At 44.3% G+C, this 288,358-nt stretch overlaps 2 protein-coding genes across 4 annotated transcripts; both read right to left on the bottom strand.

Annotated features, from left to right (window-relative positions):
* Positions 1 to 1,474: 1,474 nt before the first annotated feature.
* Positions 1,475 to 8,802, bottom strand: Trib1 (tribbles pseudokinase 1). Its single transcript, XM_028882204.2, has 3 exons — positions 7,863 to 8,802; positions 5,692 to 5,984; positions 1,475 to 3,256 (listed from the first exon to the last, which is right to left on the bottom strand). Exons 1-3 carry the CDS (start codon positions 8,220 to 8,222, stop codon positions 2,791 to 2,793), a joined length of 1,119 nt encoding a protein of 372 aa, XP_028738037.1. The 5' UTR covers positions 8,223 to 8,802; the 3' UTR covers positions 1,475 to 2,790.
* Positions 8,803 to 62,991: 54,189 nt separating this feature from the next.
* On the bottom strand, positions 62,992 to 288,021 carry Nsmce2 (NSE2 (MMS21) homolog, SMC5-SMC6 complex SUMO ligase). Of its 3 annotated transcripts, XR_005090181.1 has the most exons (7): positions 287,830 to 288,020; positions 244,552 to 244,658; positions 208,127 to 208,280; positions 72,694 to 72,794; positions 72,226 to 72,332; positions 71,236 to 71,335; positions 63,273 to 63,344 (listed from the first exon to the last, which is right to left on the bottom strand). XR_005090181.1 is itself a non-coding variant. In XM_028882202.2 (6 exons), exons 1-6 carry the CDS (start codon positions 287,984 to 287,986, stop codon positions 63,227 to 63,229), a joined length of 744 nt encoding a protein of 247 aa, XP_028738035.1. In that variant the 5' UTR covers positions 287,987 to 288,019; the 3' UTR covers positions 62,992 to 63,226. The 3 variants fall into 3 exon arrangements, 2 of the variants coding, with proteins under 2 accessions (XP_028738035.1, XP_037056051.1); XM_028882202.2 differs by lacking the exon at positions 71,236 to 71,335 and having other exon boundaries at positions 62,992 to 63,344; positions 287,830 to 288,019; XM_037200156.1 differs by lacking the exons at positions 63,273 to 63,344; positions 71,236 to 71,335; positions 72,226 to 72,332; positions 72,694 to 72,794 and adding an exon at positions 125,979 to 128,141 and having other exon boundaries at positions 287,830 to 288,021.
* Positions 288,022 to 288,358: the final 337 nt, after the last annotated feature.

The raw sequence follows: 288,358 nt of genomic DNA, 5'->3' as shown, positions 1-288,358 counted from the left end.
GCCCCTCCCTACTCCTTGCTCACAGGTCTAAGCAGTCTGATTTGCTTTAAGAGATTCTGAAGACACATTGAAGCTAGGAACCTAGTCCAGCCATCTTCCTTAACTCTATGACCCAGGTCAATGTTTTCTAAGCAGCCTTTCCTTGTTTTCATACTTATACTTACAGAGTGGACAGGAATGCGAAGAAATGTCATGATTCTTACTATAATTAGGTCTAAAGTTGGAGGGGTAGGTGTCTTCTGGAACCTACATGACCCTCTCTCTCTACCAAGATCAATGAAGGTAGTAAAATTCTGTTGGAGACCTGTGACATTCTTCTTAGGTATTCATAGTTTCTCCATTTCCCTAAACCTAAAACACTAAAAGCCAGAGGATTCTTTTTGTTGTTTTTGAGACATTCTTGCTATACATCCCAGGCTGGTCTTGAACTGTCTCAGCTTCCAAAGTATTGGGGTGACAAGACAGATGTGAACCAGCCATGCCTGTCAAAAGCCAGCCAATTCTTCAATTAAAAAAGCCACGTTACACTCCCCCCCAACACTTCCAACCCAGCCCACAGCACCCACCAACCCCATTTTGCAAATGGGTCCTGTCCGTTAAAGTGTGCATGCTCCATGACACACACACAAAAGCAGATTCCAGGCAGGTATAATGGCGCATGCCTTTAATCCCAGAGGCAGGGAGATCTTGGAGTTCAGGGCCAGCCTAGTCTACATAGCAAATTACATGCCAACCAGGAATACACAATGAAACTCTGTCCAAAAACACAAACAAACAAACAAACAAACAAACAAAAAAAAAACCCCAAACCACATCTGTATGATTCTCTTCTCTTCAGTGAGACCCTAAAGCCAAAATGTCCTTGTGGCCCGGCACAGCCACAGGAAGGCAGAGCGCATACAAAGGAGACTCAGCGCATTTTCTTTACGAAAACCAAATTTATTAAAAGTTCTCTACAGGTCAGCAACAGCGTGGCACTGACACCTTTCCACACGCGCACAGGAGACCTAGTGTTTCCACGCTGTCCAGGCGAACGCCCAGGCCAGCCCCAAGTCCTCAGCCAGGGACCGTATCACAGACACAAGAGCTGGGAGACCCTAAGAGGGGTCCTAGCTAACCCTGCTCCTCCCGGGGTCCCACCGTCCCGTCAAGGTCGTATTGCCGACAACCATTCACATTTCACGTGGCTCTGGACACACAGGTTCCTCAGACAGACACAGACGACGACGATGAAACAAGCCTCAGAGCCGAACGACAACAACTGGACATAGGTATAAAAGGTAAAATGTATGTACAAATATAAAGTACACAGTACGTGAGGTATACACGGCATTCTCACCATGTTAGTAGTCTGCCTAGGCATAGCCCTTGAAGATGCCTGCCTGCTTCTGTGCCATTTCTCAAAATACAGTATTTCTGTTACCCGTTTAAACCACCTGGTTTCAGCACTGTCCCAGACAGTGACTGCTATTTCATCTGTAAATTTTTTTTTTTTTTTTTTTTTTGTAAATGCAACTTCCGGCAGCTTCTCCGAGAAGCTTCCTTTCTTGCAAGGAGTAAGTTTCCATCTCCAGAAGCCTGCGGGCCGAGGCTGGGTTCCCACCTGTGGAAGTTGAAGCAGGGGGGATTTCTGGTAGGCAGCTTGAAGGCAGAGTTTGCATCGGATGAACGTTACAGTCCTTTCCAGCTACGTTTTCGAGGTTCGCTGTCCCTCCAGAGCCAGCATCACAGAGGGATTCACAAGTCACACAACACTCAAGGTCCAAGAGAGCCCAGGATGGGAAACTGAAGACTCTGGATGCCAGAGACACAGCATACCCAGGGGAGGGCGGTGTTCAGTTTCATTCTGAATATTAGTCTGACAATCTCCCAAGACTTGTCTCAGATTTTCTTTCTTTGAAGCCCAAAGATGGTTGGTTCATATATGCTCCTGAGAGAGCAGGGTGGGGAGTCTCTTCACCCTTGTCCTCATACACAAAATGTTCCACCCCGAGATGGTCTTGGGGCGAGGGGTAAAGGCTAAATGCTATCTTTGACGAGAGCCTCAAGAGCTAATAAATACCAAGTGATCAAATTAAAACATTGCTGCCCGGCTGAGCTCAAGTGTGCTGAAACAGCCAGGAGTTCGAATCTCCCAATAGTTTCCCACCATTAGCCGCAGAGTGCTTCCACAGCAGCAGAGGACAGGTTTCACGGTGTGGGGAGGGGCGCAACATTATTGCATAGGAGGTCTTGGCAAGCTCTTGGGGGGGAAGAGTCTGGGTTCAGGCAGGCTCCGGAGCTTTTCAGTCTGTTCCAACCCTGGAGCAATCATAGCTGAGTGTACAGCAAGAATGAGGGTTAAAAAAAAAAAAAGAGACAAACTTCTGGTCAGAGAAACCGCAGCAGCAAGTGGAGCCTTCCAAGACAAGTTCAATGGGTTTGTCACCCCAACCGATTGGCCACCTTGCGATGGGCTTCCTTTCCCATTCAAATGTTCAAGTACCCCTGACTATGCGGGATGGCCATACTCTTCCATTAGCTTCAAAACATGTGACGCCCTTGTGTCTGACGCTGGGACAGTCGTCACGGTTCATCGAGGAGGGGACACCTTTGCAGAGCAGCTCATCTGTGTGTGTGCTGCTCACATCAGATCACTCAGCCCAGAGAGGTGGCACACACTGAGACCCATAGGGACAATTGTGCTCCATCTCCAAATCTGGGCTGCACCGTGTAAGAGGGCCTGCCCATCATTAGAAATGGAAATGCCATGTGTGAGAATTATGAGGTTTCTGAGGGTTTTTGGGGGGATTAGCAGAAGAAGGAACTAATGTCACTGTCCTCTTGGTACTCAGGAACAATCTGGTCCGAACTTCCTGTTTCTGAGTCAACATACCCTGGTTCCAAAACATATTCAAACCAGGGATGGAGTAAGGTCTCGGGAGCTGTGAGTCTCTCAGAAGGTTCTCGCCTCAGGAGGCTGCGGATGAGGCACCTGGCTTTGGGGGAAACATGCTCAGGAATGCAGAACTGTCCACGGCGGATTTTGGAGAAAAGGGCACTCGGGTCTGAGTCATGAAAGGGGTATCGTCCAACCAAAAGTGTATAGAGCATCACCCCAAGGCTCCAAACGTCCGCTGCCTTTCCAGAGTAGGTCCCAGTAGTGTTGAGGATCTCGGGACTCACATAGGCTGGGCAGCCATGTTTGTCCGACAGCGCATCATCTTCACCCTTGATTATGTGTGTGTCTTCCAGGCTTTCCAATCTAAGCTGGGTTCTGTGGGAGAGAAATGGAGCGATTATTTTCAGACCAGCTGCTATGGAAAAGCAAGGCCTTCCCAATAACAGTGCCCACGGGCACTAACAGCCAAGGCCACAGGAATGCCATTTACCCCTTCATCTAGTTAAGCACTGGGCCTGCAAGCACCCAAGACTAGAGATTTCACAAACCAATACAAACTGCAATAAATATTTGCAAAGTATTGAGAGCGCCCGGGGCGGAGGGGTATGATGCAAAGTCTCAAATAATATTCATGATGCTGGAGCTTGTACGAGATATCCTAATAGGGTTACACAATGGCCAGAGCTCACACTGCAGAATGGAGAGCTGGTTTCAGAGGAAGACTGGCGTGTTCTACAAAAGCTGTCAGGGAGGAGCAAACGTATGTATGTATCCTCCTTCCTCGGGTAGGGCCTCTGTATCCTACAGGCCACTAGTCTCTTACCATAACACTGACTGCCCACACCAGTCGACACTACTGCCCACACCAAGGAAACTTTGTTCACCCGAATCCCGGCTGCAATAACCACAATGGGAAAGTTGCAAGGAAGGTGTAATTACATTTATCAGGCTGTTTCACTGTTAAAAAACACATAGCCGAGACAGAGATGTTACGCGAAGAAACACAAGAGGCTGATGGATCAGAGGACCACAGGGCCCCTGAACACCCCAGGGCTGCAGATCCATGTACACTTTATCCTATGTGAGAGTCTCTGTTCTATGGCTAATCATCATTGAAGAAGTCACTGGAGAATGAATGTGAAGGAAAGAACAGAAACCTAGCCTATAACGGAAAGAAACTAGAGTCTAGAAGACCTTCAGTCAAAGGAACTCTTACGAAGCCGCAGGTGCCTCCTTATAGAGAACCAGCCACCCACATCTCCTAGCTCCCCCACAGCCACGTGGGGCACCTCTAATATCCGGTGCCTGCTTCTCTGAAACAGGCCTATTTCTGTAAGTCACTTGTTGTGAAGTTACATGCAAACATTTGGTCAATTCCTTTTCCTCTCAAAGGTCTGGTGGTTTCTTTCTTTCTTTCTTTTTTTTTCTTCTGTCCCAGTCTTCCTGTTCCCTGGAGTGTAGTATACATGTGCTAACTTCGGTCTGTCCTCAGCATGACCTCCGTGTTATGTAAAATACCCATTGGTTCTGTAAACGGAAAATATGACTCAACCCACCCTGTCTGCCTCTGATTGGCTCCTGTAGCACTAAAACCCTGCACCTGTGCTGGTTACATGAATAGCGTCAGCCTGCCGTTGCTTAACCCTCGGGTTACCAAACCCTATGCCCATGACACTGGCCTGTGCAATGCAGATTTCAAAAGCCAGTGAGGAGGTGTGTAGCACATGTTTCAAAAAAAAAAAAAAAAAAAAAAAAAAAAAAGCATCACCATTATTATCAAAGAAGCACGTTCCAGGAACTGGACACTTCTTCATGGCAAACAGTTTGCTCCTCTTTGCTAATCGGTATGTTTCAATAGTTAGTGCGAGGTCAGATACAAACCCAGACTCTGAGGACTTTTTAGGGGGCCCTGGAGTTGTAAAAGTGAACAGGTAGGGCAAGCCCTGGGTCACTATATTCAGCAAAGTAACTCACTCCCACAGGATAATCCTCCAGTCTACATCTTCCTACCACAGATGCAGACTGTCTACAGAATGAAGTATGATGTATCTCGCACAGCTTCCTGAATTCTCTTGGTGAAGCCTCCTCTTCAAATCTTCATGTCTCCTTATTCCCTTATCGAGCACATCTCGTCCTTTATGAGGTAAGCCAAGGGCTATATTTAGCAGTGCATGCTAGCCAACTTCCATTTATTATTCAATGTGGTTATTTTCTGAAGATGGAGCTGACGAGATGACTAAAAACTCACCAGAGAATGTGAGCAAACTATTGTGGGGCTTGTAAGGGGGGTTGGGGGGGAGTGCCCAGGCTGGAATAGAGCAGGAATGCAGTGTGGTAGGGATGGCTGGAATCCTGCAAACACAACAGCCTAACTCGATTGGTAATGCCTTCTAGGTACAGGACAGCCACTTGATGGGAGCAAGGATTTGACCACCTCTTGCAGTCAATATATTCCAGGACAGGTGAACACCTTCCCACCCCACCCCCCAGAAGTCTGACCTTTCTGACAAGAGGAAATAAGCCTGAGCCAGGAACAGAAGCAGGAAGGGGCATCTGGTCATCGGGCAGTACCCACAAAAGCACCAAGGTGTCTCTAGGCTTCGCTACACTCCATCCAATAGAGCAGAGAATGAACCAAGCTTGACCGTGAGTCTCCAGAAGCAGGACTTAATACTAAACCAGGAGAGACCTGAGCCCTGGAGTTCGGCTCGCACCTACCTAACTGCGTGACCTGTACCTTTATTTTTTTTTATTATTTATTTTATTTTCGGTTCCAAAAGGCCACAGGAGGTGCTGTGGCAGCTGCTCACCTCTCCTCCGTGGAGAAGACGAATTTCCTAAGCTTCAGATCCCCCAGCACAATGGCCGACTGGTGGCAGTGAGCCACGGCCGAAACAATCTGCTTGAAGAGCCGAGCGGCCTCCTCTTCCCGAAGCCGTTTCCGGCTCCGCACGTAGGAGTGCATGTCCCCAAAGTCCTTCTCGAAGAAGACATAGGCCTTGCTCTCCCCGAGGATCACTTCCACGATGCCAGTGATGTTTCTGTGCGATGGCAGCTGGATGTAAGGCCTGATTTTGTCCTGGTAGTGTTTAATGGGAAACACCTGCAGAGAGAAAGCGACCTGTTTAAGGGACAGAAAGTCAGGGGCTGCCTGCCTCCCAGGTCCCCCCTATGAAGCTACACTGAAGGGTTCACCCTTTGGATACTCTGTTCTCTCCACCATGGCTCCAGCTGCTATGATACCCTTGAAACCAGTCACACCACGGTCTGGGCTAGCAACTTCCAAAGTTCCGTAGGATGGTTGGAAGAACCACCTTCTACACAGGCTTTTGTCTAGTAGGGGCCATCAGCTCCTGGGAGCCAAGCCCAGCTCCCTGATCTGGCTCTTCCTAACAGATGATGCCCGTGTGCATTATGTAGCTGATGGAATGTACCCCCAGCATCCCTAAGGGTGAACAGCAACAGTTACACATTGCATGTGCCTCCTGCAAACCCAGAAGGCTCAGCACGGCACAGTCAAGGAATGTGGTGACTTTGCAGCCTCCAAGGGGAAGGAAGCAGAGGCAGCCAACATGAGGAGCTGTCATTAGTCAGAAGGAGCCGATGACTTGGAGGGACAGACTGCCACGGCAGCCTTAAGCAACCTGCCTATGGCTGTGACTCAGGTGGAAGCAGCCCGGAGTTACCTTCTTACAGGAGGGGATGGGCACCTCGGAAAGGCCGTTTTTCATGTTTGTTTACACACCCCCCCCACCCTATTGCCCCACCCCCAGAATGGGTAGCAAATCCTCTGAGAAGCTGCTGGTCTCTTTAAGGGCCTTTTGTTCAGTCCGGTTACTCATATCCTAGACGCAACTGGAAATGGTGACACACGGGCTGTCACCATCTGGATTCAGCTATTATCTGCTCAGAGGAACTGGAAGGTTGCACAATGTCCCAGACCCACCCCACCTCTGAGGTGGCTGCTCTGGTACCAACTGGGGGTAAAAAAAAAAAAAAAAAAAAAATCCCTCTGCTGCCCTCTCCCCGCGCCCCATCCACCCCGCCACACAAGTTTCTCTCCCAAAACTGTCCTCATCCACCAAGAAAAGAGTTTCTTTCTCTGGGCTTGACCACGCATCTGAGAGTTCACGCGGGTGGACAGTAGGTGGCAGCAGCAAGCGGGGAGGGGGGGTTCAGGTGAGTGGCTGAAAACCCAGGAGCTACTTTAACGCCAGGAGAACGAAAGGAGTCGGTGGACTTGAAGGTGGGCCGGAGGTGTGAGTGTCAGGCTCACAAAGCGCCCTCGACTACACATTCTCCAGGAGAGCCGGGCCATCCCGTATCTAATATTGCAATGAAAATCGTCGGTCGCAAACTAAAACGAGTGGAAGCGAGCCCCTGAGAGTTTTTCACACTCCTACGCAGGCCTGAAGCCCCTCCCAGGCTTAAGCACCCCCCCACACCCCGTCCCACTGCTCCCCTGGGTGGGCTGTATTCTAGCTCCAGAGGGAATTTAAGAATCCCCTCGGTAGAAGCCTGACACCGTCTACGCAGAGCCTATGCCATGAACCTCCGGCAAAGAGCAGGCCGGTTGCGCCAAGCCCCGAGGAGGCACCCACTGCAGGGCGTCCTTCCAGGACCGGGGGGGGGGGGGGGATGAGAGCAGGGCAATGGCATGGCCCTGGAATCCATTGCAATTCCAAACTTAAATGGAACGCCACGCGCTAGCTACACTGAGCGCCAAAGAACAGAACAGAGATAAAAAAGAACTGAACCCTGCACTTCCTCTAGACCGCCGAACCCTCACCATTAACACTCCACAGGAAACCCTTCTACCTCCAAAAAGGCGAAGCTGACCAAAATGCCTCCTTATCCGACTCAACGCCCTTAATCTGCTCTGCCAAACCCAAGCGCTGGCCGGAGCGTGATCCGGGTGGCCCGGAACCCAAACACTTCTGTAGACCACCCAGGCCCGCAACCCCCGCCCCAGGATGCTTACCTTGCAGCGCAGTTCGCGGCCGGTGTGGATGCACAGCGCCCGGGACACATGCTCGCGCTCAGCTAGGGGCAGCAGCAGGTAGTCGGCGATGCGGCTGGGCCCGGGTGCGCTCGCACAGCTGCCGCCCGTCCCCTGCGCGGAGGGCGGAGGCTGCGGGCTGCAGGGCGAGCCCGGGGGACTGAGGTAGTCTGGGGGGCTCGAGCACTCAGAGAGGCGCGGACATTTGGCCGCCACAGCCGCCGCGTCGTCCGCGTCCAGCAGGCGTTTGGTCGGGGTACCCCGGGCAGCCGGGAACAGTAGAGCCGGACCGCGGGGCTGCGAGGCGCCGCTGAGTGCAAAGCGCACGGGACCGACCCGCATCGCGGCCCTGGCCGGAGCGGCCCCGGCTTTGTAAATCCCCGGATCCGCGCGGCGACTTCTTCCAGCCCTCGGGATGGAGTTTGCAGATGGAGCTTGGATCGGCCCCCAAGAGGAGCAAAACGAGAGGCGTTCCTGTACGCTGGGGTTGCACACGAGGACCACGCTGGCCACACGTCTGAACCCGGGAGGCCGGTTGGGGTCCCCAGACCCCCGCAGGCACTAGGTCTGGGCGCCTCGCTGGCGGCGGGGGCAGCTTTTGTTGCCGAGGCTGTGAATAGTCCAGGACGTGGAGGCGTCCCGAGTTCCCGGGTGCTGAGCCTTGAGGACAGGATTCCGCAGGCTCGGCGGCTTCAGAGAGCAAACGCACTTCCCAAAGCAATTAGTCTGGAGTAAAAGCCGGCACAACTTTTTCCGCGCCGCTCGGGATCCTGCGCGCTCCTGGGCTCCCGGCGTGCGAGCGAGCGAGACGCGCTCAGAGAGAGTGACTGAATATGAGTGTGTGCGCCGCACTGATCCCGGCCAGTGCACTCCTTCTCCTTTTCCTCCACCTCCTCCGCCTCCCAGTGACTCACGCTGTATACACACACACACACACACACACACACACACACACACACACACACACACACACACACTCACAGGCCGGGCTGTGTAAACAGTTGGGAAGCCGGGTTGTGCAATGAGGTGGCTGCGACGACTCCGGGCCCCGTCGCCCGGCTCACAGTCACCGGAGCGGAGGGAGGAGACTAGGGGGGGAGGGGTAATGGAGTTGGAAGCTGGGACAGTGGGGGTGGCCGGAGGCCTGGGGATGCTCCCTACAGCGCGCGCCTGGGCGCAGGTGGGACCGTCCTGGGCCGTCTAGGGCGCGCGCACACACGCCCCCCGGGCTAGGCTGGGCAGCAGGCTGCGCGCACCCTACCGCAAGCCCGCTGGCTCCGCGCTGGTAGCCGAAGGAGGGGGCGGAGGAAAAGCTCCCGTGACGTCAGGGTCCCGGGGAAGTGGGCGGGAGGGGCGGGGCGGCGGGGGCGAAACGGCTGCTGATTGGTGCGCGCTCATCATTCACACAACACAATGGATCTCGAGCTCCCGGCCGGCTCGCGCACCTCCGGGCTCCGCACCGGCAGCTGGCGGCAACCCAGCGGTCACGCCTTTACTCCGGTGGGACCTCCCCGCGGCTTTGCACTTGGGGAGCTCCCGGTGGAGCTGTGGGCGCCGCCGAGTCGCGGCTACAGCCGGAGGAAGGGGCGAGAGGAAAGGTGATGAATTCCATTATCAGTCATTCACCCCCACGCGGTAGTTCCGGGGAAGACCTGTGCGTGGTAGTGAATGTGGCTTTTTTTTTTTTTTCCTTTTCCTGCCTCCTCCCAGCTCTAATCCCCAGCGTCTGTTCGCTTCCACAAATAGAACCTTCTGTTGGATGAAATAAAAGCAAACACTGGGCCTTCTGCTCTGCCTCCACCTCCACGCCCCTCCCGCGCCTGCCGCCCGCCCGGATAGCACGGAAATAGCTTCTCCAGGCTCCTGGGCCGCCCCTTCGCAGTGACTCGCTGAAAGAGCTTCCTGAGCTCCGGCCGGTGGGAAACAAAGGATGTGGGGAACTGGCGGAAGGGGCCCACGTGGCAGCCGCCAGATTCCTGTCCCCTCCCACCTCCGTACACGCCCTAGGGTCTAGGGCTCCGGTGCGGTCCAGGGTATTGGGGTACTGGTCATTCTATCCACCGCCAAGGATAGATAACTACCTGCATCCGGACAAGGTCGTGCGTGTGCGTTCATGAAGCATTAGTTGGTGCTCTTGAAACTGGCTTACCCTTCTCTGGAAACAGCTTGCAGTCACATTTTGTGTTGTGAGGTGTTTTTGTGTTGTATTCCCCTCTCCTCCCCCTTTCGCAAACCAGGTCAGTTTGGAGTCCCTGGATCCTCACTCAGCATAGATACCTATTATCAAAGTCCTTTCTTGTACTTATGCTGAATAATTAATTTTCTAAAACCAGGTCAAGCCCAAGAATAAATCCTTTTCATTATTAATTCTCCAACCATTCAACAAATGCTAATTAAGCATCTCCAAGGGCTAGACGCTGGGGATTAGAAGATTTAAATTGAAACGGTAATGATAGTTGGCATCAGTCTTGGTCTTGGGGGGGGTGGGCGGAGGGGGACAGGCTCCTTGTTCTTAGCACTTTGCACACGTTGCTGCCCTTCAGTTCTACGCTCAATTTACACGGTTACTTTTTGCCCCGTTTGTTGAAGAAACGGAAGCCTAGAACTCTTAACCTCCTTGCTGTGGTCTCCTGCGTCTCCTCCTTCAAAGGCTAAGTGAAGCACACAAGCGTATTGTGCACTCATGGAGTCTCAGAAGAGACTCTAATTTGCGGAGAAAGGAACCATTAGGGAAGCCTCTATCTGCATGCAGCGCCCTGGTCCTGGGATTATGAGCGCTGCTCAGAGGAGAGCTGTGAACAGTGTCTGGCCACGAGGGGCGGGGATGCACAGAAGGGCCGGGCAGCTCCCAGGAAGGCAGGGAGCTGAATCTTCACAGGTTGTTGGGAACACGTATGTTTAAGAAGTTTCTCTAGATCAGGAGGTTTTCTACCTGGCCAGATGCTCTTCTGCAGGAATCTAAAGATTTTCTGAGCTGCCAGCTGGGCATCTGTTACTGGATGATGAACCCAGTATGGTTCTGGGCATCTTAACCTGAATGCTGTACCTTCCCTTTTAAGTCTCCACAGACCATCATTGTTCCATGACACCTCAGCTAAATATATGTCCTCCCCTACCCTGCTCAGCTCCCTGGGATGGCCTTCAAAAACTCAGTGCTCTCTTGCCTAGTATGACCAGTGGGAGGCTCTGGAAGACCATGAGCAGGTGGGAGGCAGAGGAGAATTACCAGGAGACATACTTCTCCCTGCTCGGGGCATCCCGCTGTAGCAGCCTGTTTTTTAATGATCCCCCACATTCATCCTTTTTGAGACTGGATTTTCCTTCCTGGTTGCTGCAAGAAGTTCTTTTGGAAACCGCTGTGACTGAAAAGAGTCACGCTGCCCTTCACAGAAGGTCCACATTCCAGTGTCTCGATGGTGGATGGATAATGCCCGGACCCTCTTGCCAGGGCCTGTACCACCTCTGCGTTCCCAGTTTCCAAGTTCCCAGCTGGAGGCAGCCGCAGCCTTCTTAGATTGCAGTGAGCCCAGCTATTCCTCCTGCCCCATCCAGTTCCTTCCCTGCCTTCCACTTCCTGCATTCTGTTTCTCATTTCCAAAATGAGTACCTCCTGGGCAGCCCAGCCCCGCGGCACCCTCTCTTCATGGGCCCAACTCTCACTGTGAGGATTCTGGCTCCTGGGATCCAGTGACACCCCCTTGTCCTCCCGTCCTGGGGTGACAGCAACTTCCTGATGTTAAATTCCGAGTCACCCTCAGCACCACGCTTCTTTGTTCTGCATATTTTATTCCTGCTTCTCCAATACCTTTGGAACCAGTTCCCCGTCTTAAAGTCTACTAAACTTGTTGGCCTGGACTCTGGTTCCTCGTGCAGCCCCTTCTCCGCCTGCCCCCATCTCGGTGCGAGGCTGTACACTGAATTGCTTCAGTGAGCTTCTGAGCCATGAAACCATCCTTTCAGCCAACAGCAAATACCTACTATGTGTCAGGGTACCTACTAAGCGCTGGGGTTACAGGCATACACAAAGTAAAGCTGCCCTCTACTCCCTTAATTCTTTTTTTTTTTTTTTTTTTTTTTTTTTTAAGTAACTCTGGAAATTTGAACCTGATCACATCAGGCCCTGGCCGAACACTAAGGACTCACAGAGAAAATCCACACCTCCATAATAGAAAAGTAGAACTTCACTCAGGTCCCCCTTCAATTTCAAGACTGTCTTCCTCATCTCCTGCTCACTGTCCTACCCATGCCCCGTCCTGGCCGGGGCCCCAAACACACCTGCCAATTCACACCTCTGCACCGTCGCCCATGATGTTCCCTCCCTCCAGAACCTTCTGCCTCTGCGAAGCTGACGAGCTCCAACTCGTCCCGGGAGATCACCCATGCTTCCCCAGCGGCTGCAGCGAGGTGTGAATGGCACCCAAGTGCTGTGAAGTCACATCTCCTGCGACCCTTTCCACTGAGCCACACTCCCAGGAAAGAGCGAGGTCAAACCCTGTTGATTCACTGTGGTCCCAGCTCAAGGTCTGTCACAAAAAGAGGGGTTCAGCAAGTGTGCATGGAATGAGGGTCACCCACAGGGACTGCAGATGATAAGAGACTGTTGGGGGGAAAAAAAAAACATTTGGGCAGAGACAGGGCTGGAAACTCCATGACACATTTCAGAGTTCAACACAGAGGCCTAGAAGACGAGAGGCTGTAGATGGCCCAAGAAAGCAGAAACTTGGGTTGGGGATTTAGCTCAGTGGTAGAGTGCTTGCCTAGCAAGTGCAAGGCCCTGGGTTCGGTCCTCAGCTCTCGGGGGGGGGGGGGGGGCAGGAACGTAAGCTTTGAAGCTGTGTGTGCAGGAATGGACACACAGACCACTAGCAGAGCCTGCCAACTGGTTGGACAAGAGACAAGGGAGAGAGGTTGTCTTGATTTGGGTCCTGGGGCTCCAAGTCTGGACTGAACTTCGCTCCGGCTTCTCGGGCACTGACCTGCCAAGTCAACTGCTCTTTTTATATCTTGATTGCCTCACCTGTGAAAAGGGTATAAGAAAGACTTGCTTTTCTTTCCCTGCAAGGGAAACAAATAGAAGAATGAAAAGTGCTTTGGGGTAATTGGCTTGTACATGACTGTGAGGTGAGCAGGATTATGAAGGCTTGCCATAGGCCAGAATTCAAAAGGCCTTTACATGAAAACCCAAGACAAAGAATAAAATGTATTAGTCAATAGGATGCAAGCAGGAAGTAATTCTTCCCGGTTAAATGGTGATGTTGGCTCTATAACAATGCCTACCACATGGTGCCAGCTCCTCGGGTACATTGGCAATGTGAGTTAGAAGCCAGAATTATCACTGATTTGGGGTGTGGGTGTGGATGTGAGCACATGTCCCGCATAGCCTCAGCAGTGTGCTGAATTGACATCTGGTGCTCAGTACTGGTTAAGTTGGAGGGGAGGTTGATTTACCTCTGACTTTTCAGGAACTTACACGTTGCACAACACAGGGAAGCCCTATTGACTTTTCTGGGTGAGGCTGAGCTACTGAGGTGCTCAGGCTTAATTCATTCTGGTGGAAAGGAAAGTACATGGCCCCAATGCTGGAGGGCTCTGAGTGGCCCTGTATCAAGCAGGAACGTGGTGCCACCTGAAATCCCATTTCCACCTCCCTGCTGTTGTGGAATAATCTGTTAGTATATTGTAAAGATGGGTCTCAGTCTAAGGCACTTTCTGATTGGTTTAATAAAGAGCTGAATGGCCAATAGCTAGGCAGGAGAGAATAAGCAGGACTTCCGGGCAGAGAGAGGAACTCAGAGGGTTAGAATCTAGGTGAGCGAGAGATGCTAGTGAGGTGCTGAGCAAGTTGGACTTAAAAAATGGGAGGGAGGTAAAAAGCCATGTGGCAGGGCTGGAGAGATGGCTCAGAGGTTAAGAGCACTGACTTCTTTTCCAGAGGACCTGAGTTCAATTCCCAGCAACCACATGGTAGTTCATAACCATCTATAATGAGATTTGGTGCCCTCTTCTGACATGCAGGCAGAACAATGTATACATAATAAATAAATGGTTTAAAAAAAAAGCTATGTGGCAGAACATAGATGAACAGAAACAGGTTAATTTAAGTTATAAGAGCTAGTTGGGAACAAGCATAAGCTAAAGGCCAAGCCTTCATAATTAATAATACATCTCTGTCATTATTTGTGGGGTGGTGGTCCCAAAAGAAAGTTGGACTACACCCTGTTTCTCTGCACACAAGGCTTCCCAGCCACACAGCCGATGAGGATTGGCACATCACATTCCCTAAACCCAGATTCCAAAGGATGATAGCAAACTTTGGAATCTATTTGGGGAAGACAATATTTCAAAAGCTGGGACAGAAATAGACATGTATTATGTTGCTACCATGTACCAGACCCTTTCCTATTGTTTGATGTTCAAAACAATCTTAGAAGATGCTACCACCCTCTGAATGGATGCAGGACCAGGTGAAGAGAAGCTAAGCAACTTGTAGGGTGTCATGCATCTGGAAGGTGACTGCTAGAATTAGACCCTGGCTGGCAGGTCCCAGATAGGCTTTTTTTCTACTTTAGGTACCATGCCTCTCTCCAAATGAAGAGAAACGTGTTTGTTTTGAGATGTCATCTTACTACATTGCCTGGATTGGCCTCGAACTTCTAGGTTCAAGTGAGCTTCCGGCCTCGGGCTCCTGAGTAGCTGGGACGATGAGTATGCACCAATGTGCCCGACTAGTGAAGAGGAATTCTGTCCAAACACTTCTTTTATTATAAGAGCAGAGATCTTCGCAGGCCTTTTCCGGGGCTACTGTGAGGGGTGGGCAGTGGACGAGAGGACAAATGAGGCTTCTACTCTGTGACTGTCTCCTCCTCTTCCTGCCTGTGCTCCAGCCATCGCCAAACATGGGTCTCAGAGGCAGGCCCTGGATACTGAAGCTGCCGTGTCCAAACCCCAATCGCACACGCCCCATTGTCCATTGGCCCTTAGCGGCACATTAATAGTGAAAACAGGTCACCTAAGGCCAGAAAAAGACTCCCATGGCTGAGTATGGTCGGTGGTCCATCTTATAATCCTAACACTCTGAAGGCTGAGACAGAAGCACAGATCCAGCCTGGTCTATAATAGCCAGACACTATCTCAGGAAAAAAAAAAAAAAAAACCCTCACCCCACCCCACCCCTGGTTGAGGTTGTACAGATTAGTGGTACAGTGTCTGCCTGCCATGCATAAGGCTCTGGGTTCAATTCCCAGCACACACACACACACACAATTCGAGTCAGGTGTGCACACACCTCCACACCTGTAATCTCACTATATGGGAGATAGCAGTTCAAGGTTATTGTGTGGTTTGAACAGGAATGGCCCCCATAGACTCATATATTTGAATGCTTGGTCCACAGGGAGTGGGACTATTAGGGGGTATAGTCTTGTTGGAGTAGGTGTGGCCTTGTTGCAGGAAGTGTGTCACTATCAGGGTGGGCTCTGAGGTCTCATATGCTCAAGCTACAACCAGTATGGGACACAGTTCTCCTTCTGCTGCCTGCAGATCAAGATGTAGAACTCTCAGCTCCTTCTCCAGCACCGTATCTGCCTGCACACTGCCACACCCTGCCATGATGATAATGGACTAAACCTCTGAACTGTAAGCCAATTAAAAGTTTTCCTTTTAAGAATTGCTATGGTCGCTGAGCCCTTAATCCCAGCACTCGGGAGGCAGAGCCAGGAGAATCTCTGTGAGTTTGAGGCCAGCCTCATCTACAAAGTGAGTTCCAGGACAGACTCCAAAGCTACACAGAGAAACCCTGTCTCACAAAACAAACAAACAAACAAAAAAGAATTGCTGTGGTCATGGTGTCTCTTCATAGCAATAGAAACCCTAACTAAGACAAGTTATTCACACCTACATCGCAGGTTCTGGGCCAATCTGGGCTACCACTTCCCTCAAATAGACACAGTCAAAAACCAGACTCCTGCTTTCTAGGAACAGGTTCTAGGCTTTCTAGGAACAGGTTCTAGGCCTTTGAGACACAGAATTCTAGGGACCTGGATACCTGAAATTTAGCCTAGCAAGGCAAGTGGAGGTTTTGCACAGGCGTCCTCTGCATTGTCCTGTGGAGAAGGATGTTTGGATTACCAGGTTTTAGGGCCCCTCTGGAGGGTTCCCAGGACTTTACACCAAGACCCTTCCTCCCATTGGGCCTGATGCTGTGACTGCCTGTTAGTTTGAAATGCTTTTCCTTTGTACCCGATCTACAGTTCTTAGAGTCTCTGCACCTCATGAATGCAGAGGTTTGAGCAGCATTCACAGAAATTCAAACAGTAGAACCCAGCGCATAGAAGGGAGAGGATTATCTAGCCTGGAAAGGAGGGGGAGTCTGCTGGAGAGGTGGCTTTGGAGGGCGGCTGGCAGTAGATGGCTTCCTCCCTGCTGCTGGTGCAATCTTGGCGTGCGCGGTCAGGGTGCCTGGGCTGGAAGTCCCTCAGGCAGAGGCTGGGGATTTCTAGAACTGGGGAGAGACAGTGCCGCACACATGCCTCCCTTTGCTTTTTTCTGGAGGTCTCATCTAGGAAATCTCCCTGGCTCCTGGTTCTTGGTTTTTTCCGCTTTTTTTTTTTTTTTTTTTTTTTTTTTGTTATTCCCCATTTAGCACCTGGACAAGGACCAGCCTCTCCACCCCTGGGCTGGCAAATCTCTCTAGTCCTGGCCTAGGCTTGGCAAGCTGTCACCCTTCCAAGGGTCTTCAGCAGGCTGGGAAGCGGCTGGGACAAAGGCAGCATAAAGTAGCTGATGTTGATGGAAATCACTGTCACCTGGACTGTTTCCTTTGCATGGGAGGTAATCTATTACCCATGGAAGGGGCATAGATCAATGGCAGATGAGACCTGAGTTCAAAACCTGCCTGGCTCTGCCACTGACTCTCAGGGTGACCTTAGACAGACCACTCCCCTCGTAAACAGACTACACCCCCTTAGACAGACCAGCCCCCTCTTAGACCACACTCCTCTTAGACCCCTCTCCCTTAGACAGACCATGCCCCCTTATACAGACCACTCCCCTCTGAGACAGACCACTCCCCTCTTAGACAGACCACGCCCACCTAAAGGGCCTTTTTCCTGTTTTCTTTTCTCCCTTTCTGAACGAAAATGCCAAACTGATGGTCTTCAAACTGGGTTCCCTGGATCCTTATAGCTTTGTAAGGCCTCAAGAAAGGAGCATGAGGCCGCTGTGGAAGTCTAGGCTTCCCCCATTCCACTTTCCATCCAACGTGCTAGACTATGATGTTTCTGTCAGATACCATAGATTCAGAGAGAAAAGACTGAAAGCCACTGGCTTTGGTGATCTTGGAAATCTCATCTATTACAACACCAGCCGCCTTCATTTAGTTTAGTTTTTTGGGACAGTGTCTCACTCTGCCACCCAGCCCTCAAGCAACGCCCCTGCCTCAGCTTTCCCGTGCCTTGATGTCTTATTTACTGTCCTCATGTCTATGACAGAATCCTTGCAGAAGCAACTTAAGGAGGGAAGGGCTTATTTTCCTCACACTTTGAAGGGACAGTTAGTTCATTACCGCAGGCTAGGAGCAATGGCAGGAGTGTGAGGCAACTGGACACTTCGCAGAAGCCCAGAGAGATGAATGCTGGTGTTCAACTTGATTTCTCCGTTTTTTGGGTTTTTTTTTTTTGTTGTTGTTGTTGTTTTTTTTTTTTTTTTTTTTTTTTTTTTTTTTTTTTTTTTTTTTTTTTTTTTTGAGACAGGGTTTATCTATGTAGCCCTGGCTGTCCTGGAACTCACTTTGTAGACCAGGCTGGCCTTAAACCACAGAGATCTCCTGCCTCTGCCTCCCAAGTGCTGGGAATAAAGGCATGTACCACCACTTCCCGGCAATTTCTCCTCTTTGTTCATCCCAGGAACACAGCTCATGGGATGGTGCTACACATGTTCAGAATGTGTCTACTGACCTCAGCTCACTCAGTCTCTTATCTCCCTCCCAGCCATGCCAAGAGCTTTGTCTCATAAATGATTTCTAGATCTAGTTAAACTAACAATCAATGTTAAGCATATGGCTAATATCTCACACGTACAGGTAGGCATCTCATAGGTACACTAGGTATATACTATCACCAAGTCAAGCTTAAGTCTTTCGCTGAGTGTCACCAGTCAGCAGGCAGGAACCTACAGGTCAACCATGTTACAGGTCAACCATGTTTGTCACACTCTGTGATCCCATCTCAATACCGGGCACGTCTTGGGACACGAGGCGTGGCTGCTACAGTCTGTAACACCCACCATTCACTGTCACAGCTGACCCTTCAAGACCTTTGAGCTTACATCCCTAGAAAGACTCCCACGAGACCCTCTATTCCTGCGCGATGCTCTCAACAGCAGAAAAGCTGGAGATAACAGATGTGCACCAACTGAGGGAGGGCCACAGGGGGAAGAAGTGGCCCTGGGCGGGGGAAGGGGCAGGGGTCCTGATTTCCTCCTGTCTGCCTGGCCCAGACGACTGCTCAGTTCATTGCTACTTTTCTTTTGAGAGACAGAGCCCCTTGAGTCTAGCTGTCCATGTTGGCCAATGAAGTCCAAGGAAAGTGCGCTTTCAGACTCCCCTGGCTCAGTCACCGGGGGCCACACAAGCTTCTCCCTTGTTCACTGGGACAGTGGGACTTACAGCCCCAAGCAGGCAGGTAAGCACCCCACAGACCCTGAGAATACCAGTCCCTTAAGATTACAGGAAGCTCTCCCAGGTGACAGCCCCAGCTGGACCTGTCCTGCCGGCGTTCAAATCAAGGCAACAGGAAAGAGAGAGGAAGCTGCCTCAGGAGTGAAGGTCCCACTTTGGAATAGACCAGAGCTTCACCCCACCATAGGTCTTGCATGTTGTCTCCCCAAATATCCCCAAGTTCGGGGGTGGTTTGTTACCTAGCAGTGGACACCTGGAACAACATTCCAGAACTTTCTGGAGGAATCAGAAATTCTAACAAACAGGTTCTGGGATGTTCGTCGTCTACGCTGTTATGGTTCGAATGTGAAATGTCCTCACGGGCTCATATGTTTGAACACTCGACCCTCAGCTGGTGGTGATGTTTGGCAACTTTGGGTCTTATGGCTTGGCTAGCAGAAGCGAGTCACTGGGGATGGGCCTTGGTTCTAGTTCCTGGTCCACCAAGATGTGACCAAGCAGCAGCTGCAAGCTGCTGCCACCACAGATAGAGTGGTTCCCTACCCCGCCGGGGGGCCTCACCCTCAAAACTGTGAGCTGAAATAAACTCCTCCCCTCCTAAGGCACTTCCGTCAGCTGCCATAGCAACGAAGAAAGCTGATGCTGATGAGAACTGGAGTCCTTTCCTCTGGATGGTACCTTCTACCAGTCAGAGCTCAGCCAGCAGAGTGCGGCCAGGCTTCTTCCCTGACGTGCACAGCCACATGTGAGGGGCTTACCACCCGCAGCCACCTTTTCTAGTCCTGCCAGCATCCAGGCAAGTAAGAGCCGCAGCACACTTACAGTGCATCTCCAGGATTTGTAGAGACCGCACTTCAGACCTTGGAAGCTGCCCCTTCACACCAGTGAGTCACCTTGACAGAGAAAGCATTTGTCAAATGCAGATATAAAAATACACCCACAAGCTGTTTTTTTTTTCTCCTTTTTCTTGTGAGAAAAAGAAAGGAAAAGAGAGAGAGAGAGAATACACACGCACGCACACACCTCGCAGTGATGTGATCTGAGGTCTGTGAGCTATTTTGAAGTCATCCATCTTGCCTCTTGAGACATGTCACTTTCTCTGGTTCCACCAGCACTCGGCCCTGGTGGCAGCCGGCCAAGAGTGGCTCCCTCCCTTCCTCAAGGAAGCCAGGTGCTATGGTATGGTACACTGGACTGTTGGGTCTCTATGACATCTATTTAAAAGTTCTCCAGGTCGGTGGCTTTTCCTCTGACAGCAATAGTCCTGAGGACGGCTGCAGATGGTGAAGAGAAGGGTGGAGCAGGCCTCAGTGGTGGACGGAGGCGTGGCCGTCCTTCCTCCTCCGCTGCCGGGAAGGCGGGCTGTTGGCCTTTGTTGAGATGGGTCGCTCACCTGTGCTGACGGCTGCCACAGTGTCATTCATTTCACTGCATTTTGCAGACATAACCTCATGCATCCTCACAGCAGTCCGGTGTTCAAAGTTCCACTTTCTAACTGGGAAAAAGGAGGCTCAGAGAAGCCAAGTCTTTCATCCAAGGTCACACGGCTGACATGACCAGGAGTCTGAGTTCAAACCCAGGTCTGGTATACTACAAAGGACTTCACTGCCCGCTCCTCTTCCCTTCCCAAGTGTGCTGTCCACCTGACTCCATCTTTTCAAGAAGTCAGAGAGTAGTGTTTCCAGGGGAGAGCGCCTGGAGGCCTCACCTGTGGATTTGAGGTTCTAGCTTCTGTAGAACATACTTCAATTGACTAAAAAGTTTTTAGGCCGGGATTTTGGAAGGAACCCTTGCCTAAAACTAAGCCAGAGTCATTTCTCATCTGGTCTTGGTTTACTGCACTCCGACTTTGTGCCCCGGCTTCGTGGTGGGCACAGAGCACGGTGACGAGGGATTCCTAGGAGCAGGAGGCCAGCCGTACTGGAAGCCTTCACAGGCCAGCCTTTGTGACCCAAAGCTGTCCTCCCTGACAATGGAGTGTGTCCGAGGTGCCTGGCCTTGAAGTTCTTCCTGGAATTTGATACACAGCGAGAATCGGGCTGTTGGAGGCTGCCAGCCGTCCATCCGCCACAGCAGGATGTGCGCATCAGCAGATCAATGAAAGCATTACTGCGTCCCGATGAGCCGGCCACAGGAAGCCACTTTATCAGAAAGTGACGTGGGCAGAGGGAACCTGCGAATGTAGCTGCTTTTAAGGAGGGTCTGTCAGCGGGGGTGACCCAAGGCTGTCTCTGCCCCTCTGAGAGGTGTCATCTCAAGGATAGCAGTTCTGATCCGATCACGCTCTCAGCCACATGGAGGGGACTAAAGAATACACCTTGAGCCTGTGTCCTTCGGAGGGAGCCATTCCTGGTGGGTAGAATGTAGAGGCACCGGTTCCTTCCACTGCCGACCCAGCACTTCATCCAGCAGGGTCAAGGTCAGGTCTCAGAAACATCAAGGGTCCGGCTGGCTGGCAGATGAAGACTCAGAGGGTAGAGACACTCAGTGAGGAATGCCCATCCAGCAGCTGCCAGTCATCCATAGATTGTTACCTGCCGATGGCATCAAAATCCAAGTGGTGGCACATTCTAGAAATGGAATGATGCATAACTTTCACTGAACATATTCTTGTAATTGTTCTGTTTTTTTGTTTGTTCGCATGTGTGCGTGCAGCTGTACACGTGTATGTGGGTGTATATGTGCATGTGTGTGTCTGGAGGTCAGAAGTCAACTTCTTTCAGGTGTTGTTCCTCAGGAGCTATTTACTTTAAAACACGTTTATTACATTTTAATTCATTAATAATTTTATTTATTTATTTCAAGTGTGTGTGTGTGAGTATGCACCTGCTGCGGCATACGTGTGGAGGTCAGAGGAAAACTGTGGGGAGTTGGTTTGTTCCTTCTACCATGTGGGTCCCAGGGATTGAAACTCAGGTCTTCAGGCTGGGCAGCGAGTGCCTTTACCCTCTGAGCCATCTCACTGGCCCCATTTTAATGTGTGCGTGTGCACAAACACGCCACGGCATCCTAGCGTGTGGAGGTCACAGAACAACTTTCAGGAGTTGGCTCTTTCCTACCATGCAGGTCCTAGAGATCAAACCTGAGTCATCAGACTTGGTGGCGAGCAACTTTATCTAGTGAGTCATCTCCAAGGCCCCACTTTGTTCTCCGAGACAGAATCTCTCATGGGCCTGGAGCTTGCCCATCAGGATAGGCTAGTTGGCCAATGGCAAGCCCTAGAGCCTTGCCTATCTCCAGCTCCCAGAGGTGGGATTACAAACCCACACACCACCAGGCCTGTGGCTTTTGTACATGGGAGCTGGGTGTTGGACTCAGGTCCCTTTGCTTCAAAGGCAAGTGCTCTATCAACTGAACTATCTCCTCAGCTCTATTTTGATGTCTTAAGACTGGGTCTCTTGCAGCCCAGACTGGTCTCAAACTCCCAATGTAGCTGAGGATGATGACCTTGAACTTCCGGTCCTTCTACCTCTGCCTCCTCAGTGCTGGGACACTGGGCCCACCTGAATTGTTCCATTCTATTATTACTAACATCAGCCTCTGGAAGCCCTTTATATTTATAAAGGAAACTTTATCATAGATCTGCTTGTATGGGGGGAAGCATGGTGTGTAAAGGGTTCCACAGTTTCAAACATGCATCGGAAGTTTGAAATGTGACCCCTGTGGATAAAGGAGACCACTGAACAATCTTCACTTGTTCGCACCTTATCTCCCTGGTGAGGACACTGTCACGGGTCACTTGTAGCCTCCTCAGACTACAAACTTATCCCTCTGTTCCACCATGAGCCCAGGATGATGGGGAGCCAGGGGTGTGCACCCTGAACACGCTCTGACTGGAATGGCTAATGGACTGTTTTCTGAGGTTGCCAGTCCTTGGCCATCAGCCAGCCAAGGAGGCATCCTCGGGAGACACTACTCTGCCGGCATCTGGACTGTGGCTTCCAGATGCAGAACTGTGAGAGCATACATGTCTGACGCGTCCTCCACCTGTCTGTGATGTCCATTATGGCAGCCTTCGAAGACCACCAGCAGCAACAGATTGATCCAGTCCAAGGATGCCACGGTGGTACTGGAAAGAACTGGAGGCCAGGTCTCTGGAGGAGGGACCATACCAGCTGTTGGCAAGCAGACATAGCCACGTCTCACCCAGCTCTTTCTTCCCTTTCCGGGTGTCATTTCCGTCTTTCTCCAGACACAAAGGAGGACACTATATGAGGCCCTTTCTGCTCCCTGAATCCCCCCACTCCCCGGTTTTTGCTCCAGATTACCTGGCTGGGACTGAGGGTGCTGTCCCCCAACCTTTCTCTCACACCTGGTCTCCGGCATTGGAAACCAGTCTTACCCTCTTAGTGGGGCGTCCCCTTCCAAATCATCATTTCCAATTCCTTGGAGACAGTGCCCGTGCTAATAAATGCTTCAGCAGTTTGCCCTGGGCTATAGTGTTGGCCTATTTCCACAACATAAATTCTCCCACGGTGGCTACTGTCAAGAGGTCACAGAATAAGGAGTACCCGATTGTCATCTCCAGCATGGCACTGCCGGAGGAACCTCCCCCAATTACCTTCAGCAATAACAATAAACAGTCCCTTATCTATTCAGAGTCCACATCGCGAGTGGTGTTTATGAGGTAATAGTTCCTGGATGATGGTTAAAAGTGTTTCGAGCAAATCGAGAAAGGGCATGGGAAAGTCGGGCAGCTGCTGGCGTCCTTGAAAGGGTCCCCTCCACTTACTCCCAGGCTGATGGGTGAATGCCACTACAAAGAAATGGAGTAGAAATAGAACCAGCCAGGGTCTGGCGGGTGAGGACTCTCGCTGCCGTCTTCAGGGAGCACCCCCTTCTTCATACAATCACGCCCTCTGTTCCCAAGCTCTGACTCCCTCCCTGTCCCGGCCAAGGCCAGCCACCATAAAGGCCACCATTGAGGGCTACTTCCTCTGCAGGAGGCGCTGGGCTAGGTCCTCCTGGCCCCTCTCACACTGAATTCACATCACTGCCCTGCGGACGAAATGGGTGTGGTCTCATCCCAGAGCTGAAGTTCAAGGTCAGAGGCATGGGTTTGAGGTCGGGGGTGGCAGAGCTGGTTTTTGTGGACTGCGGCTGAGGCTCAGCCAGCCACCCCGAGGGGCAGAGTAAAGGGACGCCAGTGACTGTGGCTTATGGTTTCTGGAAATTTCACTCAAAGATGGAGGGGTATAAGTGGCGCACCCTGAGAAGCAGCACTTGAGAGGCTGAGGCAAGAGGACTGTCTTGAGTTCAAGGTCAGCCAGGGCTAAGATGACCCTGTTTGGAAAGAAAAACACAAAAACAACCCACTACCACCACCACCAACAACAAAATGGAGTGGTGGACAGAACTCAGGGGATAGAATGCTTGCCTAACTTGAATCAAAGTTTGCCTTGCACCACATAAAAGAGCTGTGGTGGCACAAACTTAGAATCCCAGAACTCTGGAGGCTGAATAAAAAGAATCAGAAGTTCAAGGTCATCCTTGGCTACAAGAGACTCTCTCTCTCAAAAAAAAAAAAAAGAAAAAAAAGGAAAGAAAAACATAATAATAATACAGTGTGTATTTCGCATTGTCTTCTTGAATTCACACCCCTCTGAGGATGGTAGGGAAAGACACAGGCTCTCATCCTGCAGTTACCAAGCTCAGAGAAGGTATGTGACTTTCCTGGGGCCCCAGCCTCTCCCCTTCACTCCCCAGGGGGCTGGCTTTGGCTTCCTGCTTCCCCCTCTCGCGGCTCTGAAAAGCAGGAGTGCTTTCTGGGGCCTTTGGGATCGATCCAAGATCCCAATGTCCTTGCCCCTGGCACTGTCTGGGTGGTGGGAAAGGAAATATCTAGCCTTCCCCTCCAGCCAACCTCCGGCTGGCCGAGCTGGCACCTGGGCGGGGAAGAGGAGAATAGAGCCATTCAGTCTATTCCTGCTGCAATCACAGATTGCAAAATCCTGGCATCCTTTGGCGCTTTATGGAGGGTGGTGACTCGGAGCCATGCAGGGAGCCCCACACTTGCCCAGGTGCCAGAACCAGGCCCCTCGGGGTCACGTGCTAGTTTAGGATAGCCACCCCCAGGCTGGGGTGCTGGGAAACCCTAAAAACACCACCATCGCCCGCAGTTCCCTCATCTGATCACCGGATGCTCCTGGGTGGGAGGGGGTCAAGCCAAATATCAATTTACAGCTGGGCATTGATTTGCCCAAGGTCACGGGAGGATGACCCCGAAGAACAGTGCCAATCTGACTTGCAGACTCCAAGTCTCGTGCTCATTTTTCGTTGCTGGGGTTACAAAGGGGCAGCGGGAGGGGGATGCCGGGAGGGCTCAGGCGGACAGTCCGAACAAGAGGCCTATAGCCAGTCAGGGCTCTGCAAGAGCAGGCCAGCTGACTAGCCTTTCTGAGCTGCCTTTCCTCAGGCTGAGGAAAGTGCTATTCCTAAGCACTTGAGGCCTCTCTTAGCACCACAGACCTGTGATTCCAGCTACTCAGGAGGCTGAGGCAGGAGGATCTCAAGTTCAAGGCCTGCCTAGGCTATGAGAGTCTATTCAAGGGCAGTCTAGGGAACTTAGTGAAACAGCCTATCTTAGAAATGTAAGGGGTGCTGGGGCTGGAGAGACGGCTCAGCACTTGAGCCTGCCTGTCCAGAGGACCTGAGTGAGAGTCCCAGCATCCACTCGGAGGCTCACAACCACCTGAAACTCCGGTTCCAAGACCCACAGTGCACAGACATACATGCAGGCAAAACACCCATGTATCTCAAACAAAATAAAAAAATAAATAAATGTCTAAAAAATTTTAAGAGGTTTAAAAAAAAAAAAAAGACTGGAAATGTATCTCAATGGTGGAGTGTTTGCCTAGCAGAGGCGAGGCCCTCAGTTCGGTTCCTGATACTGCAAAAAAAATTCATAGAGTTGGAGATCCAGGGCTTGAAATGCCCAGGTTTTCACCCTGGCTGTGCTGCTTTGAGGCTGTGTGACTCTGGGCAAGCCACTTAACAGTTTCCTCATCTGTGAAACGAGCCGTTGAACTCCCAGCTAGAAAGTGTGTTGCGAAGATGTCCTCAGCTAATGTAAGCAGGGCTTTTAGCACAGGCCTGGCATGTGGAGATATTAGCCTTTATGGCAGGCATGGTGGCAGATGCCTGGAATCCTAGCCCTGGAGAGGCCGAGGCAGGGGAGGATCAAGCATTCAAGAGCAGTCTAGCCTCTATAGGGAGAACTAAGTTCTTGGGATGTTGTGGTAGTCTGAATGTATTTGGCCCCCAGAAACTCATAGGGAGTGGCACTATTAGGAGGTGTGGCCTTGTTGGAGGAGGCTGGATGGACACAAACCTTTAATCCAGACCTTGAGGCTGGAGGGTACACCTTTAGTCTGGGCCACACCTTCTGTTGGAAGTGTGTCAGTGTGGAGGTGAGCTCTGAGGTCTTTTTCTCAAGCTTCACTTAATGCGACAGTCAGTCAACTTCCTGTTGCCTGGAGAAACACTCAGCTGTATCTCCGGCACCATGCCTGACTGCACATCGCCATGCTCCCTGCCATGCTCCCCGCCATGCTCCCCGCCATGCTCCCCGCCATGGTAGACTGGACCTCTAAACTGTAAGTGAGCAGCCACAATTAAATGTTTTCTTTATAAGAGCTGCCATAATCATGGTGTCTTTTCACAGCAATGAAAACCCTAAGACAGAAGTAGTTTAATAATAAAACACTTGCTTAGTGTGTACAGTGCCCTGGGTTTGACCTCTAGTACTATTATACATACATACATATATACATGTATGAAGTACACATTTTAAAAATTAACATTAGTGGCAGAGTAGGATGAAGAGAGTGTTTAGAGATTATAGGTACTGCTGTGCAGGTGGGTGAGTGTGTGACCGTACACGTGCATGCATAGACACATTTGTGCAAGCACACACACACACACACACACACACGAGGGTTCTCTGTAGGTAGACTTTTCTGTCCCACCAGTCAGCTCTGCCCAGTTAGCCAGCTCCCAAATAACCACACAAAGACTTATTATTAATTATAAATACTTGGCCGATAGCCTAGACTTGTTGCTAACTCATTCTGACATCTTAAATTAACCCATATTTTTTAACTATGCTCTACCACGTGGCAGTACCTTTCTTCGACATGGCATATTCATCTCCTGCTTCTTCTGTGTCTGGCTGGCGACTCCGCCTCTCTTCATCCCAGTGTTCTCTCAATCTGACTCTCTGACCTAACCTCTTCCTGCCTAGCTATTGGCCAGTCAACTCTTTATTAAACCAGTGAGAATAGCACATCTTCACAGCGTACAATAGGAGTATTCCACAGCAGCTCTTCCTGCCACAATACATTAGAATCTTCCAGAAAGGAAGACACAGTAGATGAGAAGACCTTAGGATGTTTCCTTCTGAAATGGACACTGGCGTTCCCCTCTGGGTGCCCCGTTAATGCTTCCTGAGTCATTCCCACTGCCTCCAGCCATTTCCAACACTGGGCCAGGACTCTTGGAGGGGACAGTCACCCCCACTTGGAAATCTTCCAGCCAGGGTTGTCAGAGAACAATCCGATCCCTTTGGCCTGAGGGTTTCCTAACTACCAGGAGTCATGCCCCCTTCACAGAAGACCTGGCCAGGAGCTGTACTGGTCCAGCCCAGGCATCCCTAGATGAGGCTTGCCCAAGCACTCGCTACCAGACGGGTGTTCTCTGGTAGTGTTTGCTGCCCCGTGTCAAAGTTCAGAAGAGGCAACAGAATCCAATGTGCTCGGGTCACAGAGTCGGCCATGGAGAGAATTTACCTCCTTAGTTTCTCCCCATGCCAGATCCTTCCCCAGCTGGGTGGCCACTTCCTAGTTTAGTTTGCCAGTAACTATAATCACCAGGTTACAATTAATTGGGGTTTATGTTCTCACATTAAAAAAAAAAAATCAAGGGGCTGGCAAACTGGCTCATCCAATAAAGCCTTGCCATTCAAACATGGCCACCTGAGTTTGCTCCCCAGGACCCACATGATAGAGAGAATTCGACTATCACAGGTTGTCCTCTGATCTCCGTACACGGAGCCATGATATGCATGCATCCTGCTCCCCATAAATAAGAAACACCTTTTAAAGAGAAGAGTGGGATACTGAGAACCTGTCTCAAATAAATAGAAGAGGAGGAGGAGGAGGACGAGGAGGACGAGGAGGAGGAGGACGAGGAGGAAAAATCATTTTAAGCCTGAACAAGGGTGCCGTCGGAATTTGGGGACTTGGAGGATTTGCAGCACAATGATGACAAAGCCAATCATATCATGATTTTTTTGGTCGTTCTTTCATTACTACAGAATGATGGCTGACGCCCCAGGTATCCCACCCAGAAGAGAGAATAGTAATTTTGTTAGTGTCTGCTCCCTAACCTGTTAGTCTTTGTTCCGTAAGCTTTTACTACAAAATTCAGGGTTTTAAACCGTAGTCATTTATGACTGCAAAGACTGAGCTTTGAGCATTTTAGTTCCTGTGTGTAATGGCCTCCTGACCCCAGGGGTCCGAGCACTCACACTTCCTGGAGGGCTGGAGCCTGAGCCCTCCTTGGAGCTGCCCTGCCTTGCCCGGGACTCCAGCTCTTGGCCAGCTTCTCTCCAGAAACACTGGACTGATTGTCACTCTCAAGGCGGGAACCGGCTTGAGTAACCGAGAGCTGGGAGATCAGATACCACTGAGTGCGGAAGCTTGGAAGCTCACTTGCAGGAGCCCAGTCAGGGGAGGGGCTTCTGAGAGACAGGAGATGTCCCTGCGCAAGGGTCACAAGGTCCTCTCTCCAGCATTTGGGATATTTAGTATTCGGAATGCCTTCGACGTGTAGGATATCGGGGACCCAAGAGTGTATCTTGCCCTTGGTCAGGGACGTGGGGACTTGAGTGCACTCACATATTGGAAAGTCCAGGGTGCCGTGCCCAGCCAAGAGACACAAGAGAAAGGAAGGGGACAGACAGCTCAGTGGCACAGCCGAATGCTACTTCCCAGAGTACCGGCCAAAATGTAAAAGCCTCCTCCAGTAAAAGGGAACCAAACAACCTCCACCCTGCTTACTTCAACTTGGAACTTGAGCTACAGTATATTCCCAGTCTATGAGTTCACTCTGTAGCCCAGGCTAGCTTTGAACTCATAATCCTCCCGGCCTCCTCGGTCTCCGGAATGATGATATCATGATGTGTACCATCACACCCAGCCTCAGTCTACCTTTGCTGACTGAGGAGAAGGGGGAAAGGGAGGAGAGAAAGGAGCTAGTGAAGTCATCTTGTAGGGCTATATTCAGATCAAATGAGCTGATGTTTACAAAGGACAGAAACCGTGCCTGGCACAGTAAGCCATATTGCTACAATAATTAACGTGCTAATAATCGTGCTCACCTACTGACATTGCTCCTGCTTCTCTGTGGCTTGGCATTCTCATGTACTAGTGATATACTCCGAGAACCCCAGGGCTCAGGAACTCACCCAGAGGGGACACCTTACTCAAAAGTCTCTCTGCAGGCCAGGGACAGAGGGGCTACCCATAGAGGCTCATGGGGACACAGTCAAGGAGACTTTGATCGCCGCTAGAATTGAGGCTTGGTAGGGACCTGAAGAAAGGCTGTTTCCTCTCTCACAGGAGGGAAAAGCATCCAGTTCGCCTGAGCCACAGCCACCTAAGGAAGAGTCACCTTGGGTGTGAGAGTTTGTATATGTGCTATGTCAGCCTTCCTTTTTTTCTGGAGAGATCCGATGCGTCTTTTCATTCTGTTCACTCAACCTGACCTTGACACCAAAGCTATTTCATTCACTGCTCTGCAAACCCTGGGAGGCCCAGGGCCCCTCATTGCCTCCTCTCTGTAGATCCAGAGGGTTACAGTCTGTAATGGTTACAGTGGTTCCCATTCCAGAACAATCAGTGTGACTGGGGAGATACCCTAGAGGTTCAGAGTCAATCATTTGGATTGCGAAGTTGAGAGAAAGCCAACTATATTACCAAGTGGCTTATGGAGTAGCTGAGGAGGTTGACAAGCCCTGGGAAATGCAGTTGATTGGAGACCCCAGAATATCGATGGCTCCAGTTTCAGCTCAGATTTGAAGGTCTGAGACCCAGGAGGGCCTGTTGAACAGTTCCAGTGTGGAGGCATCATGGCTCAGGCCCAGCAAGACTTGAAGGTCCCTTTGAGTCCAGCTGTAAGAGAAAAAAAAAAAAAAAAAAAAAACAACCTAAAATCTCAGCTCCAAGAATAAGTTCCCTCCGACCTGGGGAAGAGTGTTCACTGACTGGATGAGGCCCACCCACATAAGGGAGCCTGGCCTACCTGGTTTAGTCTGTGGCTTTAAATGCTAAACTTTTCAAACATCCCCTTGTAGAAATTCCCACAAAAAACGTTTAACCAAACAGTCTGGGCCCAGGCCAGGTGAACTATAAAATCAGCTGTCACCGATACTTTTAGAACTTCTTCCAGATGGTTCTAAGAGCTGCTGGACGGAACCTGCAGGAAGAGAGCGGAGTTGTTTTCCTCATTTACAGCAAATGAGAAAAACAGCAGGAGTGCTTTCCTTAGAATAAAATGCCTTCAACAAAAAAGGATTGTATCTTTTGGGGGGAGGGCTGCTAAAGTCTTTCCTTTCACAGAAATAGTTCTGTCTGTGTGTCTGTCTGTTTCTCTCTCTCTCTCTCTCTCTCTCTCTCTCTCTCTCTCTCTCTCTCTCTCCTGGTTATATTATTAGACATTCTCTAAAGGTCCAGTTTAATCCTCGGTGTGTGGTACTGGGACATGACGGAACTATTGAGAGGCAAGGCCCCATGGGAGGTACTCAGGACATGCTCTCTTCTGCCTTTACCACAGGTCCAAAATAATAAGGCAGAATGACTGTGGACCAGGGCCTCTAAAGCTTTGAGCTAAGATAAACCTTTTTTCTTTATGCATTCATTGTCTCAAGTATATTGTAACAACGATGGAAAACTGATGAACAAGGGAAACAGATTAACAGTGTCCTTTCAATTTAGTAATACCGGCACACAAATTTGAAGGGAAATATTCTTAATTAGTGAAAGGAAACCATTCAGACACCTGGATGTGTGTTGTTCAATAAGAAGCCTTGGAGCATTTGGAATATAGTTAGTTTAATTGTTGTTAAGTGTAAATTTTTATGTTGGTATTTCAAGGCCTTAATATGAATGAAAGAATGTAAAATACCTCACAACTATTTTTACATCGATTACATGTTGAAATGTTAATGTTTTGGATATGCTGGGTTAAGGAAAATATATCATTAAAATTAATTTTGCCCATTTCTTTATTTTTAAGAAATGTGGTCCTAGGCATTTAGAAATTACACACCTATGTGGGACAGTATTGGGCTGGCCGTTCTCATTTGCAAATCCTTCCTCAGGGTAGGTGGCAGCTACATCAGTCAGGCTTTTGTTGCATAGAAAACCACCCCAAAATGTTGTAGAATATTATTTCAACCATGTAAAGATGTGTTACATGTGTTTATGTTGCAGAACACTACTTTAACTGTGTAAAGGTGTGTTGCATTTGTTTCTGCTGCCTTTTTTAACAATGTAAAGATGTGTAAAGATTACATTTGTTTGTGCTGAATTTGTTTAATTATGAAAATGTGTTGTTGTTTCACCTTGCCTGCCTAAGGCACCTGATTGGTCTAATAAAAAAGCAGAACAGCCAATAGCTAGGCAGAGAGAGGTACAGGCAGTGCTGGCAGGCAGAGGGAATAAATAGGAAGAGAAATCGAGGCTTGAGAGAAGAAAGAGAAGAAGGAAGAGAATGAGAGAGAATGAGAGAGAGAGAGAGAGAGAGAGAGAGAGAGAGAGAGAGAGAGAGAGCGAAAGAAACACGTCCAGGGCCAGAAGCCAGACAATCGCCAGCCAGACATAAAGACAGCAGGAAAGAAGATATACCAAAAGAAAGGAAAGTAAAAAGCCCCAGGCAAAACATAGATCAAGAGAAACAGATTAAAATAAAAGCTAAGATAAGGCTGAGCATTCATAGTTAATAAGTCTCCATGTCATGATTTGGGAGCTGGTTGGTGACCCAAAAGAAAAAGCCAGGTACACCAAAACTTAGTGGATGATTAAACTGCAGGCATGTACTTAGCTAACAGTTCTATGAGTCAGTGGTGTGGGCTGGGCTCACCTGGCCTGTCCGTCTGCAGAGCTTAGCCTGTCCTACTGTGTCTGGTCAGTTATCTGGTTCTGCTTCAGGAAACTGGCAGACTGTTGCTAGGGTTACAGCAGTAACTCCAAGGCCAATGCCCCTCCTTAACATCCCCAAAGTTAGCCAAGACCTGTAGCATGAATCTTAAAAAGTTCTTAATAAAAACAAACCCAGGGCCTGGTATTGTGGTGAATGCTGCAGGATCAGAGAAGCAGAACAAGCCACAGCCACTTCACCTTGCCAGTTCCTCAGCTGATCCTGTTTCCTCAGACTGGAAGCCTCTCAGCTGAACTGTGCTGTTCAAAATCCTAAAAGCTTAACCAGCTCTAGTTCCTGGTCCTCACACCTTATATACCTTTCTGCTTTCTGCCATCACTTCCTGGGATTAAAGGCTCATGTCACCATGCCTGGCTGTTTCCAGTGTGGCTTTAAACTCACAGAGATCCAGGTGGATCTCTGCCTCTGGAATGCTAGGATTAAAGGTGTGTGCTACCACTGCCTAACCTCTATGTTTAATATTGTGGCTGTTCTGTTTTCTGACCCCAGGTAAGTTTATTAGAATGCACAATATTTCTGGGAACACAATGCCACCACAAGGACCACTTACACAATGGTCTCAGGGTTCCATGGAGAAGAGAATAGATGCTGTAAGGGTCTTGAGGGCCAAGCCTAGGATATACATACTACCATTTCTACCATCACCGCTATCCAGTACAGGTCAGAGAATGATTTAGACTCCAGGTCTGGGCCAACTGTCTCTTTAGTGAGAAGTGCTACAAAGAATTGCAGCCACTTTTATATTCTCCTTACACCCACTGAGTGACCACAAACACTTTTCTCAAAGATGGTGTAGTGCTTGCCCCTGGCCTTGCTCTTTGTTATGGCCTCTTTATGATTGGAATGTTTGTGTCCTCCCCAAAGTCACAGATCCCAGACCTGGGGCTTCGTGTGAAAACATTAGGAGGTGAGGATTAAGCCATCAGGGATCCTCTCTCTTACCTGGAATGAGCAGAGAAGGGCTGGAGGGAACCAGGTTATGCCCACCTGCCCTTCCACTGCCCACTGTGCCAGGAAACAGTGTTCAAAGGATGTAGCACCAAGGCACTGTCTTGGAAGTAGAGGAAAATCTCCCACGAGACGTGACACCTTCTAGGAACTTGACCTTCAACCTCTCAGCTTCCAGAACAGTGAAAAACAAATTTCTGTTCTTTACGAATTGCCTTGTGTAATATATTTTGATCGAGCCAGGCAAACAGACTAACAACCGGCCTTTCCCATCATAAAATAAAACATTAAAGAATTATTTTACAAGCCAAGCGTGGTGCTACACACCTTTAATCCCAGGAGGCAGAGGCAGGAGGATCTCTGAGTTTTAGCTTGGTCTAGTCTACAAAGCAAGTTCCAGGGCAGGCAGGGGTACACAGAGAAACCCTGTCTCCAAAAACCAAATAAAATAAAATATTTTCAACATGTTGGAGGGAGGAGCGCAACCCAGCCCGGGTCCATCACTACACATTCATCTTGTTTCCTGCCTTTAGTTCTTCTGTGTTTTCAAGGGAATAAAAAGCGAAGCACCTCGTGGAAGGTGCCGTACCTTCCTCCCCCACTGGAGAAGTCAGGGCTGCCCTTTGTGGCTGAGCAGACACAGGGACCTAGGGCAATGGCTTAGCCACTTGGGAGCGTTTTCAGGGAACAGGGGTCAGAGCAGCCATCCATTGAATGGGTTGCCTGTTTCCTCGATTAACTGCATTTTGGTTCTCTTGCAAAAACACCCAGGCCTTTTCCTGGGTTAAGTGGTGAGTCAGGGCTCTGCTCCCAGGGACCTCTTGGAAGGCACGGGTGACGAGCAAGCACAATTGGTGGTCCGCGTGGTGCTAACAGCATCGGAAACCTGTTAGAATCGGAGACTGCCGCTCCCGGCTCCCCGCCCCTCTGAAGCAGATGGGCTGGACACTCTCTCTCCCTTTGCATAGATGCAGCAACTGAGGCTCCAAGATGTCCAGGTGCTCTGAGAGAGCATGCCAAGCTGGTTCCTTCCTGGCTCCACACGAATGCTCATGCTGAGGACTTGGTGCTGAATAAGGACGTCCACAGCTCCAGAACATTCCTAACCAGGCTTCCTGTGTGACACCCACGAGAGCCCGGCTCAGGGGACGCTTCTCAAGCCAAAGACTGATGGGAAAAGTTTCTGAGAGGCCACCGGGATTGCGGAGGGCTAAGTGGCCCTTCAGACCCCTGAAGTTGTGGATGACAGGTGTCTCGGAATCAAACCACTCTTGGCTTCTTGCCAGACGCGGGGGCAGGTGCCTGGTCACTCTGCTGTACTCTATTCTGTCCCCTTCACTCTGTGTCTGGGTAGAAAGCCTATTGGTGTTACAGCCTTAAAGCCACGAAGCCTCACCTCTTCTGCATCTTCTGGGAGGGTGGCCAGCCAGGCGGGGAAAAGCGTCCAGTCTTTCTCTGCGAACTGGTTTCTCGGTGACCTGGTTTCCAGCAATCTGGAGTAAGTGAAGGATCCCTGAGCTCAGAGGGTTGGCTGGTGAGGATCACTGAGGAAGACAGCAAACCTTCAGTCACCTCTCAAAGGTGTGCTCAGAAGCCCCCAGGACAGGAGGCTCTCTGCTGGTGGTGTTTGGTTCGCCCAAAGCCCCAGTGGCTCAGGCCATGCTGGCCCTATCACAGGCCCCCAGAAGCTGGGATTACCGAGTACAGTCTCCCCCAAGTAAAGGCTGGGTGGAAAGAGTTCAGCCGAACTACCACAGGGGTGGAGAGCTTTAGCCCCAGAACTGTAGGAAGTCTCAAACCTCATAGGAATTATGCAGCGACACTTTGGAAGCAGAGGGGGTCTGTCACTGGTATCCAGAGGTCAGAGAGTTGACTCTTCACCCCAACATCTCTATGTCTCTCTGTTCCCAGGAAGGAGGAACCCCATTTCCAGTGGCAGACTACACAGGCCATGTTGCAGTCAGCAAAGCTCTCCTGGGCCCTGCCTCGTGCTAAGAAAACAACCTGCAGTGTGTCACCATATGAGGATTAGTGAAATAATTATGAGCTCTGACTTCTCCTGAGTAATACAGTCAGACTGATGACTGAGGCCACCAGAGGGGTGAGTGGAGTTGTCACCAGGTCAGTGAGAGAAGGCGGCACCAGATGCCTCCCAGAGAGGCCGATCTCCGTGGGAACCCACAGGAAACTCAACCAGGCTCTCATGAAGGTGGCACACCCCTAACACAACCAGTTAGGCAAATGGGAGGCCACTAGCCAGCACACCACTTATAGATGTGGCGCGCTGGTCTCCAGGGTCCAAGAGCAGTGTCCCTAGGGGCCAGGTGAGCCTTTTAGCCCTCTCTGCATGCTATTCCCCGGAGTCCTGGGAAGGACAGGCAAGAGTGCATGGAATACAGGAGAGGCCAACGGTGTCACCTGTGCGGCAGGTTCAGGGACTGTGGCTTTGAGTCAGACTCCACCAGCACCGCCCCCCAGGAGCCAGCTCACATCGTAGAGTGTTAGAAATGAGGCCGGGCATAGAAACACCCGAGTGAGGAGGCAGCCTATCGAATGGGAGAAAACTCTTTGCCAGCTGTACATCTGACAGAGAACTAATAATATCTACAATAGGAAAAGAACTCAGAGGAAATTAAATGACGAGAAAGCAAACGAGCCAACTGAAAAAAATGGGCTACTGGAACGGACAGTCCTCAAAAACGGAAGCCCGAGTGGCCAATAAGCATGTGAAGGATGTCCAGCTTCATAAGCCTGCAGAGAAATGCAAATAAAATCTACATGGGGATTCCACCTTACCCCCAGTCAGAATGGCAATCGTCAAGAAAACAAGTAACGATAGATGCTGGTGATAGTGTGGACAATCAATCACTGCTGGTAGGATTGTAAACTAAGCCAGCCACTATGGAAGTCAGTATGCCATGCCTCCATACACAAAAATAGATAGTCCACATGACCAGCTACCTCACTTCTCGGTATTTACCGAAAAGTTGCTATTTACCAAGTTTCTCTGTCAGCCAGTCACAGAGATATTTGTACATCAATGTCAAGTGCAATACTGAATGAACATTGGAATGGACAAAGAAAATGTGGTTTACACGCTCGACAGACGTTTTCAGGCATATGGGAACTGGGACGATAGCTCCGGAGGTAAAAAGTGCTTGCCCCAAAAGCCCGCTGAACTGAGTTCGATCCCCGGAACGTCCAGAAAAAAAGCAGATGTGGTGGTGTACATCTGCAGCGCCAGCAGACCTCTGCTGAGAGGGGAGGTGGGGCAGGCCAGGTAGGTCAGGGCATGCAGCGGCGTGGTGGACACAAGAAGGAGCCTGTCTCAACAAGATAGGGGAGACCCGTCCTGAAAGGTGTCCTCTGACCTCCAAATCTGTGATGTATACACCATCACTCACCTCTCTCTCCCTCTCCCCACCACACACAAAGAATACATACATACATAAATTTAATGAATGAAGTTATGTCATTTGCAGGAAAATGGATGCAACTGGAGATAATTATGTTAAGGAGGTAAGTCAATCTCAAAAAGACAAATATTGTATGTTTTATCTCACTCTTAGGTCCTAGAGATTACAGATGTATGAAATCATGCATGGACTGAGGATAGTGAAAGCTACACTGTCTAGGAAATGACGGACACTAGTGTAGGGGACTAGTGCAGGAGAGTAGCCGGGGATGGGTGGGCATGCGCAGACCACAGTTTACATTGTATGAAAATGCCTTTATGAAACTCTGCATAGTATAATTTTTAAAGCTTTGAGAGAGAGAGAGAGAGAGAGAGAGAGAGAGAGAGAGAGAGAGAGAGAGAGACCAGGAGAGATGGCCCAGTGGTTAAAAGCGTATGCTGCTCTTCCAGAGGACCTGAGTTCAGATCCCAGCACCCACATTGGGAAGTTCACAATATAAGCACCCACATTGGGAAGTTCACAATATAAGCCCAGCTCCAGGGAATGAATGAATGAATGCAGTCTAACTCCAGGGAAATCTGTCTTCCTCAGGCACCTGAACTCACACGCACATACCTACACACACATACATATACATGATTAAAAATCAAATAAATCTTTAATAAATCAAGTAAGAAATGGAGCTGTCTATGTAGCTCATTAATGGAGTGAGCACTTGCTTCTCAGGTACAAGGACTTAGATTCAGCCCCTAGCACCACAATTGCACACAAAGAAGTAAATAAGCTTCCACAGGCTAAACATTCAACCACAGTAGATGCTTCATTCCATTGGCAAATGCACACCAAATCCTTGCTGTGTGCCGAATGCTTCTAACAAGGAGGTAGCAGCCTTGGATGGTGACACAATCCAGGATGGATAGTTCTCGGAGGGCAGGGGCAGGGGCAGGGTTGCCAGAAGAAGTGGGGGGCGGGCAGGGGTATGTTGAAGGTGGTCTCCTATTTGTATTGTGCTAGAGGGGTTCAGGGATGAACTTCAAATCTATGGTAGGCAAAGGCATGGGCAGCTCTCATCTAGAGGCTTCAGGCCTTACCTTCTGCTCCTCTGCTCCAGGGTGGGCCATCTCAGAACATCCAGAGGGGTGGAATTGGGCCAACTCAAGGCTGGAGAGCCAGCTCATGGCGACATCACTGCTCAGAGTATCCTAGACCTCTCTGCTGAGGGCTGGGCATCCTACATCCCTTCCCAGAGAGGCCAGTCTTGGATATGACGGTCAGTTTCCATTCATGTAATGAAGGATATTGAGCTATTTCTAGCTCATGACTTTTACCAATAAAGCCGCCATGGACACAGGTGACCAAGTGCCTGGGTGAGTGGATATTAACATTCTCCAGAGTAACTTTCCAAGAGAGTGGCTGCGTCAGGACAAGGACACATTAAATTTTGTGAGAAGCTAGCAAACTCTTTTCCAAAGTCCCAGTTTTTGTTGTTTGGGTTTTGTTTTTTAAGATAGGATCTCACTGTATTGTCCAGGCTGGTCTTGAAGACATGACCTCAAGAAATCCTCCTGAGTGGCTAGAACCACAGACACATGGCAGCATACCTGGCTGGTAGAACTATTTCATAGTTTACAGGCACAGGAGGGGTCTAGGCTCTCTCTCCACTTCCCGGACATCCAGTGTGGTGTGTGAGGTCACGGGTGTCACCATGTCTGGTCCTGTGATGTTATTAATCTGCATATATCAAAGGACTAATAACACTGGATGTCTTTGAATGCACTTGTCATTTATTTTATTTGTTTTTGTTTTTCCCTATGTAGATCAGGATGGCCTTAAATGCAGAGAACCACCTGGCTCTGTCTCCTGAGTGCTGGGATTAAAGATGTTTCTCCATGCTAGGCACGGATTTTTTTTTTTAATTTTTATTTTTTTAATATTTATTTATTTATTTGCTTTTTCGAAACAGGGTTTCTCTATGAAGTTTTGGTGCCTGTCCTGGAGCTTGCTCTGTAAACCAGGCTGACCTCAAACTCACAGAGATCCACCTGGCTCTGCCTCCCAAGTGCTGGGATTAAAGGCATGCGCCACCGCCGCCTGGCTAGGCACCCATTTTTTAATCATTGTCTTCCCCACCCCTTATTATTGAGTTTTGACCATTCTGTTATATTCTGGAAATAAGTTCAGTCTCTCTATATTACTGGGTATTGAACCCAGGGACTCTCACATGCTGCCCTGAGCTACACCCCAAGCCCCTGGCTATAAACATATCATCTGATATAGGATTTGCAAATCTTTTCCCCAAATCTGTGGCTTATTTCTCAACAGATTGTTTTGAAGTGCAATTTATCTATTTGTTTCTTGGTTTATTATTTTAGAATCATATCTAAGAAGTCTTTGCCTAACCCAAGAACAAGGCCAAGGCCATCACATCAAAGTTTTCTTTTCTTTTTTTTTTTTAAAGAATCCTTATAGTTTTAGGTTTCATATGTAGACTTATAAACTACTTTTAGCTACATTTTGCATGTAGCATAAGGCATGGATCCAAGTTCAGTTTTTAGAATATGGATATCCAATTCTCCAAGCACCATTTGTTGAAAAATAAAATCTTTCTCCACACAATTTGCCTTGATATCATTGTTTTAAAAGAATCCGTTATCACTGGGCATAGTGGTGCACGCCTTTAATCCCAGTGCTCCGGAAGCAGAGGCAGGTGGATCTCTGTGAGATCCAAGCCATTCTTGTTTTCATAGTTAGTACTAGGTCAGGCAGGGCTACATACTGAAACTCTATCTCAAGAAAATAAAAATAAAAAAATTAGGTATCACTGGGTTTGGTGGTACACACCTATAATTCCCAGCACTTGGGAGGTTGAGGCCGGAGGCTTGTGAGTTTGAGACTAGCCTGAGATATACAGAGTAACATGATTTTAAAAAGCCAAGGGGCTGGGGAGATGGCTCAGTGGTTTAAGAGCCTACTGTGCAAACAAAGCATGAGGACTACAGTCCAGATGCTTAAAATTCTCAAAATTGGAGCGCTGGGGGCCCAGCAGCCCAATGATTCCCCAAAGAAAGCTGGCTACGGACACCAAACATACAGGAGAGCTCCGGGTTTAATTGAGAGATCCTGCCTCAAAGAACTTGGTGGAGAGTGATTATGGAAAACTCCCAACATCAACACAGAGCCTTCACACATGTTCGCACACGTGCGTGCATACGAACTCCATATGTATCTACAGACATGCAAGCATTCCTACGTGCTCACAAAGCACATAAACATGGAAAAGAAAAGGGCAGTGCAAGGGCTGGTGTGGAGCCCAGCGGGAGGGTGCTTGCCTGGCGGATTGTAAAGCTTGGGGATCGATCCCTAGCTTAAAAAAAAAAGTAAAGAGTAAAAATGGAACAGTAAGCTACCCACGTGTGTGTGCATAGCTGTTTCTAAACTCTGGTGTCCCACCCCAATGCCACGTGACCACTGCGTTATTCTAAAAGGGCCTGAAACCGGCAGGGTTCTTTAGAGTCCTTTGCCTGCTTCAGGCCTTAGCTTTTACATATGAATTTTACTAGCAGTTTATTAATTTATCAAAAAATGTAGAAGGACCTCTCATCTGGTAGCTGCTGTGGGAAATTCTGGAGTTTTTCTTTTTTCTCTTTCTTTCTTTCTTCTTTTCTTCCTTTCTTTTCCTTCCTTCCTTCTCTCTCTCTCTCTCTCTCTCTCTCTCTCTCTTAATTTTTTTTTTTTTTTTTTTTTTGGTTTTTTCGAGACAGGGTTTCTCTGTGTAGCTTTGCGCCTTTCCTGGAGCTCACTTGGTAGCCCAGGCTGGCCTCGAACTCACAAAGATCCGCCTGGCTCTGCCTCCCGAGTGCTGGGATTAAAGGCATGCGCCACCACGCCCGGCTCACTTTCTTTCTTTTGATATACTCTCATGTCACCCAGGCCAGGCTCAAATTTGTTATCTAGTTGAGGATGACCTTGAACTTTTGATCCCCCTGTCTCCACCTCCTCGATGCCTGGGTTGCAGGTGTTAGCCACCACATCTGGGGTTACAGGGCATCAGCGATGGAGCCCGGGGCCTCCTGCCGCTGCTAGGGGAACACTCCAGCAACTGAGCTCCAGCCTTGGGCTTCAGTCTTGAGGAAGGCTGTCTTCACACTGCAGGCGTTACCTCCTCCCTCTCCTCCCTCCTCCAGCTTTCTCTCCCTCCCCTTTCTTTTCCATTGCTAAGGATGGAACCCAGGACCTCGCTTGCACTATGCACGTGCCCTGTGTCATATGTGGCAAGGCTAGCAATAGGGGAAACTGAGGATCAGAAAGGCTGTGATGGGCCACCATGGTCACCCAGCGTTTATGTGGGTTCTGGGGGTGTGAACTCCAGTTCTTATGTTTGGATTTGTGCAGTGAGCTTTTTAACCACTGTTCGCGATGGCTTTCTCTCGGACCCCTTAGCTTTCTGAGGCGGGGTTTCTCTTTCTATGCAGCCCAGGCTGATCTCAGACTCACAATCCTTCTGCCACAGCCCCCGGAGTGCTGGGAATTACAAGTGTGTGGACTGTAGTCCTACAGCTAGTGTGTGGCAGAAATAAGGACAGGAGGGACGGGGTCTCCCGATATGTCTCTGGCCAGGCCCAAATGACCCCCACTACCTCACCCTGATGAATCCGGGCATGCCTCACCATCTGCAGCTCAGAAACAAGTCTGCACCCACTTGTGTGACGCTCCAGATTCAGGGTCTTCTGTGCTTCCCTGCCTCTCTGTAAAGGGGTCTCCGGTATATCCGGTATATTCTAAATATTCCAAACGTGTAATAAGCTGAACAAAAGAGAGCTTTATCGTTTCCGGTAAGCTTTTTTTTTTTTTAAATCAGCCTCAAAAATGAGTGCCACATAAGTGTAGTTCCGTTGCCTTATTTGAACGCTTCCCTCTGGCTTCCCTCCCATGTGGGCGTCAGTCTTAATAGGAGAACCATATGCCTTTGTTCTCTTTCAACTTTCTTTGCTGGCGAGAACACAGCTACACGAGGACAAGGGGAGAGGAAGTGGGACATGTGAAGGAGGGAGGGAGTCTGGCTTTGAAGTAAGGAAGAACTTCAGGATGGCGAGGGCTGCCTAGCGCTGTCTGGAAATGCCAAAAAGAAAGATGCTTTTCAAGTCTGGAAATCCTGGGTTGCCCTCCTCCCTGAAGGTTAGCAATGGCCTCTGTGCTTCCTGTTCCCAAAGGCCGTTAGAAACCAGCCCTTCGGCCCTCTGGATGCATCCTCCTAGGTGCAAGATGACAGGGGGTTCCCAGGCTAGCTCACTTCTTCCCGTGGGACCCTTGCGGCGGTGACGTAAGCAGACACAGCAGTTATGAAAGACTGGTTTGTCTTGGGCTCGTTTCCCTGGAAACAGTTCCTGAGACGGGGATGCTCATGTGGGAGGCGTGAGGAGCTCTTGGGAACAACATCCGCGGGGTGAAGGAAGCAGACTGGGTAATGTGACGGTGACAGCGACCTCAGCAGAGGAGTAGGTCCCTTACCACTCTCCGAACAAGCTTCTCTAGTACAGGGAAAGGATGTACTGCGATCCTTCAGCAGTGTTCCTGGCTGCTGGGGAAATGTGTGCCTGGGAGCTGGTGCCGCGTACAGGCATCTTGCCCCTAGGGGCCCTGCAACGCACTCCAGCACTCCACGGACCGAGGGTCTGTACTCGCCTCTTCTCACTGCCCATGGTCTCCAACAACCAATGCTCCCCTACAGAAGGCAGAATGAGCTCCGAAAACTCCTTGCCAGGTTCCTTACCCGTTTACCTGGGGAGTGCAGGCAGAGGATAGCATTACATAAATAGTAATGCCTGAAACTCGGTTTTCTGGGCCCTTCACAAGACCCACCTGCACCCAGATGTATCCCTGCATCCTAAGACACCCCCACCCCCCACCCCCACCTCACCCCCCCGCTGTGTGAGCCTCAGCAGACAGCACACTTTCCCTGTCCAGTAGAGGCAGGGCCCTGGTAGGGACTGATCTCTGACTTAGGATGGCTGGTCCTACCCCACCAGTTTACTGTCCTAGGATTCCCAAGTGATATGTTGCATACGCTTCCATTTTTATTTTTGTGTTTCCCCTAAGCTATCGATATGCAGTATGACTCTCTCTGGTGGTCCCGGGCAGTTCTGCATCAGCCCTGTGGTCACGATTGGAGGCCAGGTACGGTGGGAGGCTAAGATTGAGGCTGGGTGATGGTTACAAATTTGAGGCCAATCTGGTCTGTCTAGGAAACCCCAGGCTAAGAAGTCCCAGGTTAGGAAGAGCTACATACATAGTGAAATATTGTCTCAGAAAACCAAAAATAAGATTTAAAAAAAAAAAATGGAAGATGGAGGAGATGACTCAGTAAAGTTCTTGTGAGGTAACCATGGGGACCTGACTCCAATTCCTCAGCACATACATAAAAAGAAAAGAAAAGAAAAGAAAAGAAAGAAACCAAAAACAGGGATCTAGCTCAGTGGTAGAGCTCTTGCCTAGCTGGGTTCAGTCCTCAGCTCTGGGGAAAAAACAAAAACAAAAACAAAAACAAAAACCAAGCGTGATGGCACACCTGTACACCAGCCCTGGGGGCAGGGGCCAACCAAGTTGGTGTGGGAGGTGGTGGTGATGTGTGTGTGTATGTGTGTGTGTGTGTGTGTGTGTGTGTGTGTGTGTGTGTGTGTGTGTGTATAAAGAGCATGGAAGAGCTCAGGGGAGGGAAACAGTACCTGCAAAGGCCACAGGAAGCCAGGACCTTCGTTTCTGAGGCTTCCCTTTGTCTGGCAGCCGTGAGAGCGGGGGTGGGGGTGGGGGTGGGGGTGGGGTAGAGGGGTAGGAGGCTGCAGGGGACAGAACAGTTGGGAAGGGGGGTAGGGGAAGGGAACAGCCGGGACCAGGGCATCACCCAAACCCTCCAGCGTCTAAACTGAGGAAGAACCAAACTGGGTCAGTTATCAGCTGAGACAAACCCAAGAGCAGCCCCAGCCTGGCTCCGTCTGGGGGCAGCAGCGGGTGATGTCGCCTGCCTTCTGAAGTCTGACCGGCTGGAGCTTCGCAATCATTTCAGGGCATTGCCTGCTTTGTTTTTTAATTCTTAACATTATGGTCTTTAACTAAGCACACAATACAGTACTACAGAACACAGTTCTCCGTGAACTTCTCTTGAAGTCCAGATTGCAAGGCACCATTTACAACTCTTTTGTCTTTCTTCTGATCGTCTACAACCTTGACATGGTTCTCAAAACCACCATCACCTTCTTTTAACCTTGAAGTTGGACTGAGGCTGCAACGCGCCAGTGAGGCCAAGGAAAGGGTTTTCCTCTCAGTAAATAAACTTCTGCTCACAGGTGTGACTTCCTGTTTACAGGTGAATCTGCTGGGTGCATCTTCTAGAAGGTGGGGGGGGGCACATCTTCCCCAGCCTGGTGTGTGTGTGTGTGTGGGGGGGGGAGTTGGTTCTCAGGCTAGCCCTACCTGATCTCTCCTGAATTGAATACTATGCCAAAGAGTAAGGAAAATGGAGCCTAGCAGTGAACATGGACTTTCTCCCTAGGAGCCCCCTCTCATACCCACTCCCGTGTTTAAGTTCTGTGCTGAACGAAAGCACACTGGACAGGTGGGACACGGCCTTGTGTCCTCTGACTCTGAGGCCGCCCTCAGGCGTTCCAGAGATCCTTCTGCTCTCATCTCACAGGCGGAGACCCCACTCCCACCTGGAAGGCTGGTCTTAACGATGCCAGGAGATGCTACTCCAGTCCCAGGCTCTGATGTGTCCTCTGTGGGTTGGGAAGGACAGCCATGCAGAGACGACAAGGGGCTGTTAGCAGTTGTCCATCACGTGCATCTTCCAAAGATTGTTCCTGCCTCCGTCCCTTGGTGCTTCCGGCTCCTTCCTCTGGATGGGTGGGAGTGGGGTGGGATCTGATTACCTCTCCTGCTCCAGGTACCACTTCCCTCTTCTCCCACCTGCCCCCGAGTTGACGCCCAGTGGCTTTTCGTTGTCCTCCTTGGCAGAGAAAAGGACCCCGTGGTGTTGAATCTTGTGAGATGAGTGGCACTTAGAATCACTATAGAAACAGACTTCTAGGCGTGTGAGGGGTTTTCTAGATTAGGTGAGCTGAGGTGGGGAAGACCCACCTGGGATGTGGACAGCCCCATGCCGTGACTGGGCTTCTGGAATAATTAGAAAGGGGCACAGGAACTGAGCACAGGTCCTCTCTGCTTCCTGACTGTAGGTGGGACATCACCAGCCACTGCACACTCCCACCTCCACGCCAAAGCAAACCCTCCCTTCCTGGAGCTGCTTAGGGCAGGTGTTTAGTCCCAGCAGTGAGAAAAGTGACTCAGGCGGATGGCACAGATGACTCCGTCCAGACCCGAAGTGCCCTTTTCAGGGCTGGACATTTTATTGACTCTCTCAGGAGGGCTTCCTCCTAGATTTTCTGTGCCTTAGCTGCCCCTGAGTCCTTTTCTTTATGCTTTGCTTTGGCCTTCTCTCATCTCTCCCTTCCCCTCTTTTTCTCTTTCTTTAAAACTGAGACTTTTCAGCTGGGCGGTGGTGGCGCACGCCTTTAACCCCAGCGCTCAGGAGGCAGAGGCAGGTGGATCTCTGCGAGTTCGAGGCCAGCCTGGGCTACAGAGTGAGTTCCAGGATAGGCTCCAAAGCTACACAGAGAAACCCTGTTTAAAAACAAACAAACAAACAAACAAACAACAACAACAACAACAAAAAACAACTGAGAGTTCCCTGCTGCCCATTGTTTCCTAAAGGAGCCAAGTGACACATCTAATATTTCTACAGACCCCGAAGACTCACAAAATGTGGTTCAGTGTCATTCCTGGAATCCCCAAGAGGAACCTGTGTTCTCATTTGTTTGATCCTTGCCCTTCCAATCCATGTATTTCTGGGGAGCGGCTTCTAGGCTTCTGTTGGTCGCTCCTACCTCTCTCTCCAAATCAATCCTTTTTCATTGCCAAAGCAAGCCACAAAATATTTCCTGAGTACTGTAGCCTGAGGGATTTCACTGGCCTGGAAACACAATTTGACCTTTCATGATCATCTTGAAAAAGACTGTTATGTGGAAGAGCACGCACATTTATATATATAAATTAACCCATGCGTTTACTTGTCTTTACTATAACACCTCAGACAAGCTAACTTTGTAAGGCAAAGAAGTGTATTCAGTTCACAGTTCTCGACACTAAAAGTGTAAACAGAAGGGTCCCTTCTACCCAGCTGTCACCTCATCGTGGAGAACGGCAGGAGGAAGAAGAAATCACAACTTGGAACAGGAAGCCAGGAAGAGACCGGGTGCTCACAATTTCTTCTAAGGGCTGAAGACCTCCTTCCAGGCCTCACTTCTTAAGAAGTCCACCACCTTCCAGTAAGCCACTCTGGGGACCTAGACTACAGCCTATGTGTCTTTGGGGGGACACTGAATCAATATCCGAGTCACAACATTTCACTCCAATCCCGCCTCCCCCCCCCAAGTTATCCCATCTTGAAGCAGGTTGGTACTTGGTGATAATCTTTACATGTCCTGTGAGCTCAAGTGCAAGACACCTGCTGTCTGAAAGCCCAGGAGGGCTCCGCCCCTATGTGCTCCCACCCAACTTCATAAGCCGTGCTCTCGAGGTCCTGCCCTGTCTCTGTGCAGTTTCATTCAGCCTGGATACAGTTCCAAGAGGTGAGCAAAGTAGAGGGCCACTCCTTCACTCACAGCTGAAAGCTCTGAGGTGAGAAGCTCACGGAAGCCATTTCAGGTCACCACCAGTCAGAAAGCGAAACCAGCACATGTCCTCTGGATGTCCAGCTGTTCCCAAAACACCCTACTTCCCCAAACTTTGCCTCTGAGCATCCATCTCCGCCGAGCTGAAGTGAGCTGGGAGCAGGTTGCAGTCCCAGGTCCCACAGGGAAAAGCCCGTCTGGGGATTGAATGCTCCCTCGGTGGCAGCCCCCCTCGAAATTCGCCTGGATTCCGTTTGTCCTCAGGTGAATCATAGGCCAGCCAGCTGTCAGTCCGCCTTCACTTGTTTTCGTTGGCAGGCATTAAACGGCCTCCCTCGACATGTGGCTTGCTACAGGTCACATGTTACTTCAAAGGCAAACAGAGCCACAGGGAAAATAGATCTGTAGCCTGTAAGGGCTCCTAGGACCCAAGCTGTCTTTTTTCCTCGTGAAGTGCCAAAGGCTGGCAGGGGATGTCACCTACTTCAACACAGGCAGATAGGGACATACTGGTGAGCTCCTGTTTACTAGTTGGGAGGGTGTCTCAGTTGTGACTGAGCTCTGGTGGTTGTGGCCCAGGGTGGGCAATCCTGGGCTCCCCAACAAGGCATGTGTCTGGCTTACACTTCTCGTGTGAAACTCAGATGAGGTGGCCAGCACAAACCACTCTTTGTGGAAGTCAGTGCTGAAATTCTGGCCGCAGTGGGCAGCCTAGCTCGCCTGATGGCTAGCCAGAGCTTCCTCCCTCCTGGCATCGATACACTGTCAAGGGACTTCTTAGTTTCAGTGCTGGGTAGACTGCGGAGGGAGGGTTGTGGAAGGGCCCTGGTTAGTGGGGAAGGCTTGGACCCCCCAACCCTGGCACAGCCCTAGAGCGAGCCGACAGCCAGGATGATGTCAGGTGCCTCAAAAATGCCAGCCTGGAGTTAGAGCTTAGTAGAGCACTTGCCTGGCAACGTGAAGCCTTGGGTTCCTCCCAGCACCCCACAAAACAGCAGTGGTGGCACACACTTGCAAGCTAGCACTTGGGAGGTTGAGGCAGGAGGATCAGAAGTTCAAGGTCAGTTTTGTTTACAAAATGAGTTTGAGGCCAAGCTGGATACATAAGACCCTGTCCACACAGTCTAGGACATTTCAACATGTACACCAAAATGTTAACCGAGCCTCACTCTGAGCAGGTGGATGACTGGAGGGCTCCTTCAAACCTTGAGTATCAGTTTCTTTTCTCGTCCCTGACAGGAGGGAAGAAAGCTTTGTTTCGTTAAGAGTTTCATCAGGTGTTATCTGTCCCTCATGGCAGGGAAGGTATGACACCTGGGAAGGCAGCAGGAACATGTGATGGTGACTCCTGACGTCATGCTGGGTCAGGAAGCAGGAAACGGGGGGGGGGGGGGGGGGGAGGAGGGGAGAACCGGACGATAAAGCCTTCGAGGCCCATTCCAGTGACCTACTTCATCCAGCCAGACTCAGCCTCTTAAATCAGTATCACTAAGTAGGAGTCAAGTGTTCAAACACAGGCAGGAGACGTTTCACATTCAAACGGTAACACATGTTCACACTTCCACACTTCCACCAGGCAGGAAGCCCAGGTTGGTTTGAAAGGTGTTTTTGTCTGTACTGGTTTGTTTTCACGGAGACGTCACTCAAGGCTGGGAACGGAGACAGATGTGAACAGATGCTGCCAAGGGAACCATCAAGCCCCACCCATACAGTGAAATCTTTTTTTTTTTTTTCCCTTGGTTTTTCAAGATAGGGTTTCTCTGTGTAATAGTCCTGGCTATCCTGGAACTCACTCTTGTAGATCAGGCTGGCCTGGAACTCACAGAGATCCACCTGCCTCTGCCTCCCAAGTGCTGGGATTAAAGGCGGGCGCCACCACACCAGGCTACAGTGAAATCTTACATAGCCAAGAAGGCTCTATCAATCAAATTAGGATGGAGTCCTTCAACTCATCAGCAAGTTTAAGAAAAGAAAAAGTAGCCAGGCAGTGGTGGCGCACGCCTTTAATCCCAGCACTTGGGAGGCAGAGCCAGGTGGATCTTTGTGAGTTCGAGGCCAGGCTGGTCTACAGAGCGAGATATAGAACAGGCACCAAAACTACAAGGAGAAACCCTATCTCAAAAAACCAAAAAAAAAAAAAAAAAAAAGCTAAAGGAAAATGACTGGGTATCCACTACTTGATATTCATCTAAGGAGTTTTTCAAAAATATATTATTGGCTGGGCGTGGTGGCACACACTTTTATCTCCAGCACTGGGGAGGCAGGCGGATCTCTGTGAGTTCCAGGCTAGCCACAGCTTACTTGGCCAGACCTTGTCTCAAAATAACAGTAAAAGATTTTATTTTGTGTATGTGTTTTGCCTGCATATGTAAAGTCACTGTGTGCATTCCTAGTGCCCTGAGAGGCTAGAAAGGGGAGTCAGATCCTTTGAAAATGGAATTACAGATGTTTGTGAGCCACCTTATGGGTACTTACAACCAAACCTAGGTCCTTTGTAATAGCAACAAGTGCTCTTAACCACTGGGCAATCTCTCCACATGCCTACCATCTTTCTCTTAACAGGGTCTCATTATGTAGACCTGACTGGCTTGGCACTCACAGAGATCCACCTTTCTCTGCCTCCCATGTGTTAGGATAAAAGGAGTGTGTCACCATGCACAGCTTTTTGAGCGTTTTACTTAGAATATGGTGTGTGTGTGTGTGTGTATGTATGTATGTGTGTGTGTGTGTGTGTGTGTGTGTGTGTGTGTAATAATAATAAAGAAAAAGTGAAAGAGGCCATTAATTTGAGGGGGCAAGGGAGAGGTTGGGGGGGGAAGGGGAGGGAAATAACAATCATATTTTAATTAAAAATAAAATAGATTTTTAAAAAGAATATGTTTAGAAAGCTGTGATTGGCTGTCTCTATATTTATGCTCTGTTTGGCTCTATCAACCAAACATGAACCCATTCAGGTACATGATCTGGGAAATGAGATAGCATGCAGAACTCTGGGCCCTGTCCCCAGGAGTCTGGCTAGTGGGTCTAAGGAGGGCCTGGGTGCCTCCACATTATAACCAGCACTTCAGGTGGCCCATTAAGACCCTGGATCTTACTTCGAAAAATCTTCACCCCACCCCACCCACCCCACCCCCCGCCCCCGCCCCCAAGACAGAGTTTCTCTGTGTAGTTTTGGTGCCTGTCTTGGATCTTGCTCTGTAGCCCAGGCTGGCCTCGAACTCACAGAGATCCACCTGCCTCTCCCTCCTGAGTGCTGGGATTGAAGAAGGTGTGTGCCACCACCACCTGGCTTACTTTGAGAAATCTGAATGAGTTGGGGATACATGTGGTTCAGATGGGAGATCACAGCCAAGAGAGAAAGCTGAGACACCTCCAAGAAGTCACAAATTGAAATTGCCAGTGCAGGCAGCACAGAGCGGCACAGAGCACCAGGAGCTCAGAGGAGGGAAGGCCACACCCAGCAACGTGCACCTCCCACATTGCTCTGAGAGTATGCTTCATTATTTTGTGTGCCTGACCATCAGGGAGTCCTTGCAGGGCAGGACCTGGGATGTTGTGTCTCCCTTAGATCTGGCACTTCAGGGGCTCTGTCCTAGGGTTGGCTGGGACAGTCAGGCAGGCAGGTGGAGGGAGGGAGAAGGGAAGGGAAGAGATTCCAATGATGATCTTATTTCTATGACAGTGCTAGTCCAGTGGGCCGCTGGGAAGAGACACTAGAGGCTGCGATTTGCCTTTCAGGTGTCCCACAATACCTTGCCATGGAGATATGGTTTTCCTCCGATACCTGCCAGAAGAATCATGTCCACGGTGTAGGCTCTTCTCTCCCCTTCAGTGAGGGAGAAGTCCCATTTCTTGTCTAAGAGGCGACAACCCAGGTACTGGGAACAAGAAATGTGGCTTGGAACCTAAGGCATGCAGCCTCACATTTACCCTCTGTTAATCACAGAGTCAAGAGAAGGTCCGGAAGGTCCAGAGGCTGAGGCAGGGGTTATTTTTTGTGCTTCCAAGGCCAGCCTGGATTACACAGCAAAACCCTCCAACAAATAAGTCAACAAACAAGATTCCAGAAGGATCTGAGCAACAGTCATTGGCAAATGCAGGGCAGAGGGCTGGGATGTGTTTTCCTGTCTTCCAGTACTCATCACCCATGACTCTTCTAGGATGGACTGATTCCACTTAAAAGAGAAGAAGAAGGAGGAGGAGGAGGAGGAGGAGGAGGAGGAGGAGGAGGAGGAGGAGGAGGAGGAGAAGAAGAAGAAGAAGAAGAAGAAGAAGAAGAAGAAGAAGAAGAAGAAGAAGAAGAAGAAGTAGTAGTAGTCCAGAGAGGCTGGGGACTCCCTCTGTGAAAGTCCTAGAACTGCTGGGCATGGGGTTCCCTTAAGGGTTTTCCACATTTGTTCTGTGGCCTGCCCCACCCAAGTAGATTTCTTCTGCTACCTCCCCATCATACTGGTTCCTGCTTTTGTGTGTGTGTGTGTGTGTGTGTGTGTGTGTGTGTGTGGTCTAGCTCAGCATCTTGGCATCTGTTTCCTCATCTACATACAGCTAGGGCTGGTGGAGGGGCTAATGAATAAAAAGGTGCCAGATGAGTTCTCACTGATGCCAAATACCTCAGGTCTGGGAGAAATCTTGCGGTGTTAGTTACATACCATATTCTTCTAGTATAATCTCCTTTACTTTTGTTTTTGAGGTTTTTTTTGGTTTTGTTTTGTTGTGACAGGGTTTCTCTGTGTAACTCTGGCTATCCTGAAACTAGCTGTATAGACCAGGCTGGCTTCAAACTCACAGAGATCCACCTACCTCTGCCTCCTGAGTGCTGGGATCATGGGTGGGCACCATCACCACCCAGCTATAATCTTCCAAGGATACACTGTTGTATGACAAAGACTTTGCTGGGGAGATGCAGTACACACCTCTATTCACCCCAGATAAGGATCCCACGCAGACCCAAGTACAGACACCACCAAAGTCCAATGTGGTGAGCCAATGAGTTTTATTGGGGTTACTTCCAGGAGTATGGGTGAGGGGTCACTTACAGGAGCAGAAATGACTCAAAGACAGCTGCATCATCAAAGCCTACCCCAGCATGGGTGACAGGTCACAGAAGTTAGGAAACCTAGAGCCCAGTGCACACAGCCTGCAAGGCACCTCAGCAGGTTGGAGATGGTCCTTTCCAGTGATTCTGGTCTAAACCTCTTCTAGGCAGCTCAGTTGGCTTCTGCTCCTTCCAGGCAGCACATCTGACCTCAGATGTCTTTGCAGCTTTTCTCCTCTCACAGTCTATTCAGCTCAGCTTCCTTTCTTTGGAGAGGGAATCCCATCTTTTATTGCTTACTCTGGCTGGGAGGAGCCTAGTGAATCTGGTCAGTTTCAGGAACTTCCTGGAGCTCTTTTGAGTTGTTTACCTTCATGATTAAGGGTTTTCCTGCAGGATGGAATGTTTTAATCTCAGAGGAAACTGTTATACAACATATACACATAAAACTTATCTCCCCTACCCATCTTGTCTTAGTTCTTTTCCTGTTGCTGTGACAAAATACTCCAACAAATGCAATTTAAAGAAGAAAGGTTTTGGGTCTTTTGGTTTTGTTTTGTTTTTGGTTCACTGAGTACAGTACATCATGGCAGGGAAGGTGTGGCAGCAGAGGCATGAGGGGGCTGCTTGGACTTCATGAGATATTGTTTAAAATTAAATAAAAACTGTACTCGGGAGGCAGAGCCAGGTGGATCTCTGTGAGTTCGAGGCCAGCCTGGTCTACAGAGCGAGAACCAGGACAGGCACCAAAACAACCCAGAGAAACTCTGTCTCAAAAAATCAAAAAATAAAAATAAATAAACAAACAAACAAATAAATAAATAAAAACATTAAAAGCATAGGCTTACAGGGAATACATTATATTGAAGACATGGTAGCCAAAACACTGAAGAGGGAGCGATTTGATAGGAGTTCTTGTTAACAGTAAGATCTGGTAGCCGCTTTAATAAATACCGTATTTGACCTCTTCAAGCATTTGCATCTGTTTTCCTGTCTTCTCTGGGATGTCCAAATGTGTGGACAGTGGGCTGCCTGGTGCTTCACGGTTCAGTTGCTCTGGTCTTCCTTACACTTTCTCACCCGCCTCTCCATTGCATTTCAGTGTGGAGTTTCTATTACGGTAGCCCACTCACTTCCACCTGGGGGACTGATCTGCTGTCTTAGTTTCCTTTCCTGCTGCTGTGATAAATACCCCGAGGAAAGCAACCCAAGGGAGAAAGGGTTTATTTGGCTCACAGTTCCAGGCTACAGTCCATCATAGCCAGGAATTCCAGGCAGCAGGCAGGAGCTTTAACTAGGACATCACTAGTCATGTCACATCCACGGTCAGGAGCAGAGGATAAATTGCCGCTGGCTCAGCTACTTTTCTGCATTCCCAGAGAACCCAGATCTCCTGCCTTGGGATGGCACCAACGAGAGTGGGAGCGTCTTCCCACCTTAATCAATGCAATCAAGACAATGTTCTTCATGGGTCCAGACATGTCTGGAGGCCAACCAGATCTAGATAAGCCTTCACTGGGCCTCTCCTCCTGTATTACGCCAAGTTGACAACTAAAAACTAATCAATACATCCACACCCAAGGCATTTTTCATTGTCAATATCCTTTTCATTTCTAAAAATTTGAATTGAGTCTTTTTTTTCTCTTGATGGCATTTCATCACATTCTCATGTTTTTCTTTATGTTTATGGACATATGGTGTCTACATTCAATAGTTGTTTGATGTCCTTGTTGACGAATTCCATCGTCTGTCATGTCCATCATTTCCTGATCTATTTTTATTGTATTGTTTTTTCATCATGGACTATATTTTATATTTTTCTGTTTCTTTGCACAGCTGGAATTTTTGCTTTGATTATCAGACCTTGTCTTTTTTTTGAGACACGGTCCTAAGTCTCCAAGATTAGCTTTGAACTTGATGTGTAGCAGAGGGCAATCTTGAACTGCTCCTCCAGCCCCAACCTTTTGAATCTGGGGATCACAGGCATTCGAGCACAGCCCCTCTCATCCATTCAGATACCGTGTATGGGTGTTTGCGTGCTACCCTAGCAGAGTGAGTTGCTGCATCGGAGGCTCCAGGACTATTAACTGACTGCCCTCCACACAGTTGACTCGGTCCTGCCTTCGAGGTCGTCTGTCAATATTGTTAATAACCATGAGAGCGTCCTTTATTCTAGGGCTCACTTTGCTCCACCCTACCAGGTGACCCATGACATGACAGTTTTCCTCTCTGACAACCGGGAAAAGGAACTGTTCTGGGTGAAGTGAAATCCAGCTTTTGTTCCCCGGGCTCTTCTTACGGTTCTTCCCCGTCCTCAGGTGCTTTCCTCTTAGGCCATGCTCATGACTCACCAGAACTCCGGAAGCCCCACCGTGTGTCTCTAGGGCTGGTCCTCCTGCAGACAGCTCTTTGTTCTCTTTGTTCTCCTTCCCCCAAGCTGGGAGTTCTGGCCTCTTGACTCGTCCATCGGACAACAGGATAAGTGGTTGTGGAGGCCCTCGGGTTTGTGTCCTCTGTTGCTTGTGATCGTATGGATGATCACATCTAAGATAGGACAGGGAGGTACAGGAGGTGGTGCATGACTTTAATCCCGCACTCAGGAGGCAGAGGCAGGTAGATTTCTGAGTTCAAGGGCAGCCTGGTCTACACAGAGAGGCCCCGTCTGGAAAAGCAAAAACAAACAAACAAGACGGGAGAGGGAGATCTCTTTGTTGTTTATCTGCAATTGACACTGCAATTGTCAGAGCACACTAAGTGCTGTATTTAATGTCTATGTGTGTGGATGCACACTGCTGGGGACTGAACCCAGGGCCTTGTGCATGCTAGGCAAGTACGCTACCACAGCTACACCACCGAGTCCCTAACTGATTATTTTAAAGAAGAAATCCTCATAAATGTATCTTCACAGGAACAGAATGTAATAGGAAAATATTTATAATTTTGGTGATTAATAAAGTGGTAGGCATTGCTAAAATCACATCTTGTCCTTGTAGGGAAGGTGAAATTCCAGTTCCTGGCTAGCAAAATGGAATATTTTTCCCATATGAATACAACTTCCTAAATCTTCTTACAGTTCCCAAAGTCCCCTGTCCCAGAACCCCCAACTTTTCCCTCTACGAATATAAATGGCCCCTTAGCTGGTCCTTTCAGGACTCATTTATTATTTTGCACAAAATAAGCCCCCTCCCCTCCCCCGCCCCCAGAGGCAAAACAAACAAATAAACAAAGAGTCCCAATTCCTTTTCTCATAGTGTCCATGCTTCATCATCGCCAGCCTTGTTTTTACAGGCCTCTGGCCCGATCAGCATCTCTGGATTCTTGTGAGCCGGTGGTGGCCATAAACAGTCAGTTGCCCGGCTTGGGTCTCATGCAGGCCCAATGGCAGAGCTTCTTAGGCCTGGAGGAATGCCATTCTCAGGTAATCCCAGGCATGCAGGGCTCTTTCCTTCAGGCTTGTGCTATTTATGGCAGAAGATGATCCCTGAGTTGCTTTCTTGCGTAACTGTTATACTGGTTTTAGTTTTAGTTTTTTTTTTTTTTTGTTGTTGTTGTTTTTTTGAAACAGGGTTTCTCCACTTAGCTTTAGTGCCTGTCCTGGATCTCGCTCTGTAGCCCAGGCTGGCCTTCAACTCACAGAGATCCACCTGGCTCTGCCTTCCTAGTGCTGGGATTAAAGGTGTGTGCCATTGCTGCCCGGCATGGTTTTGGTTTTTAAAGCCAAATCTGGGGCTGAGACTATAGATCAGCAGTGCTACATACCTGGGCGTGGTAACACTCACCTGTCATCCCTAGGCTCCAAAGTTCAAGGTCATTCTCAGGTGCCTAGGGAGTGCGAGGCCAGCCTGAACTACTAGAGACACTATTTCAAAACAACTAAAGCAGCTCCCTACCAATCCTGTGTTTGTTCACTAAAATAGCCCCACCAGTAGTTCCTCATTCCTTTCTTAGGTTCTGGTTGTTCGGCCATCTTCTGAGTGATGAGGCTGTGCCCTGGATCTGAGTTCAAGCTTCCTAAATGACATCGGGAACACAGAAGAACTGTCAGGTTGTTAGTCCATTACAGTTTAAACACACACACACACACACACACACACACACACACACACACACACACCAAAAAGAAAAAACAAACAAAAAACCCAGCTGGGCGGTGGTGGCATGGCACATGTCTTTAATCCCAGCACTCGAGAGGCACAGACAGATGGATCTCTGTGAGTTCAAGGCCAGCCTGGTCTGTAGGGTGAGTTCCAGAACAAGCTCCAAAGCTACAGAGAGAAACCCTGTCTCGAAAAAACCAAACCAAACCAAACCAAACCAAACCAAAACAACCTCCCCGCAAAGTAGGTAACTGGAATAGAAGAAACAGTAGGTAAGGTCAATTATTATTTCAAGGCAGGGTTTCCTGTAGACCAGGCTGGCCTCAAACGATATAAAACCAGCACATTCAACTTCTGATGCTCCTGTCCCCAACAGCAGATACTGAGACCCAGAGCCCAACATTAGGTGGAGCTCTGGGAACCTGCAGAAGAGGGGGAGGAAAGATTGATTGTAGGAGCCAGAGGGGTGGTGGACATCAGGACAACACAGCCCACAGAATCAGCCAAGCAGGGCTCCTAGGCTCACGGAGACTGAAGCAACAATCAAGAGTCTGCATGGGTCTGTGCTAGGTCCTCTGTTTACACATTGTGGTTGCTTAGCTTGGGGTTTTTGTGGGACTCCTAACTGTGGGAGTGGGGGTGTCTCTGACTCTTTTGCTTGCTCTTGGGACCCTTTTCCTCCTACTGGGTTGCCTTGTCTAGCCCTGATCTTATTGTATCTTGTTATGCAGTGTGCAGTGGACATCCCTGGGAGGTCTGCTCTTTTCAAAGGGAAATGGAGGAGCAGTGGATCTGGAGGAGAGGAGAGTTGGGCAGGGAGAGAAGGGTCGGGTTGGGATGTAGTGCATGAGAGAAGAATACATTTTACAAAGTGTGTAACAAAGCAAGTGGACACCATCACAGCCAGTTCCTGCTCTGCTGGCTGGAGATAGAACCCAGACCCTCCTCTAACACAGTGGGTAAGTACCCTATCAGCCGAGCTACGTAGCCAGCCTTTATTTTTATGTTATTTATAAAATGAATTGATTTATTCTTTTATTCATACTTGGGGTCTAATGTAGGGTTTTTAGCATGCCAGGCAAGTGCTCTACCACTGCGCTACTGGAAATGAATTGTTTTAGTGTCTGTCTGCGCCAACTAAGAAAAGTCCTTCAGAAGGGGAATTAAGTGCCATTCCAGACTAGCACAAACATGGCATAAAGTAGGCCTTGCAAATATTTGCTGAGTAACAGTCAAGGATCCCATGTACACATTTGCTTCAAATGTACTATACTAAAGTCGCTGTTGGCCTGTTTCCCTTCAGAAGGGCTGAGGGGTTCCTCCAAGACCAATTCATTGTAAATATGACGTAGATCTTAGCGCTGTTAAAAAAAACTTAGCTCAATGTCTAGATCTTCAGTGTTTATGGACCATGTGAAGCCCGAAACTGGAAGCGATGTGCTCTAGGTCCCCTGTGCTTGTCACTGGGGAAGCAGTACTGAGGATTAACCCCCCAATGAAAGAAACTGCTGTAAGGTGGTGGTGGGAAGCTGAAATGTTGGGGACACAGTAGTGAAGAGCAGGGTTCTGCAGGGAGATGTGTGATAGGACATTATCCAATGGGGATTCAGAAGACTGACATGGGCCGGGCAAGATTAGAATCAGGAGACCAAGGCTGCTGAATAGTCACGGGAGAGGCAAAGGAGAAGGTTCTGTGCAAAAAGAGAGAGACAACAGAGAACTCCCAACTTGTTAAACTGGAGGATGCCTAGAGGGCCCAGGCCTCGGGGTGGGGACTGGTCTTAGAAACCACAGTGAGGGAGATAGGAGAGGGTGGTGGCTGGAAGTTGAGGCATGGGCCCTAGAGGCAGAGAGCATCATTGAGTCCTCATTGCTCTGTTCCAGTGTGGGATTAACCAAACACAAGGCAAAGGGTAAGACTGAGCCTCAGTTAATTACATGTGAAATGAGTATTAACAGCTCTCTCTTGGGCTCCGAGGAGGATTAGTTGGGTGACACTCTGGAGGCAGTGGTCTCAGTGGTTCCCTTGGGTCCTGAGTTTCCTGTCTGTGTCGGGGGCATCCCAGCTGGACTACACTTGCTGCAGGAGCAGAGTCTAACTGGACCCTCTGTATGAAGTTTTCTATGGTGAGTGGGAAAGTGTCTGTTGGTTTTTCTGGTACTGCTTAAAGCTCACCAAGTTGGATGGTTCTTCAAAGAGCTAGCAACAAAAAAAAATGTCTCATCCGCATATTTATTCACAGCTTAATAATACCCAAAAGATCCAGCTAGAGAGGCCACTGTCCTCGAAAAAATGAAGTTTTCCTATCTCATCTTTGATTGTTCCCTTTGGGGTTGGAGAGATGGCTCAGCTGATTTAGAGCACTGGCCACTCTTCTGGAGGACTCCGGGAAATCACAACTGCTGGAAACTCCAGCTCCAGGGGGTCTCACACCTTCACACCAATGCACATAAAATAAATTTAAATAAATTATTTTTTTAAAAAAGCCCTATTTCCTTTGTATTTATGTATTTATTTATGTATTTCCTTTGGATTTATGTATTGGATTTTGTTGCTGCTGTACCAGGTCCGAACCCAAAGTATGAGGTCATACGGTGGGTAGTACATGCTCTACCCCGAGTTACACATCCAGTTTATTTTTTACTTTATTGTGAAACAAGGTCTTGATAAACTGGGCAGGATGACCTTGAACTTGTGATCTTCCTGACTCAGTCTCCAAATTGTTGGGATGACAGACATGTATTCCATTCCAAACAAGATTCTTTCTCCTCCTCCTGCTTTTTGAGGCAGGGTCTCACTAGGATATTGCCCAGGCTGCCCTCAACTCCCACTCAGCAATTCTCCTACCTCAGCCTCTCAAAGGATGGTAACACAAACAGGTGTCCCCACACCAAGAAAAATATGAAAGAATGTGAAGAAAAAGCTCCAGTGTTTTTGAAAACTCTTGTAACCAGAAATTTAATCAACGGGCCGAACTGAGCCAGTCAGGTTATAAACCTTCAAAGAGGGGTTGGGGATTTAGCTCAGTGGCAGAACACTTGCCTAGAAAGCACAAGGGCCTGGGTTCAGTCCTCAGCTCCAAAATAAACAAACAAACAAATAAATAAACCTTCAAAGAAAACGAACCTCTGGTTGTGGTGCCGAATGTCTTTAATCCCAGCACTTGGAAGGCAGAGACAGGAAGATCTTTATGAGTTCAAGACCAACCAAAGACACATACATTGTGAGAAAAAGAAAGAAAGAAAGAAAGAAACCAGTGCAAATGCCACACCCTACAACTCGCAAAAGTAGAACTCTTGCTAGGAGATATACTACCACAGAGGAATGGTGTTATTTTGGATTTTTCCCAGCTGATAAAGTATCTGTAGCAATATACAGGATTCTCTTTGGAAAGAGCTGGGAAGATTGAAATCGAATCTTGGGCAAGCCTTGTGTGCTGGTTCCTATCTGTTAAACCAAGTCTTGCACAAAAGAGCCACATTCCAAAAGAAGTGTGTTTGTTCTGGCTTAAACATAATCATTTCCTCAGGAAAGCCTGATTCAGATAAAGCCTATTAGGAAACTCACAATCTCCCAGTTTGCAGGAAATGGAATGTCTTTATTTATTTTGAATCCAAAGAAAATGCGTTAAACATTCTGCCACTGCCAGTTAGAGTATGCTTTTAAATGCAAAAGCGTGTTTACAATTCCTGGCCTTGACCTTGAGAATGCCATACTTTTATCGGGTGCATTTTAATTAGGCTTATTTTCACACACATGTGCACTGATTTATTTACAAAGGTTTTCATTTTAAATGTGGCTTTGGATGCTTTTATTTATTAACTTCTTATTAGAATGCCGAGTCATGAGGTCTTCATTCATGTGTCATTGTACTTCTTGTTCATTTTTCTCCCACTGTCTCCCCCCAGCCCTCCTCCTACCTCGGAATACACTTTCAGACACTAAGTAAATATTTAAGGAAGAAGGGAGCATGAGGTTAAGAGTCCAGACCTTAAGTTCTGGTCCCAGCTCAGTCCCTTCTGAGCTGTCACTCTTGACAATGTCTCTGCGTCTTAGTGCTGGAAAGTGGGAACCGTGACCACTCAGGAGGCGGGAAGACTATGGAGCTGATGTATACATCAAGCATGAGAGCCTGGTACACACTTGGGACGCCATCCACATCAGCCACTGTTAGTCATTCTTGCTTTCCTGGTGCAGGGTAGGCTTCCCAGGGCTCCATTAGGCAATCTAGTTGATGAAAAGGTTGTTGTGGGAGTCAGCAGACGACGAGGAGCACTCTTTACACAATCAGAAGGAAATGGAAGAGTCTAAATGGTCACTCATCCGTTCATGTAAGAGTCTTGCTAGGCAGCCTAGGCTGGTCTCCAACTCTGAATCCTCCTGAGTGCTGGGATCACTGGTGTGTGTCACCAGGCCCAGCTCTCTCTGTCAAGGACACAGCTTAATCCTGTCACTGGGCTGGGACAATCTCTCTCTCTCTCTCTTTTTTTTTTTTTAAAATTTTTTATTTGATTTTTTTTTTTCCCTAACTCTGGAACCTGTCCTGGAGCTCGCTCTGTAGACCAGGCTGGCCTCGAACTCACAGAGATCCGCCTGGCTCTGCCTCCTGAGTGCTGGGACTAAAGGTGAATTAAAATAGTTACCTCATTTTCTCTACTTCTCTTTCTGCCCTCCAGTCCTTTATGTGGACCCTGCCTTGTCCTCTCTCAAATTCACGGTTTCTATTTAATTGTTACATTTATATTTATGCATGCATGCATATATTCCAAAATATATAAGTATAACCTGCTCAGTCCATATATCATGACTTGGATGCATATGATACCACTTGGTGTAAGGTAACACGTTGGGGGACTTTTCCCTGGGGAAGACTATTTCTCCTGCGCTTATCATTCTGTAGTTGACTAGTTTTTGATCTAGGGTTGAGGCCTCTCGAGCCTTTCCCCTTCCAGGTTAACACGTCTACTGGTGTCATACCTGTTCAGGTCTTGTTTAGGCGGCCATCTTGGGGAGACCTCATGGATGTAGCCTCTCTGACATTTCTAGGAGATGCAATCACAGCAAACTTCCTGTTCCTCTGGCTTTTACAGTCCTTCTACCCCCTATTTTGCTATGATTCCTGAGCCTTAGCAGGATATCTAAGCTGTAGATATCAGCTGGTGTTGGGCATACTTCTGCATTTTGATTGGTTGCAGCTTTCTATGATGGTCTCCCTCTGCTGCAAGGAGAAGGTTCTTCGATGAGAGGTTGGGTGTTAATATTCTGGTTCACTCTTTAAACTCCCACCCCTGTCGCCGCCCCGCGTCCTGATGTAAAAACCTCATTCTAAGGAAAAATCCCTCCCCTTTCTCTCTCTCTCTCTCTCTTCTGCTTTTCCTCCCACAAGGTGTGCATCCCCCCCTCCTCTCTCTTTCCTATCTTTCTCTTCATCTCTTTATTATAATAAACTCTCCACGTGGATGCAGCATCTGGGTTGTGAATTACAGGCCGCTGCAGCCACCATGCCCACATGGCATGATCTGCCCAGCATGTTTCCCTGCCAGTGCAGGATGCCCCTCCCCACCGCCGCAATACTTCCTAACAGTGAGATCTACACCTATCTGTGGGCATGAGGACAAATATTTAGAATAATGTAGTTAGGGATTATGCTGGTTTAGTAAAGTGGTGGGTTTATGTTCTCTTAGAGATCGATGACCTCGCTAGCCCTGGGTAGTTGGCGAGATTACTAGTGCCAGGCATGATCTCCTTCTTGCTGACAGGCCCTAAGTCCAGTTAAAAAGCTGTTGGTTTCTGCCAAGGTATGTGTGCCACGATCACATCCTTAGGGCTATTGTGGCGTGCTGGAGACGTGGTGAGGTTCACAGAGCAGGACTACTGGTTGCTTGCCTCCCTTGGAAGCTTACATGGCATCTCCTGGTTCCACCGGCACAGTTAAACACAATCAGTCTAGTGAAAAGGAAGCTTATGGCATGGCAGAGACTCTCTGCCAGGCACACATCTGACAGAGTAGCAATACCCAGAATATGTAAAGAACTAAAAAAAGACAAAGGAGGGTTGGAGAGGTGGCTCAGTGGCCAAGAGCACTTGCTGTTCTTTCGGAGGACCTGAGTTCAGTTCCTAGCAACCACTTTAGGGGGCTCACAAGGACCTGTAATTCTAGCTCCAGGGGATCTGACACTCCCTGCAGGCCTCCATGGCCACCTATACATGTGGTATACCTGAACACAGACACAGTCAGACAGACAGACACAGTCAGGCAGACAGACAGACAGACAGACACACACACACACACACACACACACACAAAAAACAATTAAATCTTAAAATAACAAAAACAAGAACAAATCATTGGAAAAAATGGGCTTGGGATCTGAACAGAGAATTCTCAAAAGAAGAAAAAAATGGCTAAGAAATAGTTCAAAAAGTGTTATTGCCCTTAGCAAGTAGAGAAAGGTCAAATCAAAACCACCTTTGAGATTTCATCTTACTCCAGTCCGAATGGGGAAGATCACTAAAACAACAGACAACAAATGCTGGAGAGGATGTCGGGGACGGGAATCCTTGCTTTCTGCTGGTGGAACTGGAATTGGTAGAGCCACTCTGGAAATCAGTGTGGGGAACCCTAAAAAAGCTAAAGATAATCTACCATACACCCAGCTACACCACATCTCAGCACATGCCCAAGGGACTTGACACCCGGTCAGCACTGAACACTTCCGGTCAGCATTGTTCACTGCGGTCTATCCCCTGTAGCTAGGAAATGGGAGACAGAGATATCCTTCAGCTGATGAATGCAGAACGTACATGTGGTACGTCTACACTACACAATACTACTCAGCTGGAAAGAAAAAATGAAACTTGAAGGTCAGTGGATGAAGGATCGTATTAATCAAGAAAAACAAACGCCGAATGTTCTCCATTTGAGGCTCCTAGCTCCAACTCTTCAGATGTGAGTATGTAACTTGAAGTAACTGCAGAAACCAGGAAAGTGAAAGGGGACCATGGCGGGGGAGGGGAACAAGAGAGCGAGGTGGGGAATAGCAGGATGCTAGTGATTTGAAGGAGGAAAGGGGGGAGTGGAAGACTTGAAGTGGGGGAGGGGAGGAGATATGCACAGAGGAGAGAGAGTGGAATGAGAGCCAGCATGTCTGAAAAGGTCACAGGAATCATCATCTATCTACTAAAAATACATCTAAGTCTGTATGGACATATACACACGTAGTTCAAGTGAAGAATTTCAATCTGGGCTGATAATGCTCCTCATAAACTATCTGATAAAAAGCCCAACACCAGACACAAGAAGGCTCTTTTGAATCGTCAGTCAGGGTTGTCCAAGAGACCCCAAAACATTATAAGCTATTGCTATTACGCTTCGCTGCCCCAGAAACCGAAGGTAAATCCCTGCTCAGGATGTGTGGCTTCCCATGTGCTACCTGAGGCCCTCCCAGGGATGCAGTCAAGTTTACATTATGGGCATTACTTACAGCTGCCCCGGGGAGTGTGTTCCTGGAACATTCCACACCATTCAGAAACTCACGACAAATGAAAACATTTCCGTGCCCAGCGCTGTCAATCATGCCAAGTAAACAGGGGGTCTGTTGGCTTCACTTTCTAACCGATGCTGCCGCTGGTTTTGCTTCCAGAAACTGCTGCTCGGCTGGCATGTTTCTCCGCGTTTTCATTTTAATTATCACCCAAAGACATTTTTTAGTCGAAACAATTCTAAAAACCGTTTAGAAGTAGGAGAGAGGTGGGGGGGGAGGAAGGGAGAGAGAGAAGATCTGTACCTTGGGACCCCCAGCCCCCCCCCCTTTTCGAGACAGGGTTTCTTTGTGTAGCTTTGCGCCTTTCCTGGATCTCACTCTGTAGCCCAGGCTGGCCTCGAACTCACAGAGATCCACCTGCCTCTGCCTCCCGAGTGCTGGGATTAGAGGTGTGCACCACTGCCGCCCGGCTTTGGGAACCCCTTATACACTGGAGAGATACAGACGGGATCATGCTGAGGATTAACAAAGTTTTATTTAAAATTTTGGAGCACTTGAAAATAAAGAATAGAATGTACTTGTGTTTCTATTTTGTCCCTTGAAGAAAGCTTTCAATTACAATTAGCATTAGGTGTTACCCCAAACCCTGTGCGCTGGTCAGCCGGCCCTCAACTGCTCTCTAACCTCGAGGTCGGGGGGCTGGGGTGGAGGTAGGCTGCTGACATCCCTGTGGCCAGGGGGGCCTTGTTCCTACTCAGAGTGGCGTTTTTTCTTCTTGTTGTGGCTCTCGATTGCCCTTCGCAGGGCTTCATCTGGGATGAGGTCCGACATCCTCATGTCCGTGTGACTACAGCCAATTTTGGGGCAACTGTGAAGGAGAAAGAGAAGCGTCAGTCCTCTCACTTCCGCGCCTTGAGCACTAGCCGCACCGTCAGGCACTGGGATGAGAACACTTCACAGAGAACAAGGACGAGACCAAACCCCTCAGAACTCAGAGTCATGCACACGAGCCCAGGCGAGGGCGGCCTGGCTTGGAGCTGGGGATGCAAGCGACGACGGGTGAGCAGCACCTAGCGCTAGGAGCTTGCGTTGTCACGGGAGGCAGGCAGTCACCACGTCGCCAAGTACCACGCCACAGCAGCAGTGAAGCAATGCAGGGCAGAGGGAACATGGGGTCCGGGGAGATGGGAAGGAAGGGTGGAAACAGGCGGGCATTTGTGCGAGCGTGCGTGCGTGCGCGTGTGTGGCCTAGGCTGCCCAGAAGGCACAGCCAGGTGCTCTGCAGTGAAAAAAGAATTTGGAGGTGAGATCAGGGGCAAAGTGACACTTTGCATTATTATTTTATTGTTATTATTTTTTGTTTTGTTTTGAGTCACAGTCTCACATAGCCTAGGTTGTCCTTGAACTTCCGACCTAGAGGGGAATGAACTTCCTATTTGCCTCCGTCTTGCAGGTGCTAGGCTTACAGGCATGTACCACCAAGACCTGGTTATATGCTGTGCTGGGGGTCAAACCCAGGGCTGCATGCATGACAGGAAAATGCTCCACTAACTAGGCTACATCCTTAGTCCAGGATCTCATTTTAAATATGAAAAGAAGCCCCTGGAGCTTTTCCAGAGAGGGCTGGGGTGTGATTTAGTTTCCTTTTTAGAAAGCTTTACTCGGGCTTCTTAGGCGAGGACAGAGGGCTAAAGGGCAAAGAATGAAGCAGGGAAACAATGGGTGTCGGGAGGTGACGCAGGGGTGAGGCGGTCTGCAGGAGTGTCCTGGCAGAGACAGCCTCTAGCACACACCGGGACACAGCCCACAGAAGCTATGGCCGGGAGGCAAGTGGAGCCTAAAGAAAGGGGGGGCAGGTGGGCAACGGGAAGGAACGGGAACACAGGAGAGGAACAGGGCCAGGACTCCCGCCGGACGACTATGTCCCTCTGAACGCCGCCACTAAACCTCTCAGTGGAGACACTGAGTGGGGCATTAGGGACTGGCCAGGAGCCTGAGGTGGGGACTGAAGAATGTGAGTCACCAGAAAGGGTGGAGCTCAAGGCCTTGCTCAGTTAGCCATCTCCTTTGAGGCAGTGTTTGGTCTGAGTCACCTGATTTCTTTTTACTATGAAGGAGATTTGGGCAGGGCTGAGTGCCCAGTGTTTGGACTCAAGCTTATGGAGGTCCTGAATTCTCTCAATCACCTACTGGTTGGTGGCTGAGAGAAACTTTCTGAGCCTGGGTCCCCCTGCTTTAAACTATGGACAGGGTCCCTATTCCACATGGCGACAGCCCCAGAACTGCTCCATAATGTCCTTCCACTTTCCTGGCTCCTAGACCGGCGGCCACCGTTCTCTTGGGAAGCTTGAAGTTGTCTGGTCTGTCTGTCCTCGCAGAGACCCAGGGCACATCCACCCCATTCATGCATCAGGGTCTCCTGTGTGGTCAGCTCTGGGCCACAGAACCTGAAGTACAGACATGGCTCTGGCCCACACAAAGGCTGGCCCCAGGGCCCAGGACAGCTCCTCAAAAGGCACAGCAAACACAGGAGGAAGGGAGGGAAGCTGACCGAGAGCTACAATTCAAGTCACAGGAAAGGCAAGGATAAAGGAGGAAAGGAAGGGTTTTCTTGGCCTTGATCTTGGGATCAAGGAGTCTTCGAAGCACAGGGGCTTTCCTTGTAAGATTAAGAATGGGAATTAATACTGAAATGCTGAATGTGCGCTGTGTATTCAGGCACATGAGTTTTTGTCTGTCTGTCTGTCTTGGTGGAGTCTTGCTGTGTAGCCCCAGCTGCCCACCCCAGCTTGTCCCCTGTACTCTGAAATCTCTAAGTACGAGATGATGAAGATATACACACATTCATTTTGGAAACGGGGGCTCTCACCTCCTAGGCTTCCCTGCCGTGGAAATGCAGAACAGGAGTTTCCTGGGGTAAACTTCCCTGACGGGCAAGCCCTGAGCCCCACTTCTGGCTCCCAAGCCTTGGGTGCACCGACTCTACTCCTGAGAACAAAGTCTACCTCCATCTGCCAGACGGTGAATAAGCAGCAGAGAGGGAAGTGGGGAGCGAGGGGGGAGGACTTCCTGGTGACGTCAGTGGCTTTAGTCAGTAAATGAGGGCATTCTGAGAATGGCTGATGGAATTAACCACACAACTGGGCTGCAGGGGAGGCGCCCACACTCATGTCGCTGGGCTGGAGCTCAGTGACATCTGTGTCCCGCAGAGACAGCTCTGGGGACAGGGATACAAATCCAGTAGTCCTCCCAAGGGACAGGAGGGCTTTAGGAGCTGACAGCAAAGATACAACTGAACATGGAGGAGCTAAGAGAATCCCAGCACCTGGGACGCAGGAGGGGGATCAAGCGTGCTAGACCAGACCGGACCACACAGAAAGTTCTAGGCTAGCCTGGGCTACATAGTGAGGCATCTCCAGAAGAGTGGCAAAGACCAGGCAGTCAGCTCCCCTGACACTAACACTGTACAAATGACTGATAGACAAGGTTTCCCCTAAATGAAGTGGAGTTCCTAGTCTGACAGAAGGCATTCTGGCGCAGGGAGAATCAAGCGGGCCACTGGCGGAGGCTTATGCTCCAGGCCTTTCCACACAGTAGCTGCTGTTCTAGACCATAGCTACCAGTCCCGTCTCCTCAAACAAGACAGCTCACCAAGTGACAGGGTGCAAACAACACTGAACAGCATGAATGGGTCTCTGGGGAGACTTCCTGGAGGTGAGGCTGGCACAGGAACCAGGGTACAGCCTTGTCTCCCACCCCACCCCAGAGAAACAAGCTTTTAAACTAAAAAGGCTAAGAAAAGGCCATGATGCCATGGGCCTGAATCAGGGCACTCCTGCTCTGAGAAACAACATTACCCAAGCATTAGGCCATAATCCCCAGGACATCCTGGTGAGCAAGTCAGGTGTGGCAACACCTTCAGCTCTCGAATCATCCATTATCAAATCATCCCCTGGAAGGGCTCAGACCCACAGGCCTGGAAGGAGAGGCTGATCTGAGCCTGGGTCAGCCACAGGGCAGAGCATTCCTTAACAGCATGGGGCACACTTAAGTGTCTGCTAAGGAAAGGCCTCAGGGTGCAGAGGGTCTCAGGGGGCTGCAGGAATTGGGGCCTCAGCCTCAGCTCATGATCACATCATGGTGTGTCTTGAGAGGCTCCGATTTGGGTCCTAAGAATGCCTAGGTCCGATCCATAAGCTCCAGGAAGTGGGTGGAATGCGTCTGGCAGCAAGAGTTGGGTGGATTCCTGTCATACCTATGAACAGGAGCAATTCTGTCCCATGCCCTCCAAGACTAGGGTGATGTGTCACAGAGCAGTGGGGGACGTGTGATGACTGGCAGCCATAAGGCCCGCAGCTGTGTGCTCACGCTGTACACCAGCAAGCTTCCTCTCAGGTCTGCCCTCCCCATGTGTGTTTATGTGGCTGTGTACATGTGCACACGTGTGACTGCTGTGGTGGGCAGAGGACATCCTCCGCTCTCCTCCTCAGGTACTACCACATTTATTAATTGTTTTGAGACAGGGTCTTTCATTGACCTAGAGTTTGCTAAGTATACACTAGGCTGGCTGGCCAGTGTGCCCAGGGCTGCCAGGTTCTACCCTTCCCCACCCCCCCAGTGCTGGGATTACAAGTATACGATCATACGATCACACGTGGCACTTTAACGTGAGTTCTGGGGATGAGCTTGAGCCTGACTGAGCCAGCTCCCTGTCTTCTCCACAGGCAAGAAATGTGCTCGTACAGATCTGGGAGGAATTCCCTGTTGGCTCCAGGGTCTCTGGAATTTTGAGTTGATGGTGTTATTGCCACTCTAGAGACAAAGAATCTGGTTGAGAGGCTCAGTGACGTGTTGCTAAGTGAATTCTGCTTTGACACCACACATTCCACTTCACGTTGTCTGACATGCTGTGAATGACTGGGTAAGGGTCCTGCTCGATACTGGACAACCAAAGCAAATGCTGGGGTCAAAACCAGCCATAACTCATGACCATGAAAATCGGCAGGCAGCTTTATTTGCGGGCTTTGTGATTAAGAGATCTATTTTAGGAAATGACTCCAACAGTATACTTAGGGTGAAAAGCTCCACAAGAATATTCCTCCTCCAGCCAGTGGAGAGGCCTCCAGGGACTGAAGCATGCTGGGAAAGTTCAGATGGTACCCAGTAACACAGTGTGCCTGGGACTCTAGTAGTGTAACATAATTGGAACAGGAGAAAGAAAGAGTTCTCCAACAGGATGTGTCACAGACATTTTTTAAATACCGCTTCATGGGAAATGACATCACTTCATGCTGAATCAGAAGCCTATGGGGTAAGCTGTGCAGAGACCGTGAGTTCTGATCTGCCATGTGTGCCCTGGGTTTTGACACTGGCTCCCGTGACTGTAGCACCTTGTCTTGGGTGTGGTTTAGGCTGCTTCCCACAGGGTCTTCTACCTCTGATGCTGTAACTGGTGAACGAGAAACTGTTTGGAGCTGACTGCAGGCTCTGAGTCAGGTGCTGAGGCGCCATGGTGAGGAGAGCTCTTGCCAGGCCACCGCTCTGTCTTGCTCGCCTCTCCAGAGCTGTGTCTCAAACAGTGACAGTTACCCCACCTCTAGACTCAGATCCACACGATCTTTATGGCCAGCTCAGTCACCTTCTAAGGGCAAAGCCCACACGCCTGTCCCTCTGATATTTTCAAGGGGCTGAACCCCTGTGATCGCAGACTCGGATGACCTGAACTGAGCCTCTCAGAACCCTTCTAGACACTCTGCCCTCTTCCATCTCTTTCCAGCAACCGCTTCTGGACACTCAACAGAAATGGCAGTCATCGTCCCCTCCTCCTCCTCTCCCACTTTGTCAGGGGCACTTGCACCCACCCTCACCCCCAGGTCTGCGCTGCTCACGCTCTGTAAGAGAGCCCACTGTATAAGGAGCAGCACAAGCCCTGGGCGCCCGTCCCCTGCACGGCTTCTGGAGGACGTCCTCAGCTCCAGTTGGCTCCTCTTACTCCCCTTTCTCTACAAGGTCTCGCGTGCCTATGGGGCAGAGCTGGGAGATGCTGGTGAAGATGCTGTCTAGCGCTTGAAGATGATGAAGGTCTCGGTCACTGAGTCTGACGGTGTATGTGCTCGGTACTTTAGCTACTTTACAAGGATCTTATTCCAGCTTCAAATGCACCAATGGGAGAACTCCAATGACTACCATCGATTTACAGATGAGGAAGACAATGACGCTGACATTCACGGCCTCTAGGATAGATCTCTAGCCTATTGATTGTTCTCTCACTACAGTGCCATTTTCCCACCATCATATGGACTGCCCACCAAGTGAAAGCTGGCCTGACCGGGTGAGGCTCTTGTCAAGAACCCAGTTTTTGATGGGTGTAGAGGTGCATGCCTTTAATCCAAGCACTCAGTAGGCAGGGGCAGGTGGATCTCTGTGAGTTCAAGGCCAGCATGGACTACATAGTGAGTTCTAGGACAGCCAGGGCTACACAAGGAGACTGTCTCAAAAAAAAAAAAAAAAACAAAAAACAAAAAACCAACCAACCAACCAACCAACCAAATGAACAAACAAACAAAAAACCCAGTTAAAAATTATTCTGCTATTTTTACGTATGTGAGTTTTTTGCCTGCATGCATGTCTGCCGCACCATGTACATGCTGGTATGAAAGCCAGAAGAGGACATTGGATCCCCGAGAGCTAGAGTTTCAAGTGGATGCTGAGAACTGAACTTGGGTCCTCTGGAAGAACGGCAAGTGTTTCTAACTGCTGAGCCATCTCTCTGCTGCCCATGGTCATCCCTGCTGCACCATAAGACTTCACTGTAGCGTTGGTTGTGAACACTCTCTACACTGTGAATGCTGTCACACCTCACAGTGCCAAGGAAACACTCAGCTCAGCTCTGAGATAACTGTGTGTTATACATTGCTGTGGTTTTCCCTGTACACGTGTTTTCTGCTCTTATGGAAACATAATGATTTAATGGCAGAAAAGACAGTATTTTCCTATGATTATTCCATAGATTATAGCAAATCGCTGTATCTTTGCATTGTAATATAGTAGAATGTTTGATTTTAGAAACTGTGGTGACTTAGTTACTGACTTAGGTTTCATAAAAAAAACTGTAAAATGAATTTTGGCTTGGGATTAGGATAACATTCCCAACAGTTTCTAAAATGGCTGTAAACATAGTTCTGCCAATTTTTGTACTGTGTATTTATAGTGTTCTCAGCACCGACAATTAGAAAGTCAATAGTTTCAATCAACTGAAAAACGTACTCTGGTCTGCAATATCAAACATTTAGCCAATATTTAAATCTTTATGTAAAATGGATTAAACAAATCCATCTCATTAGTATATAAATTTGCTTTCATCTTTAATAATGGTAAATACATATGTTGAAGAACTGTTTCAGGGTAAATTTGTTTATAACTTATTATTCGTAATTGTTTAATTTGTGTACCTATTTTATATAGCTATATACTCAGGGCTGCACAGAAATGTCTTGGGTGAGGGAGCTGGGGGGATGGCGCAGTGGTCAGAGCACTTGCTGTGCGAATAAGAGGACTAGAAGTCAGATCTTTGGAGCTCATGGTGCCCCACCTATAATTCCAGACTCAGAAGGGGAGATAGAGATTTCCAGGGGGACACACTGGCCAGTAAGGCCAGCTATATCTGCAAGCTTGGGGATTGAGAGAACATACCTCTAAGAGTAAGGTGGAAATCAAGGAAGATCCATGACAGCAACATTAGGCCTCTACATGTATGTGCACATAATGTACATGTATACCCCTCCACATGTACATCCATACATGTGAACACACATATGCACATGCAAACACAGCACACACATGTACAATGGAAGGGAGGAAAAGGGGAAGATCTGACCTAGTAAAACAGGGGTTACCAATGGAAAAACTTGAAGAGGACTGGCCCACAAGCACTCCCTCACCATTCCCTGGCATCTTGCTCAGTTTTTAAGGCCTGGTAAGAATGTCATTGTGGTAAACCTCTAGTCTTCTTCCACCTGGACTTACTGGTTACTATTAGACTACAAACATTTGTAGGGTGTCTGCCACCCAAGTTAAGCATGACAGATAAAGAGGGCATCTCTGGATGACGAGTTAAGTGCTTGCAAGTACTGTGTGCGATTCAAAACTGGCAAAGGGCATGGGGAAGTCAGAGTGTGTACTTGAGAGGGGCCATCTAAGTGAGAGAACACTCTGCCACCATCCCCGGGGCTGCTGGCGGGAAATGGAATCATGCTTTGTACCAGTCCCCGCCCTTTCCACCCCGACCTTCAGGAGAGCATCACACACTGTCAGAGAGAAGAATTGCCAAAGACAGTGTGAACTGGGAAGGATTCTTAGCAGTTATGTTGACCCTTTCTGGCTTGTGAGAGGAGGAGCACGGAAAAAATTAGTAGAAAGGGAAGGCTTGGAAGTCCAGTAACAAAATTATGCTCAAAGGGAAAATGTCAAGGTCATTAGGGAAATACGACATTCGGACTGTAGGCGGAAATGCAAAACAGACAGAAATGAACTAGTGGTTTACGTTTGGCAGCCACTAGGCTGCAAAACAATTTCCTTCTAGAATGACTACTGAAAGTTACTTGACTGAACGGCCAAGGCGCTGTCTCCAGTCTCTAGTGGCTATATCTCTCAGCCCGCCCACATGGGGAGGGGAGGGGCATTCCAATTCTTGGTCTGGAGGATGGAGAAGCAAAGCACACATCAAAGGGACTGCGGTCAGAGCCTGAGAACGCTCACACCTGCCATTCCATTCCTGCGATAAGAGTTCAGGAGATGCCAAACCCAGTCAGCTCCAGTGTGGCCACTGAGGACTCTCGTCACAGGCACAGGGCCGTGGTCCTGGGGTTGGGAGGTAGGGAGAGAAGGGTTAAAAAAATTCTCACTGGCGAGTTAGCCATGGACGCATTGAAACTGTTTCTTCAGTTATGTGCGTGATTAAATGAACGCATTTCTTTGATAATGTAATCTTCCTCACCAAGACCACTGGACAGGAATTCTTGTCTTCGAATGTTTACATTATTGTGTTTTAAACAAAGTGCTATTGCAGAAAGCAAAGAATACGGTAATTTCCTCTTGGTTAAGTAGACACTGAAAAAGGGGGTCTCTCTTAGATCGCAGTTCTGTAGACCTTCAGCTACTCTGGTTTGTTCGTGTATGTGTGTGTGTGTGTGTGTGTGTGTGTGTGTGAGAGAGAGAGAGAGAGAGAGGGACAGAGACAAAGACAGAGAGACAGAGAGAGAAAGAGAGAAAAAAGAGAAAAAGGAGAAATATATAGAGAGAAATAGAGACAAGAGTATCAGTCTCATGTAGCCCAGGCTGGCCTCAAATTCTCTGTGGCTCAGGATGACTCTGATGTCTCATCCTCCTGTCTGTACCCACTGCTGGGTTACAGGCCTGTGTGTCCGTGCCTGACCTGTGTGCTGCCTTGGATTGAAAGCAAGACTTCCTATATGCTAGGTAAGCACTCCACTCCCTGGGCTAGCCCTTGACTACCTTTTAACAACAGCAATCCACTAGACTCCTGTTAGCGAATGACTCTGACTCAGTCTCCCCCTTCTGTTTTGATGGTGTAGCTGGAGTGACTTCAGTGTCTTCTCAACACTGCTCTTCCCAGAAAGCCACTTGCCAGTTGACAGTCTGGGCAGAGCCGTAACTGGGAGACTGTGAGCACCTCTGCCTGGCGCGCACTGAGGACCACCAGGGTGCTCTGCTCCTCCACACCCACTCACCAGGCCTTCTTCTTCCTCTTGTGCTTGGATTCAATCATGCGGACAATGGCTTCCTCTTCGTAGGCATGGCCACACACTTTATTTTTCACTGGCTTCTTCATTTCCAGCTACGATTAAGGAGACATGAGGCTTTCAGGTATAATAACCGTCCACTTCCTAGTCCCTCCAGTGGCTAACTTCTCACCCTCCTGGCTTTAAGTATTAGCTATGAGATCAGGAAATGCTGGGCTCCAGGGGTCCTAATTTCACTCGGCCTCTGGGCTGTGACTTTGCTCCTAGGCTCGAAAGTATGTGATTGAATGAAAGTGTTTTGAGCCACAACCCTCCCAAGTGTACAATTGGAGCTCATCACTTTTCTTCTCTTGCTGCCTCCCTCCCAGGGGGATAACAGAAGCCAAACAGGGGCCCTTCTGCCCTTGTGAAACTCATCTACCTCCATTTTCTTTGAGGGGAAAGAGGAAGCCATACCTGTGTTATGGGGCAGATGAAATTGGTCTGGCTCTGGGTCACAATCATATCTTCGTCAATTCCTTCTGTCCCGTCATTCTCTCTGTCTGGATGCATACCGTCTATGGGAAGAAAGGGGGCCAGTGAGCTAGCTTGGCCTAGCAGCCTGCCAGGGAGAGGAAGGAAGGGCAGGAAGTTCCTCCAGGCCCATTTGACCTCGGCCCCTGCACTAGGCAACTGGAAGATCCATGTTAACTTTTCTGCCCCTGCCCACCCAGGGCCCAGAGCAGTAAAAGAAGACCCTGTGAAGTTCAGAGACTTAATCTGCAAGGGAAAACTGCTTAGTAACCAAAGGGGAGGTTGCAGGAGTTGGAGGACCTGGTCTCTTTTGTGTCCAGTTACAGGCTTTGGGCTACCAAGGAGCCCTGTTTAAAAGTCGGCTTCACAGCTTTGGTGCCAAGACAAATGGAGAAAACAAACAAAACCACATGGCTCCCAGCTTGAGGAAACAGTCAGTAGACAGGACTTACTTGTGTACAGTGCAGAAACAGCCACACAGCCACACTTTGGGGTGTCTGAGGTCTTAGATATTATTAAGGACTCCAAGGAGCCTTTTTAAAAATATGGGTTGTATTTATCAACATTTACCATAGTTGATATTAAGACTAAAGAATTTTAAAAATATATTATTGCTTCATTTAAAAATACTAGCAACCATCCCATTACATGCTAATAAAAATAACTTTTTTTTTTTAAATTTTAAACCCCCCCCCCCAAAGACAGGGTTTTTCTCTGTGTAACAGTCCTGATGTCCTGGAACACTCTTTGTAGGCCAGGCTGGCCTCTGCTCCCGAGTGCTGGGATGTTGGGATGGACACATAAAGGTGTGTGCTACCACGCCCTGCTCATATCAATACCATTTTAAAAGTTAAAGGTAATTATATTTTCCAGAACAAACCAAAGTGAGGAGAATGGCATTGTTTTCTGCTTTTGTAAATATGTTAAATGTCTGGCTTCTCGAACTCAGACTTGAGTATCTTTCTGGCCTCTAGCCCCCCCACAATGCCGTGCTGGGGAGCCTCCAGAAGCACGCAGGAAAGAATGATTGACAAGGCGAATGACGTCATACTGCTATTATGAAGACAGCTGACCCGGAGGCCACCCTGAAGCTCCTGGCCTGCACAGGGAACTGCTGAGCAGTGCGCATGAGGCTGTGAACACAGGGCCATCTGCTCCCAAAATTCCCTTCTTTTCATTGTATCACACTTGTCCTTTACTGAGGGAAACACAGGTGACAGGCGACTTCTGGGCTAACACGGGTGAGTTTCTCTCTGAGTGAGGACTACAAGCTGAGTTTCTCTAAACCTGAAAGTCTGAAATCCACAATATCCCACAACTTACAACATTTGTATACTGATATGACATCAAAAGTGGACACCACCACCGTGAAACTTTGCTTCATGGATAAAATTATTTAAAATACTGTACGAAATCAGAGTCAGTTTTAGCACAAGTGGTTTTTTTCTGGTGAGGACTTCCATCTAATATATTGTATAAAACTGCCTTCAAGCTGTGTGTAGAAATTGTGTATGGAATATAAGTAAATTTTCTACTTGTATTGAATCCTGTCCTTAAGGTATCTCATTACGTTCATGTGAGTGTTTTAAAACCCCAAATGTGACACACTCTGATCCCAGGCATTTTGGGTAAGGGCTTTTTAACTTAGACTTGTCAGTTGTCTGTGGATGACCTATTCCTTTCTCCTTTCTCTCTCTCTTCTCTTCCTTCTTCCATTCTGGTAGAATACAGATCTAAAACCACTTTCCTGTCACAGTGTGGAGAGAAACCCTTGACTATATAGGTCAGGTGGGTCTGTAAACCTTTCCGTTATGGAATGACTTTGGGACTCCCCTCAGGCTGGGTAGAGTGTCTGTCTGTCTGTCTGGAAAGACACTACTGAGGCAGGACACAGGCATGGAGCTTTTGTTCAAGGCCATCCAGTGAATGAATGGTTAGAGGCCAGTGACTCTGCCTTAAGTGCTCTTTAGAGGGGACCCCTTTCTTTATCTGTATGGCGCTCTGTAACCCTAAACCAGCTCTTTCTCTAAGAAGGTGAGGTGAAGATGCTGGACTCCCACGCAGAGCATTTGAAACCACCCAGCATCAGGGGGCAGTGCCTGGGACCTTAGACCTTTTCAAGGATGAGACCTTAGAAACCAAGTACTGGTGGGCATCTGTGTCTCAAAGTCTGAAATCATTTTTGAGTGTCAACACAATGCCTCCAATGTTTCAGATTTTGGAACATGTATGATTTCAGCTCTCTGGATTAGGGATGCTCAACTAATTTTTGTCTAACCAAGTATCCCCAAATCCCAAATTGGAGGCACTCTGGTCTTGGGTGTTACAGATCAGCAGTCTTTAATCCTTTATTCTAAACAAGCTAACTGTCAAATTAAAATCAGTTCGTGTTAAAGGCCTACAAATGTATTATTTGCTTATCCTCACTAATAGCTTATTTAGTAATTAACAATATTTCATTTGGAATCAATATAAAGGCTAGATCTATTATTTAACTCAATAAAGATTCCCAAGTATACAAAGATAATTGCCGAGAAATTAATGACCAACGACAAATCAGTTATCTGCAGTTAATCTATTTTCAAAGCAAAATCGCAAAAACAGTTTAAAAAATCCTGTCAGCCTTAAAATGGCGTTTAATAGGAAGGTGCCACATTATGTTAGGTTTCCTGTGATGGGAGGTGGGGCTTCTGCAAACAGTGCTCACACCTATGAAGGGCTGCATGCTCCCTGAGCCCTGGGCTGAGCATTCACAGAACGAGAGTCAGCCTCCTTAAAGGGTCCTTTATCAACAAGCGGGAGCGGCTTCAGGAAACTGGGCAGGTAAAAAGGCAAGAGGCAGGCTGGGAGCCACGCCGCCTCTGGAATCCCCTTTCCAAAGCTGCCTCCTGTGGGCTGCTGCTTCTTAGTCCTGATCTTTGTGTCTGAGAGTCAAAATAAAAGGAGCTCCTTGTGAATTTCTTATAGAGTTTATTCTGAACGGATGGCAGATTTCTAACTATAAATATTACAGAGTGGAATTCACCGGAAAATCTGTTAGATGTATAACAGAGTTCAGCCCATGTGAAAGACTGTGGGCTTGTTGGTTATTTTCTATTTTTAAATCTCAAAAGGTAGAGGAAGCAAGAAAGCACAACCCAAATGCAATGGCAACCACTAGGGAGGGCTGAGTGGGGAACTAAGCGATGATAGAGATCACGAAAAGGGAGGTAACAAAAGAGAGAAAGGGTGAATGCCAGCAGTGAGTAATAGCCCACAGACCGAGAGTCTAAAAGGGGAAAGATTGCAATAGCGACACTTCTCCAAAGAGCATTTCCTCACCCTACACCTGTATTTATAGAAAATGACATTAATGCTTGGATTCTGCAAGGTGCTCACAAAAGGTCGCATCTGGCAATAAATAACACTTACGGTGGTTAGGCTCATCCAGAGGACAAAACTGTATGGTACATGTGGTAAAAGGCAGGCCGGAGGGAAAGATACAGATCGGCTGTAACCACAGATATTTTAAAAGTGGGACTAGCTGCTGTCTGAAGTCTCATTTATCCAAGAACACCAAGAGCCAAGCAAAGTGTAGATTCTGTTTAAAACGTCGGGGGCTCAAAGGGTGCTTGCCTCTCCACGTTCTAGAGCTGGACTATTTGAATGCTGCAAACAGTGTGCTGGTTCTGGAGTGCTCCACCACCAAGGTGTCTCATTAATACTAATAATCGCTCACTTGCTGATGACTGTTCCAGTAACTTGATATCATTTCATTTAGTACTCATGTAATACTTGTGAAGGACTATTGTTATTTCTAGTGTACAGGTAACAATAAGTTTTAAGCCCCATGATATTTCTAAGGCAACTGTAAAAACTAGACATAAAATGAAGAATGAAATCTTTATTAAGGAATCACAAAATGTTCCTGATAATGCATAGGTCAGCGAGCAAATGAGATGTCTTATTTTCTACACTGAGCTTTCCACATTCCTGGGTTCTAAATACATGCATTAAAGCAGGCATTTGAAAAGCAACTGTGTCTGTACCGAATATGCACAGACCTTTTCTCTTGTTATTAGTCCCTAAATAGTCTATCTCCTCTTTACATAGCATTTACGTTAAGTTGGGTATGGTGACTGACTGGGGATGACTTAAAGACTTTGAGAGGGGGTGTGTTCTATGCAAACCCTCTGCCATTGTAGCTAAGGGACTTGAACATTCATGAAATTTGATATATGCAGGGGTCCCAGAGATAACTCCTCATTGATACTGACGGATGGCTGGACAGGCATATAGTAAGCTGTGCTATTAGGTAAATAGCTGTTAACATCTAACCAATGGGCAGGTCTCGGAACCCCTATCCTGCATCTAGGAGCTTGGGGCTCAGGGACCAAGCACCATGTCGAGGAGGAAAGCCTGGACAGAAACTAAGATTACAGTGGAGGGGCACAGCCAGGTAAGAGTCAGATAATCAAGTAAGATTGGCTGACTAATGTTTTCCCCATCCCCACCTCTAAGACAGGATCTTATATACTGAACGATGGCCTCACATTTATTATGTAGCTAAGAATGACTTTGATTTCTTGCCTCTAGCTCCTGAGTGATGGGATTGCCGTGTGTCCCACCATGCCTAGTTTATGTGGTAACTGGGCTTTGTGCAAGGGAAGCAAGCTAGATCCCTAAGCCCTGAACTTTATCTATATAATTATTATTTATGTATATGTGTGAGGGTATGCCATGTGTGTGCACCCTCGGGGCCAGAAGAAGGGATTAGATTCTCTGGAGTTACAGGTAGTTGTGAGCTCCCTGATATGGGTGTAGGGTCCCAAACTCAGGTCCTTTGGAGAGCAAGAAATGCTCTTAATCCACAAATTATCTTTCTAGTGCCTGAATAAATATATAACCTTCCTTCATTTCTTCATGCCATAAAATGAAATCCCAAAGGAAGCGGAAACAGTCCAAGTGTTTGAAGTGGTATTTCCAAAGTTTAACATGTCCTAGTGACATGTGGTTGGGGTGTGGCGGGGTGGGTTTGTGATTAGTCAGTTTTGGCTGCTAATGCTGAGGCACTTGGTCTTTCTCATCTCCTTCACTACCATCCGGTTGCTCAAAGCTGAACCTGTAGGATTAATTCTGAATACTGTCTCTTTTACCCCTCATGTTTGGTCCACTGCAAGTTCTCCGACTCTGGGTCTAACCCATATTCCCAGTGTCAGCCCTCTGCCTGGTTCTCTCCTACACCTCAGTTCAAACCGTGCCCATCTCCTGCCTAGACAGCTCCAGCTCCTCCAGGTGATGCCGATTCAGTGAGGGCCACACCACGCACCACACACGGTCACATGTGTGATCACAGCCCTTCAACCTAACTGCCACCAGTCACCCATCACCTGCCACATGCAAGTCACCCTGGCCTTTTCTCTGTCTTGGGAGCCTGGCAGATTCCTTCTTGTCTTTGGGTCTTTCCGTTAATCTGCTGGGAATGTTCTTCCTGCCCTTTGCTGGTTCCATTCTTTCTTGTCATTTAAAATGTCGTCTTGGAGAGGCCTTTTCCGAGGGCCCAAGCTGAAGAAGCACTGACACCCAGCACTGTACTGGTGCTCAGTGTGGTACACACCCATGTGCACTGAGTTCGTGTGTGTGTGTGTCACCCTCCTCCTTCCCAGCTCCCTCAACTCTTCCGGGAAGACAAGGCCTTTGTGGTCTTATGGTTCCTAGAGTCTAAAATAGTCCTTGATGGATAGTAGTTGTTCAATAAACATTAGATTACTAAAGTGCTTCATCCAATAAGGCAGACACTTATTTTTTCACAAGATTTATACTTGCATATTTAACAGACATGGACACACACACACACACACACACACACACACACCCTCCACTCAATACTTTACACATTGTAGTCAAATGAGAGAGAACTTCACTGTAGGTCTGGGTGCAGTCCTGGACCCTGGATTACATGTCAAAGGCAGGAAGTAAATATAAGTTTTACAATTACAGTAGGCTGTGTGGTAATTACAAAGGAGAATCCAGACATGGTCTTGTGGTCACAAAATACATTTGGTTCTGGCCACACACAGCCCTAGCATTAGTCACTTGTCTGTCTTCAGGCATCCCAAATTTGGCTACTAGTTAGACAGTTTTATGCTAGTAGGGAATAAATGTTGATTGCTATGTACTTTTTCAATTAGGCCTGAGCATTTGCTAAAAGCACTCTTCTCTCAAAAATAGTAGTGTACGGAGAAAATGCTATACAAATATTTGCTGCTTGCTGGGATTTTCACTTGCACTATTCTGGGACAGCATATTTAGACAGGATGAGCTAGTGCACAGAAGATGGAGGCGACCTTCACTGGTTCCAAGTTTGGGACTCCCCAGTCACACCGAGCCTGTCTTTGTTCCAGCTACAACTTGGCTAGAGGGGTCCGAACTGGACACTCAGCCTCAGATCCTAACGAGAAAGGGCTGTGACAGCAGGATCAGCCCCTCTGGTGTGTGTGTGTATGTGTGTGTGTGTGTGTGTGTGTGTGTGTGTGTGTGTGTGTGTGTGTGTGTAGGGCCCTCCTATGACTTTGGGCATCGAGTTCTGTACCTCAGTTTCCTCTTGGGACTGGTGGTCTGTTCTGAATAGCAGCTTCTTAGCTAAGCTGCCAGCTCCCTTCTGGAGGGAACTCAGCCCTGGCTCCCAGCACTTCCTGTGCCAACACACTGCCTGCTGTGTGAACAGTTTTTCACAATTCCGATGTGCATCGTGTTCAGATAGGGCCTATGGAACAGAGGATCTGCTACATGTTATAACTCTTACAGAATGGCAAAAGTCACCAAACGTAAATTTCAACAAAATTATTCAGTAAATGGAGGGTAACACAATGTAATCAGAACAAGAGCTACAAGGTAAGGCGGGTCCAACAACACTATTTATCAGGTATCTGTATTTATGTATATAACTAACGTTACATAATTAAAACACAGAGATTTTGAACCATTACTGCTATTATGACTACGATGATGATTATTGTTAAGACAGGGTCTTGCTAAACAGTCCAGGCTGCTCTCAAACTCTCCATCCCCCTGCCTTAGCTTCCGAAGTGCTGCCATCACAGACCTGAGCCATCACACATGGCTGATCATCATCACTGTTTCTACCACCACCATGCCAGGTGCTCTCCTTACATTAAAAAAATACCCGTCCTGGGGGAGCCCAGTCACATAGGGGACTCACACAAAGCCAAGCAGCTTCATGAGAGTTGCAAACAGACCTCTGGAAAGCAGGTTCCAAGAGAAAGCAGGACTAGTCACTCAGGAAAGCTGTTTTCCTATGAGTGTCGATGATAAAGACCTTTCAACCAGAATACACACACATATATGCTGTTTTCCAGGCAGGATTTCCATATATTCAATTCTTAAATGTATAGTTCCTCTGACTCCACTTCCCAAATGCTAGGATTATAGACGTCCACCACCATGCCTGTTATATCTGGCTTTAACACAGCTCTGCTGCCTCCTTAGATGAGAACATTTCCTCCTCCACCACCACCACCACCACAGCTCAACACTATGAAGGATGTTTTCCTATTCTTTGCATAGCCATAGTCTACAGTCATCTCTGGTCCATGTACTTGGAGGAAACATCTCCACTCCATCCACCCCATCCTATCGCACCCAGCCCTCAGCAGCCAAAGTCCTTTCTCTGCCTACCATACCACTCTCATGTAGCTTTACCTTCCTCCTTTATAGGGTTTTATAGGAATGTGACTTTCCTTCCTTCCTTCCTTCCTTCTTTTTTTTTTTTTTAGTTTTTTAAAATTTATTTAACTTTATTTTATGAGCATTGGTGTAAAGGTGTCAGATCTCCTAGAACTAGAGTTACAGACAGTTGTGGGCTGCCATGTGGGTGCTGGGAATTGAACCCTGGTCCTCTGGAAGAGCAGCCAGTGCTCTTAACCGCTGAACCATCTCTCAGCCCCAGGAATGTGACTTTTCACCTGAAGACTCTTTATGGATAAGCATGTGTGCTGCAATCACAAGATGGAAGCGGATACAAATACTCTTGTCACTCCTGTGCAAGCAATGGCAGATGGCGTATGTGCCTCATACAAAGTACTGAAGCATCCCTAGAGATGAGGAGGGGAGAGGTACGCAGGTGAACCTCCCGATGAAGATGGTGATTAAGCCATGCTTCCCAGGAAGGTGTGATAAGAAGGAAGGATGCCAGGCAACAAGTACAGTATTTAAGAACGTGGGATCTGGAAACAGCATGCTTGGACCTGCCTTGCTCAGTTAGCTAGGAGTTCCTGGCAGGTTATCTCAGCTTTCTTTGCCTCAATCTTCTCAGCAGTAAGATGGACTAATAGTGGGTGTTTACTTCATGGAGCTATTTGAGGGGTAAATGGGTGGACACAGGGAATGGTGTTGGTGTTACTGGTGTGCAGTTTTTGAGACACAACTGTCTCAGGTAGCCTGGGCCAGGGCTAGCTTTGAACTCTTACATTTGTTTTTAGAGAGTGTGTATGTGTATACCTGCACATATTCACAAGTGCACATACACATGTACAGTGCATGTGGAGGTCAAAGCATAACTTGTAGGAATTGGTTTTTCTTTCATCATGTGGGTTCTGCATTTGAACTCAGGTCATCAGGCTTGGTGGCAATAGCCTGTACCTGCTGAGCCATTTCACTAGCCCTACCTTGAACTCCCCATCCTCGATCCTCTTGCCTTCATTTCCCAAACACTGGGATTACAGGTGTAGGACATCATGCCTGACTAGGGAAGTTTCTCAGAATGGTGCAAGTCAGCTCTTAAGAGTGTTATAATGCTTGTTTAACATTACTGCTCAAATTCCCATGAAGTGAGCATCCAGTGTGCACCTGTACCATCTACATGCTCAGCCAAATCATCCTAAAGAAGCTGCAAGATGGGTTGGCCTGGGGTTCTGCATGGGACAAACCCTTCCTTGCCCCTGGCAGCAGGGAGGCCTAAATTAGACTGGCACTCGCAATTTGCTGACCCAGCACTGTCAACATCTTCAACCTGTCTGCTTTCCCTTCCCTGGCTCTTTCGACATGCGGTTGATTATCTTGCAGGGGAAGAGGAAAGAGTTTCAGATTACTCCTAGGAATGAGCCAATGTTTTAATAATACACATTTTCCATTTACTAATTTATCTACTAATGGTTTAGGCATGTCTTTTGTCTTCAGCTGATATCACATATTAGGCTGCTTTCACCTATTAAATCCTGTCAAAACACAGCTTTTGAAAAACATCAAAACCCAGTGCATTTAACTGGTAGGGAAAAAGCCATCTAGGTGAGACTGGGCTAAATGTACTGAAAAATATCACCAAACACAGCACTTTCATTTGTCCTTTTTAAAAGAGAGGTGGTGATCATCCCTGAGGTTATCAAGCAAAAACAGGAAATCCAATGCACGCATTCAAATTCCTTGTTTAGAGCAATTAACAAACAAACACAGACCCCACCTAACATGAAAACTTTGATCACCTATCATTAAGGTATACATACTGGCCGGGCGTTGGTGGCGCACGCCTTTAATCCCAGCACTCAGGAGGCAGAGCCAGGCGGATCTCTGTGAGTTCGAGGCCAGCCTGGGCTACCAAGTGAGCTCCAGGAAAGGCGCAAAGCTACACAGAGAAACCCTGTCTCGAAAAAAAAATCAAAAAAAAAAAAGGTATACATACTGATTATGTAGATATATAGAAAAGTCTACTGAAAGGAAAGATGAGAAGAAATCCTTTTTAGGTTTATATTCTTATCTTTGTTGTTGTGGAGACAGGGTCTTGCTGTGTAGCTCAGGCTGGCCTCCTACTTAACATATAGCCCAGGCTGGCCTTAAGCTGTGATCCTCAACCTCCTGAGTGCTGGGACTACAGGCATGTACTACCATATCCAGCTTCACCTTTCTATCTTTTCTCATGTTAGAGGGTGATGGGTACCAAGTGCCAGGCACTGAGGACCGTCTACACCCCCTCCTCCTGACCCCATCCACTCTTTCTTTAAGCTGTCTGTACTGAGGACCGTCTACACCCCCTCCTCCTGACCCCATCCACTCTTTCTTTAAGCCATCTGTCCTGGCTCGTCTTCTTCATCCTCAGTGCTGCTCTTCCAAGCCAAGCCCCTAGCGTTTCCTGTTTCCCTTCCCACACAAAGTTCTTTATGCACCTATTCTTCCAATTTATTATTTCTACCCCAGCGAGATAGCTCTAAAATTATGGTCTCTGACAGGACAAGGAACTTCATTGGCACTTAGAGAATCCTGGTCTCCCATGGCTTCCTACCTCATACCCAAGTCCAGTATCCATACCAAGCTACTTATATTTTGTCCAAATCTGCCATGTTCTTTCGTTACCTCTGCCGTCTTTCTGCATCAATCTGACTCCATTCAAGTCTTCCCCCTGCATGGTCCTACAGCAGAGGTTCATCCTGCTTTGGCCTCTACTTCTTCACTTCCCCACCAGAGTATAGATTCCTTTATGGAGGGGACTCTGCCTGCATCATCGTTACACTGTCTCCATGACAGGAAATGCAGGGGCTGCATGGAGGTTCTGTGAAGGCCTGCCTGCTGAAGCAGGAGCTGCTTTTAGTATGGCTACATGCAAACCGATTCTACTTAACCCCCGAAGGGATCAAACGCAGGGCCTCGAGCCTACAAGGCAAGCACCCACCACTGAGCCACATACCCACAGACCTGAGACTAGTTTTGTTATTTGTTTGGAGTCAGGGACTCAGTCTGTAGCCCTGGCTTGCCTGGGACTTGCTACATCGCCCAAGCTGGCCTTGAATGTGTGCGCCTGACTGCTACGATTACAGGTGTTAGTTATCAAGACTGGCTAAGGAGACTGTTTTGAAGGCATTTACTTTAGAGAACAACAACTTGGTCTTGATGTGATTTCTCAGTTTCCAGAGAGTCATATGAGACCACTGAGGCCACATCACTGTACATTCTCCATGCCCTGTCACTCTGCCAGAATCAAGAGCCCAAAAGTCGGGTGTCCTATTTCAAGTGTCAATAAACATCAGCGTATGGCCTTACATAAATTCTGATTCTCTTCCTTTGTCCCAAAGCATTTCTATCCAGAGGAACAAACAGCAATCAGTTATAAAAATGTGTCTACTGCTCTAACCTTGGTGAGTCTACCAAGGGAGAGAAAGCTGTAACTGTAGATACTTAATCATAGCAGCTTTTAAAGAAGCACCTGGAAATAGACATTTGATAGACTGAGAATTTAGAAAATATGTTTATTTTAAATTGCATGTATATGTACATGTGGGTTTGTGCATGTGAGTGCAAGTGCCTGCAGAGTCCAGAAGGGGGCATCAGTCCTCCTGGAACTGGAGTTGCAGATGGTTCTGAGTTGACCAACAAAGACCCTAAAATATAAACTTGAGTCCCCTGCAAAAGAAGTTCATACTCTTAATCACTAACCTGTCTGTCTCTTCAGCCTCCAGACCTAGGATTTTTATCCTTTGTAGTGCCAGACAAGTGCTGTAGTCCTGAACCCCACCCCAGCCCCAGCCTGGAGTTAAATAAACCACAGCATTGTTACTTGTAATTTTTTTTTCCCTTTTTGAGGCAGGTCTCCTGTGCTCTAGCCTTAGGATCTGAGCCAATTCCCAGAAGCCCACATGGTGGAAGGGGAGAACTAAGCCCCACAAGATGTCCCCTGACGTCAACGTGTGTGCTGTGGGACACACATGACCCTCCCATCCCCACAGTACATACACACAAATATTAAAATATTAAGAAAACTTAACTGACATATAGAAAAAAATAAAAAATATGATAAAATGTGTGGTCCATTATGTGAAGGTGGCATGATCACTGTAAACGTGAACATCAGTAGAGGAATCAGCAACAATTTCTGAGATGTTTCCATGCCTTCATGAGATCAGGCAGTGTTTCTGAGGCTGGGAGGATCAATGGTAGGCAGTACTGGTGGTCACATTTATTCCATCTGTCAAACTGAAACAGACGATGAGACAAAGCCCAAAGATCAAGCTATTTGAAAAGGGAACTCAGAGTTATAAACTCGGAACTTCATAAATGCAATGTTTTAATTTTCACGGGGACTGGGATTATGACACTGATATTTTCTAGATGTTCTATCCTACAAGATATAAGGTAGCACATTGAAATTTTATTCATATCACTAAATTAATTAACTGAATGAATCAATTCACCCATGTGTCTTAGTTACTGTTCTATGGTTGTGCAGAAGACACCATGAGAAAGCATTTGATTGGGGACTCCCTTACAGGTTCAGAGGTTTAGTCCATCTTCACGGTGGGGAGTATGGCAGAAAGCATGGTGCTGGAGTAGTAGCTGAGAACTACATCCTGATTTACAGCCAGAGAGAGCATCCTGGCTCTGGCATGGGCTTTTGAACCCCAGAGGACCCCCCCCCCCCCCCCCCCCCCCCCGTGAAATACTTCCTCCCACAAGGTCACACCTCCTAATCCTTCTAATCCTATCAAATAGAGTCCCTGGTGACTAATCAACTACATGAGCCCATAGGGGCCATTCTTATTCAAATCACCACACACTGTGTCTTAACTTTGGTACCTCTGGACAAAACTCTAGTCAAATAGCTGTATAGACTGTGAGAATTGAAGACAAGAATAAAGCCAGCTCTATTACCATGGTTTGTTTTATAAAACTTCTCAAAGTAAAAGCAATCTGTAATCCTTAAAGGGGCCTGTTTTCGGAAAATGTGCAAGGGAGAAAGTAGCTGTGTTATGAAGAGCTCTGGTGGCAGAGCTGGTCACACCTGTCAGTGTCCAGTGCAGTCCTGAGCCTAACAAGACAGGCACAGATTTCCTGGCAGATTCCAGATTTAATCAAGAATCATCAGAAATACTCAGTGTGATACTTGGAAAATCCCGCAGATCTTTAGTAGTAACTATATAAGCTTATATTTCCTTTAAAAATGCTTATTATCTAGTATTATTATTGTATCATTTTGCCCTCATGTATGTCCATGTGTGCCTTGTGCCCACAGAGATCAGAGAGGGTGCTGAAGCCCCTGGAACTGGAGTTGTGGATAGTTGTTGACTACCATGTGGGTGCTGGGAACTGAATGCAGGTCCTCTATAAGCGTGACAAGTGCTCCCAGCCATGAGCTATCTCACCAGCAGCCCCTTTATTTCATATTTCATGTTTTGTACCTTTTTGCTAAAGAGTGTTAAGATTGATTTTTGAGTCAGGTGTGGTAGTTCACCCTCATAATCCCAGCACTCTGAAGGCTGAAGCAGGAGGATTGCTATGAGTTTGAGGTCTGCCTAGGCTGCAGTATGAGACTATCTCAGAAACAATGCTTGTAATCCCAGAACTCAAGAGGCTGAGGCAGGAAGATCAAGAGTTAGAGGCAGGGGGCTGGGGAGATTGTTCAGCAGTTAAGAATACTTGTTGCTTTTGCAAACAAAACAAGCCAGGTTGAACCTAGAACCCACATGGTGGTTGGTTCACAACCATCCTTAACTCCAGTCCCAGGAGGACACATTGCCCTGCCCTTTTATGACCTTCAAGGGGACCAGGTATACACAGGGTACACACATATATAAAGAGTCAAAACATTAAAAAAAAAGAGTTTAAGGCTAGCCTGGACTACACAGTAAAGTTCTGTCTCAAAACAACCCTCTCACAGAAATATAAACAAAATGAGCAAAACCCAAATAAATAAACAAAAACTTCAACTCCTTTATGCTGGTACAAGGTACTAAAATTTTTTTTTTCTTTTTAAAGCCAGGAGGTCAACCTCCAAAGAATATTCATTATGGGAGAAAGTTTTTATGTTTTTATTTTTATTTTTTAGCCAAGCTCTGCCTGCCTCTACCTTCAAGAGTGCTGGAATTGGCTGGCCTAGGAAGAAATCTGAAATGGTCAAAGCTTGAGGGGTTTAAATTTCCTTAACAATCTTGTCCCAGTGATGTCAGTAAAGCTACCCACAGAGCAGCTTGGCTCCTCACTGGCCAAGTGGCCAGGTCATCAGGGCAGGCCCTCCTGAGTGAAAGTAACATCCACAGGGTCTGCCTTCAGTTTGTACAGCTCTGTCTGAAGTTAGGCTAACACAAAGAACATGGCTCCCAAGGGGAATACTCTGCTGACTGAAAGAAAGAGAAGTAAGAGAGGAAGGAGAGGGAGCAGGGAAGAAGACAGAGGAGCCAGCAGATGAGGGTGATGGACTGAAGAACCCATGAAAGGACCCACTGATGACGCTTCCTGCTGAGTCCTTGTTCCGAAGCCTTTTCTATGTCCCACCCCCACTTCCGGGCCTCTATCAAACCTTCCTCACACGCAGGAAGACACAGGACTTCACAATGAGGATCAGCTAAGGACACAGCACTGGTGAATGTATACAATAGATGTGAGTCATTTGCTCATTTTGTAAACACGAAGAAGTCACACTTAAAACTTCATGACATTCACGGGGCTTCCCAATATGCTTAGCACGGAACATTTGGTCTTTTCCGGACTCACTCCCAGAATCAACAGGGAGGGCAGACTTTCTTGCTCACTGAAAGCTTACAGATTCCAGGCCTCTGATGACAGTGGGGCAGGCACGGGAACATGGCCCCAGCACGGACTGAGGCTGTGATGTCGATAAGCCTGGCCTGTGCCACACAGGAGGAAGGAACCAAGAGGGGTTCAGGAAGGCCGTCTGCCGAGGCTCTGCCTTCTCTGGACAACTCACTCAGGAGTCCCCAGGAGACCCCCATCTTCCACCGTGGGGAAGTAAACAGATCCTTCACAATCACCTGTTATCGGCCACTGCTCTCCCACTCAACTGTAGGTTTCTCAAGGCCAGCTTTCACTATCTCTAGATTCCTACGTGTGGTACACAGGCAGGGGCCCAGCGGCAGGATGTGGACGGCACTCTGACAGGGACTTGTTGGCTTCCAACTGCTCTGCTCACTCTCTAGCTCTTCTGTAGAGATGGGAGTTACATTTCCTGTGGGGATTCACACAGTGGGTTGGGCAGAGTCCAGGCCTCAGAACCACTGGCTGGCTCTGCCACCAACTTGGGACAGGCATTTCCTGCATGCGCTCTCGTCTCCATCTCATTAGGTTACTGCGAAGATGAACTAAAACATTTACCCTCATTAGAGAGCGGGGGGAAGGGAACCCCAGTAAGTGGCTAGAGGAAGCAGCAAAGCCAGAAACAACACGAGGACTCTGGGAATGGTGTCCGGAAAACAAAAGGAGGTTGACTGGCGGGCCCGTCTTTCTGTTTTCAAACCTGAGTCTTAGATTTGGGTGCCTGTGGTCCTATACCTCAGAAAACAGTATTGCTGTGAGTGGAACAGCTTATTGGGGAGTGGGGACAAAAAAAAAGAGTAAGGAAAGAGAAAGCGAGAGGAGAAAGCCCCCAAGAATTTGCTTTATGAACTCCCTGAAGATTCCAGGTAATTGCCACCCTGAGGGTCAGTGAAGACAGCGCTGTGGGTAGAGGCACAATTCCTACCCGGGGTGTTGGACCAAATCTGGATCATTCTGAACGGAGCAATGAGCAGACATCCTCCAACATGGCAGAGGGCAAGGCTGTACCACAGCTCCCAAGTCCCTCAGCCTACAGTTCTCTTCCTTAGCTAGAACATGTGCTGTGCATGAGGAAAGCCTAAATCTGGAGAGGCAACTGGAGGCAATGGGCAAAGCCCCCCCTAACTCGGAGGCCTTGAGCTCCAAGCCCTGTGGGGGACAGGTAGGCAGGGGCTCCAAGAGCAAAGAGAAGAGGCGCACTAAAAGTAAATGAAGGCTAACATCAAGGAGGCAGAGAAATTGCGCAGGGGATGTAATCAGCACACTCATTACAGGGTCATAATTAGGAGCACTGGAATGAAATTAAGAAGAGGGAAATTTTAATTGTCAGGAAGAACTCTAAGGGAGAGATGGCTTCTCACACTGCACAAGACTGAAGGCCATTCATCTGAACAAAGTCGGTCCAAACGAGCTGGCAAGTATTTAAAGCGAATTTATTTTTGTTACCCAAAGTAGGCTAGGTTACTTGATGACACACAGAGGCCTCTTGTATCTAATTTTATCATCTTGTTCTTATTCTAAATTAAATAGTAAAAAAAAAAAAAGTTAATGATAAAGAAGTCCATGACTATTTCATTCCAAAAGTATGATTCAGCTTCTAAGGAGATCAAAGTAGTAAAGTCAGTACAAACAGAATGGAACAGTTAAACATGCTCCCATGGACAGCAGAGTGACAGATGAGGAAGGAATCCTAAAATACAGTTTTATTTTCCAGAATTAATACCCAATAGAATTCAACTCAGTCAACCACGGTCAGAGGCTGTGCAGAGTGTCTCTTTTCTTTTTTTTCTTTCTCTTTGAGACAGGGTCTTGTTGAGGCTGGTTGTGAACTCACCATGTATTTGAGGCTGTCCTTGAACTCCTGCCTCTGTCTCCCCAGTACTGGAATTATAGGCATGTGGCATCATCCCTGGCTCAAGTTTAGTCTACTTTCATGTTGAGTTTTGTAGTATTAGCCCATGAATGGATAACTGAGACTCAAACCCAAAGTATAGTCAAGTTTCATGTGTTAAAGGTGCTAGAGGTTTAGATTTCTAAGATCAGTAGTAAAACTTAAAGAAAATTGATTCTCTCTTCCTCATTTAGGAGCCTGAGATATGATTCATGCAACTTTCATTTGGCAACTGTCTAGGCATGGAGGGCAGGGTTGAGACAGGCACGCAAGTCATCCTGTGGCACAGCCCAGTGTGGGGAGCTCACAGAGAGGGGAGCTCTGGGATGAGGGAGCACTTGGGGAGGCCTCATGTAATGATTACAGAAGGGACAGTGATGCTGGGAGTGTCCCAAGGGAAAAGGAGGTAAGATGAGTGAGTGCAGGCAAACCTGTGAGGCAGGTACTGCCACCCTTCCATTTCCCATGGAGGGCGCAGGGATGGCCATTCCCATGATATGTACAAAGCCCTTGTGTCCATTGCACCAGCAACCAAAGCACCTGAAAGGAGATTTTCTCAGCACCACTTGACACTTTCCAAAACTGTGATTATTTAAATGCCCTCAGAATGTCAGCACATAGGAACATGCTTGCACCGCTACTGAGGTAAGTTCCAGCCATGCTTGGGAGGCTCCAATTGAGGTGAGTAAGGCTTAGAGTTCACTGCCTTGTGCCGGGACAGAAAGTGCCATGACAACATGTGGCATGTGTTCTGTGAGCTCCAGCAGGAGCACTGGGAGAAATCTGAGGCAGGGGGGGAGACAAGCCAGGGCATGGACAAGACAGCAGGCACACCACAAGGGCCCCAGACACCGCCGAAGACCTTTCCGTGGCAGCTGGGCATCAGGGGCCTCTGCTTGGGAGTTACGCAGAACATTCTGACAAGATTTCCCTATGGTCAGCCTGATCTTGTGATAAGGTACTTTGTGTTCTTCCAGTCTGTCTGCTCATCTTTGACCTTCATGTCAATGGTGAATCTCAGTCTAAAGCTATAATTAGCTTTTTGTGGGAATCTTTGTTAAAACCCCTTTTCTGAATTCAGAAGCCAAGGTGTCTGAAGCCACGTGATGCCCCGAGTCAGGGCTTAGCAAAAACATTACCATATATCTCACTTCTCATCACAAACTACTTAGTACTGCTGGAGTGAAATTCATCTAAAGCCCCACTACTGACAACAGGCACCGTGTTTAGAAAGGACAGACAGTCTGCAGGCTGACTCAGAAGTCTGCAGCACTCAGGACAGTCCAGTGCCGGCTTTCATCTTGGACCACGTTAACTATGTAACTATGTGATTGCTGACTTGCTTTTTCTTCTCTGGATCACCTTGAAGGTTCTGGTCAATGCTCACTGCCATTGCTACTGAAGTCAGAAGTGGGTCGTCACCGGGCTTTCGCTCTCCTTGGGAATGTGATGCACTAGGTGTTTGCATGCTGCAGTCAGGACAAGCCAGGCTTTCTTCCTAAGTTCAAAGGGAACATGGCTTTTCAAAAGAAAAGTGAGAAGAAAATTCAAGTGGAGGGGACTTTGGGAGATCTCCCAGGAGGAAGCTTGTGTTCAGTTGACCCCAGTATGTGGGAATGCTTTTCATTTCACAGACAGGCTTCGCTTCCCTCTCTGTCCAAACAACATCAACAGATAGCCTTTGGGTCAGGTGTTCACTAATTGGGAGAGAGCAGCACTTTGGAGGGACAAGCAGAATTACCCAAAAGCCCTGTCCACAATGGCTTTGTGACCTGGTAGGGTAGGCCATGTGTACCCTTCTCTTGACCTCATTCCTTCTCCAATCAGAAAACTAAAGCATGAGAACAGGCAGGAAGGCAGATACCAGTCTCCCAAACCCACTCTGGTTTTAAACCCTTTATAATCAACATGAGACCATCTTAAAAAAGCAAGCAGACGAAAGGTTTTGTGGCTATCTGGCTCAGTGAACCCAAACAACTCCTGACACTGAGCCCACGGGACGCCTGGACTTCAAGAGTCAACCTGCTTGCAAGCCAAACTTGCACAACATCCTAATTTATGTTACAGAAATAAATGGCCATTAGCAACCTGGCAAATAAAATTTGGATTTCAAGTGATGAAAACATGTTTCACTGTGACCAACATTAAGTAAATTGTGCAACAGAGGTGGTTACCCAAGTATAGCATGTAGGTGCAATGTGGTTATTACTAACATTCTGGAAACTATGTTACAAGAGTCAGTGGACTATAGAGAGGAATTATGTTTAGACCTGTCACATACTTGGAGGGGGAGCAGGGTTGCAAGTCAGCCACAAGAGTACAGCTGAATTCAGGTGCTGGAATGTGTGTTCCCAGGGAGATGAAGCACACTTTTGCCTACTCTAGGAGCCAAACCTTTGCCCATCTGTCTCTTCTTACCTCAAGATTACAAAGACCTCACACAGGTAACCCAGCTTTCTCAAATTTAATTGTTTTTGCAAAGACTACCAATTAGTTGTGATTCATATTAAGTCACAGTTCATCAACGGCAGGTAGCCCATGCCACTAAAAAGGGTAAACAGACAGGACATAGGGTATCATGTGGAATATTTCCAGACACAATGACCAGTACTACTTTGGAGGGATGAGTTCCCTCATTCCCAGATGACTAATATTCAATCCTCCGCCTACCAGGCAGCAAAACGCCACAGATGGCAAGGGCATGTGAGCCCAAGAGGAAGAGTTTCCTTGTGGCCAGCTTCGGCCATTTCAACTCTGCGGTAATAAGGCCCCCAGGTTGCTACTGGTCCTCCCAACTCTACTTCAATCCTGTTTTTTTTTTTCTCTCACAACTTCTGGCTCTGTACATATCTAGTCTTCTTAATGTCCAGGCGAGGCAGTGGGGACGAAGAAGCCCTGGTTCAGAGTCAGGCCTGGGAAAGCCTACCTCTCCCCTACCCACCTGTGTACAGTGCCTCTCTTCTTCATGTGTAAATGGGACGCAAAATTGGCAGGTCTACTGGAAAGATTTAAACTGGTTTCTAACCTAAGGAATAACTGACCAATGCTGTCAGCACAGAGTGATGCTGAGTCTTTATTCCTCCCCTTCCTTGAATTCTAGGATACCAGATGTGTTTACTTTTGCTTCCTGCCTAAAAGCTGTCTTTCCTATCTTTTAAAAAATATATCAACGATCCATTCCTTCAGGAAGCTGGGTCCTGCCAGGCTTAAGTCCCCTATTTTCTCTCCATTGCAAGGCTGGCATGATGACACACAGTCTCCTTGAGTTAGTAATTTTTCCATTCCTAGTTGTATACATTCATGTCTTCCAATATCAGATGCACACAGGCCGGCGGCAGGTTTTGTAAAGCTCCAGGTCACTGAACACTGCTATCATCTGTTGAGATGACACATTAACATACTGATTTGCTTTGACCTTTTCCCTTTGGTTGGGCATTGCTTGTTCTCAATGTTAAACACCCCAATTCCTCAGTAAAGCTTATTATAAATGACATCTTTTCTCTATTTGAGGGGCCTTTCTCTTCTCTGTCTCGATGGGTCATGCCACCATGCCAATAACCTGCCAAGTAAGCAACCTCTTGTCTTTTCTATTTGTCCTTTCTTAAGCATCATTAAGACAACTGCTAGAACTTGAGTTATTTTCCTGTTCTTCCTAATCGCTATGACCCCACCCTCAATCACCATTTCGTTCCTCTCTTTGTTTGTAGACCCAGACAGAAACTTGCAGTGACCTCCTATCTGGCTGTCTCTACATTCCCCTCAATACCCTGAGAGAGGCCTCAAGGAAGGAACCAGCAAAAGCATGAAGGACCTGTGCTTTTGAGCAAGCCACCTGGTCTGAGTGGGCATTCATTGGCACAGATCATTGGCTTGGAGGAAACCACTTGTCTGAAAGGCTGTTTTGAGGAAAAAGACATTTTATGTAACATGCTAGACTTGGGACAGGGCATGAACTAGCTGTTCAGGAGTAGTGGCAGTGATTTTAACCCTCCTGAATCACTTCCCACCACCACTCATGCTGTCATGACCCATCACAAGCCTGTCCATTGGTCATCGTTTGGTGAGGTTTAGCCTCTTCAGATTTCTACTCTGATCTCTCTCCATGGTATAAAACAGTTATATCTGCTGCTTCACAACTGGGTTAATGCAATATACTACATGATCTTTTTTGGGCACAATTCTTCTTAAACATATGCCATAGTCACTGTGTATGGACTGGTTTCCCAAACCTCATCCCCAGATGTCCTTGAAATGCTCCTAATGCAAGCCTTCCTGACTGAATAGAGGAAACTCCCTTGAGGAAACCAACTCTGTCCCACTGTGTCCTACCATCTGCTCCCAAATTCCCATGTGACCTGAGCTAGGTACGTCCTTCTCTGTTGGGCAGCTAGGATACATTCAGGCTTTTCCTGGCTAGGAGATCAGACTGTTGGTATGATCTGCTATGTTGCTCCCACGTCTTCTCCTGTCCCTAGAATAACCTGGAAGCCCTTGGCCTGCCTTGACGTCCTCAAGGGCAGGGCCCATTATCTGCCTAAGTCCCTTAGCGCTGCCCAACACACTGCAGCACAGGACTAATGTGTGCTTTTAGACAATGATCAAAGCACCTCCAAGTGAGGCACCGACAGCTGCCACTAGATGACTCAGACCTCTCTGAAAAATGGCTTAATTTAGCACCCTTTCAGTTGTCTACAGAACAGACTGTCAGTGAAGGACACAGTGAACGGAACATCCTTTAACTTGCTTACCACCACAGTGGGCCTTTAAGGTCAGAAGGCTCTCTATGGCACAAAAACTCATTTGCCCTTTCTCCTCAGCCCCTAGAGAACTAGGGAACTGGGGCAGCCTTGGGAAGACCCTGTACTGGCTGAGAGTGTGAGCCGAACCTAGGGCTGGCCACCTTGGTCACTAACTAGCCCTGGAAGTGACGTTGGGGGAATCGGGAGTTGCTTCTCTTTTTAGGCCTGTTTTTTCATGGCTGTGGCAATGGTTCCCAAGCCTTGGAAAGTCTAGACTCCCCACTTCTAGGGATTCTGACTCTGTTGGTCTGGTGTGAGTACAGGACACCGTGCTTTCTGTAGGATTCCCACTTGGGAACAAGGGCTGCTGGCAGGAACGTGTATGGTACTGGATTCTCAGTTGGATGTTCCCTCCAGACAATCCTGTCTCCTCCAAGTTCCCAAACCAATTGGATCATGTGAGCCCAGCCCCTCCCTCCCTTCCCCTCTTTAGAACCAAACTGGACAGTTTCCACATACACTGCATGAGACCCCAAAGAATTTTGAAATCAAGAATTAATTCATAAGACTCAATAGCTCCTCAAGGGTCCACTGAAGAGGTAATCTCATTCTGACAGAAACCCAAGCTCAAGTGAAGCACCTCCCTCCTGAGCAAGCATCTTTTGCCAAATGGGAACACAGAAGGGACACAGCAGGGAGCAGGCCTGCTCTACTGCACACGGCGTTCTTCTGAAATGAACAGTGTAGCCGCACGTGGCTACTCATGCCTGTAATCCCAGCACTCAGAGATTCTCGTGCCAAGGCAAGAGAACTACTGTGAGTTTGAGGCCAGTCTGGGCTACCGATCTCAAACAAAAACAGGACCAAGGGAGATGGCTCAGCAGATAAACACGCTTGCCACCAAGCTTGGCCAACTATGCTTGAACCCCAGGACTCACAAGTCAGAAGGTGAGAACTGACCGATGAATGTTGTCTTCTGAACCCTGTGTGTATAGCACAGCATGCACAAGCCTCTCCCAATAAAACAAACACACAGACAGACAAACAACACTAAAACACCACCTGTACATCTGAATTCACTTAAGAGCTTAAACCCTCAGTGCAAGTCTTACCAAAGTAAGGACTCCAAGAACCTGCTTTATAATGAGAGCTACGATGCACTGAAGGCTGTGGGCCAGCCCTCTGCTCTGCATATTATGCAAATAACCTCATTTAATGGAGGCAACTCTGAAGCTCGTGTTTCCCTTCATGTTTTCCTAAAATCGGAAATCTCAGAGCCAGTCAAATCTAAGTATATTTGTTTCAACAAACCATACAATGCTATTACTGTGACCTTAACACCTGATGAACTTATGATAGATATTTTTAGAATATCTGTGACTATGAAGGCTTAGGAAATCTACCAGTTTTCTGAGCATATGTGAATTGGACACAGAATTTTCAAGTCACTTTACTTAGGAGAATGTGGACACATGGGAAGAGAAACTAAAATGTAGAATCTAGTTCCCATTCTTGATGATGTTCTCCTGTGTGTGAGCTGGAAGTTAGTTTTCATAGGTCTGTGGTTCCGTATCAACTGAGGATGGCAGCAGCTACTCATGGCAGGGATGTTGTGAAAATTAAGTAGATTAAGTCCATAAAGTAGCTTTGATCTCCTCATAGAAAAGTGCCCAATAAAATCTGCAACTATGATTTGTCCTTGCAGAAGCTGCAGCTGACTGCAGTTTATAAGCAGCGGCCTACAGTCTAGACTTCCTGTGGCTCTCTAAACTTGGCTCCTCCATGCTAGGTACTGTAATGATGTGGCTGCTGATTGGAACTGGAAATGAAATAAGCTTGTCTCAAGTTCTTTGCAAAAGGATTTAGGTTGTAAAACAGTGAAATAACTCCCAGTAACACACTCTGATATTGAAGGCGCTGCCCTAAATTGTGTTGAGCAGTTCCAATTAACAGAAAAATACAGATCAAGATTATTAGTTGCTGTTAAAAATCTAGAACGCAGTTTTTAAACCTCAGTGGGGGAAGAATGCCCAGTCTTTCTCATACTGCTTTCCTGCCCTGGGTGGCTATCCTATGGCACAGTATTTGACATCTACAGTGTTCTATAATCTTTTTACTATCTACTCCATCCAGTACCCTATGAGTGAGGGCTTGGGGACTGATAAGCACCCTGCAGGAGGAAACAGCTATAGGAGTCTACTGAGCTGCTCAATGCTATGACGTCTTTTCCCCCCTGAATGCATGGCTCTACTTCCACAGCGCACAGCACAAAACACAAGAGCCTAATGTGTAAAGGGAACAAGATGGGGCTTTTAGTGGACTTGGTATTACATTAAAACTGAAAAGGCTCTGGCCATCTAGTCCAAGACCTGATGTACAGCTGAGCCATGGAGAGGCAAGATCTCTAGGCTACCTGTCCCTACCCAAGGGACCCTGTTCCACATGATTTTCCTCTTCTTGCTGCCATGTTCTAGATCTGAATTCCTTTTCTTTAGCACCGGATACACACTCAAGTCTTGAGGAAGACTCTCACTGGATGTCTAGGCTCTGTGGAGCTAAGTTGAGCATGGTCTACAGTCATGGACGTATGGTGTGGAGCTCTGGGTCTCTGAGGCTAGCTTCCTCCCTGAGGAGGGCAGTGGAATGGCTTCACACTTCTTCATGGTGCACCCCAAAGTGAGTTCTGTTTTCACCTAGCCAGAGGTTGGCTTACTTTCTCTTCCCCTCAAAGCTAGCCCTTCTCACTCATTCCTAGGTCATCACATCCTCTCCTTTGGCTTCACCTGCCTTTGACTCCAACTCCCACTGCAGTGGTCTGAGTGGTAGGGGCCCTAGTGAATGCTGGTTCACCTGGTTCTGGTTTAAATTTCCCACCCTAGTGAGGGAAGTCTGAGGGTTAGGGGATGCTAGGTAAATAGTAACTCTTCAGTCAGAGCAACAGTTACTAATACTACTCTTCTTGGTACCTTATGAATGAGGATCTGGTGACCAATAACCAACCTGCAGGTGAGGAAATAGTCACAAGAGTCTACTGAGCTACTCAATACTATGACAATGATACCAATCCCCCCCCCCCACCACCACCACCACCGATACCACCTATTTTTGTTTGTTGCTCCTGGAGGGCATGGAACTCAAAAGCAGACCAGGCTGGTCTCTTGCCTCTGCCTCCCTAGTGGTGGGATTACAGATGTGTACCATCATGTCCAGCATCCATCCACTTTACCGAGTCAGACTGTGTGCCGGGCCCTGAGTGGAATTAATGCTGTGTACATACCTCAGTTGATGAGATGTTACCCAATTCTCCTAGGCAGGCTATCACATTACTCCCATTATAGACAAGGGAACTGGGGTGCAGACAGGTGAATTTGCCTGATGCTACACAGCTAATAAGTTTCACCCACATTTGTTACCACTCTCTGTCCTGTAGCACAGAGCTGGCAGATCCTCAAAATTAGTTAAGTCTACTAGAATACACTGGAAAGGTGTGTTGCTAAGAATATGGTCAGGCTGTCTGTTAGCAAGGTAGCTGTGGATTCCTACTAGATAGCGACATCACCTAACCGAATATGAACAAACCATGGCATTCATTCAAAAGGAAATCTGGGGAACTAAAATGCAAATGGGACATCAAAAACAGGGGACATCAAAAACAATGGCAGGCTTGTGCTGCTGCTTCCATGGAAGACTCAGCTGAGTAGTTGGTCTTGCTCTCAACTGAGGCTCCTGCTGCACCAAGCTAAGAACAGTTGCAGGTGAACCTGCAAGGATGCACCAGAACCTTTAACACTTCCCAGGACATGCTTCTCACAACATGTAGGGAAAGGACATTTGCTGATGTGGACAAAGGCCAGTGGGCCTTACCCAGCTCAGACCAGGATTTCACCACACTGCCAGGCCTCACCTTGGTAGTGCTGTGATAGTGATTCAAGAGTGGCTACCTTTATATGAGAACTCATCAAATGGCTACCTTGGTGAAGCTTGGTCCTAGGTGATTCCGAACACAGCTATTCCTAGTTCAAAGGCCTGTGGGTGGGCAGAAAGGCCAGCAACGATGTGGGAACTGGAGGCTCATGGAGGCAGTAACTAGACATTTCCTCCTGAGCGTTGGGACTAGATGACCTCGGATATTATTTCCAGCTGTAACATTTTAAGCTATCACTCCCTTGGCGCTGAAATGAAAGAGGTAGAGAATGGAACCCAGCTGACCTAAATTAGAGCAGAGGCTGATAGTGCTTCTGAAGAATACTGACGAACACCAAGTCACTGATTCATGCTGGAGACTCAGCCTCTAGCCTGGAGATGCTATGCGCTGGCCTGTGACCATCTTTGGAAAACCCTGGGATGGGTTCTCAAAAGAGGGTTGCTACTTGCCACCTACCTCTGGCCTGGTAGCAATTTCCCAAAGCAGCAGGGCTGAGCATAAGATACCCGCTCTGCTGTCACAAACCCCAACCCAGGCTCTCAGGGGGCCCCAGTCTTTACAGATTTGGAGCACTCCACATTCTTCCAACACGTTTATTCTCTTCCTGCCAGAAGCTGATGAGACATGGAAATCAATCCTGAAACAGAGACTATTTCACTGAGCCCCACCCATCTGTCACTGATGACAAGGTTTTGTAAAGAACTGGTTAATCTCTTCCAAAGACAGAGGCAACATGAAATTTCATAATTCAGGATTAGAATACTGCTAATGATGGGTACCGTTCTGACTTCTCTGTGTGACAAGTCTGTAGTAAAAGGGAATTGCACTGGATAATGCCCCACCCTGCACCCCGTTCTCACTGAATAGCCTTGGCTGTCCTGGAACTCACTATGTAGACCATGCTGGCTTTGAACTCAAAGAGATCCTCTGCTTCTGCCTCCCAAGTGCTGGGATTAAAGGCGTGTGCTACCACAACTGGCAGGATAATGTCTCCTCTTAAAAGAAATCATCTATTACAATGTGAAAAGCGGCCAGTGTGATTCCCTCAAAGGTTCCCTCCATTCCCTTAAATTTTACTACAGCAAACATCGTTGTTATTTTACGGCACTGGGGATTAAAGCAGGGCCTTGCACAGGCTTGGCCAGTGCTCGACCACTGAGTTGTTCTCCCAGCCCAGCAGTTTCTAGAAATGTCAAAAACCTCACTCAAGTTATGATAGGTTCCTGAGTACGGCAATGTGTTCTTGGACAGTTACTTATTTATTTTGTTTTTGGTGGAGACAGCCCAGGCTTGCCTCAAAGATGAGACCCTCTTCTTCTAGCTTCCCTAGTGCTGGGGTTACAGGTGTGCTCTACCATATCTGGCAGAAGAGGCAATTTTAATCCATACTCGTATCCAAAGATTCAAAGGGAGTGACTTCCTTATTCATCCATTCAGACTCATTCAAAGATGTCAAGAGTCTTGGTAAATCCATTCAACAAACCTGGTGGTAAGTAGTTTCCTACTATGCCCCTCCTCAATAGCACCAGATAGTTTTGTCTTTAAATCCTGACACAAATGTGTATATGAATTTTATGACTACTTATATTAGGGGGCGGCCCACCAGACCAAATGTTCAAGCCCTATGATACTCCTAAAGCAGTTTTATTTCCCACAGCTTTTGGTCCCTTCTACTCGGTGCCAGTATCTTCATAGAGAAACACTTAGCTGTGGTCTTGAGTAAGACACAATTCTCATATAATGTAAAAAGTAGTTTTTTTTTTTTCCCTAGCTTAAATCAAAAGGCTCGAAAAATACTAGATTTTAAAATGTGATTAAGAAATAAGGCATACTGCTGGGTGGTGGTGGCGTACACCTTTAATCTCAGCACTCGGGAGGCAGAGTCAGGCAGATCTCTGTGAATTCGAGGCCAGTCTGATTTACAGAGTGAGATCCAGGAAAGGTTAAAAATATACAGAGAAACCCTGTCTCAAAAAACAACAAAAAACAAAAACAAAAACAAAAAATTAGGCATACCATATTTTGATTACTTGGGACAAACTAATAACATTAATTTTTTTTTTTTTAGCCCAGAATGGTCATTAGAGTTATAATAGCTATCCTCTTAGATTTAAAAGCACACAGACAACTAAACAAAAAGAGCTATTGGTCTGGGGTGGAGCTCAGGGGAGCTCTAGCAGTATGCTTGAGGGCCTGGCTTCAGTTTCCAATAATGAAAAAGAAAAAGATTGACAAGTTCAATTACATTTCTTTTTAAAAAATCATTAACATGTATGCCATGTGTTTTGTGGGTGGAGCTGGAGTTAGAGGCAGCTGGGAGCCACACTATGGGTGCTGGGAACTGATCTTGGGTCCTCTGAAAGAGCAGTAAGTGCTCTCAATGGCTTATACTTCAATTACGTATTTTTTCAATTGACAGTTACATTTGATGATTACATTTGAACTGAAAACTACCATTTTGCGTTTCTCTTCTTTTTTCTCTGTATCTTTGTTACTGTTTTTTTACACGTACAAAGAACTTATATATGCATATATACATATATATGCTGCATTTATATACATATGGTATATGTGTGTATATATATATATGCATATGTGTGTGTGTCTGTGTGTGTGTGTGTGGTTTACAAATACCTAGTGTTAAGGGTGTAGGTTAGTGGCAGAGCTCCTGTCTGGCAGGTGAGCCCTTGTACTTGATTCTTAACACAGAAGAAAAAACAAAGTGAATGGAGTAATCCCAACCTCTGGAAAAACCTACCCTTAGGTAGTTGTATATACATCCCTTGCACACACAGTTATGTATGCATATCCACAGATACTCATTTTTACTCGAAGGTTAACATAATGCTTTGTTTTGGGATAGTCTATGTAGAACAGGATGGCTTTGAACTTGTGATTCTCTTGCTTCAGTCTCTCAAACCATGGGTCATCACGTCTGGCTCCACATCTGTTGTTTTGCACCTTGCATTTCACAACTAATAGTTTATTTGTGGGATCATTTCATATTGGACACACAGATTAACTTCCTTTTAAAACTCAGTTGCACAATATTCTGTTTTGTAGCCATCTGGAATCCACTGAGCTAATCCCTAACAATGAGCATCTAAGCAGCCGCCATCCTCCCTTTAATGAGGCATAGCGGATACACAAAGGACTGAGCTTGGTAAGGCTGACAGGTGTATGCATCCATGCAACCATCACTACAATCAAAACAGGGAACAAATCCATCATCCCAAAATTTCCTTGTGCCCTTTGCAATTACCCACTTCTGCACCTCCCTGCTCCTTCCCAGGGAGCAACTGCCTTCGGTCACTTCAGGCCAACTATAATGGCAAAGAATTTTATCAAAGTGGAGCCACATAGCAAGTGTTCTCCTTTGGTCTGGTTTGGCTCCTTGCTGCACATATAAAGTCTGGTCATTTCTGTTTTCTGGGCAGTACTGCATTTCTATCTACCGGCATACCACAGAACATGTATACAGCCATCAGTTATGGGATGTCTGTTTCCAACTCTGAACAATTACAATCAAAGCCGATGTGGACATTAGTGCAGAAGTCTTCATATGGCATATGCTTCTAATGCTCTTAACCAAATACTTAGGAGAGGGCTGCCTTGCTCATATGGTCTACAGTATGCCTAATCCCGAAAGAGACCATTGAACTGCTTCCTAAAGCATTTGCATCACCCAACACTTTCATCTGCAGGAAAGAGAGTAAAGTCCCCCACAGCTTTGCCAACATTTGGTATGGTCACCAGCTTATGTTAGTTTGTTTTCAAAACTTCAGCCACTCTAATAGGTGTGAAGTGGTTTTTATCTATATTTCTCTACCGACCAAAGAGTTATGGGCTTGTCACCTACAAATTTGCTTTTGAAGTAGCTGTTGAATATTTTTGCTTTTTTTGGGGGGTGGGGTTCAAGACAGGGTTTTTTTTTGTGTAGCTTTGTGCCTTTCCTGGAACTCACTCTGAAGCCCAGGCTGGCCTCAAACTCACAGACATCTACCTGGCTCTGCCTCCTGAGTGCTGGGGTCAAAGGCGTACGCCACCACTGCCCTGCTTAGATTGATTTTTTTTTATTGAGTTTTAGAGTTCTTTTTGTATGGTGGGTACAAAACCTTCTGTTTCTGTTTGAAAATAACATTTCCTAGATTGACATTGGTTCTTTCACTCCTGTTGAAGAGCAGAATTCGGATGAGGTCTAATTTATATATTGTTTTTTTGATGAATATTGTACTTTTTGGTGCTGTTGAGAAATCTCAGCCTAAACCAAGGGCAGTTTTTCCTGTTTTCTTCTAGGAATTCTATAGTTTCAGGTTATATATTTTTAAGGTATAAAATCCATTATAAATGAATTTTTGTATTCAGTATGAGATACAAGGCATTTAAAATACAAGAGTGCCTGCATATGTGTATGCTGTGGATATTGTTCTGTATAAATAAAACACTGATTGGCCAGTGGCCAGGCAGGAAGTATAGGCAGGACAAGCAGAGAGGAGAGTTCTGGGAAGCGGAAGGCTAAGGAAGAAAGTCACTGCCAGCCGCCGCCATGACAAGCAGCATGTGAAGACACTGGTAAGCCACGAGCCACGTGGCAAGGTATAGATTTATGGAAATGGATTAATTTAAGCTGCAAGAACAGTTAGCAAGAAGCCTGCCACGGCCATATAGTTTGTAAGCAATATAAGTTCTCTGTGTTTACTTGGTTGGGTCTGAGCGGCTGTGGGACTGGCAGGTGACAAAGATTTGTCCTGACTGTGGGCAAGGCAGGAAAACTCTAGTTACGTGTGTGTGTGTGTGTGTGTGTGTGTGTGAGCATGCATGCATGTGTGCACACACATCACACCCAGGGAGGTCAGAGGACAACTTGCTGCTGCAGTCATTTCTCTCATTCTATCCTGTGGGTTCCAGGAATTGAACTCAGGTTGTCAATGTTGGTAGCAAGTACCTTTATGCACTAAGCCATCTTGCCAGCTCTCGAAATTTATGTTCTGTATATGTATATCCAGTTGGTACCCCATCATTTGTTGAAAAGAGCTATTCCTTTTTCAATGAGCTATCTCTACACACTTGTGGAAAATCCTTGAATCTTCCTTACACATTTGTGGGAAATTAATTGACTGCCTCTGAATGTCTATTTTGGACTTGATCATGTTTAATAGATCTTTAAAAATTTTTTATTAATTAAATCTATTCATTTATTTTATATCCCAACCATAGCCTCCCCCAACTTCCCCTCTGTGCCCTGCCCCCAGAATCCATTCCTCCTTTGTTTCTGTTCAGAAAGGGGCAGGCCTCCCATGGGTGTCAACAAAGCATGGCACATCAAGTTGGTAGGACTAAGCTCTTCCTCTCATATTAAGGCTTGTAAGGCAACCCAGTATGAGGAATAGGTTCCCAAAAGCCAACCAAAGTGTCTGGGACAGGACCCACTCCCAATGCTAGGAGTCCCACAGGTTGACCAAGCTACACAACTGTCACACATATGTAGAGGACCTAGGTCAGTCCCATGCTGGCTCCCTAGCTGTTGGTCCGGTGTCTGTGAGCTACAAGCCCAGGTTAGTTGCCTCTGTGGGTTTCCTTGTGATAATCTTGCAATCCTCCCCCCAGCTCATACAATCCTTCCTCCCTCTCTTCAACAGGATTCCCAGAGTTTGGCTCAGGGCTTGGCTGTGGATCTCTGTAACTGCTTCCATCATTTATTCACAGACCTTTTTAATGCTGCTTCTCTTACTACACTGTCGTGGTTATTAGCGCTTTCTAAGTCTCAAAGTCGAGCAACACTCTCTGTGTTCTCTGTCAGTTATGTTTGCCCTTCAGTTCAGGTCTTCTGTGTTTCCATATCAATTTCAGAATAAACTTTTTTTGTTCTTGTTTTTTTTTTTGTTTGTTTTTTTGTTTTTTCGAGACAGGGTTTCTCTGTGTAGCTTTGCGCCTTTCCTGGAACTCGCTTTGGAGACCAGGCTGGCCTGGAACTCACAGAGATCCGCCTGCCTCTGCCTCCCGAGTGCTGGGATTAAAGGCGTGCGCCGCCGCCACCACCCGGCTTGTTCTTGTTTTTTTTTGGTTTTTTTTGAGACAGGGTTTTAACATCCTTGGCTGTCTTGGAACTTGATCTGTAGACCAGGCTGACCTCAAACTCACAGAGCTCTACCTGCTTCTGCCTCCTGAGTCCTGGTATTAAAGGTGTGAGCCACTAACTCTGGCAAGCTTCCAACTTTAAAGGTGTGAGCTGTGGGTTTCCCATTGAGCTCCAGGACCAGGTTTAAGAAGTTTCCTTTAGGCCAGTGAGATGGCTTGGTGGGCAAAAACTACCTGCTGCGGAGACCCAAGTGTTATTATCCCCAGGATCCATATTACCACAGAGGGAACAATCCTCACGAGTTCTCCTCTGACCTCCGCACAAGTGACAGGGTACACTCATGCCCACTCACACATACAAACAAAATAAATGAATTGAAAACAAAAACTAAACCAAACCAACAAAAGAATCAATTCTGGATTTTTGTCAAAAGCTTTGTCTGTTTTTCTTTCTTTGATCCATTAGTATAGTGAGTTACACTAACTGATTTTTAAAACCTTATACCAATCTTTCATTCATGAAACAAGACCCAGTTGGGTTTGAAATACAAGTATATATTTGAGCTTCGCTTTTTAGTATTTTGTTTAGAATTTAAAAATATTTTTAATTTTGTGTGTGTGTGTGTGTGTGTGTGTGTGTGTGTGTGTGTGTGTGTGTATTTGTGTGTGGTCTTAGGTATATGAGTTTAGGTGCCCAAGAAGGCCAGGTCAGATCTCCTGGAGCTGGAGTTACAGGAGGTTGTGAGCCACCTTATGTGGGTGCTGGGTCCTGAACTCAGGTCCTCTGTAGGAGCAGTGCACACCACTGGACACTGAGTTATCTCCCCAGACCCTTTTTAGAATTTTTGTGTCTATGTTTTAAAGGAACACTGGTTTGTACTTTTCTGGTAATACATTGGTCTGGGTTTGGCTTTGGGGTGATGTTAACCTCATAGAACATGCTAGATTCCCCCCACCCTCCATTATCTAACAGTTTGGGTAGAAATAACGTCATTTCTTAAGAAGCCTGGGAATGTACCATGAATCTGCCTGAGCTTGGAGTTTTGCTTGTGTTTTACTACGAGTTCTATTTCTGGTTAGCTCTTTCTTAAATGAGTTTTGAAGTTTTATTTTTGAGACAGACTCTCTCCATAGTCCTGGTTGTCCCAGAACTCACTCTGTAGCCCAGGCTGGCCTTGAACTCACAGAGATCCTCCTGCCTCTGCCTCCCAAGTGCTGGGATTAAAGGCGTGTGCTACTTCACCCAGCCAGTTTGACTTTTAAAGGTACTTGTCCATTTTGTCTATAATGTTGGCTTTACTGGAATAAATGTATTCATAATATCCTTGAAATATTTACTAGCATTTATGTTAACAATCATTATATTATTATTATAATGTAGTAGTAGTTAACATTGCTGAACCACTACCCCCTCCCTGTCTTTCTTTGAGATGGGTTCCCCCTATGTAGCCAAGGCTGACTTTGAATCATTATGTGGCTCTTCAACTTACAATCTTTATGCCTCAAACTCCTGAGTGCTGGGATTATAGGCATGGGCCACTATGCCTGTTACTATTCCCATGCCTGAGGCTGTTAATAAGTGCATTCTACTATGTTTAATTTTTTTTCTCCTCAGGATTCCTAAGATTTATTATCTAGTGGATCGCAAACATACTGCTTATGGATTTACTGAATTTCTTCTACTAAATTTAATTTTTATTTCACTAACTTCAAGTGCTGTTTATTTCTTCTTTCATATGTTCACTCTGGGTTGTGCTTATCTGCCACCCAACCTGCCCTCAGTTTCTAGTCCAGTGACTGAAGTGATAGACACAAATCTCCTTTTCTGACACAGGCAAGCAGTTAATGATAGGACTGTCTACCTATACACCCCGTTAGCTGTAGGCCATATAGTCTCTTATGTCGTGTTTTCATTTTCATTTATTTGAAAACTTAATTTCCTTTTGACTATAAGCTATTTATATATGTGTATACTTCTTAGCCTCAGGGTATACATCCAATACTGTCAATGGATGACCCAAATTGCAGATAGCTTTACATAAACCTACAATTTTCTTATATACACATATACCTACGTTTAACTTTGTAAATTGGGGACAACTCATTAATACTAATAACTAACAAAGTAGACCAATTGTACAACATACTGTGATTGGTTAATGGAAACGCACAGTACTTTGCAATTTTGTTTGAGAGACGGTCTCACAGTGTGGTCAGGCTAGTGACTCTCCCTTCCCAGCATCCCAAGTGCTGGATTGCAGGTGTACCACCATGCTCAGCTTCATTTCTGCAATTTCTCATTTATTACTTGAAAACTGGAGGATAACACCTGGGGGCGGGGGTGGGGGGGTAGGGTGGTGGTGGTGGTGGTGGTGGTGGGAGCCGACTAGTTAGTTTGCAAGTGTGGGGAAATCCCCAGCTGTTTTCTGTTACCAGCTTCTAACTCCACTGTAGCTACGGACTCTAACTGTGTCTCTGTTGATTCCTTCTATGCTCTTACTTACAGCTCTCGGCCTTTCATGTCTTATGTATTTAATGCAGACTCCTATGGTGCACAGGTAGTGGAGAGTCGGCTTTCTCTTTGTCTAGGGCGACAGTTGTCTTTTTACTTAACTTAGACCCTCTCTTTAATAACACAGCTGGGACAAATGCACCACCGTGCCTTCTTTCTTTTTAAATCCGTTCCTATTCTTTCTTTCGAGATAATTTCTCACTTCAGGCCTTAGCTGGCCTGAAGCCTACAATGTAGGTCAGGCTGACCCCAAACTCAGACATCTGCATGCCTCAGCTTCTCTGAAGGCTAGAATGCCTTTAGCCATTTATCATCATGTTCTTTTATATTACTTCATGTACAGCTCAGTAGCCTTACAATAGCCCACTTCTGATCTCCCAGGCCTGAACTGTCATACATTTTACGTTATGTAAACACATTATTTTTTATCAAAAACTTGAATGTTTATGCTGTCATAAATTTCACCCAGAGGTTTGCCTTATTTCATTGTGTGTGTGTGTGTGGGGGGGCACACGCATGTGCATGACCACTGGAGGTCAGAAGAAGGGGTTAGATATGGGGAGCTTTAGTTACTTGTGGTTGTGGTTGCTGGGAACCGAACTCAGGCACTCTGGAAGAGTAGTAAGTGCTTTTAACCACCAAAACTTCTCTCTAGTCCCTGGTTTATTTTTAATTATATAATTAACTTAGACTTTATAACTACAGTCCTGTAGGTTTTATTTCTAATTTAATTTGGATTGGTTGTCTATCTATCTACCTTTCAGGCTCCTGTTTTTTTCTATGTAATGCAAGCAACCTTTTTCTGATTGAAAATAGGGATGCCTTGTGTGTTCATGTCTGTGTGTACATATGCTTGTAATGGGGTGCATGTGGAGGTCAGAAGACAGTTCTGGGTTTGGGGCCTCACCTTCCACCTTGGTTGGGATATGATTTCTCTTCTGTTGTTCCCAGCTGCAAGAGGCAAGCTGACTCTTGATTTTCTGGGGACTCTTTCTCCATCTCCCCATAGGAACACTGGGATCACAGACTCATGCTACTCTGCCTGGCTCAGCAAGCCCCTTACCACTGAACTGCGTCTGCAACGGTATTTTTATTCTGAAACAGGATCTTGCTAAATTGTTTGGGGTGGCCCTTGAATTTACAATCTTTCTATTTCAGCATCCTTCATACCTGGGATTACAGGCCTGCATCATTAGCTCTGGCGAGACTTAACTAATAAATCCTACCCACCCCACCACCCCATTTGGCTGTTATGGACACACTATTCCCATCACTGTGAGTTCTGGGCACTGCTCTAACTCAGCAAGTCTTTGCTTGTCTTCTGTTTTTTTCCTCTTCAGTGCTATGCTTCAAACACACTAAGCATGTGATCTACAACTTGATCTACTACCTGGGTCTCTCCAGTTCTTGACATGGTGCTTGACTTGGCTTTGGGAGGTTTCCTCACAGGCACGTGTTTCGAAGTCCTTTACTGAATGCTTGGGGAGATCCTCTGGATGTCCAGATTTCTGTCTTGGGCATCTCCCTGGTCCTAGTTTAGCTATCTTTGTTTACAAACCATTTCCACACAGGGACAGCACCAGAGCTGCTTGGATCTCCAGTCTTCCCAGGAGCTGCAAACTCTCAGGGTGATGCACTGGGGATTTTGCTGGACCGAAATTTTGCTGTTCTGCACCCTGAACTTGGGTTCTATGTATTCTGTCCTGCTTATCTTTGCCACTGTTTCAGCTGGTGCTTGTGGTTCCTGTCATTCCATCCTCAACAGAAGCTTCTGGCCTCTAGTTGGCTGATGTAACAGACACCGAAATTAACACCATTGGATACACACCTTTGGTTCCACATGTATATGTATCTGTTGACTCAATCACTTGTTGTCTTGTTTAGTTACTTTTGAGACAACTAGGATGGGACTTGAACTCACTATATATCTGAGGATGACCTTGAACTCCTGATTTTCTTGCACCCACTTCCCAAGTTCTGGGACTATAGGCATATATTATCGCCACCTGGCTGAATTATTTAACTTGCTTTTATCATGTTAAAGGATGGTGTATTTTAATTATAAATGTTTTAACATCCATATGCTTACTGATGATTGGTGTTGCTTGTTCTGGAACTGCCCATTTATGTCCTTTGACTGTATGAAATTGGCTTTGTCACAAATAAACTGATTTCTAAGGTTTATGCAGGAATGAACACTGTGCACATGAATCACAACCCCCCCCCTCCAGCTGATAGCTGGTCTTCTGACTTTCTTCAGGGTGTTGGTTTTTGAAATGAATAACTTTAAAACCAACACAGTATCCATCCTTTTCTTATGACTTCTGAGCTTTCCACAGCTTGGATGCACATGTGTCTATGAACCAACAGGGGCTTAGTCTCTAAATTATAATAAAATAGCCTCGCTTCTTCTTTTTTTCCATCAATGGGAATCAACAGTGCTGCTACACCGCATTCAGGTGAAAACAATGATCAGTATCTCTGAGGGGCGGCTGCCTCAGATTTAATAAAACAAGGACCATCAAAGTTAGTGTACTGAAATGCTGTTTGGTTGGGACATGCTTCGAAGCATGGGGGAGGGGAGAGGCCTTACAACAGCTCTTCTAGGAGCCACTGGCTTTAGGTCACAGCCTTTTTTCTCAGGTGGACTTGTATTTATGGTTTGATAGGAAGTGGAGGCAGTGTGTGAAGTTAAGAAATGACGGTTATTAAGACCTGATGGCTGTCCCTAACAGTTCCTGAAGACTGGGCTCCCCTAACACTTGGGGTTCCTGTCCTTGGATGACCAACGCAGTCACCTCCAGTGCCACTAATATACCGAGAACAGACTTTCTACTCAGTCACAGACTTTCTTTATATTGTTGCCGGTTGCTTTTGATTAGTTTTCCCAAGGTAGTGAGAAGGCGCATGTGTTGTATGCTTTCCACAGTATTAAGTAAGTTATACTGAGCTTAAGTGTGTGCCATTGCAGGCAGGAAACCTATATAGAAAAAAACTTAAGTGAGGAGACTAGACTCTAGGGGAGATTGTGCCATTCATTCACTTGCTTGTCTGGAGATGATGATGGCATCTGTCATCATCAGCCCTGGATGAGAACAAAGATATCAACGAAGAGAAGTGAATGCATGCAGTTGAGCCTGAAGGGTCCACTTCCCCAGGGAAAATGCAGCTGAGCACAGTTATAAAGACTAAACTACCATGGACCCTAAGATTGCATACTTCAACATCTCCTTAGGCCACTGTTCTCAACCTTCCTAATGATGTGAACTTTTAACACAGTTCCTTATTTTGTGGTGACCCCCAGTCATAAAATTATTTCCATTGCTACTTTATAACACTAATTTTTCTACTGTTGAATTGTAATGTAAATATCTGATGTGCAGGATATCTGATATGTGACCCCTGTGAAAGGGTCAATGGACCCCCAAAGGGGTTGAGACCCACAGGTTGAGAGCTGCTACCTTAGGCCTATGGAACATTCAGACCAGGTCTGCAATATATACAGAGAAAGGAGGTAGAGAGCCAACATTTGTTATGGACTGGGTGGCCCAGCACTGTGCTAGCAAGCACCTCTGAAGAGTTCTGGCATGTCCACAAAGAAGTTTTATTCCTTCATTTTGTAGATAGGAACACTGAGGCTTTTGACCTGAGAAATGACTTACCTAACACATGGAAGCAAGTGATGTGAAAACAGGTCTAGTCAAGACGCCACATGGGGTCACATATTGAATGTGGGGGCTGCTAGAACAAGTGGTATTAGTGAAAAGCATCTGCATACTCAGTGACCACCACTTCTTCAAAATCAAACATGCAGTGCGTTTAAAGGATTGCCTGTGACTTCACAGCAGCCTAGGTTCGAACCCTGTGACAGGTGACCTCTGTGCTGCACGTGCTGTTGGACTGTGCAGTGCCAATGGCTGCTACCTGTAGCACCCTGAGTCAGAGTCAACACGACTCTGTTAGTAACTGTGCTGTTTTTCTGCTCATAGAGGAAACACAACGGTGTAATTCCTGAAAACAAAGACTTTTCCTATTTTCCCATTGTCATTCCTCGGCAGGTGAGTATTGAATTAGTATTCTTTAGATGATATCTTGTTGGAACATTTGATTCAGCTCTGAAAAACGCTGAAGGTGTTCCATGCTCAGCCAAGATCCCCCTGGCTAGTATGCAAATATAATTTTTAATAAATGGTAAAATTATATGTGTACTAAAGAACTAAAAAAAAAAATCTGTTTTTTGATGTATGGCCTGTAAATGATTTGTATACCAGTGCTAGAAACCTACGTAATACCTGGTTTCCAGTTCAAGATCTCAAGAGGAGAAGAGTCTTGAGCAGAAATGCTGAAGCAGCCCTGGTCTGAGACGACCCAGCCCCTGACTACATGCAGTTCATTTCATCCTCGAGCATGGGAGAGGACGCTGTCTCATCTGGACAGTAGACACTGGACTTGAAGGAAGAGGAAATGCCCGAGGCCACGTAGCTCCTTTTGATTCTAGAGCGTAAACAGGATTGCTCTGCCCCTAGGAGACTCACATTCCCTCATCCCCCGCCCCAGTCGCATCCATCCCCAGCCCTTGAATCGTACATGTGACATTCCTTCCCTCTGCAACCCACATACACAGGAAATGAGAGAGTAAAGAAAGACTCTAGTCAACGAGAAAAGCCAAAGATGAGGTCTTCTGCACGCTGTAGCTCATGCGGCTGCCTGTGCCTAACCTAACTTCTTCCTTGAAACCCCTCCATCAGGGGCTAGTTACGTTTTCAGGCCCTCCTTACCCTCCCTAGAATGAGCTGCTCTCCTGCCCTTTATTCGTCTTGCTTGTTCAGGCCTCTGCTCTGACAGGCTTCTCATCCTCTGCCCTCTCCCCATCTGGCCCCCAGAGCTGTATGGCTGCCTGCTGCATCACCAACAGCTGGCAGGATTGCCACACAAATGAAGTCCACGTATGGAACAAAAGTCTGTGGGCCCAGACACAGCATTTGCCATGGAAAACGAATCCCCACTTCCAGGATCCATTACTTCCAGGATCCCCACTTCTAGAGGTGGGGGAAGAGAAGAGAATTGGCAAACCACTACTATTTACCCTTGGTTATTTTCAGGGAGTGGTCATGAGTCTAAAAATGCGAAGCTCCCAGAAAAGAAACTGCAAGCCTAAAAAGCACATTACTGATTTATGGGCTCTACATAAGCTTTTAATGGTGGGGAGGGATTGGCCTGCTGCTCCCATATCCACTTAGGCATTAAAGACTTTGCTTCTGGTTGCTAAATTATTTTGAACAAATTATCACCTTCATCCAAGCAACTCCCATCTCTGCATGTTTCCACCTTATTTGATTACCAGTCTTTGAAGACCACAAGCTATTCTCACTTTCCATTATCTCAGGTCACTACGGTGCATCTCTGTATGGTCTAAAGTTGCTCACTCTGGGGCCCCAGGAGGACCTGGGAGGTTGAAGCTAAGAGGAAGAAGGCATCAGGAGCTCTCCACTGCCATTTGATGGCGGCCTGCATCTCCCATCCACGATGGGACTTCCTCTGACACTTCGATTTACTCTGCAAAGCCAATTTCTCCCACTCTTTGAGCAAAGAAAAGCTTTCATTTTACATTCTCCTTTGCCATCATGCCTTGTCCAAAGAGGAAGGTGGTGCACAGGGAAACTCTCAGGCTAGTGTGACACAAGAAGCTGACAGTTCATGTGTGTGGTTCGGGGCTGTGGACAGGAGGAGTTGCTGCAAGGCTGAGCTGTCACCAAAGGCTCAGACCAGGCACAGATGCTTCTTCTGTTCAGGGTCTTACATGCGGAGGTACTAGGGTGTCACAGGACTGTACTCCCAGCACTCAGGAGGCCGAGGCAGGGGGATCGTGAGTTTGAAGCAACCAGGGCTACACAGTGAAACCCTATCATACACTAAAACAGTAAAGCAGTTGGGGCTGAAGGTCCAGGTCAATGGTAGAGCCTACTATGGCCTGGCCTGGGTTCCATCACCAGTACCCCCCAAAAGAAAGACGAGGAAAATGAGAAAACTGGGATAATTCTGAAATACCATAAAGGAAACCAATGACTATATTTTTCTCCCTGTAATTGACTTTTATTTTATTTTTTTTTAAATCGGAGCTCATTTTCCCTACCATTGGGGCCTAGCTCCACTTCTTCCCATGTCCCAGCTCCATCTGCCTTCTTACCGCTGCTTAAATAGCCCCAGGGCCTTTGCACACGCTTCATGCTCTTTTGCACCTGCTGAGCTCTTTGCCTTCTATTTGTGTTGTTGTCTTCTGGTTCAGCTGGAAGGTTATTTTTCTCACCACCCTTTAACAGGCCCCTCATTCTTTATTACACACATCAGCAGTCTCCTGACTGTCTCACCCTATTCGGCCACTGGGCGGAAAGCTACTACACACTCCTTGCACTGAAAACCGCCCTCTCGCCTTTGCCCTGCCCAGCATACCACGCTGAGCTGTCACTCCTGTGCTGTTAGCACTATGGCTGCAGCAGGATTTAGAAGAGATTTCCATTACCCCCCAGTCATTCAAGACGTTCAGTTACAAAGCTACTTCCCAGGCATCTGCAAGGACCTTGTTCACTAGTCCGAGTTCTCTAAAGGCACAGGAAGCCACAGCATCTTACAAGGCCTCTACTTCAGCCCAGCTCCTCATACATAACAAGTACATTTTTTGGAAAGCATGGGACAGAGACATGAGTGTGTAGTAAACATCTTAGAAAGCTTATTATTCCTGAGGTTTTATGAGGCCTTCTGTGATCCTATCATTATCTTAGTTTCCCGATCATAACCATTTCTTTTTTCTATTTTACCATTTGGGTTCCCATGAATGATTCCAAATTTCTTAATTTCCAAGTAACACATTCAGCTCTTCAGATTGTTTCCAAAGCAGGCGGGGAACTCCCTCAGGACTGCAGCTGACAACCCCTTAACCAGGAAAAGACGATGAATGCTAACCACCAGGAAAGCTGCAGTTTACAGGAAAGAAAGGGGAAGCGCTGGCATATTGCACAACACCCCTGGATAAAGCAGGGCTTAGGAGCAGAACGGCTCACACATGCTGACAACTTCATCCAGAATCCCTGGTGACATCATAAACTACGTGGAGCCAATGTTGTTTTAAAGGTTAATTTCAACTATGTGTGTATGTGTGAGCATGTGCACATCTGAGCGCCAATGCCAGTGGAGTCCAGAAGAGGATGTCGGATCCCCTGGAACTAGTTACAGGGTTGTGAGATGCCTAACATGGGTGCTGGGACTTGAACTAGGGTCCTCTGCAAGAGCAGCATGTGCTCTTAACTGCTGAATCTCTTTAGTCCCAAACTGATTTTTTTTTAATTGTCTACGTGTTTTTCAAAGACTAAGGTGACAGCAAGACCCCTTTCTTCGAAGACTTTTAAAGGAGAAATGAAACACTGAACAGTTTGGGCTTTTATTTATTTCCAGACTTTGTAGAGATTCTGGGCTTCATTTTAATTTCTTTTTCCTTCCTTCCTTCTCCTCCTCTCTCCTTCCCTCCCTCCCCTCCCTTTCTATGCACAGGCTTTCACCATGTAACTCTGGCTGTCCTGGAACTCCTATGTAGACCAGGCTGTCCTGAAACTCATAGAGATCTGCTTGCCTTTCTCTCTCTAGTGTTGGGATTAGAGGTATGAGCTAGTAGCCAGGTGGTGGCACACATCTTTAATCCCAGCACTGGGGAGGCAGAGGCAGGTGGATCTCTGTGAGATTGAGGCTAGTCTGGTCGGTCTATAGATCGAGTTCCAGACATCCAGGGTTACACAGAGAAACCCTATCTCTAAAAACCAAAACCAAAAGAGGTGTGAGCTGGTCACAGCTGACCATGGATTTTATTTTTTATTTATAGTTATTGTGTAGATGTGTACATGCTCATGTGCTGGTACATATTTATGTAAGGGTATATATAGTGTACATGTGTGTGGAGGTCAGAGAATAGAGGGGGTCTGATTTTCTCAGCAGCAGGGCAGCCTGGCTATTTCCACCTCTCCTAAGCCTGTCCCACATCTGACTTCTCTCAGATGGAGCTGGGGATCAGACACTGGTACCTGCATTGGCAAGGGAAGTACTTTCCTGAGTTTCCCCTCCAGCCCCAGCCTGGGCTGTAAGTAAAACTACTCAATGAGCTAAAGGAAGTTTTCTCGTTTTCTCTACTATCTAATCCCACCCAGCACTGAGGACAGTAATTTCCTTAGCTTGGCAGAGGAAAGGAAGTGTCTGCTTCTGCTTCTGCTGCTGCTGGGAATTATTAGTTCTCTGTCTCTGCAGGGGACAAAGACAAATGCCTCAGTGGTCCCCGGGACACACCTTTCCCCCCCAAGACACAAAGACAGCAAGGAGGCAGTAAGCAGGACAGCTGATTGGACCTCCAATTTTTCTGTCAGAATCAGTCCAGTTTCCATCGCAGGGATTAACCTAACAAGGTGAGAGATGCACTGGGTTTCCCCTGTCGTCAATATGAAACTGTCAGGAAGCCATATCCTTTATTGTGTTTTATTACAAGTGATTACACCTAGGGCATTGCATAAACATGCCTGGTTAATGGTTACACTGCAACCAGCTGTAGCAATGATGTAGGTATTCAGTGCCTTAACAGGATATTTTAAAAAGTGGGCTACAGGAGGCTGAAGTGAGCCCATGACTCATTCCCAGAGCCGGCCTGAGCCTTCACTGAAATGTGTTCTTGAGAAGAACCCCGGCAAGGAGAATGAGACGTTACTTTTACAGGGTTACACTACTGAGGAGCCACAAAGAACAGAAAACTATGACACCAGTTTTAGTTTGAAAGCTGTACTGAACATCCAAATTGCACAGGCACACTTGCACTGTACCTAACACCACCGTTCTCACTCACCGGGCACTCCTCAGACATCAGGCCCTGCTCCAACCATTGGCCACATATCATTTCTGCTGTCCTCTGTGACAATCTGACAATGGCCCAGTTCTCATTTCAGTTTCAGGGATGAAAAGACCAAGGAGCGAGAAGGGTTACATAACCGGCCACCTCTCACAGTTGGTGGGCTGGAAAAGGAACTCCCTGCTCTCAGACTGCAGTCTGAGTGACGCAGCGTCTCTACTTGACATTTTGGGGCTCTGACCCAAGAGTTCTGCAGGGTCCTACCAAAATGGTTCACGTACTTCTCTGATGTTTCACACTACTAATTACACAACCCATTAGTTTCTCAACAGAAAGATCCCTCTACTGTTTCTGTCTAAACAGATACCGTTCTACTTTAGTCTACTTAAATTCATAGCAGAAATGAAAATGCAATCGGCCCCCAGTCTACATGTTTATGATCTTTTGGAGTTTCTCACAGGAGAGATTTCCTTCTTAAGAACCTTTGAGCCTCAGACTGCTGCTTCTTGTTTTGACAGTCCAATCTTATTAGATCATGTTCTAGCACAATGCGGGCCTTGCTCAATACTCTGAAATTTCAGACCTACCAAAGCTATGAACAACTTTTTGATTGAGAAGTCCACGACCTCATGTGAAACTGGAGTCATGGGAATCCGGAGAAATGAACAAACCCCCTGCTATGGTAAAGTGAAATAGGACAGCAGTGGAATGTCTTGATCCAAAGCTCCGAGTGTGTGAGGAGCGTCAGATGCTGGTGATGCTTCCTCATGGTCATGACTAGATGACCGCATCTCCAAGGACTCCATGTGCTGGCCTCCTGTCAATAACGCTCAAAAGGCCTTCACATGATTGGCAGGTAGTCTCACATGATTGGCAGGTAGCCAGAGAATAAAGAAGACTAGGGAAAGGGCAGATTTTGATGACTGAGGCTAGGTAGCCTGCATGGAGCTTAGAGGAGAGGGACTGGGTATCTACAGCTGGAAAGAAAAGGATGTAAGGGGTGGGGGCAAACGGCTTCCTGATGCAGTGATTTGCAAAGACTTGTTCACATTACCTTTGCACTGTGTGGCCTCATGACTCAGTTTTCAGGCCCGTGGAAGTGAAACAGGTATCTCATTTCCCCTCCGCAACTCCCCGCTCCCTTCCCCACATCCAGCCTCTAACCTCAGATCTACCAGCAGCCCAGAGCAGATGACTAAGGACAGAGGGTCAGAAGTTGGCTTGCTGTTCAGCCTGTCCAGCTGGTCGGAACCAGAGGAGCAGAAAATGCTCCCGTGAAAAGGTCAAAGGCAAAGCAACTGTGACAGAGAAATACCACCAGGTAGGGATCATTTTCAACTGTGCGGCTTTAGAGAAGTACTGGCCACAGAATGTCACACGTAGGATTTTTCACCATTAATTGAACTGAAGGTCCGAGCCTCAGTAGTCGGCATTCTGTTAAAATTAGGTCAGGAGAGTGATGAGAAGAATTTTTGCTTTTCACTTGGGATTATACTATAGAGAAAATAGCACAGGGCTCTATAGGAACACTGATACACCTGCATACAGGAAGTGGGCCAGACTGAAGCTACCTCAAGGTGAGAGGGCCAATGAGGGGCCTCCACCTCACTGAGGTAGACAGCTTCTACATGGCCAGCCTGTGTTGTCAGAGATGGCATTGAAACAAGTTGGAAAGGCTGATTCTGATGTGAAACCTTCCAACTGGTGTATTTGCAACCAAGTGATCCATGTGTATATAACTCCCCTGGCCAACCCAAACACATCTGTGGCTGGACCCAGAATACTAAGAGCTGGTGTCTGACCTCAGTGACCACAGTGATGGCTCTTAACCCTTACGCCACTGAAAGCAAACAAGTGCAGGCTTGTCCTCCATAAAGTCACTTCCACTGCTGTTTAGTCAAAAGCCTCTTTGTGACTCTCCCCCGTGGGACCTTCTGAGAGCGGTCCAAGAAGGTGATGGGCCTCTTTCACTAACAATGTCCAGCCTGTAACTGCTGAGAGAGATAGGGATTCTGAGATCTTTGGGGGGAATTCAGGGAGGTGTCAGTCAGGAAGATGAGGAGTTTGGTGGCTTCATACTGAGGTGTGACCACCTGCTCTGAGCTCTCCAACTACTTACTTAAAACTGCAGGGTTAGTCCCTTGCTGCTACCACTGCCAAATGAGCTCAACAAACATGTCACGTGGGCTGTCAACTGGCAGCTCAACAGATCTGCTGGAAATTTTCATTCAGCTATGGAGAGATCGCATTCCTCTATGATTTGACACACCTTATGGAACAGAGACCAGGTCAAGGCTGGCTCCTTGCTTGCCCATCATGCCTACGATAAGCCAGGCATGTTGCTATAGCCATGCTATCAAAGCCCTCTCTCTAGGCTGTTGGATTTCCTTTTCTAAGAAAAAAAAAATATTTATGTGTATGTGCCAGTATGGGTGTATTCAGGTGCTTGCAGAGGCCAGCAAAGGGTGTCAGATGTCCTGGAGCTGGAGTTACAGGCAGTGGTGAGCCATCTGATGTCAGTGCTGCAAACTGAACTCAGGTTTCTGCAAGAGCAGCAGCAAATGCTCTTAACTGCTGAGCTATCTTTTCAGTCCCTGAGACTGACAGGCTTCGAAACAGACCACATTGCATGAGGCTGGAAGGAAGGAGGTTTCTAAGTCATTGTGTGTGTGTGTGTGTGTGTGTGTGTGTGTGTGTGTGTGTGTGTGTGTGAGAGAGAGAGAGAGAGAGAGAGAGAGAGAGACAGACAGACAGACAGACAGACAGAGACAGAGAGAGACAGAGACAGAGAGATGGGGGGAAGGTGTTGCTACATAGCTCAAGCTGGCCTAGAATTCACCATCCTCCTGATTCTGCTGCTAGGGTGCTCGGGTGCTGGGATTACAGGTATGTGTCACCACAGCAGGCTTGGGGACTTCCATTTTAAAAAGGAGAGTTCCTTGTTTCTGGTTTGTAAGTGATAATAGACTACGGATATTAAGTGAGAGCTGACCTGGAGAGATCTGTGCTGGGATGGGGCCTCACCAACAGCAGCAGCTTTGCTAAGACACTTATCTTGTGTATGCCAAAGATGGTATTAGTCCTTACCAAACCCTAGACACTGTGGGTACTATTAATAGCCTCACTCACAGATGTGGTGGCTGATGCACAGAGGTTAAGTATATTGCCCACCGTATTCCAGGGATTAGTACAAGAATTCAAACTTGGATATTCTGGCCCCAGGGCCTCTGCTCCTTTACGAATTTTTAAAGATTTATTTTATTTATGTGTATGTTTGCCTATGTGAATTTATGTGTACCATGTACATGCAGGAGCCTGTGGTGGCCAGAAGGCGGCTCCAGGTTTCCTGAGACTGGAGTTCGAGGTGGCTGGGAACCTTTGCATTGCTAGGAACTGAACCAGGGTCCTCCACAAGAACAGTAAGCTCTCTTAACCCGGGAGCCATCTTTTCAGCCCCCTGGGTCTCTGTGTTAACAAGGGTTAACAAGAGAAAACCCTCTTAAAATGAGGAGAACCGATCAAGGTAAAAGGTAGGACTCCAGGCTAGGCTCCTGACTGTAAACTGAAGGACTTTTCTGTTTTGTTGCTTGCTAGAAAAGAGACATGTTGCTTTCCAGTTTACATGAGTCTCATAGAAGATGACAGTCAGGAAAAAGATGTAAGAGATTTCAGTGTACACATTTGACTCAGGTATGTGTGGAAGAGGGACAGAGAGTTTCAGTGGGACTGTGGGGTCCCAAAGGGGGACAGGGGAGGGAAAGGAGGGGAAGCAGAAAATGGCTGTTTCTTTAAAAATGGAAACACTGGAGCCAGGTGATGGTGCCCGCCTTTAACCCCAGCACTTAGGAGGCAGAGACAGGCGGATCTCTGTGAGGCAGCCCGGTCTACAGAGCGAGTTCCAGGACAAGCACCAAAGCTAGAGAAAAACCCTGTCTCAAAACAAACAAACAAACAAACAAAACAAAAAAAGAAAAGAAAAAGGAAACACTGTCTAATTTCTTGGCTTTAGCCCTTGAGCCTAGCTTTGGGATCAAACTTATATAGGACCCTGTAAGAACACCCCACGATAACACTTGGGGTGTGCTATTAACTGATACCACCTTGTCAGAGTTCTCCAATGGCACTGTTATTAATGGCTCGAGATCAGTCTAGTTGTTCTGAGAAGGCAGGGACTAAGCCCTAACAACAACTGTACAATGAACCCTTAATACTGTGCTGATGAAAAATTTATACACCGAAGCACAATGCTAAAAACTTGGTCAGAAAAGAAATCACATTGCTCATTACTACATGCACTCCTAAAGTCCAAAACTAGGTGAGCACTCCCCTTCACTTAGGAACTATTTCTCTTCAATCAAGCACCCTTCGAGGTCCTGCTCAATGACCTCATGCACTTCATGCACTCCTCAGCCCTGGCCGCCATCTTTCCATCACTTCCACCCCCCCACCCCAGCCCAACTCTCTCCTGAGCTACAGGTCTGATTTTCCAGCTGCCTTCAAGATACCTCAGCCCAACACAGGCAATTCCAGCTAAGCTTTTCCAGAACCCAAATCTCCCTTCTGCTCAGACGGTGGCTCAAACCTGTAATCCCAGCACTTGGGAGGCTGATGAAAGAGTACTGTTGTGAGTTTGAGGCCTGTAAATTCCAGGACACAGTAAGTTCCAGGACAGCCTAAACTACAGAGTGGGTTTACTTAAAGTGGCTTAAAGGCTGGCCCTGTTGCCACACATGCCCACCTTCAAATCCTAGGGAGACACTGTTTTCCCACATGGCTTTGGGTTCCTCTGAGTTTACATTTCCACAATGTAACCTGGCAGTGACGCTGCTCACCCCTGCTGACCTGTCACGGTGACTACATCAAGGAGTGTATTAAGTTCCTTAGCTCAATGCCAGGCTTAGAATTTCTGCCTGTATTACAACAGTACCTTTCATTATCCTCTGTCCCAGCTAGCTCAACTCTTCCATTATTCCACCCCCTGAGCTGGAAGACTCAAGGCCATCCTTAGAACTCTTCCCATGCTTCCTTAACCAAGTAGTCCCTATGTGGTGTCCATGGTACTTTTAAACTGCCAAGCCTGGGGCCAGCAAAATGGTCGAGCAGGTAGAGGTTTTTGCCCTCCTGATGCCCTGAGTTTGATGCACAGAATGCACACAACAGAAGGGAGAACCAAGTCTTGCAAGCTGTCCTCTGACTTCACACTTACCACTGTCATTTTCTTTCCCTCAGGCCCTTGTCTTTGCCAGGACGCCAGTATTTCCTTATTCCAGGTTTACTACAGTTTAGCCCAGATATCAAAGGGACATCAACATAATCTTAACTTTTGTGTATGTGTGTGTGTGGGGGGGGGCTAGAGGTTGGCACTGGGTAGCTTCCTCAATCCTTCCCCACTGCTATTTTTTTTTCCTAAGACATCAAATCAGGGACTTATCAACTGGGCTAGATTGGCTGGCCACCAAGCCCCAGGGATCCTCCTGTCTGCCCCTCCACAGCCCTGATTACAGACTCGTGCTACTATGCCTGATTTTTTTATATGGGTGTAAAGGATCTGGACACAAAGTGTACAGTTAGCACTTTTTTAATTAACTGAGACACCTCTCCAACCCCTGAAGTCATCTTTTCTAAATCCATACAGATCATGCCATCCCTCTATCTAAAAACAGTCCATGACTCCCCTAGATAAAGTCCACATGATACTTACTGAGAGGGGATGCTCAGCGATGGACATTATCACTATATACTAAATGCCAGGATCTTTATTATTCATTTAAACAACACAACGTCAACGAAATAAATGAGTACTTTGTTTTACAGATTTAAAAAAATGTGGGCAATGACTAACCACAAATGGAAGCCAACAACTTGCCTATGGTCTCAATTAGTCAGATATTGACATTTATAAACAGGGCTGACTTTGCCTTGTACATCTATCAGTATAATGAATCTGTATCTCTTTCATAGCACAAACTCTAAAGTCAAAGAACACAGTGCAAATCTCATAGAAGTCAAAGGCAAACTGACCCTTTAGCAAGGCCAAGCAGAGCTGGGGTTTCTTTCTCTTCTTTGCTCACAGTAGATACAACATCTTGGGGCTATGCTGCATGAAAATGTTACCTTTAAACACTAGCTACAATGGAATCTCACTCTGGGAGACAGTAGGAAGCAATGGGAAGTGGAGGTCAACTGAGGGGAACAGCAGGCTGGCCTCTCCTACCTCATGCTCAGGGTGGGAATGCACATAGAATTATCCTCACCATTTACACGTATTTTCTCTTTGTTTTATTCTCTTTTCTTTTTTTGCTGGGTAAGTACAAATTGATTCTGTGTACAGCAACTAGAATCAGGACACAACTCAGTACTAAACCCTGAGCACTTACCTGCCTCTTCTGCATAGTCTAAGCTAATGCACTGTTGGTGGCTGGCCAGCACTGTGCTCTGCAGATAAATGATTGGCAGCTAAATAATGACTGATATACCCCCTTCCTTTTTTTTTTTTTTTTTTAATGGTTCAGTGGTCTTCAATGGTCTCATGAATTTCAAATCAGTAGAGTATGAATGAAGATTATCTGGCAGCTCTTTACTTTGTCCTGCAAAATAAGCTGACTTATTTCAATAAGCCTTCTGCCTGTCCTTCACATTCTACCTTGAGGTTTGGTCTGGAACAAGCAACTTGACTTTGGGGGTGTCCGTTCTGCTCAGAATACCACCTTGCAGAACAGGGGGTCCGCCAGTTCTCACAGGCTGCTGTGAGTCACAGCTGCAGTGCAGGTTCATGGCTTGCCGCAGCTGCTCTGAAAGCTGCCTCGTTTTCTGGTCTAGCACAGCCAAGAACAGGAAACTGACTCTTCGGGATTTCAGCCTCTGCATCTGCCCTTAACAAGCACAGCAATGCTGGGGCCTCTAAAAGGGGAAAGGGCACAGCAAGCTCATCCAATGTTTCCACTGGAAAACCAGGGGTGGGAGTAGGGAAACTCAGCTTGTCCTGCAGACTTGCTTGGTGCTCCAGAAAAAATACCTGCGGAGTGAGCATTGTGAGCTTAGATTTTTTGGTTCCAGTTCTTCTGGATGCAGAGGTACCAAAACTGTTCCCTAGTTCCTGAACAAGGGGCTTACACAGAGGTCAAGTGCAGTCCAAAATTAATGTGGCACGTGCATCCCTTTACCAAGCTGCATTACAAAGTCACAGGGCCCTGGGTTCACCCACTGCCTCTGCAAGCTCCTCTCACTTGCCTCCCTGGAGAGAGTGTCACCTGCTTTAGAGCAGGGCTTTATTCTGTTTCTTTAGATTAAAGCAGACAATCCAGGTCAAAACCTTAACCTCATATATCCTAGAAGCTCAATAGTCACTAGTAATTGTTTTCATTCCTCCCTCAGATTTGACTTACAATGGCTTGGTGGGGCTTGTGCCACCTGGGCCCCGTAAGCTCTGTTCTCATCTCTTTCCAAGGGACTCCATCACCACTCATGAAATGTGCCAGGCTGACTCCTACACCACAGTTCGGACTCTGTGTGGGCTGATTGCTGGGTTTATCCCAGGTGTTGACAACAGTGTCTGGCACACAGCAGACTGGCAATGTCCATGAGAGGAACACACTGGCTTGAGTGATAAACCAGCATCTACAGAAAACGGAGCTCTGGACTACAGAAGTCCTCGTATGTTTCTTTATTAACAGCTAATAAACTGTTCCTTTCGACACCAGGAGTGAGTTCACTCAGTGTCAGCCTCCACCCCATGTCCACAGGGTAGTGTGGCATAGTAAGGCACTATTATTATTCCGTATCTCGAGAAGAAAGCCAAGTGGAGAAAGGCTAGTCTACTAAAGAGCACTGAAATGACACCAGGAGCCACCGGCTAGAGTGGCATCCATTCCGATGACATTGGAGATATGGCTTACTGTGGCTGGTGGCATGGACTTCTCTGGAAGGTGATGTACCATGGGTCCTTCTTCCCAGTGGCCCTAATTGTGGAGGGTCTAGCATGTTTCCTACCCAATCCTACCAAGTGGTGACAGAGGAGGGTAGGTGACAGACCAGAGGCAAGAAGGCAAGTCCCAATATCTTATTCCATCAGAATCATACAAGCCCAGCTAATCATCTGAGATAAAAATGATGTTTAAAAATGTTGAAATAATGTCAAGACCTGAAGCCAGTAGGTCACAGAAGGCATTACTTGGAGCTGAGGTGCTGCTGCTAGGCAGGATGTTTACAAGCTGTCCATGAGCGGCCGGCTGGAAAGCTCTTCCACCCACTCTCCGTCAGGACCCTGCCCTCTAGGAGTCCCTGTAGCCATCCCTCCTACAGGAAGCTTTGCAGCGCAGCCCTGCTCCCTCCCTGTTTTACTCCCGGCTAGATTCAGGGCCCTTCTTGTCTACTCACATTTCCCTGCACCACTAACCCTTGCTGGACTTGACCACCTCCCTCGCCATGCACTTCAAGTGTGGGGACAACGTCCTTTGTGCATCCCAGTGTCTCCTAAGAAGAGCTCAATAAAGGACTGTTGAACGGAACAGTGCAGACCACTAATGTGCCTTGTCACCTTTGATTTGCCTTAGCCGGAGATCTAAATGGCATGGCCTTGAAGGAAGCCAGTTCCAGCAAAAGAAAGCTAAAATCAGATGGTCAGAGTACAGTTTTCAGGTTATGAGCCATTTCTTTAAATGAATGCCTGCTACAAGTCAAAAGTTCTTCATTCTCAATACAGTAGTTACCCCAAACTCTCATTAAATAAAAGCAGTGCAAGAATAACTGTTTTCTTGGGGGAGCTCCTTTCACTTTCGGAAAGCAGGGTGTTGACAAATCCCTCCTCCCCTCTGGGTAAGGGACTTGGTGATGAGACGCCTGTTTCCACTGGAATATTTAAACTGTCTTGATTCCGCTGTACAGACATAAAAATGAAAGGCGTTTGTAGGTGACCCTGTAAGTGTCTTAGAGGTTTACTTTCAAGATCGTTCACTGGGTCACAGCAGAGGGGCTACCAAACTGAGGGAAACAACAGGTTCCTTTTCAGTTGCATCAGCCATTCACAAAGTATGCTACCTTTCAGAGTGAGCTGGGGTGCGGGTGCCATCTTACATATCAGGAACACCTGGTACCGGTTCTGAGCTGGCTCTTTACCACTGTCCTGTCTTAACCCAGGCTGACTATCACTGACTGAGCTGAAGAGTCATCAAGAAGAGTCATTTAAGAAGCCACTCTGCTGATTCTGCAGTGATGCTGACAGGATCTCAAATTGGTCACAAGAGACCACATACCACAGGGTATTGAAATGAATCACAAGCTCTCTGGGTGGGGCCTAAACTAAAACAAAAAACAAAAAGAAATCCACAAATGAGTTAGGCGCAGAGTCACCATTAAGAATCCCAGTCATGCTCAACAGTATTCCATTTCATTCATATGAAGGAAATAAAGTATTCATTTGAATTATGTGCCTGTGCATATCTCTGTATGTGGGTAGGCACACATGAGTGCTGGTGGTCACGGAAGCTAGAAGGCAGTGCTGCATTCCCCTAGGCTGGAGTCCCAGACTGTTGTGAGCTGTCTGACAATGGGAACCAAAACCAGGTCCTCTGCAAGAGCAGTGCTTGCTCCTAACCACTGAGCCATCTCTCCAGCCCTCCATTTAATTCTTCAAAGAGCCTTGCCCACTTTTATGGGTGAGCAAAGTACTGTGAGGACAGTCTAGCTCCTAGCACTACCTGGCTATTGAAGTGTAGCACCAGAATTGGAAGCCTCGACTGTGGTTCCTCAGAAGTGAGGAGTCAGCCAGGACACTTGATTTCAGCTGCCGGCTCTTATACTCAAAGGGCCCAGACTTAGAGCAGCTTTCTTGATCCCAGCTCAGGTTTCTTCTCATCTGTGAAATGGGCATATTAACAGCGCACCCTCAGAGGGCTGAGGCAAGGAAAGGGAACTAACTCATAAAGGTGCTTGCAACAGGGCCTGGCATCCAGTCAGCATTATTTTTGCAATTACCTGACTTCAAAGCCCAGGCTGCTTCTTCCACATCAAGGGTTAATATTACAAAGCATACATATTCATATTCTGATACACTGCATCACTGCTTTACTTCCTGGAAGCAATCAACAAACGTTTCCTAATTAAGGTAGCCCACCCTAGTTTTCACTGTGTCATTCTAGAAGGAAGAGTTTTAAGAATGAGACTCAGTAAACATAAAATCTCCTTAAACTCAGAGATATCATTTCTACTAGAAAATGGAATAAGCTGCCTATCGGGGAGTGTTCTCCCAGAGGGGGTCACTTAGAGAACACACTAAGGAATTGCTTCTGGTGTTTGTGGTAGGGGAGAGCGGGTAAGGGAAGCTCCAGGGACACAGGCTGACTCTAAGAGCTCCCTTCTGAACAGGCGTCCTTTATAGGAAGGCAGCAGTAGTTACAGCATACACAGACACTCACCTTAACTGGAAAGCACACAAACTGAAACAAAGTGGAACAACACAAGAGGCTGTTAAAAATGCCTGCGCCAGCGAAAGAGAGAGAGAGAGAGAGAGAGAGAGAGAGAGAGAGAGAGAGAGACAGAGAGAGAGAGAGACACAGAGAGAGAGAGACAGAGAGAGAGAGACAGAGAGAGACAATAACAATGTTTGCAGGGAGAAAGAAAATGCTCACTCAGGTTCTAAACACATTCTTATTTTCTACATGAAATAAGAAAATCGGTACAAGTAACATTCCTTTTTTATTTCAATTCCATAATAGAAAAGAACAAGCAAAGTTTCAAATCCATTTTTTGTTCCACAGAAGCACATTTGATCATTTTCAACAAGTGAGCTGGCTTCTCCTCGGCCATCATTCCCTCTTGTCTAAGAGCAAGAATGTGAGGGAAAGGAGTCTGAAGCTTCCTGTACAAATCACCACAGCAAAACTCAAAAGCCAAACCAAATAAGCTCCGCCATAGCCAAAGCCATCAGTTAGCTTCTGAATTTGGGTAAGTTATCGATCAGCCTTCAATAGCCTCTCTCCAGCTCACATACCTCCTCCTCTACATTCCTCAAGGGTTAGGGCACAGGGACCCACCCCACTCACTCTGTCTGGTCCACAGACAGTCGGGGGTTGAGCTATGGACGGGGTAAACTAAACAGAGCAAGTACCACCTTTCCTTGCATCTCACCTGAAGCACAACTGTGTCACCTCAGAGGGCTAGGGTTAAGAAATGGGAGCCTGTGCCTGGGTACTCACATAATGCTTAGCACACAGGAAAATTTAGTAAGTACTTGCTATCATTTATTTTTCCATTACTCGAGGGCTGGTCGTTTTAAAAATCAGAACTAAACTACAATTCCTACTAACACATCAATGACTATTATTTGGCTGCTCCGTGGTAGTTCTGAAGGCACACAGTTCAGGACTACCCAGTGGTCCGGGACCTTTAGTAAAAGCGACACCATAACTGGGTCATGATGTGCTTGCTTCTCTCAGAGCAGTATTTGAATCAACAAAAGAGTGTCAAAAGAGAATTCACGAAGGCGTCCTCCAGCTTCTCAAGTGTCTAAAGTGGTCACCTCCCTTTACTTTGGAGTGGCAAAATTCAGTTATGACAACCAATCCAGTTATTCTTTCCAACCACTCCCCGGTTGAGCCACAAGCCAACATTAGGTTGAGGAGCAGATAAGGCAGAGGAGACACTATAAAGGGGACAACTTTCTCCTCCTCCTCTTTTCCTCCTTTGTCCCCTGCAGGCCTTCTGCACACAGTGCCAGATGAAGCCAGGAGGGCACAGTGCACAGGAGGCTTAGCTCTGGGTGTGGCTCTGTATGCGCTAGAGAGGAGGACCAGTCTTCCCGGAAGCTCTCCTTCCTGGGGGAGCTGCCTGAGGCATCCTGAGACTCTTTCTAGAGAGAGCATCTTTTCAGTTTGGCTCGGTATCTTTCTTTTCTCCTTCTGTACACAGAGAGAGCTGGTGAAACTCACACACTTGCAAACACACATGGCGTTCTTTCCTTGACAGAAACAAGGACAGCCAGACTAGGAGTGCCAAAGGGGGAGGGGACAGAAGGTGTAACTGGTGTAGAAAACATCAGAGAACCAGACAGAGGCAAGGGCTGGACACAGCAGAGCTTTTACTGGAAACAAAGGATAGAGAGGCACACGGGTCAGCAAAGGTTCTTTCCTCTCCTCTGCAGTCAGAACCTGATGTCATCACAGCAACACGACAGTCCGAAAGCCCGGTCTAGTTTCAGGAGTTTCAGGTGATGGTTATTGGCCCACACTGAGACACAGAGTGGGTGAGAAAGGGTTCACTGTCCTATAAACTATCTTTACTCTCAACTGATTCAATCAGAGACACAGACCTCCATTTTCAAGTGTTTACCTAGTGACACCACAGTGTGGACTTAACCCAAGTGCTTCTGGATTATGCAGTAAATGTCACCTAACAGCACTTGAGGCGCTCAGATAAAGAGCACTGTGAATGAATTCAGACTGCAGAATGAATGTCCCAGGTGAGTGTGCAATCTTCATTTCAAGTCATTTCTTCTTTATAGTTGTTTTTTTCGAGTATAACCTCATGAACAACATTTACCTGGTGTAGAACTGTGGTTTTGTTTCAGAAAGTCAAGCCAGTAATATGAGGTGGTTTCCATAGGAAAACATGAGATTTAAACTTTTGCCCTATGCTAGTAATATAAACACCACAATATTAATCTATCAGGGAAATGTAAGCCAAAACAACGAGACACCACTTGACACCCACTACAATGGCTACAGTGAGAAGGACAGGCAGTAACACGTGCCGGCTGAGGATGTGGAGCAATTGGAACCCTCATACACTGCTGGTGGAAATGTAAAATGGCGCCGTCGCTGTGGGAAACAGCCTGGCAGTTCCTAAAAAGGATAAACATAGAGTTATTATATGACCCAGTAGTTACACTCTGAGACAAACACCACAAGAAATGAAAACGAAAACTCACGTCTACTTGTACACAAACGTTCAAGCAGCATTATTCATCACAGGCAAAAGAGAAAAACAAGCAAAATGACCACCAACTCATGAGTGAATAAATGTGACATGTCCATACAATGGATTAAAAGGCATGAAAGAAGTAAGCGTGGATACATGCTTCAATGTGGATGAAACTGGAAAGCATCATGCTGAATCAAAGAAGCCAGACAAACCAGACCACATGAACATATTTGTATGCAAATATTTGTATCCCAAACAGCAAGTCTACAGAGATAGAAAGTCCATTTGCAGTTGCTAGAGCTGGGGGAGCTTGGAAGAAAATGGGAAGTGAATACTAATAGAAGGCTTTTTGTTACAATTGTTGTCAAGATGGTTGCACAGGTATGTGAACATGTAAAATTCAGTGGACACTGAATAGGTGAATTCTATGCTATATGGTTCTATCAATAAAGCCAACACAAAAGACTCATAGGGTGTGAGGTAAAAGATGACATGTAATACATGGTCCTAACATCACTGTCTCCTGCCTGGCCCACCAACTAAGACCTGAGGGCTAGCTCCTTATCATGGTGGCATGTGATGCTGAAGATAATCCTGCCTGTTTTGCTCACTGGCATGAGCTGGAGGAGTATGCTTTCCTCACTATGACACTTAAAAGAATTGTATGGGGCTTTCCCCAGGGCAGATGCCCAGTTATCTTATTGTCTCTTAAATGCCCAGCTCAAATGCAACTAAACTCCAACTATAACTGACTCAAATCAGTAATGCTGCACTGTTTACGGGGAAGCTAGTCAGAACCAACCTAAGGGTTGGAAAGCACAATGGTGGCCTTCAAATGCAGGCAGTTCTGCTTACAATGGAATTCATGCTCCTAAACTGCCCAGTCTGAATCTCTCCATGTAACGATCCTGGGTGGGGGTTATTTATGTGGGTCAATGGATAGATCCCAGAGAGCTCAAGGTGAAGTAGCATTCCATCTCCCTAGTATTTGAGGTCAGGAACGCACCCCCCCCCCCCCCGACCTTTGTGATGTTTGTCTCTTTGGTTTGTTAATTCCTACATGGTGGGTTCCCTGGAGCTTGTATGCCTGGGACTGAACCTAACCATGAACTTCAATATCTGCTCAGCCTTGGGCAAGTTGTTTAATAGCTCCATACTTCAGTTTCTTCACTTATAACATGAGAGCAATCCACTGGGGTTTGTATAAGCTGCAAGGACGGCACATGGGATAGAGTTAAGTGCTCAGTGGTATAATCTAGTATAGAACTGAAATGTACAGAATTCCAAATGCACCTGACTACAGCTATTGCTACAGAGAAGAAAATGTACCAGGAACACACCAGGCCACCTAAAAGGGCAAAATTAACCTAAGGGATTACACTACCCCCCAAATTCTTGTTTGGATCTCAAGTGTCCCCCAAAGGTTTCACACACCGAAAATCCTTGGTTTCTGGGGTTTGCTTCCTGGGATGGTGCTACTGAGAGACGGTGGAGCTGTGAGAAGGCAGGGCCAAATGGAAAGCCTTTGGGTCCCTGAAGTCCTGTCCACAAGTGGGGACAGTAGGACTTGGTTCTTTTCTGGTCCCATCTTTCCCCCTGGCCATAGGCAGGAGTTTGCTCTGCCATACCTTACCACAGTCGCTACGCAGCAGGGTTCCGCAGTCATCAGGGCTGGGACCTCCAGAACTCAGACTCTTCTGTAAGTGACTGGGTCAGGTACTTGTTCCAGTAACTGAAAACACACACAGCAGTGTGGCAGACATGGGGATATTCTACAAGCGTTTGTCAATCTTCTAAACTTTGTTGTGAGGCAGAACATGCCTATGAATGTCTCAGAATGGGTCAGGCTATGGCAGAGAGGGCTGGTCTATCACTCTCCTGGCTAGGGCTGAGCACTTTCCAGCCTCTGTAGACTCTTTATTTTCTCTGGATTTTTCAGTGTGGACAGAACTAGAGAGTCACAGGTGGTCTGTGGAAGCCATCAACACTACCTGTTGAGGTAGAGAGGAAAGGTGACCTCTATTAAATTTCAACTATTTTTTTTTGACAAAAAACTCGACACAATCTTATCATTAAATTCTTTTGAAGACAATTTTTTTTTAAACATATACAGTATTTTCCTTTCCTTATGTTTTTCATAGCTTCTCAAATTTTCATCCTGATAGTGTGGCAGACACTGAAAATGCTAACGCTGTTTTCCTTCTGGTCTCTGACTATATTCTTGTCCTGCCTCCTTAGAGGCAGGTACAGTATGTGTGACTCAGTCTCTGACAATAAAGTGTGGTCGGGAGATGGATGCTTTCTGGTACAGATCTGATCCAAGTTCACTCCAGTCCCTTGGACCAGACTGAATGGTAGAGATTCAAGAAGATGGAGTCATGGACGGAAGGTGCCTAGGACCCCAAAATAACCTCATGGAACTGACATGTTCTCTCACCTACACCAAACTTTAGAGAGGGAAAAATCTATAGTAATAAGCCACTGAGGTCGGGAGCTGCTTATAACAGAAGCTTCAAGTAAGCACTAACAGGAGTTGCTCTAATTAATAATGCCAGGCAAAACCTGTGTGAATTCCTGTTAGATCCGGTTTGCTTCCATAGTAGTTTTCCTGGTTAATATTGGCAACAAATACGTTAGTATAGCTCCCAACCCCTCATTTCTTAGATTCTTTTGCCTCTGGTCCCTTTTACCATTACCAAGATCACTGGAGACAATCCACCATATGGACAAAAAACATCCTGGCATATCTTTAGAACCTGCCTGAATGTTCTAAAGAGCATGTGTCTTCCGCTCTGTGTTATTCGTAAAATTTTAATCCAAATCTCCTTATGAGACTGAATTATTATCTCCTATTGTATACTCAGCCACTTGATACTGGCAGAACTGTTTTATAATTACATCAAGCTCTGGGCTGGAAATATATCCTTTAAAATTGGAAAATAAGAATTAAAAGATGTCAGCCAATCTTAAAAGATACCAACCAACATTTGTAGGCATGTATTTATATTTTATTTTTTATAATAATCTTTTAGTAGCAAATACTTTAGATGAATTAGTAAATGTTTAAGTGCTCCAGGCAGTGGTGGTGCACACCTTTAATCCTAGCACAGGGAGCCAGGTGGATCTCTGTGAGTTCAAGACCAGCCTGGTCTGCAGCGCAAGATCCAGGACAGGCACCAAAACTATACAGAGAAACCCTGTCTTAGAAAAAAAATATATGTTTAAGTGCCAACCACAGTGTTTATGCATGTGCTGAGATTATGAATAGGGAATAAGTAAACAGAAAGTTGTGATTACCATTGCCACCCCCTAGGCATGGACAAGTAATGTCCGTACAGCTACAGAGTTTTAACACCTGTAGAAAGGGGTTGTTCTAGTTTTATGTCCTTCCCTCTCTCTTTCAACTTTCTTTGAACACCACAATTCTGCTTTGCATTTATTCAAACATTTACTGTTTGTATCACCAGACTGTAATTCCCATGAAGGCAGAACTAATACTTCCTTCTGCTTATTGACTAAAAGCACAATGATTGCCTGTGGTTGGGTACTTCTCTATGTGCTACAGAACGAAGCATAAATATCTGGATATAACCTGGCCTCAAGGGGAGCCATTCGTGGGAAGATTCAGGCAATCTGGCTGTCAGAACCCTGTGCCTGCTGAGTGCTACTATGATGTACTTTTCACTTCATACTTCCTTGGAGTCTCCTGGTGAAAAGGTGGTTGATCTAGTACATAACAACCCATCCTGGCTAAGAACTGCCTGTTCTGTGTCTGGGTGGATGCTATGGTATCACATTTCCATCACATGGCCCTGTCTCCTTGGCCATAGTTGCTGGGACCACAGTGGATTCCTAACCTATGCCACATCAACCAACTTCCCGACTGAGAGGCTGAAATTGGAACTGAGATATTCTAATTCAGTATGGATTCTTTAGTTGAACTGAAAGAGGACACAGAACCTTGAGTGGGAAGAGGAAGCCATCTTTTGCCAGATGGCCAGGGAGGCTGGTTTAGAGAGAAATAAAGAGGCAATACATGGAAAAAAATACAGGTGTTCTAGAAAGAGATGATTTCTGTTTCTATTGCTTACTTTAGTCTCTTTTCTAATAAGAAATGCCATTTTCCTCCAATGTTTTTTAAATTTGTAATTTTGTTTCACTAAAGTCAACCTGTGTTAGTATTTTTTTGCCTTTAATAACAACTTTGAGACACTAATTGTTCTGAATATCAAGATCCTCTTTTTAATCATGTAGACATAAAGTCTACTACCAAACAATACAATTTTCCTCAATGTCATGACAACGCTGCATCTGTTGGTTTTAATATCCAGGGCTTCTGATTATGCTTCTCAGGTACTTACCTAGAACTTTCCTCTTTTCTTCACTAATGATTTCATAATACAGCCTCATTTCATTCAAAGGCAGGATGTCAAAACCCACCATGCTTTAAACTTCACACACAATAATAGTACTATCACATGTGTACACTAGCTTTTGTGGCTAGTTTGCACTCAGGTAGAAAATAATTCCTCTTATAAACATCAATGGCATATTTGCACTCATAAACAAGAAGGCTTTGATAGTAAATGCTTTGATTGAGACAAAGTAATTGGGCAGCTAGTCTGATTAACAACTGTTAACTGGAGAAGCTACAACTTGAACTCACCTGAAATATAAGAACGGCTCTCAGCTTAGACTCAAGAAACTTAAACTGTATATTCGGGTGAGTGGGAAGAGATCTAGTCTACAGAGAGCTCAATAGTAGCACACCCACAAACATCTGGTGCTTTCCATGTCTATCCCTTCATTATGCAGAAAACACCTGGTAAGTAGGAAGTAAGAGCTTAGGTTAGGCACTATGAACATAGTTTTTTTTTGTTGTTGTTGTTTTTGTTTTTTTTTCTTGTATGAGCTTGTAGTTATTAACCCTGGAAGTCAGACAAGGACCTAGGAGACCACACTGAGGCAGCCACTTGGATGAGAGGCATTTAAATCCACCTCTGGTAGGCCATCGAGCTGAGTGTGAGAGAATGAGCAGCAGATAAGAGTAAGAACAAAGGTAAAGAAGGGATCCAGAGATGGAGGGGGTACATGTTAACATCCAGTGTTCCCAAACAACTGTACAAACAAGGCATGTTGGACAAGTACCTGTAGATTTTCCCCAAGGACCTCCCCCAAACTGCCAATACATTTCATGCATTCTGATTATTCTAGAAAGTCCCATCCTGTTAAAAAAAATATTTGCTGGGGACATGGTGAGTTTCAGGCACTGTTGTAGGCAGGGAAGTACAGAGACTGAATAGGACAAGAGGACAGCAGTATTTATTGAAAGGAACACCCAACAAATGAAGTCTCGAGTCTTGACAGATGAAAAACTTGAACAACAAAACCTGAGAGAAGCACTGCAGACACAAAAGACAGCTGCTGCTCCGAGCAAGGGCCGGCCGTGGCCGGGGTGAGAGGACACCTGAGAAACACCCAAGGAGCCAAAGAAATGAGCTGCAGTTCCTGGGAGTGGAGGACGGAGGCTGGACTAGTTCTGACCACGTGCTCCGTGGAGTGACTGATGACCCACCAACTGATGTGGGGACTGAGGAAGGGAAAGGGCCCGGCTGACACTGAAGTGCTGCTGAGATAGCCCAGAGGAGAGAGACAGGGGCAGCAAGGGCAAGATGGCAGGGCAGACCTCATTCAGCGGCACGGAGATGGAATGGGGGCTGAAGCCTTGGTGAGCACTGAGTGAACCGGGAGAGGCTGCACAAAGAAGGGTCAGCGTGCAGAAAGAGAACCCTGGATAGCTGTATATGAAGTATGGGTGCAGGAGTGGAGGAGAGATCACAAAGGGGGAGTGAGAATGTTAGGTCATCAACAGAACCAGCACAGTGGTGCGCACCTTTAGTCTCGAGCATTCAGAAGGCTGAGGAAGGAATGTGTTTTGAGCCCAGGAGTTAAAAGTCAGTCTGGGCAACAAACTCAAAAGCAAAGACTGAAAACATTTAAGCAATGGAGACGGTCTTAGTTAACACAGAGTGGAAACTTGGGCCAACTGTAGCCACGGAACATTTTCCCAGAGACGTTTCACTGAATGGTGGAGGTACTCAGAATACTGTAGTTCAAGAAAAAGTGAAAGTAGGGGCTATCTCTGGGCAGTAAGACCTCTCCTTTGAGGGGAAGGAAGAAGGACGCCTCAGCTACACACAGAATAACCTCTGCTGCCTTTTCTTTCTGAAGGAGAGAGAGCCCTGAGTGGACGTGTAGGCTGAGAGAAAAGGCAGCAAGACGGTGACTCAGAGAAGTAACTGCAGGGAAAGGTCGTGGAGGAGAAGGCTTTCAGAACTAGAGCGTCTATATAAATCCACTTAGCTTCTGCTGTCTCTTGCGGGGAGAGCTCTGGAAGTCAGCAGCAACGGGTGCATGGCAATGTGACATGGGACTCACAGCAAACCCAGAGACGCAAGTTCTGCACTGTATTGATCCCAAGGCTTCTTACATGACTGTAAAATCCTGCAGACTAACGACATACGTGGTGGGATTACAGGAAGTTTACCCAACACCTGACGTTCTGAGATCAATAATCACTGCACAGACAAGAACTTTTTTAGGATACAAAGGAACTAGAACTGCAGCTGAATCCCAGCTTTGCTGCAAACTGACTCTTGGCTTTGGGCAATGTCTTCTGGCAACTGTTTTAGGTCTCAGTTTCTTCACCTACCAGATGGAGGGAACTGATACTACAGCAAGGCTTAGAGAGGTGTGGGCCACTCAGAGATGCAAGAGTCTGAACACTCTGAAAACAAACTGGGCAGTTATGACAGACGCATATACTGCCCTTCCCTTACTTCCCTCCTGTTACTACTAATCGTTAACCTAATTTCCCTGTGATCTTGAGAAAGGGCTGGGGGTTACATGCTGACAGCGGAGTCAGGGAAATTAGTTCTCCCAGGCACTGGACGACAGGAAACAAATGCTGCCAGTACCACTGTCTGTGAGGGAAGTTGTGTGGCAATGGGCAATGGAGACTATGGAATGAAACTTAGAGGAACATCCCAATGGTTAAGGACTCAAGTTGTAGTTAAGACATACCTGCCATACATGTAGTCTTGAACAACTCCAGCTCACTGCATTTCAGTCAGCTCATCTGTGAACTGGGACTAGTTGGGACAATAACATGTACCCTTAGAATGCTGTAAGGGTTAAAACAACTTTGTGTACGTGTGTATGCATGCATGCATGTATGAAGAAGTCATAGAATATTATGTGTTCCATAAATGGCAGCTATGACCAATTACATGTGTGTGTTCTCACACACTGGGGTCATTAACTGATATTCACTGTGTGTCAGACAATGCTAAGAGCTTTATAGGCAGAATGCTCCTGAAATAAAATGTACATTGTGTTACTTAGTCTCTAGGAGAAAACAGACAATATCTACCTTCTTCTTTGGATTGTCAGCATATGAAACCATTCTCAGGTAAGTATGGACACTTAGGAACTACTGGGAAGGAAAAGGAAGGAAGTATAGTGTTATATGAATCCTAATTGGTCTTATAATAAAAACTCGGAGCCAGATAATGGGGTAAATGCTGAAAGATCAGAGAGACAAAGGAACAAGCCACAGCTACTTCTCATCTTGCCAACTCCTCAGTGGAAAAGAGAAGATCCACGAACCCTCAGTCTGAATGCCTCTGAGTCCTCAGTCAAAAGGGCCTAATTCCTGTCTCTTCCCGCCTTATATTCCTTTCTCTGTTCAGCCACATCACTTCCTGTCTCAACCTTCCAAGTGCTGGGATTAAAGGCGTGTGACTTCCAAGTACTGGGATTAAAGGTGTGTGATCCCAAATGCTGGAATTAAAGGTGTGTGCCACCACTGCCTGGGTGTTTCTCTTTTAAACTGGATTAATCTTGTGTAGTCCAGGGTGGTTTTGAACTCACAGAGATCCAGATGGATCTCTGACTTCCCGAATGCTAGGATTAAAGGTGTGTGCCGCCACTGCCTGACCTCTGTGGCTAAGTCTGTGGCTGGCTCTGTCCTCTTATCTTCAGGCAAGTTTTATTAGAGTACAGCAAAATATCACCACAGGATAGACGTTGTCACAATCCCCAGAGCTCACGTGTTAGAAACACAATTCTCAATGTAACGGTGTGGAGAGATGGGACATTAACAGGTTCCTAGGTCGGGAGGGGGGCTCTGTCCCCATGAGTGCATCAATGTCCTTTTCATAGGAGTGGGTTAGTTCTTGAGAGCAGACTGTTACAAAAGTGAGTTGGGCAGGCTGAGTGAGTAGCTTAGCAGTAGAAAGCTTGTCTACCATTCCTGAGAACACGGGTTTGATGGCCAGCAGCACCACCAAAACAGCAGCAGCAGCCACCACTGAGTCTAGCCCCCTTCTGTTTCTTGTTCTTCTGAATCCTACCGTCAGATGACACAGGGGAATGGCCCTTGCCAGGTTCTAGCACCTTGACACTAGATGTCCCAGCGGCCAGAACTGTGAGAAAGAAATTCCTTTATCAACTACCCAATCCTGGAATCCTGTTGCAGGGACACAAAACAGACTAAGACAGATGCTGAGAGTCTGCCAACCAGGGTACTAGGAAAGTCAAAATAGACACAGGGTATCCTGGAAGTACTGGGTGTGATGAAGACTTCCTCAAAAGCCCTCTGTGCCAAGCCATCTAACACTTTTGTTGAGACATGGTCTCCTACAGGCAAGGTTGGCCTTCCTTCTGTAGCCAAGGATGACCTTTATCCTCCTGCCTCCACTTCCCAAGTGGTGCACTACCATGCCTGTTTTATGTGGTGCTGGGGACTGAACCCAGGGTTTCATGCATCTATGTAAGCACTCTGGCAAATGAGCTAGTGTCAGCCTGATGCCATTTGGTCTTACTCCACATTCGAGTGTATCGGTTCTCTGCACCTGGAAAGTGGCAAGGCACTAGTTATATTTTGAGTTTGCTAACAAAGATTACTCAAGGCAAACATCTGTTGCTTTCCAGAGCAAACCATATCCACTATAGAATCAGGTTAATTTTAGCGACACGCTCCTTCTGGTCTAGTTCAATTGATACTTGCAATACTGCATGGAAGTTCATTTGTCTCAGGGTGCTAACTATATTTAGAACTCTTTTCACACTGCATCATTCAAGCAGATGCCTGGACAGCTGTTGCGATTTTTTTCCTAGAATCTCACTAATATGTAGGTTTCAGTAAGGTTTTTAAAAATAAATGACACAGGTGTTATCTATGAGTCAATTAGCACGCTAGCTATAATGATGATGTTGTTCAGGGAAACGGGGTTTTCATTATTTTGATCAATCTACTTTCAATTGGTTGTAGCTCCCCTACACATAAACACAAAATAAAAATCAACTTCTCCCTTGACTAGAATACCACAATCTTGGTTATTGTTATAATATTATCACAGAATGTAATGATCCAATAAGGTTCTTTCTAGAGATTGAAATCCCAGCAATACTTACTAGGTACTGTGCAGACAGTCTGCAAATGCTTTCAAACTCAGTATCATGTTTTCTTTCAGGAGGATTAAAGATACTGAAACCAACTTGAATAGCATGTCTCGAATGTCAGAAGCCAGAGAGACAGCTAAATGACTTATCCTGGGGTCTGAGCAGTGCTGGGCAAAGAGGAAACAGTTCTAGCCCATGTCCTCACTTTTGAAACAAGCCTAAGCACCAAATAATACTTTTCCTTTGTGAAACTTTTATGCACTTTTATATGTAATTAAATCTTATCTTTGGGTTTTCTCAACCATATGGATCTTCACAGAGCTCTACTAAGTAGAAACTAGGTGGCCACAATTACTAAGAGGCACAGTAGTGCTAAACCCAGGCCTTCTAAGTTCCAATGCTTTTGTAATTAAAAACAGCAGCAGCAGCAGCGAATAATTACAATGCATTTGCCGTGTGAGGTACTGGAGAATTAATGTAATCATTGTAACTCTGTGACATAGATATTATTAATATGGGTGGAATATCATATACCATGAAACTGTTTCATGTACAAATTATTAAAAATCTTATGCCGGGCAGTGGTGGCACACACCTTTCATCCCAGTACTCGGGAGGCAGAGCCAGGTGGATCTCTGTGAGTTTGAGGCCAGCCTGGTCTACAGAGCGAGATCCAGGACAGCCACCAAAAGAACACAGAGAAACCCTGTCTTGAAAACAATAAGAACAACAACAAAAATGCATAAAATTATCTTTGGCCCACATGTATAGGGTATATATTGAGCAAAATGTTAATGAATTTTATTTTGAAACTTGGATCCTGTCCTGAATAGATCACATTATATACATGCAAAAAAATATGATATGTGAAAAATTCCCCAACACAGTGGTCCTGAGTCTTTTGGATAAGGGATACTTAACCTGTACTACTTAGAGAAGTGGAAAGCCAGACCACAGAAAGGTAATGCACTAGGCCCACAGAAACACTGCTGTCATGAAGCATGCCAAGGTTTAAGCTAGGCACTGGCTTTACGCTTGCTCTTTCAACAGTTAGTTCTGCTGGATTGACTTCCTACAACAGCACAGCCACGCTCATCAAAATCTCTCAGCTTCCATCCAGGACTCAGCCAAAATTATTTGCAAGAAGCCAGAGTCCAGGGCTGCCCAAGAGGCTCCATACTGCTACATTCATGTGTATAACACAGGCCCCCGATGCTGTGGCCTTCTGCTTGTGCACAGTGGCAGATACTCTGAAGATGTGGGCTGGTTAGTATTATTCTGGCTGCCTAAGTTCTGGGCGTCACACAGATGGTACAGGAGAACTGTATGCTGAAGTGGACGCTGGAAATGACCAACTTTTCATCAGGGAGAATGGAGTATTGACTTTCTCTGGTTATATCTCTCTTAAAATTAAAATACAAAATCAACAATTTGAAAAGATAAATAGCCGGGCGTTGGTGGCGCACGCCTTTAATCCCAGCACTCGGGAGGCAGAGCCAGGCGGATCTCTGTGAGTTCGAGGCCAGCCTGGGCTACCAAGTGAGCTCCAGGAAAGGCGCAAAGCTACACAGAGAAACCCTATCTCCAAAAACCAAAAAAAAAAAAAAAAAAAAAAAAAAAAAAAAAAAGAAAAGATAAATAATGACTCTTAAATCAAGGGAATTAGCATACCATATAATACCTATCAATCATATATAACCTGTAATTTAGAAACAGGCTTTGTTCAGCTACAGTGCTTTGAAAATTTTAATCAGTAATGAATATTTAAAAAGCAACATTCCAATTTCCATTTTCTCTAGAAAAACTAGCATCGAGGCGACTAGTCAGGGCTGGGCATTTACTCTCCAGCACAGTGTCTACAAAGGCACCAGATTACTCATGCACTCTGCTTTCTGGCCCCTGTAGCTGAGTGTGCTGAGCCACACAAAGGATGACCTGGAAGTGTATCAGAGCCTGTGGAGATTCCTGCATTCCCCTCAGTACACTTCATCAGCCTTGCTGTGTAATGAGTGACATGTTAGACTTTCAGTGACTGTGATGGTTGTTGATCGTCATTGTCAACTTCACTTGATTTAGAATCACCATGGAAACACACCTTTGAGTGCATCTGTGAAGGTATTTCCAGAAAGGTCTATATTAGAAGGAAAGACTCACCTCTGAAAATGGACACCACCACTCCAAGAGGACCTGGTGCTGCTGACCAGCAGTCAGCTCTCTCTACTCCCTGACTGTGGGGATGGTGTGGCCAGCTGTGCCCTGTTGCCATGGCTTCTCCATGATGAGTTGTGAGTCCCAATAAACCCTTCCATCCTTAAGTTGTGTTTGTCAGATATTTTGTCTTAACTATGAGAAAAGTAACTAACACAGTGACCGAGTTTGTATCCCTGCCTCAGCTGGTAAACCGGCAGGCAGCTCAACACCATTTTATCTTCAGCACTGAAGTCCACCACCAGACCAGGCTAGGCCCTGTTCACAGCTCTAGGGTGAATGACCCATCCTGCTGCCCTGCCCACTCTGCACAGTAAGGGAAAATAGCTAACTAGATCACAGCCACAGACATGAAGGAAGAAAGCCTGTCAGAAAAGCTCTGAGTCCTTTAAAGCCATTGGAATTTGCTTATGATCGTCACAAAGATTGTAGGCAAGGAGCAGAGCTGAGATTGTACTCACTGACCCAGTCTGGGTACACCAGCAGGTTTCTTCCTAGAAAATGTCTAGGGTCTCCTATAGCTGAGCTACTGGGAGGAAGACTATAGGTTTGTAAGGCAGGATCAGGAGGCAAGCATGCACTTGAGAAATGACTAAATTTACACATTTACTTAATCCAAATATACTCACAAATGAACTAGAACTATAATGAGGTGCCCTTCACCAAACTGGATTTTCTGTTTCTAATTATTTCTAACTAAAAGTGTTTTCTCAATTAGTCAACAAGTTACTACTAAACCGAGTGCCTTAAATAAGTAATCTACATAATTCAAGGGCTTTCTCCTCTCTGGGTCCCAAACAAGAACTAAAAGCATACAAGTGGGTAAAAGTATAGCTAGAATGAATCATCAGTCCTGATTTATATACTATAATCAGCTGAACTTTAAATAGAAGCTTTTTATTTTAAAGTGAGGTTAGCACAACCATTTCTATGTGTGTGTGTGTGTGTGTGTGTGTGTGTGTGTGTGTTTTGTCTTAACACTGTGTGCACTGAAAGGCAATCTGTAATGTTCATACTGTTAAAAAGAACCCCCTGATGTTTCACATAAGCAGTCTGCACAAAGGCCAATAAAACGCTATGCGAAAGAACACGGCAGGCTTAGCAGACGCTGCAAGCACAGGGCATTTCCACTCATCTAGAAACAGCTCTGGCCATCCCAGCCAGTCCCCCGGTTTGTAAAGGCTGTCTCTGAGGAAGCACTTGGGCCTAGTTCTCCTCAGTAGCCAACGAGAAAGTTTCTCAGGAACCCAGGGTGGGAAGGGTTAACTCTTACCTAGCTCACAGTATCCATGTTACTGCTTGTGTTACTAATAAGGAAGTGCTAAAAAATTACCATCACCATGTGTTAACTGATAGCTTTGGGTGTCCTTCAACATTCCATCAACAATCACCAGTGAGGACAGAAAGATGGTTTCTGCCCTTGGGGAACTCATCTCGGGACAGGAAACAAGGAGTGACAAGTGAGTGGGTGTGGTGCTTATACCTGTAAACTCAGCACTTGGGGGCCTGAGACAGGATTGGTTTGAGTTCCAGGTCAGCCCAACTACCCAGTTTGGCTTTGTCTCAACAAAACAAAAATCTAACCAGGATAAACAACAACAATAACAAACATGCTCATTCTTCCGTGGTCCTCTATCTGTTACTAATTTATGGACAGGGCAGATGACTGTGCTGAGTTTACCAGGTCATTTCTCTCCTGATATGTTGCTTTCATAAGGATATGGCTGAGGAAAGGCAGGACTTTAGTCCAAGGGGAAAAGTGTCAGGATTATAAAACGTCACTTAGCAAGCAAGCGACCTGCTGAGATGGCCAGTGAGCATGGAATGCAGCCAGCACTGTGCACATGTACACTCACAATCTGACTAGTGATTCAACTCAGCCTCACAGAAGGAAGCTCACAGCAGTTTTTCTATCTTGTTATATGTCTGCTATTCATGTCAGTCAGTAAGTGCCCTAACCTTGCATGGATGCAAATTTAAGCAGCCTTGACAGACTTAGTCCTGTCTATAGACTTCACTCTCTCTAACAAAATGTTTATACCACAACAGACCTCACTATACATTTATTTGAGAGAGGCCCCACAGTGGTCCTAGAACTCTTCAGTAATGAGAACTTCTCACGAGGAAGCCACTTTTCTAACATCAGCATAGAGAATGTTAAGGCTCCGGCTGGCCCCACCAAGCATGTGCCTTGAAGAGGGGGAAAACCCAAGTGTTGAGCTATCTCAGAGCTCCATCTGTTCTAACTGCCTCAAGCTACAGCTCAGTTCCCAGGTGCACCGAACCACATCTATCAAAATATTTACCCCTAAAATAGCTTTGTAATAAGAGTGGAATGTCCTTTTTGATGATTTCCTTTGAAAAATACATATGTATTTAACTGGCAACTCCAAACTTTCAGAGAGGACGGATCCCATGAATCTACTTAGTAAAAATCTCCCTTCAAACTGGTTGCAGTTGCTCTACTTGGGAATTTACAAGCACAGGAGCTTAACACAGCTCACATGTCCACATCTGACTCTGTTCTAACTCCAGTTCCATGTGATGGAAAGAAGGATGGTGTGAGCCTTTAGCAGAAATGACACACTAATGCTATGAGCTGCCGGTGAAAGCTACAAGATCTCTGGCAGTTTCTGGACAGGTTCAGGTTAATTTCAGCATCTAGAATTGTAATCTGTATTACAGAAGGAAAAACCAAAACAATACCCAAGGAAAGAAAAAGAGGTCTTGCTGACTGATGCAAAAGCATACCAAAATCTACCCACCTTTCAGCATAAGCATGGTGCTGAGGAAATACCTCCACCATACTGTCAACGCATAATCAGTTCCTAAAACAATGGCTCAGCATTTGAGTCACCCAGAGCATGAAGGGCAAGTGGAAAGGTCAGTTCCGGCATGCTTCACAAAAGCAAACAAGGAGCGGGGAGCTTAAGCCAGCAATGTACAGACCTTGGCTCTGTGTTAGTGCCAGGGCATGGCAAACACCGGTCTTGGCTTCATCTACCCCTGTGTTCTGCCCTCAGGCTTTCTCCAGCCTCCCCCAACTTCCTCTCCGCCAAAGGAACTAGAGAAGGGTGGGGAACAAACCCTCTCCGAGTGGAGGGCCAGGAAGACTGCTCCAGAACGCTCCCTGCACCGCCACTGGAGGACCCCAAAGACGGGGTAGTATCTCTAGAACAGCTTTGAGAATTCCCTTACTAGAACTTAATCGATCATCTTTGTTTCTCCCCTCTACCACAATAATCACCATTTCACTATCATCAATTAAAATCTGGCAAGTATTTCTTGAGCTATGTGTACTGTGGACACTGACTATTTTTAAGATCCCAAGTATGCTTATTTTTTGAATTCTCATCTACTGATATTATATCAAACATTAAAGTTATACTCAAAATTCAATTAAAATATTTTTCTAGTCAAACATTTTTCAAAGAGTTTTCACATTTTTTTAAATTACTTGGCAGCTGGTTATTCACTGAACTTATAGTCTGCAGTAATTTCTTAGTAATCACAGCTGAATTAAGTATTTAAAGAAGATAACAAAATTTTTGTCTATAATTTATATGCAAATGCACATTTAAGCCTGTGCTTGCTTTTGAGGACTTTGCAAAGTGGCTTATCATTTAGTCACCATATTGCTAATGTCTAAGAACTATCAGTGCTTGAGTGGGGAGACAGAAAGGCCCCTAGAGAAGGAGAGACCCCCTGCAGGAACTAGCAAGAAGGTGCAGAGGGTAAACAGTAGAGGGCAAGCCTCCCGAATGAAGCAGTCACCAGAACCCATGCCACAGAGCCCCAAACTCAGCAGACAGCAGACAGTGCAGGTCACCACACAACAATCCCTATGGCTGTCCAACAAGGCTCACAAAATGCAGAAATGCTTTCCATCCACTCGAGGAACTTAGAACCCGTGAGCGGATACAGACGCTAGGACTGGCATATGGAGTGTGAGACAGAAAATAAAAACTGTCCAAAAAGACCCCTGCTGTGGGATGGTCTGTGTGTCTGTGTGTTTATTTAATAAGTGGGCTGCTGGACTGCAGGGGCTTGGCGGGACCCAGAGAGAAAACTCTCCAGCTACAGACCCCAAGTCCCCCAAGACCTCATGTAAGCAGTGGGCGAGGAGTTCTAACGGGACATGATACACCTGCCACAGGAGCCATTCCCACTGCCAGTTTTGTAAATAGCTGCCCAGGACAGCGCCATGGAAGGCTGGCGGGGTAATAAGGCTTTCTAGAACTGATGGCATCAGGCAGGCTTGTGAAAGACAGGAAGCTTTTCCACAAGTTTTCATCTGCACATCTGTAACAGGGATATCAGCACTGACTTCACTGGGTTTCTAGGGATAGAAGAAAATGGATGAAGATGAATACCCACAATGAACACATAAAAGGAAATGTAGCTATGTGTACAGCACAGCACCACTGTCAAATCTACTCTCCTTTCTTCTTTCCTCAAATGTTCATGGAGTGTCTACCATGTCAGACATTCTATCAGACACTGCATACATCATCAGACAATGCTCACACCATTTCTGTCTTCGCAAGTTCTTAATAGAATGATATTCTACAGCCAGAGATAGGAGGACAGTGGAGAGGGCAGAGATTCAGTACGACCAAAGGCAAAGCAAGATGGTGGTCTGAAAACAACCAGTCCTTCAGCGCATCAGCAGCAAGAGAGAAGAGGACTTAAGGTAAGAGGGACTCATGGAGGGCTGACAGAAAACAGGAAACGTGTTCAGTGACATCATGGCAGAGGCGGAGGTGAACGAGCTCATCTGCCCTCAGTTCTGCTCAGCTGGTAAGGGTTCCCTGAGAGACTGCATAATGAACCCATGCTTGGCAATGGCGGCTTACAGAGCTACCAGGGCTGGAAGACACATAGCTCAGACATCCTTTTTATCTGAGTGAAACTGAGCAGCCAGTCTCCCTCTGGAGAGTCCTGGAGCACTGGAGCGGGACAAAAGACAGAGTCTGGTTGGACCAGACTGGTGCAGCGGGAGGTGAGGTGATCAAAGGGGTCTGGGGAGCTGGTGGCTGCTCCAGGAAATCTGCCAAGTGTGCAAGGGCTGAATCACCAAGACCAGGAGTACTGGTCCAATAAATAACACATTCTTTCTTTCCTCCTCTCCTGAAAGGATAGGAGGTCCACACACAGAACATCTGAGGGGCCTAGAAAAGGAACGCAAAGTTACGAGAGTCAAGAGGGTGAACATCCATGTGGCAGGGCTTGGGCAGTGAAATGGACCACAGGAACTGGAATTCAGGAGATAGTGAGGTGAGGCTAGCCCACTGATTTGCTTGGCTGTATTCTGGGCACAGTCTTATAGATGCCAGGAGATGACTCAGGAGAAGCAGAAGTAGTATTCCTTTCCTGGGGTTCACAGCCCACCAGGTAAGAGTGTTTTACCCTTTAACTGTAATGTACGATGATGCTCGAGGCCAAGAATTAGGTACAGGACAGCTGCAGCGTGACTAGGAACAGGGATACTATGACGGAAAGCAGGGGAATTTCACGGAAGCCTCAATGAAGGCTGTATCAAAGGGTATTCAAGTTTCTAAATGATGTTACTCTAGGGAGAAAAGGAGTGTGCGGGAGGGAATGTTTGTGGGTGTGAGGAATCTGAGGATCCTTGACCCCAGTTACGACGCTGAAAGCATCCAGAATATAAACAGTGCTGGAGAAGCTGGCAGAAGGCAATGAGCCAGGTGCTGAAGCCACTGAGGATAACGGATCAATGAATGCTGTTTTCATCATGTCCAGATCATCCTGCACATTTTCAACAGCAAGCAAGAGCAGGAACAAGTAAGTCCTTAACAACAGAGCTCTGTTGATGGTCGCTGAGAGTGAAAATTCACCCGTCCTTAGCAGAGACCAATGAACTTAGGAACAAGTATCCCCAGAACTGGAAAAGCTGTGTCTTTATGCAAAAAACAAAACAAGACAACCCCCCCAAACCAAACAACCCCCCCAAAACCAAACAACAAGAAAAAACTCCCCAACTGAAAACTAGCAGGCAATTGAAGGTTAAATGAAAAAGGAACTTCATAGAACTTAGAAAGTTTTCAAAAGCTAGTATTGTCTACACATTAAAAAAAATAAATATAAAAAAATCACCAAGTTGACAGGGATTAAAATGAAATACAAGGAACATTTACTGAATTTAACGTTTTATTTTTATGATCTTTAGTGTGTAGATGTGAGGCCAGGGATGTTGGAGTCCCCTGGAGCTGGAGTTACAGGCAGTTGTGGCCAGTCCAATCTATATGCTAGGAACCCAACTCAGGCCCTCTGGAGAGCAGCAACTGCCCTTAAACTGGGGAGCCATCTTTCTAACCGCATTTACTGAATTAGAAAAAACAATCGTTATACTAATATACTCTGGAACTTTTCTCCTCTTTCCATTTCATTTTCATTCTTTTTTATCTGAAATCTTGAATGCCTGACACTTTTTTGTTGGTGGTGGTGGTGGAAGACAGGGAGGGCAAGCAGTCTGAGGACCCAGCTCAAGAGGAAGTCCTCTAGGGATGACCTCACCATCTGCATGCACCACCTGCATGTAGGAAGAGGAAGGAGCACGTGCCAGGAGCATGACCAAAGTGCTGAGCTGAGGGAGTCTGGGCAGCGCTAGGCAGTGAGCGGCTCCAAGCAGTCCAGGTAGCAAGGGAGACACAGATGGTTAAGAAAGTAACGCATGTGATCTGGGCACTGTGACACTTACAGTCCAGTCGCCCAGCACTACGGGGTAGAAATGGAGACATCCGAGGAAGGACTCTAGCTGATCTCAACCTGCAATCTCACCCAGCTACAGGCCACCAGGAGACACTAGTCTTCAACTTTGCCGTTCACCTCATGGGCCACTCTGCTAGACTGAGAGAGATTCAGAGGACAAGCCAGTAAATCACATTACACTGTAGTATATAAGTAGAGAATTCAATTTAAAAGTTATGACTTCAAATAATGGCCATAAACCAAAAGTTGGAAAGGTAGTTTTAAAATACACTTTCTAATTCTTTTGAACTAAAATCAAAATTAGGACGCTGTAGGAAGACAGTTCAAACAAAAGCTAATTTTGTTTAATGAACTAACCAGGAAGGCATTGTGAAAAGTATTGTGCAACCAAATGCTCAGCTAATTACTGTGAGATCAAATAACTGTTGCCATAGTTACTGCACACTGTTTTCCATAATAACTTTTATCACTTCAATAAATCTTTGTGACGCAACAAATATAAAAAGTTTACTGTAACATGACTATAATGTTTTGGAAGGCACACACTGACAGCTGACTGACCGAAATCACCTTCCCATATTTGTCCACAAATAGGGGGTGGGATGAGTAGCTGATTGGCTCAAGACTGAAATGTCTCACTGGCTTCTTTAATAGGCTGTAATACTTCAACAGTTGAATTTACCTGGGCTTGCCATACAACAGAAGAGCCAATGGCCATTTCAGTATGATTACACTTTGTCTCTGAAGTTAGAAGATGGTCAACTCCTGCCCATGCTGCTGGATGCTTGGGTTCCTGCCCAGTGTCCCCATTCCTTTTTGGGAGGGATTTCAGCCCAGATCTTACTCTAAAGTCAATTCTCTGGCTATTCTACTGGACAGCCTTACTATATGCATATACACATACATATATATGCACACACATATATGATAATTCCCATGACTCTTTAATGTTGCTGCATTAAGTGTTAGTCACATTACAATGTCAAAGGAGACTGTGATAAATGGCTGGCTGGGTTGTTAGTTGAAATGATGCCATAGCTTCACTGGAAAATGAACACTCCTTCCTTGAATATATACTAGGACTTAAGATCTGGTTGTATTTCTGTCCCTTCTCTATCATAGGCAGGGCTTAGGCATCCCACCTTCACTTTTCTGGTATCTTGTTCACCTACTTCAAAATCTTAACACTGAGATTTACAAACAATGAAATAGAAAACATGGTATAAAAAGCTAAAACTGGCGATATATTTCTAGTTTGAGTTTGATAAGATAAAGAAAACTTGAGATTCAAAAGCAGTCTGTTGATTCAAAGGCTATATTGCCTGGGGACAAGTCACTGAGTATCTTTGGGTATTTCCCATCTGAGAGAAAAAAAAAAAAAAAAAAAAAAAGAGGCAAGACTCCCCACCTACTAACTCCCAGGGACGTTATGTAGATCAATTACTTGGAGATCTTTGAAGATATAAAGTGCTAGGGATAGTAATCATTATCAAGATGAAACACAAAACATACATATGATTACAGAGCTATTAAAAAGCAGGCTCGAAAGCCAGTATCAAAAGGGTATCCAACTGTAATAAAAGCAAGCATGTGTGCTGCGGAACCCTTAGGTGGAGACCTAAGGGTTTCACTAGTGAAACCTGATTCATACCTATTTAGTGCAGGTCCAAAGGTCTCAGCGTGAAGAGGCCCAGAGCCATTTCATTGTTAGTTTCAAAGATGAACAGTGAGGATTCCTGTCAGTGACTGAATCAACCCTAATGACTCATCTGTGATAATCCTTCACATCAGAGAGCCCAAGGCTGGCACCATACAGGCACCCACCATGCCTAGGCTAGAAACTTGTCCGACTCTATTGGTTTCTTATTCCCATCTACTACTTCCATTCAGACCTCCAAAGCAGTTTTCAAATTCAATTCCTTCTCTCAAGTCAATTCTGCTCTATGTCCACGTGGATAATATCTCAATTCAGATCTTCCCTTAAGTCTCTTCTTCATGCTTCCCAGAACGTGACACAACGCCAACCATGACTTGTTTCTGTTCTCAACAATCGAACTGGGCTGGAGGGATGGCTCAGTGGGTAAGGGTGTTTGGATCCCAGAAGCCATGTGAAAAGCTGGGTGTTCCACTGGAGCTCTAGCACTGTGGAGGGAGGGCTGAGACAGGGTAGCTGGGGTCTGCTGGCCACCAGCCTAGGTCCAGGTTCAGGGAATAAGGCAGAGAATGAAGAAGACTGTCATCCTTCCCTGACCCTCGTATACACACACACACACACACACACACACACACACACACACACACACACACACACACACACACACCATGAGGGGGGAGGAGAGAAAGGAGGAAACAATTTGAGATAAGCTACTGTCTTCAGGATAAAATTCAGATTCCTCCTCAGTGAGTCCTTTAAGGATTTTGTTAACTCACCTGCCTACATTGTATACTGTCTCCCGGCTTCATATTCTTTCCCTCACCGTGTGTGTGTGAAGAAGCCACAGGTCAGACCCACGTATTGTTTCTGAGGTGCTGTACTGCCTACCTTGTTTCTTTTTGAGACAGGGTTTTTCCGTATAGTTTTGGCTGTCCTGGATCTGTCTCCCTTGTTTCTTGAGACAAGATTTTTTACTGGCCTAGAGCTCACAGATTAGGTGAGGCTGGCTGGCCACTGAATCACTACGCCCAGCTTTCTTATGCTGAAGGAACTCGGTTCTTCACACTTAGAGTTACCTCCTCAGCTCTTACACTCCCTTTGTCTTTTTTAAACACTTCTCTCCTTACAGTCATCAGACCTTTTCTCTCCATAGCTCCCTTCACTTACAGCTACTGTACCCCATACCATGCTGAGTTCTGCTACGTGTGAGAGAGAGATGTGTGAGAACCGTGAGGCAGGGACAGTGACGGACCAGCATAAAGTATGTCTGTACACAACAACTGCTGAATGAATGAATGAATGAATGAATGAATGAATGAATGAATGAGGAAACCCTTCCAGAGGACAAGGCAATAAGTTACATTAACTTCCTGTTATGCTCTCAGCTCAGAAAGGGTGCCTGGGCGTCCTGATGCTTTAACTATAGATAACTATAGATGACCCCTTTAGATGTCTTGCTATTGAGACTCTTTGTTGCAGACCTAAGTCACTTGAATTCACCTTTTACGCTTCTGAAGCCTGTCAGATGTCACGAACTCTTGTCAAGGAGCAAGTGCTGAAAGCAGAAGAGAAGGGTGATCTTGCAGGGAGCTGTGATCACTGCATGTTCCCATCTGTCAGAACACTGCTGTAAGAAACAGCTCTGCATCCAAGTCATGACAGGCACAGGAAGTCACACGGAACTCAGGCACACAGAACTCGTCACACTTGGAGTCGGCTCCTTCACTCCCACCGCTCGCTCACCTGACATTTCATTCTTTCAAACACTTCTCTCCTTCTAGTCCAGCCACTCCTTTCCGTGGCTCCCTCTACAAGCAGGGAGTGAGTGCAGAAGGCTGTCATTTTACTCTGCCATGTTTTGTTTCTCCATAGATGAAGTGAAAAAGGAAAGATGCAGAATACTCCACTTCCTTGCTCTGGGATGCTATCGGGCACATAAAAATATTTAGCCATACGTGACCCAGTAGATACTAGTCCATTTGGGGCAATGACAATGATAGCTATGTTCTGTGGAAATAAAAAAACCAAACTATAAAACATAAAAGTACATTAAAAAGAAGTCAGCCTCCCTCTTTCAATCTTTGTTAATTAAAAAGTAAGTCTTTCAATTGAGTTGATGTAACTTGAGACCATGAAATGTCTACTCAGTGTCCAGGAAAAAACAGCCTCATCACACAAAGGTAAAGAGCCTCCTCTTACTTTAGCTTCGCCTGATAGACCTTGGCTATTAGTTTCTGAGCTCAAGCCCACTCCTGGGACTGCTCATGAGATTTGATCTTCAGGCACCGGGTCTGCAGGATCTTGATGTCCCTGCTGACCATGCTGTTCCTCCGGAAACTACTTCCTCTCATGTCTCCAGCACTAGCCTAGGCTCTGGCACCTTTCCACCACAGACTGTTTGCTTATTTGTTTTGGTTTGAAACAGGGTTTCTCTGTGTAGCCCTGGCTGTCCCAGAACTTTCTCTGTAGACCAGGCTGACCTCCAACTTAGAGATCTGCCTGCCTCTATGCTGTGCGATGGTCTGTATGTGAAATTACTCTGGTCAATAAATAAAACACTGATTGGCCAGTGGCTAGGCAGGAAGTATAGGCAGGACTAACAGAGAGGAGAAAAGAAAGAACAGGAAGGTGGAAGGAGTCACTGCCAGCCGCCACCCTGACAAGCAGCATGTAAAGATGCCAGTAAGCCACAAGCCACGTGGCAAGATATAGATTTATAGAAATGGATTAATTTAAGCTATAAGAACAGTTAGCAAGAAGCCTGCCACGGCTATACAGTTTGTAAGCAATATAAGTCTCTGTGTTTACTTGGTTGGGTCTGAGCGGCTGTGGGACTGGCGGGTGACAAAGATTTGTCCTGACTGTGGGCCAGGCAGGAAAACTCTAGTTACACCTCTGCCTCCAGAGTGCTGGGATTAAAGGTGTGTGCCACCACTACCTGGCACAATACAGAGTATTCTTAATGATGTTTCTCTTCCAAGTCGATGGCAGTGTGTGCAACCTAGTCTTTCTGTCTGTTGGCATCTCCAACAACCTAAGTGGTACTTGCATAGTGTACACACTGCTGCTTCAAAGAGAACACACTTGGAAAGACCACCTATTCCTCTACTTTCCAGTTTCTCTACATTGTTAACGATTCACCATTCTCTAAGGCCAGTGCTGATGGAGCATAAAAGGAAGGTTTTGTTTGTTTGTCTGTCTGTCCCCCACCCACCTTTCCCTTCTAACAAGTAGCTGACTAATAGGGACCAATGCTAATATCTCTGCTACTTATTTAATAACAAAGGAAACTGCCATTCTTTTCCTTTTTACTCTCACTAACCAAATGTTGGCTGGTAGATAAATAAAACAACACAAACCTATTCACACAATCAAGCGCCCTTCTGGCTCTGTTTTCTTCTCTGCATGTAACTTTTCGCACTGCCATCCATTCATCCCCTTTCAGGTCTTCTACAGCTCAGTGCAGCCTGTTAGGTAAGCACTAAGTGCTGCAGTCCTGTACTCAGCTCCTCAGCAGTGTGGCCCAGACCCTTAGGCTCCATTCTCCCAGTTCCCATATGAACCCCATAAAAATAAAAGCTCCTTACAAACTAGTCTCGCTGTAGTAAGACAAGGAAAATGCATGCTCAGGAATGAGACCCCTCCTCTTTCTATGTCTGATTCTCAAACCAAATCAATGCCTGTAGCTGAGAATTAGTTTTATCCTGTGCTTTTCTCAGGGATGCTGAAACTCTCCACATCCCTCTTTCTTTTACAACAGACACTGCAGTATTCCAAAATAAAGTCCCCTTGCCTTCAATTTCCTTTACCTCTACTAAGATTTAATTGTAAAGGAAAATACCAATTTACTCCTGCTCTTACCTTTTGTTTCTAAACTTAGACTTCCAGTATTTCATCAACAGATATACTAGACTTGAAATTCTCAAGCAAACATAAGGGAAATGATCATTCGGAGAGATTTTTTTTTTAAATTATAGCTCAGGCTGGCCTCGAACTTGTGATCTTCCTGACTCCACCTCCTTCAGCAAATCCTACCAGCATGTGCCACCACAACAGGCTTCTGCTCTTTCAAATGCACTGCAGGACTAACTGATACACACTATAGAAAACAAGATCATAATGAGAGATAAAAATCTTCACATATTTGGATCTATTTCCTCCATAGAAATAACATCATTGTTAATTGGGTTTGCCTATTTTTATTGTTCAAGAAATTTCCACCAGATGTAGTAGCTCATACCTGTAATCCCAAATCCTAATTCTCAGGTGGCTAAAACATGAGGGATTATATCAAATTCCAGGCCATCTTGGCCTACAGAGTAAGACCCTCTTTCAGAGAGCCTTTCCCCCAAAAAAACCCTCACTAAAAGAATGGTATGTAGAAGTTTGTACCTTATAGTTTCAAAGTTTACATATGTTTGGTTTTTGTTTTAGAACCTGGGATCCTCTATTCCCAAGGAGTTGTGATTCCAAGCATGCAGTGTTCCCACCTGGCTTTTTAAAACATGCCCCTGAATTCAGTCACCCTTCTGTTCTACAATATCATTAAGGGAACACACCTCTCCTCCCCCAGCTCATTCAGAGTTGGCTCTATTCAATTACTCTTTTCTGCTTGGTTTGGGTTGTTTGCTTTGATGTAGCCTAGGCTGGCCTCAAATTCAACCCCCCCCCCCACTTCCCAATCTCCCAAGTGCTGGTATCACAGATATATACCACATCAGACTTAACTCAGGCCACAAACCCCGTTCTACTCAAAGCAGCAGTCCTGAAATGTGCCCATGGTAGAAACACTCACAAAATCAAAAGATGTAAAAGAACAGAGGGCACATGATTGAAATTCACAGGACAGAAATGCATAAAGGCCAAAGGGAGTTAAGGAAATTTCAAAATAATGATGCTCAAAAGCCTAAGAGAATTTAGAGACAATCAGGCATTTTAAGTGGAATGATGAGAAAGGCATGTGATCTGGAGTCAAATGCAGGCGCTGCTACTTCAGGCCATATGACTGAGCCACTCACAGTCTCCAAGGCAGGGTGGCACCAAGGTGACCTAAGGGAAGCACTGGCCTCAGAAGAAAAAATCGAAGAGTACGCAAAACCAAGTAAGATAACTGAACTAATCATGGTGAGTAAAAATTGAATGCAATAATTGAAAAATCAATATAAAGTATCTATGAAGAATAATATACTAGTTGAAATAAATTTCAGGTCCTGACTATACAACTGAATAATTTATCTCGCCTTAATCCAGATGCTGTCAGAATTGCAACTGTCAATGCACACAATATTGTTTACCTTGATCACTGAGGTTTGAGCACAGCCCCTTAAACTCTGCACCTGAAGGGAGCGCCTCACTCTAATTCCAACTCTGCTCTGGGCCTGAGATTTTTCATTTGCAAAAACAGTAACAAGGAAAACAAACGCATGCTCACAGGGCAGCTCTGAAGACGAGATGGAGCATCTCCATGTGTCCACAAGACACTGGAAGAGGCAAACACAGTTTTAACGGGTAGCATTACCTCGATCATTGAGAGGAAAGCGTTATTCGGCCTGACAATGCTCTGGAAAATAACTAGCACACTGCCCTCCTTTTCTATCCTATGCTGTGCTCATCCTCACACGGCCCCCGGGATGTCAAATGGTTTTGCAGCAGCTTCAAGAACAGCCTGCTCTATGCTGGACTATGCTGCCACAGAGTGGGCCCCGGAGAAGCCTTACAAGGACTCTTTTCAGCATAATCAATTTAATCCACTCTCTGGGGGATTATCAAAAGATAATTATCAAAAGGCAGAACATGAAAGGAATAAAAACCCAAAAGAAATGCTAAGGTTAAAAAAAGAACACCCCTACTCATGACAGGCCGAATTGGGCTATGCCCCAGACTTTCTGGGGGCAAGCTCTTCTATCGCTTTCAGGGCTGGCTCTGGGGAGGGCCTGCACAGTCCTGACCTTGGCCTCCATCACTGTGATGGTTATGTCTGTGTGTTCATTTGGGAGTGAGGCAAGCACTGGATACAGGATCTGGAGAACGGTGCACAGCCGCTCACCTGCAAGCAGCTGCCCGGCAGCAGAGCACCAACAAAGCTCAGTCAGAGATCGATGCTTTTACTCATTCAAGCCAGCTGTTGGTGTTCCAAGCACTGAAGAGAACTAGCGTTTGAAAGTGATTATTGTTATTGGTTTGCGGTTTTGTTTTTTGTTTTCCCCTTTGAGACAGGGTCTCTCTATGTAGCCCTTGCTGTTCTGGGACTCATAGAGTCTCTGCCTCTCTAATGCTGGGATTGTTTGTGGTTTCCTTTGAGGGAAGGTCTTACTGCATAGCCCAGGCTGGCTTCAAACTCATGATCTTTGAGCTTGGACGAGTGCTGGGGTGATGTTGTGAGCCGTCACTCGCAGCTGTGAGGGGATCTTGAATTTGGACATGATGGAGTTTCCTTTAGGGTAGATCGCTTAAAAACAAAACAAATCTGTGTGTGTGTGTGTGTGTGTGTGTGTGTGTGTGTGTGTGTGTGTGTGTGTGCAGAGCACATGTGTGAGAAAGCCAGAGGACAACTTCAGGTTACCATCCTCCTCCTCTGGAGCAAGGTCTCTATTGGTCCACAACTCACCCATTAGGCAAGACTGGTTGGTCAGTGGCCCCAGGGACCTTCCTGGCTCTGCTTCCCAGGGCTGGGATTACATGTACACATGTACATGCCTGCTGGCTCTTTTACGTGGGCTCTGGGAATCAAACTCCTGAATGAGTTATGTCTCTGTCCAGATCACATTTCTTACCTCATCCTAAAATATTAGCACAGTAGACATGGAAGCTAATTAAATATAAAACTGGAAACAATGTCTTCTTACCATATCCTAGCAGGTACCCTGATGTCTATCAGAGGATCTTTAAAAACATTTAGGGGGCAAATGAATAGCTTTAATTCCTGTAATTAAGTTCAGGGTTTATATTTGGTCACTCTCAGTTTTCAAATCCAAGTCTGTTTCTTGAGGTCAGAGGCCAACTTACATTTTTTCTTTTCTCTGCACCTTCATTTGAGCACTTTATAACGAACATCATCTGCTGAACTGATGCAGTATATGGACCGGATCATCTTTCCTATGTGAGTCTTACTTGCTGTAGTTATTACTCCCCACCCCATGAGCAGGAAGTGACACAGTTATACATTTATACATACAGCAGGCACACACCCTTTATACTTTTTACAGAGGCAATGAAATGACCCAAACCATGTCGAGTTACAAGATTACCCCTTGTCTCTGTACAAGCAAGGTTGGACATTTCCCAAAGCTCTTTCCAAACGACAATTTCATTTGATACTTACACCAATGCTATGAAGTAAACAGTGAGCAACAGCATTTCAGAAAGGAGGAAACTGACCCTGAACCTGTCTCCCCTCAAGCCACACAGCCAATCAACGAGTTTTGGGGGAAACTGACTTCTAGTGTAATACTTACTGTGTTACATCAGACTGTGGAGCTGAAAGCACATTTCCAGTTTCAAAGTGCCTGGCACAGAACTGGCACACACTAAGTTCCGACTGTCTTGTTTATTGTTGTTACCTAGTATCTAGAGCCCTTCTTGGCAGAGTGAACAATGAGTGGATGGATAATAATGAATGGGTGAATGAATGTGTGGCAAGACAAAGGGAAGGCATGACTCACGTACCTTAGCTATAGAGACAGGAGTTTTCAGAAAACTGTAAGAAATTGGTTTTGTAAGCTTGTCAACACTTCTACACTGTCTCTGTACTTCCTCATCTGGCTAGCTTTAAAACTAAAGTACATGTTTTCTCCTGACCTAGTTTCAGAGTAAACCTTTAAATCTCTTGGTTATGAAATCTTATGGATTAAATGTTTGCTCTGTTGAAAATATATAATAGCTTAGAAAAGGTAAAAACAAAAACAATCCCTAGGTGTAAATACATAAATTAAATTGCCAGGATTCAAGATACCAATGAAAAAGCAGGTAAGTTTGCTAATCCCCATGGAGAGCATTGCCAATATTCAGAGACTGGTCAAGCAGTGAAGTGCTCAGGACCTGGGTTCAATCCCCAGCACCACCCAAATGAACCTGAGCACACTGATAACAGCACACACAAACAAAACTGAACAGTAGAAAAAACCCACCCAGAAGCTTCCATAGAGAGCTATGTCATTACGCCATTAGGATTCTGAATCTGGACCAGATTTGAACACCCGAGAGAAGATCAGAGCGTTAGTATTTCTAACCTGAATCGGCACCCTCCCATTTCCTGCCCCAGATGAACAAAGCTAAAGCTGAGTTTCCCTGGCCTGAGCTTGCTGCACCCTGCAGCCATACAACAGTGACGGTCAATGTTTATAATGAACTCTGGACATTACACACACAAATTAGTAACAAGTCGGTGACTGTGGAGTACTTGTTAACCTTTCTCCCCTTTCTCACTGAAATGTATTGGATAATTTCAAAGCTACTGAACATTCTTCTCTGTACACTTCATTCAACACATCTGCCTCTGGTCTAATGCAGCCATGTTCTGCCTGAAAATGCACATGCTGCAGGGAATGCCTGGAACTAAACTGTGACAGAATAGCAGAAGAACTGGCTAGATTCCAGCTCTCATGTGACAAGATGGTTAGGCCCAGAGTAGAAAAGGAGACTAGGGTGGCTCAGCATTCAGCAAGCACGGAAAGCCATTAACCAGAGAAGCGCAGTCATGGTTAGCCTGTGAACCAAAGCCTGTCCACACTGCAGTCACCCTTCACCAAAGCCTGTCCACACTGCAGTCACCCTTCACCAAAGCCTGTCCACACTGCAGTCACCCTCCACCAAAGCCTGTCCACACTGCAGTCACCCTCCACCAAAGCCTGTCCACACTGCAGTCACCCTCCACCAAAGCCTGTCCACACTGCAGTCACCAAAGCCTGTCCACACTGCAGTCACCCTCCACCAAAGCCTGTCCACACTGCAGTCACCCTCCACCAAAGCCTGTCCACACTGCAGTCACCCTCCACCAAAGCCTGTCCACACTGCAGTCACCAAAGCCTGCCCCACCCTGCGGTCACCCTTCAGCTAAATGCTATCTTGGTAGAATGCGATGACTTCATCTTTATCTTCTGGGTCCATTCTGAAAAACACATTGTCACAAAGGGCTGACACCAGTGACTTTAGCCTAAGGCACTAGACTCTTCCAGGTAAAGTAACACTAAGGGCCACTCCCTTCTGCTACACTGATTCACCACCGAGACATCTCCTCCCAGATTTCTAGACCTGAAATCCAATCTGAGGGGAGCAGTAGAGGAACTCCAGCTCTAGCTTTGACATTGACTCTGGCCTCTAGGATATCAACGAACCTATTTGGAACCTTTAAAATTTTTAAAGAAACATGTATTGTGGAATGCTTAGAGACATAGTATCTAGCACCGAATGAAGAAACTTTCCACACAATACAGCAATAAAAAAAAAAAGTTCTTAAAGAATTGAGAGGTGCTGTGTAGTAACTTCATGATCACATAGGATCCTCGAACCTTAAGGAGAGCACAGTTACTCTTCCTACTTCACAAATACTGAAGCAAATCCCCAGTTAGTTGTTACAGCGCTCTTCTTAGTTTCCAGGAGAGGATCTCAGAGGCTACCTGGCATAACGACTTTTTGAGCTGCTAGGATGTAGCATTGCTCGCCTGGACTAAAACCCATAGCTAGCCAACCCCAAAGTCCACGACGGTGGACAATGAGCTCCAAACTGTAGTCTGGCATATCTGAGGAAAGCTGGAAGTAGAAGACCTCCTTTCTATTTGTATCTCATCCATGAACCCCCAGGACTCACACTACACTTCCGGGTCTGTAAGTGGGGTACCATCACCTGTCCTGACCTTTCCTCTCAGAGGTACTAGAAGCAGGAATTTACAAGGCGGAAAGCACATATAAATGTGAACTACTGCTTTCAGGATTATTACTGTTACATGTGTGGGAGGTGCAGTAACAGGCAGTCAGCAAGATAGGGTGCAGCCATCCCAGAGTGGTCTGGAGAGACCCAACCAAGGATTCCTGTATACCTGGGCAATCCTTGTCCAGGAGCTGATCCCTGACTGGTACGGGACTATTCTTTGTAAAGCTCCATCAACAGGTCAGAAAGAAACTGGGGGCCAATACTCAAGGTATTATGCCAAAGAAATTCAAGTGATCTCTAGTCACATCTTTTCTACACGAAGCCTCCCACCCCTCTCTGCCTCCCCCCTTACTCCTTTCATTTGCTTTTCTGTGGCTCTTCTCATTCTTGACTGCCTTCTAGAATTTTTTCACCTTGTCGGTTGGACTCTCTATGGCATTACTTTTTTCTTAAGATAAAAAATGGTTTCCATGCCTGGGCATACCACAAGCAGATATGTGCCAGTGCACTGCTGGTGTCCCCCGTGCCTGTGGAGACCAGGAGAGGGCACTGGGTCTCTTCAAATGGAGTTACAGATGGTTGTGAGCCACCACGTGAATGCTTGGAATTGAACCTGGGTCCACTGGAAGAACAGCCAGTGTTCTTAACCACTGAGCCATCTCTACCCTCTATGTTGTTACTTTAAAAACAAACAGAGTTGATTATCTTCCAGTTACATTAGGATGCACATATTGCCTTAAACAAAACTTGGTTGTTATACAAGGCCTGCTTCATTACTTCTGAAGACAACTCATTTTCCCCATGGCTTAGGCCCGTGAGGCTAGGAGGGGAAGAACTGGGCTGTGTTGTTTGAACAGAAGCATTCAGCTCAGCGTACTACTCAGGCAGTTGCTAGTACAAAACTGGACCTTCAATATCAACTGTCTTCTGAGTCACCTATTGGTCCTTCTTGCCTACTATGAGCCAGCATTCACTTCGATTTCTTTAAAGGATTATTTTTAAATGCACCTCTTTCTTCAACACAGTTACAAAGTCCTGCTTTACCCTTTTCTCTTGGTGGACAATTTGGGTCCTATTTCACACAAACAATTAAGTCCAACAACCATGATCTTCAATTTGCTGCCATATTCTAAAATCATTGATATCTGTACCCATCCTTAATATATCCCTCGAACCTCCAAGATTTCCCTTAACTCTCTTCTGTTTTCAGCTGGCGGTTCCTTCATTTCTTTTCTTCATTTTGGTTTTTTCCTTATCAATCATTTCTTCTTGAATGGTATAAGTTCCTTAAGTCACCTTAAGTATTTACTCGTTTCTCATTTCCCACCCCTCCCCCACTCCTCTCAGGGCATGTGTCCCTGGTTACTCAGTCAACCCTTGGTGTTATCATGGTGCCTCTTCTCCCCCTTTGCCCAGCCGGAATAACAGTACCAGAATGGCCTTCCACCTGTCCTCACTGGTCCAGGAGACAAGCTCCACCCCCATTCTCCTGGAACTTCATTCTGCCCTGTATCTTTGGTGGGCTCATGTCCTGGAACCATCTTCTCAAGGTCAGGATGCTCTTTTTTTTTTTTTCACTGACTGTGAGCTTATCTGCTAATGGTGTCAATCACCAACTCTGTGACGTTACCCACGAAATCTATTTGCAGCTTAAGTCTCCATTGTCTTTTGACTTCCACTTCTAACGGCCTGGTTGAGATCACTACAGAGGGGCCACAGATTTAAGTCCAGCACATTACAGCTGCACTCACTAGCTCTGCCCTCCATTCACACCCCTCACATCCCCCATTCTCCATTTCTGGTGGTACCAGAATCTAGCACTCATCTAACTTAGCAATCAGGGGAGTCTCCCTTTATTTTATCCCTCCTTACAATCAGTTACCAGGGACTAACCAAACAAAACAAATAAAAACCTGTCTAATTAGGCAACAACAAAACCCATTAGACAATTTTTGACTCTCCCTTTTCCTCTCTATCTTCATTGCAGTCTTAATGCAGGCCTCTGTTGTCCTTGCCTGGACAACTTAAGGGCTACATAACCGTCGCCTAATGCTTCCAGTTTGTATGCATGGTTTCTTGAGACCACACACTGGCCTGGAACTTGTGGCAACCCTACTGCCATAGTCTCCCAAGTGCTGGGATTATAGGCTGGAGGCACCAGGTCCAGATTATATGTAGTCTTAACTCCCTCAAATCCACTTCCTGATTGCTGACAGAAGATCTGTCTAAAACACACACTGCATCATACTGCTCTGCTGCTTACACACAATACAGCAAAACCCAAAGTGTCCACAATATTGCCTTCCCTTGGCACATAAGGTCTCCTAGATTCAGCCTTTACCAGTCTGCTGGATGTATCTTCAGTATGGCTCATTACTCCAGCAATACCTGAATGTTCCTAACTGTTTCATACTTCACTGCTTCTGATCACACCATTGTCCTCTCTGCTCAAAGTCTCCACCCTTTTCTTCCACCCAGTTAATAGTTCAGTTGTCATCTTCCCTGATAATGAAGAAAAAAAGATTAGGCATCTCTCCTCAGTGTTCATGTGACACCCAGTCCATACTACCCTTTCTATATTTCTACATTGTTGCACACCTACTTACTCGTCTACTTCTGTTTCCTGCAAACAAAGCACTCAGACACTCTGGCTTAACACAAAAGTCACTTATTTTTTTTTTTTAATCTGAATCTGAAATTTGGAAAAGTCACTGTGGGATGACTCCTCTGCTTCACACAGCTTCAGCCAGAGTACCCGCTTAGCTAGCAAGCAGGTGCTGGGTACAGCGTCTCACTGGTTAGGTCTTTCAAGAGGGCAGCTCAGACGCCATCCCAGCATGGCAGCTGGGTTCCAGGAGTGCGCATCCCAGGAAACAGGAGGTAGAAGCTGAGAGTTTCTGAAGGCCTGGACCCGGAAATGGATACATGTCAAGCACTTCTGTCACTTATATTCTACTGGTGTAGTCTCAGAGCCCAGATTCAAGGTGAGGTGGCAGATTCTCACCTTTTCACCAAACAAGTGTCCAGGAATTTGAGAGTGGGGAGAGGGTTTGTTTTCAATGCCCCACATATTCTTTGAGTCTGTGAGCTCTTCCAGGACTCAGCTGACATGACATGGGTCTGCTGAATGAATGGATTCATTACCAAAATGAATTTCCCCCAAAGAGCTTTCCAGCATCAATCAGCATCAATGTAGCTGATTCTAGCCACATCAATTAGTAATAGGCACAAGGCTCAAAGGAAATCAGGCTTTAAAATCTTATATAACACTCTACAAATGGGAAAAAATTCACGAGCTAATTAAATGATAATCTTCCATTTTACCAAGAGCAGCTGAGTTGCCTAGATAAAAGAACTCAGCAAAGAAGCTGTCGAAGGTGGGTGTCATCACTTCAGGATGGCAGTGATTCAGGATTTGGTAAATAGAGGAGAATACACACTACTGCTGACTTTCCTTCAGTAAGTCACAACCAATTCAACTTCAAAATCTGAATGAGTGTTTATTTTCTTTCCTGCAAGTGGGGGCATGATTTACTGGGTCACATTTATAGCCATCATTGTGATTCAGTTCCATGATGGGGAGTCATATCTTGGGGAAATGTTCTGCAGCACATTAGTGACTCTAATACTGTGCACAGACATCACACAGCCATTACACTCAACATGAAAGGATACATAAGACGCTGTTTTTAGACATCCTCAAATGCGACAGACTGAGAACAGAGATGCAAGGAGCAGAGTTATTATCTGCAAATATTAAAGTTAAAGGAACAGAAACTAGCTATCCAGGAAGATCACACTACAAGCCCAAGTTGTAAAGGGAAAGGGTTTCTTGGTTTTGTCGGGACAGAACCTCAACATATAACTGGGCTGGTCTTAAGTTCTAGATCCCCCTGCTTCTGCCTCTCAAGGCAAGTACCACCATGCCTGGATAAAGGTGAGCTCTGGGAATACAAATTTCCAAGTAGCTTGCTGAACTGGCAGTGATGCCTAGCCATTAAACACATGGCAGAAAGCATTTACTTTCTTCTAGGCTTTCTGAGAAGCTTTTCAGATACTAGACAAACACAGAAGTGGTGGCAACTGTGACTACACACACACACACACACACACACACACACACACAAAGTGACAGTAACAGTCAACTAAAGAGTATAGGGTGCATTTTACCAAGACAGAGTGAAAGCAGTTTCCCCCAAACAATGGAATTTCTTTTTTTTCTTTGGCCTCTTCTTGCATTGTAGAACAGCCAGGAAATGGAATAATAGCCATCTTGCAAACCAGACTTCACAGTACACTTTCTAGAGGAAAGGTACACTACTAATTCAGCAATTCCATAATAAAGATGTCACAAGAGCTTGCACACCAATGAGGATTTTTATCTTCAGTTCCTGCCCCGTGTTTCCCAAGCTACTGTGTGTTGCCCATCGCCAACTGAGCAACTTACAAAATCCCCTGCATAGATCAGTGTCAAAGGAAGTACAGAAACAAGGCCTCTCCATCTACTTGAGAGATATGCAGGAATTTTCCAAATCCCTATCTGCTGTGGGATGTCATTCTGTATGCTGTGAATATGTGTTGGTCTAATTGGTTGATAAATAAAATACTGACTGGCCAGTAGCCAGGCAGGAAGTATAGGCAATGTGAGCAGATGAGCAGACGAGGAGAATTCTGGGAAGAGGAAGAGCTGAGCCAGGAGTCGCCAGCCAGACACAAGAAGCAAGATGACAAAGCAGAATTGAGAAAAGGTATCAAGCCATGTGGCTAAACATAGATAAGAATTATGGGTTAATTTAAGTGTAAGAGCTAGTCAGTAATAAGCCTGAGCTAATGGCCAAGCAGTTATAATTAGTATAAGCTTCTGAATGATTATTTTATAAGTGGTCTGTGGGACCAGGCGGGACACAGGAAAACTTCCAGTTACACCTATCCATAAAGATTGTATGTCCTTCATGGTGCAGTCCTTTGTTATGGATCTAGTATGTTTGGCTGAGTATGTGAAGTTCAGAATTTGCTTCTACCTACTTATTTAAATTCTCTAGCACATAATAGCAATTTAATATCCTTCAAGATCAGGTAACACGCAGCCCACACAAACACAAGTGAGCTCCCACCATATTTACCTACTGTATTTGTGTGAGCTAGATTTACTTAAAGAGAAATGCAGGTCAGGCACTGGGGCCAATCTGGGCTACATAGCAAGTACCAGGCCAGTTAGGGGCTACACAGCAAGACCCTGTCTCTCAAAACAAAGCAGAACAGAACAACAACAATAACAACAACAACAACAACACACACACACACACACATAGATGGCAGTAACATGGGGATGTGAGAGTTCCTTCCTATCTGAAATATCCATACAGAAAATAATAGGTGTCAATGACTTATCCCAAAATCTCAGACCTAAGGATTTCATGTGTACATACATTATCTCATTTAATCTTTACCAAATCTTTGGGTATGTGTGGTGTACACACAAATGCATGCACAGGCCAGAGGACACTGGCTATTCAGCTCTATTACTCTCTGCTAAGTCCCTTGAGACAGGGTCTGTCACTAAACCTGTGCTAGCCTAGGGTCAGTAAGCTCCGGCAATCCTCTTGTCTGTCCCTGGCCCCACCCCAACTCATGGGGTTTCAGGTGTGTACCTGCTCACATCTGGCTGGATGCTGGGACCTGAACTCAGGTTCTTAAGTTCGCACCTCTTAACCTGTTGAGCCATCTCTCCAGCTCCCCCTTAACACAATCTGAAAACACAGTATGCCATCAATCATATTCTGTAGAAAGTCAACCTGTGCTTAGGGTTTACCCTAAATGATGAGATTTACCACAAGAATACAGCTGGGGTGAGGACACTTGGAATGGCTCTTGGGTACTCCACAGATTTCTTAACTCCTGGCCTGCCCACCATTTAACTCTATGCACTGCTCTCATGGACTATAAAAGTTAAATGTAAGCTTCCATTAATAAGGTAATAAGCGTAATGATTTTGAAACCATCAACTGCCTGATTAAAAGCCTGTTATTTTATGCACAACTATGATGACAAGCAGTACCACTTATTCAACCCAGACATGCACCAAGTTTAGAGATACTCAAGTACAAGTGTAGCATTTTTAATGTTTCCAACTCTTATTTTTAATTATGTGTCTGTTAGCAGTGCAATGTCCTCAGAAGTCAGAGGCACTGAGTCTCCCTGACGCTGGAGTTACAGGTGTTATGCCACCCAGTGTGGGTCCTGGGAACTCAAATTCGGGTCCTTTGCAAGAGTGGTGTGTGCTCTTCCTTTCTGAGCCCTCTCCAGCCCCCCCCAAAGTGTACACCTTTCAACAGGTGAAACTCCATGTGTGTGGATTACCTGCTTGCTCCTTTCTATTTCCTCTTCGAGGGAATGACTTCAGCTCCCTTCCCAGCCTCTTGCATGCCAGTGTTCACACCAGTGGGTCTGTCTTTAAACTTCTCCAGAGGCTTCCTTTAGTATGTCTGAAAAGGACTTCTTTTGTCAGACCCACCCCACTCTTACTGGTTTGCCTACAAATTGACACCCTGTCACTCTCTTCAATGGGGCGTATTAAAAACTCTTTCTTGGCTCCATGTCTTCTGGTGGCAGCAGAGTGCAGAGAAACTGAAGACTAAGTTTGAGACTTAAGGGCTAAGTTGCAATCTTGCTCTGGAATTTAGCTCCCTTGAGCAACAGATTTCATACTGCTTATGAAGCCATAGCTTCAGGAAGATTTGATGTCACACATTGCTCATTTCAGTATATGGGAGGCAGAGGCTCATGGGATGGTAGCCAGTCTGTGTTATATGGAGAGACTGTGTCAAAACAAAACAGAATAAAATAACGAACCATACCACCGCCAGTCTCCCTCAACAAAAACAAAGTCCCCACCAGGCTTAATATTTAAAAAGTGAGTGTTGTGATCTCTCTCTCTCTCTCTCTCTCTCTCTCTCTCTCTCTCTCTCTCTCTCTCTCTCTCTCTCTCTCCCCAGTTGTAGACCTTAAATATATAGATAGTTTATTAATTTTGCCTCAATAAAGAAGAGGGGAAATAATTTGGTCAAGAGAGTCTATGTAACATAAAATAAGCCAGGAAGTTCTTCATGTTTTCCCATGCTTTGAGACAGACAGCAGAAGTAGCTGTTCCTTTCATGTCCAACAGAATTTAAGGATAAACACGTCTCAATTTTGCATTTTGTCAGGGAGGGAAGTCTTTAAATTCTATTTTTAATCAATGCTATTCACAGCCATTTTGAGTAAATTTTGGTTGATTTCCTAAAATTATTTTTGGATATTTTGACTATTTTAAGTGTACATTGATTACTCTTTAAAAATGTATAGAAGTGCATGCAGTTTTTCTTTCTGGTGCTGGAGAGCCAACTCATGGCCTCACAGTCGAGGCAACAGCTCACATCGAGCTCTATCTAGGTTGGCCTTGGAAACGTCTGCGTTAAAAATTCTGTCACACCTTTGACTATGTAACTTTTATGCCTCATTCCATAGTTTCTTTTCATTGTTTACCCTTGAGTCATCTCTTAGTGAATAAAGCACCCCAGACTTATCAATTGCATTGCTTTTCTATAATTCCTGCTAGGAATTATAAAAAATTATTCTATTTTCCTGTCCCTTTGTTTCCTGTTTTTTCCTCTGCACTGCTTAACTCACACTTACTTATCTATCTTAATAAAGGAATTGTTTTTCCTTTCATAAAATGGTTTTAGTAAAACCTTCTCCCACCTATACACTTGATACATCATGTACATTCTTCTGAATTAGTTTTAACTATACTTTTTTTTTTTTTGGTTTTTTTAGAGACAGGGTTTCTCTGTAGCTTTGTGCCTTTCTTGGATCTCACTCTGTAGACCAGGCTGGCCTCGAACTCACAGAGATCCGCCTGGTTCTGCCTCCCGAGTGCTGGGATTAAAGGCGTGAGCCACCACCGCCTGGCTTAACTACACTTCTATTGCATCTTCAACTTGAGTTATAGATCTTATGACTTTATTTTATTTTTTAATTTCAAGTGGTTCTAACTTTGGTTGATATTTGACCTGAGTGGATTTTCCTGCTTCATGGTCAGAGAATTTGGGAAGTACAATTTCAATGTCTTAATGGCCCCTATCATTTTCTTTGTGATATGGTATAGCTCTTCGAGTGTGCTGACTTGGTAAATGATGTACTTCTGTAGGATAAAGCATTCTGTATGGCTCATTAAATTAAGCCTGGTGAATATTTCAACCTCTATATTCTTTTTATTTGCAGATGTCCATTTGCTCGGAAAGGGATGAGTTCCAAGTTGCAACATCCGCTGAGGTTTTGCCAGTTCTTCTACTTTAAAACATACTTTGATGAAGAGCAAGTTTCATGGCCATCGCTGTGCCAGCATTCACTGCCTTTCAACAGTTAAAAAAAAACTACACTTATAATCCATTTCCCTTTAAGTTCTCTAACAATAGTATCCCAACTTGCCCCATCTGTTGTTGCCTATGACATATTTCCAGTGCTGTCTGTGATTTTTAAAAAAGGACACAAACAACAACAACAACAACAAGAACAAGAAGCCTTTTGATTAGATTATAGCTGGCTAGAAAGGGGCTTTGAATCCTTGTCTTTAACAGAGCAGGGTATCCACAGGGTGGTAATGAGGAGCTTTGGTTTTAATTTAAACTACATTCTATTTTTCATGCACATACATGACTTCTCTTCCCTGCTCCTTGGCCATAGTAATTAGGAAACTTTCCTCCATCCCCCACATTCACATTTTTTCTCATCTCTCTTTAGCCAAAAGCCTCTCCTCTTCCTGCTCTGCTAGAGATGAACGGCCCATCTTCCTACCCTCTGTTTCTGTTTCCTGTCAGCACTACAGCTGCAGTTAGGAGTCCCTTGCATCCCTGTGTCTTTATCTCGTTGGCCAGGTTGACAGCAACACCCTGGAACAGCAGACAGATCCCTATTATTCGTTCTATTGCTCCTGAGACAATTTGCCATGAGCATCACTGCTCATTGCCATGTTAACTGATATTCACAGTTGGTCTCTGACACTTACATTGAGTTCATTATTCTATTGTTTCGTTGGCTACAAAATGGTTTCATGGTTAGTATTTCCTCACAACCCACGATACATCTTTTCAGTGCCTGGTCTATTGGAAGTGAGATATTGTGTGTGGCTTTCACGGTTCTAGATGATCTTTTTGTTTTCCCTTCAAGGAAAGATGTCTTAGCAGGCTGTAAAAAGTGAGCAACAGCCTTCCACTATTCTCTCTCCTTTTGGATACTCATTTCCTCTCTCTCTTTGCCCTAGTCCACGCCCATGTACCTGCATACTTATAATTTCTTTATCTCTGAAATGCAACAATTTTGTTAGAGTATAAGAGTGGACATTTCATCATTATTTTCTTTTTTAACTAATAGCTTTACTAAAGTAGAATTCATGCTATACATGGGGGGAAGAGGGTGCCTATAATCCTTCTGCAGGATGGTTCCCTTCACTGAATCTACACTCTCCATTTTATTATTGTTCTTGTTCTCAATTCTTGCATATAATGTATGAGCCACGCTGTTTTATGCTATGCCCACCTTTTCACCTAAACTAGAAAATGCTTGCTCACTTAATATCCACATGCACTCAATGTCAAGAATTCAGAGTGTCCTATTAAAAAAAACTGTGGGTCTTTCATCAAATCTTTCAGGGTTAGGAAAAATGGGAAAAAACAGTAACAGCTGAATGTAGTTTAAAGATCTCTTCTCTCTGTGCACTTCTGTGTCCCAAATATAGCCGGCCATGACCTCCTGAGGCTGGCCTGCCCTTGCCAAGAGTCTGATACATAAGCTCTGAACCAATTCATGAGTATGTGTTGTATGAAACACAGGGAAATCTCTTCTCTAGCAACTGTGACTTCCAGAAGCTTCTAGTTTTAGAGTGGACACACCCCACCCTATCCTGACTACATAATTGCACAGTAATTCACCAGTGCTTGCTCGTACTGTAGGGTGAGGGAGCAGCAGTGTACACAGACTGGAGGTCCTCAGTTTAGCTTGTAAGGTTCTAGTCAGAACCAAGGTGTGTAAAGAAGGGCACTTGCATGGCCCTCATTTTCCAGCTGTGAGCAGCCATGGGGACTTTCAGGTAGCAAATTCATCTAGACATTTTAGAGGAAATACAGCTAGAGCTGGGTGGTCAAGGTTATAGTGAGTGTCTGAAGTTCACTATGGGATCCTACCCTGAACCAGGAGTCACCCACTACCGACTGCCACAGCCATGCTGCTCTCTCGTGTGCGTTATGGTCTCCATCTCGGAACACGGTTTGTGTTCTTTACACTTTCCTGGCTTCCCCAACGGGTTCCTCTCCTAGTTGTGTGAGGTTGCCAGGCCTGGTTCTCGTGCCCTGTTCTCATTCTGTGCACATTTCCTGGGCGCTCTCACCCACCTCTTGACAACTGTCATGTGTACCGATGGGTTACAATGTCTTCTCAGAACAGTGTTTATTCAGAAACACGCTCTTGTCAGTACCATCCCTCACCTGATACACCTCTCAACCTCAGGAATACCCGAAAGCCTCAAAGGAGCAATTGTAGCTTGTGGAGCTGTTTCCTGTGCCTGGGAAACCTGTCTGAGTCCATCTCTCTAGTGAACGACACCATGTAACCATTACCCTGTTTACTCCAGAAATACACTGCCACCATTCTCAAGGATAGAGATGCTATCACGTGTTCACCACCAGCATATATAATAGAGTATACCACCCCAGCACAACAAATATTTCTTGAAATAATGAGTTTATCTAGTCACTAAATTTTATGGTTTCCAATTCGTATCTTTCACCCATCTACTTTTTTACCTACATTTCTCAATACGTTAATAAACAACTATTTACATAACTAACCAGCCCATTCTTCTAGTTAGCAAGCTCACCTCCTCTAGTCCATTTCCCATGCTGCACTTAGAATTTTATTTTCAGATGAGATAAATTCCTATCACACCTCAACTTACTGTCCTCAAAATACAATGCAAGGCCTAAGAGACGGTTCAGTGTTCCACAAATCTGACGACCTCAATCAGTCCACAGTAGAAGGGAAGAACAGACTCAAAAGCTGTCCTCTGGTTTCTGCACATACCATGCCTGTCCCCCTACAATAATAAGTAAAACACTGATTCTCGTGTGTGCGTGCATGTGTATGTGTATGCATTTTAAGACAAGGTTTCACATAGCTCAGGATGATTTTAAACTATGAGGCCAAGGATTAACTCCTGATCCTTCTTGACTTCCGAAATGCTGGAATTACAAGAATGCACAACCACATCCTGCTATTACAAGAACTCTGTATCCAGTGCTCCTTTAATCTGGAAGAACACTTCAGATGATGCTAAGAATTTTTTGGTGATTAAGACACACTGAAAACTTGTATGACATTTTCCTCAAAGTATTCTGTACCTTCCCTTTTACTGAATCTATTCTACACAGTATCTGCCTGCTTATCTCTTTCCTCTGCTACATTGACATTTTTCATGGGTGGACTAGTGGCTTTTTCCCAGGTTGTATCTCAGTATTGTGCAGAGTTCTTGGCAGAGTTCACATTCAATAAATATCTGGTGAATGGCTGATTTCAAACATTAGTGACGATGGGAACCTAGGCAACTTTGGATTTCCATCGTAGCCCAGGAATCTGAATGCAGTTGGGATCCGTAAGTGGTATACAGGGGACTACTGTACTCAACATTTTGCATATACACATTTTCTTTTAAAGAATCATTTTCAGATTGTCAAGAATCACTAATCCTAAAAGTTTAACATGTTACTGCTGGGAGGTATTTGGTGAAAACAGGCGATTTCAGAGTATATTATAAACTGACTTTATAAATATAATATATACAAACAACACAAGGAAACACACAAGAATTTGCTTAATGACTTCAAGCTTTTACAGTAAAACCTATCAGAAAGTGGCAGGAATCAGAGGAGACAGAAAGCTGTGGGAGACTGAAGAAAAACAGATGTCAGAAAAAGAATTCAGCAATGCAGTTGAGTGAGAAGACACCCTCTGCCTCCTCTGGCACTGTGTAGGTCCTGGTTGGATTCAGGACAGGGGATGCCAGTCTAAAGATAGCAGTATCGTTCTGAAGTTGTTCTTCAGTTTGCTTTGATGCTGCCCAGCTTCAGGACAGTCCTGTTCCATGGCCGAGCCATCTTAAGTCTAGGGAATTACCCTTTCTTAGACCCCAATCTTCAACAGGAAAGGGACAAAGGAAAAGGCAAACAGTTACCTGGGCCCATGGGACCAGAGTGTCAAACATTTGTGACCTCTCTGGCTCATTCTACTCCTTGGTCCTTTATTCATGTCGTAGCTTATGTACTTTCCTATTTGCAGGATCTAGACCACATTAATAAAAAGAGGTAATATAGGTTCTGAAAAGCACAGTTTCAAGAGTGTAGTGTAAGTGTAAACACTGAGAGTATTCATGCATCCTCTCATTTACTGAAAGGATTATCATTTTCCTTTTTAAGGAATAGTAACATTTCTCCTACTAGCACATAACGTAATTCATTGCCTAGTTTGCTTTTAACAGTGCTAAAGTTTGTATTGTAAAGTAACGCACTAAATACTCCATGTAGTGCTGACAGGCTGATCTTGGAGTAATGGACACTACTTAGCCTGGTGTCCTGAACAGTTCAGATGTATTGCCACAAAGGACCAAACTAGACCCTGCTCCTTAGTTTCATCCTTCATCCAAGGGAAACAGGAATTCACAGAATGGGGAATTTGGTCAAAGGGCCTAGAGTATTATCATCTAAAAAATCAAGAATGCTCCATAATTATCTGGCAGCAATTCAATCCTATGTTATTAAACATCAGTACCCAAGAACAGCTCTGTAATAACCATGGGGATGGAGAGAAGCTTCACCAGATCCTTACACTCACTAACAGCCTGCAGGGTCCATTTTGTTGCAGGGTTCCAACTGTATCAATAACACTGTGATTGTCAGAAACAAGCTCTTTTTGAAGAACCTGCTTTGCAAGAGTAAATCCTTACAAGACTGCATTTACCTGTCCTATCAGAAATGCTGCAAAGTCTCACTCTACTGGTAACACACACACACTCATGCACATCTGATATATTTGAAATTTGTAAACCAAGACCTGCTTTGGGTGTGCTCCTGATGAATTCATTATGAAATTTAATGACGATCCATTTCATTGGTCATTGTGGGAAGATGGAAAACAGGGAAGACGATGACACCTAACATCTTAGGTAATGACACAGTTACTGAACACAACAACCCATTTCTAAGAGCTACAAGATTCACCTAAGAGCTGCTGTAGCTTTTGTCCTTTTGTCTACACTGACGCCATTTTAACAAGAATTAGGTGTTAAAGATCTGTCAAAATCTGGCTCCAGTTCCACTATAGTCAAAGATCCGTTGAGAAGGCTCCCGGGACTTGGTGCTTTATTTTCTTCTACAAGGTGCATAGGACTTGAATTCCCTTTAAAAGCTGTTGGGGCTGTTCTAAGGAGAGAAAGATGAGAGTGAAAGAAAACATCTGGAACCTCGCTCACTGCCTGCTCTACTTGCATCCTTAATCTGGTCGAATTCATTGTGTCCTCCATCTTTGGGTTTCACTACTGCAAGAGAGACGAGGTTAGGAATTGACTGACCATAACACCAGAGTCAATGTTGACAATGAAATGAGAGCCAGAGAAGCGGTGAAATCAGAAATGGAGCAAGTCGCTGGAGGTCTTTATAAGGTGGCAACAGATGTATCATCCATCCTCATAGGCATGGAGTTTGCAAAACCAAACAAATACTCACCCAGAAGAGCTACTGTCACCAAGACAATGACTTAGTAATAACTCAAACGTACACATTATTATTTTATGTTGTTGTCATTTTTAAAGAGTCTTGTTAACTTTTCCAGGCTGATCCTCTTGCCACTACCTCCTAAGTGTTAGGATTAAGAGTTGGGTGCCAACGGATCAAATTTTAGTTCTTAACACGTTGTGTTTGGGAAGAATTATTCTGATAAAGTGTAGAGTGGAAGAGAATCATTGCTCATGATAATGGGGATGGGCCATCATTGTGGACATCTAGCAGACTATCAAGAGAGTCCTACAAGGAAGTATTTGCTTCAAACAGCCTCATAGATTCTGTTCCCCATATTACTGACCAGGCCTATGAATACAGAATTACTCCAACAAAATTCACAAAGACACTGGTGCATTAGAAGAATAAAGAAGGTAGCTTTATTATTTTTTTAACATTTATTTATTTATTATATATACAGCCTGCTTGTATGCTGCACGAAAGTAGTTTTATTAATTTATAGTGAATAAGAGGAGAATTGGGCACATCTGTATCAGCTGTGGTGAGCTAGCTCCTTGGGAAGGCAAGTAACCAGAGCAAAGCTTGGTGTGCACAGAAGCAGAACAAGTGCAATGAATTCTGCAGGATTACAGTGCATGCATGGCACAAGGCTCTGGAAAACAGGGATATCCACCAGCCAGGCCAATTTGCTTGCCTCAACCTGGCAGGTGTTGGTGGTCTGACCACACTGTTAAGAGCTCTACACTTTCCACTGACAGTCTTTCTTTGTTCTCTGTTTGGAGACAGAACTATTCTGATGAACACTCTATATACGCATGAGTGAGTGTGCACATATGTGTATGTGTGCGCGCATGCGTGCGTGTGCGTGTGCGTGTGTGTGTGCGTGTGTGTGTTTAAGATGTTAGCATCTCCAGTTAGGGTATAGCCAATTTTTGCCATTCAAGATCACACCTTGCATGGCTGATGATATGGCTCCCTGGCAGAGTATCTGCACCACATATATGAGCATAAGCAAAATCAACCGACCAAACCCAGACCATATGATCTCTCTTGGAGCTATTAGGTATTCACTTCTCAGTTCAATCACTTCCAGTGGGTACTTTCATTTCGCTGCTTTCTGGGATTAAGAGGATTACCACATGGTGGATTCTGCATTTGCCTATAGTTCCACAAAGTGCTGGTTAAATTCAAAACAAACTGTATTTACTGTGCCAATTTTATGACCACTGCCGTGCCAAAGCAATATAACATCTCAAAGTGTTCTAAGGAAATACTTTATGTGTTGGGTGTCTACAGTCTTTGTTCCTTTTCAGGCACATTTATTCATTCATTTTTCACTAGTATTTACAGTTTTTCTACTATGAACCAGGATTTATTAGGTACAAGAAATACAAAGATAAATATGTTACTGTCTTTGTCTAAGAGCCTAGAGTCTAGCAAAGAAGAAAGATGAGGTTCCAAAAAAAAGATACTATGCCACATGGTGCAGGGAGGGAATACCTTCTATCTAGGGACAGAGACAGAAAGTCTAACTTCTAAAAAACTGGATTCTAAAAACTAGTAAACATTCATGATTATTTAAAGCATAATACAAGAAATAAGTTTCTTTCTTCCTCCTTTATAGTTTTTAAGAATGGTTTCCATTAGTAGTTCATTATTTCTAGACATTTTTCTATGTACATGTAGCATGCACATATTTTATGTAAATATAAACATGAATTCATATACTTATATAAGTGACAATATTCACACACTACACATTCTACTTATAGAAATATACAAGTACCATTTATATAAAACACATGCAACAGCTCACATTACATCCATATTTTTGGTAACTTCTTTTATAGTTAATTATTTACCATGAGTTATAATAAAAATATATAGAAAAGCACACAGAAATATTTAGTTTAGGAGAGAATTATTTTATATAACTACTATCAGGTCAGTATATAAAAATTCTCGCACTTGCAGAAATTGCCTGCTTCTAACACCCTGAATCCCTGACCTGAATTTCATGGTAATCCTTTGGCAGCTTTCTTTGCATTTTTATTATCCCCAGGCACAGGAAGTCAGCATCTGCCTGCATGTCCTTAGGGTGAAAGCAGCTTTATTCTTGAGAGCCTCCCTGCGTGCTCACTTTCTCTTAGAAAAGATTATTTTTCCCAAAATAAGAATGAATGTGATTTGATTTTTGAAATTGCAGGCCATCTTTGCACAAGGGTTACTCCATTCCCAAGCGGGAAGGATATGAGCCGGGGACAACAAGAAGATGGAGATGAAAGGGCTTGGCTGCTTGGAGGATAATTTCATAAATCTCCATTCAGTAAGAGGGCTGCTCCAATAACCTATACGCAGTATCTCCAGGGAAGGGACTCTGTCACTTCTTTGAACCTCTTTCATTGTGTCAGAATTATAGGAGAACTGGAGGTTCTTTGTTGTTTTTTGAGACAGGGTGTCTCTGTGTAACCAACCACCCTGGCTGCCCTGGAGCTCACTCTGTGGACCAGGCTGGCCTTGAACTCATAGACACCCGTCTGTCTCTGCCTCTCAAGTAGAGTCGTGTGCTACCACTGCCTGGCTATAAATGGAGATTCTTAACCTAAGGAGTTACCGGAGGCCAACAGTACAAGTAGTGACTATACACTAACGGCACACAGAGCAAACACAGAGAGGAGTGTGTAACTTCGCCTGTCCTTGAAGAGCTTCCCTCTCCTTTTCTGCCCATGCGCATAAAACATGAAGGAGTCTGACGTAATAACAGGACAGACTTAAATGCAATCACTTCAATTCTGACATAACTTCCAACACACTGTCAAGTAACAAGAGGAAGTTGTGGAAAGGTGTGCACGTATAAAATCCCAGCCTGTCAACGCACCCATCCATTTTTCTACTATGTATGTAAACAGACTTGCATGGAGACAATCCTATGCATATTCTTGTTCATACAGACACAAGACTGTCAGAACACACAGAAGTGGCTACTTTACTGGTCTGAATTTAGAAAATTCCATTTCAAATATTCTCTATATATTTTAAGATGTATATTGCCAGGTGTAGTAGCGCACACCTTTAATCCCAGCACTTGGGAGGCAGAGGCAGGTGGATCCCCGAGTCTGAGGCCAGTGTGAGTTCCAGGACTATCTGAATTACATAGTGAGACTTTGCCTCAAAACACCACTACTCCAAAGTGTACTACTTTTATAGCTAGGAAAAAGCAAAATTAACAACATATCTCAAAGGAAAATACACATAACAAAAATGGACCAGAAAACAGAAATTATTGGGGAAGACTTCTGAGGAAGGTAAGACTGTGCAACTGTGTGACTAGCAGGGTTGAAATGAGCAGACAGAGGGAAGGAGCAAACATTAGGCAAGAAAAGGAAATGGTACTTGAAAAGCTACATAAAGTGGTTGCTTAGCAACCAAAGCATCCCCAGTACCACAAAGAAGCCCTCTAGTTCAAGCTAACTCCAATTTGCATCAAGAATATGATGAAGTGTACTTAACAGAGTCATAGCATAAAATGTGGATCCTACTAATTTAAGAGTTTTATAACCAGTTAAAAGAAACTAGAAATAATTACAAGGGAGCAACAAGATATAAGAGGAATGCCAAAGAGTAGTTTGTATAGAATATGAGAAAATGCAACTCTTCAGGAACTACAGGTTTCATTCAAAGGTTATACTAGATTATATTTCAGGGAGACCACTCTGGTATTCTTGTATGAACTGTATCACTAGAGAAGACTCTAAAGCAAGGCTATCAGTACGATAACCCAATAGAAAAGGCTTTCCTGCCTTTCCCAATCACAAAACGCAGATAGCACAGCCTCATACGATCATGGTAAGCATTAAATGTACTTCAAATGGTATTGGTTTGCATTAGTTCAATTCTCAACTACTGCTGAGCAGCTGTGTGCTGTAAGGATCAGAACTGATGTCCTGGTCATAGGACAGATAACACAAAGCCAAGAGTTTTCCAAATGCATCATCCAAAGGGATCCAGACAATGGATGCAGAGAATGAGGGAGACAGGTGGAATAGTGATGTCCTTTGCAGACTCTGACCTGTGACCACAGCATATAGAGTCATCCTATTCCTACCATGTGAGTTTCATCCCTTCAATCTGTTACCTACAACCCCATGTGGGAGTAGAACCTTGTTGTAATACAAAGATGGCTTGGAATTTTGAGATAAAAGTGAACTTACACTTGGCTCATTTAAAAAATTAAAAATGAATGAGAATCTTCAAATCGCACAGACATTCAAAATCAAATGAATTCAATTATTGCACTGGATAAAGGTTTGCAATAACTGATTTAAGAGGAATATAAAATGGAAAATATTAACAGTAAAAAACTTTGTATGGTTTTAAGAATGAAAAGACATTTGACAGAATTACATTTTTTTTTTTTTAGTATCTACAATGATCTTATATTTATACCATAATAGAGCCAGAGTGGTAAAAACTAACTTTTATTTTTACTTTCACCTTTTATGTTTATAGTCCTGAGGATCAGACCCAGGCTTCCCCCCATGTTAAGCAAGTGTTGCTCCAAGCTATGCTGTCCACCCAAATGCCTTTCCATTTTCTTTCAAATGATATGCTACAGCTCAGGCTATAGTCTCAAGGCAGAGGTCATCAAAGTGGTAAAGAATTCCAGAGGTCAAAATGCTGGAGAACCATGACACGAGGTGACCCACCACACTGCAGGCTCTGTACTTTTCTGTAAGGTCAAATTCTTCTAGAAGATGACAGGGCTGGCACCTGCATCACTCAGACTCCAGAATTAGTTATAAGTCTGGAATGTTACCATCCTTTTGCAATGTCACAATCACATGAGAATCCTGAGAAACAAAATCTCATTTACCTACTAGTTCCTATAAGAGAACAACTTACTCACAAATACTCCTTCAATCTAAACTATCAATGGTCTTTAAAAATTTATATTACATTTATTTGTGGGGCCAGGAATGGGGTGAGGGGTGAGGATGTAGGTGCCACAGTGCACAGGTACCACAGTGCATGTGAAGAGATCAGAAAACTTGTGGGAGTCAGTTTTTTCCTTCCATCAGATGGGTCGTGACTTGACAATAAGTGCCTTTCCCTGCTGAGCCATCTCCCCAGCCCAGGATTTCCTCCTTTAAAGAATGTTAAAAATATTTCTACACGTAATGCTCCAGAGTAGAAGGCAGGAGCAAAGCAGCAGGAAGACATCTCTGTTGTGCAGCAGAAGCAGGAAGATGAGAGAAGTGCAGATGTTGAAAATCTGTCTATGGGTTGGGAACTGCTGACACTGGAGATAAAGTCCACATGCTACTGGGCCTTGGTTGTGTGTCTGAAATCCTCCATAATAAAAATGGGCACATGCCTAACTTTGTACCTCAAAAGGAACACAACAGTGCCATTAATAGTACTGACCTAAACGTGTCATCAAAACATTGAGTTGTCAAGAGTTTGTGAGGCTTACTTGCTCAACAACAGTAACAATATTTATATCAGGCAATAATCCTTATATGTGCTGTGTTTATTCAAAGGACTTTTATATCCACTATCTCAACTGACCATGATAAAACTGAGAGATACAGTGGGCAACATTCTGATTTTTAAAATAGAAACACACAGTTTGGGAGTTCAGGGCATTCATTCATTCCTCTGGCATTTACTCCACACCTATTCTGTGCCAGGAAGATCAGTCCTAGCTGTTAGGAATATAGAAGAAAAAAAAGTCACTCCTTTTGTCAGGCAGTGCATGGTAACGCAGAGGCAATGGATTCCTAGTTGATAATTATATCACGAGATCTATTCTACCACAAAGTGAACCAGAAGTTTAATGAAATCACACTTTTATGCACAACACACACTAGTGTCTTGGGCTAGAATGCAGCCCGTGTCTCGTCGTCTTTAACGAAACACTAGCCACAACTTACGTTGGTTATCTATGAATGGGCTTTGACTTAGTTGGTTATCTATGAATGGGCTTTGACTTACAAGGTACCAATGCAACACGGAGCATGACGGGAGCCCTGCAGCCGCACAAAGGAAACAGTTTCGGATGGAGCCAGAGGACAAGCTTGAGAGCAGCTGGTCTCTGACAGCTTACCAAAGCTACTAAAGGAGCAGAGTTAGAACAAAGCTCTCACATACGTTCATCACCAGGTTCCTGAAATGCTCTGTTCTGTTCTGTGCTGGTCAAACCCACAGCAGCCATACAGATGATGTCAGCTCTCATTCCCCTTGCCAAATCTTTACCATGTGGCTTGAGACCTCAGGAGCAGATCACTTGTGACTGCCTATAAAACAACTATCTTTTCCTAACACACCTATGATGCTCGCCTCTACCCCAAGACAAGAGATTTATTCCATGGAAACAGTTCTACACATCTGCCCTCTCAAAGATTCTAGAAAATAACACCTTAAAAAGTAAGGTGTCAGGGACGGTACATACTCTTATGAGCTACATCTGAAACTCTATAAAATGTTGTAATTTGTAATCAACCACCAATTTAAAACATGATTTTTGTTCAATACCTAATCCTCCATTTTAAAGTCTCAAATTTTTGCCACTTATCCAGATCAGTTGACCTACTACGTATGAACTCAGTAACAAGTTACTAAATGCTGATTCCTCCATGAGAACTAGTATTCCTACTTGCTGTCCTCTGCTCTCTTAAGGAAGGCAGTAGATCAAGACCCACCAGGCACAAGGCCTTGATTTTGCTTTGCCTCTTCTTCCACTAGGAATGTCTCTAGTTTTAGGTACTTGTTTTCATATCATTTTGCCCTACTGCACTAAAATTCATTTTATGAATTTGACCTAGATTAGCAAATTCTTTGTCTTTTCTCCATTATGTAATAAAAGAGAAAGAAAAAAAGGGGTTAATGATCAGCTTAGAATAGTCACACTATTCATCAGACATCCAATATTCATATAAGGACAAAAAAACAGGGAAAGCAAGACAGTTGACTGGATTTTATGAGATACAGAAGAGCTACAGTTGTTCTTACCCACTTCTCCAAGGGTAAACAGGACTTGACTATCAATGATAGAAGAGTCAACTGGCTGCAATTTAAGAAATGGTACTCTTTGGGCCAAAATGGTGGTACACATCTGTCCCTGCACTCTGGGTGCCAGGGCAGGATGTTTCTGAAGATGAGGCCAGCCTGGGCTACATAATGAGATTATGTCTCAAAAAACAAACAAACAAAACAAAACAACAACAACAACAAAACCCAATGATAAGGAACAGAAAGAGAAGAGGGGAAGGGAGAGGAAGAGAGACATTAGAATTTCTGTCTTTGCAGAATTAAAGAGCCTCATAAAATTAGAAGGACTCATTAGTGGAGGGCTGGCCAGAAGGAAAGGAGAATTACATTCTTGAGAAAGTGACTAAAGAGTGCAGAGACATTCTGAGCTGAGCATGCAGTGCCAGCATGTGAGAAGTGGAGGCAGGAGGCAGCCCAAGCTACAGAAGGCTGTTTCAGAAACAGAGACATCCTGATGCTTACGGACTGCCTGGGAGCCCCATGGAGAGCTGAGAACAGTCTAGGCTGTTCTCAGGAGTCTGAAGAGGTAACTGAACTAGTTTCAGACATCATCAGGTTTTCATGTGGAATCAAACCTGGAGGCTTGCATGTGCTAACCAAGTGTTTTTCCACTGAGCTCACACACCTGATCTATTTTAATTTAGACCACCAAGGATAATCAAAGGCTAGAACAATTCAGACAACTAAAGATACATAGCTAAATATAACAAAAAGGAGACTCCTGATTTTTTTTTTTGACTCCAGGCTTTTTAGTCCATAAATGCCCTGCTAGAGAAAGCAGACTTGGAGAGAAAACACTGGACTCGAGGAGAAGCAGCACTTCATCTAGAGCAGAAGCTTGGGACCACCAGTTTCCTGAAAGCCTCCCAGCACTCCCAGCTCTCTATAAAACATCTTCAAATGGAAGCATTGTTTGGGTACCTGAAACACAGACTGCTTCAAACCAAGCTTGAGGTCTGGGGTCTCTTCACCCCTGTCAGACCCACTCTGAATTCCTAATCAGTTCTAGCTACTTGTAGAACGTATACACAAGAAAATCCATTAGAAAAGAGGTTAAAACATCCTCCCTCCCTCCCTCCCTCCCTCCCTCCCTCCCTCCCTCCCTCCCTCCCTCCCTCCCTTCCTTCGTCTCTTGCATTGCTGGGGATGGAACCCAACCCATGCTAGACAAGTGTTCTGTTGCTGAGCTATTGCTTGGCTCCATATTGTCAAAACGTATGCCTTTTTACATGCTCAAAAACACTGTACTAGTCCAGGTTGGAGATTTGACTTGAAAGAAAATCGGGATGCTCTGGGTAAGCATTCAGGAGTGCTAGAGCGGGGTCACAGGGAAGATCTACTTTAGGGTTTTGAGAAACCACTACACTGACTTCTGTAGCGGCTGGGCAAGTTTACATTCCCACCAGCAGTGATTAAGGGTCCCTTTGTCTACATCTTAGTCAGTATTTGTTTTCTTAATGCTTGCCACTCTGACTGGGGTAGAGTGGAATCTCAATGCAGTTTTGATTTAATCTCTGCTGCTATCAAAGCAGAAGTTTTTGGGTCTTTTGAGTTTTTTTTCTTCATGTTTAGTGGAGATTGGTATTTCCTCTTTTGAGAACTGTCTGTTAATTTTTCATTAGGCTGTCTGTTGATTGGGCTGTTTGATTTCTTGTTGCTTGTTTTTTTGAACTTGTAAAAAATTCTGAATATTAATCCCCTATAAAATGGATAGCTAACAAAGTTTTTCTCCCATTCAGTAGGATGTCACTTGACTGTTTCTTTTTAATTTCCATTGCTGGCTTTATTTCCCGAGTGGCAGAGGCTCCATTCAGAAAGTCCTTGCTCATTCCTATCTTGAAGTGTTCCCCCACTTTTCCCTCTAACAGTTTCAGCATTTCAGGTCTTATATTTAGACCTTTGATCCATTTATGGTTGACTTTTGTGAAGGGCAAAAACCAGGGATCTAACTAGTCAAATAATAGCATTCATCAAACGACAAAAATGCGGTAACACATTCCAAATACATTAACATAGTTTCTAGTGTTTTCTAGAATCTTACCTCAACCTTTGTAGAATAAAACAAGCATGGACTTCAGATCTAGGCTTGGGTTTTAGTCCTGCCGCTTATAAGTTTTGTGATGTAGGACTTTTGAGCTTTTGTTCCCACCTGTGAGTGGAGATGTGAACAGCTCCTAAGCCTGTTAGGTGACCTCAAAGATGATATAAAAGAGGGAGCTTAGCCGAGAGGAGGTGCACACTGGTTAGTAATGCTGCTGCAGGGCACCTGCTGCAACTGAGCCCTCTCGCTCCCCTCAGATATGCTCATGACTGACAAGGATAACATATGCTCTCAGTCCTCTTTGGCTGACTACATACACACTCCTTAGCCTCAGATGCCCTTTCTAGCTTTCTCCAGTGAAATCCTAGCCAGGCTTTGAGGCCCAGCTCAAATGTCAATGCTTCCAGGAAGTGTTCCCTTCATTCTTTGATGAAAAATCCACCGCGTACCCTTTGTGTCTTCCCAGTACAACACTTGCACTTCACTTATTCATATGTCTCCTGCACTCAACTGCTAGCACTGCCAAAGCAGAAGCCAAGCTTTTCTTGTTTTTAGTCTCAGTAACTGCACCGAAGGGATACTATAAATGTCCATTGATTGTGCATACATGTTTAAGAAAATTTTCCAAAAGGAGTTAAATTTTTTTTTTTTTTTTTTTTTTTTTTTTTTAAAGATTTATTTATTTATTGTGTACACAGAAGAGGGTGCCAGATCTCATTGCAGATGGTTGTGAGCCACCATGTGGGTGCTGGGAATTGAACTCAGGACCTCTGGAAGAGCAGTCGGTGCTCTTAACCTCTGAGCCATCTCTCCAGCCCAGGAGTTAAATTTTACCAAAGCAAAATACCAGTTACTTATGTCAAGCTTTGAAATAATTTTTATAAAAAAATATAAAAATACTATTGATTTTAATTTTAACAATACATAGAACAATAAAGAAATGATCTAAAATTGTGCAACGCTGACACTTAGGACTCAATGCATAAAACAAGATATTGTTTTAAAATTGTCAAAATGACTTAAAGCTGATGACATTCATTGCTATCATAAATTACCAGCAAATGACTAATCAGACACTATGCTGAGCCTAACTCTCCAAATACTTCCTAGAAACAAAGAGTAAGGAAATACACAAGAAGGTAACATTGCTACCTTTAAGTAATGAAATTACAGGCAATATTTTGCCTCCTTTATTAACTGAACTTTTTATAATAGACATTTTATAGTCATAAAAGTCATTCAAAAAAGATCTAACTTGGACCTGCAAACATCAAAGCGTTTGGGAGCAAAGCAGAGGCTTCCAGATCTTAACATTATTTTCAGTATACCTGTGCTGACATAGTGAAATGAACCAAAGCTGCAGCATGGACAAGAACGTTAATAAAAATGGTCCCCGGCTCTAAGTAGAAAGTGGTCTACACAGACATCTGACCTGTTGGCAAGCTGGCACTTCTGGACTGGGTGACCGGCTGGAATTCCAGCTCGGCACCTCTTCTACTTGCTCTGTGACTGCCTCTCTGAGCAGGAGGCTCTATGCCCACAAATTGGGGAGCGTGTTCACACTCTCACTACTGTCCGAGAGACCAACACACGTACCCTTTAATCAAATCTCTCCCACAAGCCAGGCATGGTACATGGTCCATATGCATTATGTGGAGGCAGGAGAACTGTCATGTTAAGGGCAGCCTAGGATGGATAGCAAGACTCTATCTCAAAACACCAATGTAACAAAGCAAAGCAAAGACCTCTCTACCACACTGGCAGAGGTAAGGCAGGCCCTCTTCTCATGTATCTGGAGACTGCTCCCACTTGGTGGCTCCCAGTACCATAGACTACCCACCCCACCCCCTCACATAGCAAATCAAAGGGGTTCACTCTAACTTGAAGGGGGCTTAAAAGTCTGGTAATATCGTCCGAAGTGTAGGCTGATTCTAACACAGACCCAAGTAACCTCAGGTATCCAGCCTCTACAGAACATGGCTGTGTGTGGTACTCTCTGGTGGAGTCCTCTGTAAACAGAGTGGGATCATTAAAGGAAGCTTGGATGGGTGGTGAGGACGGATTAGGGAAGACACAGAGATGAGGGAGAAGGAGAGCAGGCCTGGGAGACAGGGCCATCAAAGAGAGCAGTGCAAAGAGGAAGTTAGAGAGAACAAAGAACAACCAGACTGTCCAACAGGAAGAGATTCCTTTCTTTCTGCCTGCCCAGCACTCTTTCAAATCCGCTCCCTTATTTCTGCTTCCCCGTTTCTCTCAGCCTTGTCCCCACCTTCTTCTTTTAAAAAATGTACCCCTAAGCATATGGACAAGTGCATCCCTTGCTTGAGGCCTCAGTATGTAAGAACCAAGGGGAATATCTATCCAGGGTGGTCAACAATGCCCAGCCTTGCTTCCCAGTTCCCACCCGGCAATCTCAGCTGACCTGGGCCATCCACGGTGGAGGGGGTGTGGATGGGAGGCATGGCAGGGAGGCAGCTGCATACCTGCCTCCTTCTGTACTTGGCCATCCGTATCCTTGTGTGCACTGTGTTCCTTACAAAGGACATGCTGTCTTTAGTTACAAGTCCCCCACATGAAGGCAAACTCACAGCCACCAACCTTCCTTTTCTGGTGGATTTCTAAAATGTTCTTTTCAAGCTGCAGGACTGGCTTTGTTTGAAGGTAAATCTACAGAACTGGACCACAAAGGCGCTCTCCTTATTTATATAAGGCCTTTGGGCAGGAATATGTTGCTTCCACAGTGCACTGTCTCAGATTCCAGCAGGTCAATTTAACATTCCAAGAAACACTCAGAACAACATTTTACATTCTGGATTATGTATATTTTGGAAGAAAATTACATTTTTCTTTTAGTAGAAATTGAATGGGGCCCAAATACACTCAGGCATGCTTTGTGACATGCCCAAGACAACACCAAAGACAGGATACAGCCATTGAACTCATCTTTTGGAAATTATTACTTGAAAAATCAAAAACCACTAGTAGTCTATCTGGAAAAGTGTTCAGTTAAAGTGTGTTATTTTATACCTCATCAAAACACTATGATAATTTGTTTACAATTGCCAAATGCAATTGTAAACAAATTCCCTGATGCAGAAAATAAAATGTCCCCGCAGACAGTTTTGTTTAGCAAATAAGTTTAATTTGCTCCCATGTAAACATTTTCTTGGAAAACAAACTGAGAAATTAAAAGGGAATCCCTTGCTAAATAAAACAAACATACTCTGAAACCCAGAAACAAGTTGTTGGGGGCTGCCCTAGGGGAATGCTTTGTACTTCATACTCTCAGAATCTTCTGGATGCTGGCCAACGGCTGGCCAAGGGAACGGGGTAGCGGCTGATCTTCACCCTCTTCACCTCTTTACAGGTCTCGGGAATTCTGACAGGTAAGAAGGAAACAGTCTGCGGGTTCTCAACACCTGGTTAGCAGTTCTGACTATGAGAAGAAGGTCTGGTGAGGTGAGGGGCTGTGGATGGAGAAGCTCTTAGAGAACAGAGGACCACTGCCATTCAACAAAGCAAAGGAAAGCTTTACTTTGGCTCATCTGTTTCCTGAAATTGGCCCCTGAGACTCTCCAAGTGACAAAAGCCAGTGTGGAATAGTTCTTAATCACATAACGAATAAAATCCTATCATTCGTACAATGTGGGTAGATCTTTAGGTTGAATGAAACAAGGGCACAGAAAGACAAGTATCATTTTATGACTCATTTATGAAAACCAGGGAGTCAATCTTGTACAAGGGCAGGGGATGGTACGATGATTACTAGCGCTGCAGAAGGAAAAGGGAGACAAGAATTAAGAAGGACCCCCAGGGCCTGGAAAGAGTGCTGGAGGGAGGGGTAGACAGTGGAAGGGACTGAAGGTATAAGAAAGGTAGATGGATAAGACCTCTGCCTGGAAATGGAACAGGGAAACTCATTAAGCTGCACAACTAGTATGTGTTAATAATTATTTTGAAAGTAATCAACATATTTAAAAATAATTAAAATGGTTTATCTGTTGGGAAGTAGGTTGAGGGGGTTGTCAATAGGGTCCAGGGTAGGAGTGAAGCCTGTGTATCCCTAGTTACATCATTTCAGTATTAAACTATGTAAATATGGGCCTGAATAGATGGCTCAGTGGTTAAGAGCACTTGCTGCTCTTCCAGAGGACCCACATTTGATTCTCTGCACCCATGTGGCAGCTCACAACTATTTATAACTCCAGTTCCAGGGGATCCAACACCCTCTTCTGGGCTCTGTGGATATCAAGCACTAAAGTATTACACAGACATACATGTAGGCAAAACACCCATAACATATAACACTGAAAGAAAATTGTGCAAATATACTTCACCAACTGAAGCATTTGTGATGAAGGTAAAACATCAAAAACAAATGGACAGAGGATCTAAACTGAGATTTCTCACAGGGAATATATGAAAAAACCACCAGAGAAATACAAATGCAAATCACAAGAGGATAGCACCTTCTTTCTTTAGACAGACCATTGTCAAAGTCAAAAGGGAAGCAGTATTCGAGAGGATGTGGTAAGAATAAGAATTAGTAGTCATTGTTGAAAACAGTATGGAGCTTCCAGAAAAGAACTGTTGAAACAGGCCTCAAAGTAGAATTACTATATATGGTCCAGGAATCTCTTCTCTATGTATAAATAGTCAAAGGAATAAAAATCAGTGTCAAGTGCTCTCCCAGGTCCAATAAACATCATCTGCAATAACCAACATAGGAAGCTACATCTTTAAAAGGATGAAAACACACACACACACACACACACACACACACACACACACACACACACAATTATTCAGCCTCAAAAAGAGGAAAGCCTGTCATCTGCAACAATATGGATGAACCTGGAGAACATTTTAAATTAGGTACTGAAAGAGGAACAGAGCACAGATTGACTTCTGTGTAGGATCTAAAACGTTAACTTCAAGATAGCGAGGGTAGATTTTTACCAAAAGTGTATAGATGGGAGGAGGGGGAAGTTGGGGGAAGAGGAGAGGCTTATCAAAGGGTAGAACAGGTTTGGGTGACCATAGCATGGGACCACATTTAATGATGACGCATAATTCAAAGTTTATAAGTAGATTTTGGGTATTTTCATCATTAGAAAGTAGATGAAGCTAGCATTGGTGGTATAAATCTTTAATCCCAGCACTCAGGAGGCAGAGGAAGGCAGAAATCTGTGAGTTCAAGACCAGCCTGGTCTACAAAGCAAGCTCCAGGACAGCCAAGGCTGCTACACAGAGAAAACCTGTCTCAAAAAACCAAACCAAACCAAACCAAACCAAACAGCCAAAACTTTCTAGCAGGCAAAACACCAATACATACAAAATAACAAAATACGTTTTAGCCAAGCGGTGGTGATGCACACCTTTAATCCCAGCACTCAGGAGGCAGAGGCAGGTGGATCTCTGTGAGTTTGAGGCCAGCATGGTCTGCGAAGAGAGTTCCAGGATAGCCAGGGTTGTTACACAGAGAAACCTTGTCTCGAAAAACCAAAATAATGATGATAATAATAATAATGATGAATAAATAAAAAGAAAGTAAGTAGATGAAGTGTCAAGCATGTCAATTAGCTTTAGTTATTCCACATTGTAGAATCCAAAGTCCTATCTAAAAAGTCACAATATGCCCCCATAAAGTTATTTTTTTGAAAATCAGAAACATTTGAAAACAGTAACTGCTACAAAAATTATGATATGATTGTACTTAGCCCATTAAAACATATGGATAATTTAATAATTTGACTGACTGCCTTCCAAGTTAATGTACGACTGTTTTTTTTTTTTTTAGGATGTTCTAATTTCTGGCATATAAGGCATCAATAAATGACCACTACACAGCTGAACAGGAGCAGCTATACAGACCAAATAAAGTGATCAGTTGCACAGTCTGTAAAACCCAGATTTAATAAGTGTACATCAAGTCCTTCCTTATAGGGATCCTGCCTGAGGTCTTACACTTGAGACCTTTCACACACACACACACACTCACGGAGGGGGGTTGAAGGGGGAGAAATATGTATCTGACCTGTAGTAATAGAGTGCTACTGGGTTATGCTCAGACTCAAGTAGGCTAACCCTTTCAGTTTACAACCTGAAAAGGCTTGTTACCCAAACCCTGCTGAGCTCACTTTCAAGACATGCCAAAAATTCGCATGCCTCCAAAATGCAGCTATCAGCATAGAGTGTGCATGATCATGGGTCAGGGGAATGCGAAGGCAAGACCCATGTTCCCTTCTCTAGCTCCAAGGCAGGGATGGGATCCTTTTGGAAAAAAAACCCTCAGGGATATTCCTGGCAGCCACAAGGCCAGAGTCAGACTGCCCATTCACTGTAAGGGATCTCTGGCTGCAAAATATGGAACTGTGTATCACATCCAAGACTTGGCATCAGCTCAGTCTCCAAACGTTAGCTTTCATACAGTCATCACACATCTTCTGGGAATGCATAGAGATTGCTGAGCTTTACTGGGAAGAAATTCGAATCAATAGAGTTCCTGTCTCTGAAAGGGTTTTGGGTGTGGTTCAGATGGCTGACTTTGAAAACTTAGCAACACAGGATACACTATGAGTAAGTTCTTAAAAAAAAAAAAAAAAAAAACCTACACCAAAACCAAAACCAAAGCTAACTCACCAGATCCTTCTGAAAGGCTTCTTTTATTAATTTCAGTGAAGTCAAGCAGAGAACAAGTTGTAATATGAAACACAATTTATGCAACTATGTTGAAATTCTCTACCAGAGTTGCTTCTTCTAAAAGTAAGATTTTATGGTAAAATAATTTCAAAATACTATCAAAAGTTAGGCTAGGCTCATTTTGGTTTTTAAAACTGTCACAGGAAAACTTTTCTATATAAGTCATTGAAATTCTAAGACAAAATGATAGTGTCTTTAAATTAGAAAAAAAAATTTGAAGAGCTGAAACTAAACCTCAACTGAAATTATACTGTTAGGCAACTCCAAAGGCTAAACAAAAACATGTTAAAATAGAAATTGCAACATCAAGGGAAAACCATCCTCATATAGAGTTCTAGGCTCAGCCCTGGCTGACTCCAGATGAGATGAACTGATCCTTCCTAGGTTTTCCCACAGTCAGCCAACAGGCTACTCACTATTTCGCAGCCACTTGGGTTTACTCAGGGAAAGGCATGTGAGGCCTTTAAAAAGCCAACAGAGATCCCCATGGGTGGGTCTGGTCTGCCTTTCAAAACCCATGAACTTCCCATTATATAATCTAGAGGAAGGGAAGCATTTCCTGAGTTAAATACCCAGCTGAACTGTAGGTAGGGCTGCAGTATGGCATGCCTCCGTGTTAAGAAAGAAAAGGAAAAGCTTTGTAAAGGGCACAATCGCCTTGTCTGGTAATGTCAGAAGACTAAAGAACTGCTGGGTTCTTTTCAACAAAACTTCCAGAAGCCCCAGTATCTAAAATAAAATTTCCATATAATCCCTTATAAAATAAAGTCTTAAAGTAACCACAGAATTCTGAGAATCTTGCTTTTCCAGAGAGCCCAAGAAAAATACTTTAGTTTCACCATTCTCAAATTCATTTGACTTAGAAACAAAATAAACATATTACTCTATTTAATATCATTGCACAAGCAAATTCACAAGAATGAAATGTGTTCAGAGTTCCTAGAAAAAATGTAGCAATACGGGCTGCCAACTTGTTCAATGTCAAGCTCTAGGCAGCGCAGCAGCACCAGCAGTGACTCAGACTGAATCACGCTCAAGCTATTTTTGCTTTTAAAGTCCTGCCAGGAGCTGTGTTAATATTCAACCCAGAGTAAATTTAGCTCAACAAGAAAACAAGTGTTTCCATGGTTGCTTCTTCATGGTGTTTATGGTATGGTATATGTACAGCCATTAGGCCCAGGAGCCCAGCCAGATCAACCAAGTTGAAATGCTCATCTTTCATTTACTTCCAAGCTTTGAAACATGGGAAACACCAAATACAACTCAGGCTATTCTTTCGTCTGCTGTCTACCTGTCTCCTCAGATCCCAAATGGAAAATATGCAGTGAGCACATCACTGAAGGCTCCTGCTGGAGTCTGCACACTGAAAGAGCTCTGATAGACTGCTGCTAACAGGCTGCTGCTCACAGGCTTTCTTGGCTTTGCACTCTGAGCCAAAATCACATTTCTCTAGCAGAAGAGTTATAACAGACTAAAGTGCTTAGCAAAAACAGCAGAATGTTTGTTGGACAGATAGCACATGGAATCATTACACAGGATCACATATAGTGACAGTCTGTTTATGTGGCTGACACTCAGAGGTGTTGTAAAATAAATTAGTTACAGGTAAAAAGTAGGTAAGATCTGATTGTCTTTATGCTGGAGAAAAAACCCAGATAACATAAAATTTATCATCTTAAGCCCTTATTGTTATCTGCCACAGAAAAAGTTTACTCGCTGTATTACGGGGGCAGCAAGCTGGGTATTAACACAGGAGAGCCACCAGCAACCCATCTTAACCATTGTTAAGCACACAGTGCATTGGTGCTATAGTTCTGATCCTGAGTGCTCTAAAAGACCAACAGCACAAAAGCTTGGCCCTAGCTTGTAGCACTGAGGTGAGGTGTGTGTAACCTTTAAAGTGGAGAGTCCCTTGAAAGGGACTTGGCCCATTTCCATCTCTCTCTTGGCCTCCTGGTTTCCATGAAGTAAACAGGCCTCCCCTTCTGGGTGTTCTAGTCACAGAAGACTGTGCTGCCACAGACTCAAAGCAACAGTGACAAGTGACCATGGACTGAAGCCTTGGAAACCATGGACCAAACTAAACTTCCCTTCGAAAAGTCTACTATCTCCGGTATTGTGTTACAGTAACAGCAAGCTGACACAATTAGGATTGACTACATACATAATATTATAAAACAGACCTCCACACATTTTCATCTTATAAGACGAAAAACCTATTAAATGATTCTTTACAAAACTGTATTTTCAGAATATACTACTTCTATTCCAAAAACACATAAGGCTTTTGTGCTTGGGTAGCAAAGTGAATTGAGATGGAGGAACAGATGCTACAGCATTTCCCTAACTAATCTCTCCTCATCACTGGAATTCCTAGCACCATCTCATACATAGTGGCTAGGTTTCACTTAGCAAAAATAATCAGTTAGCTTTCCCAGCAGAGGTGTCTACGGTAGGCTGCACATACCTCGGAATATACACAAACTCAAAGAATTTACCTGGGAATATACACACAAACTCATAGAACTTCTTTTTATAACTAACTTTTATCTAGGACTAGGTTTCACTACTAACATAACACTGATACTGCATACAACATGTACACAGACTAGGGCAGAGAACAATGGAAAAGCATGGAGAACTCTGCTCTAAAGGCCCCAATTCCTGAGAAGCAAGGAATGTTTCCTTTCTTTTCCTTCCAAGTGCAATGGTTTTGTACACTTAGATGGCCACCGCTGCAAAGGAAACGAAGTGGGCAAGGCTGCATCAGTACACCACCAGAGAAGACAGACGAGTTGTAACCAAGCAAGGCAAGTCTGCAGAACAGCCAACGGGTCTGGTATAGCTGTGATGACAGGACTGGACACAGCAACAGTCACACAAACAGCCTCACTGAGGAGTCATGCTCCAAGGAAAAAATATTCATCTTTACACAAGCAAAGTGACCAGAAAATTATTCATGGCGGCTCGATATTTGGAAAAAGTTTTGCAAGAGTAGTCAACAGGATCTTTTGAAACTCATGGCTTGAAGGAACACTGTCAAAGGTGTCTTGGTGATAGGAAGGGTCAAAACTCCCCAAACTCTCTTGAATGGACTCTTTAATTCCTATGTTCAGTATCTAGGCCAGGCCTTGGCACATAGCACAAGTGCTTAAAAGAGCCATGTGGACCAAAAAGCATGTACCAAACTGCAAGTCTGCAAAACACTTTAGTTGAAACCCCTGCTTTCTAACTATGTATTACCTATATATTAACTGTGGAGGGAACTTTCAAAATCTCACGGCCTTGGGGAATAGAAGTAATTCATAAAATAATGACCTTCTGACTCACCTGATCACTGACCTTATTAACTCTACCTGAAAGTTTTTGGGTTACAGGAATATAAAGTAGCTAATCTCTACAAAAAGAATATACTCAAAGCTAAGCAGAGGCATATATGAAAGAAAACTGAACAGTTGAAGAGTGAGTTTTTGAAGAAAGTGGAAACAGTCTTTAAGATACTACACATCATTTTCCCAGCAATTCTAGGTCTGGACACATACACAAAAAATTAAAGGCAGGAATTCAAACAGACAGATGTAGCCCAATATTCACAGCAACATGTTAACTGAAATGTAGAAACTCAAATGTCCACCAGTAGATGACTATCTGAACAAAATGTGGTACAAACTAGAAAATTATCTAGCCTTGGTAAGGTGTGAAGCTGTGATACAGGTGATGGACCAACCTTGACGCCAGTGTAGTGCATGTGATACAGGTGATGGATCAACCTTGAGGCCAGTGTAGTGCATGTACTTGTATGTGTACCTGGAACAGTCAAATACATCCAGATAGAAAGTAATCCAGTGGAAACCAGTGAGGAGGGGATGAAGAATTACTATTTAATTAGTATAAAATTTCTGTTTGAGATTCTGAAAAAGTCCCAGACTTTTCAGTGGTGGTAACAACTACAGTACAATGCAAATGCATTTAATGCCAGCAAATTGCATACTTAACAGTGTTAGAGTAAATTTTATGTTATCATCAAAATGAGCAGCAGAATAAGCCCTAGTGGAAATAGACTTTAGTAGCAAGAATACATCAACAATTGCTTATCTACTGTAACTATATGCCTTGTCAATGCTCTCCCTTACAAACAGGGGAACTAGTAGTGCTGTGGGTAGAATACATGAACTCTGCATTGTCTGTTTGATTCTATAACTCTAACGCTGCTCTAAAAAAAAAAAAAACTTCTAAGAAGAGAAAGGGGGTTAATCCATGCCAACTCTGTCTGCTGCGCAGTGTCCTGCACTGACTCCCCACTGTCCATTTCCTCTCAGGAACACTGAGCTTCCACACTGCAGCCTCCTTTCTTGTCTCATCTAGACCTCAACTCTAATGCCCATGTATCCTCTAGTCCCAGAGGCTGGGGCTCTAGATTTCCCTGCTTCCCTGGGCTCTTGATGCTCTTCCTGCTCCCTAAATTGCTTACCTTGCTCTGACCTATAACTTCTCTTGACCCCTGCCTTGTGTTTATTTTGGCTTGAGGGGACTTGCCTAGTATTGGCCTTTGGTACTCTAAACTTAGACACAGTTCCCTAATTCTGTCTTCCAACCTCACATTTATCTTGCTGTAAGGCACAACTCATCCTGGCAGTAATTAAGTAGGAAGAACAGAAGGATGATATTGGCTCAAAATTATAATATTCCAGACATTTATTAATATTATAAATAAGAATTTTTGTTCAATGTAAACTGGTTCTTTATAAAGGTCTTAAAGCAGACCTTTATTTTACTTTCTAATTTTCTGCCTTAATCTGATATTCACCAAGTAGTCTAGATATAAAGAATGGTAAACAAGGATGTCTACAGGAAAAGACAAAAAGAAACAGATACAAAAGGGGGTGTTTCAAATGGAGTCTAATGGAGAGGAGGTACTTAGTCACGTGTATTCCAAAACTATCAACCCCATCACGATGTAAGTCAAACAACGAGAACCATTTGGCTCCATGTTGCATGTGCATTGTACAATCTGGAGATGGAAGGAAGACAGGCAAGAAAAAGGCAGACTGTGTGCCTTATGTGAGCTCTACTGTTACAACAATATTAAGTGGCATCACCCTCTAAAAATGTCCATTTACCAAAACACCTAAAGAGAAGCTTAGCCATAGAGAGGTATGGGTAGTGAAATTACATCAAGAATGGCTAGCCTTTTAGACACCACTTGTGGTTTTGACTGTCCTGAGGAATGTGGATAACACAAGGATTGGCATTAAATAAAAGCATCTTTATGGAGTCTTCTCCTAAAAGTTGAAATTATTCAGTAAGGACCAGCTTGAAAAGAAAGTTTATAAAGCAAATACATCTTTCAAATTTAGAAAAGGAATTTCCCCAATTATTTCTACCAGTTTAGACCTTACCTAGATCTAGATCTACTTGTAAAAAGTACCAGCTGCCATTACTCAATGGGGGTTTCCTGACTACTTTCGTTCATCTTGGATTTCCATGTCAGTAGGGAACACATTAGTTCTACTTTCCCCCAATCAATACATGGGCAAAATGAGTAGAGCTCACTGACGATGGGATGGGCCCTTTGTTTGTACAAGGAACACTCTCTAAATTCTCCAACAGGCACACCTATCAGAGGCCAGAAAAGAAGTGCAGGCATCACCGAAGGAGACCATTTGCTAAGCATGCTCCTTGCTGCAGCTGTATTATCTCAGGCTCTTTAATAGGTGCCACTCAAAAGCCTATCTTTAAAGAAATAATTACCTTCTCGAGAAAACATGACTCCATTCTAAACTGAGCAGGATTCTTACCTCTCCACTTATTCAAACTCTAGTTCTTCTCAGTCTTATTTAAAATTCATTTTCTCTATGAAGCCATCACTCTGCTTTCAGAGATGGCTCCTTTCTCAGGCAGTAATTACATGAGTCACACACAATAAGACTCCAGCATTTGCCCCCTTCTGTTCTAGCTCAGCAACACTACATTCTCATTTCTCGGCATTTATTGTTTGTGCCCACTTACAGTTACAATAAGTATCTTCGTTGTTCTGTTTAAAGGACTATAGCAAATTCATCATGCCCTGTCTTCTATTAAAGCATTAGTGGGCACTTGCTGGATAGAAACTTTGCCTAACCTGAAAGGATACAAATCTCTTGAAAATAAGGAATATGCTAATGTTTCTTTTAATTTTACTAAATACTTGGTCTGTGGTCAGGTATGAGAGAGAACAGTCAACAAATGCTGTATACATGAAGCAACTGCAGCTAAATTCTACTTGTGTCACAGTCTTTCTTCCAGTTGCTTTGCTATCTGAATAAATATCCATGCTGCAGACTGCACAGATGAGTTTGGAGAAAGAGTCCTTCAAATGCCCTGGCTCTTCAGGGGTAGCGTACCAAGGACAGGGTGAAAAACAAACACTTGACCACGCTATTTCAGCAGCTACAAACAGACATTACAGGAGTTTTTAAAGGAACCAATAAACATGAGCTGTTGTGGCAGACTGAAGACCTACAATTTGCTATGCAACCAAAGCCAGCCTTGAACTTGAGATCTTCCTGCCTTAGCCTCCCAAGTGCTGAGATTACAGGCATGTGTCAATACAACTAGCCATCCTAACTGCTTATATTCTGTTCTTCTCTAAATTTATTTTTTTTGGGGGGGGGATTTAGAGTATCTTTTAAAAAAATATTTTTTTAATTATAATCACATCATTTACCCATCACTTCCCTTCCTCCAAACCCTCCTGTGTAATTTTTAATATCATCATTTTCCCAACTGACTAAGCTGGGACCTTAGAGCCACCTTTAATGCCTTATTTTCTGAGGTCTAATACTCTCTTCAGCCAGTGTTTCACCAGCACAACACTCCTTGTATTTATTCTCTCCTTTCCGGTTAGTCTCCAGTAGTTCAGGACCTCCTGAGCATTTCAATGGACCATTGTAAGAGAGAACTCTCCATTCCGGTCTATACTATGCCACACCAGGGTCACCTTCTTCAAGTTCAAACTCAACCAGATGACTCAGCTAATGAAAAGCTCAACACTCTCCATTATTTAATTAAATTGGTTTACTTAAGGAAAAAAAATGACTATTAGTTAGTCCAACTGACCCTTGTAATCATTTCTCATATACTCAAAATGTCATTTAAGTGGATTACTTGCTCCTCATGCCTTTTTTTCTACTTCTGTTCACAGATCACACACATAGACACACACATACACACACACAGATACACTGATTCAAATATCATTATATGATAAAATATTTTGTTAAGTGAATAATTTTCTCAAAGTTGTGACTGCTCCTTGAATTTTCCTACAGAGTACTACAGAGAAGTATCAGTATATAAAGTATTTGTTCTAGAACTATCACATTAGCATTGATCCCCAAAAGTTATATTTACCAGACAATATATTATAGTCTTGGTACACCTTTGGATCTAAATAGTTGGTTATAACTATCTTAAATTATCATGGAATTAGGTTAAACTTAACCTTCAGATGTAGCCTTAGTAACTACAGGGATGATGTTGATAATCTGTAACTTGAATACTCAACTCTCAACGACCTGTTCCTGTAAGACATCCTCTCTCCTCCTCCTGATATGGTACCCAGTCCTCAGACTATGCTATAACCAGGTCAGTGGCCAAAGAATAGCTCACTACCTCTCAAAGCTTGTGCTCAAAATATAATAATGCATTTTCTATTTTTACAGACTGGGTCACGGGGGACCTTGCTATTTGCATCCAATGAGTCAGGCAAGATGAGAAAATGGTGTATTGCAGTTCCTGTGTCTACTGGGGCACACTGCAACCGAAAGCAGAGGACACAGAATGGCTTGCTGATATAGCCAGAGGACAGAATTCTGATCACTCTAATATTGCGTTGGGTATTTTAATATTAGGTTCCATTCTCCACAGTTTAAAACAAAGTAATTAGCATATTTCAAAGCTACCGTAAGTCTACCTCTCTTTCCTCTTCTTCCCAAACCATCTGGCACCCGTTTTCCTAATCTTGTTAGACAGTTCTCTCCAGATTGAGACTTCCTTCCTCAAGGGTCTCACATTACAAATGCGCATTTCCTCAGCTTTAGGATAGACTATAGTAAGTCCATGGTGTCTGCGGAAAGACAGAAGGGTGGGCTTCCTATAAGCAAAGGAAGAAAGAGAAGGGGTGGAATGTACCATGAAGAGATGAGCAAGTCTAGAGTGAAAGAGAATTGAGTACTTTCTAGGGATGATGAGTGTCTGGGATGAAGGTCTAGAGAGGAGAAAGTGGGAAAGGAGTCAGACAGCCTTTACTATTCCAGAGGGCTGATGGGAGCCACCCAAAGAACATTATTCAATTTCTGACATTTCACAAGTACAAGCACCATCAGATCTACACTGTGCAATCATCAATCATCCTGGTAGACTTCAAGACAGCAAGCTGGAGCTTAGAGTATATATGGCTAGTAGTAGAAGGAGTAGGAAGAATGGGAGAGAGTCTTGGGGGAAGTCTCCAGGAACAGAACTAGATAGCACAGTTTATTAAGTGGCTGGTGACTTCTTTAAAGATGTCTTTTGTATTTCAGGGTTTTTTTGGGTTGTTGTTGTTACTCTGTGTGTGTGTGTGTGTGTGTGTGTGTGTGTGTGTGTGTGTGTGTGTGAATATCAATGCCCAGAGAGGCCAGAAGAGGGTGTTAGATCCCATGGAGCTGGAGTTATAGGCAGTTGTGAACTGCCCCAATGGGTGCCGGAAACATAACTGAAATCCACCAGCACTCTTAACTGCTGAGCCATCTCTCCGGTCCCTTTACGTATCTGTGACAAGACACTTTTGGTGAATATAAAAATGAAACCACTGTGTTTTAAAGCAAAAGGAAAATATATGTAAATAACCTGCTATAGTTTCTTAACTGCAATACTACCAACTGTAAGAATCATAGTCAGTTTGATGTTTAAAGGGAGAGACAGGATCAATGCCTCAACATAACAGAAATAGGAGACACTGTCAATCAAGGCTGATGCTGAAGTAAGGAATGGAAAGTTCTTGAGCCTAAGTTATAAGTTTCCTACATTATGCAATTGAAATTAAGTCAAAGTTTAGTGTTACCTAAGAAAAGGAGGAAGAACCTTCCATTAAGAAGGACTCAGTGGTCAAATTGGGTGAGGAAGTTTGCCAGAAAGTCTGGCATCTCCAGCCAATTGGCAGCCACACAGTGTACAGAAAGACGGCCGCTGCCCAGATCTGCCAAGGTAACCTTGGTGAAAAGGGACACATGGTCTTGTCTTATCTTCTCATGCTTAGGACTAGTGTGTGTAGAAAACATTTGCCATGGAGGAGAGATGGGGGTTGGGGGGAGAATATCCCTGAACTCACAAATACACATAATCCTTTCTAGGTCTTCATTCCTCAAGTAAATATTAAGACCTAGTTCCATGGCAATTCCTTGGGGTGTAGAATATCAAGGGGGATAGTCTGATCTCAATTATGTGATATTTCAACCAAATATACACTGCACATTAAAGATGAGGGAAGGAGCTGCACACAAGAGAACACTGATGCATTTATCTGAACCTAAAAATATTCTTGTTTTATTTATGTGAAATAACCTAGTGATATTTAATCTTGGAAAGCTCTATTAAAAACCTTTCATCTATCCAATCCCTCAGATTTTAAATATGCTTTCTGGATTTTTGCTTGTTTGTTTGTTTGAGAAACTTGTTGTGTAGTTGAGGCTAGCCTCCAAGTCCTGCTCCTCCTGCTATCACCTCCCGAGGGCCAGGATCAGAAGCATATGCTGCTACACCCAGCTTTGCTTTTCCAGATCTTCCATGTCATGCTCTAGGATTCCCAGCTCTCATCTGAACAACCTCCTTGCTCTCCCATGAGAGGAATCAATTACTTGTTCCTGTATCTCAAGCCTGGCCCAATGCTACACACAGTAGTTGTCTATTCACAAAGAAGCCATGCATGTGGGGTGTGAGAGTCAAGAGAAATATGTACCATGACTTAATTCTTCTACAAACCTTTTATCAGCTCACAATCTCTCCTAAAGGAGGAAGTAGTGTGGGCTGCATGTGTCACAAGGTGTGCTAGGCTGACTGAGGAGGCCATGTAAATGGATTCTCAGCAAGAGCCATTTTTCCAGGAAGCCAATCTGCCTCTTTCCCTTCTCTATTCTAACCTTACTATGCAGGATCCCTGGGGGAGAAGCCTGGGACGTAGATTAACAGGAGATATGGGCTGGAGGCATAGCTCAGTGCGATACAGTACTTGTTCAGCAAAAACTAAGTCCTTGGCCTGATCCCCAGAACCAAACAAAACGAAGCTGTCATGATGGATGAGCGCGCGCGTGCGCGCGCGCACTCACACACACACACACACACACACACACTTGTGTGTGTACAAAAGTATTTTACCATGCCATCTTTTCTTTCAAATGAAGGTCACTAAATAATCAAGCTCTGACAGTAGATTCCATGTTCATGTTCTCCAGTTCAATCTAATGTGTACCCACCAAAGAATCCTGAATATACTGAAGGCTCATACGGCACACAATAGTGATACAGCTCTACAATATTTGTTTATAATGAGTACATTTTCATCCCAAGCACAGGCTGGCTCACTATATGAGTAAGACTATTCTTTTTTTTTTTTTTTTTTTTTTTTTGTCCTTTTCTTTTAAAAGCAGGCTTTCAATCTGTAGCCCAGGCTGATCTGGAACTCACTACATTATGTATTTCAGCTGGCCTTGAGCTCATGGAGATCCTCCTGCATCAGCCTCCCACATACTGGGATTATAGGTATGGTTCCCACTTAATAATACTATTAAGCACTCAGTCTCTGCTTCCCTATGAAGGAAATGCTGCCAAGACCAATATCAACTGAAAATTTGATCTCTTCCCTTATCAACAATTTTGTTCACATCTTGCCAATTACAGAGCATTCCTTACTACTATATAGTCTAGCAACATTTTACCCTTCATTAAAGTCTCTTAGCAATTTGGAAAAATGACTAACCCACTCTGAGTTTGTTTCTTTACACTTATGAATTCATACCATTGATAAAACCTCTTAAAATGTTTACCTTTCTAACATTTAGATATAAATAAAAATCATCAAAGTAAATGGACCAGGAAACTAATTTTTAGGGAGTTTGTTATAGTTTATAAACCCTTTCATACACAGTATCTTATTTAATCCTTCCACAACTCCGTGGGCTAGTTAGTATCATTCTTATTAGTGTTATTACCATAGACTCATACTTTCCAAGAGTGAAATTCCACTGAGTTAATTAAAAAATATAAACTACTACTTGGTTGGACACAATCTCAACTTATTTTCTCATTTCAAATTTTCTGGTGGTTGCTAGCTTTAGCCATGTTACTAACACATAAATTATGAAATGAGTTGAAATAATTATCTAGAAATGACAAATATAAATTCCAACAAATGTCAAAACAGATCATTCTGAAAAGCAGTACTTGAGCACAACAAATACAGAAATACTTTCCTTGAGACTCTAAAAGGAGCTGGAGAAATGGCTCAGTGTAAGTGCTTACTGCACAGGTAGGAAGGATAGAGCCTGGATCCCAGCACCCATCAGAAGCCAGGTGTGTACCCACGGACATCTGCAAACCTAAAATCGCACATCTGCAAACCTAAAATTGAGGAGGTAGTGACAGGAAGATCACTGAGACTTTCTGGATACCAGTCTAGCTGAAAAATTAGGAGTTCCACGTTCAATGAGAAACTCTGCCTCAAAGAACAGGGCAGAGTGTGATAAATGAGGACACCAAGCTCTACTCTGGCCTCCATGAGTGCATCCAAATGCAAGTGTGCACACACACCTCAATATAAATAATGTATACAAATAAACACACATGCTTAAGAATTACAAAGAAAAGTACTATATCGTCAACAAAATACTATCAGATGAGTCTGCCAAAGACCAGAATGTAGGTTCTGTGATCACAGAGAATTTTTTATTTATTCATGATGTTTCCTAGCACATTTAATAGTTGTTGAATGAATGAATGAATGCTAAGTGCAATATGCAGCAAAAAATAATGTACTTTTGCCGGGCAGTGGTGGCGCACGCCTTTAATCCCAGCACTCGGGAGGCAGACCCAGGTGGATCTCTGTGAGTTTGAGGTCAGCCTGGACTACCAAGTGAGTTCCAGGAAAAGGCGCAAAGCTACACAGAGAAACCCTGTCTCGAAAAGCCAAAAAAAAAAAAAAAAAATACTTTTTACAAGATATAAGAATATAGCCAGGTGTGCACCCAGGAGGCTTAGGCAGGAAGACAATCAAGTTCAAGGCAGTCAGGACCACAGACTGAGACAAAGAATTTATAATTAAATCCAAGACACCAAGTACACTGTAGTTCATGAGGTGACAGCTGAGCAAGCAGTATGTGCTTCTAACTGCACTAAGATATTCACAGATGAATCTTCAGTTTGGGATAATAAGTACATGAGATCTGGAACTGGTGTCGGATTTGGATCGATGTTCAAGCAAGCTGTAGTGGGTTGGTTATTTTTAGCCTGACTGTACATTAACTTCACCTGGGGAACTTAACTAATGTCTACAGGCTACTAAACACCAGCTAAACCTCCCTGCTGGGAAATGAGGCCTGGATTTTTGTTGTTGTTTTTGTTTAATGTTCACAGTTGCTCCTGATGTCTAGTAAGGGGTGAGCATCTCTACTGCAGACAATGATTCTCAAATTCATAATACAGAAAAAATTAAAATGAAATTAAATTCTTCTAAGTTTAGAGTCAGTTGGTCTGCAGTAGAACATGGCAGTTCATACTTATCATTTCCAGGTAGCACTAACATTGTTGGTATTTGGGGGTTATTGTGTGTGTGTGTGTGTGTGTGTGTGTGTATAATATATATATATTGAGATAGGATCTCCTGTAGCCCTTGCTGACCTCAAACTTGCTATGTAGATGAGAATGATCCTGAATTTCTGATCTTTCTGCCTCCACTTCCCATTGCTAAGGTACAGACCACAATACCTGACTTTTGCTGGTGTTTTTGGAATAAATTAAGAGTAAATGTAATAGATGACTAGAGAAATATGAACATTACATGAAAACTGAAATACCAAAAAGAAAAATCAAAAAGGTAAATTAAAACTACAAGACACCACCATGTACTTAGTTAGAATGACTAAATTTAAAATAGAGCTAAACTAACTCTTGTGCTGGTGGGGGTGTGTAGCAACCAGAACCCTCTTGCGCACATGCTAGAAAACATTTAACCAGTTTCCTGTAAGCAAAACACCATATACTTAAACATACAAATCATCAATGTCATGCCTAGGTACCTACCCAAGGGAAATGCAAACCTACACCCACATCAAAGCATGTAGGTGGATGCTTAGCGCAGCTTTGCTCACAAAAGCCAAAGTGATAGCCACAGAAATGCTCTTCAACGAATGAATGGATAAATGCACTACCCATATGGTAGATGACTACTCAGAAATCACCAACAAGCTGCTGATGTCAACAGCACCAACGGCAAACTTCTACACATTCTAGTAAATGAAATAAGTCACTCAAAGGGCTGCAGACTGTATTGTTCCGTTTGCACATCATTGTGAAAGTTAAAATCAACAGTAGTTGCCAGTGGCTGGAGATGTTGGGAGGTGTCAATCATAATGGGACAAAAAGAATTCTGGGAGGTGACAGAACTGTACAAGAAACTCGACTTTGCAGAATCTCATCCACTAAACAGGACTATAGGTCCAATTACTCCTTCAAATTGCTGTTAAGTTACATGTTGTTTTTAAGATAAAACATGCCTTCTAAAGAAGTTGCAAACACTGCATTCCTGCTTTCAACATACATAAAATGTTAATGCTGGTTTAGAAGAGCCATTTATGCTTTCTGCTACTTCCAAAACAACACGACAAACACTGACAAAGAAAGCAACAACAGATGAATACCAACTTGGTGATAGGTGAGCAAAGTAGGAGCATGTTCAGATGAGTTAGCTGGCCAGCATGAAGAGGATACCTTGCTTCTTTGAATGCCTTTGAAATCTTGGGAAAGAAACATGCCTTTTGTTTTACATTATACTTGTGTGCCTCCACCCTCTGCAGTGGAAGAAGATGGCTCTCAGGGCCTGCACATGCTGGCCATGCACTCCAGTCCTAAGCTATAGCCCCAGACTTTATTCATCTTCTCTAAAAACAACCTCCCAAGCAGTGTTTTTGCTCCTAGATTGTAGCAGTGTTTTGTGATGGAAGGATTTTGTTTTTTTATTGGCATAATACAGACTCATTTAGAAGGTGCAGTACAGGTGTATACACACTTTTTGGAATGAGGATGGAGGGAGGGTAGATCACGAGGTCACCCAGCAGTGCTTATTTGTGAAGGCGGGTTTGCAGGAATCCTTTGCACATGCTAATTAGTTATTTCTGTGCATTCCTTTTTGAAGTCTTCAAGTCTCTCCTGGATTCTGCATTGAAGTCTTTCTTTCTATTATGCTATTGCTCTTCATACAGCCTGGATATCCTTTAGCTTTTGCAAGATACATGGTTTGTCAATATTCTGTTACCAATTTGTAATTTACTTACTCATTTGCTGAATAGTTTCTCTGTCTTTTAATGAATTGAATGTTTTAAAATTTGATGAAGTTTACTTGAGTTTTTGTTTTCTGAGACAGGTGTCATTGTCTAGCTCAAGCTGGTTTCAACCCTGTATCAATCTCTATTCTCAGCTTCCAGAATGCTGGGATTACAGGCATGTGCCACTACACCCACATAAAGCCTACTTTACATGTAATCATACTAAATAATTTTTATTTGTTTGTTTGTTTCTTTTTTTCTTTTTTTTGAGGCAGGTCTCAGGCTACATGAAGTGTATGCTAGCCTGGAACCATTATGTAGCCCAAGTTGGTTTCAACTTCCTGCCTCCATCTTCCAAGTACGGGCATACAGACACGAGCTACCAGGCCTAGTGCTAATATTAAACTTTGCGTCCTAAAAACTCTTAGCAGCATAAGCACTAAATTCCTAAGGTTATTTTTAAAAGTCAATATTTTGCATTATTAGTGTAGCATATTTGATTTAACTAATCTTCTACTGGCAGTCATTAATATTATTTATATATTAATTATGAATAGTATTATAAGGGATACCACAGCACTGAATCACTTTTGTTCCACTCTTTCTGAACATCTACCTAAGGAAGCTCCTCAGATACAGAACTTCCTAAGAAAAAATATTCGGATGGTAGTATAGAGGCGATGTGTATGTTGACAACTGAGCATGCCACACTCCATCATCTTGAAGAAGGAAGCCTTCAAGAAGTGAGTATATGAGATCCAGAGATAGAAACTGAGTGGCCAGAGGAGACACAGCGGCTTTCTACTCCCAATATCATGTCTTCACTGGATCACATGAATGGATGCTTCTAAAACTTTTAAATTGAAATTAAAAATAGCAAGTCACTATTGTTCTGAATGTGCAAGATTATACCAGTGGCTTGACTTCAAATGTTGTCTACTAGCAATGCATTCTGTCAAGAGCTCTGTACAGCACATGGGTCAGCTGCAGTCATGGCTGCCCTCTGCCTTGACCCATGTAACTGCTACCATATGCATAGATAAAACTCAATTACAGGTGCTTTTCAAAGCCAAATAGCAATCATTAACTTGACACATTTTATTTTAAAGTTTCAGAATGATTAACTGAATCTTGCCTGCTTGCTATATGCAAACACAGTAACACTGAGCTGCTTTCTATTTAAAAATCTTTCTGTAACACAAATATATGCATGTCTTTAACAAAACCCTGACATACTAGAAATAATAATGTGTCTGACATTCCGATTATATATAGATTAAAAAGCTGCAATCTTTCTAATTTCTGGAAATACAACTTGACAATATAATTCTTTTCTTAAGTATAACACCTGTCAGCTCCAGAGCACTGAGGCTTTGGTCTTCATAGAGTCCAGGGGCCTCTTAGCATGAATAACAGCACCCTCATAAAAGTCACAACCAGAGAAACACCCACAGTCCAGTTGTTCCAACTTGCTGCTGACTCATTTGTACCTTGACTAGGGAGCCTTCCTTTACTAATTTAATTATAGCCATCTCTCATTCTAAAACTTCTCTTTTCCTTGTGAATGTATCTGCTAGCTTCGGGGCCTGACTGAAACACTGGGTAAATGTGTCACCTCCATGATTCTTATTATATGGCGTTAGGTCTGCTAAAAACAGAACCTGCAGTATTTGTTCATTCCTTTCCCCCATGTGGATACTGTAAAGGCTGAAATGATGATGCATGTACCAGTTTACTGTTTGTTATGCTTGAAATAAATTTCAGAGACTTGCTGTAAACGTGTGATGTAATGAATATTCCATTCCTCTGCCAAAACAGCAACTACTTACAAGGGAAATGTCAATCTTAGGCACTATGTGTTAAATGTACTGTCAAGACGATGGGGCTTGAGACAAGAAGAACATTCAACGTCTGTTGCATCTCAACTCCCTGCTTTCTAAATGCCACTGCTAGGAACAGTTTCCTCTCAGCTAGACAAACAGACTCCCTCAGGGTCATTAGAGTACATCAGTTCAGTTCTCTGACCTGGTGACCCAGATGAATTACTACTTGACAGTCGTACAAGTCCATCTCTCAAGAATGGGTGAAGTAGGTAAGAGAAAAAGAGTCTTTTTCAAGAGTCAGAATAACTTGAGATAAACACAAACAAAAAGAAATATAAACCAGGCTTTGGTGTCACTGAAATGGTACCTGAACTTCGGCACTAAGGATCAAAAGCAAGTTATATTTCTTTCCTGCTGAGTCTAAACCCACCCTCAGGAAGTTTCTGAATAGACAGTTCCACAGAACAATTGCCTACTGCTGACAGGCAATATGAGTGGGCCAGATGAAATGTTCTGACTTTCCTCACATAATACTTGTTTCTGACACTTTCTTTGCTTTTGATTTATTATGTTAATGGTTCTCACGTTGTTTTATGTTTGTATATATTGTCTTTTTCCAAGTACTAAGTTCCCGACTTGTATTTATTTGAGACTATCAACTACATGGATTAATGTAGAACAAGTATCCTACATTACAGTGTTCTGAACATACTAAGATAAATGGATAGTATTTGGCGGGGTGGATGGGCAAGGAATCTAGAGTTAAAAAGAAACAAGAAACTCTTCTTATTTCTGGATGTAGTTTAGATCAGGAATCAGTAAACTTTTTCTGTAAAGAACCAGATAGCATGTATTACAAGCTTAGTGGGCTGGTGGTTTGTGATGCAATAGGGATTCTGAAATGACATTGTGAAAGCTGCCACAGACTATACATAAACAAGCAAGCATGTCTGGGTTCTAATCAACCTATTTATAAACACTGAAGCAGATTTTCATGCTTTTTTCACATCACTAAGTACTATTCCTGTTTTGATCCCAACAATTGAAAAATTCCCCCAATAATTATAGTTATAAAAACTATTACTAGTTTGCTAGCTGAATTTGTATCACAGACAGCCCAGATCTGGTATTTTCAAAATGGGAATTTCTGGTGGTCTGAAAACGCAACTACTACAACAATGTGTGAGACCTTACTTTTTAAAAACAGAGCAAGGTATACAGAGCAATGAAAAGCAATAAAGAGGGTCCAGCAGCTTTGTGGGCCAGAAGTGAGCTTTGCAAAAATGAGAAACAATCCCACCTCGTCTCAGTAAATTTTCCTTATGTTTGGGGAATAGTTACATGTTATATAAACGTTGTTTATACCTAACATGTAAAGGGTAGAGTTCTTAAAGTAGATTCTTATTTTTCAACCCTCAGTTCTGATTTCCAATAGGATAACTACTAAGAGACACACACATGTGAATTACAGCCCAGGACCTCACACGTGTATTTTCAGTATGTTACAGGGACATGGGATCACAAAGGTTGAGAACCAGCTGCTTGGCTATAGCAGGGTGAACTGGGACTGCAGTGGAGTGTGCCTAGTCCTGCCCACCAGACTCAACCACTTTTCTCCTCCACCCTGAGTAACCCTATTCAAGAGCGACCTGACACTTCTTTGATTAAATTAGGAGTTGATAAATTAAATCCCTTGCAAATTATACCTCACATAATGAATATGGAGAAAATATCATGATTGTCTTCATGAAAGAACAACCCTTTACATACACTCTTCAGTTGTTTTTATCTTTTAAGAGAGAGTCTCACCATATAGCCCTGGCTGGCCTGGAACTAATGATGTAGTCCAGGCTGGCCTCAAACCGCAGCGATCCTCTCACCTCTACCTACTGAAGGCTGGGATTACAGGCTCCTCCACTCTGCCTGGATCTCACTTCAGTTTTTACTTCATCAAAATAGGCAACTAGAAGCAAGGGTCTGTCTCTCACTTCTACTTTCCAACCTTTAAAACAAAAGATTATTCTTTCAACTCCTTAACTCCAGAGCATATCTCAAAACAGATCCATTGGCCTATGTAATAAATCACAGTGTACCTAGGATCTGGACTCACAATCATTATGGGAGCCTGGTCCTCATCGAGACTCTCACAGCAGAGTGGAATTTACAAAACAAAGTCTATCAGACATGGTACAAATTTAACTGGCAGTGCTCAAAACATTAAGCTAAGAATTTCACTTTGCAAGCACCATAAATGCATCTTACATAGCACTTTAAAAGATATTTTCTTTGCTCTGTCTTTCAAAATGTAGACCTTTAAAAGTAATATTTTAGGGGAAACTAAAGGGAAAGTTCTGTTCATCCCAGTGTTGCAATGCATGGGGAACTCTTACATAAGGAAGCGTTCCTTTCAATATAAATTTACTTTGTCGTTAGATTTAACTATCCAAATGATGTGTATGGCTGGACCTGGGGAAACACATCTTTCTTCTCTCTCTCTCCTCTCTTTCTCTCTCCACACATTAAAGAAATAATAGCCACCACTTCAATACTGATTTTGTTGCATTACATGTTCTTTTCCCCAAGACCATACTATTCTAAAAGTCATTATAATTTCTTTCATAGAACAATAACTTTGTGAGTAGGTAACAAAGGAAGAAAGATATTATTTATATTTACCCCTCAGTTTTTATTATGAAATACTAAAGTAAGAGACTCTGACTTGATGTTATGTCTGTCATAATCTGTAGATGCAAGTACACTGAACTTAAAAATGTGTCTATTATGACAAGCATGAAAACTGGAAGCCCCATCATCTCTCTTCGGGGGGTCATTCTCTATTTGGGGGAACAGTACAAAATTACTTTAGAAAAATTTTGGTAGAGACAATATTCAATGAAGAACCAACAGAGGGAAAATGCTTACTGTTTAAATTTACAGGACAGCAATAGTCTCATCAGGATTGCAAAACATTCTAAATTGTGAAACTTAAGTTATTTGTAAAATAGACAAAACTGAAGCAGCTTGCTCAGTCATTTTTGAGATCTCAGCAGCAATTTAAAGAAAACACTCATATTTAGAAGAAGGCCTACTTTAAAACACAAGTTGCTACACTGAGTACATATAAGGACACAAACGGGATTTATGTCACATTTAACATCCCTGCTCTGTCGGTATACAAATGAACGTGAAAGAAGACGGACGTTAAAGAGGGGGGAAAGTTATCTGCTCTTCTACACGATGCCTTAAGGAATAAGTGAATCTCAATCCTAAAACAAACAAACACCAAAACAAAAAAAACCCTACACAACTAAACAGATGCCAGACTAAAAAAGATGCAGCTCACTTTACACTGTTTTGAGGGCCATGTGGAAAACCAGGAAAGAATGGAGTACTGGTTCTCCACTGTGCAAAGAAGACATATTATTTCTGGTACACTCTAAGATTGTGTGTGTGTGTGTGTGTGTGTGTGTGTGTGTAAAATGAATGATTTTCCTGACTCTCATTTTCAAGTCAAAATTATGACCGTTAAAAACCCTACATACAACAGTCATCTCAAATAGAAGCCAATTTAAAAGTCACATGGACTTAACAGTAGCCAGGGTACAGTGTCAGAGGGCCTTTGATCCCATCTGAGAAGACTCCTCTGAGGAAGCTTCGCCAATGCTGCTGCACAGCAGCACACGTGAACAAACATACCTCAGAGCTTGGCACAGCAGTTCATATTTGGAAAGAATTACCCTTGTTTCCTGTCCCATTTTATTCTGTTTCCCAATTCCCTTCCCCAGCAGTGAGACACTTTGTGGGAACTGTAGGCTTTCAGAAATGGACAGGTGATGGAACTGAAGTTAGACGAACACAAAACTGCAACAAGACAAGGCACTCAGGAGAGGATGGAGCAAGCAGAGAACCAGCACTCCAGAGCCCGTGCTGCAGGACCGCTCAGAGGTCAGCGCCCTCGTTGCAAGAGGCCCAGGCCAAGCGGCCGACTTACATTGCTTCTTCAGTTCCCTCAGCTGCTGCTTATACTGCACAAATTTTTCATTGTCCTTAAAGTCGGCATCAGAATTCTTATCCTGTAAAGCCAAAAATTTCTTCTCCACTAGTAATTTTAAGTCTGGCACTTTTTCTGGACGTTCTTCTTTGACCTAAGGAAGACAACAAATTCATCTAAGTTAGAGACAGAGTATCAACAAGGGTGACATGATACTGTTAATCTCACTTAGTTCAAAAGACAGTATCAGAGACAAAAGATTCTCCCAAGAGACAAGATTACTCAGAGAAGGTGCTGGCCTCACTCCCCGCCTGCTGGCTACGCTTCCCCTGACTTCCGCACCCAGCCTGTCACCGCGTCCATGAACTTACTGGTCCAGACCTGGGCACCACTGCTCTTCCTTCACTGACATCTGCTCGGCCCATCCCTACATGCAACAATGGTCACCCACTTTCAGTCTCAGGGTCTTCTAGTCCTTGACCAGCTGGTGACAGCGACTCCCACATTAACAATAGGAACTAAGGATTCAACCTCGACCTTCTGCAGTTCCCTGGCCTAACAAGAAGTGAGTGCCCTGCTTGTTCTGTTCAAAGCTGAACTCTCAAGGGATGCTCTTCTCCCTAAATATTATAAAAATTTCAGCCATGAAGAACGGATTGTGAACATTCTATTTTGACTCACTGCCCCAATCACATCTGGCTGTGTTTGCACCATCACATCTCTACTCCTCTATCTTGTTCTTGAATTTGTCTTAATTAACTTCATTACATCTTCATCTCCTTTAGAACAAATACTCAGAAGCAGCAGCAGCAGCAACGGCACTCTATTAGAGCCCCTGGTCCTTCTGTCCAGTCACTTTTTCTTTTTGAGAATTGCACATACCTTCGTGATTTTCACTTTATTTGTTTTTATGGAATGGCTGACAGTACCTTGGTTCTAAACAGTCTCTCCCACATCAGCAAGCAGTACAGTTGGGGACTGAGGTTGGGTCCACCCTTCCAGGATTTGGCTTGGGAAAGACATCTCCTTTTTTATGAAGTAATACAAATTTTGCTTGATGTCTTAAATGTTTTCACTACTCACACCTCAATTCATCCTTCTGCAATTTCTGACTGCAAAAGCCTTTTGAGGCCAAGCATTGCCATTTAGCATTCCCATCCAAATGTCAAGTTTTCTAGTGAGGAGAAAATAATAAGCAACTTTGACCTTTACTACCTAGGCCACTGGGGACAATTACAGGACAAAAGACAGCGAGGGTGGCTGGCAATGCAACCACCTGGATCTTGAAGAGTAAACTTGTAAACTTGCTGATAGCAAACTTAAGGAGCTGTTGCCAGGAGCAAGCGAGCTCTTCATCTTCTCAGAACTCACCAGAGATGACCTAACCTTCCATATTACAGACGAGGAAATACAAATCAGAAATAACAGGTCTTATCCACAGCACTGGGGCTACCACCATTAGCTCCGGTTCTGTTTTGGTGCAGGGGGTGAATCTGTCGCATGCTAAGCATATATTCTACCACTAGTTATACCCTAGCCTCTACTAGAGAATCTTAAATGTCAGTGAGATTCGGCTCTTGGCTTACCAGTGATGTCCACAGAATCTGATTCTGGAAAAGGAGAAAGGTCTTGATGCCTAGTTACTTTCTATTTTCTTTTTAAGGTTTTTCTTAATTTATTTTAAATTATGTGTATGTACATGGATCTCTGTGTGGGTTAGGACATGTGAGTGCAGGTGTCTAAACAGAGGCTAGAGGTTTCGGACAGCCCATCCTACCCCACCCCCGGCACTGGAGCCACCTCACATGGGTGCTGGGAATCAAACTCCGGTCAGCTGGAAAAGCAGCTACCTCTCCGCCCTTACTTTCTATTTCTATTCCACCTGGGGGAGAAGATCCTGGTTCTACTTCCTCACTCAGATTCTAGCTGCTTCCTAACCACATCTCTGCTCCTTCTGCTCTGCTCACCACTGTGCTGACAGCCATTACACATGCTCTTCTTTTTATCTTTTTCTCCTAATGAAACAAATTCTCTCAAAGATGTCTGGCTTTTCACTATATTGCCAGGACCTGGCAGATAGATAGGAGGTAGTACTCTAAATATTTCAAATTAATCTTAATAGGACCAAATGTAATAACCTAATAATAGCCAAAATTATCAATTTGTTATTAAAATTAGAATATATAACTTCTGGGCTGGAGAATAGCTTATAGAGCATCTAAACTTGGTCTTTTTAATACTCAGTTTAAAAAGTAAGAAATATTGTTAGGCATCATTATGTTGGCATTATTTTCCCCCCTCTATTCGTGTTTGAGTCTATCCTAGGTCTCTGGGCCATCCAGCCTCTGGGTCTTGGCACTCCAGGTAGGGAGTGTCAGGGGTAGGCTCATTCTCATGGCATGGGTCTGAGGCTAGACAAGTCATTGGTTGGCCACTTCCACAATCTCTGGACCGACCTAGGCCCTCTACATATATGTGACAGTTGTGTCGCTTGGTCTAGTTGTGGGACTTCTAACAATGGGAGCAGGAGCTGTCCCTAATGCTCAGACTGGCTTTTGGGACTCTATTCCTCATACTGGGTCACCTTGTTCAGCCTTAATACAAGGGGAGGAGCATAGTCCTACTGCAACTTGATATGCTATGTCTTATTGATATTTGTGGGAGGCCTGCCTGATTCTGAACAGAACAAGAGTGGATGGGGGGCCAGGCAGAGGGTCTCCCTCTTGGGGGAGGAAATGGGAGGAGAGGAAGGAGGGGAAACTGAGGTCGGGATGTAAAATAAATAAATAAATTTAATTTTAAAAAGTTAAAAAATACAGAAAGATGTTAAAGGACTTAGCTTCCACCCCCCAAAGAAAATTCTTGATCTTATTTAATCTCCCAGAACCTACCAATGCACAGAAAGGCATCTTTTGTCACAGAGAAGAAATGATTCCTTCACTTAATTGCTATGGGCTTTTGCCCACCCCATCCCCCTTTTTGAGATAGGGTTTTTCTGTGTAGCCCTGGCTGTCCTAGAACTTGCTCTGTAGACCAGGCCAGCCTCAAACTTAGAAATCCTCCTGCCTCTGCCTCCCATGTGATCCTGAGTTCTGGGATTAAAGGTATGCTCCACCACTGCCTGACTCAATTGCTATGATTTTGATTAGCTAAGCAGAAATGAAAATTCAAGCAGGATACCAAAAATGTCCCCAGTATCTTCTACTTGTCACCTGACCATGCTTGATTCACCATCAACTACTATTATCAACAACAAAGCTGTGCTTCAATGACAAGCTTCATACTTAATAAAAAATTCTAAATAGCTCCTGAAAGGCTAAAGCACCAATAAAGCTCCATTAGAAAAGAGATAGGAAAAGGGCAATTTAATAATACATATTAATGAGAATATGAACTGTGAGACAATGGTGCCTGGCTAGCCTCCTTTACCATACATGACAAAATAAGATGAAACAAATTCCAGACTATGGCATCTAAAACCCAAAGTGATCTTCTTGTAGAGAAGGATTACAGGCTCTTTCTAGGTTTACAAAAGAAAATGAGCTCACGTTCACCTAAGACTAAGTTAATGGTAGCACCGCAGAAAGGCAATCAGATGAGCCTTCTTAAGGTGTCTGACAAATCTGAAATTAGGACATGAACTGGGATGATGAGCAAATAGCTGATAGGAGAAGATGCTAAGGAAAACTCGTCCACCCTTGATCTAGGGTTTGTGCCTAGTCCTACAGCATCTAGTTATGCCGTGCTCGGTTGACATCCCTGGGAGGCCTGCTCTTTTCTGAAGGGAAACGGAGAAGCAGTGGATCTGGGGGAGAGGGGAGGTGGGGGTGGGAGTGGGAAGAGTGAACGAAGGGGAAACTGCATTTGGGATGCATGAGAAGAATAAATAAAGAGAAAAAAGATATGTTCTTTATCAACAAAGTCCTTAATGCACTCAGCAAATGCAATTGCTGCAGTTGCTATGATTCAATTCCAATAGCTGCTGAAGCACTAAACAGAGGTCGGGGTGGGAACTGGGATGTGTGTGGAGAGTGATGCTGGAGATAGGAACCATCACTGGGAGTCACCAAGACTGCAATATGAAACATGACTAGCAACACCAGAATAAACCAAATTTAGTGATGTAAATGTGCTTTTCTAGTAGCCAGAACTTCTAGGAAGTTGTAAAGCACAAACTTTACCATAGCAAACATCTTCTATGAAAGTCCACTGTGGCACTTGGAGCACATTTCCAGTGCAAATAGGATTCCTATATCCAAGGAATCTGAATGGTAGCCTGGAAAAGTCAGCTTATTATGTGTCAATCATATCTTTCTTTTTATTGTTTCTTGTTTTGTCTGTACTTTTAAAAGCAAGAAGGGAGAATCACTTTTTTGTTGTTGTTGTTGTAACTGATCATGTGTGTTATTCCAGTACAAGAAGACAAAGGTGCTCCTCAGTCTTTAGGACAAAGTTGAAATACTTGAAAGGGATCTGAGATGAGACGTTGAGAACATGAGAACATGCCCAGCTACAATGCATTAAGCCTCACTACGTGTGTCAATTCAACAAACTGTCATGATGAAGCATCAAGATTTATGAGGTGGCTTAAGCATCTTTTACAGTTCTGAAGTCCAGCAATACAAGATCAGGGGGTCATAAGGGTTGCTTTCTGTACTGGGCTTGTAGCCATCTTCTTCCACACCATTATGTGGACTTCTCTCCATATATGGCCATCTTCTCTGCTGCTATCATTTGGTCCTCCTCCTATATGAGCTGCTCTTCGCACATGCCATGAGTGTTATTCCCACTGTAGATGCACGGTCTCTCAATTACGAGGCTGTCACACAGTCCTCTCACTGGGTTGTCTATGTCTTCATTTTTCCTGTTATTAGTCACGATGGATTCAGGTCTACCAAATAACCTCAGAGTCTAAATTTTACTCATTTTTCTGGTGGAAATAAAATTATGTTTATAATTCTTGACTAATATATAAAACATTTTATTCAAAGGTTTATTTGTTTGTTTATTTATTGCATGTTATATGATGTGATTGAGTGTGTCTTTCTACACATGAATGCAAGCCCTCAGAGGCCAGAAGAGGGTGCTGGATTCCCCCCAGAGGTGAATTATATGTGGTTTTTAAGCTGCCTGATATGGGTGCTGGGAACTGAACTCAGGTCCTCTAAAACAGCAACAAATACTCTTAACTGCTAAACCATGTCTCCAGCCTCTCAAATGGATTCTATAATTTGGCATATCAACAGGCTCCTCCACAATGATAAATATTCCAGTTAAAGTTTAACTTTAGTTAAAAATCAGACAAAATTAAATGGCTGGTGGTAGAAATACCATGTTCAGTGAAGGACACCTTTTGAAACCCTGAAGCATGGGCTAGAGCTGGAAGCAGTAGAGCGCTTGACTAGACTGTGCAAAGTCTTGAGTGCAAATCCACAGCACTACACAAAAGCAAACTCATGTCTGCCTCTTCAACTGGGTAGCAGCACATGTGTGAAATCCCAGCACCTGAGAGACCAAGGCAAGAGCATAGGCCTCAAGTTTGAGGATAGCTTTAGGGTACACAGTAAACTAAAGGTAAGCTTGGGCTAAAGGGAGACTGATTTAAAACAAGGAGTGAATGAATGAATGAATGAATGAGTGAATGAATGAATGAATGCACTCTCTGTAGAATGAATGAATAAATGAGTGAACACTTTGTAGAATGAAGTGTTCCACCCTTTCAGGGCTAAGCAAAACTATCAAAGCTGATAATACTCACTTTGTTGATATTTATGAAACTTGTCAAATATCCAAAGCACAGGCACACACATTTTCATCCATCCATCAATCCATTTATCTATCTATCCATCCATTCTAAAATATTACATATAATATATAAATTATAATAAAAATATATAACAAAAGGCAGTAGAACAATCTATTTATGTTTCCTTTCTTTTTCTTTTTTATCTGGGATACCAGGTAAACACATGCTAGACAAATACATCACAACAGAGCTACATCCTAAGCCTTCTTTCCCCTCTTTATTTTAAAGCAGTTCCTCACTAAATGGCCCAGGCTGACCTTAAATGTGGCTTCCTCTTGGTTCAGCTTCCTCAGTAGCAAAGGTTACATGCCTGCATTATACCATTTTCCCTGCTTTTGGAAACAAGGTCTTGATAAATAGTTATGGCTGGCTTGGCAAAGATTACTTCCTTTTCTTCTCTCTCATTGGTCTTCTCGTAATCCACTCATCCCCAACACTGGCTGAGCACCCACGGTCTGCCAGGAAATGACCCTGGACAGCAGGTCAGGCCGTCAGGAGCAGCTCTGGGGTGGGAGAGTCTGACAGGGACAATGTGGGCTCTAGAGACCACTAACCTGAGCTGACTGTCTTGAAAAAAACTGTCCCTCTCTTCTGTGGCATTCCTCACTCCCGATTCTTTCTCTCTCTCTTCTTTTTCCAAGCCAACCAGAACTAAGAGAGTTCTGATGTCTTAGTGGCCAGGAAGAGCAAAGCAGCAGGAACCAAGTCACAGCAAGCAGAGGGAGCTGCATCATTTGCAGAGGATGACAGCTGCTTCAAGTGAGATGGATGAGAGGAGCATGGACCACAGAACAGCCCGGGGTCCACTTCGGGCTGCGCTGTCAGACAGTCCTCTGGAAACCTTTGGGTTTTCATAATCTCTTTATTAGGAACCAGGAGCATATACTTCAGGAATGTTGAGAACAAACATCTTCTCATGTTTAAACTTGGGCATATGGTGGATGATCAAAAGTTGCATCCCTTTCCTTCCAACATCAGCACAGATACTTTAACATGTTTGAAGATGGAGAAGGAAGCAATGGGGAAACATAAATGAAAAACACCAACAACCAGCAAGTCATGGATCTCACTTGGAAAAAAAATCAAGGACTATGAAGATGTGAGCTGGGTGTTCAGTGGTCTCTTTTGGTTTTTTGAGACAGGGCTTTTTTTGTGTAGCCCCAGCTATCCTAGAACTTGCCCTGTAAACCAGGCTGGCCTGGAACTCAGAGGTGCTCCTGCCTCTGCCTCCTGAGTGCAAGGAGGTGTGTGCCACCACCACCCTGCTGAGCACAGCAGTCTTTACCAGGCACTGGAGTGTTCAGAGCTGGATTAGAAAAACTACACAAAGGAGCTTCAGGAAACAGCCAGGACATCATAAACAGTAAGAGAGAACTGCTATTCTGATCCATATGGCTACAGAAGACTGCAAACTCTGGACTTTAAATTAGAAATCCAGATAAGGAGCACTTTCTGTTTTTTAAAACAACACAGGGGTCAAACAATAGACCAGCTTGAAGACTACAGGTTTGATTCCTCCAGATATATGAAGGTAGTTTTGGAACTGGGCACAGTGGTGTGCTCCTGTGAGCCAGCATGGGGAAGTGGAAGCGAAGATCAAGGAGTTGGAGGACATCCTCCGCCACGTAGGTTAAGGCCAATGTAGGCTACCTAAGATCTTATCTCAAAAAACCAACCAACAATAAATAAATAAGTACTTCTGTACCTACAGTATGTGAACATCTAGGGCTTGGGATTAAATCCAGGGTCTGTCTCATGCTAGCTAAGAGCTGTACCCCAAGCTCCATTTCCAGCTCCTGAAATGTCCTTTCATGTGGGGTGGAGGGCAACAGAAGGTGTGTGTAGGAGAGGACAATAATGGAATCCACCTAGACATACTAATCTAAGGTATTAAGATTAAAAATTTGGGCTCTAGACTTAGAAATGAGACTCATTGAACTACCTTAGAAAAGCCATTGTACACATCCAACTCTGATTTCCTCTCACAGCAGTAGAAATAACAGTATTCATTTCACAAAGCTGCTGAGAACAAATGGAATAAAGCAATAACACCCTCATGTGCCTGACAGCGTATTCTATAATGAGGGGCTGTTATTATTGTCATGATTACTATTGTGATTAACATTATACAGACAGATCTGCAGAGAGGCTGGATGCACAGGTCCGCACTCAGTTAAGACTGGAGACACCCACACGGAGGCCTCCACAAATAGATTTTAATGGAAACCATGGAAATGAATGTGATCACCAAGGAGATTGAATAAATGGAAACACAAAAAGGACTAAGATAGAACCTTGGAGAATATCACATTTAACAGACAGCTAGAAGAGTTAAAAAAGAAACCCTGTAAGAGTTAACAAGACAACCAAAGAAAGTGCCCCAAAAATTTGGGAAGGAATTTTAAGATGTGTCAAATGTCTCAGAGAGGCTGAGCTAAATAAAGATTGAGAAGTGCCCATCGACTCAGTTTGAGTCATCTGGGACTCTGGCGAGTGTAGAGCAAGGCACAAAAGCTCATGCCAAACACCCAGACCTTGTTCAATGAATCATTCCAAAAAGATGAGGCAGTAATGCACAAAAACACACAAATCACCAAACACTCTTCAATGAACTGCTCAGTTTTGCCTCAAAAATCAATTACAAATATTTAGCCGCATTTTTAAAATTATTTATTTAATGTATGTGGGCATGTGCATGTTCTATTACATGGTGACAGGCCAGAGGACAACTTTTGGGCATTGTTTCTTTCCTTCCATCATGTGGGTCTGGGGGACTGAACTCAGGTTGTCAGACTTGGTAGCAAGTACCCTTACCTGCTGAGTCATCTCTCTGGCCCCTTAGCTACATTTTAACTAAAACCCAATCCTGGCTGTTTGTGATTGCAGCATTTCCTCCATGTCAGCAGGGGACAGGTGATCAATGAGCTGACTGAATTATTCTGGTGGCTAGTCCTTCCTCTAAACAGAAGCCATTGTTTGTTTGTTTGTTTGTTTGGGGTACTGACAGAACCTGCGTGTTACTTTCACTATGCTCAACTGGAAATATTAATAAACTTGTAAGATGATAATACATCTCATTTCTTCTGTACAACACTGTATGCATGTGTAATTACTCAAAAGTGTGTCATTTATTGCCACAGGGCAAAGTCAAGATCTCCTCCTCCTGCAATTACCATTATTGCCTTACAGGCATCATTTCACTGGGAGGGGAGATCACAGGAGTGTAAGATATTAATGGTCTGAGTCATTCACACACTTCTTGAATCATGTGAGAATCTAGTATAAAATTAGTCATTCCTGTAACTGAACTGAGAGTTTCAGATGGATTGATTGACTTACTTTCAAATGACCAGTTAGATGTCTAGCTTCCAAATACAAAACACCCAATGCTTTCCAGTCTGCCTTTGGAAGTTCAGTACAGCATACATTAGTGGAACAAAGTTTGCTTTTATTCTGCTTAGTAAGAACATTCAGTATTCTAATTTCTTGTTAGCTGGATCTAAAGCTATGGGACCTGGTTCATGCTAGAAATATATAGAGAATTGGCTCAATTGTTCTCAGAATACTCATTCAACAAATATTTACTGAGTCCCAGTTGAGTGTTAGGCATTATGCTAAGCACTGAAGCATTTATGGATGCTGGCCCACACTTATGACACACCACCAATGTACCCTGTGTATGATCCAACTGGTCATAAGAAGGGCACAATAATATAGGCTAACACTGTCTCCACCTATATGTAGCAAAAGGGCTTGGTGAAAATTTTATTAAAAGGTATGTCTCAAAGGAGAATCACTATGCTTTCACTGTGGATACTCTTATTGCATGTACATATGGAGACATTCTACACTTTCTATATTTTACTACACTCTTTCCATGCTTAAGAAATACTCATATACCTTCAATGATGACCAGCATGGGAGTGTTCCCTTCATCTTATGCCAGCTTCTTTTGCTATTATATAGTGTACACTAACCTTTACTGGACCAAATTATTGGTAGTTTGGTATGTTTCCTACCATTGTTATTTAGCAAGAGTCTAACTTCTAACTAAACACTCAAGAGAAAATACTTCCTTGTGGTTCATTATGACATATCAAGTGGACTTTACAGTTTGCCAAGGTGTTGTAACAGCACCACTGAGCAGTACAATCACGGAAGACCTTTCTTCCTTCAAGCTGCTTAGATATAAACAGAAAGAGGGTAAGGTCAAACATTTATGTATTGACCTGGTTCTAATGACCAGTTCAGTCAGAATACAACCAAAAGAGGCAACCAAATAAGACAGCTTTCCTTCTTCAGGTATCTGTTACTAAGTACTTATGCTGAAAATCAGCCCAGCACATTGCTCATGGCACTATACCCACCCTAAGATTGGGACTAACAGGAACAACTGGTGTACTCAGGATAGAGCTAAGGCTTCTCGTTTCCCTGAAAGAACAAACTAAAATGCTGATCTTGCCTCTCAGGGTTTGCGTGTTTGTTCTGGAGGAATATTCTTTTGACAACAATTAAAGAAATATGTATGATTGGTTTATTCACATATTCATCCACTCAGTAATTTACTGATGACCCTGTGCTAGGCATCAGAAGATATATGGATTATCAAATTAATTGGTCCCTGTTACTATCTTGGGGTTTGGGTTCTAGTGGGGAAAACAAGAACTCTTTGACTGGTTAAAGAGATTATGACACACTATGGTAAGCACTGGGAAGAAACCTTATCAGATGTTAGGGAAGCATCTAATGAAATGAATACTGAGGACACCATTTCAGACACTCTTAAGTGCTCAGTGTAGGAAAATCTGGGGGTGGGGGTGGGGGTGGGGGGATGAGGATTGTGGCTATTGCTAACAAACAGTGCATTTTTAACTCCAAGTGGCTCAAAGCCCCAAGCTCAAAAACATCTTTATCTCAACTTCATAGACTCGAGGAGCAGAGAGCTCACATTAGTAAACATCTTGCACGGGGTCAAAGTGGGGCAGTGACAGAAAGGATCAACTCATTCAAGTCTCCCTTTTACACCGTCAATACTATGAAAACAGGAAAGACTCCAGGCAACTATCCAAACCACTCCTGGTCATGTCCAAGTTCTCAAGTCAAAAGACACTCTGACCTGGAACTGTTTTTGCCATCCACCATGCTTCTATCATCCATGGATGCCTTATTAGTTGCCATGGTATCTCACTTACAATGAAGCAGTGCATCGATGCAGGTTGACACTAACTAACAGGATTTAAGGTTCTTACCATGTATCTTATCATCCAGAAAGAGATGCTAACGTCATCTCTGAAAGACTCGGTTCTAGCATCTCATGAGGTTAGCCAAGGTGGCATTCTATTGATACTGACAACCAGAGACTATCAGACATTGTTTCTCCGAGAGCCAGAGTGGACAGGCTCGGGGCAAAGGATCTAGTCTCATCCCTCCATTACAATTGGTAAGCAGCTTACAACCCCACTCCACGCTATTGCACGGTAACTCTGGTTCTACTGGCTGGCCAGTCTCAGAACCCAAGCAAAGAATGATTGTCCAAGAACTCAACAACATCTCTACTGATTTGGAAGTTCAAATAGAAGCCTAGGAATCCTGAGGCCTTCCTGTCACAATCAGAAAAAGGAAGGCTACAAACGTGTTGAGGCAACGAATTGTGACTGTCAAGAGTAATCGGGATTGCTACTATAGAGTAAGGAAAGACAGGTGTGATTCTAGAGTATCTCTTAGTTTTGTCATAACTAGTGGTAAAAAGATAATGGATGACAGAAACCATTACAAACAGGCAGAATGATCAAGATCTTAGGCCTTCATGTTTGGAAACCTAAGTATCACCAGCTGAGAAATGGCCAAGGGCCAAAAGAACATGGAATGAGCAGTAGAGACAGAAGTACTAACTGTGGGTCAGGACCAAGGGCAAAAGCTATGGTAGGAGTATGGGTTTTCTATTTTCCCAATAGGGCAGCCTCAAACTGTGACAGCCTTGCCTCAGCATCTGAACATGTGATTATAGGCACATGCCAACATGCCCAGCTCTATTCATATTTCCCCCTTTTTGATGTATACATATTTTGTTTTTAACTAATCTCTTATGTTTTCTCACTCTCCTTATTTCCTAACAGTTTATAAAATAAGTTGATAGTTCAGTAGTTACTGAGTACTGGCAGGGGACATGAACAAAGGAAGCTCAGCCCAGGGATCCAATTTGAGACCGGAAACAATAGTTGACATTTTATTCTCCTATTCTTCACTTATTGAGGAGAGAGCAGAGTAGACCTTCTCATGAAAGAAGGCCAGCATGTGTTAAAAGGTAGCATGTAGCTGCTGTTGCTGCTACTGTTTTTGCAAATTGAAGCCTCAGAGAAGTGTAGACATCCAGAGGGTGAGCAGCTAAACTTAGCTGTCTAATTCCAGAACACATTTCGGTTTGGGAAGTTTCTTATCTTGGTAGTGATATTTCGCTTGAGAACAACCATTAATTCTTTGCAGCGAGAATATAGGTGTCACCTGGCCTTTGCCTGTAACACTCCAGTTCTTGAGAAAGACGTAAGTACAGGACACGTAAAAGGTGCTAGCATAGTCCATGGAACTGGATTCACTAGAGTTTTAGCTTTCAAATCCCTTAAGTTTCAGACAAGCTGAACACTCTTGGACAAGTAAATCTCTCAAAGATCAATTTTGTCACCCAGAACTCTACTCCATTCAAAAGTTGTCCTATCAAATCAAAGTGGACAAACAGGACGCCAAAGTTTCAAAGCCCAGTAGTACAGTCACTAGGCTCAAGAGGTCCTTTCAACTGAGTTTTTCAGTGGACTGCCACAGTTTCAGGTGCTCAGTAACCACACAGCTAGCAGCAACCATTCTGAGCAGGCAAAATGATTTCATTACTGCACAAAGTCCTTTTGGAAAACAGTGGCTGAGAGAATATTTCCTAGTACTTCCTAGGTACTCAACTGGTACCTGCTCTATTATTATTATTATTATTATTATTATTATTATTATTACTACAGTATTCTTAGGATCACCTTGCTCTCATTATTATAATAGCTTAAGAAGGAGCCAACTTAAATTCTGGTAGAGAAGTAGGTAGACAAGGAAAAAGCAGTTACAATTCAATAGGGCGGAAATCTGTAACAGTGACTGCAGCTGCTTTAAACTAATCGTTTTTTATCTGCACTGTACTGAGACACGCAGGCACATCAGAGTGACTGTTCCATTTAACCCTCCCCAAACAAACAGGAGGATAGGTAAGCACTAAAACAACTCCTGGTTCAGGACAGGAAGACAGGACCAAGGGGCAGTCTAACTGCAAGTACCCCAAGAGCTCAATGTCAGTGGTGACAGTCCTTATTTTGGGAGGTATGCTAAATCAATAAGGTTAGGACTTAACTTGTACTGTGGATTTTATCAACTATGTCCTAAGAGCCTAGTAGGGGGCCATACCTGCTCAAAATGCTGGGGATACAATGGAGAGGGCAAGTCCCTGCCCTGGCGGAGTTTGTACTTGGGCTGAGTGGAAGAATAGTACACTAAACAAGGTGGGAACAGGTAAGCTCTTGTGTGATGGATGGTCAGATGGCTTCAATACAATGCTCACAGGGATCTGAAGAAATGGGGGTAGAGAGCCTGCGGTCTGAGTGGCTATACACAGACGGGAACTGAGGTCAGAGGAGAGGCACTGCAGAGGACGGCACTCGTTAGCCTTGACTGGGGAACAGAGGAGTGAGCAGAGCTGCTTTTAGGAAAGAGGTGACAGAAGGGGACAGTAGGCTGCTACAGGTATCTAGGCAAAGGATGATGGTTGTGTGGTTTAGGGTGCCAACAGTAGGGTGGTCAGAGTCCAATCATGTATTTGAAAAGAGAGAAATAATTACGTCTTGAGGAAAGGCAGAAATTACTTTGTTGATAGTCTAGATATGGGCTGTGAAACTCGACAACTCTGGTGTTTCCCTTGATTAAATTGATGTGAAAATCTGAGAAATGGGTAATTTGGAAGGAAAATACTTAAAATTTGGTTTTGGAAAATTATATGCTCAACGAGGTAGAAATGAATACATCTAAGAGGTGGTTTTGAAGAAAACACTAGGTTCCAGCTACAAATTATGAAACGGTATTCGGAAAGCATACAGGGAAATCCCTTCGGTCCAGAGAGATCAGATGATATTAAGGAGGTAAAGGCCAAACTCAACATGAATCGTGAGAAAGAGTTGTCTGAAAGAGAAAGAACACTCCAAACAGGCACCTGCTGGACAGTAAATGGGACCACAGAGGTAAGCAGCACAAACCACACAGGCTGAAAGATGGAATCATCAAGAAGGAAAACTGTGGGAAAGGCAGGCAGGCAGGCAATTTTTTTAAATGTCCCAAGATCCCTTGGGCTGCTAGAGAAAACAAGCTTGCCCTGGGAGATGTAAAATCGTAAAAGCAGGTGAACTAGCTTAAAAATCAGAAATATAAGAGACTAAGAATAAGGAGGAATAGTAAGAAGTGAAGGCCTGGAAAGATGCACTAGAACCCCTGAAGTGGGTCCAAAGGAGTGACCAGAAGCTAGCAACAAAAAATCAGATGTGTCATCAACTTAAAGGGATGGAATTTAGGAAAGCAACAGTGATCAATAAAGACAGGTGACATAAAGACCCAGACCACAACCTTTGAATATGGCGTTAGGTGTGTTACCCTGGGAGATCAACCTTGGGCTTCTCATCTGCACCAGAGAGCTTGCCCTTCTGTCTACTGTACTCTGAGGTGAGGACGGATATATGTGAAAGAGTATGCAGCACTTCAGAAGGCCTTTCAGACAGAAGGAACCACAAACTGCTGTCATTTTACTATCACACGCCTTATTTATATGAGACAAAGAAGGCCACCTAACAAGGGGAAATAAGGTGGAAATTCCAGCATGACAAGGAACTGCTGTTGCCAATTCTGGCCGTTTGGGACTTCTGCGGCTGTGAGCTGATACTCTACCCTCCACCTCTGGAAGGTGGTGTGCTAACGAAGGCAGAGCACTGAGCACGATCAGACTGGTGCCCTTATAAAAGGAGCCCCGGGGAGCCGGCCTGCCTGTCCTTTCCGTATTATCAACAGAGCCTGAACAAGGTGGGCTCTCACCAGACACTGAACTGCTGCTGGGTGTCTGGAGCTCAGAGTCCCAGTCTCCAGAACTGCACGCCACCCATTTGCTATGCAGGAGTTGCTCATGGCACTTTGTTAGAGCGTCTCAAACGGATTGCGACAAATGTCCACAGAATATGGTGGGAACTTTGAAGAGGAGTAGCTGGGAGCAAAGAATCAGTCCTTTCCTGTCCCTCTCTTTCCTCCCAGCCTCTAGACCAGTGATTCTCAACCTTCCTAGTGCTGTGACCCTTTAATACAGTTCCTCATGTTGTGGGGACCCCCAACCATAAAATTATTTTCGTTGCTACTTCATAACTGTAATTTTGCTAGCATTATGAGTCATTATATAAATATCTGTGTTTTCTGATGGTCTTAGGTGACCCCTGTGAAAGGGTCGTTCAAGCCCCAGGCTGAGAACCACTGTTCTCTGCAGCCTACACTGTAGAAATCCCTGAGAGCCTGCCCAAGGGGACTTACTTAAGATACCTCAGCATTACAGAGAATTGTACTTTCACCCCTGTTTTTCACTGTCACCGTGAACTTCTGATGTAGGTATTGTGGCATTCTCAAGAGGCAGCTTTAAACCCACAGGGTAGTCACAGACAAACATGTTATATATAAGTTAGACTCATCGGTGATTTCAAAAACTCTTCTAGTCTTAAAATGATAAGCCAGGTACTGTTTATCAAATGAAATATTCTAAGTACCTGACTAAGGAGACCTTTGAACAAGCACACTGACTCTCAGCTTAGTTTCGACAGACATTGCCTAGGCAGCACTCAGTGCACACACGTCCATCCAGGACTAAAGTCCCTCCTGCCCCTTTCTTGTTCTCGGCTCCTCAATGATGTCAAAGCGTGCTAGAAAACTTCCTCCAGCGCTTCCATTTCTACTGCAGAAAACATCCTATTTCCTCAAATTAAATCAGAGAATACATTCCTGCTGAGGTCTGGATGTGAAATGTTCTCCACAGGAGCGTGTATGTGAACACTTGGGTCCCAGCTAGTGGGGCTGTTTGGGAGGTGGAGCCTTGGGGAAGTGGGTCACTGAGGGCAGGTCTTGAGGCTTAATAGCCTGACCTTACTTCCTGCCTGTTCTGCCTCCTGACTGCAGACACACATGCCCAGTTTCCTGCCTCACATGATCTGCCATGCCTTCCTTTACCATGGCAGATCATATCCCTTTGTAAGTTGTGAGCCAAAATAAAGCCTTCCTCCCTTACGTTGCGTCCTGTCAGGCTGCCTCAGTTAGGGTTTACTACTGCTATGAAGAGACGCCATGACCACGGCAACTGGTTTTTTTTTTTTTTCGAGACAGGGTTTCTCTGTGTTGCTTTGCGCCTTTCCTGGAACTCACTTGGTAGTCTAGGCTGGCCTCGAACTCACAGAGATCCGCCTGGGTCTGCCTCCCGAGTGCTGGGATTAAAGGCGTGCGCCACCACCGCCCAGCACGACCACGGCAACTCTTAAAAAGAAAATGTTTAATTGAAAGTGGCTGGCTTACAGTTTCAGAGGTTCAGTACATTATCATCATGGCGGGGAACATGGCAGCATGCAGGCAGACGTGGTGCTGGAGCTGAGACTGCTACATCTTGTAAGCAACAGGAAATTGACTGACAGTCACAGTGAGGGAAGCTGAGAAAAAGACCTCAAAGCTCCAGGCCAGTGACACACTTCCTCCAACAAGGCCACACCTCCTAATAGTGCCACTCCCTTTGGGAGCCATTTTCTTTCAAACCACCACACAGGTACTAGTCACAATAAAGAGAAAAATAACTAATATAATCCCTGAAAAGGAAATAATTCCACTGTTTTTTCATATCTAGTCTTTCCCTATCCCTTTAGAATAATTTCTTTTAGAGCATTACTGTTTTAAGATGAATTTCCTAATTCTTTTCCATTATACTCTCAATACACTAGACTATAACATGTTCCCTTCCCATCAACTATATTACATCAAATTTAATGTCCTGAGCAATCAAAGCCTTAACTCAGGAGGACCTCAAACTTATACATATTTAGACAAGCTTTTCTAGTCTCTGTAACTCAGAAGTGGCTGGTGATATTGAAACTGACCCGGTGATGAAGAACCATCTTGTATTAGAATCTAATAATAAGCACTAAGAGCATGATAAAAGAGGTTTATGTTCCTTAGGCACACACCTGTAATCCCAGTACTTGGTGGGCCCTGAGGCAGGAGATTATGTAGTGAGTTTGAGGCCAGTCTGGGCTATATAACAAAACCCTAATTCAAAACTAAACAAACAAGTTCATATGTCTTGGCCCAGTGTTTGTGTCAGAGGGCATGAAGGGGCATGAGGTGAACCATAACAGTGTGCATAGAAGGGTGTGGGGTGAAAAATAGCTGAGTGTACATGGTAAGGCAAAATATGTCAGAGGTGCACATGGAGGGGCATGGAGTAAGAGATGTCCTAGTGTGCAGTGGGCATGGGGTAAGCAATGTAAGAGGATGCATGGAGGTGCAGGAGGTGAGAGAGCAGGACTAGGGATACACACTTTGTGCTCTGTCTGCTGAGGAAGCAGAAACTTGGGAAAAGAAAGGCCCAGTGCTCAATCTCAAGAGAGCCTATTCTTTCTGAGGATTATCACAGGAAGCCCACCTGAGGAGTACTCATGGGATCATCTTCTTCACCTCCCTTGGATCTCAGCCACAGCCCCACAAGTTGGAAGGTCTTAACCAAAAGAACTGATACCATTTCTATTATGACCTAAAAGAAAAGGAAATGCTTTTTTCTTCTTCCTAGTGTTGCTAACTGATGAACCTACTTAGTAGACTAGAATAACTAAAAAGACAAGAAAAATGATATAAATAATATAAAATACCTTGGGATAACACTAACTAAACAAGTGAAGGACCTGTTTGATAATAACTTTAAATCTCTAAAGAAAGAAATTGAAGAAGATATCAGAAAATGGAAGGATCTCCCATGCTCATGGATAGGTAGGATTAACATAGTAAAAATGTCAATCTTACCAAAAGCAATCCACAGATTCAATGCAATTCCCATCAAAATCCCACACAATTCTTCACAGACTTGGAAAGAAAAATACTCAACTTCATATGGAAAAACAAAAGACCCAGGATAGCTAAAAGAATCCTGTATAATAAAGCAACCTCTGGAGGCATCACCATCCCTGACCTCAAGCTCTACTATAGAGCTATAGTAATAAGAACAGCTTGGTACTGGCATAAAAACTGACATACAGACCAATGGAATCGAACTGAAGACCCTAACATTAATCCACGTACATATGAACACCTGATTTTTGACAAAGAAGCCAAAACCATACAATGGAAAAAAGGAGGTATCTTCAACAAATGGTGCTGGCATAACTGGATGTCAATATGTAAAAGATTACAAATAGATCCATATCTGTCACAATGCACAAAACTCAAGTCCAAGTGGATCAAAGACCTCAACATAAATCCAGTTACACCAAATTTAATAGAAGAGAAAGTAGGAAGTACTCTTGAACGTACTGGCACAGGAGATCACTTCCTAAATATAACACCAGCAGCATAGACACTGAGCACAACAATTAATAAATGGGACCTCTTGAAATTGAGAAGCTTTTGTAGGGCAAAAGACACAGTCAATAAGACAAAAAGACAGCCTACAGAATGGGAAAAGACCTTCACCAACCCCACATCTGACAGAGGACTGATCTCCAAAGTATATAAAGAACTCAAGAAACTAGACATCAAAATATTGAACAATCCAATTTAAAAATGGGCTAAAGAGCTAAACAGAGAATTCTCAAAAGAAGAATCACAAATGGCTGAAAGACATTTAAAGAAATGCTCAAAAAAAAAAAAAGGAATACTCAACATCATTAATCATCAGAGAAATGCAAATCAAAATGACTCTGACCTTACACCTGTCAGAATGGCTATGATCAAAAACACCAATGACAGTCAATGTTGGAGAGGATGTGGAGCAAAGGGAACACTCCTCCACTGTTGGTGGGAATGCAAACTTGTACAACCACTGTGGAAATCAGAATGGTGGTTTCTCAGAAAATTGGAAATCGATCTACCTCAAGACCCAGCCATACCACTCTTGGGCATATACCCAAGGAATACTCAATCATACACAAAGATACATGCTCAACTATGTTCATAGCAGCACTATTTATAATAGCCAGAACCTGGAAACAACCTAGATGCCCGTCAACTGAAGAATGAATTAAGAAAATGTGGTACATCTACACAATGGAGTACTACTCAGCAGAAAAAAACAATGACAGCATGAAATTTGTAGGCAAATGGATGGAACTAGAAAATATCATCCTGAGTGAGGTAACCCAAACCCAGAAGGACAAACATGGTATGTACTCACTCATAAGTGGATTCTAGATATAAAGCAAAGAACAATCAGACTGCAACCCACAGAACCAGGGAAGCTATATATAGCAGGGGGAACCCTAGGATGTTTTGGTTTTACTCAATTACTGGGCAAGCTTCAATCAAACATTTCACTATTAGGATAAGAATTTATCCTGTATCAAGCTGATAATAGAAAAATAAATAAATAAAAATGGGAAAAGAAAAAAAGGAAAATGGTGTATCAGGTGACTTAACACTTTTTCTTGAATCTATAAATTATCATCTACAGTGACACAGTTTCTAATCATTCAGTCTGATTTCAATTTGGTCTGTATGCCGTACCTCAACAGTCCAGGGTGAGGACAATGCAAGAATAAAAGGCTGGACCTTTCCCTCGGCTTCCATGCCTCACAAAAGCAACAGCTCGACAACGGGCCCGAATGATCCAACAGTTCTCTCCTGTCACTTGTCCTTCACGTGCTCCGTTCAGTCCAGTTCAGCAGCTCTCTGATGCTGCCTTCTTGGTAATGAACGTAGTTTCCTTGCCCAAACTGCTTCCCAATAACAGCTCTGCCAAATTGCCTTTGATATACATTTGATACAGTAACAGCTATACTATGGGAAAATTAAAACAGTAATAAAGCCAAGCCCTAAGTTTGGGTGCTTCACTGTCTATGGAGTACCTTCAGAATAATACATGCACTTTGGTTCTCATTATTAAATAACACCTCTGAAGTAAACACCTGATTAGTGATAAGCTGAAACTACAGTGTCAACCAAAACAGAAAATACAGTATTACAGAATGAGCATCCCTGTTCCAAAAATTCATTTTCCAATGCTCCCAAATCTGAATCTTTTGAGCAACAATATGATGCCATAGTAGGAAATGCCACAACCAACTTTATACAGTAGGTCACAGTCAAAATACAAGCACAATAGAAATTTTATTAAAGCAATGCATATCTCCAACCTGTGTATAATGTCTATATGAAACACAAATGAATTTTGTGTCCAGACCTGGGACCCATTTCTAAAATGCCTCACTATGTATGCAAGTACTTCAAATCCAAAACATTCTGAAGTCTCAAACAGCTCTCCTCCCAAAGGCCTCAGGTAAGAGTTTTCAACCTGCATACCTAATGCTGTAAGACCACCTTGTTAAACCGCTACATTCCTAGACTAGTGGTGGTGCACACCTTTAATCCTAGCACTCAGGAGGCAGAAGCAAGCAGATCTCTGTAAGTTCATGGCTAGCCTGGTCTACAGAGCAAGTTCTAGGCCAGCCAAGGATAACAGTGAAACAATATCTCAAATCGTTTATCATGTCATGATCAACTTCCTCCTCACCCTCCAGGTCCTCTAGCTATAACCTATTTGCCCTGTTTATATTTTACACCAGAAGTGTTCAAGGCAGTGGCCAATGCAAAATGTCACCTAATACTATAAAAGTTCCCAAACTGGCCTTTTTATTTCTGTATTTTAAATTTCATTTCACAAAATCCTTGGGTTCAGAGATCCACAGAAGCAATTACTATATTCTCAGTGTCTACTAGACACAAAACATTCAAGTCCATGACCTTTATTTAATTCTTGAAGTCGCCTTATCCTCTTTACAGACAAGGGAAAAGGAAAGGGTTGTAAGGATGCATCACTAAGTGAAGGCTACATGGTCGGGCAGTGGAGAAGCAACAAGGCTTCAACTCCGTGTTCTTTCCTCCAGCCATCCACACAGCCATCCACACATCCCACATAACGACCCACATTCCACATCACCACCTTCTCCCATGAACAGATTCCGTCCTTATTGCTCCTAACAGATCAAGAACAAGGCTCCAGGATAACATGACAAAGAGGAAGTAATTTCTCAGGGAGTGGGGGTATAGCCCCACAACAGAGTCCATGAATAGCATGTGTGAGGCCCTGGATTCAAAAGGGAATCCCCAGTACCAAAAGGGAAAAGCATACTCAGCCTCAGTTAACGAAATCCAATACTGTGCAGCATGCACTGGAGGGATCCATTACCACGGAAGGGACTGAATGTTTTAATAAACTCAAACATAAAGCATCCCACTGAGAGTAGAGAACATCAGTCTCACCTCAGTTCTATTTTAATTTAAATCCTTAAAATCCCCTTATATCCACAACACTGCCACCCTCAAAATAAAGCATAAGTGGTTTTAGATGAGTCAATTTTAAATGCTTTAATTGATTTTAGAATAAAAGTTACACACATATAACAATATTCTTTTCCTCAAACAGATAACACTAATGGGATCCCCTCCTTTACATATGACAAGTCAGTATGGAAGGGCATGTTTTGTTTAGATTAAACTTCTCAAACCTTTACTTCTGAGAGCTTTATGAGATATAGGCAAGATTCTAAATATACTTTATAACTAAGATGAAACAAAATTATTTTCTCTCAACTGACAGCTACATCCTAAGTGAATTTAACAAACTACATCCATCTTGAATATAGAATATCATGAAAAAAAAAAAAGCCTTAAATCACAAGTAGGAGGAAAAGTGAAGCTTTAAATGCTACTCCTTGAGAGCAGCAAGGTGACCTGGGTAAGTCTTTTAACCTTGCTGAGGTGCAGAGCCAAGAGGAGCCATGTTTTCTAATTGCATAAAGTTCCCAGGCTCATTTGGAGGCTAGAGAGCCAAAAAGGCTTCTCACTGGTAAAGAAATCCGGTTTCAGCTCTTACTCACAGGGCAGGGGACTGAAGTCTGAGCTGGTATTTACAGATCTGGCTTAAGCAAGCCTTGGGCACACAGTAAGCAAGCAGGGAAGTGATTTCAGTATTTCTCACCTTGATCTCGGCTAAGTCCCCCAAATCACTTTTCACAAACTGATACCCATACAACCAATAATGGGCTTTTTCACTTCTTAATAGAAACTGGACCAAAATAAACTACTTATGCTTAAATGTTTCTTAAGTGACTAGTCTGGAAAATCAGCTACTGAATTTATTTCTGTGAGAGCTAGTGTTCCATGATTCATTTTAAAAAATCCAAATGCTGGGATGTGTCTTTCTCTTCCCAGCTCCTAGAACTCAGAAATTCCCTTCCTCCTCTGGAGAAGAATCACCAAGTGTCTTCCGCTCTTCAGCTTTGTGCCCATTTATGTATGCACTGTATCACAGATGGGTCTTTAATCTCCAACAGCTACATAATCACCTTTCACTTGTTTTTGGCAGGGGTGAGGGTGTACGGATGGGGTGATGTCAAATCTGTCTATCTACATTTTGCTTTATGTGCAATCGCTCACTGAGGTACACAGGACAAATTCTACTGCTGTCCCATCTCAGCAATGAGAAGACCAAAGTGCAGAAGTTGCGAGAGTGGCCCAAAGTCACAGCCTGGCAGGGACAGGGTAGGAACAGGTTTTTATTTCCCAGCCCAATCTCCCTTATCAGTCAGATAGCAACTAGTCAGCAAAAGGAGCAAGGGACAGAAAGGTGACTGACTGTGGTTTATCCAGACCTTATTTTCAGACTAATTATGTATGGCTTTATGGACTGACTGTGGTTTATCCAGACCTTATTTTCAGAATAATTATATATGGCTTTATGAATTTTCACTAACTCCAATTCCTTATTGTTTCACAATGAGCTAGCACTAAAACCATCTGCTCAGAGTATAAATTGTTTCAACTTAATCACTAATTCTCCTTGTCATGCAGAGATGTTCACTTGGAGAGTTTCACAATAAAGTGACTCAGTGGCTGAGCAAGCTGATCTGCGTTAGTCACTTTTTAACTGTTGGAGAGCTTCTCCCCAAACTTCTCAGGGTAGGCAGGGGGATAGAAATAAGCCTTTACCCAAAAGACGGCAGCAGGGAAGGCAAGAAGTGAATGTGGGTCTCACACACTTTCCTTTCTGCTTAAGTCATGAGGTAGGAAAACAAGGATGAGGAAAACGATCTGCAGTCATCTATCCGGGCTTAGGTGGCTGAGAAGAGGAAGTATGCTAACTTAAATCAGCACAGGGCAGATGGAAGTTAAGGGCTGGGGCTACAGCTCATTCAGTGCTGCCTAGAGTGCAGGATGCTCTGTGCTCAGAAATCAAAGACAGTGGGGGTGGGGTGAGAGTTAACAGGCAGAGCAGTCAGACACACTTTCACCCCCAAGGACTTTCACACGCTCTCTCATCCTAGACATCAAGATAGCACTATCAGATAGGCGAGGCAGGTACTGCGAAGATGAGCATAAAGTCTAAGAAACTTGCTGAAGGTCACACAGCTCACTCTTCAGTGGACATGTGCAGAAGAGAATGCAACAATTACAATGATCACCAAGACAAAGACTTACTATATAACAGCATCGTGTGTGTCACAGTACGGTGGAGAGGAAAGCACTCCAATTTCATGTTCTGATTGAGTAATTTCACTGTTGTTAGGGAAAGTACAGTATAAGATGTTCTAATTTCATCATGTCATATTATACCCTATCATATTATTTACAGGTGTTCCAAGGAGTATAACAAGAGTTTCTGCCAAGAAAGAAATAAGCAGATGATGTTTTGCATTTCGAAAACCATGGATTAATTACGCCTTACATATCAAATTCATTTTCTGACTTTGTAAGAAGAGGATTCTCTGAGTGCACTTAGGATTTAGTCCACTCTGAGGTCACATGTAGTATTTTATGGGACACTTTAGGCCTGTTTCCCATCAAGGACTAAACTCAACTTTAGGGTGACAGGGGGTGACCCATAAGGTCAGTAGGCTTGCTTCTCAGTATCAACAGCATTCCAAGAACCACAGGTGATGGAGGCCACCGGAAGGCAGGCTTGAGCACATGTGAGAACTCACAGGTGCCAGCTGAGGCGAAGGGAAAGAGCAAGTGTGTCCAGATGTCTGGGAATCATTTGTGTGTGCAGCCACATTCAACTACTTCTGGTTACTGTTTCCAATGGCAATAGACACTGATCAGGCCTTTCTAACTAGCACTTTCTTGTCAAACATAATTAAATAATTATTTTAAGATGCAAAGAAAAGAAGAAATAATTTTTAAAACCATTCATAACTGGCTGTATTACTCTACCCCAAAAGAAATGAAATGCAAAAATATCTAGTGCTTTAGATTATCAGGTTGGTCATGAAACCAAAGAAAGAAAGTGCCACCTTTGCCAGAAGCTCAATGTTCTGAGAGCAACAGAGAGAAGCCCTCTCCGGACTTGCAGTGGGTTTGCTGAGCAGCGGCTCCACTTCAAGCAGCAGGCTTTGCTGTGCCACGGGAACTGCAAACTCACCAGGGTCTGGGAATGTAACACCCTACACTCATCCTCTTAGTCTCTTGCTTGTTAATGGCTTATGGATATTCTATCTGAAATACATCTGACACATGATACGTGAGTAACATTTACATAAACAATAAATAAATACACAATCCTATACATTGTTCTGGCCAATACAATACCACTACCAAAGTGATAAACAGCTTTTCAATAGGTATGCTGAACGAAGTCAATAAGATTTAAAGATGTGACACACAAATCAATAAATAGGATAAATCAAAAGTCTATTATAAGCCGGGCGGTGGTGGCGCACGCCTTTAATCCCAGCACTCGGGAGGCAGAGCCAGGCGGATCTCTGTGAGTTCGAGGCCAGCCTGGGCTACCAAGTGAGTTCCAGGAAAAGGCGCAAAGCTACACAGAGAAACCCTGTCTCGAAAAACCAAAAAAAAAAAAAAAAAAAAGTCTATTATATACAGAGAAACATATGCAGGGTTTCATTTCTGCTACTTATATAAAATCCCTAAGAAAATACCACATGTTATTCTTGAACTAGAAATCTTGCTTACTTACTTATCTGGTGCATACTTTAGAAGAAGCCCCATCACTATACACTAGCTGACCCTGACTGTTCTGAACAAAATAAGTGCAGTTACTAGCAGGGAACTTCAACTGTCCAGATGCCATGCTGCTGCTCACTGCCATGCAGCTCACTGCCGTGCGGCTCACTGCCATGCAGCTCACTGCTGTGCAGCTCACTGCCGTGCAGCTCACTGCCATGCTGCTGCTCACTGCCATGCTGCTGCTCACTGCCATGCTGCTGCTCACTGCCACGCTGCTCACTGCCGTTTTGCTCACTGCCGTTTTGCTCACTGCCATGCAGCTCACTGCAGTGTTGCTCACTGCCACGCTGCTTACTGCAGTGTTGCTCACTGCCGTGTGGCTCACTCCATGCAGCTCACTGCCATGCTGCTGCTCACTGCCATGCAGCTCACTGCAGTGTCGCTCACCGCCACACAGCTCACTGCCATGCAGCTCACTGCCACGCTGCTCACTGCAGTGTTGCTCACTGCCGTGGGGCTCACTCCATGCAGCTCACTGCCATGCTGTTGCTCACTGCTGTGGGGCTCACTGGTTTCTACTGAATCCGTCCAGGTCACAACACTGACAAGACCAGTAAGTTCTACCCCAGCCAGCTCTCCACTCCAATTTCTGGAGAAATCCCTTCCACAGAGAGGGAAAGAACAGTTTCACACCGCCCACTGCAGTCTCCACATGTGAGCTAGAATTCCCTTTAGGATGCTGTCTAAATCTGGCCAAGGGAAATGATGACTCTTCTCCATGGAACTTCCTGTACAACCTGGTGACAGTGTGACAGAGAGTTTCAGGTGCTTTTGGGGTGTCACTTGTCATCTTTCCCAGAACTATGACCTCTACTGCTGTCTCCAGACTCAGTAGAAACTGAGGCTCAAGGTCAAAGGGTACACGAGCAGAATTTACTAAGCCTGTCCTTATTCCAAACTCCCTGGGTGTGTTTTTATCATTTCTCTCAAACTAGATAACTATTCAAATGATTTTGTAGCTGTCTTGGGGACAAATCAATAGGCTTTTGTGTCTTTACTAGTTGAAGTATGTCATGATTACTAATTGAACAACTTAATTATGAGCTCAATAGACAACTGCTTTCAACTGCCCAGGTGAGTATGTATTCATTTTACAGTGAACCTGACTCTCAGGTGACTCTCCAGGTCAATCGCTCTGCCTGCTTCTCTCCCTGTTTCCCACTCACAACCACTGCCAGATGGTGGGGAAGCCGGAATCCCAAACTCAGTTCTTGTCAACTCTAGAGAAAAGATGAGGCTGGAAAGAGATTAAAGTGGTTATCTATGCTGTATGTACATCCGGGTGTGTCCAACCTGTGGTCCACAGGCTGCATGCACCCCATGACAACTAGGAACACCACCCAACGTAAACTTATAAACCTACTTAAAACAAGAGGTTCTTCTATGTGGATTTTGTTTCTTGTAACTTAATCATGCAGGTCTTAAACGTGAATTTTTTTTTTCTTTTTTTGGTTTTTTCGAGACAGGGTTTCTCTGTGTAGCTTTGCGCCTTTTCTGGAGCTCACTTGGTAGCCCAGGCTGGCCTCGAACTCACAGAGATCCGCCTGCCTCTGCCTCCCGAGTGCTGGGACTAAAGGCGTGCGCCACCAACGCCTGGCCCTTAAACGTGAATTTTACAGAAGACAAATTCATGCTACAATGTCAAAAGTTAGGGATGTCAGACAGACTACATCCAATGTCAAAGCAACAAAGAGATTGCTATCTTAAAGCACACTCCTGCACCGGAGGTGGCAGTGGTGCACGTCTTTAATCCCAGCACTCGGGAGGCAGAGCTAGGTGGATCTCTGTGAGTTCAAGGCCAGCCTGGTCTATAGAGCAAGATCCAGGACAGGCACCAAAACTACACAGAGAAAGCTTGTCTCGAAAAACAAAAAACAAAAATTCCTGCTTGTTAAGTAGTTCAGGGTTACCCACTGCTGCTAAGACTAAGGTTTTCAATATCACATGGGTAACCCAGTGCTTGACCGGAGTTTGTGGTAACTCTGGCTGTTCAAAAGTCTGTCTGCTTCCCCTATTTGATAACCCTGTATTGGACCTTTCTTGTGACAATTTCTGACAAGAAGTGACGGGAGAATCAATATTCCAGTCTTTAGTTCAGGGGATATGGTCCATCATGGTGGGGAAGACAAGGCGGGGGTGGGGTGGGGGGTGGGCCCCTGCTCTGTAGAGGGAGAGTGAGGTCACTGGTTACATCCTGACCTCCTCCTAGTCATGCACACTCACCACCCAGGCCTCACCTCTTAAGGTTCTACAATCTCCCCACACAGCACTCCCCAGTGAGGAGCCAGTGTCCAAACCCATGAGCCTGTGAGGTCACATCCCCTCCTGGCCTGCTCTGTAAGCCCCCGCCCTCCCTTCCTCTGCCATGTCTCCCTCTTGTCCTTCTCCCCGTCATCAATCCACAGAGGGTATGCTTGTTTCCAGCAGACACTCTGACAGCCACACAGTCTGAATGTCTTTCCAACCTTTCTTTCCTCCCTTCAGCCAAGGGGTAGTGGTGGTGCCTCTTTGAGTTCGAGGCCAGCCTGGTTGGTCTACACAGCTAGTTTTAGAGCAGCCAAGGAACATTCCTCCCTCCCTCTCACTGGTGGAATAATGTGTCACTTCCCCCCAAAGCCTGGCCCTTTTCTCTCACTTCACAGGATAATCACTAAGGCCACCTCCTGTAGGGAATCTGGTGTTCCTCTGCCCACCTCCCAGCTCCCTAGACCATGCAAAACCTCTAGGTAAAACTACTGGATCTAGCCCTTAACTTCCTTATAAAATGAAGAGGCTAATGGGGGTAAAGAGATGGCCCAGCAGTTCCGAGCACTCAATGCTCTTACAGAGGATCCGGGTTCAGTTCCCAGTATCCACATGGTAGGTGGAGTTCACAATCATCCGCGACTCCACTTCCAGAGGATCCAATACCCTCTTCTGACCTCATGGGCACTGCACATTGATATATGTGGTTCACATACATAAATTCAGGCAAAACACTCATACACATATTTTAACTTACAAAAAAAGTTAGGAGGCTGTGGCTACAGCAGCATTTAATAAAATAGATTCTGTGGAATGTCAGCCCTTCCCCCAAGCTGTTTTCTAATTAGCTCAGTTTAGGAAATTTCTAAATATCTTTTTCCTCTGGAGAATCACATTGCATAAAAGCACATTAGAGGCTTTTGGAGTATTTAAGGAAATTCTTTCATCAAGCATTCCCCACGCTTACTTGACCACAAAATCCTATTCTCCTATTATACTTATTCACATCCTGATTAATTCCTATTACAGAAAAAACTTTTGAAAATACTGCACTGGAGGCACAGGTCTACTAGAGTGTTAAGTATTTTATAATTCTGATTAAAATTCAACACTTAATACCTAACAGGCACTAAGACGGATTTCTGTAGACTATGAAAATGAATCTCAGTGTAAGAATGTTCACCTCTAGTGGCCATATTACTTGATAACTAGAAGACCTATCTAGAGTCTTTCCTATAGAGCATCTCATCAGTGAACTATATACACAAGCTTAACTCCATGTAGAAGACAAGTACCAAACACAATGCAACTGTAAGATAACTGGTGAGGGCGCTCTAAAGGGCCAAAATAAAAACCAGTCATCACAGAAATAGATACATCCTAAGGCCAAGTGGCTGACAAAGTCAATTCCCAAAGCGGAGGCCCTTTGAAACATCACTTCAAGGCAATGCTCCTGCAGAAAAAAAGATCGCATATGATTGGACTTATCCATAAGCTTCTGAAGTGAGCTGTTGAGAGGCTGAACCCCATTCTGGTTTTGGGGTATTTGGTGTAGGACACAGCAAAGAGACAAGAGGGTGGGCTCCCAGGACTTGGCTGTTGGGTCCAACAGCTTCTTTGTTTTTTGGTTTTGTTTTGTTGGGTTTTGTTGTTTTTCTTTTGTTTTTTCAAGACAGGGTTTCTCTGTGTAGCTTTGCGCCTTTCCTGGAACTCACTTGGTAGCCCAGGCTGGCCTCGAACTCACAGAGATCATCCAGCCTCTGCCTCCCGAGTGCTGGGATCAAGGCGTGCACACTGCTGCGCCCTGGCCGCCCCCCCCCCCCCCCCCCCCGGCTTCTTGCCTGGCCCTCTCTGCTGTCATCTAACCTTGCTGGTCCACTGCCTATCTTTCCCATGCTCAGGACCCTTGTCCTTAGGCTGTAGAGCCCCAAGATACTTCCCCTTCCTTTAGTAAATGGCTCAGGATGTCTACAAGAGTGAGGTGCATTTGCACATGAGCTCAGGAGATAATCACACCCAGCAGGCACATCCTCTGGCCTAGAACTTCCTTCGGATACTGGAAAATAAGGTATTAGCTTTCTAAGTGAGCGACTCTGCTCAAATTTGGTTTCACTAAAATGGTAAGCTTACCTGCAGGGGCTGGGCATGGTGGTGAATGCCTTTAATTCTAGCACTTGAGAGGCAGAATGAGGTAAATCTGTGAGTTCAAGGCCAGTCTGATGTACACAGTGAGTTCCAGCCCAGCAAATCTACATAGGGAGTTCCTGTCTGTATGGGGGTGGGGGTGTGACGGGGGGGGGGGGGGTGTAGGATTACCTATAGGGCTGCATGTTAAGGGACTACATATTGAGTTAACTTAAAAACAAAAAGAGGTTGGATGTGGTGATGCACACCTTTAATCTCAGTGCCAGGGAGACAGAGGCAGGCAGATCTCTGGGTTCGAGGCCAGCTTGGTCTACAGAACAAGTTCCAGGACAGCCAGGGTTACACAGAGAAACAAACCCTGTCTCAAAACAAAACAAAAACAGAAAAGAAGCAAGAAAAAACAAAATGACCAAACAAGAAGCCCTAAGTTACCAGTTGATGGAGGGTGAAGGGTGAAGGGTGAGAGGGCACGAGGAAGCGACACGTCAGAAACGGCCGAAATTCATTGCATAATGACAGGGCTGAGGTAAACTACACTTTGACCCAGCTTTATCACACCTGGTTTTCAACACTCTATATGAAGTGCACTTCTACTCTTTTAACTCTCAACACATTAACTATGAAAGGCAGATAACGTTTCAGGTTAGCGTATCAAATACAAACCACAGTAAGCAAAATAGACTTGACGGGTGGTAAAGAGCAAAGAGCCAGTGCAGCACCTAACTGGTCCAGTTAGGAAGTAAAGCCTTCAGTCTCCACAGGCTTTCCGTGAAAACGTTATAAAACACTGCCTTAAAAACAAAAACAGCTGTGGGGCTGCAATCCGATTTCAATGCTTAAGTCTTACATAATGTAAGGAGGACAAAACGGAGTTTTGTGGAAAATGAAGAAAATACACAGGCTCTGGGTTTCCAAACACCTAACACAGCGAAGCAAACACCACAGGTGAAGTCTGATGCTGCTTCTAAGAGCTGGAGTTTGTTCTAAAAGTTTATGTCCAAATGAATCTCAAACTCCATTACTTTCCAAAAGCTCTATGACTATATGACTATATGACTGATAATTGATGGGACTAATACAAACCAGTTAAGTCATTTGTCATTTAGCTTTAAGGTTCCCTTTCATTTTCAACATCAGAATTAAGATCATTAAAAAGTTTATAAGGTACAAAAATCAGAGCCTTAAAAACAAGGATTTGGTGAGATTGTAAAATGGTGTGCCACTTTGGCAAAACAGTTTGGTGGTTGGTCAAAATGCAAAACATTGTTACTCTGTTACTCAACAATTCTTCCCTTAGGAATATATCCTCAAACTACTGAAAATGTGCACCTATGAAACATGTACATGAAGGTTTACAGCAGTGTGTTGCTAATAGTAAAAAAGTTAAAACAACTCAAATAGCTATCAAATACTGGAGAGAAATAAAATGTGGCTTATTCATACAATAGAATATTATTAAGACATAAAAATGAATGAGAAACTGACAGATTAAATGACTTTGGTGAACCTTCATAATTTCATTTGTAGATCTTTCCATTTCTAATTTATAAATACATTTGGGGTTATAAATTATAAATGTACTGCCTCCTGTCAACATTGTATACTTCTATTTGATGATTTCTGTGTCAAACATTATATGGAAATGTTCCAAGTTAAAAAAAAAATCAAAAAAAAAAAAAAAAAAGTTTATAAGGGCCAGCAAGATGTCTCAGAGGGTAAAGGCACTTGCTGCCAAGCCTGATGACCTGAGTTCAATCCCTGGGCCCCACATGATCAAATGAAAAAAACGAACTGCAAGCTGTCTTGACCTCATCCAGATACAGTAGCCCAAGGCATTTCTGTTGTCTGGTACTCATCTTCCCCATCTACCTTCACCAATCTAAAGACGATAGGCCAAATTATAGGTGTGGGTGCAAACACTAATAACACAATGAGAAGCACACATGACTACCACTAGATTTATTCAATAGTCTAATTTCAGGAATAACCTCTACTTGAAAAATTGAATCATCAGTAATGAAACTATTCATAAATCTGCTACTGCCGTGGTGTGCATCACCAGGCAGAGTACCTGGCATGGGGGATCAACACTCAAAAATCTGCTAGCAACTCAATCACTGACCAACCTCCGGTAGGTTACGCCACCACTGTTCTTCAGGTTCTTACCTATGAGTATAGGCATTTTCATTTGTTTTTCTGAAATTAAGAATTTGGAATGATCAAGGCACTCTAATCTTTGGCATGAAGACCATCACAAGGAACTGAAGAGATGGCCCAGTAATGGTTAAGAGTACTTATTGTTCTTGCAGAGAACCCGGGTTCTGGTCCTACCGGGCAGTTTATAACCACCGGTTTACTCCAGTTCCAGGGAATGTGATGCCCTCTTTTGGCCTACATGGGCACCTGCATGCATGTGGTACACATAAACTCACACAGGCATACACATATACACACAAAAAATACATACGACTTAAAAAAATACATAAACACTATCAGAAGTGGACTATCAGTGGGAGCTGGTGTACGTAGCTTGATTAGTAGAGTGCTTGCCTAGCATGCATGAAGAAGTGCTGAGTTCAATCCCCACCATCCCATAAATCTGGGCACAGTGGTACACATTTTTAATGCCACAAGTTGCAAGCTCAAATGTCCGGGGCTATATGAGACTATCTCAATTAAATAAATAAAGGAAAAATTAAAGAGCATCATAAATAAGGTGCTCCCACTTATGACAAAAGTCACATTCAGAAGTTAACTATCTTTCACTCTCCATATTAAGAGTCATTTGACTCTTATCAGAAACTTCCCTTCTAACCATCTATCAAAGACACTATGCCTGGAGTCATTAAATTGCCCACAATGCACACACAGTGATAATAACTAAATGACAACTATTGCTCTCTGTTAGATGTGCGAATTCTGTTCTAGACTTCAGATGGAGGTTAAGGTCATGTGGTTCCTGCTCTCTGACTTCCAATGTCCTGAATCGACAAGTGTTTGGTATATAGGTGTGCAGCACATTGACTCATTAGACATTCAGGAGGAAAAGACAGCCAATGGAGTACATTCAGTGTACTACTTCAGAAAGCAAGGGAGGGATGGCAGGGCCACTGAGATCTACTGTTAAGAGCATCACTCTGTCTCCACACAAGACGGGAGATAGGTTTTACCAGGGCAGTTAGCTGTAATAAAGGAAGTACCTATATCACTTAGGTATCTTATCAGTGTACCATTTCATACCTTCCACAACACGCTTATAACATGTGTGCTCTCATGACTGAAAAGCACCCATCCAAATAGCTCACAGGCCTAAAACCCACTCATCCTGAAAGTTTTTATTAATGTTTTAGAAACTGGTCATTTTTGTAGTACTCACTACATAACATTCCCTCTACAAACTAGCTAAAACAAGGTCCTTCTTTCCCTTTAGGTTTAGACCACTGAAACAAATACTGATTCCTAATTAAACCTCAGACTTAGGGGATATAGTAGTGCCATTTTCTCAAAGGACAGAGGGAGGCAACCCGAGAACTTCTGCTAACTGCTAACAGGACTTCCCAGGGAATTACTGGTAAATTAATCTAGATAGATAAGGTTCCATAGTAAACTTCCCAAACATTTAAGAAGATGCATGAGCTCCAAATTCTAAGGGGAGAGTAGAAGAAAGAGTGTCTGTTTAAATAATAAGTACTTTAGTGAGTGAAGTAATATCTTCTTTAAAACCTTCCTGTGACTATGTAAAAGTCATGCACAGAAAGACCATGGATCGCATTTGGAACAAGCTCCTAAGTGGAAGTACTACATCTTTGAAAGTTCATGACAGAAGGCGGTTAGATGGGACTCAACGTTTCCCATCAGCTACTGTATTTCTTACCAACCTGACTTACAACTTCATTTTAGAGATCAGAACACTTAACATGTTAACCTAACGAGCTTATCTTGTACCTCTCCTTAGTTTTAAAGTAGGTCAAGATTGTGAAAAGTATCCAAACATGCAGTGAACAAAACAAAGTACTTATATCTTAGAAAGTCTATGTTCCACCTTTCCAAGATGTTCTGTTTAGAAATCTGGGTGTGCAGTAATACAGTATCTGATAGCCCTGTCGAGTGCTATGGATGCCCAAATGTGCTGATGTACATCATCTAATGTGGTTCATCTAACAGTACTATGAAAGCAGAAGATCATAAGGTTCCAAGAGTAACTTTCTTGACCAAGGATGATAACTAAGGAAGTGGGAGAACTATCTCCCTTTCCCATCCCTAGCCTGCTGCTATTTCTAAAGTGCTGGACTGCCCTGGCCACTCCCCAGGGGCTACTCCCCATTCTTTACACCTCTGCACAAGCCACAAGACACCAATCCCATACCTTAAGATTGGAACGTTGTACCAAAACATTAACCTCTAAATCCCAGGCATGCGCACTGAGTCTCTGATTGTATGTCTCAGAAGCCTTTACAGGTTGTGACCACTTTGGGCTTGTGTGACACTTGCATGCACAATGTAATTTGGCCAGAAAAGGCAAAGAAACAGTTTTCTCCTCCGCAAAAGCCCAGGAACCTTGTAACAAGCATCAGAATCTCTAAATCTATTCAATCCATCCACAGTGAGGTGATGGCCAAAAAGCAGAAGAAAACTCAAAGTGTGAGGAAATGGGATGGGACCTCCACCCAGATGACAGAAATGCAGTTAACTACTGAACGCATGTGCGTTGTGGGGTTCGCTTGATGTTTAATTTTTTTCTTTAAGAGTACTTGAGGCCAGGTGTGGTGGTGCATGCCTTTATTCCCAACACTTAAGAGGCAGAGGCATTGAGTTCCAGGCCAGCCAGTGAGAGATAGGGAGACTCTGTCTCAAAACAACAACAATGAAGAGTACTTGAAGGGGTTGAGAGAACTTGAAGAGGTATATTTTTTTAACAGTACATCAAGTATCTGTGAATTTTAAAACTTAAGGGAAAAAAACTAAATTTTTTGACTCCAGCATCTTGGTTTTCCTGTCAGTACTATAGGCCAGAGAGATGTGCTTGCATACACAACAGCTAAAGGAAGTTATCAAATAACACCCATAGAAAATACAGGTCAAAGCAAAGTTGAGCCTTATAACAGACCTGACTCTGGTCTTTAGTAGCAAATATACCATATTATTTAAAATCTGTTGAGTTCATAACAGCAGTTTTCAACTGCGGATACAAATTAGTAATAGAATCATAAAAAATAAAACAAAACAAAAGAACAACCCTGGTGTCCCGGGCCTGCTCCAGATATGTGAAAGAAAAAACAAAACAAAAAAAAAAAAAAAACACAGTAGGAACTATCTGGCCGGTTCTAGAACTCAACCAGAATTAAAAACCTTTGCTCAAGCTGAGTGTGGTTGCAGATGCCTATAATCCTCGCTGAGGACTAAGGCTGTGAGACTGACCTAGGGAGACCCTGTCTCCAGGGGCAAGTAAGGAAGAAAAGAAGAGGAGCAGGAGAAGGAGAAGCAGCAGCAGGAGGAAGAATAAACAAATAAATAAATAAATAAATGCTCTGTTCTAGTGTTTTCTGGCCTGCTGCTTTATTACCCATTTCCAAATATGATGCCACCAAAATGTACTTTCATATTTTCCTATCAAAAAATTATTCCAAAAGCTAGAGATAGCTCAGTGGTTAAGAGCTCTGGCTGCTCTCTCTCAGAGGACTTGAGTTCACTTTCCCAGCAACCACATGGCAGCTCACAGTCATCTAAAATGGGATCTGATGCCCTCTTCTGGCATACAGGTAAATATACGAAAAATACATAAATAAATAAATCTTGGCCAGCGCTCAGGGGGCAGAGGCAGGCAGATCTGAGTTCGAGGCCAGCCTGGTCTACAGAGGAAGTTCCAGGATAACTAAGGCTACACAGAGAAATCCTGCCTCGAAAAACAAACAAACAAACCAAAAAACAAACAAACAAAAAAAAAAAAAACTTACTCAGAGGACTAGACTAAGTCACAATAGCCAAAAACACTAGACTTTTACAATTTGAATGAGTTATTATTTAGTTATAAGTAATTATTCTTAACCACAGTTATATTACACCAAAAACTAGCCATACAAAAACAGGAAAAAAAAAATCTGTTTAATGCTCATTTCAGTGGCTTAAGTATTAGACAACATGTAAAATTTTATCTTTATCTGCATAGTAGCTGGTCTTGCTAAATACTTGCTCTTTGGAATTTTCTCATAGCCATAAGAAGAAAAGGCAAATAAAGAAACCAGAAGTGCAAGGCACCCTATTACACAGGTGTCTGAAGTCACTTGGACAGGGAGTTTCCGTGGCTCAGAGACAGAGGGTTTCTCAGAAGCATTACTGCAACCTTATTGCTCACTTCTTACTCAACACAGCACTACTAAAGAGGATGTTGCCACCTTCCCACCTTAACTGCCTAGTGTTGTTCCTGTGACAGCTGGAGTCACCAGAGAGAAGTTTGGCCTCTGGAACAACTGAAATGCCAACTTTCTGTATTTTTAAACTTCCTCTAAATGCTTCCATATTATCTGATTCTAAAAAATTTGCAAGAGATGCATATTAGTTAAAGGTAGAGAATGAGTAACTAAACCTGGTCCAAGTTATGCTTAAGCAGATCTGACTAGAAACAAGCTATACACACTTTCAGCATTTTAATGAAAACCTGCTCACATTTGAAGGGACTTATGTAGAACTTTTAAGAAAAAAATGCAAGACGATCTAAAATGCATTCCGTGTACTAATTAGCCTCAGTGCCCAGCTGAGACATATCTCAGATTCCTGTTCCATGAGGGTTCTGATCAACAGCTGCTTTAGTAAGGACAAGGAGATATCAAGGGTAGAAAAGAATTTTGATTTTCTTTCCATTTCTAGAGCGGAAAGCCATAAGCAAATACTCAGGGAAGTGGAAGAGACTTACATGATTTATCGTAGACTGGACAGCCTTAACGTAATGGCTTAGTTCTCGATCCATTTTAGCAAACTCAACCATGGCCCTGTCCATACTGTATTCACTACTCACTTCAGCTGAAAGAGAAAAACAAGTTGTGATTATTATTGTCCACCTCAAATGCCACATCTGGAAAAAGTCCAGACAACATAATCATCCAAAGGGCTAATTTGTAAAAGTACTGCATTTTTCTTCAAAATCCCCTCAACAATCAATTTTGCCTAGTTGTATGTCTCTCCCTTTCTAGAACTTTCCAGGGACTGGCAGTGATTTGGGGGAGGGGTTTCTCTGCCTTTTTCATGTAACATCTTGCCGTTCTTTCCTAGTCTCTGTCCTCCTGTGGAACAAGACCAATTTCTATGCCTTCCCTAGCCTGCTCATCTGACATACACACAATCAGCTATGTTGCTATTACAAAGGAGGACTGAGAATTAAGAAAACACAGTGGAGCGCAGAAACACTCTGTTCTGGGCTCTGGCCTCTCTGCTGCCCTTCTGCAGCACACCGAGAGAAAGCACCACTCCAGCTGCGCCTCCGCTTCTCAGGGTCTCAGACAGTCACTGTCTCCATCCCTTCTCGGTTCCCTCCCCTCAGGCCACACTCTTCTTCCCCAGTGGTTATCAGCTCCTCCAGACAGTCTCTGGGCTCCAGCCTCAGCTGAGGCTACCTGAAGGTTAGTCACATTTCCTTGCTTGGGCTTTAATGTCTACTACTACAACCTGGCTGGAGAAGGAAAAGGGACCCACCACCCAGAAGATCTGGATTGCCACTGGATCCCACAACATATATTTCCACCATCAAATCCCACCCCACCCCACCCCCCAGGGTCTAGAGAGATGGCTCCGACATGCAGAGCAAATACAGCTCTTACAGTGGATCTGCATTCAGTTTCCAGCTCTCACAACTGCCTGTAACTCCAGCTTCATCTGGTACCGTCTGGCTTCCTTGGGTACTTGCACTCACATGCACATAAGCTCTCCTTCCCCTTAACACCCTACCCCACATATACATAATTAAAAATAAAATACATCTTTTAAAAATTGCCCCACTTTGCCAGGTATGGTGGCACATGTAGGTAACCCCAGCACTCAGGAAGCTGAGGAAAGAGGTAGGATTCAAGGTCAGCCTAGTGTCCATGTACCTCATCTCAACCCCACCCACAGCATGCGCTCACGCACATCATACATATGTTCACAAAGCCCTTCCTAAGAGTCCCCATCAAACTTCATCTGTACATCCTTCAAGAGGTGAGCTCAAATCCCATCTGTTCTGAAATTATACCAACCTAGAAGAAACTATTTGCTTAATTTAACACCTACACTTCATATTTTGGCACCATAAATAATTGTGTCTTTCTTATCCCAATTTTTCTCATTTTTCCAAGGATAAGAATGGTGTGTTAGTGTTCCTGAGACCTAACAAAAAGTTGCAGAATTAATCTTTCTTCTATACTTCCTAAATCTGGAAATGTCATACCTGATATTCTATTGGATTAAAATAAGGAAAACATGTTATATACTCATTGTCTACTCTATTTTCAGTGTGATTTCCTTTCCATCAGAAAAAAAATGAATATACCAATACTGGGTGGGGGTGGAAGGCAGACTCACACAAAGATGTCAAAATTCTTAGAAAGATAATCCAAGAAAGGAGAAATTAATTGTACCCCTATCTGCAGGACTGCCACCAGGGAGGCTGGACAGATGACCAAGTATGGAAACAGACGGCATTCTTACAGCGACAGAACAGCTGTAACAGTTAACGAACGCCTCCTTAGGAACCCGCACACTGTACTTGGGTCACACCTCACAGCAGTGCAGAAACAGGTGGCCGGCTGCTTTGTTGTTGTTGTTGTTGTTTTGAATTTTCAATATGAGGGATTAAACTCAGGGCCTCACACTTATGAGGCAAGAATTCTGTCACTGAGCTACATCCCTGGCCCTTTTAAATTGCCCAGGCTGGTCCTGAATTCACTCTGTAGCCCAAATGGGCCTTGAACTAGCGATCTTCCTGCCTTGGCCTCCAGCATATTACAGGCCCATACTACCAGACCCATCAAAGAGATGGGTAGTTTTTACTTGCCTTTTATGCAGAAGAAAGCTGAAATAACTTGCTCAAAGTTATTGGTACCAAGCAGGAGAACTGAACTTCCAAATCAGGCTCTCTAATGGCAAAACATAGATGCTACTCTCTTGAACAAAACAGAAATTTAATATGAGAAAGACTCCAGCTCCTTTACAAGAATTTAAGACAACCTGTGAGCTTTAGTTCAGCTTCCAGCCAGTCCCTTAGCACAGTACTAAGTAGGTCACTGGGAAATTGACTCAGAGGCTTGGTGGTCCTGATCCTGGAAGGCTCTCTCTAAATTCCTCAAATAGAAGAAATGGATAAGAAGGAGGATGGTTTCCCTGGGGTTAGAAGTCCACTAAGTTTTAACATGGGGAAAGTATCTTCCCATCCTCACAGGTAGTTTGAAGTGCTGCGACAACACACAAGTCACCCACTGAATGGACATCCCCAGCCAAGGGCAGCCATTCAGAAGTCCAGGACGCACTAGTCCAAGAGCACCTGCAACAAGCACACGGAGAGAAGCTGCTAAAATCACCTGCCAGGCGACAAAAAGAATCCAGAGAAATGGTCAGGGGGAACCAGACTCCTACAAAGAACCCGGTGCAGAGGTGCTTCTAAGCAGCACTCACAGTTAGAAATAATTTTTATTACCCATATAACTAATTGCTCTCCTCTGACCAAACATGGCCTGGGAAGGCTGGGAATATTGAAATTTTTTCAATATGTCATCCTATGAACAATTATGCATTAGACTCAGCCCTTGCTTTCAGTAACTGAATGAACCTACATGAAATACATGAACATTGACTTCCAAGCCAATGCACACATTGAGAAGCCTTGTGGGGAGAACTCAAGGCCTCTGGGAGACCTGTCACCTGGCACATTAATTAAGAAATTGTTCCAAGAAGTTAGGACAATAACTAACTGAAATATGGCCCCCAACTCCACCGCAGCAAGCCAAGTCCAGAGGGCACAGATAATCCCTGCTTTGCATTATAAAATCGTAGCTTTCTGTAAGTATGCCAGCATCAGGCTATTCTATAAACCTACCCAACAATGCTGATCTGTGCTATTTCTAACACTATGCAGAACGACTATAGTCTATACTACCTAATACTAAGCGTGACTCGGTAAAGAAAGAGTCACAAAACAACCATCCCTTGAAGACAGTTTCTGTTTTGTTTGTTTGTTTTCCTACTCAGGGGCAAACTCCAGGAAAACAAAGAATAATATAATCACTGGAAGAGGGCTCCATTTGAGATTGAAATACTCTGATGCTTACATAATTGGAGAAGTCTCTAAGTGGATGAAGCTGGCCTGCTTATGGTTTTTCTGAAGTCAGACAAACCTATAATTATGCAATCTCAGCAGCCACGCTATTCATTAGACACGTCATCTGTTACTCAATGTTAAAATGCACCAACAGCAATAACTATTACTATTCTCTGCTTTGAAGCGCTGAAAAAGCATTGAAGCAGAAATGGGTGACTTAGTGCTAGAATGAATCTCAACTTCAAACAAAATTCATGAGACTTTAATAAGAGGAAGATGATGGCTAAGGCAGGAACAAATATGGAAGTATGAAGGTCAAACAGTAGCCATCGATGCCAGTTGTCCTGAATGTGGAAGGCCAGGGCAGAAGAAGGGACAGCTGACAGGAGAGAGGAGACAACTAAGCTGCTTTTATGGAGCTGGACTCTCAAGGAGGAATGACTCCAGGTTGTGGTTAAAAGTGTAGGTGGTAAGCATGGCAATACGGTGTCCTTATGACAGCGTGGGAGCATGAGATTTTCTTTCCCATTCAGTTCCAACACTGTCTAGGTTTGATTCACACCTATTTGCTCAGTATAATTTTCTAGGCCACAGGTTGAAAAGCAGCAGATGGGGGAAGCAGTTCTTTATGGTGGTGTGCCTGAGTCCACCTGGTTATGATCAATAGACCAATCCAAGTGCCATTCCAGACCAGCAACCAGGTTAGTGAGGGGAAATGGTAAGTGACCCAGTTCTGGACCAACTATTCTAAATAGGGCCTTCCCTAACCACAGGCGTGCTGTGGCTGCAGCCCAAGGTGTGCACTGGAGAAGAATACACTTCCCTGAGGCCTAGCTCTGAGGGTTTGGGAAGTCAAGCTGAAAGTCATTCATGATCTCTAAGTCTTCACTAGTACTAGAAACAAACATCAAAGTCTGGGCTTACCCTCCTTGTCTCTCCAAGCAACCATACACAGGGACCAATGCACCTCACTACATCTCACATGTCTTTTTGATATGCCCTAGTGAAATAAATCTCCCTATGACCTCAGCTATAAGGTCTTTTCCCAGACATCTGTCTACTGTCCAGAATAGGTCCAAATATTCCATCCCTTATCAATCCACAAACCTCTTTACCTTTACAAGTAGGACATGTGTGCACACACACTAGGGAGGCACACCCTCAAAACAAATGTCACCTACTTAGTCTTTCCACCCGCATATCTGATTCAGTTGAACAGCTTTGTCCATGGCTAAGCTATTTTCTCAAATTTTGTCCTAAACATAAAAATGAAAACCGTGGGATCAGGTTAATTTTTTTATTCTACGAAGCTGCACATAAGCATGTCTGAACAGAAACACACCAATTACATGTAGTTGTTTAAGTTCAACACCATGTATTTTATTAGTGAATTACCGAGCTAAGACAAAGCAGACATTTAGTGTTGCTAAGGATTGCTGCCTATGAGTCAACATGACTCATACACTCAGAAGAATCTGATAAACATTAAATGTCATAAAGTACATATACCATTTTGGCAAGAAAGAAGGAAGGCAGCGAGGGGTTGTCTGACTTTATTTTAAATTTCTTAGAATAAATGGCACATGAAGCCAGAAGATTTTATTTTCTGAAAATTGGGAATAAGTACTTCCAGATCCTTCAAATGAGAACTCGATTCTTCAATATTTTATTCAAAAAGCATCTACTCTTTTTTTTCTTGAGAAATGCAAACAAATGACAATATAAACCATGCCCTGAACTTCTCCCTGTCAAAATCAAAACCAAAACACGATTTCTCTGTAAAATTGGCTCTAATTATCTATCTCTAGTGACATATATCTGTGTGTGTCTCCTGGCAGACAGATATTAAGCAATCAACATTCATAAGGAGTTGAATTTAATGACTTACTCACTGCTTGAGCAATCTTTAATAGAAACTTGGTTACTTCTCACTACACTGCACTTCAAAGTTGTAATTATTCCTCTACACAGATATTAGTGTGGTAAAATTCAAACTGAATCCCCATGTTACAACTGCCTCCCACCGCAGGTAAGAGAGGAGTATCAGGTGCATGGCATTAGCAAGTCAGCAGCTGGTTTCTTCCCAAACTCTAGGAGAAACCCTGGAGAATTCCTCACCCTTCCTGCTGCCTGCCCGCCCGCCCACCTACATACAGCTCTCCTCATGCCATCAACACAAAAGCGGGAAGCTGTCTACCACATGGCTAAGAAGGCAGCTCTGGAATCCAGGTTCAAGCCAACCTCAAATACTTCATTACAGGCTCTGTAGTCTTTGGAAAGACTGTTTCTACATCTCTATAATGGGTACCAGAACAGTAATGGGGGCTAGAGAGATGGCTGAGTGGTTAAGAGCACTTGTTATTCTTGCAGAGAACCAGGGTTCAATTCCCAGAACCCATATGGCAGCTCACAAGAACCTCTAACTCCAGATCCAGGAGAGTTGATGCCTTCTCCGCCCTCCATCAGCACCAGGTATGCATATGGTGCATATTCATATATGCAGGCAAACACTCATACACATAAAATTTAAAAAAGTTAAACAATAAAACGATATAGAACAGCACCAAATTCATCAAGTTGTTATAAGGACTAAATAAAACATGCAGGAACAGTATTCAGTGCAGAGCCTGGCTCAGAGTTAGCACTAACTTAACATATCTGTTACTAAAACCACTGCAGGGGGGATAGTTAATCTACAAACGTACTTTATCCAAATCCTAAAAGCATCTTGCCCTCAGAACTAAAAAGTATCAAGTTTGTACTAACTTGCAAAGCACCAAGATAAACTCACAGACTTCAATGTTCAGTGATAAGTGTTACAGACATTCCTTTCCAAGTTCACAAATGCTTACTGGGCACTTACCACACATCAGGCAGGGAAAATGCCTTAAAGGAAGAGAAATAGCAGCTACCACTGCCACAGGAGGCAGAATGGTTTAGCAAAAGGCCATGGCTTTCACCAGACTGGGGTAGAGGCTAAACAAATGGTTTCACTGCTCCCCATGGAGACTGACTGAGAATTACAATAGTCAAACAAAAACACCAATGATGCACAAAGAAAGGCAGGAGCGGAAAAACTGACCAGCCTTCAATGGGCACTCTGTCCTAGGATCCATGAACACACTGCCTCCTGATCCCACATCAACTGTGTATTATTAAGCACACAATGGAGATAAGGAAACTAACTCCCAGAGAGGTGAAATCATCTGGCCAGGTCATGGAGTTAATAAATAGTGGAGTTATGACTTGAAGTTAGCACCGGAGGCACAGCCAGTGTCTGAACTACCACAGAAAGAGACAAAGCAGACTTCAGACAGAAGCTTACCATGGAGTAATGAACATGTTGTTCCTTATCTAAAGGCTTACTGAATCATCCTTCCTCTGAAAGGAGAGGGGAAAGAGAGACCAGTTCCCTGTAGTCCTCCTCCAACTCCATCTCCTTCATTAGACAGGCATTATACAGACAAAAGAAACATTTGCTGGCACTCCATAAGCTACCATGGCAAAGGCGTCCCCAAATCACAGAAATGAATGCAGCCAGCTACTAAAGTACCATGGGCTCCTCTCATTTACAACACCACCCACACACTCTCTTTTGGTCCCTCAAGTTTTCAGGGTCGGTCTTTCCCTTGACTCTAACACTTCCCCTACATCCCAGCCAGCCATTTCTTCCTACTAGACTGGAGAGAAATAGTGAGCTCAAGGCAGGAAGCAAAATTCACAGCAGCATTTCCCAACTAACATCATTTCTGTCTAAGCCACATTTTATCTACAGTGGGAGACTTGGAGACCCAAGAAAGGCTTAGGGGATAGAGTTTGGCTTTGACTCTGGACAACACCAAAGCTCCTGCATGACTTTCAGGCAGTAAAGACAAAGAGGAATCTCCTCTGAGTAAGTCTACAATGATGACTGAGAAACTTAAAGAGGATATTGAAAAATCATCCACACCATATCTGAAACACAGACCCATGAAAAGTGAAGGCTATTTTCCTTTATTATTCCTACTTTCTAATATTCTTAACATAAATCTATCTCACTTAAGCTAGTAAATACAGAATTATGCAGTTTCCCCACATATTTAAAAACAATGTTTTAAGATTAATAAAGCATATGGCTGCAAACTGACATGATACACTCATGTGGTATCTCCAGCCCACAAGCTCTCTGTCCTGCCAACACTACTATAAGGTTCCCAACAATGTAGTCTTCTCATAAAGCTATTCTACGTATGACACCTTCTGAAAATGACTACAGACATCAAAATAGTGCTAGACAGAATGGAAACAAGGCCTCAAAACACAACATGTTAGGAGAAATGACTTTCAGTCTCGCAGTGAAATCCATGTTCTTTAGTTGCTAGTCTTCATGTACAGGAACAAGAAGAATGAGAACATAGCCTCTTTTAACTTCAGGACATCTGCTCTAAAGTGACAACATAAAAGCAACAGAAACAAGTTCCACATGAAAAGCAAGGACAGTGATGCTGTGCAAGGGACAGAAATGGAGGGGAGTGAATGCCCTCCGTCACCCACCAGTCATCACCACCAAGCAGGGTCTCTTTGCCTAGCATCTGCTGTCCCGAAGAGCAAGCAGTGGGGCAGTGGTGAATCTGCTTACAAACAGTGGTGAATACTGGGGATGTCTTTCTGAATGCTGTGAATGTGTTGCTCTGATTGATTGATAAATAAAACGCTGATTGGCCAGTAGCCAGGTAGGAAGTAGAGTATAGGAGGGAGAAGCAGAGAGAATTCTGGGAGGAGGAAGGCTGAGTCTGGCGACACTGCCAGCTGCTGTCATGAGAAGCAAGATGTAAAAGTACCAGTAAGCCACAAGCCACGTGGCAACTTATAGATTAATAAAAATGGGTTAATTTAAGATATAAGATCTAGATAGAAAGGGCTAAGGGGGTGGGGAAGGGTGGAGGGGGGATCTGTGGATGATATGTGGAGTGAGTAGAAATTTTCTTAAAAGAAAAAAAATTCAAAAAGAACAAAAAAAAAAAAAAAAAAAAAAAAAACTAGATAGCAAAAACCTGTCATGGCCATACAGTTTATAAGTAATATAAGTCTCTGTGTGTTTACTTGGGTCTGAGTAGCTGTGGGCCCGGGCAGGACTGGAGAAAACTCCAGCTACAGGCAACAAGTGTTTACCCCATTCAGAATGTCCTCAGAAACATGGATAACGACTTGGACTCTGTCTGACTTGGTGTGTTGAGAAAGTCTGTTCCACAGCTGACCTGCTCTAATTGGTGGAGGCCTCACAGAAAAGGCTGGTTCAGCACCAGGCAGAGGAAACAATGAACCTGAACTGCTCTGCACATTAACTTACTGACACCTCACAGCCCTCGTATAAAGTGATTTTACTCTTGCTGTATGTGGGTCATGAAACTACTTCAGGCAGAATAATTTGATTCTACCTCAATATCAGAAGCAAGACTTGAACCTCATACCTCAGCTCTTGAGCTCAGGCAAGCTTCCTCCCAGGCCTAACCAAGTCCCCATTTTCTTAGCAGTCTTGGTCCTTTCAAGATCAGAAGGGGACAGTTAATCTTTGCTTCCTGCAATCTTTCACCAACTCGTTGCTGCCACAACAAATAACAATCACCAATTAGCTGGCTTGCCTTCTTTTGTCATTTTAAAGATGGAAGACAAGAATTGTAAGCACAGGTCAAGCAATGGCTGCAGTACCATTACCACACTTACATCACTACATCAATGGTACTTCAGCTTGCAGTTCAAACAATCAAACACAAACAACAACTACAGCAACACATCGAGGGAGACTGTTATTAAGCCAAACCTCTTCCCTCCTTTATTAGAGCTACTGATTTTTTTTTTCTAATCTAAAGTTCAAACTCTAAGTTGATCAAAATTCATGTTTCTGAAATCTGGAACTCTTATTTCATTCAGGAAGTGGAGGTCTTTATGAATTTCATCTATCACCTAATTATCAGCAGGCCTCCCCAATGTTCTGTGGTACATTAATTTGACAATATTGCCTTTTCTTAGTTTTTCTTCAATTAGTTAAATAAACAGCTCCTATCCGTAGAGGACTTATGTGGTAAGCACTAATTAATTCACATGGATGCTTCTCAGTGGATCCTTATAATGGGTTTGTAAAGAAGATACTATTGCCACTTCATGGACAAAAACATGGCTCCGAGGGCCCAAGTACAATGAACTGACGTCACACAAGCTAATGAACCATGGAGAAGACTCAGATCAGGGTCTGTGATATAGCAGAATCCATTTCCCAACTATATTTTATCACCTCTGGGGCATAAGCCAAGTCCAGGGAAGAGTCCTCATAAGACATGTGAAGACTGGAAAGCATCCTTACTGTAGGATGTCAATCACTCTAGAGGAAAAAAAAAATGGGAAGAAGGGAAGACTCAGAGTGATGAGGAAAAAAACTATCAAACTCATGAAATGAGATAGCTACTCAGGGAAAAGAGCTAACAGTCTTTAACCTGAAAATAAGGAGACTAGAAGCCAGTTTGGACTACATAGTGAAACCTTGTCTCAAAACAACACAGCAAATCCAAACAAACCATATCTCTGTACTTACTTTAAATTATCTTAAAGTTTGTAATAAGAAAAAGATTACTGGGGGCTGGAAAAATGGCTCAGTGGTTAAGAGCACTAACTGCTCTTCTGGAGGACCCAGGTTCAATTCCCAGCACCTATATGGAAGCTTACAGCTATCTGCAACTCCAGTTCCAGGGGACCCAACTCCAATGCACATTTAAAAAAAAAAAAAAAGAAAGGAAGAAAAAAGATTACTAGGTCCAGCCTGTCAAAATAGTTAATGATGAAACAAATTAAACAATTTAAGCCATGAAAAAGAACCTAACTATACGTATGAATTTTAGGATCTCTGCTAAATTTGTTAAATGAAAAGACCTATCTCACAGGGTCTATCTACAATCTATGTTACTGATCTAACTCTTGGCTGCTGTTTAAGTGGGAAGTATTTGGGTCTGAGATCATTTCTTTAAGGAAAGAGAAAGGAAATCATAAAAAGAAAAAAAATATGTCATGTTCATATGCTGTATTAGTCAGGGTTCTCTAGAGTAACAGAACTTAGAGACTAAATCTCTCTATATATATGTATAGTAAGGGGGTTTATTAAACTGACTTAGAGGCTGTAGTCTAGCTAACCCAACAATAGCTGGCTAGGAACAGAAAAGTTCAAGAATCCAGTAGTTGCTAAATCCATGAGGCTGGATGTCTCAGCAGGTCTTCAGCATACACTGGAATCCCAAAGAAGTAGACTCTAATGCCAATCAAGGAATGGACGTGCTAGGAGAGCAAGGGCAAGCAGGCAATAACAAATCCTCCTTCTTCCATGTCCTTATATAGGTTTCCAGCAGAAAGCATGGCCCCAATATGATCTGGGTTAAAGGTGTGTCTTCCTACCTCGAAGTAGATCTTCCCACTTCAAATTAAGCAGAAATCCCTCACAGATGTGCCCTCTATTTTGGGGGTTTAGTTACTTCCAAATGTAGTCAAGTTGACAACCAAGAATAGCCATCACATATCCGTTGGAACATAATTTCTGTGATTATTTTTGAAAGCCAGATAAATTTGATTTCATACAAATAATAGCAAATCAATCAGTTAAAACAATTCCAGAAACCCAGCCTATGACAACTTACTATAAACATCATAATGCCTGTCCTGTCCTCATATTTGCACTTCCATATCATTCTAGTTCCTGAAAAGGTACATCTCAGGCATCAAAGGTATGTCTCAGGCATCATGGGTACATCTTGGGCATCATAGGTATGTCTTGGGCATCAAAAAGTATGTCTTGGGAATCATAAGATATGTCGGGCATCAAAGGGTAATTGTTTTCTTACACTTGTACTTATATTAATTATCTTACAATGTTTTACTTTCCATGTAATTGCCCTACATCAGCAATGATGTCCAAGACTGTTTGCCTTCCCTTCTTTAAAAAGCTTGCATCAAAGAAATAATGAACTACAGACACTTAAACCTACCAGAAACTTAACAGGGAACTTGTTGGTAAGTAAAGCAAACTGTAATAAAATGACCACCCACTACTGTACCTGCTTTGGGAAAACAAGTACAATCAAGTATAAAATGAGAAATAAAGAACTATTTAGTATTCACTTAGTAAGTGGTTCTGAAATTCAAGGTTACCAATTATAACACTGCAGCAGTATTTATAAGATGGGAGGACCCAGTAGATCACAACCCACATGCAAGCACCCAGCTACAGCAACCAAACAGAGCCAGAGAAAATTCAAGACCTAAACCCTGATGTCACAGTGGCTGCTCCTTCTAGGCATCCTCCACATCTCACTAGTGGAGAAGTCCCTTCAAGCCTGCCTACCACAACCACTGAGCACCTCCTCTCTGACCCAAGCTACCTTGTTTCTATCTAGACTGTTTCTCCCTCAGGACTGTTGTACTTCCTTGGTCATTTACTTTGCCAGTATCTTTTCTTCCTAATCCTTTTTCCAAGTAACCAATTCTCTTTCTTTGATGTTACATTCTTGTTATCAAAAGTCTGCTAGATTGGCTGTTCTTCCAGAGATCCTGAGTTCAATTTCCAGCACCCACATGGTGGCTCACAACCATCTCTAACGAGAGCTGGATTCCTCTTGTGGCCTGCAGGGATACATGCAGACAGAACACTGTATACATAATAAATAAATGAATCTTTTTTTTTAAAAAAAAAAAAAGTTTAAAAAAAAAAGTCTGCTAGAATACTTCTACTTCTGATCAGGATGGGTGCTGGTCTGAAGCAACCAAATAAAAAAAAGGTACAAGAAAAAGTTGTAAAGGTTCATAAGACACTAACCATGTGCAAAGAGAAAGGGAGGAGAGTGGCTAGAAGCCTATGATGTAGGCTAATAGTCCTTAGCCTCTGGGGGAAGCGTCCAGGTGGCAGGCACACAAGACAAACCAAAATCTCAGCTGACTTTCGAATAAAGTGTTCAGTTGATTATAAAATTCATAGGCTATGCAGAGAACCCAGAATGAACAAAACAATGTTGAAAGAGTAAATAAACAGTGGGGGTCCAATACTACCTGATTTGAAGATACATTATAAGGCTTCATTATTAGGATAACGTGATGTTTTGCAGAAACACCAAGAGATGAACAGAAGAGAGTCCAGAAGCAGATATGCACATACATGGACAACTGACCTAACAAAGGGACGAGGATAATTCACCAGAGGGAAACTTGTCTGCAAGTGGTGCTGGGACCACAGGAAAAGAGAAGCAGAAAGAGAGGGGAAAAGAGAAAAGACAGAAAAGAAAGAGGAGGAAAAGGGGAAGCAAAGAGTGAAGGGAAAAGAGCAGGAACAGATGATGAAAAGGAAAAAGCAAAACAGATACATACCTGCTGTGGGATGTTCTGTATGTCAAATGTGTTGCTCTGATTGGTTAATAAATAAAACATTGATTGACCAGTAGCCAGGCAGGAGGAAGTATAGGCGGGACAAGGAGGAGAAGAATTCTGGGAAGTGGAAGGCTGAGTCAGAGAGACACTGCCAGCCGCCGCCGCCATGACAAGTAGCATGTGAAGATGCCAATAAGCCACAAACCACATGGCAAGGTATAGATTCATAGAAATGGGTTAATTTAAGATATAAGAACAGTTAACAAGAAGCCTGAGCCATTAGGCCACACAGTTTAAATAATATAAGCGTCTGTGTGTTTATTTTATAAGTGCTCTGTCAGACTGCTGGGGCTTGGTGGGACCCGGAAAGAAAACTCTCTAGCTACATATACTTCATACCTTTTATACATACAAAGCGCAAAACAAAACTTTGAGGGGGAAAAAACTTATAGAAGAAAACCTTTGGAAACTGAAATTCAGCCAAAGACTTAGATATGTTACCCAAAGTACAATCCATAAGAGAGCCAATTGATAAACTACAGTGTGGTGATATATTCTGTATCCTAATAAAATCTGCCTGAAAATCAGAGTACACAACAAGCCACTAGAGTAAATATAGAGGCCAGGCAGTGGTGGCACACACCTTTAATCCTAACACTCGGGAGGCAGAAGATCTGTCTCCATCTTTGTGAGTTCAAAGCCATCCTGGACTACATGAGACTGACTCAGTCTAGGAGAAAAATAGAGCCAGGCAGTGGTGGCACACACCTTTAATACCAATACTTGGGAGCGATACGCTTTTAATCCCAGCACTTGAGATCTCATGCCTTTGCTTGGGAAGCACACAGGCCTTTAATGCCAGCACTAAGAAGGAAGTGATAATGGTGGGCAGAGAAAGGTATATAAGGTGTGAGGAGACAGGAACTAAAGTCTTTCAGCTGAGGAAAGCTTTTCAGGCTGAGGAGTCCTAGAGGTAAGAGGTGGCTTGTTCCTTTGTCTCTCTGATCTTTCAGCATTCACCCCAATATCAGGCTCTGGGTTTTCTTTCTTTCTTTCTTTTCTTTCTTTCTTTTTTTTTTTTTTATAAAAAGACCATTTAGCAATTCGAGTTACACTACAAATCATCAAAATAAAACACTTCTGCTTTTTAAAGTAGTCCACTGAGAATACAGACTGGAAGGAAATATAAATTATGTATCTGATGAAGAATCTACACTTAGAATATACAAAGTCTTTAAGTGCAATAAAGAAAAAAGATAGTCTAATAACAAATAAGGACAAAATACAATAGCAACTTCACCAGAGATGAATGTCAAAGAAAACACATGAAAGGATCCCCAATTTTATTAAAAAATTAGCATGATACAAGCTAAAAATGGAAAAACAGAACAGCCAGCTACCACTGAATAGACACTGGGGAGGCTACCCCATGAGATCTGCCTGGACCTGGCTTTGCAGAGGAAGCCGGAAAGCTCCGCTCTGCTCCAATCAGCAGTTTTTAATTCCTAGGTAATTACCTTATGAAAAAGCACATTTGGTGTAAGTTATGCTATCACAATGACTCACACAGACTTTAGAATACAATGTCTTAGGGTCACCATTATGTTTTTGTTGAACTTTGTCTCAATATGTAGTATAAGCTGTCCCCACACTCAGTATTCTCCAGCCGTGGCCTCCTGTGTGGTGGAATTACAGCTGTACATGCCTGGCACTCACCCATTACAAATTTTTATGTAAAATGTACAAACATTTCCTTTTAATAAATCGTTAATAAAACAAATATCACCCCTCCAAAAAAAAAAAAAAAAAAAAAAAAACAGAAAGACAAACAAAATTCAGCAGTTAGTCTCCTGTCAGTTTGCTGGTGTGTGACGGCTTTCTATTACATGTTTTCTGTAGTTCAGTGGTTCTGAGTACAGACAGCCCAGGAGCATCCACTCTGACCATGAACTCACTAGAAACACCAACCACAGAGCCTAAACCAGAAGACTGACCTGGCAATCCTGGAGTACAGTCCAATAGCAAACAGTGACAAAAAGCAACTTTTAACTTTACAAGTCCCGCAGGTGATCTACCCTAGTGCATGGGAAGATGTGGGGCCACTGATCTACGCGAATGTATGGGAAGATGTGGGGCCATTGCTCTGTGTCATTTAAAGTTAGAGTCACAGACTGTCTTTTGTCTTAGATTCTTTTCTTAATTCACAGGATTTTAAGACAGAAAAAAATAAAAGGATAAATCATTGTTTTCAACAAATCTAGAACTCAACCAGCTGTTTCTCTATTTTTATGTTCCTAAATTATTTTAGGCCTTTATCAAACTAGAAAACTAAAACTGGGTGTGAAATTCCATAAATAATGCTTTCTACAAAAGTGTTTGTTTTAAAATAAGCTTTGCTCCTAAATATCCTAGCCGCTATTCACTCCCGTCTATTTTTGAAACTGCATCCAGCATTCCTTCTGAAGTCTCTAGATTTGCTTCTAGTTTTAGCTACAAATTATCACTTTCTAGTGAACATCTGTGAGGCTTTTAATTAGGCTCACACAAATAGATACATTTAAAAAATCTGGTTAATTTCTGAAGCTTTTCATAAAGATAGGATAAAAACAATGGTCTGCGGCGGTGGCATACGCCTTTATTCCAGGCACTGCCAGGACTGTTACACAGAGAAACCTTGTCTTGAAAAACCAAAAGAAAAAGAAAAAAGAAAAAAAAAAAGAAAGAAAGAAAATGGGGAAACATAGGAGGCTACATCAGGACTTCTGGGTCTATCAGTGATTTGCTCTGAGACTTTGGGTTAAAAAGTTAATCTTTCTTGGGCTCAATACCCTCATTTTAAAAGGGGGAGTTGAAATAAGTGAGCTAAAAAAGTCTATTAAGGGCTTAATGACTGATAAATCTGTGACCTTACTCTAAAGTTCTATGAATGATTGTACTTATACATTAATGTGCTATTGCTAAATTGTTTTCCTTAAGTATTTATCTATACTTAAAGCTTTTAGAATTACTTTAAGACACATGCATCTTTTGGGAGTTCAAGAACCTCTTCACAGTACTTCCTAGAGTGTGTAGAACACTGAAGAAAATAAATATACATATTCTTGGCTGATGTAGCACCAAAGTGGCATTGGAAATTTTAAGCTTCTTATTCGTTCTTGGATTAATTTTTCTGTGACACTACGGGGATATGGTTATGAGTCCCTCCCTAAAATCTTTTCACTGTTGCTAACAACCTATACATTGGATGAAGACTGCCTGAGTTTGAATTCTCAGTCCATCACCACAGACATTTCTGAAATCTCAAATTGTGACCTAAACTTTAATTTTATCTATTTTCTTTTCAGAAATTTCCTATAAGTTAGATAATTAAAGGAAAGCCTTTAGCAAAGAACCCAGCATAGAATAAAGAGTAAGCATTAGATAGCTTACTAATATTACCTACACGCAGTACTGGTCTTTTAACCAGAATGTTACCAGAAGTGATTTGCAATTCAATTTAGTAAACTAATTTTGGCAGGCTACACACCCAAAGTCAGTGGCCAGGGTTCTTTGGTTTGTTTGGTTGTTTGGCTGGTTGGTGGTTGTTGTTTTTCAAGACAGGTTTTCTCTGTGTAGCCCTGGCTATCTTGGAACTCGCTCTGTAGACCAGGCTGGCCTCAAACTCAGAGATCTGCCTGACTCTGCCTCCCGAGTACTGGGATTAAAGGGGGTAAGGTTCTTTTTTTTTTTTTTTCCAAACTTAAAATTTTTTTATTATTTTTTATGTGTATGGATGTTTTTGCTGGAATGCATGCCTGGTGCCTTGCAGAAGCCAGAAGAGGGTGTTGGAGCCCATAAAACTGGAATTACAGATGCTCATGAGCTGCCATATGGGTGCTGGGAACCAAACCTGGGTCCTCTAGAAGAACAACCAGTGCTCTGAACTGCTGAGCCATCGCTCCAGGGCTAAAGTTCTTAAAGTTCAGGATGGACCAGAATTACTTGGGATGCTGGTTTCAAATGCATATTTCTAAGCTCTAATTAAAACAAGAATCCCAAGTGTTTTTCGTACAGGCTGATAACACCACAGCTGGAGGCACTTTTCTACAGCAATTTCAAAGAGAATCTCTCCCTTCAAGTACTAAAAGAAAAAACCTCCAAGTTTTTGTTTGTTCTTTTCATTTCAGAGCTCACTGTAGCTACAGCACTGCTTGTGTTGGCCAAGGACCATGCATATCTTATACAGTCCTTACATCTGGATTCCATCTGCCAGCTTGCCAGCTTGCCAGCTTGCCAGTACGAGGTTCCAGATCACATCCCAATGCAATGACATCCTCTACCTTATATTTGAAACCCTGAGCACTTCGGATCTCTTGATTACTGAAGGTTCTTAACATAAGGGCTAATCTTGATCTCTAAAACAGGGGGTTCTTTACACTGATTTTACAGTGATCGCTGACCTGGACAGCTGACCTCAGTGACAGTGCTAGTGTCAGCTCTATAACCCACTGCCCCTGCTATGGGCAGACAGCATGTCTTTGGCAGATGTATGTCAGAGAGACTGCAATCTGTCCATGCATAGATTTCACCCATGAAGAACTTTCGTTCATGTATGATTCGGGTTCTTTAGAGGAGCAGAACTTGGACAATGAAGATACATATGGGATTTATTACAATGGCTTTCAGACTATGGTCCAGCTAGTCCAATAACAGCTATCTAGCAAAGAAGGTCCAAAACCCCAGTAACTCTTTAGTCCACAAGGCTGGATGTCTCAGCTGGTCTTCAGTATACATGGGAATCCCAAAGAAGTAGGCTCCAATGTCAGTGAAGGAATGGACTTGCTCAGGAGAGCCAAAGCAAGTGTCCCTTACATAGGCCCAGCAGAAAGTGTGGCCCAGATTAAAGGTGGATCTTTCCATTTCAAAAGATCTGGATTAAAGGCGAATCTTCCCACCTCAAAGATCCAAATGAGAAGTGTGTCTTCCTACTTCAAATGACTTAATTAAGGGAAAATCCCTCACAGGTGTGCCCAGCCATTTGGGTTTTAGTTCATTCCAGATGAAGTCAGGCTGACAGCCGAGAACAGCGCATACACAGCATGGAGAACAACAAAAGGCCAACAATCAGGGAGGAGAGGGTCCCTGGGGAGACTAGACCATGGCAAAAACTTTTAACCACTTTACAAATGTATGAGGCCATGGATAGAGCTCAGCACTTGCCTAATGTGGAGAGGCCCTGGGTTTGATCACCAGCACTACAAAACCAAAAGGAAAATAAACAAACAAAAATCATCAAAACACGACAAACTCCTGAAAGGAGTAGGGAGAAAGGAACTGACCTCCTAACAATGGTAAGCTCAACGCGCTATTCTGGGGAGAAGCAAACCCAGGGTGCAGGGCTTAGTTTCTAAATCCCAATTTCCAATAAGAAGAACCAAGAATCCTTGGGGATGTGGCTGATAATATGCCCAGGTTAGAGAGAAGACAATTCTTTTCCCGCTTTTACTAAACATAGATTCTTATTTCATACAATATAAACTGAATATAGTTTATCCTCTCTTTACTACTTACTCCAAGTTCCTCCCCAACTTCTCTCCCATATAGATCCACTCCCTTTCTGTCTCTCATTGGGAAAAAAAAAAAAAACAAAAAAAAAAAAAAACAGGCTTCTAAGAGATAATAAAACAAAATAAAATATAATAAGATTACAACAAAAACCATCATATAGAAGTTGGACAAGACAAGTCAACAGAAAAATAAAAGAGCCTCAAGAGAAGATACAAGAATGAGAGACCTACTCATTCAGGAGTCCCATGAAAGTACTAAACTGAAAGCTATAGTATATAAGGCAGAGGACCTGGTGCAGACCCATGCAGGCCCTGCGACTGCTGCTTCAGTCTCTGTGAGTTCATATGAGCTTTGCTCAGTTGTTTTAGAGGGACCTGTTCTGGTGTCCTCCATCTCCTGTCTCCCCAACTCCTTCTGTCTCCTCCTCTATGGAGTTCCCTGAGATCTGAGGTGAGGGATTTGACGTAAACATCTTGTTTAGAACATCTTTGCATAGTTAAATATTCTGAAACACTGCCCGCTCCCTCTCTGTCTCTCTTTCTCTGCCTCCTGCTGTGCCTTGACTTCAAACTTTTAGATTTCAAAACTGTGAGAGAACAAGTTTGTAGTGCATCATGATGGCATTCCCTGGGAACCACCAAGATACAGTGACAGGCGCTGAAACAGACACCATTGGCTCTGCAAGGAAAACAAAAGTCATGATTGTCCATAAACGTATATGTGCAGTTACTCCTCTGTGTAAGTTGGAATCATTACTGTGTTTTCTAAGACACCTACCCTATGGTGGAAAAAACGGTGGATAAAGAGGCAGTCATTAAATATTCTATCTATGAAAGAAAACAAAAAACAAAAACCGTGTTCCAAGGTCTGGGAGAAAACAATTTTTAAGGAATTCCAACTAACTCTGTAGATGCTCACCCTTTCAGGAGGTGGGACTTAACTCCTTCCCTTGTGTGGGCAGAATGGCTGACTTGCTTCCAAAGGCAGCATGGAGACAGGTGTGGGTAAGAACACTATATGTGTAGTAAAGACCCTGGCAAACACTGCCAGGGCCAAGTGGTGGACGGTAGCATGACAGGTCCCTTGCAGGATGTGACTGGGTGTTTACCTTCTGTCTTCTTCTTCCAAAAACATATAACCCCAGTCAACTCATAAAAAAAAAACATCAAACTCCAACTGAAGAACATTCTATTTAACGTTCCTTAAATCTGTCAAAAATTCAAAAAACCAAAACAACAACAAAAAAACCAAAACCAAAACCAAAAAAAAACAACAAGAAAAAAAAAAGGAAAGAAAAGGGTCATACAACTCAAAAAGTAACTAAATACAATGTGGCAGTCAATGTGGATCCTGAACAACGCGTTGAAAAAGGGCACTGGTAAAATGTTAATAAAACAGAGTTCATTTATTTTGTGTAGCTTTGATCAATGTACCATGCACTAAGGTCTGAACAAGTAAGGGCACCAGGTAAGGACATTTGGGAACTCTTGTACTCATTTCAAGATTTATAAGTCTAACATTAATCCAAAATAAAAAGGCTATTTTAAAAAAGGAGAGTCCAAAATAATAATAACAATAATAATTCTTAACTGTTATTTAATATAGAGAATTTTATTTGCATGTAAATAAGACACTAGTTAGAAGATATTCCAGCAACTTTCCCTTAGTATTCAGAATACCAATGAAACACACACACACATAACCAAAGTCTCTGCCCACCACCACCTTCAACAGAAAGGCTAAGCCAGCCGAGCAGCAGGGGTGTAGCCACAGCTCCTTTGGTAGCTAAGAAGGTAACTTGAGCCCACAAAGCTTTGGAGGTTAACCTGTGCAACATAGCAAGACCACAGTACAAAGTAAATCCCGCACAACGAAAGGAATAACTGTTTCAAAGCAAGAATAACAACAAAAAGAAGGCAGTCCACTGTAAGTCTTCACATGCAGAAAAAAGTAAGCTCAAAGAAATGAAGCACTTACCTCAAGCTAGTAGACAGAGAATTTGCATTTTAATTCATGACTGTATTTTGTACAAAACCAATTATGAGTCTAAGGCTCCAAAGGATCCATCTTTGCAAATGCAAAGGGATCAAACAATTATAGCAAAAACAAAATAACTAACCAATGAAATGCTAATACTATGTACCAGCTCAGTAAAAAGCATTTTAGATACATTCCTTCATACTTACAGCAACCCCAAATAAGGAAGGAGTTACAGAGATGTATATGAGCACATGGTTAAGTACCGGGCAGCCATTCACTGCTTTTTTACAACATTATCACTATTTTATAAATGAAAAAAGACAAAAGTCAAAAGTCACAATGCTACTAAAATTGGCAGTGCTGAGTTTGAAACAAGTGCATGATTCTGTGGTTCTGAAAAGCCCAACATTCTTTCACCCAGGCAACCAAAGGATTATGTTCCCTCTTGGGGGGAAAAAAGTACCCTCTTCATCTCACCTTGGCTCTACATCTTGAACAAAGTTCGTTTCCAAAGAAAAGTGCTGAGGCTTTCACCACTGCTGGTGGCAACAGCCTGGAACCAAGCTGAAGTTAATCTTCAGTCTGAAGAGCTCGCAGTTCCCTGAATCTGCCAGGTACTGGGGACAAGTCTCCATGGGTCTCACTCACTCTGCACATTGTGGGGCAAAGGTACCAAGCACCCTTCTGTTCCTAATCATCTTTTCAAGGATGCTTATGTAAGAACAAAACCTCACAAGACTGAGATGGTGTCTGCATCCAAAATAATACAGCTAGTGTCTTCTTTCAGGGTCAAGCATGCTTACTGGCTTAGCAGCATTATCAATATCGCACTGGTTACTTTTATGTTGCTGTGCTAAAACACTATGTGACCAAAAGCAACTTATGAAAGAAACAGTTTATTTTATATGGTTCCAGAATCCATCATGGCTGGGAGGCATGGCAGGAGGCAGCAATCAGCAAGCATGGTGGCAGGAAGCTGAGAGTTTTCATTTTCATTTTCAAATGCAAGAGCAAAGTAGAGAAAACGAACCGGAAGCAGGGAAAGGCTGTAAATCTGGGGGCTGGCTCCCAATGACAGACTTCCTCCAGCAAGGCTCCGCCACCTGAACCTCTCCAAACAGCACCACCCACTGGGGACCAAGTCAGTCAAATACCTGAGCCAAGGGAGGGCATTTCTCATTCAAACCATAACAAGCATCCAAACAATAATTTAGTAATATTAACAACACCCTGTCCACCAACTGGTAGAGCTACAAAATGTGGTACAATATACAGTGGAGTATTATTAAATTATAAAAATAAATGAAATGCTGATTAAATGCTGATAGATGTTAACAACATAGATGAACCTTGAAAACACTAGCTAAGCAAAACACTCCAACCACAAAAAAATACATTTTATAAAAAATTCATTTCTCTATGAAATGTCCACACAGGTAAATCTACAGCCACAGAGCCACGGTAGATTAGTGGCCCTGGAGAGACTGAAGGCAAGAGCTAAGGACACAGGGTCTGCTTCCTTCCTTTCTCTCCCTCTCCCTTCCTTCCTTGTTGGTCTCCTCTCTTCCCATGGCTACACAGCCCAGGCGGGGCCTTGAACTCATAATACGCCTGCCTCAGCCTCTTGTGCTGGAATGATCAGTGGATATCACCACACCTGGCCAGGGCTTGTGCTCGTGAGGTGAGATTGTGGTAATGGCTATGGGTATCCATGAATATTCTAAAAAACACTAAATTATACACTTTAGATTGGTAGATAATATAGTGGGTAAATTTAAAAATTAAAGAAATTAAAAGGCTAATGGTGTTTCAGAGCATTTAAGGAAGGACTAAAAAGAAAACTACATTAGAATATGTAAAAATCCATTAAAATTTTAGATAATAAACACTATGCCCATAAAATAAATTTCTTAAAAAAACAAAGAAAAACCTCTTTATCCCCTAACTACAAATTCATTATTTACTAACCTAGTAACTTAATATACAAAGGCAATTAGGATTCATAGGGAACAAGCTGACACATACATACATGTGTGTATGTGTTTATGATACACACATTCAATTTAGCACAAGAGAAGCTGGTGGGATACGAAACCACTCTGTGACTTCAGGCAAGTCACTTCCCCCCTGGCGTTAGCTAGCTCCTCTGTCAAATGGCTAGTTCGTTTTCCTAAGACTGTTACGAGAGAAGCTGTCTGGGCAGGGAAAGGGGAGTCCCATCGATTCCTTGGCATCCTTGTGGCAGCTACTGCACGCACATCTCTAGCATATCTGGTCCGGGCAGCAACTTGGGACAGGAATTGTTGGCTGTTGAGTCCCAAAGCTGAGATACGAAGAGAGCTCCCTGAGCTGGGCCCTCTTGATTCTACCTCTCTTGTTGCTGGTCCAGCTCTTACTTCCTGAGCCACACTCCAGGGCCACGGGCATTGGAACCCCTCAGGGCACCTTCCACCGCTGGCTGCCAGGTGTCCTGAGACTCTCCAGCTCACCAAGGTTCGCCATCTCCTAAGTGCGAGCTCACACTGTATTAACAACTTGGGAATGGGTTTGGTTATAAATACAGTGTGTGGTGGGTTGTTCTGGTAGGGGATCGGGAGAGTGATTGCTGTTCCTAGCTTTTATCTGTTGGGTGGTATGTGAACTATTGTATATAGACAAGATGAATTGTGGGGTGGGCAGTCAGCTCTAGCCACCTTCCTTGCTATGGAGACTGCACCTGTGTGTGGAGTTTGCCAACTTGCTGTAGGGGATCCTGAACTCCCGGCATGGGTCAGCATCCTGTGACTGGCTACGCTTGACCTGTCCCGGCAAGTGTGGGAGTGGCAGGGCCTGCTGGGCCATGAAGCAGACTAAAGAAACTAAGCAGTTAACATTAAGAGAGAGAGAGAGAGAGAGAGAGAGAGAGAGAGAGAGAGAGAGAGAGAGAGAGAGAGAGAGAGAGAGAGAGAGAGAGAAGCTCTCTGGAATGAGGTCTACAAGCCATAGAAGACACCTTATTAGCTTTATATGGTCAGCAGAAGTGCCTGACAGGTAGAGAGGAATGAACAAATGGTAAAACGAACTTCAGAAAATGTAGAGGGCTTCTGCAAAATACATCACAGATTAACTTCACAAGTAAGAGCTGTCAGCAATCTATGGCAGAGAAGCTGCTACGGCTCACACCATGCTCTTTTTAAAAATTATTTTCTACTAGAAATTAATAGCCCAGTAAACCATACACATAACACGTGCAAGAATCATTTCCTTTTTTAAAAACAATTGTGTGGGTGGGTGTGCACATCGTAAATGTGGAGGTCAGAGGACAACTTGTTGGAACCAGTCCTCCTCTTCCACAATGGGGGCTCAAGGGATCAAACCCAGGTGGTCAGTTTTCATGGCAAGTGCCTTCACCCATCGGGCCATCCTGCTGGCCCCCAAGGGCCACCTCTGCTATTCTCTCCACAACCTCTTTGGAGATGCTATTTTATATTTTCAGTTTACAAATTTTAATCACTACAGATATGGAAGAGACTACCACAGAATACCTTTATCTAGAACAGCAGTCAACAAAGTACACTCACTGCTGACCAATACCATCACTTGTTTATGTGCTGTTGTAGATACTCCTCAGTTGAGTTCAGTGCAAAGGATATGTAGATGTAATTCTAAACGGTCTTATTAAATAAGAAACACAGAGCCAAAGAAAGAGTTAAAAGCCCAAAGATCAAGCAGTAGCCAAGAGCTAAGACCACCTTATCATACCACTCACTGCTGTCCTTCCCCTCAGAGAGACCTTCTTCCTGTGTTCTGTCTTTTTAATTGCCTATCTGTTATGCCTTCTCATTGGTTCTAAACCCAATCACATAACTTCCTCGTCACTGCCTGTCTATACAGACCTCCAGGTTTCTGGTTCGTACTGAGATTGGCTGTGTCCTTGAAAACACAGAGATTCTGCCTTCCATGTGATCGGATTAAGGGCATGTGCCACCACCGCTGGACTTCTGTTAAATGGCTTGCTCTTAGCTCTGATCTCCAGGCAACTTTATTAACATACAAATAAAATCACATTTCAGCACAAATAAAATATCACCATAAGGATATTTTGGAACACAACGCCAAAACATGCAAAACAGGACATAATTAAATGGCCTTTTCAAACCTCTCTGTCCGTCTGGTGGTGTGAATATACACAGGAAAACAGCTCAGTGAAAAGAAGTTGCTCCACTGTCCTGATGAATGAATGTACAGCAGACACAGAGAACCTAAGACGAGAGGTGGTACTGAACCTCAGGTGTGAGTGATGAACAGGTGCCCCAGCAGCACTCGACAGGAAAAGGACATCTGAGGGAGAGGAAGTCGTGTAAATGAAGGCAAGAGGTTTACAGAGCACTACAGTGGTACTTAGAGTCGGTCTCTATGACTGGAGTGTATATATGGAGGGATGTAACCGGTGACACCACATTCCTGTAAACTATGCTCAATAGTTTAACATGGGTGGACAAATTTATAGCTAGCAGTTTTGGAGAGGAAATGCCACGTGCTGTGGTCATAGGTAGAGAAGTGAACCAGTGTGGACAGTCTATGGAGACAATTATGATAATTAAGATGGTTAAGAGCACACACTGCTCTTGCAGAGGACCTCAATGTGGTTCCCAACACTCAACATCAGGCTGTTAACAATCACTTCACAGAGCTCCAGAGGATCCAGTGTTCTTTTCTGGACTTGACACACGCACTCACACATGCACGTACCCACACACACACACACATACAATTGTTTTCAGAAGTCACCTACTACACAGAATATACAAAAGACGTGTACATGCTGACATACAATCAGGCTATTCTGTAATACGTGAAGACGAGGTGAAGGACTTCCTGACTCTTGTTGGTCAGACAAACTGATAATCTACTAATCAGAGCTATGTCACTTACTATCATGGAGCTCTCCCAACTTTGCATGTATACGCATGTGCCATAGCCGCTAACTAAATTATCAACCTTTTCAAGGTATGGGCCCAAAATTAACTGGTATTAACAATTACCTAAAAATGAAAACCAAAAAAGTTCAAATAGCATTTTGAGTCAGTTTTCTGCGATACTCTACAGTACTGTACTGTACAGTATGATGTTGTACTTTGCCCAAGCACTGTTTGAGAACCAGACTCCCCAGGTGCAGATGCTATTGCTAAGAGCTGATGGGCCATGCCCCGCCCCATAACCTGTTCCCCTCACACAGCCCTCACAAGAGCCAAATCTGCCTCTCCCCCTTGCTAATCAAAATCTGGAGCAACCTGACTGTGGTCAGGGTCACCTAGCTCAAGTCACATATTAACTAGACCTCCTTCCTTCCATGCAGTGTAAGACTTCCCCTTCCTTCTGAAACCTTTAGGAGTAGACACCTTCCTATGTGTGGCAGGACTAAAGCCTCTGGCATTAGCCTGGACCACAGGGCAGGCTGTAGTGCTAATAAATTCCCTGTCCTAAAGACAACTGAACTCAAAGCCTCTCTTTCTTGAACACACCCTTTCTCTTCTCACTACCAAAACCCTAACAGTCCAGAAGAAAGGTGAAATCTCTGTCTTCAGGTTCACGTGGCCACTGCGCCATCACAAGTTTACAACGGCAGTAATTCGGAGGAGCCTCTCTCCCAGGCATGCAGACCGAGAAAGCACTGCCCTGCACAACTTCTCCCTGGGGGTACCTCCCCCAGCAAGCACCCCTTCTCAGTTACCCAGCCTATTCTGGACCAGACACTAATAGCTGCAATGAACACAAAGCAAACGGCCGTGCTTGTATACACCTGTAATCTTGGCCTTGTGGAAGACTGGGCAGGAGGACTGAGCTTGAGGTCAGCCTGGGCTATATGGAAAGACCCTGTGAGCAAAAATCACTAAGCAGGGAAGGCGTGTGTGTCACAAAAGATGACTTCCAACTCTTCTAATAGTTTTAAGAAACAAAATGAACTCATACTGAGAAACTGTCAGTTTTAAATCAATCTTCTCCATGACAGATCAGGACTCTACTAAAGGGCAAAAACAGATCCAAAGGTAAAAGAAGCTGCCTTTCAACTTTGGTCTCTGATTCCACAGGCCTTAAAAAAATATCATGCAAGAATATGCCTCTTGCAACTGTGGTCACATGCAAAAATGAAGCAAGAAGTGCATCTGTTTGGAGCTGGCCTCAAATGCCTCCAGTTCTTCTCCAAACCAGGTTCATAACTCCCACCCACAGAGAGAAAGCCAGGGCCTGAGGCAGCACCCAGGGACAAGCAAATTAGCATTCCCAAGGTCAATTGCTGACAGGCTTAATTGTTTACAGCAACTAGAATATGCTGGCTGCTGAAGTTAAGAGGCTTAACCTTCCAGCTTGCCCAACACCATATGAAACTGATTTACCACATCAGCTGCAAAATATGAAGTACTGTAGCTGTGGATTGAAATGAGCACACATTTCATACAGAAGCGAATGTAACAGGAGCCCCAGAAACACTGCACTTTTCCTTTTACGCTGGCTAAACAATTTGGGGGAAACCTGACTACTAGCCATGCCAGCAGCAGGAGTGACAAACCCAGGAAAAAATGGTCTGATTCGAATATCCACCAGAAGTGCTAAGAAGTGCCGGTCTAGCTGGTCTGGCCATCTCTTAGGATTTCTTACCTTTCTCTGTCACAGAGACGTGAAACAGCCCATGTGATGTGTCATCTTGGGAAGCAGCTAGGTGTGATGTGTGGCTAACAAGCATAAGGAGTGTGGCTAGTGTAGGTTCCAGTGTGCTGGACGATTCTGACTTCAGCCCCTCCCTAGGCCAAAATAACTCCTTAGGAACTTCCATGTTTATTACATGTGAAAATAATACTTTATCTGCATTACTTTGAAAATTTTATTTTTTTATGTGGATGGATATTTTGACTGCATGTCAAATACCATGTGCATTTCTAGTAACCATAGAGCCTAGAAGCGGGTGTAAGACAGCCTGGGTCTTGGGCATTGAACCTGGATCCTCTGGAAAAACAGCCAGTCCTCTCAACCACTGAGCCCTAAATAGTATTTTAGACACAGGAGGTGAAATCAAACATTACAAATTTCTCCTTTCTCCTTTTGAAACTGAAGACAGTAGGAAAGTTCAAATTACACATGTGGCTAACAGTACAGACTTACCAGCCTGCACTTCTGTACGTAAGTAATGCTGTATGTACAGAAACATACAGCACGCACACATGACTTCATTTGTAGCTACAGAAACAGGAAAAGAATAGTCTGGATAATCATCTCTGGAAGAATCAGCCAGTTTCAGCCATGTTCCGTGTCATCCTCATAAAAACTCCTTTCCACTGACCACAAGACATTCAAATTTTATGTCATTAAAAGAGGACTACAGTGTTTGAAAAAAACGCTCCTCACATCTGTCTACTTCTGCCTCTACTGTCAGTTCTGCTTAGCATTAAGCCCACCTCAGCCCCTGCCAAAGACCAGAGACACAATGCCGTGCTGGTCTGACATTTTAATCTAATTGAGTGGCTCCTATTTAGTATTTCTGTGTTAGTCCTTTTCATACCCTGTTCGGTCACTGAAATCTAACCAAAGTTTCAGCTCCAAAGGCTAAGAAAAAACAAAACAAAACAAACAAACAAAAAAATCCGAGAAGAAAACTGAAACAATAGAAAAAGTATTGTCAAGGGTTTAGAAAATCCCAACAGTGTTTAGTGTTTAAAATGTGTTAAAAAACAAAAACAACAACAAACAGAAATCGACTAATTGACTATTTCAAAATAAGACATGCTAATATAATGTGCAGAGGAGAGCTTAGCAAACAGGACAGGGCAAGTAACCCCGCTGCACAGACCACCATGTGGAATCTTTATGTGAAGAGCTTTTTTAAAATGATTCTAAACGTTAACCAATCAAAACCCATACTCTAGAAGCATAAATCCCACTTGTTTTATGATTCACAAGATATTTTATATATTTTGTATATTTTGTATATATTTTGGTTAACGGCTGAGCCATCTCTCCAGCACTGTTTTTATATATTTTAAAGGAATTGTTTCTTTATTTATAAAGATGTCTTTATTTTATGTGTGTCACATAAAATATTTGTTGCATCTACACATATGCAAAACCCATGTGCCTGGTGCTCTTGAGGACCAGAAGGCACGGGGTCCCCAGAACCGGCAGATGGTTGCAGGGCGGACAAAGCTCTACTCCACTGAGCCATCTCCTGCTCCTTTGTTCCTGTTTTGTAACAAGTCCTGCAGCAATCCCAGGTACATAAAATGGAGCAGCATGAATAACTGAAAGGGGTGTCATTCTAGTGAGCCGATCTTGAAAGACTGCAACAGTAACAGCCCCAGTTTCCCAGGTTTGACAGGCTCAAACATCTTTACTTTTTATGTTTATGGAACAGATTGGGCTCCAGAATGCTAAATCCTAACAATGCGATGACTCTTTTACACAACAGATCAAGGAACCTAGGACAATTCAGCCAATGACTACCCTCTAAGAAGTGTTCTGCTGCCATCTAGTGGCAGGCCTTCTCCTGCATGGACATAATGACTGGACCCATGTTCTCAAAGTGAACTGGCATTAGCAGTACCTGGGAATCTTGGAAATGCAAATCATTGCCCTATTCAGAATTACTGACTATTCAGAATTACTGAAACTATGCAGGTAGGGCCCAGTGGCCTGTCCTAAGGAGATCTCTCAGTGGTTCTGATTCACCCTCAAATGTGAGAGTACTGGTACAAAGTCCTTAAGTGCAAAGTCTTTAAAATTGTCTTTAATAAATTAACAAAGGAGCTCATTTTCTAATTCTGGACAAAAACTCATTTTTTATTCTGGATCCAAATACATCTTATTAAGAAACAGCCTTAAAAGCCATCTACAAACCTGGTGTGGTGGCACACACCTTTTGTTTTGTTTTGTTTTTTGAGACAGGGTTTCTCTGTGTAGCTTTGCGCCTTTCCTGGAACTCACTCTGTAGCCCAGGCTGGCCTCGAACTCATAGAGATCCACCTGGCTCTGCCTCCTGAGTGCTGGGATTAAAGGCGTGCACCACGGCCACCTGGATAGCACACACCTTTAATCCTGGAGGAGTCAGGCAGATCTGAGTTCCAGGACAAGCCAGAGCTATGCAGAAAAACCTTGTCTCAAACACACACACACACACACACACACACACACACACACACACACACACACCATCTACTACCACATATTAATATAGTTCATGCATTACATAGGTTCTAAACTCTCAAGATAACAATGAGCATCAGAGGGCTTTATCCCCAGACAATTCATCTCAAGGGGATCACGCCATCAAAACAAACAACAAACAAAATACCATTTAAATGCAAACAACTGTGTGGAACAAAACATTACTGCTGTCAGTATGAAAGGATATGGCATATTACTTCGGCTGAAGACAGAAGGAAAAAAGACCAAGGAGGACAAGTGGGCGATTTCCAATTATGGGTCATCTACTCTAATAACAGATACCATGGTAAGCCCACTGTAATACAAGCAGATCTGAGCAAGTCTTCAAAGTCTTGATAGCTGTCTTTTCCAGTCAGCTCTTAGAGGAGAAGCCGGCTTCCTTAAATATCAACTTGGAAACCATCAAGGTTCAGTAAAACAAGTCCCACAGTGTACTTCAATGTTTCCAATTCAGCTTGGTATTATGTACTTCTGGAGAGCTTTGGATTTTAAAAGTATCTATCTATTTATGTTTCACATTTTAAAACTGAATGAGAGATACATCCCTTGCGTAGCCACTATGACAAGTCAGTACCATCCCTAGCTCTGGAGTTCAAGTCAAGAGTATCACTTGTGGAGGGGAATAATTGTGAAGTGCTGGGCTTATGGGCTATGCCTCAGCCAAGGGAGCATCGTAAGAGCTTTACTGCTGTTTCCATCTTGTCCTTTCAGTGAATAGACTTAGACACGCAGGGAACAACTAGTGAAATCTAATACTGTAAGAACTGCACAGGCTGACAGTTCCTCCTTTTGTTTTTTGTGTTTTGTTTTGTTTTGTTTTGTTTTTTGAGGCAAGTTTCTCTGTGCAGCCCTGGCTGTCCTTGAACTCACTCTGTAGCCCAGGCTAGCCTCCAACTCCCATCGATCCACCTGCCTCTACCTCCTGAGTGCTGGGATTGAAGGTGCGCACCTCCAGCCCCATATTGATATTTCTAAGAGCTGGTCCCTCTTCCTTTTCAAACCTCTCAGCAATCTTTAACAACCTCTCTACTGTCACCGTCCTCACATCTGAGGCTCTGTGCTGTACAGTATGCAGGCTATACCATACCCATCTTTGCTAGTTCAAACACGATGGCCATTCATTATGCCTGTCAAAAAAAATGACATTTTGGCCTAGGTTTTCTCATTTTTAATCTAAAATAATACAGACTCCATAAACTGCATTAAAAACTATAGAAAATGCACCAAACTACACTGGGCATATCACTAACAGCAGCTGCTAGAGTTTGAATGATCAATGGCCCCGCAAAGGCCTGCTGTGTTATAGAGCTGGTGCACTGGAGAGGCATTATTGGTGGGTATGGAGCCTTTGAGAGGAATGGGTTCGAGGGGAGTGCTGAGGTCACTAGTGGCATGGTCTTGAATGAGAACCGAGACCTTGATTCTTTCTTCCTCCTCTCTCTTGCTTGCTGGTGGGGATTGTGAATTCCTTCCATAATACGCTGCCTTACTAGAGGTCCCGAGAGATCACGGACTAGAACCTCCAAACCCAGGAGGCAAACATCTTCTCTAAGTGAGCTATCTCAGCTGCTCTGCACTGGAGACACAAAGCTGACTGACATACATTTGAGGGTTACCACCATCCACCAAAAGTGACTGGGAGGAAGGAAAAAGAGGGTCTAATACAGCCCAGTAATTGGGTTCAAATTCAAATTCCCTATCTGTGCCCTGGCTTAAGTTATTTCAACTCAGTGAGCCTCACTTTCCTACTGACAGATGGAGGATGGGGTTACTTATCTCCCTCGGTGATGTTCACCACCTGCCCCTTTGTTTGGCAGGGTGGGCCTGTCGTATCTATGGCCACTCCCTCTGCTTCTCTTCCCTCAGCAGCTTTGGAAATGGCTGCACCAGGAGGCATACCCCAGGTGAAGATTAAGGAAGATACCACTAGCAATAGCACAGTTAAACTCACACCTCACACATTTCTAAAACACACACCAACGTGCAGGGAAATTTCACCAGCAAAGGAAGTGGGCAACTCTAACACTACTCCAGAACACTGGGGTTTTGGGGCCTTTTATCAAAGTTGGTTAAAAAGTTGCTGCAGATTGGCCGAGCAGTGCTGATAACTGCTCAACAACCAGCTCTCAGCCTACTGGGGAGAGGCTGGTTAGCAACACTTGCCCAGATCCATAGGTGAAGTCAATACTCAACCATGGCTTTTAGACCTCAACACCCAAATGCCTTAAATGCCCGCCTGACTGATTCACTCAATAAGCACTTACAAAGAACCTAAAACACACAAGTCCAGGGTCAGGCTCTGAGACAGGAAGAAGCATGCCTATACATAAACCTACACTCAAGGACTCAACCATCCAGGCCAGCTACAGAACTGAGACACAAAGAAATACATAGGAGACTCTCTCATACTAGGAAAAGCTCTAGCTGCTGACAGGCAGAACAATTAAGCTCAAGTTATTATTTATCTAAAGAAGCTTTAATACTGCTTGTGCTTTCTAATTTCCAAATTTGCAAAATCTCAAGTGGAAAACACTTTCCCAAAGTTCATTAACGTGTACACATGCATGTAGGTATGAGTGTATGCATATACCTCAACCTAGGCAGTATTGACACACTAGTCTTTACTGTAGAAAGGCTATCCATGCATATCGATGTCATAATCCTGATTTAACTTTTACAATCACTTTTAAAAGATTTGTTCACATAAATATTTATATTCTTTTCCTTTCCCAGGCAGCTGCATTTGGGAACGTTTTAGAACTAGAACATTTAAAAGGTATGAGATGTATTTTCCTTTTGGCTGCCTTAGTCAGAAATGACAACTCGAAGCCAGCAGAGGGCAGTAGCACACATAATCCAAACGATAACCTAATTTCTTAAAAGTGTCAATGTCAACTCCTAGAAGACAAAATGGCCCACTGCTGTGTGTGTGTGTGTGTGTGTGTGTGTGTGTGTAAATACAACACATACATGGATAGGATATTTGTGATCCATTGACATGAAGGAGTTAGGCAATCAGTTACAGGCAAGAAATGTCAATGTCTCAGCTCTGTAGCTGGTCTGGATGGTTAAGTCCTTGAGTGTAGGTTTATGTATAGGCATGCTTCTTCCTGTCTCAGAGCCTGACCCTGGACTTGTGTGTTTTAGGTTCTCTGTAAATGCTTATTGAGTTAGGCAAGAAATTTTATAGTAACCATCCTTTTAGATTTTAAACAAACCATTCCATACACTGTGTGTTAGCTACCTATCAGATTGTCTTAGTCAGTGTTCTATTACAGTGAAGAGATACCATGACCATGGCAACCTTTACAAAAGAAAGCATTTAATTGGGGGTTTGCTTACAGTTTCAGAGGTTTAGTCCACTATCTTCATGGCGGGGAGCATGGCAGAATACAGGCAGACATGGTAGCTGAGAGTTCTACATCCAGATCTGAAGGCAGCAGGAAGAAAGAGCCACTGGGCCTGGCTTGGGCGCTCGAAATTTCGGAGTCCACCCTCAACAACATATTTCCTCCAACAAGGCCATACTTCCTAATCCTCTCAAACAGTGTCACTCCCTGGTGACCAAGCCTTCAAATCTGAGCCTGTGGGGACCATTCTTATTCAAACCACCACACGTGTCTTATCAGCAACAGAAGGTGGGGGGAGCACCTGACAATAATGATGGAGCTTATATAGGACAGACACAGACAATAATATGAATGAACAATTCAACAGGAGAGTACATAAATAGGTAGTGTAAGTAGCAGGGGAAAATGGAGCAAAAAATGGAGTTAGACATTCTGAGAAGAGAAAGGTAAGGATTATGTTAATAATCTTAAATTCTGAGGGTTTAAATACACCGGCAAAATAATGAAGAGTATAACTTCAGAAGATTATGTGTCTGAGGAGTAGGGATGTAACTCAGTTGGTAAATTACTTGCATGCACAAAGCTCTGGGTTTTATGACAGCAACACATAAAACTGGGCATGGTGGCAAACGCCTATTGTCTCTAACTCTAGAGACAGGGCAGGAAGATCAGAAGTTCAAGGTAATCCTCAGGCAAACAAGGCCTGAATTTAAGGCCAGCCTCACCTGGAACGGACCTGCAAACTTCCTCTCAACTACTTCTTAGAGTGCTAAAAGGTGCCGTGTAGGCTGCTGGGGGAGAAAAGTCATCAACAGTCCTATCCAATAGAAGGCCCTACATGCTAGGGCAAGATGTGCCCACTGGTGCCAATAGTGGCATGACTATTATGATAGTGACCAACTGTTTTCTAACTCGATCTGAGGCCTGATTCACAGGGGGAATGCAGGCCTGGTACTGTAAACCTGGTCAAAAGACTGTGGCTAGGGAAGACAGAAGCCCTAGGGGACAACTTACTACTGTTGTTTACTAGACAGACATATTGTCAAACTGCTTTCTAAATATTTATGATTATGCTCATACACTAGTGCTGTCAACGTTAGCCAGAGAAGCTTCTTTTTGAAGCAGGCAGCAGTCAAGGCAGAGAATCGTAACTAATCCAAATGCCGAGCATATGTGACAGCTGAGTACTCAGCCCTCAATGGGACATGCATGTCACCCCCGCAAGGTCAGGCAACATCACGGAAAAGGGGGTGGCAAGAATATAAGAGCTAAAGTATGGGGAGGAACACTGAGAACTGCTGCCTTTTGGAAAGGACAAAGCTGCTGCGCTCACAAATCCACAATAGCTACAGTAACCTGCACAAGAGCACGCCAGTCTCAGATGGGGTAGGGGCTCACAGGGTTCCATCCCTAGATGAAGAGCTATTGGCAACTGATGGCTACTAGGGGAAGGGGAGTCATTTCTCATTTCTCTTCAGGGATGTGGCCACTGGTACGTTGCCCATACTCCTGCAAACAGCACTAACTGGACCCTGGGTTTCTTGGTTCAGTCCTTACATGCCCGAGGATTACTTTGAACTTGTGATTTGTTAACAGAGAGGAAAAGTATCTCGGGGGTGGGTAGGATGGAGCCTAAGAGGAGTGGGACAAGAGAACTCAGGGTAGATATGATCAAGACATTTTAAACATACATGCATGTATAAAATTATCAAAGAATAAAACAGTAAATTAAAGTTTTGTTTTCAATTTTATACAACAAAAATAAATAAATTTTTGAAACCCTGACATCAGGGTCTGACATTATACCAAAGTCTGAATTCTATTCACTGTTGCACTTCTGTACATGGGGATATAGGTGGCTTGATTAAAAAGTCAACCTGATATCTGTCACTTAGCCAGGTAAAGGTTTAGTCTCCTGCTGTTACAAGCTTGGACAAAGACAGCCTAAGTCAGTGTAACGACATCAGAACGTCCCAGCTGCTTCCCATGAGGACCAGCTTCATCTCCATTTTTTAAAAGTATTTTGTGTGTGTGTGTGTGTGTGTGTGTGTGTGTGTGTGTGTGTGTCCAAGTGTATACAGATAGCATGCAGGAGCCCTTGGACATCAGAAGAGGCACTGGATCCTCTAGAACTGGAGTTTCAGACAGTTGTGAGCTGCCTAAAATGTGGGTGCTGGGGATCAAACCCAGGTCCTCTGCAAGAGCAGTAAGTGTTCTTGGCTACTGAGCTCTCTCTCTCGCTCTCGCTCTCTCTCTCTCTCTCTCTCTCTCTCTCTCTCTCTCTCTCTCTCTCTCTCGCTCTCGCTCTCGCTCTCTCTCTCTCGCTCTCTCGCTCTCTCGCTCTCTCGCTCTCTCGCTCTCTCGCTCTCTCGCTCTCTCGCTCTCTCTCTCGCTCTCCAGGTTCTCAGTACTATCTTAAAAACAGAAAAAGCTAAAGCCAAGTGAGAGCAGTCTCTGGCATGAGAATTGAAAGTGTCCATGGCAAGTTAAGGTTTCATTATCGGTTGTTGGAGCTGTAGTTCAGTAGAAGGAGTTCTTGCCTAGCATGTACAAAACCCTAGGTTAGACCCCCAGCATCACATAAACCACACATGGTGGCTCATGCCTTCAGTCCTAGCTAGCTCTGAAAGATGGAGACAGGAAGAACAGAAATTCAAGGTGATCCGTGACTACACAGTGAGTTTGAGGCCATCATGGGCTGCATGTGAACCTGTCTCAAAAAATAAAATTAAAATTAATTAACGGCTCGTTATTTTTATACTGCAGCCAGATTGTTTGGTTCAGAAATAACAGAAATGAGTCCAGACACAGAGGAATACATGTGGGGCTTCTTTATTAGGACATCTAGCTCAAGCCGAGATGCAGAAACAACTCTGAGCAACAACAAGTCAAGCCAGTGCCTCCCCAAACAAAGGAAAAGGGTACTCAACAAAAGAAAAACTCTGACCAGCAGTTCCCATTCAGGATACTACATGCACACAAGAGAGTCAACATTTAAAAAGTGTCTAGTCTCAACTGGTCAGTGCCAGCTCTTCCACACAAAAGATGATTCTAACTTCAGAATGTCAGGTCCTTAGTGTTCAAGGTCTGCACTCAGGTGTGGAGTGCTCATGGGCCAACTCTATCTGTGGGGTAAGGCAAACTCCTGAAAGGCTAGCTCAGACTTATGCGAGGTGAGCAGCTACATTCCCACCCCCCCCCTGCCCCCCGGCCAGGAGAATTTCATATAGTGTATTTTTATCACATTTTTATTTTTTTCTTTTAGACAGGGTCTTATTATGTAGACCTGAATGATCTAGAACTCTCTATACAGTATAGGCTGGTTTTAAATTCACAGAAATCTACTTGTCTGTCTTCTGTGTGTTGGGATTAAAGGTATGTGCAACCACAAAGCATTTATGGCAAAGCATAATGGTTCAGGGCAGAAACTATGAACTCATTTTCCTATGTTCAAATCTGTACTGTACTAATTTCTAATTCTGTGGCCTTGGGGAAAGTATTTAACTTCCCTAAGCCTGAGCTCTGTCATTCAGAAAGTGAAGATACTTCATTTCTACTTCACAGGATTGCTGATAGGATCAAGTGAGAATCCAAGTAAAAATATACAGCCAGCACAATGAAAGTTGAAATAAACTCATTTATTATTTTTATCACTATGGTCATTATGATCAATACCATACGTGAAGATAAATGAAAAAACATACAGTCTGACTATAGTAACGTCTTTCTGTCATAGAGCTCCAGAATCCTAGGGAAACAGGCAATAAAACCAACCAAAGTGTCCATCAACCTGGTTATTTCATTCAGTAAAATATATTCCAGTTCTAGCCATGTTCTCATAGACAAGGTTCTATCTTTTCTAATATCTGAATAAAACTGCATAATATATAATGCAACTGCATAATATATATTATATGTAATAGATGTATTGCAATATCATGATATGTATTTTTATATGTGTATATAATGCAATATATAACAGGTGATACTTGTGTCAACCTGACAAGCTAAAAGTAACCATCACAATGTCTAAAAAGGTATGCTTAACCTGGTTTGAATATTGTACAGTGTAGGTATGTATCAAAACATCACATGGTACCCCCTAAATAAGCACTTTTATTTGCCAATTTTTAAAAGGTACCAAGAAAAATGTCTCAAAGTAAAGACTACTTTTTTTCTATAAAAATTTTGGGTGGGAAATGGTGGTGGTGGTGCACGCCTTTGATCCCAGCACTCTGGAGGCAGAGCCAGGCAGATCTATGTGAGTTCGAGGCCAGCTTGGCTACAGAATGAGTTCCAGGATAGGCACCAAAGCTACACAGAGAAACCCTGTCTGGGGGGGGGGGGAATGGGTGGGCTTGTAATTTTATTTTTATATAACTTAGGCCATGAGAAACTAATTTAATGTACAATAGACTATGATTAGAGTTTGAAGCTATTGTATATACTTGGAAATGCCTCTAAAAAGGGAAAACTACACTAACTATAATATAATATAACCAAAATTTCTTGAATTTTAAGTAACATTTTAATTGACAACATATGCTTTATATTTAATTATATTAAGCCCAAATGTTCAATGATAAAAAAGATAAAAAACAAAACAAAAACAAAAAAAACAAAACCTCTCCTAACAAGTTCTTGCATGGAGGGCCGCCCTAGACTTTGTCTCTGAAAACACTTTCTCATGCCATCTGCCTTTTGCTCATCAGCATTCAAATTCCATTTCATAAGAGCTCCACAGACTGGATTAGAGACCACAGGTCCACAGATTAAGACCATGCTCACAATAACTTTAAGACATGGTTTGTTTTTTAATCACATGGAGCATTTGTACAAAATTGTTTTCAATGCACAAAAGCCTTGTGGGAAATACTATGGGTGCCTTGACATAAATCACAGCAGTGGCACCTGAGGACACCAGTGTGGAAAGTCACTGTGTCGTTCTCCACCACACAGTATAGCAAATATTTCACCTTCACTTGAGAATGTCCTTGGCTGGGCGGTGGTGGCACACGCCTTTAATCCCAGCATTGGGAGGCAGAGGCAGGCGGATCTCTGTGAGTTCGAGGCCAGCCTGGGCTACCAAGTGAGTTCCAGGAAAGGCGCAAAGCTACACAGAGAAACCCTGCCTCGAAAAACCAAGAAAAAAAAAAAAAAATCCTTGAACTAACGCTTACTATAGCCACCATATCTCAGTCGTTAGGAATGTCCCTTCACACTGTGGGTGAGGTGGTAAATGGGCACAAAGCACTTCTACTTCATACCCTGACAGCTGAACAGGGAAGTGAGTGCCTTGGCGGTGTTATAGGCTGTTTCCACCGTGCCTTGGAATGCAAAGAATAGCAATAACGGGCGGGCAAACTAGGATCACGGAAACTTGAGTCTCTACTGAAACTGAAGACTGTGAGTCTGAATTAAAGGACAATGCCTAACAGGTTTTGGTGCTAATGAGACTGTCCAACAAAAGTTCCAAGTCTGAAGAATCTGCGACCACCCTTATGGAAGCTTGAGATTTCCCCCCTGAGTTCAGTGGTGACAGAAAACTACTTTCGCCCTTGTTAATATATATCTGTTTTCAAATTAAGATGGGAAAACCTGTGAAGGAGGGAGCATTTACCACTCATCTGTGTTCTTCTTAAGTCCTGGCACTGAATTAGACACAGAATAGTGATTTTGTAAATGTTTACCAGCTACCTTGGCATTTACTCAAGTCTGCGAGTGCGCTTCCACACGTGGTACTCCAGGCTACTCCTCACTCCGCAGCTGCATGTGTCGAGACTCCTCAGCTCATGGTTCTCTTTCCCATACAACTTAGTCAAAATTTGCCTTAAGTTAGCTGGTTTGTTGTTGGTTTTTTTTTTTTTAACTAAAAACCAAGTATTTGCTGCAAAATTAACCCAAATAATCAGGATAAATAATTCTAGGTTTATTTACTTCTATGAGTGTTTTATCTGCATTCATATATGTGCACAACATGCATGGCTGGTGCCCATGAAGGTCAGAAGAGGGGTCAGGTCTCTTGGAACTAGAGTTATGGCTGGTTGCGAGCTACCGTGTGGGGGCTGGGAATCAAATCTGGGTCCTATGCAAGAACAAGCCATCTCTCTAGTCCCCAAATAATTTTTAATAAATATTTACTGACTATAGCTCCAAAGTAAGGACTGGCAAGCTTTCAGCCAAATGGTCCACTTCCCGTTTTTATAAATAAAGTTTTTTTGGAATGAAACCATTTCCATTTGTATTGGTTACTTTTCTACTGTGAAAACACACCAAGACTAAGGTAACTTACAGACGGCTATTGGAGGCTTACTGTTTTAGGGGGATAATAAATAGTCCATGATGGCAGAATGGAGGCAGCAGGTAGCAGGAGGCTAGAGCAGCAGCTGAGAGCTCCTATCTTCCACCACATCGACGAGACGAGCGTACAGGGAATGGCACAAGTCTTTTGAAACTTCAAGCCCTCCCACAGCGCCACACCCCCTCCAACAAGGCCACACCTCTTAGCTTTCCAAACAGCTCCGCCAACTGAGGTCAAGTATTCAAACATATGGGTCCATGAGGGCCATTCTCATTCAGCCACTCCATCATCCACTTATGTACTGTCTAAGGTGGCTTTTATTCTGCAACAGCAGCCGTGCCAGAGTTTATGAGACCTCATGGCTCACAAATATTTGAAAATATTTGCTATCTGTCCCATTACAGAAAAAAATTTACCAATCCCAAATTATATTATGAACTTTTTTGGGGAAACATTGCTAGCATTTCTTTTCAAATTACAACAAAGTAGCTGGGCATGGTGGTGCATACCTGTAACCCACCATATGGAAGGAAGAGCAGGATGGTGACAGGGCAAAGTTCATGGCCAGCCTCTTCTACATAGGGAGTTCGAAGCCAGACTTGGCAATACTGAGACTCTTTCTCAAATAAAACAAAACAGAACCGCACAAAGTGTATTTTTTATACCAACACATACTTCTTACTTAAGACAATAATAATGAATGCTATAGCTAAAACGTTCAAAATTTTGACTTAATTCTAAAAACTACTGATCTGATACCCTCCCCCAGGCGTCAGAGATATGCTCTAGCTCTTCTCTTATGGCTTAAGGTTCTATTATGACTTTAATCAAAGTCAAATATCCATCACCACCAAGAACAGGATCCAGATCAGATGGAACAGGGTCAAGACACTTAAAGACCATCACTAAAAAGATCATAAGTGGCTTATGCTGCTAGACATGAATAAGTAACTGGGATGGACACGGTCGGTCACCGTGTCAAGAAGAATTACAAAAGCTGGTCAAAAATACATGCTGTGACTGCTTTCAGACAACAGGATAACACCCAGACCAGGACAATGACAACTGCAGCCAGGGAAATGCCTGAGATTAGTCCTGCAATTCCCCCGTCTCCCTGCAAGCACTAAGGAGGAAAGATCCACACACACACACAGCATAGCACCCTACAGGATGAGAAGAAGCTAGAGTGCAGGGAGACAGAGGCAACAGGAGCTTTCAGGACAGGGAGCTGGAGCAAGCCATCAATCAGCCCAGAGACTCCCGTGAGTCGGATGCTGAATCCCGAGACACTGAGGAACAAGTGCTGGGAACTAAAAAACAAATGATTCCCAGCAGACTAGGAGACACTTGACTTCTATCCATCCAGAGTCAAGTTGAGTTGCTGAGCCCTCAAAGCACAGTAGGGGCTCCAGAAGGGCCTTACTTTGTAACAGGATGTTATCCCTACTAAAGGCTACTATATTAGTCAGGATTCTCTAGAGGAACAGAATTTATAATTATAGATACAGAGGAGCTATATACAGTGAGAAAAAAAGGGGGTTTTATTAGAATGACTCACAGGCTGTGGTCCAGCTAGTCCAACAGTAGCAATCTACCAACAGAAGGTCCAAGAATCGAGTAGTTGTTCAGTCCACAAGGCTGGATGTCTCAGTTGATCGTCAGTATAAATGGAAATCCCAAAGGAGCAGGCTCTGGTGCCAGTGAAGGAATGGATTTGCCAGTGAGATTAAGAGCAAGCAGGCAAAGAGTGAAAGTTCCCTTCTTCTATGTCCTTTATATGGGCTGTCAGCAGAATGTGGGGCCTAGATGAAAAGTGGATCTTCCCTCGGCAAAAGATCTGGATTAAAGGTGTATTTTCCCACCTCAAAAGATCCACAGTAAAAGTGGGTCTTCATACTTCAAAGGATTTAATTAAGAAAAAAATCCCTCACAGGTGTACCCAGCCACTTGGGTTTTAGTTAATTCCAGATGTAGTTAAGCTGACAACCAAGAAGAACCATCACAGCTACCCTACACCTATCCTAACAAAGCTTATCAATACTAAAAATAGAGCTACCTAATCCATAAATTATTTGGCTTCCCACCAAAACAAGCTTCAACTCTCTTTAAAAGTGTATGTGTTTGTTTTCTGTTGCTGTGATAAACACCACAATCAGAAGCAACTGAGAGAAGGAAGGGGTTTATTTCAGCTTACAGGTTGCCGTCCATCTATCAAGGGAAGCCGATGCAGAAGTCTGAAGCAGAAACCATGCAGGAACACTGCTTACTGGTTTGCTCTGCTACTTTTCTGCTACAGTCCAGGCTCAGCTGCCTAGGGATGGCACCACCCACAGTGGGCTGGGTCCTTCTACATCAATTAGCAATGAAGACAATGCCTCACAGACACGGCCATAGGCCAATCTGATCCAGACAATTCTTTAGTTGAGGGGACCTCTTCCAAGGTGACTCCAAGTTTGTTTCAAGTCAACAGCTAAGAAAGCCAACTAAGACAGAAGATAACAAAACATAAACTGGCAACATAATATACACGAGGAAATCAGCCAGAATGACATTGAAAGCAATGACAGGCAATGATTTTTTTTTTTTTTTTTTTTTTGGTTTTTTGAGACAGGGTTTCCCTGTGTAGCTTTGCGCCTTTTCCTGGAACTCACTTGGTAGCCCAGGCTGGCCTCGAACTCACAGAGATCCGCCTGGCTCTGCCTCCCGAGTGCTGGGATTAAAGGCGTGCGCCACCACCGCCCGGCCCAACAGGCAATGATTTTTAAACAGCTACTAGAAACACGCTTCATAGACTAAGGATGAAGAAGGGGCCAGCAAGATGTTTCAGCCAGTGATGTAAGCCTGATAACATATATATGTGATATTATGTAATATCACATACTTGTGTATATATTATATAATATCACATATATAAATATATAATAAATCTTTAAAAAGAATAAATAGGAAAACATAAAAATAAATCTTTAAAAAAAGAATGAATAGGAAAACATGAACATGACAAAAAGAGAAATGGAAAAGTGGACCCGAAAGGCTCCACTTAATCCTGTTGTGCTGGTGAAACAGCACAATAATCAGAAACGACAATTCACCGGAGAGAATCGACAGCAGACTACAGAAAATAAGACAAATGAACTTAAAAAACACAGCACAGAAACTATGCAAATTAAAGTCAAAGGAAAAAAATAAAACAAAACAAAAAACCAAGCCCTCCGTGATTTATGGGCTAATATCAAGCAATCTCATCTACATGGAATTGGAATCATAAAAGGAAAGGAGACTGGAGAGAGGGAAATACATGAAGAAATAGGAACAGAAATTTTTCCAACTTGATATAAACTTTAAGTCCTTAGGTCCTTAAAACTCAATCAGGATAAGCAAAGGAAAAAAATAGGTCAAAACACATTACAAACTGTTCAAAAATAGTACCATTTTAAGGAAAAAGAAAAAAAAAAAGATACTATGCTACTCCCCTGGCTCCCAATAAGTCAAAATGTAATAATAACTCCCTAGCCCCAAAAAGCAAAGAATGCCAGGTGGTGGTGGTGCACACCTTTAATCCCAGCTCTTGGGAGGAAGAGGCAGGTGGAGCTCTGTGAGTTCAGGGTCAGCCTGGTTTATAGAGTGAGTTCCAGGACAGGATCCAAAGCTACATAGAGAAACCCTGTCTCGAAAAACAAAAACCAAAAAAAAAAAGGGCAAAGAACATTGTTCTAAATCTTCTACTTGGAAAGTAGGAATGGACCAAAGCAGAATTCTTACTTTGGTTGAGACCTTCCTTTGCTGGTATCCCAGCATCTGCTGAGTCTATGTGCAGCACACTCGTGAACAACGTACAGTTAAACTAATGGAAAACGATGTTGTCACGGCACATTTACATACCTTCTGGTTCACATATATCACATGCTTTAGACATATGTATCACATATATTGCATGCTCTCAGCCAAAAGCCTTACTATCATTGTTCACCAGTTTCTAGCGCATTTCTGAGTGGAGGACAACTGCACTACATGGCTATGACATGTTACAGAATAAGATGAGAAAATGTGTCCAGATGCCCATCTCAAGAACACTCAGTGCATCCCCGGAGGAAGCAACCACACTGTTACCTCCAAGCAGGTACACGCACACAAAGAGTTTCAAGTATTACTCACTCTGAGTCTCCACAAGGTCCAAGGCAACACTAGAAACTGTGTCCATTCCAGAGCTGATGCACGCTTGGAAGTTTTTTAAGGAGGAGAGAGCGGACTCCACACCACTGAAGGATATGTAACGAGTGGAACCTGAACTTGTACTGGAACGCCCTGGCATCTTGAACTTGTTACCTAAAATTTCAAACACAACAGTAAGAGTTCTAAGTCAGAATAATAACTGTACAGGAACAGAGCACAGCTGTAACACTCAATGACAGCTATCTTCAATATCCACGTGCTGCGCTGTTCCCTGCATGCAGGACCCAGAGGACACCCAGGCACTGTGCCATCACCTGGCTTTCAAACACACACACTCAATAGAATATGGGGGAGGGAACTATCTTCAGTTTTTAAGAAGAATATCCTTTTTCTCGAGGCTTCAAAGAACCTAGAAGCCGGGCGGTGGTGGTGCACGCCTTTAGTCCCAGCACTCGGGAGGCAGAGCCAGGCGGATCTCTGTGAGTTCGAGGCCAGCCTGGCTACCAAGTGA

The sequence above is a fragment of the Peromyscus leucopus genome, chromosome 16_21, assembly GCF_004664715.2.
Source record: "Peromyscus leucopus breed LL Stock chromosome 16_21, UCI_PerLeu_2.1, whole genome shotgun sequence".
Taxonomy (NCBI): Eukaryota; Metazoa; Chordata; class Mammalia; order Rodentia; family Cricetidae; genus Peromyscus; species Peromyscus leucopus.
Note: the sequence above shows the minus strand (reverse complement) of the source record. Positions and strands in the feature narration are given on the sequence as shown.

Excerpts from the sequence above, each read along its gene's own strand:
- Trib1 (XM_028882204.2), bottom strand. The coding sequence starts at position 8,222 with ATGCGGGTCGGTCCCGTGCGCTTTGCACTCAGCGGCGCCTCGCAGCCC. Across the intron at positions 5,985-7,862 it reads GCCGCGAACTGCGCTGCAAG|GTGTTTCCCATTAAACACTA; the intron begins GTAAGCATCCTG and ends TTCTCTCTGCAG. Across the intron at positions 3,257-5,691 it reads GTCTTCTCCACGGAGGAGAG|AACCCAGCTTAGATTGGAAA; the intron begins GTGAGCAGCTGC and ends TCTCTCCCACAG.
- Nsmce2 (XM_028882202.2), bottom strand. The coding sequence starts at position 287,986 with ATGCCAGGGCGTTCCAGTACAAGTTCAGGTTCCACTCGTTACATATCC. Across the intron at positions 208,281-244,551 it reads TCCAGTCTACGATAAATCAT|GTCAAAGAAGAACGTCCAGA; the intron begins GTAAGTCTCTTC and ends TGTCTTCCTTAG. Across the intron at positions 72,333-72,693 it reads TCATCTGCCCCATAACACAG|CTGGAAATGAAGAAGCCAGT; the intron begins GTATGGCTTCCT and ends CCTTAATCGTAG.